Genomic DNA, 243,793 nt, shown 5'->3' on the forward strand with positions numbered 1-243,793 from the left:
CGCTTACATACCCAAGGGTATAGGGAACAAACATCGACATATTTAATCTTTTCATTTTCTTGAGCCTTATAATACTCCACGGTGTTACCAGTACGACCACCATACAAAGCATCCCTAGCATTTATAGGTTGAGTTCTCATTAAGGGGTGATTCTCAGTAAATGATTTTATCTCAGCCGTCATAGTTTTTCTGAAGGCACACTCCCAGATTTCAACGACTTCATATCCCAGAGATTTTAGATATTGATTTTTGGCAGCAGTTCTGTCATAACGATTTTCCATGCAGTGTGAAGGATCGTCATGAAGAGGAGCCAATCTGTTTTCGGGATAACATTGGGGACAACCATGATAGTAACAACCCTGAAATTCAAACACGATATTTTCGTAAAGACCATCCACTTTACAAGTATTAATAACAGCCTCAAATCCTCGTGCAGCATGCTGTATTTTAATATTACGCTGTTTCTCTTCCCAAAGTAGCCACTGCAGAGCTATTTTTGACTGATTATCTTTAAAACGATAACCACCTTTAGGAATAAGACCTATTGTGTCAGATTGTAGAAAATTTCGCCTAAATACTTTACTACAAGTCGAGGCTACGGTAGTAGCTTCCATAAAAGGACAGACATTTGACGTATTCAATAATTGTTTCCTAAATGTAAGACAAGCCTGTGTTAATATCATGACATCGGAAATACAATAGTCAACGATCTCTTTCTGAAAATCAAAAACATAACCGTTAGCAACTTTAGCAGTATGCCAATTTATTAACTTATCACGTGCATCCTTCTTCAAATTATCGATATCATAGAATTTTAGAGAAGGTATAGGTCCGAGATAAGATTGATTTTCCCCTTTATTAAACAAATGTGGGAAATAGCCCTTTTTTAACTCTGTTAAACCAAAAGCTTTTGGTAAAGCTGACAAGGCCATAGGAAAATAATTAAGACTGTCGAGAAAACGGACATTCCCAACACTCATCGAAACTAACTTCGTACCCCGCATGATAAGATCAGGGGTTAAATCGGTCTTTGTGAGGATGTAATTCAACACGAACTGATTATCGAAACCCCCTCCGTTATGTGCCAAAACGACAACATTCTTAAATTTTTTCCTAATTTGAAAAACATATTCAATAAAAATAGAAATAACATTTTCGTTTAAAACATTTAGACGAAAACCGCATGTTTGACAAAACTGTAATTTTTCTTCCTGAAGACAATTGTAACATCGCTGACTAAATACACAGAGATTTGGTTCTTGAAGAAGTGAACCATCTAGCAATATTTTTTCCTGACGAGTCTCAAGATCATAAAAAATGAACAAAAAATCTTTTGAGGGAGGTTTACCAGAATCAGGCTGCATGTAACAAAGATGATCTGATGGGTAATTTTTACCACAAGTTTTACAGAAGATCTCCCCACAGATATGACTTTTAGTGTAGATTTTGTAACATTGCTTACACCTTTTAATTTTGTCACATATGTCGTTAATGTGAACGTTGAAACATACCTCACCATAAAAGTCCCGGCCGCATTTATCGCAGGGAACTTTAACAGCTTCTTTGGAACAAGCTGGTGAACGACGACATGCAAAGCACGTATCAACGCAGCTGTGTCCGTCTTTATGGTCGTAGGGTTGATAACATTTATCACAGAAATACGTACTGATAAACGCACTGGTCAGTGACCGAATTACATTAAAATGACCTTTATGAAAGAGAAGGTTTAATTTTGGTCCGTAAGTGTGCCCCTCATAAATGACATCACGTCCCTTAGTTCCATATCTATAGACCACAATCTTATAGTCTGTTAGATATGCCTGAAACTGTTGCAACTCAGGAATTCCAGCTCCCTCACTAGGAATAACAACACCAGACCTATCTATTAACTGCAATGCTCTTTCCCGTTGTATTTTCCCTCTATCGCGACATATTTTTGTAAGTTCAGGGTCTTTGTCAACGTAAGCTTTGGCTACAACCAAAGCGTATGCAAGGCATAGGTTATCGTTGTTTTTAATAACAACAATTCCTCGCCGTTTAGAACACTCCTCTTTAAATGAATTGTACTTACGACCTCTACCCTTTCCAGTAGGCATTTTTACGGTAGTAATACCAAGACAAAACGTTTCGGTGTTTAAACCGGTGCTGTTGCTCTGATATATGGAACTTATGTGGTTCCATATATCGTCAACTGTCACCTCTGAGGCTGGTTTTAACCTCATCCATCCCTGACCTCTAACGAAATCCTTGGAGCAAAAAGTGAAACCGACCTGATCATGTGGCAAAATATTTTCAGTACCCTTTCGAACAATATCCTCGATGGCCTTTTTAATCCAACTTACGGATTCCTCACCTGGCGGTACATCCTTAATTTTAAATTCCAGAGTTCGTCCCTGGACACCAAATTTACGGATTTTCGTGGTTTGATCTCTGACAATTAAAAACTTTTCCATTTTACGTATAATAAACTTATAAATTATTGTAAAATCAAAAAAATCAAAAAGTCAAATTTTTCAAAAAAAAAATTATTATACTCACCAAAGTACGTCTGAACACTAGAAATATCTGGAACAGACTAAATAAAATACTTTAACGTAGGGTATAAGGTAGACTTCTAGCTGGACGGAAAACTGAACGATAAGTCCAAAGGCCCCAAAAAGGTTTAGATTTATGTAAAAATGTGTAAGAATCAATCTAAAAGAGTAGATCTGTTTAAATTTATAAATTTGGTTACACCTTAAAAGTGGGTAACAGTGCTACACAAAACCAAACATGAAAGTAGTGGAAGAAGCGTTGTATTAATAAAAAAAAAACTATACCTCACTTGATCGTTTATTGTAGCGGCCACAATGCCTAAACCGTGCGATTGAAGAACTGCGTGAGATTGTCAGGATGTACTGCAGAAGTTAAAAACATGTGTGAAGTATGCAATATACCTAAGGCATATGAAGTAAAAAGCACATCAAAAAAAAAAATTGTAAAGATATTAAATACTATGGACCTAATATAAATGTCATATGCTATAAATATCACAAAAAAAAATTATGAGCCGAGAAAGAAGCCATTAATAACATGTTGCTAAAAGCTTTGAAAAAGGTTCAAAGTTCAAACTTTCCCGAATTATGTAATTTTAAATAATTCGTTAACAATTTATAATAAAAATACTAAAAAGTAACCTTTTGTAAAATATATGTAAGCATCAACACAGAACCCGGCACTAATAACATTAGGTCAAAATCGGGGTAAATGGATACCGTTTACCACTAAATTCTGGTCTATTAGTTATAAGGCATTTAAGAAATAGCAGTATCAATACGACAAAACTTGGTCCAGTATGAAATTTATGGTAAAATTACGGGGCGGTTTGTATTTATAAACAATTTAAAAAATTTAAGAGAAGGTGCATGTAAGAAGGAAAAGAGCTTTCCCAAAAAGTTTATTTATAGTGATTGTTAGAATTAATTAGGAAGTTTTAATTTGGTATCTTTTCTACTTAGAATTTATTTATTGGGAACAATTATTTACACAAGTAACACATCTCGAGAAAATTTATAAACGGACACTTTCGATAACCCTTTAAAATATATATTTACACAAGAATTTTCGCATTTAATATTTTGCGGTTAGTAGTGTATATTTCAATAGATATAAAGGACAAAAACGTTTATTAACATGTATAACAAAGTTGTAAAAGCACAGTAAAAAAATTGTCAAACTTTTCCGAAATAAAAGAAAAATTAATAAAAGTATAGTATTTCTTGAAGATATATTTAAAAGATTCGTAGCTTACTTGAAAAATGTTAAGATTTTTCACTAATATTTTCTCTTTTTTTAAATTTGTTTATCTATACATACCAATTAAAAACTGCATATATTTTAAAAACTATAACGATTTACCTTATGAACTCCCTAATAACTGTTAAGTAACCACATATACAATAAAATATATTTTTTAAACCTACAAAACAAGCAAATTTTCATGTGTGATATCATACAGCAAAATTAAAATACATTTACCGATTTACAAGAAATTAATCAACAGTTTGAATTTTTAAATTAAATCTTATTTGTGTAACCTGCCTTCATCAATTTGACACATTTGTAAAGAAATCACTATAAGGTAAAAAGTAAATGGCCTATAAATCAAATATATACACTTTGTAATACCTGTGACAAGATTTTCTCATCTCTGAGGTAAAACAGTTAAGTAGCATAAACGCCTAATTTAATTACGAATATTTATAAAAATCACGTTTTAATACAGTTAAACTAAATATATTTAACTGTCTCTGAATAACTTATTATTTTGTGACATGCATGGCCCTAACAACCCTAGTATGCAATTTCGAAAGGGTTAAGACAGCTTTTTTTCTTTGATCGTATTTATTAATTTTCTCGATTGAACGGTAACGTAGAAAAACTATAAAAATATATCCCTTTCTTTCTAACTCCTTTGTATACGTACAACTACTTTAAAGATTTTTCAAATATAAAAACCATCTTAGTCAAAAAAATTAAAAGCAATATTTTTTAATTATGTTTTAACAGAACGAAAGATTTTTAATATTAAAAAAAAAAAATTTCGTTCATTTTAATTAATTCGGTAGTACTAATATAGAATACCAAATAACGAGTAAACTATAATAGGTATCTAAATATAAAACCCAAGACCAATTCCAAGAAATTCCTATATAATTTTAAAATGTTCATTTCCAAGATCCATTTATAGCATGGTTAGAACTAATTAAAAATGTATAATTTAATATTATCTTGAATTTAATGGTTAGTTAGGTATTAGGAATAGAAATAGGTACCTATGGGCGATAATTGAGAGATTTATTAATAAATCTAAACTTTTGGGAACTCCACTACGTATGACCTTTTTAGAAGATTTGGTTACAAAAGAATTTACACTATTTTTATAGTCATTAATTATATATATATATATATATATATATATATATATATATATATATATATATATATATATATAAAAGTATCTTAACTTATTTGAAGAAATTGATGGATGTATTAGTACTTTTCAAAAGTTGTAACTGCAAAGTTAAAATTTGGCCAAATTACCGAAATAAAAGAAAAATATTGAAAGTATATAATTTTATGAAGATATACTGAAAAGATTCAAATCTTACTTAAAAGTGTAAGATAATATTTTCTTTGTTTTATAGTTTATTAAAATTTATTAACCTTTACATACCAATAAAACAAACGGCATATTCAAAAAAACTATAACAAAGATTTACCTTAACGCACTCACTAACAATTATTACCAAGCAGCCACAAATAAAATAAAGATATTTTAAGTAAACAAAAAAAAATAAGAACAGTTATCACCGTCAACGCGTTAATTATTTCTACAAAACCAATTATTATTCGAAGTAAAATATCATTTAGCTTACCTTTAATAAAAAATTCACTAAATCACTAGGTTTGTTACTTTACCACAAAATACTAATTAGAACTCATACCAAATATCGACTATTGTTTTATATATAGGTTAAGAATACAACTTGTTATGACAAGAAAAGTGGGGTGAATGTATTCAAACGCATGTGCTCCTCAAAATGCGGGATGCAAAAGTATTAGTATCCATGCCATTGACCTCCTCCTCATTTTGCCCATACACACTACTTTTGCATCTCGCATTTTAAGGATTTTAAGAATTTACTTCGAATAATAATTGGTTTTGTAGAAATAATTAACGCGTTGACGGTGATAACTGTTCTTATTTTTTTTTGTTTACTTAAAATATCTTTATTTTATTTGTGGCTGCTTGGTAATAATTGTTAGTGAGTGCGTTAAGGTAAATCTTTGTTATAGTTTTTTTGAATATGCCGTTTGTTTTATTGGTATGTAAAGGTTAATAAATTTTAATAAACTATAAAACAAAGAAAATATTATCTTACACTTTTAAGTAAGATTTGAATCTTTTCAGTATATCTTCATAAAATTATATACTTTCAACATTTTTCTTTTATTTCGGTAATTTGGCCAAATTTTAACTTTGCAGTTACAACTTTTGAAAAGTACTAATACATCCATCAATTTCTTCAAATAAGTTAAGATACTTTTATATATATATATATATATATATATATATATATATATATATATATATATATATATATATATATATATATATATAATGACTATAAAAATAGTGTAAATTCTTTTGTAACCAAATCTTCTAAAAAGGTCATACGTAGTGGAGTTCCCAAAAGTTTAGATTTATTAATAAATCTCTCAATTATCGCCCATAGGTACCTATTTCTATTCCTAATACCTAACTAACCATTAAATTCAAGATAATATTAAATTATACATTTTTAATTAGTTCTAACCATGCTATAAATGGATCTTGGAAATGAACATTTTAAAATTATATAGGAATTTCTTGGAATTGGTCTTGGGTTTTATATTTAGATACCTATTATAGTTTACTCGTTATTTGGTATTCTATATTAGTACTACCGAATTAATTAAAATGAACGAAATTTTTTTTTTAATATTAAAAATCTTTCGTTCTGTTAAAACATAATTAAAAAATATTGCTTTTAATTTTTTTGACTAAGATGGTTTTTATATTTGAAAAATCTTTAAAGTAGTTGTACGTATACAAAGGAGTTAGAAAGAAAGGGATATATTTTTATAGTTTTTCTACGTTACCGTTCAATCGAGAAAATTAATAAATACGATCAAAGAAAAAAAGCTGTCTTAACCCTTTCGAAATTGCATACTAGGGTTGTTAGGGCCATGCATGTCACAAAATAATAAGTTATTCAGAGACAGTTAAATATATTTAGTTTAACTGTATTAAAACGTGATTTTTATAAATATTCGTAATTAAATTAGGCGTTTATGCTACTTAACTGTTTTACCTCAGAGATGAGAAAATCTTGTCACAGGTATTACAAAGTGTATATATTTGATTTATAGGCCATTTACTTTTTATCTTATAGTGATTTCTTTACAAATGTGTCAAATTGATGAAGGCAGGTTACACAAATAAGATTTAATTTAAAAATTCAAACTGTTGATTAATTTCTTGTAAATCGGTAAATGTATTTTAATTTTGCTGTATGATATCACACATGAAAATTTGCTTGTTTTGTAGGTTTAAAAAATATATTTTATTGTATATGTGGTTACTTAACAGTTATTAGGGAGTTCATAAGGTAAATCGTTATAGTTTTTAAAATATATGCAGTTTTTAATTGGTATGTATAGATAAACAAATTTAAAAAAGAGAAAATATTAGTGAAAAATCTTAACATTTTTCAAGTAAGCTACGAATCTTTTAAATATATCTTCAAGAAATACTATACTTTTATTAATTTTTCTTTTATTTCGGAAAAGTTTGACAATTTTTTTACTGTGCTTTTACAACTTTGTTATACATGTTAATAAACGTTTTTGTCCTTTATATCTATTGAAATATACACTACTAACCGCAAAATATTAAATGCGAAAATTCTTGTGTAAATATATATTTTAAAGGGTTATCGAAAGTGTCCGTTTATAAATTTTCTCGAGATGTGTTACTTGTGTAAATAATTGTTCCCAATAAATAAATTCTAAGTAGAAAAGATACCAAATTAAAACTTCCTAATTAATTCTAACAATCACTATAAATAAACTTTTTGGGAAAGCTCTTTTCCTTCTTACATGCACCTTCTCTTAAATTTTTTAAATTGTTTATAAATACAAACCGCCCCGTAATTTTACCATAAATTTCATACTGGACCAAGTTTTGTCGTATTGATACTGCTATTTCTTAAATGCCTTATAACTAATAGACCAGAATTTAGTGGTAAACGGTATCCATTTACCCCGATTTTGACCTAATGTTATTAGTGCCGGGTTCTGTGTTGATGCTTACATATATTTTACAAAAGGTTACTTTTTAGTATTTTTATTATAAATTGTTAACGAATTATTTAAAATTACATAATTCGGGAAAGTTTGAACTTTGAACCTTTTTCAAAGCTTTTAGCAACATGTTATAAATGGCTTCTTTCTCGGCTCATAATTTTTTTTTGTGATATTTATAGCATATGACATTTATATTAGGTCCATAGTATTTAATATCTTTACAATTTTTTTTTTTGATGTGCTTTTTACTTCATATGCCTTAGGTATATTGCATACTTCACACATGTTTTTAACTTCTGCAGTACATCCTGACAATCTCACGCAGTTCTTCAATCGCACGGTTTAGGCATTGTGGCCGCGACAATAAACGATCAAGTGAGGTATAGTTTTTTTTTTATTAATACAACGCTTCTTCCACTACTTTCATGTTTGGTTTTGTGTAGCACTGTTACCCACTTTTAAGGTGTAACCAAATTTATAAATTTAAACAGATCTACTCTTTTAGATTGATTCTTACACATTTTTACATAAATCTAAACCTTTTTGGGGCCTTTGGACTTATCGTTCAGTTTTCCGTCCAGCTAGAAGTCTACCTTATACCCTACGTTAAAGTATTTTATTTAGTCTGTTCCAGATATTTCTAGTGTTCAGACGTACTTTGGTGAGTATAATAATTTTTTTTTTTGAAAAATTTGACTTTTTGATTTTTTTGATTTTACAATAATTTATAAGTTTATTATACGTAAAATGGAAAAGTTTTTAATTGTCAGAGATCAAACCACGAAAATCCGTAAATTTGGTGTCCAGGGACGAACTCTGGAATTTAAAATTAAGGATGTACCGCCAGGTGAGGAACCCGTAAGTTGGATTAAAAAGGCCATCGAGGATATTGTTCGAAAGGGTACTGAAAATATTTTGCCACATGATCAGGTCGGTTTCACTTTTTGCTCCAAGGATTTCGTTAGAGGTCAGGGATGGATGAGGTTAAAACCAGCCTCAGAGGTGACAGTTGACGATATATGGAACCACATAAGTTCCATATATCAGAGCAACAGCACCGGTTTAAACACCGAAACGTTTTGTCTTGGTATTACTACCGTAAAAATGCCTACTGGAAAGGGTAGAGGTCGTAAGTACAATTCATTTAAAGAGGAGTGTTCTAAACGGCGAGGAATTGTTGTTATTAAAAACAACGATAACCTATGCCTTGCATACGCTTTGGTTGTAGCCAAAGCTTACGTTGACAAAGACCCTGAACTTACAAAAATATGTCGCGATAGAGGGAAAATACAACGGGAAAGAGCATTGCAGTTAATAGATAGGTCTGGTGTTGTTATTCCTAGTGAGGGAGCTGGAATTCCTGAGTTGCAACAGTTTCAGGCATATCTAACAGACTATAAGATTGTGGTCTATAGATATGGAACTAAGGGACGTGATGTCATTTATGAGGGGCACACTTACGGACCAAAATTAAACCTTCTCTTTCATAAAGGTCATTTTAATGTAATTCGGTCACTGACCAGTGCGTTTATCAGTACGTATTTCTGTGATAAATGTTATCAACCCTACGACCATAAAGACGGACACAGCTGCGTTGATACGTGCTTTGCATGTCGTCGTTCACCAGCTTGTTCCAAAGAAGCTGTTAAAGTTCCCTGCGATAAATGCGGCCGGGACTTTTATGGTGAGGTATGTTTCAACGTTCACATTAACGACATATGTGACAAAATTAAAAGGTGTAAGCAATGTTACAAAATCTACACTAAAAGTCATATCTGTGGGAAGATCTTCTGTAAAACTTGTGGTAAAAATTACCCATCAGATCATCTTTGTTACATGCAGCCTGATTCTGGTAAACCTCCCTCAAAAGATTTTTTGTTCATTTTTTATGATCTTGAGACTCGTCAGGAAAAAATATTGCTAGATGGTTCACTTCTTCAAGAACCAAATCTCTGTGTATTTAGTCAGCGATGTTACAATTGTCTTCAGGAAGAAAAATTACAGTTTTGTCAAACATGCGGTTTTCGTCTAAATGTTTTAAACGAAAATGTTATTTCTATTTTTATTGAATATGTTTTTCAAATTAGGAAAAAATTTAAGAATGTTGTCGTTTTGGCACATAACGGAGGGGGTTTCGATAATCAGTTCGTGTTGAATTACATCCTCACAAAGACCGATTTAACCCCTGATCTTATCATGCGGGGTACGAAGTTAGTTTCGATGAGTGTTGGGAATGTCCGTTTTCTCGACAGTCTTAATTATTTTCCTATGGCCTTGTCAGCTTTACCAAAAGCTTTTGGTTTAACAGAGTTAAAAAAGGGCTATTTCCCACATTTGTTTAATAAAGGGGAAAATCAATCTTATCTCGGACCTATACCTTCTCTAAAATTCTATGATATCGATAATTTGAAGAAGGATGCACGTGATAAGTTAATAAATTGGCATACTGCTAAAGTTGCTAACGGTTATGTTTTTGATTTTCAGAAAGAGATCGTTGACTATTGTATTTCCGATGTCATGATATTAACACAGGCTTGTCTTACATTTAGGAAACAATTATTGAATACGTCAAATGTCTGTCCTTTTATGGAAGCTACTACCGTAGCCTCGACTTGTAGTAAAGTATTTAGGCGAAATTTTCTACAATCTGACACAATAGGTCTTATTCCTAAAGGTGGTTATCGTTTTAAAGATAATCAGTCAAAAATAGCTCTGCAGTGGCTACTTTGGGAAGAGAAACAGCGTAATATTAAAATACAGCATGCTGCACGAGGATTTGAGGCTGTTATTAATACTTGTAAAGTGGATGGTCTTTACGAAAATATCGTGTTTGAATTTCAGGGTTGTTACTATCATGGTTGTCCCCAATGTTATCCCGAAAACAGATTGGCTCCTCTTCATGACGATCCTTCACACTGCATGGAAAATCGTTATGACAGAACTGCTGCCAAAAATCAATATCTAAAATCTCTGGGATATGAAGTCGTTGAAATCTGGGAGTGTGCCTTCAGAAAAACTATGACGGCTGAGATAAAATCATTTACTGAGAATCACCCCTTAATGAGAACTCAACCTATAAATGCTAGGGATGCTTTGTATGGTGGTCGTACTGGTAACACCGTGGAGTATTATAAGGCTCAAGAAAATGAAAAGATTAAATATGTCGATGTTTGTTCCCTATACCCTTGGGTATGTAAGCGTGGAAAATTTCCTCTAGGTCATCCTAAAATTTTTGTAGGAGATGAATGCCGGCATATAGATTTATCACGAGTATCTGGTTTAATAAAGTGTAAAGTACTTCCTTCCTCAAACCTTTATCATCCTGTTCTACCCGCAAAAATAAACAATAAATGCATGTTTGTTCTTTGTCGTAAATGCAGCGAGGACTTTATGCAAGGAGAATGTCAGCATTCCGACGAACAGAAGTCACTTACAGGAACATGGGTAATTGAAGAAGTTGTAAAAGCTTTGGAAAAGGGTTACAAAATAGTTGAGACCTACGAAATCTGGTCGTACGAAACCCGTGAATTGTCAAAACATCAAAATGGTCTCTTTTCCGACATGATGAATAAATTCATCAAAATCAAGCAGCAAGCTTCAGGATGGCCCCGTGGTTGTGTAACAGCCGAAGAAAAAAACCGATACATCGAACAGTTTCTCCAGATAGAAGACGTTCGGTTAGAGTTTACCGAAATAACGGCGAATCCTGGCCTTAGATCGTTAGCTAAATTAATGCTTAATTCGTTCTGGGGTAAATTTGCACAGCGAGAAAATCTTCCCAAAACTTCTATTGTAAACAATCCTAAAGAATTCTTTGCTATGATGATTAATCCCTCGATCTATGTAAATACTGTGGTTCCTGTAAACGAGGAAACACTGGTTGTTACGTGGGAGTATGTGGAAGAAGCATTTTCAATGTCTTCCACTGTAAACGTCGTTCTGGCCTCATACGTTACGGCTCTAGCCCGCCTCAAACTGTATTCCTATTTAGACATGGTGGGCGAGCGTACTTTATATTATGATACCGATTCAATTGTGTACATTTCCAGAGACGGTCTGCCTGATCTTCCTACCGGTGACTGTATTGGTGATTTAACTGATGAGCTAAGTGGTGGTCATATTTCGGAGTTCGTTTCTGGAGGCCCCAAAAATTATGCTTATAAATACATACTTCCTAATGGTGACGAAAAATTTTGTTGCAAAGTTAAGGGAATTTCCCTTAATTATTTAAACTCGCAATTAATTAATTTTGATACTATTAAAAAGATGGTACTTGTAAAGTCGGAAGGTATTAAAATCATAAGTAAACAAGTTAGACGAACAACAGAACATCAAGTCATAACACAGGAAATCCATAAAAATTATCGACCACATTCTACAAAAAGAAAATTTTTAGAAGATTTTAGTTCCGTTCCTTTTGGTTATAAGAAAATGAAAATTTAAAAATATGTATAAATTTATTTATAGTGTTAATATTATTGATTATTGTAGTTTTAATACACGGCTTTTTATTATTTAGTTATATGTACATATTTTATATTAGTATTAAATGTGTCTTTTAAGAATTTTTCATAAATTAGTTTTCCGTTCTCTATTATCCAGCGTCTATTTGGTTGTCTGTTTTTCTATCACATATTGTAGTTGGCTTTTAAAATTTTTATAGTAAAACAACGTTACCAGGAATCTGTTATGAGTTACTGATTAATTTAAAGATCTTAAAACGATGTATAGCATATTAGGGTTAAATATCATAAAATTTGTTCATTAAGTTTTAGAAGATGTTAAGACTACCAAAAGATATCCGTTAGCGACTACTGGTGAATTATGAACTGATCTTAATAAATTAAGATCAAGTGTTCCTGTTGCCACCTTTTTCTAATAAAAATGTAACAAAAATATGTCTAGCATCAGATCGTAAAGACGTCTACTGAAACATATTATTCACAAAGATATCTGATATGGACCATTGGCGAATTATGAACCGATCTTATTAAATTAGGATCTAGTGTTCGTGTTGCCATATTTTTCTGATAAAAACGTAACAAAGAGTTGTCTAGCATTAGATCGTAAAAGATGTCTACTGAAACATATTATTCACAAACATATCTGATATGGACCATTGGCGAATTATCAACCGATCTTATTAAATTAGGATCTAGTGTTCGAGTTGTTACGTTTTTATCTGATAAAAATGTAAAAAAAAAGTTGTCTAGCATCAGATCGTAAAAGACGTCTACTGAAACATATTATTCACAAAAGATATCTGATATGGATTACTGGTGAATTATGAACCGATCTTATTAAATTAGGATCTAGTGCTCGTGTTGTCACTTTTTTTAATAAAATGTAAGAAAAAAGTTGTCTAGCCTCAAATTGTAAAAAGACGTCTACTAAAACATATTATTCACAAAGATATCTGATATGGACCACTGGCGAATTATGAACCGATCTTATTAAATTAGGATCTAGTGTTCGTGCTGCCACTTTTTTACTGAATTGTAAAAAAAAAGTTGTCTAGCCTCAGATTGTAAAAAGACGTCTACTAAAACATATTATTCACAAAAGATATCTGATATGGACCACTGGCGAATTATGAACCGATCTTATTAAATTAGGATCTAGTGTTCGTGCTGCCACTTTTTTACTAAATTGTAAAAAAAAGTTGTCTAGCCTCAGATTGTAAAAAGACGTCTACTAAAACATATTATTCACAAAGATATCTGATGTGGACCACTGGCAAATTAGGAACCGATCTTATTCAATTAGGATTTAGTGTTCGTGTTGCCATCTTTTTAATAAAATGTAACAAAGTTGTCTAGCATTAGATCGTAAAAAACATCTACTGAAACTTAATATTCACAAAGATATGTGATATGGACCATTGGCGAATTATGAACCGATCTTATTAAATTAGGATCTAGTGTTCGTGTTGTCACCTAAAATAATAATAAGAAAATCGATCGACAAATCTTAATGGTCTGCTTTCCTGAGTTAATTTTTAAGTATGTTTTTAATGGCCAGTTACCCAACAGGAGTTTAGTTTTCAGTTTAAGTATCTTCTAATAAAATCAATGAAAATGTTTATTTAAGTGTGTGATGGAAAAAAGACAATCATTTCGCTTTCATACTGACTGTTTGTCCCATACTAACAAAACCTCTTCCGGCGGTCGTGTAACCGTACCGACTAGCGGTGGATGCTGTTAAGAACAAAATTTGTTCGAACCGAATTGGTTACGTTTGCCTTCAATATATGTTTTTTTTTTTCATAATATATTCACTCAATTTCATTCCTTCGCTTACCTACCATTTTAATATCATTTTCTGTCAGTAGCACCTTCTCCGTACTGACTGCTGATAAGACTGAATTTTTGTTCAAACTGTCCTTTTAAATTTCTTCTGTATATTATATACTCTGGATTTTTTAAAATAATTAACTTATGATCGTAGATAAAATATAGTATGCAACTCGCACGAGTTTTGGTCACTATTCTTTAATAATTGATCATATTGATACATTATATCACATTTCAACGTTGAATATTTGGTGGCCCCTTTATAGTATAAACGGATGGTCCACTTTTGCCGCACAGAAACACGCTAGGTACCACATTGTGGGAGTAGTACTGTAAACTTAGGGTGTCTGTCAGACTCGCTTACAAACCGGGCTGTCACTTATTGAGTTGAGTACGTAAAGTGTTCTCTGTATGTTTTAATATGCATCGGGGAATTGTTGTCTGATGGTTATCGAAGAACCGTCTGTGATCATATCCCCACTATCACTGTAACATGAATTGTGTTTTCTCACCTTACCTTGTATATATCAGCATCTAAATATAAAAGTAGACAACGGACGAAAAGAAGAAAATATTGGTTATCTAATTTGGGCAGTGGGACACCACTTTGATGATTTGCGACAAGATCTGTGTCTAGCCGTGGACAAAAAAAAGAAGACCTATATAAAGCATTGGAGGAAACAATCGTAAACCTATGTATAGCACTGGAGGAAAGAATCGTAGACCTATGTAGAGTACTGGGCGAAAAAATATGTGTCGAGCACTAGACGAAAGAACGAAAGCTTATATGTAACAGTGTATAAAATATTGAGTTCCCCTGTCAAGCAGTGAACGTTCAATTAGTGAATAGAAGAAGGTAACATGAGATGAAAAACAGATTAGCGAAAGAAAAAGAAGAAGAGGAAAGAAAGGAAAAGAAAAATGATTCGACTTGTCAGTAAGCGTGATGTGACCCGAACACCTGAGCAGGTGCAAACATCAAAGGATGCCGCTTTTTCCCACGGTCGGTAAAATTTTCCCAGCGCCAAGTGCCGCAATATCTACTACTCACCACAAAAAACTTGAAGCATTTGAGATGTGGCTTTATAGAAGAATGCTGAGAATATCATGGACAGCAAGGATCACGAACAAGGAAGTTCTAGAAAAAATGAAGAAGGAACCAGAGATTGTGTTTACGATCAAACGCATAAAATTGCAATATCTGGGACACGTTATGAGAAATCAGCACCGTTACTCCCTGCTGCAGTCTATATTGCAAGGTAAAGTCAAAGGTAAGCGAGGACCCGGTAGAAGGAGAATATCATGGCTGCGGAATTCAGGAACATGGTTTAAGAAAACCTCAACGGAGCTGTTTCGAGCCGCAGCGAGCAAGGTCATGATTGCCAATATGATTTCCAACATCCGAAACGGATAGGAACCAGAAGAAGAAGAAGTATTAAATGCAAATGCAATTCATTGGCTTTTATTTGGGAATTCCACAAAATTTAATTGATAGCTACCTAAAACTATGCGAAAAGAATAATTTCTCTTTATTTGTTCTTGTTCCTTTAACATGGATAGTCAACTGTTCGTTGATTACGTTTTGAGCCAACGCGGACGAAAAATAATATATTTATATCATTTCAAATTTCAATTGTTAAATCAAATTGCCTTTTGTGGACTTGCTCGATGAAAGGATGTAAGGCTAAATGGCATACATTTAAACCATTATATTGACGAAACGACAAATGTAATATATTGTTGTAGTATTCAAAATTGAAGGGTAAAAATATTAAATGTACGATGAAATCAATATTTCAGAGATTATAGAAAATAAAAAAAAAACACTCCGAGCTGCCTGGAACTAACCAAAGGTAATCTTAGTCATAAATAATCTTTTGTATAAATATAACAAGTGAAATAGTGCGGGTACAATGAATAGAAGTTAACGATGGTTTTTCCCCATAAGCCATAAAGTGTTCCGTAAGCCGGATTTGCGCCGTGAAAAGGACAATAAAAATAGTTAATAAATAAATGATTGTTCGGAATATGTAAATACACAGTAGAAATTAAGTGTCCTTGTAGAAATAATATGAATTAGGAAAGTTTGTAGGTATTTCTGATTTTATGTGGGAGTGGTATGCAAATTTCTGATTGGCCGAGAATTTGGAAAGTGGTGATGGGTGTGTATAATGAAGGGTTGGATGAATGGATAGAGGAGATGAGAGAGTCAGTTAGTTCCAGTTTCTTAAAGTGAATGGTTGGTTTTCGAGGTGGTATCCAAGGGTAGTAAGTGATAAAGAATAAGTTGTGAGTTAGTGAAGTAATTGTGTCAGACGGTAGCTGCTCTGGTACAAATTTGTAAGTAAACTTTTCCTACTTGTATTCTACGTATCGCTGTTTATTTCTGAACGAGAGATTAAGTTTGGCGAGAGGAAAAGAGGCTGGCATCATTGAAGACACTAAATTGCAATATCTTGTTTAATATTGCCAATTCCATAGGAGGCTGCTGAGAACTGATAGTTCATCAGAGGAAGCCTTTCAACGGGAGAAACATTCATAATATATTAAATTTGAGAATTTTGGGTTAAAAAAATATTATATCATATTAGTAACGTGTGAATAAGTTGTCGATAGTCGAAGGAGATTAAATTTGTTCTAAAAGGGGACACGGAGCTGTGGAGAGAATTGGATAATTCATACAAATTTTTCTTGGTACAATCGTTATATCAAAATTGCATTAGGAAGGACACTAAATATTATTTGATTTGTTTATGTAGAATAATAAGCTGGATTTTAGATTGTAATTGTATTATATTATCCATGCATTATTGTAGGTTCACGTACGTAGAACGAATTTTGTTTGATAAACATTGTATGCTAATAATTTTTGGAGGTATTTTAATCAGTTTATTTTATTACATTATTTTCATATCATATTATGTTGTTTTATTACGTTACTCTTTGGACCTAATCCATCAGCTGTAAAGTATAGATATTGAAGCACGAGTAAAACCTGAGATAACAAAATTGAAAGGTGTGATATAAATCATCAATCAAAAATTTTAATAATGTTTTATATATATTTTTTGTAAAGTTTTAAAATTAAAAGTCTAGATATCACATTAATATATCTATATATATATATATATATATATATATATATATATATATATATTAATGTGATATCTAGAATTTTAATTTTATTTTATTTTAATTTTAATGTTACATATATGGACACAGCTCAACCTCATAATTTTCCGTCTATTTCGATTTTGTGCCTCTTGCATCCTGTTGGGGAACAACCTCTACTTTATTAATTAAAAAAAAATGTAGTTTTTGAAACAATAAACTTTTTGCAGTTAAAATGTTGTTCCACCACAGATTTGCAGAATCATTTTTTACTTGATACAAGAAAACAACTTTTGGCAAAAGTAATGTCTTTTTTAAGATTAAGTGTTTTGAAAAAAAAAATAACCTTTTTTACCTTGTGTGTGTAATTCATAAGTGGTTCCAAGAATTGGATAACTTTTAGGTCCAGGGATAGCATCAACATACTGCCAAATATCTTGGTATCTCTGTCTCTTTTTTATATAAACGTATATTATCAGAGGTATTAAAACTGCTATTAACAAAATCATGATTTTCGCGAACTGATGCGGTGATGAACTGCGATATAAAAATTTAACACAATGATTTGTAGTTGAAATTTTAAAACTGACAAACGCATGGACCGGCTGGACCTATTTGCGAATAAAAAATTAACTACAATATTTTTTCTCTAATAATCTTTGTCGAATTTTAGTTTTTCAGACGTTAATTTTAAAATAAGTCGATTATTTTAAAATAAATTATAATATTTCCTTAACTATAGTATTTTTACGTTAAAAGCAGAATTAACTAGGAAATATTCACTTAAATAACACATAAGAAATAAGAAACTTAGCTAAAATCGTATTTACTATAAATTAGAAAATAGAAATGTACGACATAAAAGAGAACACCACAGAAAGAATTGGTGAAAGACAGGGAAAAAGTGTAATGCAAGAGTAATAAAACAAAATATTTATTGTCCTAATAACAATATTCAGTTAAAGGCTATAAAGTGTAAACACATACCAAAAAAGATCACTTGAGAAAGGCACTCTGCCGAAACAGCTGTAGTGATAAGATTTTATAATAAATTTTCTGATAGTTTCGAAGTAACGGTCGAGTCCATCACTTATTTAAAAGAGTTATTATCTTTCAGTAATGAAGATTAAGAATTGGAATGCGCATTAATCTCTAACTGAAGAAAAATTGGGAACGATACAAATCGACCCACATTTTTCTCTGATAATGAAGTCTTGCTGAAAGCAATGAATTTGAGCCTAGTGATCACGATAGAAGCTGATGTATCACTTGACGAAAGAGAAGGAAATTTAAGAGACTCTGGTGCGAAAAACGAATTACATAAAAATAAAAATAATTTTTCCTACGGCAAAAACCGCAATTATAAATAGTATGAACAGGGGCACCCTTACGCGTAAGCGTAATTTAGTAGTTCGTCTACCGGGACCAAAAGGACTAGCAAGAAATATGGATCATAGTAACTTTTTGGAAGCATGAATTCTGTTCGTGACCAAAGAAATGCTGCAAATCATTCTCACATAGAATATTGTAAAAATTGAAGCAGTTCGATCAAGGTTTAAAAAACCGTTGCTAACTTACACTAGTAACTTCAATATTGATTAGCTAAAGGCATTAATTGGTCTCTTATACTTATGTATACAGACTTCATATGTCCCTGGAGAATATTTGACTGTTGACGAAATGCTTGTACCGTTCCGGGGCAGATGTTCGTCTAAAATGTATATGCCCAAAATACCAGATAAATATAGATTGAAAATTATGTGTTTATATTATTCACGTACATTTTGCATGTACAATGCTTTTGTTTATACCGGCTAGGCAAGCAGAGTTAGAGTTGATGTGTCAGTCCTTACTAACGACGTTCTGACTCTTGTCACCCCTTTACAGAAAACAAACCACAACATTATTACCGAAAACTGGTCCTCTTCAATTCAGTTGAATTGTGTGAATAATTGAGCGAGCAAGGATTGCGACCATGAGAATTAATAAGCCGCAATTATGACTTGAATTTAAACCAAATAGAAACCGACGTAGGATCATTATTATTTGGCCATAATAATGGAATATGCTCTTATGTGCAAAAAAAATCGGGACGTCATACTTATTTCAACAAATAAGTGATGAAAGTGGTAAGCCAGAAATAATCCACGATTACAATTGAACTAAGGCCGGGGTTAGATCAATTGTGAGCTAACTATTCTGTTGGACGGCGAACAAGACGATGGACAATAGTGATTTTTTACCAAATTCTAAATATAACTGCCGTGAATAGCCAGGTATTGCTAAAATGTCAAACTGACTAAGAAGAGAGGAAGAAATCATCTTCTTATACTAGGAAAATCACTGGTGATGGATCATATGCGACAAAGAAAACTGGACAGGTTACCACTTGAACTCCAAGGCATCATTAGAAAACGATTGGGCCAGGAAATACCCATGTAATCCGAAAGTCTCATTGTTCTTTCTATCCTAGAAGTAAGGAATACAAGAGCACATAGATCAATGATAGATTATGTGGTCACAAACAGAAATAAAAAATTTATTTAAAAATCCTTTATAAAAGGTATATGATATGATATACTACATGAAGTTGCTGGTCCTGAGACGAAGTAATTGGTAACTCTAACATCATAAAATATAATACCAAATAATGTAAACCAAATTGTAATAGATAAATTTTAACGAGTTTTTACCCTGATATTTAGTGGCTCAAAACATGTACACCTAGACACTGATGATGGAACATGGTTTCCGAAAACGTTTTGTCTTCATGACATAGCCCGTTTGGGTTTTTAATTTATATATACCTTTTATAAAGGATTTTTACTTAAATTTTTTGTGATACATGGTATACAGCCAGCTACAGGAACTTAGTTTCCTTGTGGATTACAAACAGAAATATTCACCATAAACAGATAGTGAATGTGAGAAGTTTGGTGTCACCCAATGAGGACAGCGATCACTATTTGGTACTTGGTAAAATTAGATTCAATGAAAGATGGAAAGAGAAGCTTAAACAAACCAATGCAGAGGAAATAATAAAAATAGAAAATTTAAGAGATGACTCCATAAAATCATTATATCAAAAAAGGCTAGAACAGAGAAAATACAAATGGAGAATATCGAAAATGAAAGCAATGTAGAGAATAGCTGGAGAAAACTTAAGAAAAATATTCTGGATGCGGCCCGAGAAGCTCTTGGAACGAAAATAATAAACAAAAAGTGGTCAACGAAAACACCATGGTTTACACTAGAGGTTAAACAAAAATGTCACCAAAAAAAGAAAGCTTTCCTAAAATATAAGTCAAAAAAAACGAATGAATCATATAAAGAATATAAAAAAATAAGAACTGAAACTCATCAATTGGTAAGAAAAACAAAAACAGATTACTGGGAAACATTCCCAAAAGGACTAGAGATGGATTTCTATGGACAACAAAAACAAGTATGGCGCTTCATAAGACAACAAAGAAGCGAAATGAAAGAACTAGTTGAAATAGAACGCATACAAGAGGATACATGGGCGGCCTTCCTGACAGAAATGTTTAAAAAACAAAACGAAGAACCTTTACCAGAAACGCCAAATATAATAACTGAGGAAAAGACCGAAATCTCCCAAAATGATGTGAAAGAAGGAATAAACAAATTAAAAAACAGAAAGTCACCAGGAGAAGATCAAATACCAAATGAACTCTTAAAATATGGAGGTGATCACCTTGTATAACAACTGCAACTTCTTATTTATAAAATAATCACCACGAACAGAATACCGGATAAATGGAGGAGAGTGATCATGGTGATGTTCTTCAAAAAAGGAGATAAGAAAGACCCCAATAATTATCGAGCAATAAATCTATTAAATACAACACTCAAATTGACAACAAAAATAATAGCGACAAAAATAAACGAACGAATATCTCTGCAAGAGGAACAGCAAGGATTTCGGACAGGAAGATCATGCACGGATGCAGTTTTTGTAATAAGACAAATAAAAGAAAAGTCGCTGGAATACAACAAACCAGCATATATGTGTCTGATAGATGTAAAGAAAGCGTTTGATAGAGTGAGAATTCGGAACGCGATGAAGATGACCTACAAAGATTAATTAAAGAATTCGAAGATACGGCGCTCATATACAGCATGGAGATCTCAACAGAGAAAACTAAAACAATAGTGATATCAGCGGAAGCGAGACGATGTAAACTAGTCGTAAATAACAAAATAATAGAACAAGTGATGGAAACTGAATACTTGGGAATAAAACTGCCAAGCTACGGAAAAGTGGAAGAAGAAGTACAAAAACAAGTGAACATGGCAAACAGAGCAGCAGTATGTGTCAACAACACAATCTGGAGAAACAAATACCTCACAACGGAAACGAAAACCAGGATATATAAATCAACAATAAGACCGATAATGACGTACACCGGGGAGACAAGAGCAGATACGGCGAAAACACAAAGACTACTGGAAACAACAGAAATGAAAATCTTACGAAAAATAACAAACCAAACTCTAAGAGACAGAGTAAGAAGTGAGGAAATACGAGTGAGATGTGGTATAGAGGAAATAAACGCGTGGTCCAAAAGAAGAAAAGTGGACTGGAATCAACACATCGAAAGAATGACAGAAAATAAAATAGTACGAATAGCAAGAGACAAATCGCCAAATGGAAGAGGATCATTGGGATGACCGAGGAAAAGATGGTCAGACACCGTCAATTGAGGCTAAACACCGAAGTAAAACAGGCATTAAGCCTATTTATAAAGTACGAAGAAGAAGAAGTAAGGATAGGAAAGTTAAAACAGTGTGTAGAAAATGCAAGTAACATATTTACAAAGATTACAATGCCAATGTTTGTAAAAAATTTTCAAGATTAGTATATTATATAAAGCGAAGTACTGTTCTTACTTTTACTTATGAATCAAATTTTAATTTTTGAAGAACTGTATTTTTACTGTTTTTACTGTAATAAAAAAATTGGGGTCTTCTAGGGACTCCACCAGCAATGATTTCACCAGCAGAGTTAAGGGTTAATATTTAAGTTAAGGAATTGTAAACGTCCTTGTCTTATTTTTGTTTCTGTATTAAATTTTTTGGTGAATTTTAAATGTATTCATTTTTCATAACCTTAATTTTTTAAAACTTGTTTTGCACTTTATAAATATTTAATCATTTATACTTTGATCATATTTACAAACTATTAGATTCTTACTTTTTTATTTGCATGGCTATTAGTATTTTGAAATTAATTACACATTGACTGAAATAACTATCAGAAATGCTTATAAATTTTAATTTTTTTAATAATAAAATAGTATCCCATCCTGTCTCTGATTTTTAGTAAACCTTGAACACTCCAGTAATTCTTTACTCTTATAAAATTAGAATGGCAATCGTATGGCCAGATAACATAAAAAAAAACAAAAAAAACTGTTTTATTTTAATTTATTTGTATGGTTTGTGATGCGCTGAATGATAAAATGAATTTCGTTTTATCGTAGTAAGTACGTTTTTTTATTCATTGGGTAACTGATTTTCCTAATGGTATTACTTGAAAGAGATATAAGTACGGCATATAAAAATATGTAGTAATGTTTTTTATTTTAAAGATTTATTTTTGAATTCAAATGAACCCAGGGTCGGTTCTAGGGTTTTGGACGCCACGGGCAAAAATAATTTGGCGCCCTTTATACAAGAATATACAAATTTTCTTCAAATTAAAAAAATAATAATAAAAAAGACAAAAAATTAAAATAACACAACAAAAAACTGTGTAAAAATTTATTTATTTAAAAAAGAATACAAGAATTATTTAGGTACTTACAAGTGATGCAATATATGGAATAGCATAACGAGTGCATTTGAAGTTCCAGCGACGAAGGAGCGAGAATATTTGTACAATCAGTGTCTGTATTTTTACCCAAAATTTCGCCACATCTTGCGTATATGCAATATGCGTCTTGCAATAATGCGTATTATTGTTCTTTCTGGAGTTCTATCATGGTGTTAACTTTTAATCGACTAGAAATCTTCTGATATATGGCCCAACAATTCTCCGAGAAACCTTTTTTTAATTGCTGTATTGCCAGATTTTAGTAAAAGCCCAAGAAGGTCCCCATTGAATAGCACTCTTGCTCTTTGCACACCAAGACGATCGGTATCACCGCTCCAATAACATACTTCATCATCAGCTTGGCGCATTTCGCAGTGTTTAGTGTACTACACCACATGAGGACAGAGTAGGTCACCACCGACTGGAAAACTTAATTTAGCACCCTTCTTTTGGTGCTACTTGGGCCTCTAATGTTCAACATCAGCCGTACCAACGCCCCAGACATCGGTTCGTCTTCTCCACCGTCTTTTGAATGTATACTTCGAACCTCAGTCCTTACGACAGCCAGACCCTCAGATACTTAACCGATTTAACCGGTACAACCTACACTTCTTCCACTATAAAGCGAGGAGAAAGAAGATTTTTCCCGGCTCCCTTTGAGAACTACCACCTCAGTTTTCTAAGGTGCTAAAGAAACTGCTGCAGTATTTATTTCTTCCCATAGTTGGTTGCAAAGGCTTATGGGATTCTTATAGACACGTTGTTTTAATAAGTCTCAGACACCAAAATCAAGCGGATTAAATTCTGGGCTACGTGGTGGCTATAATGTGTAATGGATGAATATATTCTTTTGGATACTTATCCAAATCTTATGGTATATTATGGAACAATATCTTATTTGTCGCAGAGGTTAAATAATGTATTAAACTATGATGTATCTCATTCATTGGTTACTTATATACACACACGGAATAATCTATCGATGACATTACTTATTTATATGATTACGTTACAGCTTACGAGTAACTATAATTACATCTTGAACAAATAGACTATTATGATTAACTAACGAAGTAATAATATGCTGAACTAAATTGCCTGTGTGTTTACTATATTTATAACAATATGGGTTATTAGGCCAACGATAATGTTTTTGTAAAAATGCTGAGTCTTTAAGGTTAGATTTGTAGCAAAAGTATTATGAAACAAGACGCATATGTGTTATTAAATACCTGTGCTTTAGATTCTTATTGTCCTAATAAAAATGGGTAAACAATTTACGTAATGAATAATAAGTATTCTTTTGTGATTTTTTATAAATTAAATAATTATATGTCTCACCACATTGCCAAGGAATATGACTGCCACGACCAATCCAACGTTCAGAAAAGTTATATTTAAGTATGTTCTCACTGCCTTTTCTCTAGAATGTGGTGGGGTACCATCTTTACCAAAAAGTAATACAACGCCAGTAGGTATAGAAACTTAAAAAGCGATAGAAAAGGAAAATTGTAAACATGATGACAGCAAACGTCTGAATACGGACACGGCACCTAAAGAAGAAGATGAAGAATATTTTCCCCAATAAGACATTTAGCAGCCATAACAAAAAATGTGTAATGTTACATTATGATCTTTAAGTTGTTTTAATAAGAATAAACTATAAATTATGCTTATCTACAGGTATTCAGTGCTTTACCGCACAAATATCACAACTAAGAATTATTATGCAGCTGACTTATAAAATGCGATTATCTCGAAAACGGGTAAGTTTTGAGGTTACTAATAAGTATACCTTTTCTTTGTAAAAATAATGTATCTTTAATATTTTTTAACACAAAAAGAGCTAACTTAAAGAGCAAAAAAGTTAAGCGCAAATATATGCCACACATGTGGCATATGTGGCGCCCTCCATCAGTTACACTAAAGTATGTAAAAAATTATAATTTATCCTACTTAAAAGCATCGAATTATATATTTTTATCCAAAAATATTTACAAACGTAAAAGTTATAGCAAAAATAAAATTTTAAATTTCCGCTTTAACACCCTGTATCAACATTTTATTAAATCATGTTGGCTTAAATCGTAATATTTTAAAGTGCAGAATCTACGGTTTCTGTTTGTACAATTACTTAAGGACCACCCTGTATACTTAGACTTATTTATTTTCAAATTAATATTGATATTTAATTATCCAAATCTAATTCTTCGTCTATAATGGATAAATTAAAAATTTATTAAAATACATCGACACTGGCCTAAGTATAAAAAAATTGTCAAAATCTGTAAATAACTAAAAACAATAATAATCCATTTATTTAATTTATTGATTTAACAAAATATTGTCGAACGAACAACCGCAAGAAAGTCAAAGAAAATAGCCAATTTATATCTTCCTTCGAGCATTATGCTTTCTTGTTAACGACTTCGAAATTATTAGCCTGTGTTAAGAATTTTCGGGTATTCAGTATGTGAATGTAAGTGTATTTTTATTGTCGATGAGAAAACTTGACTCGTATATCGCCAATTGGTCTTAATACGAGATCTGCTTTAAATTTGATGTCGTCTCGTTTGTGTACTGGCTCCAATTTAAATTTTCTAAGAATTCCACACAATACCGCTTTTATTTCCAACATAGCAAATTTCTGGCCTAAAATATAAAGATATTAGATTAAACATTTTTACTAGTCACAATAATTGCAACGTGGAAGTATCAAATGACGTGGGTTTAATTGCAAAACTTGCATTCTCCAATTTTAATCAAATTCAGATAACATTTGTTTGTTATTCCCCTTATTTAAATGGACATGTTTGTAATATGCTTATAGTTCGAATCCAACCATATCCTATTTAAAAAGTGCTTTGAAAGTGGCGTTTATTTCCAAAACTCTCATTTTTCTTGAGAATGGTTTGCAAAACTTGCATTCTCCAAACCAACCAATCAGAAGCGTTTATTTGAATCACATATAACATTACACAGCTGTTGTACATCTGAATTGAGTAATGCAATAGAACGTGCGTTTTAAAGTAGTTTCTTAAGTTTTATTTTGAAAATGAATTCATATGTAACACCCGCAGACATTTTGAATGGTGAGAAACCAAAGAAAGTTATTTCAACACCTTGTAACGATGTTCTGATCGTTTAACAGTTCGAACCGTGTGAGTGTCAATATTTGGGCATCCACTTCTACAACGAGACGACGAAGTGGGATTCGGAACGGCTATTTAAGGCGTGTGAGTAGCGGAATTAGACAGTCTTGTAGCTAGCGCTCTAGGCTCCCTGACTCGCCGGTGTAGTGAACCTGCGAGCCAACCCGGACAGAGAGATTTCCGTATTGAGGATCGTACTCTGTCCTTAACCAAGCGGAACCCATCGGAACTGTGTATTGAACATTACCGTGGGTCTGCACAGCCGAATATTTTATTTGCGAGTGCGTTTGGAGCTCCCGTTGAATTGAAGCGGAAGCGAGCATAAGTTTGCGTGTGATCGACTTCACCAATTTCATTTCTTTATTAGTAATAATTAATTTCTATTCTTTTATAGACGTTCGCCGGGGAGTTCATTCATCGTGAGACCCAGACGGGGACGTAGAATTCACTTCATTTTTATTTATTGTATGTACGGCGTAGAATTTATTTTAGTTTATTTATTGTATATATGCTAAATTAATAGATTTATTTTTTTTATTTCAACCTGTGTTTTACTGAGTCTGTCGCCCCGAAAGAGCTACCCATCACAACCTATTAAGTCGAGGTTTATGTTATGATAAAATCAAACATTATAATATTCCACTCACAATACACGAAATAAAGAAAGCGGATATGTTTTCCCCTGATATATTAAAACAATTCGTTACCTATACAGTTTCTTCCTCCGGCACTAAACGGCAAATATGCAAACGGATGTCTTTTGGCAACGTTTTCTGGTAAAAATCTATCAGGATCAAATCTCTCTGGATCCTCCCATACTTCCTCGTTATGATGCAAGTCATAAATAAATATAAGAACTGTCGAATTCTTAGGTATTGTGTACCCAGAATGAGTGTGTAGAGTCTTTCCAGTCACTCTGGAAATAAATGGCACACTCGGATAAATACGTAAACATTCTTTAACGCATCTTTCCATGAACCTGAGCTCCCCTAGTTGTTGCTGAGTTGGATATTGAGTTGTTCCTAAGACTGAGAGAATCTCTTCATATATTTTTGCCTAAAATTTAGAATAAGAGTAAGTATTAAATAAAATCTTATACAGAATGTTTCTCCGAACATTCCACAATGTGTAAATTCTGTAATTTATTTTAGTTCTTATTACATATCAACTTTTATTAATTGAAATAGAGTATAATTGAAGGGCACAGGGAAAAAACCAGATATGTCACTTTTTATTGAAAATCTCAGTAGAGGTGCCATTAAATTATCCGAGTGACGATCTATATTGTAGAGTACTAAAACTGAAAAAGAAAAAACTACCGTAGTATGGCGTACCGAATAAAAACCAGCTTAGTCCAAACGCTTAGGGGAAAAAACCAGCAATCTCATGTAAACAAACCGGCTGATGCAATATTTATTTTTAAGAAACGTGCCAGTATTATTGTAACCGCAAAAGTGTCTGATTCGGAGGGTTCGTTAAGAACAACATTATTACTTCAAAGAAAAAGGAAGACTACTGGCCGGATGTCAGAGGTTTCTAATATGTTGAAGTTATCAACTCATTTAATATTGCTTTTGGATACCCCAGAAGTGACACATGCGCAACTTGTGATTCAAATCTCAATTTCAAATTAAGCTTAAATGTTTGGCGGATACTGATTAACTTAAACAATTAACTGTTATGAACTATTCGCATAAAAGAAATGCGGAAGCATTCCATTTAACGAAAAGGCGAAACAAAAAATCTGCAAAAAAAGCAACAAAAAGGAAGCCATTAGCATTGATTTTTCAAAAAGTGTTTCAATTCCGAACATTGCCACTAACAATGTGTATTATAAACGCCAATTGTCTATGTATGCCTTTACTGTACATGTCCTCTCTTCTGGTAAGTCTATTTTTTATACATATCAGGAAGGAATGGCTAAATAAGGATTAAACGAAGTTGCATCTTTTCTTCTCCATTTTATCAATAATTACTTACAAGACCATGTTAAAGAACCGCAAATCTTCTGTGACTCTGTCGGAGGACAAAATAAAAACTTTAATATTTTTAGATTTATTAATTTTGTAGTTAACAATAAAATTCACAATCTGAAAGAAATAAATATCCCATTCCCTGTAAGAGGACATTCCTATTTGGAGTGTGACAAAAATGTAGGATTGTGGGATTTGAAGAATCCCTTTGAGGTCCAAGAAGAGTTTGAAGAAGTCATTAGGCATTCCCGTTCCAAACCATCGCCGTTTGTTATAGTGAGTATGTTACAAAACATGGTACTAGATTGGAAATCATTTTTAGACACAGTATATTTACAAAAATGCCCATTTAAAACTTAGACTTTAAAGGAAATAGTGGCATCATCTGATCATAGCCGCCTTATCTACTACTGTTCAACATACAATGGATCAGTACTATCTGGATTAATACGAAAAAGCTTTGACCAAAACTATGCTTTAAGATGTGGAGATTTTTTTAAAATTTTTGCTACAGGTCCTTTACCAATTCCAAAGGCTAAGTTTAACGACCTAACTCTCCCTGGGGTAGGGTGAGGACCGGGTGGATTGGGTAGCTCGGAAATCACCTTACTGCAGCCGGTCCCAAGCCCGGATAAAAGGACTATAAATATCGGAACTTGGAATGTCCAGAGTTGGTACAGACCTGGAGCTGCTATAAATGCTGTGGAACTGGAAAACATAGAAATGGATATAACAGCAGTCCAAGAAATAAGATGGCCAGACGATGGAAATATAAAAATAAGTAAATACACCATCTTCTTCAGCGGTAACAAAAACGGAAGAAAGGAATTTGGAACGGGTTTTGTAATTAGAGACAGCCTAGTACAGAATATACTAAATTTAAAACCTATAAACGAAAGGATATGCTACATACGAACGAAGGGAGAACGATACAACATTTTAATTATCTCAGCGCATACACCAACGGAAGAGAAGGATGAAGATATCAAGGATGACTTCTAACATGCCCTAGATAAGAAAAGAGAGATAGATACAATGCCCAAACAAGATATGCGCATACTATGCGGGGACTTAAATGCTAAAATAAGCAAAGAGCCTAGCCTATACCCCGCAATAGGTTAATACAGCCTCCACAATATATCCAACGACAATGGCTTAAGACTCACAGAAACTGCAGTAGCTAATAATATGCTAATAAAGTCAACCATGTTTCCGCATAAAGACATCCATAAGCAAACCTGGGTCTTAAACGACCATATTACGCGCAACCAAATTGACCACATCATTGTAGATGCGCGTCATGGGAACAATATTATAGACGTAAGAAGCCTAAGATGAGACACAGATCATTACTTAGTCAGAGCAAAAGTCAAATCCAGAATATCTAGCCACAAATACAATAAAACAACAATAAACTCACAATGGAACATCGACGAAATGCACAATACAGAGAAACAACAAAACTAGAGAGAACAACTTGAACAAACCCTGAACTTAGAAGAGGGCAAAAACATGGTATGACGAGGAATGTCGGAAACAGCTGGAAAAAAAGAAAAGAAACAAGAAAAATAATACGCATAAAGAAAAGAAACTATGAACAACAAAAATATAAAGCTATGGAGAGAGACCTGCCCAAACCAGGCTCCAGAGAATTCTATAAAGCAATTTCCTCTAATAAAAAGGACATAGAACCAATTTCATCCATACACTGAGAGACAATCAAGGCCGTATGATAATCGACGGTAAAGAAGTAACTGAAGAATTGAAAGAGTTTTTTAGGGACCTTCTAAACATTATGCCCGTCAAAAATCCCTCCTTTGAAGAAACCCAAAAGGCCTTAAATAAGTTGAAAAATCACAAAGCGCCGGGTATGAAAGAGATACCAGCATAACTTCTGAAATATGGGGGAGACGCTCTATATCGCCAAATCCACCAGCTAATAACGCACATATGGTTAGAAGAAAGGATACCAGCACGATGGAAGGAAAACATAATAGTGCCCATCCAGAAAAAAGGGGACAAAACAAAATGCGCGAATTATAGAGGAATTTCACTCCTAAACACGGCATATAAAACCCTCTCAAACATCATTCTTTGTAGACTCTTAATGCTGAAAATGTCCTAGGCGAAGATCACGCCGGTTTTAGGGCAAACAGATCAACAATAGATCAACTATTCACGCTGAGACAACTTCTAGAAAGGGATGGGAGTATAACAGACCCATACACAATCTTTTAATAGACTTTCGACAGTCAAATGATAGCGTAGAAAGAAGCCAAGTATGGAATGCCATGGCGGTGTTCTCAAAACCAAAGAAACTCATTCGGATGACCAAAGTCTGTATGGAGGGTGGAATATCTAAAGTACATGTAAATAATAAACTGTCTTGCACCTTTGAAATCAACAGTGGACTCAAACAGGGTGATACGTTATCTCCACTACTTTTTAACCTTGTATTAGAGAAAGCCATGAGGTTGACCGAAATAAAAACAGAATTGCTATCGGTTCAAGGTCCCAAGCTATTACTCGCATATACAGATGACATAGATCTCGTTGGAGACTCCATCCTATCCAAGAAAGATATCTTCAACAAGGTGGAAGGAGCAACAAGTGAAGTAGGGCTGAAAATTAATGAAGAGAAGACGAAATATATGTGTATAAATAGAACGACACGAAGAGACAGAATAGGACAAAATGTGACGGTCAACACCTTCAATTTCGAAAGAGTACAACGTTTTAAGTATCGGGGGGCCGTAATCATAGCTGACAACAATGTTACTGAAGAAATAAAAGACACAATCCAATCTGCAAACCGCTGTCTATTCACACTGGATAAGCTCATAAAATCAAAAAATCTTACAAGAAGTTCAAAGATCAAAATCTGTAAATCCATCTTCAGACCTGTAATAACATACGGATGCGAAACGTGGACCATGACCAAAGCAAACGAAGAACAGCTCAGACGCTTTGAACGAAAAATACTTAGAAAAATTTTCGGACCTCACCAAGACATCACCACAAACCAGTATAAGATCAGAACCAATATCGAATTAAAAGCACTCTACAGTGACGCCGATATTGTCCAAGAAATTAAATCACAGCGACTAAGATGGGCAGGCCACGTGCAGAGACTGCATAACGAGAGACTTGTAAAACTGGTATGGGAGGAGATTCTCACAGGCAAAAGACCACTCGGACGTGCCAGAATGCAATGGAGAGATAACATCCAACCGGATCTACGGAAAATGAACATTCCATTTGACCCTAGGTTAATGGAAGACCGAACGAATTGGAAAAAAGTTGTACAGTCAGCCAAGACCCACCCAGGGTTGTAGCGCTACGTGACGATGAAGTTTAACGACCTAATAAGTCTGATTCGGTTTTGCAGTCCAAAAGCAGTGACATTTTTCCAGAACCTGGCTCATCTCTAACAGTAAGTTTAAATTATTTATATGTTGGTAAGTAAATAAACATTAAAAAATACATTTATTTTCTATTTTAGTTCAAAAATAAAAACGGCTGGTTTTTCTCTGTTTTAGGTAACATTGTTTTTTTTTATTTCTGCAAAACCGTGAGTGATGCAGATTTTTCTGCAATAAAGCCGACTTTAGTTTTTGTATACCAAAAAACTGTAGTCACTTTATAATAACGGTAACTTTGTTTTGTGCAAACTACTGTTTATAATCCCTTTTTAAGCTGAAAATAATTAGTTTTGAACATTAAAATTCAATTTACTCAGTTGTGAAAAGAAATGACGTATCTGGTTTTTTCCCTGTACCCTTTAACTGTAAAATAAACTTTATTTCACAGAGTAAGTTATGAACAACTGTAGGTATCCTATCTCGAACTAGGAAAATAACAAGTGAGTATTAAAAAGTGTCTGCTACCATTGTTTAATAATATACAGTGCGAGTTGTGATTTTAGATTGAAATTTCTATTCATAATAACCGATAACGGTAAGTTTGATGTGTCTCGTGTTTTGGTCAAACGTTACACTACTACCTCCTAATCCACTAATATTTTATTGACTATAGAAAAAATTCAGATCCGATTTCCAAAAATTTGTTCGTTCTACTCTAATAATTTTATAAATTAGACAAATGGACAATTAAAATGGAATATTTATTTTTTCTCCATATGATTGCTTAATTTAAGTTTGAAAGTATACGATTTTATTTCTTTTTAATTGGAAGCCCACCATTATTCTAAGCGTGTTTAGAATTAATTAAGTCTTATTAGGTACACTTGTGGTAGTTCAAACTGAAAGTAATTGCCGTTATAGTAACATAAGATGCCTGAGTATGCTGGCAGGGACCTCTATACGAAGCAAGAATAAGCCAGAAGACTTCTCTTCTTCTATAGCGAATTTTGTGAACCGCAAATCTTTAGTGTTTTCAAGGGTAAACTGTAGACGTATTTTCGAAACAAAAAGTTCTTCCTAACATCGTCCAATAGTTTCCAGTAAGTTTGAAATTGCGGTTGCCTAATTCCGGACGAAAAATGCAAAACTATAAACAAATAAACATTCAAAATGATATTCTACAAGACAGAGCACTAAGTACACCAAAAGAACGTATTTTTTATCAAAGGTGAGTCCTATACTGCAAAATTTGTTAGTTAACTCTTTACAAAAAATTAGACCTGTACACTGAATAGCTAAGCGAAAATGATAGTCTTACCTGATGATTTTGCTCATTAGCTAAAGTTAACAAAATATAGCATAGTGCTACCGATGTCGTATCATGACCCTAAAACAAAAATACCTAAAACGTGTCTTTATAATAATTAAAAACTAACATTTTACCTCAAACATAAACGTATCTACTTCCTCTCTAATTCCTTCTTCATCAATATTTTCACCAGCTGCTCTTGCTTCAAGCATAAGGTCTAATAGGGCCAGTCTTTTTCTTTTCGAATAGGAATAATTTCCTTCGGCGTCCATTTGTTTGCTTTGCTCCCTTTCTCGAATTACATTTGTTGATAAATCATGTAAAGTCGTTATACATTTTTGAAGTTCCTTACTAATTGGAAACATATTAAATATAAAATCTAGATACAGAAGTGGTTTGGTTATTCTATATGCGCCAATTTTTCCGTGCTCATGAATAGCATTCTTATATGCATCACAATTCTTTTCACGAAGACTCACTCCCAACGCGGATTCTAAAATATTTATTAAATTAATTAATAATAAGACTTACAATTTAGTTTACTGAAAAATGCGAATATCACTCTCTGTCTCTCTTTCTCTAAATATCTATATATATATATATATATATATATATATATATATATATATATATATATATATATATACAGGATATCCCCGAAAATAGTGCATTCTTAAGGTAAGGATTATAATACACAATTTAGAATAATAATGTCCTCTAACACTTTTTTCTAAACTCAAACGTTTCAAAAAAAAATACACTGTTTTCTATATACGTAAATTTTTATTTATAGAAAATTGAATATTCTGGCAACGTCATTCGCAGTGAAAGCGGTTCTGAATAAAAACTCGTTTGTGACTTATTGAATTTAACATAATCCAACCCTTGTTTATTTACTATTCAAAGTTGTTGACATCTGAGAAAATGTAGGTAGATATTATCTGCAAAATAATTATTTCTTGCTTTAATAATGTGGCGTTTGCTATTATCTGAATTAATTAAGGTTTTGAATCAAAGTTCAAAGTTTTAAATAAATTATTGTTTTTGCTTGAGTAAGTAAGTACTACTGTTTAATTCCTAAATATAATTAATGCAACTAAGAAAAATTATTTACAATGATTTTCTGAAATGTATTGAAATATGGCATAATTTAAAATGAATTGTTAAAATGTCAATTATTTACAATAAAAAACACTATATCTTTTAACTGAACTAGTAATATGTATTTATTAAGCTTTAAAGGTGTTGAATGCCAAGAGCTTTAACTGAATTACATAGTTTACAGTGGAAATTAAATACAACAGACAACGTTCAATAATTCTAATTTATTTTTTTTTGCACTGTGCTCGGACTATCAGTTATTGGTTTACGTGCAAACTAAAATTAAATTAGATATTTGTGCTTATTTGGGAATAATTATTTAAATAAATGTTTAAAGTGACCTCCACCTTATATTCATACGACGAATCCAATTGTTAGTGATGCCATAGTTATCTAAATTATTTTAAATTTTATATATAAGTAGCGATGATATTAGCTAAAGTTAGTTGATAAGATATGATAGTGCTGTAAACTTATACTTGAATATATTTATATGAATTAGAATCTCGCTTATTTTATTTAAAAACGCTACAGTTGGTGTTATGGTGTGAGATTTAAAAATAAATTCAGCAGTGACTTTTGAAAAAGACTTAAACTTTTGTAAAGTATTGTTCATGGGAAACATCCGCATAGTTTGGTAGTGATCTTTGTAAAAAAAAACAATAAAAAAGTACGTGTGTGCCTGATCGGCTTGCGGAACTGTTAGTAAAACAGTTGCGTGAGCAACTAGAAGAACTCGATGAAGACTGCAGCGGGTCCAAGAGTATCCTCCAAGAACGACTGAAGAATGTTCTTAACAAGAATGGAGATGACTCAGAGACATACTAGTTTCAATCAGCAGAAGAAACAGTAAAAAAAAATAAATCAGAAATTTGAATATGTTTCTTAAAGAATCGAAGAAACTTCTAGAAAAAATGATAATAAATTCGAAAATGTTTCTAGAAGGTTTCACAAGAAATTTGAAAATGTCTCGCAAATGATTGAAGAAACTTCTCAAATTATTAAAGAAGCAGCTAGACAAAATGACGACAAATTTGAAGAAGTTTCTAGAACATTCGATAAGATACAGAAAAATTTAAACGTCCTAGAAGGGAAGATCAAACAATTAGAGACCATGATAACCAATACAAAACTGCTACCACCAGTTAATGCAGTAGTTTTGTATCCTGTAGTGAAAGAAGAATCACCTAGAGATGTAACGACACATCTTATGAGATTCAAATTGCCACCATTTGATGGAAAATCTTCTTGGTACATATACCTTGGACAATTTGAAGCTATTGCGACAGCCAATAATTGGACAGAACAAGAAAAGGCGGTTTCCCTGACTGCTGCTTTACGAGGTGATGCTGCGAATATCCTAAGATCGCTTCATTAGGGTCAAGAAAAATATTACTAGACCTTGTTCACTCAAATAGACAAACTTTACGGAGATGCCCGTCTACAATAAGTCTACAAAGTACAAATAAGAAGTAGAATTCAACGAGCAAGTGAGAATTTGCAAGAATTTGAAGCAGATGTTGCACGTATAGTGCGGTTGGCTTATCCGGAGCTACCAGACAACATTTTGGAAAAAATTGCTGTAGATACCTTCGTCAATGGATTGAGTGACAGTGAACTATAGAAAGCTTTACGACTAGCAAGACCGAAAGTTTTAGATGAAGCGCTCGCCATTGCCTTGAAAGACGAAACAGCTAGTCGAACTTCACGGAGATATCGAGTATGAACCTCTGAAGAGAGTGTCGAACAAAACGATTAACGTCAGGAGGAAATCGTACGGAAAGGAGTTCGTAACACGATGCCGAAGAGACGCGAAACCAGATGTTGGAATGGTGGCGACGTAGGTCACATTCGCCGTAAATTGCAAGAAAATAATACAACAATCAGAAAGCTATAAAAGATCGAACACCGGGCTGGAAAAAGTCATTCAAATTCCGATGCTTAGTCAAGACGGCCATGCAGTGCAAATTGTAATCACTGTCTTAAATTAGGATAACGACTTTGCCCCTTGAGAAGAACCACCGTCATTAATGATCAATGGCAGCCTTAACAGCTAAAAGATACTTAAGCAGATGATCCATGTAAATGATCCATGATGAAAAGAGTATTGGATTGGATGCGTCGAAGTGAAAGACCTTCTTGGCAAGAAATTAGTGCATGTAGTTCAGAAGTCTTACTGGAACCACTGGAACTGCCTAGTACTTAAATATGATCTTTTGTATAGAACTTTTGTTGAAAACGATGATGGTACAGAATCTAAGCTTCACTTGATTGTACCTAAAAGTAAAGTGTCAGAAGTATTGCGTCAGTTGCATGACGGTACATTGGGTGGACACTTTGGTATTACGAAGACTCTGCAAAGGGTTCAAGAATGGTTCTGTTGGGTGAACTGTAAAGATGATGTAAGAAGATAGTGCCGGAAATGTGAACTGTGTGCAATCAGTAATGGTCCAGTTGGTAAAAAGTAGGCAACCATAAAACAGTACAATGTTGGTAGTCCTATGAAAAGTGTAGCAATCGACAATGCAGGTCCACTTCCAGAGACGATTGCTGGAAATAAATATATCCAGGTAACCATGGATTAGTTTACGAAATTGACTGAGGCCTATGCGATACCAAATCAAAAAGCTGCTGCCGTTGAAGAGATACTTGTTAAAGAATTATTTAGCCGATTTGGTGTTTCCTTGGAGATTCACTCTAACCAAGGACGAAACTTTGAGTCAACCCTTTTCCAAAACGTTTTTAAATTGAATGGTGTCAATAAGATCAGAACGATACTTCTGCATCCTCAATCAGATGGAATGGTCAAGAGGATGAACCGAACGATGAATCCTGTCAAAACACCTGTCCAAAGTTGTATCAGAAAATCAAAAAGATTGCGACTAGCACATTTATTTATTCCTAATGGCCTACTGCTTGGCCGTAAATGAAACTACAGGCCAGACTCCAACCTGCCTGATGTTAGGTCGTGAAGTTCGTTTGCTCTGCGACCTAGAGTTTGGCTGCAGACCTTCCAAAGAACATGTAAGCGAAGATTAGGTCGACCGCCTGAAGTTAAGAATAAACAACATTCATGAACTTGCCCGACAACACATTCAGTTAGCCAGTGACAGAATAAAATAAAAGATCAATATGATTGTCGATGCAAGAATGAAAGCTATGAGGTAGGTGATCTTGTTTCACTTTATAATTTACAATGTCGTCGAGGCTTGTCTCCTAAACTGCAAAGACAATGGGAAGGTCTGTATGAAATTAAAAAAAAAATAAATAACGTAATATACCGAATTAAGAAGTTGTCGAAAGGTAAACCAAAAGTAGTTCACCTAAATCGTTTTATACCTTATGCTGGCTCAAATGAAACAGAAGAAGCACAAACACTTCATTATAAGATCAAAGTTGACCGGCGACCAAGCTTTAATGAATTGATGTCAAATTACGCAGAGAGAAAAAGTGCTAGATTCGGCGTGACACAGAAGTTGTGACTATAATGGCAAACTGGAAAGTATATAGCGAATTTGATAGACAACTAACGATAATTATGGCACAGAAAGAAGAAGAAGAAACAACGCATATATATATATACTCACCTCCTATTGAAAATAGCGTAAAATCAGTTATTGGTTTCAATACATTAATATATTCCTTTCCAGCATCCTTAGCCAGCTCGTCGAGTAAAATTTCTGTTTCTTTATTAAACACTTCAAGATATTTCTGTAAGATATTAAAGTGAAAAGCTGGCGTCAATATTTTTCTTCTGGAATGCCATTTGCTACCATTGCTGGTTAATAATCCTGTTCCAAGCCAATTCGTTAAAAATTTGTATACAAAACTTTTGTTATTATTTTCTGAATGTCCCAAAATTAGCTAAAAAATAAAATGCACTAACACGTTCAATGCCGATAAGAATGTTGAGAGTTCATATAAACTTATATTGCATAATTGCATATTAAAAAACAACAAATTTAAAAAACCATAAAATGTTTTAATTGATAGTATGAATATTTAAAGTTTAAAGCAGTTTCCAAGGCAAACACCAGGCTTATCGGGACACAAAGCACAAAAAATGGAGTTTTTTTACGTATATTATTTTCATAGCATACTCTATATCTTTTCCTAATTTGTCTTCTCTTGGGATCAGAATGGTATTTTTCCGGAAGGTGAGTAGTAGAGCTCTGAAAATTTTTTTTTTCTACATCGGCAGGTTTTTCCTCAATTTCTGATAGTAAAATCTTTATAATTTCATGCCGAAAATCGTAATAGGAGAGATTTTTGTTAATAGAGTGTTTGTTGAATAAATGTAAACTGTTTAGTAACATTGTTGAAATTATATGAATGTAAAGTTTTTTTTACCATCTAATCGTTTTCCGTTCACTGTCATAATATGACAACATCTGATATTTGCGGTCAATCCCTAACATGTATTTGTTGTGCTGCACAATAGCATTCGGCTTTTCGATCATCTGTCTTCTCCTGTTCTGTAGACTAATCATTTCACCGCTAAATTACATATGTAGAAATAAAATATATTTCTCTCTTGTCACGCCACTTTTCTATTGTGACTCCTTCAGCATATTTAGTTATAACTCTCCCTTTAGTCAAATTTGTGTTTATAACTTTTGTCAGGTTTCCTTTTCTGTTTATTTTTAAAGTTCCTGCTACGTACGTTTTTTTATTAGAAGTTCTTTACTGAGAGCAAGGCTGTTGTAATAATTATCCATAAAAAATGAATGCCCTTGATCAAAATAATTTCCCATCAATGAAAACACTACACGAGCCACATGCCCCAAGTCTACCTGCATATATTTCTCTGCTCCACTGTATATTCTTAATTTTAATGTAAGTCCGTTTGGTTCAGTTAACATATACAGTTTTACTCCAAATTTATGTCGCTTGTTCTTGACATATTGTCTAAATGGTAAGCGCCCTCGCCAAAGAACGATTGACTCGTCTAGGGAAAGCTGTTTATTTGGATAATAAATTTGGTCAATTCGTTCGTTAAAAAAATCCTGTAGCCACCTAATCTTATTCGGGCGATCGTTCTAACCTGGCTGGCTAACGTTTGATTATACAAAATTAAGAAAAAAAAATATATTCAAAAGTGATCCAACAAGTCAACTCAAATCTAATAGAAGTAGGAGAAGAAATATTATATTAGAAACATTAGAAGATGTCAATGAAAAGTGGAGCAACATTCAGCAGTGAGGGCATTACTAAAGGCTGCAGAAGAAAATTTAAAGCCTAAAAAAACAAATAAAAAACAGTGGATGACTTCAGAATTTCTAGCATTAATGAAAGAGAGGAGAAACGCCAAAGGTAGAAATGAGCCAAAATATCAAGAACTACAAAGTAGAATTAAAGTAGAGATAAAAAGGCCAAGGAAAAGTGGTTAAAAGTCAATAAATAGAAATAGACAGAAAGAGTATAACGGAAAATATCACAACTTTAATATGCATAAAAAATAAACGAACTACCAAAAAGCGAGCACACTATGGAATACTCAAAGATGATAATGGTAAACTCAATGAGGACATCAAAGATAAACTAAGATTTTGGCAAAAATACATAATAAAACTATTCGACTAACGACTAATATACATAATAAAACTAACACTACAAAGTCAGTACATTTGACAGAATGCTCTCAATACAAAACAATTTCCTTAATAAGCCACGCACTTAAGATATTTCTCAAAATAATACATGGATTACTATAGAAAAAATTAGAAGAAGATATAGATGACACCCAGTTTGGATTCAGAGGAGGACAAGGAACGAGGGAGGCTCTGTTCGCTTTTATCGTTCTCGCGCAAAGATGACTAGATATGAACCAGGATCACTATGTCGGCTTTATAGATTATCAAAAGGCTTTTGATAGAGTACGACATCAGAATCTCATAAAACTGTTAAAAGAAAAGAATGTGGATAGTCGAGATATACGGGTTATTGTCAATCTGTACTGGAATCAAAAAGCAAATGTTAGAATCGAAAATGTCGATAAAGAAACTATGGAAATCAAAAGAGATGTTAGACAGGGTTGCGTGCTGTCCCCATTGTTATTCAATCTGTACAGCGAAGCTATTTTTAAGGAAGCAATATAAGAGGAACAACAGGGTATATCAACAAAGGGAAAAATCTTGAACGACATAAGAATCGTAGACGACACCGTTGTTATAAATATGGATTACAAATGAACGTTAAGAAAACCAAGTGCATGATTATTTCTAAGCAACATACAGTAGGAAGGCTAGATATCGAGGAAAAACAAGTAGAAAAAGTGAATAACGACAAATATCTGGGAACCTGGATAAATGAAAACAATGACCAAGGTAAGGACACGCATTCAAATTGCAAGGCAAGCATTTATAAAAATGAAAACAATGTTTGTTAATCGAGACCTTCCTCTGGAGCTGAGGATAAGAGCCTTAAGATGCTACGTGTTCTCGACTTTGTTGTATCGAATGGAAAGCTGGACACTAAAAGTGGATAATATAAAGAAGTTGGAATCATTTGAGATGTGGTTCTACAGAAAGATTTTGAAAGTTACAAATGCGTGTTAAGAAGGCTACAAAAGGATTGCGAGGTCATAAAGCACATCAAAACAATAAAGCTGGAATATTTAGGCCACATTACCAGAAGTGCGAAATATGAGATATTAAGGCTCACAATGCAAGGTAAAATCAAGGGTAAAAGATCCATAGGAAGACGAAGAAATTCCTGGCTAAGAAACCTAAGAGAGTGGTATAATTGCAGTTCAGTAGATATTTTCAGAGCAGCCGCCAATAAGGTACGGATAGCTGTGATGATAGCCAACCTTCGATAGGAAAAGGAACTACAAGAAGAAGCATAACAACATGGGGATCTACCAAGAAGGTAGAAAGTTTCAGTTATAAAATCCTTACTTTATATTCAGTGCATATTTTCTAAATGGCAATTTTTAGTAATTTCTAAATTGATTATCTTTGATGTGTTTAACACTACATGGCCTATTGACCCTTAAACTTATTGTATGTTAACATATTTTCTTTTGCTAGGGGTATTTTTTAAAATAAAAGTAAATATATAAAACTAAATTAGTATTTTTACTTACCTCCATGTCTTCAGGTGGGCCCAAAAGGCTAATAAAATATAACTGGAAGCTCCATTCTTTGTATATCGGATAGAAATATTTTGATCTCTCGCGGTTGATTCTAAAAAGTTCCTCTATAAAAAATAAAATATAAATTATAATAGTTTAAATACATTAAACAAAAAGAAATAGTTATAAGTTGCATAATGTTACTCTACGAAACAGAGAACTACTTACTAAAACATTAAAACTGCTACTAAAACTAGCTTAAGATTATTCCAATATGATAAACTAATTATTATAATCATAAGATCTAGAAAAGATCTCTCTTAACAACTTCGTAAGGTTTTTGAAGAAGTCAAAAAGTATTTAAAATAGCTAAAGAAATAATTCAAGACACTCACAACCTGGTCCAGAGAACAACACAGTTCAACACTGCCTGGGCGCATTAAAACAAAACTCTTCATTTATTCAGGTTGCTTACCGAAACCGAAAATGCGACAATATCATTTTTGAGCATGCAGATAAGACTTTCTATAGGAAACTGAATTTTACTGTAGAAAATAAAAATAAATATTCTAGGTAAAGATTTCTGCAATCTTGCAATATGCAAGGAAATTAACATACGGGCTTTCGAAATAGTGGCAAAGTGGATCATTGTATGCACATATAATCAAGTAGCTATAGCGGCTTTTTGAAGTCTTAAGGTTGACTCCAGGCTTGTGTTTCTGGATGGGTTCCCGTTTATCGGAAGTACACTGCAGTGAAAGACCTAATAAAGTTGACAGAAGAGAATTAGGTCGTAGAAATTTCAAGAAGCACCGTTTAATACCAAAAAACCAGGATCCATATACCACATAATTCTCGCTAGGAAATTATACCCATACCATGGCAAAATGTATATTGGACTGACATACGCTAATATGGCTGAAATAATTTAAGTGAATTTCGAATCCAATTTTAATGAAAGCTATTGGATATTTCACATAGCCTTTTATTCCCACAATACAGCTACAATTTACCCTTTTAAAACACCATATTTTGCACTCTACGTTAAAAAAAAAGATGTTGAAATAAAAGTAAATGATTGCATTTCTTTCAATTCGGGTTCCACCATTGTTATATACATGTTTCGAGCTTTCATGTCTCATTAGGAACACTTATGTTAGCTCGAATTGTAATGAGATCCTATTAAACTATATGGAATTTATAGTAACATAATATGCTTGAGTACGCTAGTAGTGACTGGATGGTCACTTACAGGAATAAAGCTTACTGAATGCTATTCAGAGGATGTTAGAAATAACCTTTTTTCTATAAGCAAAGAGTGCAAAAGGTCGAGTTTTTCAAGAGGAAACTGAAAATGTATTATCGGAATAAATTCGCCATCGAAGAGAAGTATCCTGACTTCTTGTTGCTTTATATATAGAGGTCACTACTAGCATACTCAGTTATAGTATGTCACTATAACGGCCATATTTAGATAAAGAATATTTCATTTCAGTTCAAGCTAACATAAGTGTTCCTGATGCGAGGCAAAAGCTGGAAAAACGTGTAGGGGGTGAGACGTGTAAAACACATCTTATGTTTTAAATAAATCTTAATACTTATAAAATATTAAAAAAAAACAGTTTAAAAATACAATAAGAAACTTATAGGCTAATTAGTGATAACAAGTGACAAATCAGAGGAAAAAATTGAAAACTTTTGTAACAATATAACTGGAATAATTCGAATGACAAAAAAGGTGACATAATGATGATTGTGGGTGATTTTAACGCCAAAATTGGTTGTGGTACCAAAGGAGACAACATATGAGTATACGGTCTCGGTACCAGAAACAATAGAGGAGATAGACTGGTATAATTCTGTAGAGAACAACCTGTTTGTAGTCAACACCTTCTTCAAACAACCTCCTAGAAGGCTACAAACTCGGAAATCACCTACAGACAGAAAAGATAAAATTGGAACACGCCAGAACTCGTTTCTGAAAGACCTGAGGAGATCGTTTGACCGCTCATCCACAGAAATCTTTCGTGCAGCAGTTTCCAAAGCTACAATTGCCATTTAAATCACCAACCTTCGAAACAGGAGGGCGCAATAAGAAGAAGAAGCAGCTAATTAGTAGAAAGTATTGAAATGGTAAGGATATGGTTTAAAATAAATATTCAAAAATTTAGTACTAACATATGGCAGCAGATGTATTATATTTTGATTTATATTGCTAGGGAAGATGGCTAGGCTGCTGTTATACGTATATGAAGAAAACTGTTAAGTGAAAAATATACCCTTTAGTGAGTATACAAGCATTCGCAGCGCCAAGCATTAGAAGAACAACTGATAGGAGCTCACCAAACTGATCTCTAACGTTAGGCGAACATAACTTGGTACCTCGATAATAAACAAGAAACAGAAATACTTACCATTGTCTACATTAACCAATTGATAGTTGCCAATAATCGGCAAAGCTTTAGGTCCTGGAATTTCGTTAACATATTTCCAGTATTTATGGTGAGTATAACATCGAAATAAAAATATTGCTATCACGCACAATACCAGGATAATAATATACATTTTTTATGAATCTTAGAGAACACTTTAGTTATTCGTGATGAAGGAACAACTATGATAACTTACTCGTTGCACTGAATATAAATTACAAACATTAGCTGATAATAGCATCAACTTTGAATGTAAACAAAATTTACAGTGCGGCACAAAGTACTGATATTGTGTAAATGTGATATTTTTTTATTGATGTTAATGCAAGTTCATTAAGAATGATTTCTTTGTTTATCAAACTGCTAATTTTCAAAAATATTCTTTAAAATTGACAAAATTATACAGAAATGATTTATATCTGATATTTCCGTTACACATCCGTAAAATCAGCCTAGGGTCTTAAAATTTTGGAAGACTAAAGAGTATAAAAAGCTTGAAAAGTGAATGCAAACAGGAGGCAAGAAGGTGCAGTGAGCAACACTCAATATTACAAGAGCCAAGGGGGTCATGTAATAAGAGATAAGAAGGGGAAACTGAATAGATATCAAAAGTATTTCAAAGATTGCTTAACGAAGAAACGAATAAAAGTAAGGAGGAACAATGAGACCTTCTTCTTCAAGTGCCATCTTCGTTCCGAAGGTTGGCGATCATCAGGGCTATACGTATTTTCGAAACTGGTGACCGAAACAATTCGTTGTTGCTAAAGCTATACCATTTCCGTAGATTCTTTAGCCAGGAGTTTCGTCTTCTTCCTATGGACCTTTTTCCTGCAATTTTCCCTTGCATAATTATTCGAAGCAGTTCATATCTTTCGCCTCTGGTAATGTGTCCCAAGTATTACAGTTTTCGTTTTTTGATCGTAAATATGACTTCCTTTTCTTTATTCAATCTTCTCAAGACCTCGACATTTGTGACTCTCTCGGTCCATGATATTCTCAGGATTCTGCGATACATCCACAGTTCAAATGCCTCTAATTTTTTGGTATCAATCTTTTTCAACGTCCATGACTTCATTCCGTAGAATAGCACAGAAAGTACGTAACATCTCATCAGGCGAAGTTTCATTTCAAGGCTCAAATCTCTTCCGCAGAACACTCTCTTCATTTTAGTGAATATGGATCTGGCTTTTTCTATTCTTATTTTGATTTCTGCTGAGCTATCGTTGTCTTCATTTATAAAAGTGCCTAAATATTTGTATTTGCTAACTCGATCGATAATTTCATTGTGTAAATATAAATTTTGGACATTTTGTGTTGATTTCGATATTACCATAAATTTAGTTTTCTTTATGTTCAAAGATAGTCCATATTCTTCGCTGCAGTCTGCTATCTTATTCACCAATGTCTGTAGCTCTTTAAGTATTTCTGCGACCAGAACGGTGTCGTCGGCAAATCTCAGATTGTTTAATCTAACACCATTTATTTTAATACCTACGGATTGCTCAGAGAGTGTTCTATTCATTACGTCTTCGGAATAGAGATTAAACACGGTTGGTGACAGTATACACCCTTGTCTCACACCTCGCTTTATTTCAATTTCTTCACTGGTATTATTCTCTACTCTCACCACTGCTTTCTGATTGTAGTACATATTTGCTATTAGTCGGATGTCTCGTTTATCTAAATTCTTTTCTGTCAGGAGTCTGATTAGGTGATCATGCCGCACTTTATCAAAGGCCTTGTTGTAATCTATGAAACACATGAATACATCTTGATTTATGTCAAGACATCTTTGAGACATAACGTTCAGTGCAAACAACGCCTCTCTTGTTTTCTGTGTACTCTAGAGTACATAATTTTTAGGAATATTTTCAGTACATGGCTCATCAGACTGATTGTACGGTAATCACTACATTGTTTGGCATTTATCATTTTTGGTATAATAACAAAGGTGGATAAAAGCCATTCTTGTGGTATTTTTCCTGATGTATAAATGCTATTGAAAAGTTCAAGTAAAATGTGAATCGAGTCTTTTTCTATTAGTTTAAGGATTTCCGTTGGTATTTCATCTGGACCTGGGGCTTTACCATTTTTCATTCTTTTTAGTGCGTACATTACTTCCTCTTCCGTTATTTCTGAATCTTCGTCTCCTTGTATGTTACTTAGCTCAGATTGTTGTCTATCATCTGCAAAGAGTTCTTCAATATAGTTTTTCCATGTCTTCAACTGTTCTTCTAGTTCTGTTATTATGTTTTCGTTGACATTATACAGGGTATTTGGCTGCTTACGTTTTTGTGTACCTGCAAGTTCTTTCACTTTTTTATGTACATTAAAAATATCATGTTTTTCCTGCAATTGCTCTATTTCTTCACATTTTCTTTTATAAAAATCTTCTTTTGCTATTCTGATTCTATTTTGATTTCTTTCTGTATTTGTTTATACCTTTGTTCGTTTTTTCCTTTCATTATTCTCCGATTGTCCATGAGAAGAGGGATCTTATCAGTCATCCACCTTTGCTTTATTTTTGGTTTTTCTTTGGTCAGAATTTTCTTCGCAAGACCTGTTATCGCCATTTTTACGTTTTGCCATTTTTTATCTATGTTGTTCGTTGGCTGAGATGTTTCTTTTTCATGAAGTATTTTCAAATTATTATTAACACATTTTTGCAGTTTCTCCTTTACCTCCAGGTTACATAAATGACTGACGTCTATCTGATTTGCTCTTCTTTTCTGCTGCAATCTTTTTAGTTTAATACTCATTTGCGCCTGCGCAATGAGACCTACCAAAGAAAAAATGAAAGAAGCCATAAACAGTTTTAAAAACAATAAACATGTAGGCAGCAATGGCAACCTGCCAGAAGTAATTAAACATGGGGAAAAATCACTTATAACGAGAATCTGTCATCTCTTGATGAACATTTGGGAACGGGAGGAAATGCCGAAAGTGTGGAGAAACAATTAAATGTCGTGTTTATAAGAAGAGCGGTAACGCGGAATGCGAGAATATCACTGAATACCTATAAAAAGGGTATCACCGTTCTAAATGTTTAAGAAAAAAAGAAAATAGTGTGATTGACTTTGCAGTCGCCTGGGATTTGGCTCTGAATAATATGTTCTTTATGAAGAATGAAAACCAGTATGTTACCTACAGTAGAGGGGAAAGGGAAAGCCAAATAGATTTTGTGCTGTGTACAAGAAGCCTGATAAAAGAGTTTACCAACTGTAAAGTGATAAAGTGCGAGTGACTAGCTAGTGAACATCGACTGGTGATAGTGGATACGAAGATAAATATGAGGTGAAAAGGAAGGCAAGTAGGATATTACAAAGTAAAATGGTGGAAGTTAAAGGATAAGTATTTGACATAAGTCTTCAGAAGGAGAGTGCTGGAAGAGTTTAAGAAAAAAGATACAGTAAATGACTGATGGGAAGCTGACAGGAAAGTTGTGGTACGAGTGAGAGAGGAAGTGCTAGGAAAAACGTATAGTAAAAGTCCTCCTCCTAGAGACAAGGAAACTTGGTGGTGGTACGATGAAGTTTAACAGTAGGTTAGGGGGAAGGAAGAGTCTAGAAAAGGTATGAGAGGTCTAAAAGAGAAGAATATAAGGGTACATACAAGGTAGCAAAAAAAAGCAAAGCCCGCTGTAGCTAGGAAAGATTGTCTGCAAAGCTGTATACAGAGCTAAAAACATCCGAGGGGATAAAAAAGTTATACAGCATTGCTAAAGCAAGAACTAGTCATCAAAGGACTTGCGTTAAAATAAAGCAAAGATCGCAAAGAGTACTTTAGAAAGTTGCTAAATAAAAATACTTGAGGAGACACAGAGATTGCTAGACCTCAAATTAAAATGTAATACGGGTATATCGAGAGATGAGATTTTAAATAGGATAAAGAATGGTAATGCAGTACGACATGATGGAATACCTGTGGATTTTTGGAAGATTTCAGAAAGGGATTGATTTATTGTGGCAAATGATGAGTAGCATGAACGAAAGGATCCTTAAAGCATAATCTGACAGCATGATGATATCATTGTATAAAAATAAATGAGACATTCAGGACTGTAAGAACTATGGAGAGGTAAAGTTAATGTGGCACACACCGAAAATTTGGAAGAGCTGTAGCATCAAGATTAAGAGGGGTGACATCGATAGCAAAAGAACAGTTTGGGTTTAGCCAGAAGAGAAAACAACAGATACTACATTTCGTACTTATAGATCTTGAGAATACGTACGACATGAGAATGAGTTCTGTTAGATTGACCGAAAGTGTTCCAGTGACGGTTGGTTTGCATAAACGTCTTTCACTGAGTCCGTACCTGTTTATTCTTGTTATGGATGTACTTTCAGAGGGAAGGGGGTCCTTTGGTCAATGATCTTTGCGGATTAGAACGTATTAGTATAAGAGTGTAAAGAAATGTTAGAGAAGAAACTGAAGGATTGGAAAAGCGCTATTGAGAGTGAGACAAGGTTAGCAGGTCGAAAACGGAGTATTTGTGGTTGGGAGGAACAGGAATCTTCTTTAATCTTAATCTTAATTTATATGTTAATTCTCATTTAGATTATAACCAAAATAAGTGATAGTATTCTTTCCAATTGTTCTCAATAAGAGGTTATTCAGGTTGAATTTACTTTTTACTGACAACCATCACCCCTGTGGTGGTTAGCTTCAGTTCATATTCATCAAACGGTGGTAATCCTATTAATCAGATGTTGAAGTTCTTCGTAACTATTTGCAATTAACACAGTATCATGTGCGTGCTTCAAATTATTAATATTGATGCCATTAATTTTGATACCACATTGAACACGAACACTACCCAATGTCTTATTGAAAACGTACTCCGAATAGATGTTTGATATTATTGAGAACAAAATGCACCCCTGTCTTACTCCTCTTCGTATTTGAAGCTCTTCAGAATTATTCTGGCCAATCCGTTGATGTCAGGAAATATGAATGATATGTAGATATTTATCATCAATACTTACCTGCTGAAGAATCGATATTATTTCAGTATGTTTTACTCCGTCAAAGGCCTTCTCAAAGACAATAAAACACATATAAACTGGATGGTCGATATATCTGCATCTCTGCACCATAATCTGAATACTAAATAGTGCTTCTCTGGTTCCAAGGTTATTGCGGAATCCAAACTATGTGTCACCAAGTTTTTTTAAAGGCATAGACATTAGAAATCTGGACATCGTTAGAAATCAGAATGACTTTATAACAATTAACAAACGATTCCGTAACGCAATAATATCAGCCAAAACATATCCTGGAGCTGATATAAACTCTGATCATAATCCTCTTGTTGCCCAATTACGAGTCAGACTAAAAACCTTAATCCAGAAACAGAATAACAAAAGAGTAGATATGGATCAACTTAGAAATCCCGAGATAAAAGTCAAGCTTACAAATAGCATTAATAGTAATGTTGCTTTAACAACCAATACTAAGAGTTGTATTCACAACAATAGAGTAAATACAACTGGCAACCAATTTGGACTAAAGATCAATAGAAAGAAAACTAAATTTATTGTGATCAGTAAAAAGAACATTCAACATATCGACCTGAATATTGAAGCCGAACGTATTGAAAGAGTACACCGATTTAAATATCTGGGATATACAGTAAATGATAAGTGGGACCCAGACGTAGAGATTAAGATCCGAATTGAAATAGCAAGATCCAAATTCATCAAAATGAGAAAACTCTTAAGCAACCGCCACCTAAGCGTTAACCTCCGATGGCGTGCCACGAAATGCTACGTACTCTCTACGCTACTTTACGAAGTTGAAGGGTGGACGTTAACAGCAGCAACTATAAAGAAGTTAGCGGTTCTAGAAATGTGGCTGTATCGACGCATACTGAGAATACCTTGGACAGACAGAGTGACCAACACAGAGGTATTAAGACGAATGGGTAAAGAGGTGGAATTGTTAACAACTGTTGAAAGGAGGAAAGCGTCATACCTGTGTGGGCCATGTGTTCCGTAATGATAAGTACAGTCTGCGACAGCTTATCGTGGAAGGCAAGATTGAAGGTAGAAGAGTTTTGGGCAGAAAGAAGAAATCCCGGCTGAGAAACTTGAGAGAATGGTTTCAAATACCAGAAGCTGCGAACATAATTCATGCGGCTCAAAACAGAGAAACCTATCGTTTGATGGTCGCCAACCTTCGGTAGAAGACGGCACGTAAAGAATAAGAATAGACATTAGTCTTTCACCCAGCTACAATAGATTCTCTAATCAGAAAAATACAGCATCCTATTCCTAATACAAAATTAACGTATAATTAATAGAAAAAGATACAATAAAGAAACATAAGGGGTCACTTGCTTTTCGTCTAGGGGCCCGTCAAGACAAGTTTTTTATTATTAAAGCTCTCATAAAATAAATTAAATTTTTATTGTGTTCTAAACGTTGTCTGATTTGGCGTTTATACAATTTTATAAACTTCAAATAGTACTCCTATGTCCTGCAAAGCATGAGAACTCTAATTTAAAAGAAAACATTCATTAACTCTAATACAATATATTATAGAAGTATATCTACCCATTGAAGTGCCTAAATATAAGTATTAAATATTTAGATCAGAATGTTTGATCTTTCTGTGGGACATTCCCTTTATATCGATATATGACTAATAATTAAAAAATCATGGAAATGTTGAATACTTGAAATCATTGAAGCGTTGAAATCTTGAACTTTGTTCCTCATCGTAATTAAATGTTATATCTTTCAAAGTATTATTTTCTACTTCTGCATTTGAATGATCTTATCAGCGTATACGTGGAAAATAAATTCATTTAGTAACTTTTTGTCTATACAGCAATAAAAATATAGATTATTGTGTTGAATATGTATATACTAAAAATATTGCTTAAAAGCGTGCTTCTTCTTTTGAAGTTCCATCTTCTATTAAAGGTTGAACAGTAACATTGCAATTTCCACTTTATTTATGGCACTTTTAAAAGTTGGAGCCTTTTATCTCTATCTCTTTTATCTTCAGTTTTATCTTCCATAATCAACTGTAGCAGTCTGTATCTTTATATTCTTATGACTTTTTCAGTTTTTAATAGTTTGAACGACTTTCTCATTTTTATTAACAACCTCAGTATTGATCAGTCTATCTACGATATTCGTAGCGTTCTAAGATAGCAGCAGCGTTCAGATGCCTCTAATTTTTTTATATACTCGTATAATGATTATTCTTCAGATCTAGCGCCGTTGTAAAATATGACTTTTAGGATCAATTATTCAATTAGAGATTGTCATGAGACTTAATAGCTAATTAATGTAAAGTCCTAACAGGACTATGACATGGGACAGGCGGCACAAGGTCTCATGGCATAGATAAAGGTTAAGACTTCAGATTAGGTTATGATGATACTGTATTATTGAAAGTAATAATAATAAATATGTACAACAGTCCATATTAGTCCGTATTAAACATTATTACATGGCGCAGTCTTGTAGTTAATGAACCCTGCTGCTTCCAAAATTAATGAAAACAAGAAGTTGTTAGAATTAGATGAACATGAAGTTTAGAATACCTCAACCATTATCATTTGAAGGTAACGTGGCTAATAACTGTCGGCGATTCAAACAGTCATTTGAAATTTACCTTTTGGCCAGTGACAAGACCGAAAAGGAAGACACAGTAAAAATTGCTCTACTGTTACATTTTTGGGAGATGAAGGACTTGGTGTGTTTAACACCTTAAAGTTAATGGATACACAGAGAAAATCGTTTGATACAGTATTGAGTGAATTAGAGAATTACTTCACCGCTAAAAAGAATATGATCTATGAAAGATTTTTATTCTACAATAGAAAACAAGAGGAAGGAAAGCTATTTGATACTTACCTAACTAACTTGCGTAAATTGGCAAAAAATTGTTAATTAGGAGATGTTCTAAACTCAACGATCAGGCATAGACTAGTTTTAGAAACAATCAATAAAGATCTACAAGAAAAATTATGTTGCAGAATCATGAGTTAACCTTACAAAAGACAATAGACATGTGTAGAGCATAAGGAATTTCAAAATTACAGTTTAAAGAAGTTCAGTCAAGTCAAACACTTAATGTTCATTCTGTAAAAGGGGAAAATGGTAATCAAACAGTAAGGGGAAAAGCTTCGAATAACAACTTTAATATTGGAAGAAGCAAAAGATGGGAACAGGAAGAAAACTCAAGGAAAAGTGGTCAGTGCAGATAATGTGGTCATGCTCATGAGTTCCGAAGGTGTCCAGCATTTGGTAAAACGTGCAATAAGTATTTGTATTACAACCATTTTGAGAAAATATGTAACAACAGGATCATAAGAGAAGTTCAGGAGATTCAAGAAGTAGATATGGATAGTAAACAGGAAAGAATTTATGGCAACATCAAGTAAGGTAAATGAAATAAAAGGAAATAAGGAATGATCAGAAAGGTTAGTAATTAAGCAATATGGAATAGACTTTAAAATAGATACAGGTTCACATGTTAACATCATATCAATCTACTTTTAGAATAAAATCAATAAAAATCATTATATCTAGATGGGAGTTTAATTAATCTTTTACTTCTGGTAGGAAACTGATTCGGTATTTCACTCTCACAGGCCGTTGGTGTTGACGGTCTGTCATTCTGATTGTGATCAAAATCATCTGCTAGGTTAATATGATGTTTAAGCATATTATTAGATGGTCTCAAGTGATAGCTATTTCTTCTTACAAGTGTCCCATTTTCTTTCTCAACAACATATAAACATATATATATATATATATATATATATATATATATATATATATATATATATATATATATATATATATATATATATATATATCGTTCAAATTATCGGGTAAAGTGGTCTATAATAAAAATCTTTCTTTTTTCTAAATTACTCAATATTTCGCTATTTATTTAAAAGCTTCCTCAGGAGTAAACTAAAAACAATTTGAACATTACAAAAAATGGCGTACAATTACATTTTAAAACACTTACAGAATTTAAAAGATTTCGCAAATAAAAACTGACATTGAAGTATTTGAAATATTGAATGTCAAGATTAAATTGTCTTAAGCACGTTCGTTACATCTATACGATAAAAAATTAAAATTATTTCAAATGTAAAAATAAAAATAACAATAAAAGAAAAGTTAGAAGAATAATATTTATTTGATGAATTATTAAGGTTAGTTGTTATTAAGATGAATGTTGGCTATTTTTAATATTTATAAATTTTGTTCAATATGTTACAATATATGTTACTTAACTGTCAAGTTAACTACAAAAGTAGATTATTTCTTGAAATGTATTACATTAATAAAAATAAAAACACTTTAAATTATAAAACGGACACTGGACACTGACATTCAATATTTCAAATACTTCAATGTCAGTTTTTATTTGCGAAATCTTTTAAATTCTGTAAGTGTTTTAAAATGTATTTGTACGCCATTTTTTGTAATGTTCAAATTGTTTTTAGTTTACTCCTGAGGAAGCTTTTAAATAAATAGCGAAATATTGAGTAATTTAGAAAAAAGAAAGATTTTTATTATAGACCACTTTACCCGATAATTTGAGCGTATTTATAAATTATTTTTTGGTCGAAATAATCACTTCTAATATATATATATATATATATATATATATATATATATATATATATATATATATATATATATTGAACAACAAGCTTTTAATCAACAATCTTGGTAAAAGTGCATATGTTCCTGCCTTCTTTTTGTCATATTATTACATAATTTTGTAATAACAACACATTTATTTAAATAATTACAATTTCACAATATTCATTCCATTTTCCTTTTAAAACTCTACAGATTCTTCATCTGTGATGCTAGTAACAATAGTTTATATTTTGTACAAAATGAAAGACTAAACAATAACACTACTATCAATAATTTATCAATAATACAACAATTTTGCAAGGTTATTGCAATATAATTGGATTTCAAACAAATCTCATTTTTTATTATTTGTTTAACTTCTTTTTCCTAGTTATGCGTTCACACCACAATTGTTAATGCTTTAGATTTTTTAACAAATATTTACATTTTATTGTATTTTATATTTTTTAATATATTACATTTTAGAAATGAAAATAAAATACTCTAGATTTTGCAGAGATGCACATATGCAGCACAAAAATAAATTAGATTTCTCAGTGTAAACTTATGTCTTCTGTTGTAAACTGTCTCCTTTCTATAACTAGTGAGCCAGACGTTGGAACTGGCTGAGTATGAAGACTTGGATTAAACAATCCTTCGTCGAAACAATTTCTAAGCTGAATTGGTAATAAGTAATCCATTGGTAATAATGGTATGGTTTGGTTATATAAGACCTTCTCTTATATAAGGCCAAATGTTTTATTTTAAATAATGTCTGTGATCTTCTTTTACCTTTTCAATTGTTTGTTGTAGATATTGTCTCTTTTTGCCTTAATGTTCTTCTATGAAATAGCTACGGCTCTCTTTTTGTTGAATTGTGTATGTTTTTAATCTGATGTGTCCGACAGATACTCCATTCATCTTTTGTTTGTTTCATTTAGAGCTTTTTTACATTCTTCGTCGAATCATTTTCTTCTTTCTTGAGATAGATTTATCTTTTTTTCCGTAATAGATATTTTTATGGAGTGCCATTTCTGATATACATCTTCACTTTTATTTTCATTTATTTCCAAAATTTGAAACCTAGTATTTTTAGTTGATATTGTGTTTCCCTGTCTTCTTCTTTCAGCTTTGCCTTACTTGACCCTTTAATCTTCGTCTGTTTATCTATTGTTTATGTTGAAATTCTGGTTCTGAGCTTGGTCTTCACAAGGAAGACCATGTCGCTATCTGGTCCTCCTAGAGTTCTTCTGTCTATTTTGCTGCTAAAATGTCTCCCATCAATCAATACATGATCTATTTGATTATTTGTTTTTCCTTCGTTTGATCTCCATGTTGCCATGTAGATATTTTTTCTAGTAAACTGGTGCTTTTGATAACCACATTGCAGCTTGTCGCAAACTCGATAAACCGTGATCTGTTGTCATTTGTAATGGCCTATAGACTATGTCTTTCTGCTACTGGTATTACGTACTCTTCCGAGCATACTTGTGTATTTATATCCGTAATAATATTTTGATATCATGATCAGGAGCTTCCGCTTATGGTTGATTTAGAGAGTCGTAGAATTTATCTTTATTTATATTTAAATAAATTGGATCATTTACCCCTTAATAATATAATACAGATTCTTTCATCGACTAGTTTAAAGTGTAATAGCTTTGATTGCAGTAGATCGTTTAATACAAATGCACATCCTTTTTCATGTCGAGCTTCATATCCAGACCATAATACTGTTGACTTTTTCCTGCATATTGTTCCACATCCTGTTCATCTCATTTCCTGAATGGCTGTTACATCGTACATATATTAAATTGTCTAGTTATTTTGTCGCTATTGTGATGATTCCTGGTCGATCTCAGCTTGATACGTTCTATGTTCCTAATAGAATATCCCCGTGTGTTTTGATAATCTGTTCTATTTTGAGGCAATAATATTCATTTGGTAACATTAGTGTTTTAGATGTATGGATCGCTGGTACATTCCAAAGCCCCCTATCAAAGGATTATCTCCCTCTTCCTCGTTTGCCCTGACCATCTCTTTCACTGGGGTTGGTTATCCAATCTAAAGGAAGACTTTTGAGATGTTTGGGGTTCACCCGCGTGGTCAAGACCAAACTGCGTCGGGGTGAGGATGAGAATTGAGCGGTGAAGTCTAGAGAAGCTTACTGGAGATAGCAACTTATAATGCGCATTACTACTCTTTGAAATCCAGCCATATGGAATATGTACATTTAAGATAGTGAGGTATTGATATCTGCTAAATGGTGCATAGGTGTCGGTCAGCCAACGGTTAAATCAGCATTATTAATCCAAATCAATATCCTTTTGCCTGATTCAGCACTAATGTGAATAAATATAAGCTTATCATCAAACCTCGATGAAGTCCTATTCTGCAGAAAAGGTTAATAGCCAGATGGGGTGAAATAAAACTAAATTTTGTTTCAAAATTTATTTAAAAAAAAAATGATTACCTGGTTGTAGTTTACTTAAACAGCATTATAATTATTATTGCGATCATTACTAGAATCACAATTCCAACGATAATCTTACACTAAAAATTAAAAAATAAAGTTATAAAAAATAAGTTTATACAAAAAATGATCAAAATATAACATATAACTATATACATAAACATATAATACAAATAGACTGACTTGCAATCCAGGTCAGTTACCCCAGTGCCACAGAGAAAACTGACCGGCTTTTTAGACCATGTGACCTAAATAACCAATGAAAAGATCATGTGGTCAATAAACCCTGTCTATTAGAAACAGATGCAGAGACTGCTTTGCGTCAGTTTTCTCTGTCGATCTGGGGGAACGGGCCTGTATAGCAACAGTCAGTATATTTGTATTATATCTCTATGACTATATATACACAAGTAAGATAAGGTTAATTGAGGTTAGGTATAAATCAAATTGTCTTGAAGGCATCTCCTTGATATAAACCTTTATGATAATTTCCACGATTTATTACCAAAAGAAAGATTATTATTTTGGTGTTAAAGTGATGTTTATTACGTGTCTTCTGTACACATTTAGTATTGTAAATTTAGTAAGTTTCGATTTAAAGAAAACGAAATTTTAAAAACTCCAAATAGAAGAAGACCAATACAGATCCGCTAGAAAAATGTATAAAGAAAATTAGGCTTTACGGTCTTTTGCCATATGAGAAAGTTGTTTTGCCTTTCGTATTTTGGTGCAATATCGAATACTTCTCAGCCAACGAGCTTACTTTCTGCCTACACCGCGTTGGCCGTTTATTTTTAAGTTGATAATAGGGTGCAATATTTTATATCTATTTTCTCTTAATGTATGTTCCATTTTGAGATGTTGTCCTGTATTAGTAATTTTTAGTGACTCTCTGGTATTGTTGACTCTTCTCAATACTTCGGTGTTATTTATATATACTGTCAAAGGAATTTTTGACAACCTGGCTTGAAATCTAAGCACTAGCCAGAAATAGAGTTCGCTGGGGTCACTTGGCTGAAGACCTATGTTCCTCTTAATAATCTGGGGACCATATACATATAGTTTTCTGATGACCATGTAATTATAGAAAATAATAAAGATGATGTTTTAATACATGGCAAGGGAATTTCTAGAATAATATAGAAAGTGGAGGTTATAAAATAGAATTGAAAAAATATATGAAATGACTAAAAAAACGTAATAAAAAACAAATGTAACTATGATAAGTATAAATTAAAAGGAAGTATAAATGAAAAATCAAATTAAATGCAAGGGACAAGGGACAAAAGAAAGTGAAAAAACATTATATATATATATATATATATATATATATATATATATATATATATATATATATATATATATATATATATATTTATATATATATATATATATTTATATATATATATATATTTTATTTATATATATATATATATATATATATATATATATATATATAGGTATATAAATACCAACTAAAATTAACATTTAAGCTACCGGCCAGGCGGCAGGGAGTAAAACATTCAAATTTAATTAAATGTGTTATGTAAAATTACCTTTAAATATCGTATTTTATGTTTAGCAGCTCGATGTAAAATCTTTGGAGTTTTTGCAACGTATTCTTGTGCCAAATGCGCCTGATATTCGACTCGATCTACTAAATCTTGCTAAAAAGAAAGAGTTTCTTTAATAATTACCTGATTTTAACAAGCAAATCATAAAAAAAAACATCAAAAATAACATATGTTGAAGGGACTATGTATAATAAAGAAAGATAAAGCAATTGAACCAGATGATATCCCTGTAGAATTATAAATAAGGTTAAAGAGAACAATAAAAAGTTTGCTAGCTGGTTTGGTTAATAGAGTTTAACAAACTGTCAGTGCAATAGCAGCTGACATTTTGTCCTACCTAAGATTTGATGACCTCGTGTCATCGACCTGATGACATCGTTTTAATATCTTTAATATCTGATAGAGTTAATAAAACTACAAAAATGCTGGAAACGCTGTAGGGAGCATCAAAAACATTTGGTCTTAAAATAAATACCTCAAACCAACCTTGTAGTCAGCGATAACATTCAGATTGAAAGCCATAGCATAGAGGTGTTTAATACCTTACACATATCTAGGGTATCAGATTTGCTTTATCCGAGATAATCAGACAATCGGGATGCAAAGAAGGATAGGTCTCACATGGCCTTCCTTTGGTAGATTGTACAACATTTTCAAGTCTAATTTCCTGTTTGTTTAAAAAGAAACGTTTTTAGCCAATGTGTTTAACCGTTTTTTACATATGGTGCAGGAACACCAACTCTGACACAAGAAACAACAAATAAAATACGAGTTACCCAACATGCTATGGAAAGATCAATGTTAGGTATTACCATCAGAGATAAAGTTCCAAACCTAGAAGTAAAAAGAAGAACAGGGGTCACGGATGCAGTTGAAAGAAGAATTGTGGCTAAATCGGCTTGGACCGGGCATGTTGCCAAATTGACAGATGGTAGATGGACCAGAAAGGTTCTGGAATGGCGACTAAGACAATAGGCACATCAAAGCAGAGGACGACCACTGACTGATGGATGAATGGTATAAAGCGCATCGTCACAAATTGGTTGCAAGAAGCTCAAGATAGAAATAGGTGGAAAATTTCACGGGAGGTCTACATTCAGCAGTAAACAAGTAAAGGTTAATTAATGGTGTAGTAGAAGCACGATTTTCTAGTCCTTGTGTTTAACTCTGTAAACAACATTGTATTATAATCATTTTGGCCATGTTTAGTCTCAATGGAGCTTTTTTAAAAGATGTAAACTTTTGCACATTTTGTGTAGCGTAAAGAATAAAAAACTATAATTAATAACTTGTTTTCGTTTGTGGCCGTCAGAGTAGATGGCACCTTTGTACATTTACCACGTAGATGAGAAACATTTTAGAACGTTTGTTGATTCTTGTGTTTGAATTTGTATTCAGCTCAGCGTATCTGATAAGACCAAATCATATCCAAATGATCATATTACTGGCATAATGATTGACAAATGTTTTCTTTATAAAAGATAATAGGGCATAGAGTAAAAATAATTACTGTACTGATGCTATTAAAAACAATTAATTACCTGTGCCTCTACTAATATAGCCATTTGTAGAAAAAGATCCCTAACTTCTAATAACATACTTTCTATCTTTAACAATTGTTGGTGTCTTTCCTCAATATCGGCCAAAATTCGCTTGGCCTCCTGTGTTTCCGCTATAATCTAGAAAAAACAAGTCTTATGTTAACAATAATGCTCAAGAATTATTAGTATAAAATGGCGTGATATAACAACCAAGAAAAAAGTCAAAACTTTGTTTATTTTATTTTTTTGCTAGAACGAACCGATCTATATTTACACCGTGATAAATTCACACACATTATTATTATCCTGATTTAGGGAAATCCTATCTTTTAACGGGAAATTTCAGTCATCCTAGATACCTATGATATCAAAAGGATTGAGTTCTAGTGGGATTCTTTTCCGTATTATCGAGCCCTAGGTGACATGGTATGCTAGAGTATCTCTCAAAAATTTTCTTAAGCATCTAGATGTTGAGAGCAGTACAGCTTTCTATTATGGTCTTATAGAGATGTTTATTAAGACTCAGCTGTTTTATATTCTCCTTATTTGTATTTCCAAATCTCTGTATTTGGCGATTTTTTCGTTGTATTTAACACGCAGATTATTACTGTTATGTATCGCTACATCTATAAGTATTGTCTACTCGGACGACCAAAGTCTGTATAGAGGGTGGAATATCTAAAGTACGTGTAAACAATAAACTGTCTGGCAGCTTTGAAATCAACAGTGGACTCAAACAGGGTGATGCGTTATCTACACTACTTTTTAACCTTGTATTAGAGAAAGCCATGAGTTCGGCCGAAATAAAAACAGAATTGCTATCGGTTCAAGGTCCCAAGCTATTACTCGCATATGCAGATGACATAAATCTCGTTGGAGACTCCATCCTATCCACGAAAGACATCTTCAACAAGGTAGAAGCAGCAACAAATTAAGTAGGGCTGAAGATTAATGAAGAGAAGACGAAATATATGTGTATAAATAGAACGACATGAAGAGATAGAATAGGGCAAAATGTGACGGTCAACACCTTCAATTTCGAAAGAGTACAACGTTTTAAGTGTCTGGGGGCCGTAATCACAGCTGACAACGATGTTACTGAAGAAATAAATGACAGAATCCAATCTGCAAACCGCTGTCTATTCGCACTGAATAAGCTCATAAAATCAAAAAATCTTACAAGAAGTTCAAAGATCAAAATCTATAAATCCTTCGTCAGACCTGTAATATAGCATATGGATGCGAAACGTGGACCATGACCAAAGCAAAGAAAGAAAAATTTTCGGACCTCACCATGACATCACCACAAACCAGTATAAGATCAGAACCAATATGGAATTAAAAGCACTCTACAATGACGCTGATATTGTCCAAGAAGTTAAATCAAAGTGACTAAGATGGACAGGCCACGTGCACAGACTGCATAACGAGAGACTTGTAAATCTGGTATGGAAGGAGATTTCCACAGGCAAAAGACCACTCGGACGTACCAGATTGCGATGGAGAGATAACATCCAAGCAGATCTCCCGAAAAAGAACATTCCATTTGACCTTAGGTTGATGGAAGACCGAACAAATTGGAAAAAAGTTGTACAGTCAGCCAAGACCCACCCAGGGTTGTAGCGCTACGTGATGATGATATTAGTATTGTCTGTCTAGTAAGTTTATTCACACTAGTATGAGATGCGGTCTATTATGTGCCTATGATTTGTCTGTGAGCACAGTGCGGTCCTAGTTAAATTTATAGTTTTCGTTTTCAAGCATTCTGTCAATGAAATATTGATAATAATAGAGATAGTCGGTTTGGAGAAGTCCTAGTTTGCTAGCTAGTTTTTGGTGAAGAATCTTTCCTAATAAGTCATGGCGTTCTTTGTAATCAGTTCCGACAAAAGCTCAGAGGTCCGCGTAAGATGTTGGATGGTTTCTTGAACTTAACATCCATTTTGGCATTGGTCATTTTGGATCTAAAGGTATTTGACAATATATTTCAGGTAATTTTTAGTTGGAATAACCTGATCCTGAATGGCAAGTAGAAAACCCCCTGTATGTGTATATGGGTATACACTTTCCTAATGTCAATCAATAGTTCGACGCTGTATTGTCGACATATTCTTGGCTGATCTCATTGAGATGTCGCTCATGCAGAGGTTTATTCAGGTGCGCATTTTTTCTTGCTTAGTAAGGTGTGTGCGCATTACTTGTTCTCTTAGTTTAAGCGGAGTTGTATTATGTACTGCGCAAGTTGCTTCAGGCCTGCGCCTGAAAAAAGGTTTTTAAATTAGCAACCTGTTTATTCAGTTGCTCATCTATGTCTATAAGCCCTCTTCCCTTTGATACCGCGGTAATGTTGTTCTCTATTATTTATACCATTAGCAGTTTTATAGTCTTTTCAATGATGTATCACAAGTAGCTGTTTGCAATTTAAACTTTTTTGGTTGTGGTGGGTGGGGAGTAGGGAGTTGACGGGGGTGAGTTCTCTTTCATGGCATTTTAATTTCCCCGGTTGAGTTTACCGAAAGTTCAAGCTGATTATAGCTGCAAATGTCAAACATGGAACAAAAAAATTCGGTTTAGCAGTGTTGGCATGCTTTTATACTGTATAAGCTGTATGCTTCAAATATAAAGAGATATAGCTTTAGAAAAGTACATTTTGAATATATTGTGTTATGAATTCTGCAATTTTTGATTTGTATAGAACAAGAATGAGTAAATATTTGTTTCTTTGAAGATTAATTGCAGTTAATTATTGGAAAATTTTTTTTGGCAATTGGCCTTTGATAGATTAGGTGAAAGATTTGGCAATCGTCAAATCAGTAGTTGCCAGATTGCAACAGATGTTAGCAATTAATCTCGAAAGAGACAAATATTTACCAGTTATTGTTTCATATAAATTAAAAATTGCAGAATTCATAAAATAGTGTAATCAATACGTACTTTTTAAAAGTTTTCTCTCTTTATATTTGAAGCATACAACATATCCATTATAAAAATAGCACTGCCAAACCGAAATATTTTATTTCATGGTTGACATTTGCGGCTATATTCAGCTTGTACTTTCGGTAAACTCAATTAATTTCCCCTTACTATCCTAGAAACGGTTTCAAGCATTTTTCAATATCCGCTTTTATTCGTAGATATAATAGCTCATTGTAGGTTTTAAAAATGACATATGTACTGTAGAATGCATCGAAAAGATTTGTATTTTCTAAGGACAAAGATCCTAGGGCCACGGTAAGGCAGGAAATATTTTATCGTTCTGACATGGGGTTCAGCAAATTATAATACGAAAAGGGAAAAAGATTTCTTTATTGAAACCTAAGTTACATCTTGGATATTCAAGGAGATAAATCGTCCATATCCACTTTCCTTTCATAGTTTTTTGGTGAAAATTGGAGAGACCAGCTGGATCTCACATTTTATAAAATAATAGACCAATAACAAAAAAATAGCGTACAGACATATAATAACGAGAGTGCTGCAGAAAATGATCATATTGATGATGAGGACCAACAGGAACTTAAAGTTTAGGAATTAATATAAATATATACATATAATTTGTAAGACTTTGTGTACTTTGGACAAAAATAAACTGTTGACTAAAAGTTTACTTCCACATGCTTTCTTCCTTATTCGTGACACGCTAGGTTTGAAAAACAGACTAATCCAAGAACCACTAATATCGTTAATGGTTGGAAATTTCCTAGCAAATACAATAACTTTCTAAGAAAAAATCATTATATTTTACCTAATAAAGCATTTATCTATCACAAAAAAGTATTAAATCTAAGGTTTTTTGCAAAATTTACCAGTTTTTTGAAAATAACTCAGTTTGACTTATACGTTTGAATCTGGCGGACTCATTATGTCATTCTGTGCACTCTGAAGTAACCACAGAGAACATTTCAAATTTACAGCATACTGTAATAAAAAGTTTTCTCGGTGGTTTATACTAAAAATAATGTAAATTGCTTTATACTATAATTTAAAAACTTACATTATCTGTAAAAATTTGAATATCAGTTTTATTATCAAGCAATGACACAAGTTCTTCGTCGGTCACTCTAACTCCTTTAGCTCTAAGCTGCGCTTCCAAATTCTCTTTTTGAATATTTCTAAAATTTTCCAACTCCGTATTGTTAAGTTTAAAAATTTTCGTGTAACGAGTCTTTAATGTATTGAACTGTATTAATTTTATCCTGCCTTCCGCGGAGTCGGTATTAGCTGTTTTTATTTCTCCTTCTATTTCTTTTAATTTTCCATTGATTTTGTGACATACACTGGTGTTGTTTTGGAATAATGTCTCGATTTTATCGGTGAGATCTAAAAGAGTAAAAAAATTTATTGTCAGAATAAAATCAAATAAAATAATTTAGAATGGGCTGAATTCACAGTCATTTAATTCAGTTTTAGAAAAGATAAAGTTTAAATTAAAATGTGCAGGAATATCAATAATTTCTATTTAAGCATAATTTACCTACTCCAGTAGAATGTGACCCGATTCTATGTTATGTATGTTCTGTATGATGTTCTACTAAAATGCTTGTGTTTTGTAACACCTAAAATATTCTGTGCTAATTTATTTTGATATTATGAATGCATGTGAAAAATGCAAAATAAAACGTTTTAAGACGCACAAAAGTGTAAAGTTTTCGTTTTATTTGATTGAAACAACCGTGTACCATTTATTAGAACATTGTAGACAACAAAATTAATGTTAATATGATACAAACACACATAATTACTGTTTGTGCAATACGAAAATTTCTATTTTTTAAAATAACCAAAACCAATACACACTGTTAATACAACTGTTAATCGAAAATATACACAAAAAGAGATAGTAGTAGTTTTTGTGTATAGGTGGCGCTGGGGTTTTCGGCAGTACAAAAGAAAGCAGAATTTTTTGTAGAAGAACTATACAAGTTTGTTTTTATAGATGAAACTTTTTTTTTTCAAAATAGATCTACATGTCGCTTGTGGCTAGATGAGAATAAAAGAAGTGTAAAATCTATTAAAACTTACATGGAAAACACAAGCTTTAAAATCTATTAAAAAACAAATACAAGCTTTAAAATCTATTAAAACTTACATGGAAAACGGTAATATATTTTATCATGTTCAAAACAAAGTTATTGAAATAAAATTCTTTTGTAGATACATTATTCTTCATGCTGGCAATGAAAATGACTTCATTGAGGGTACATGGGAAAATAAATTAAGCAAATTTTTTTATCGTGGTTTGAAAATCAGCTAATAAAAAGTTTGTCTGAACCATCCCTAATTATAATCGATAACGCTTGATACCATAGCATGTTGTTAGAGAAAGCACCAAACATGTCTTTAACCAAGACCAAAATAAAAGATTGGTTAACTGACAATAAACTGCCTTTTATGAAACAATGTTAAAAAACGAGCTTGTGCAGATTCTTTAGAAACAAGCCACCTCCAAAAAAGATTATTGATGGTTTAGCAGAACAATAATGCCATAAAGTATTGTCTGTCAAGAATGGTGCAACTCCGAAGTCATTCTACTATTCACGAAAGGAGACAAAGCAAACATCGAGAATTACCGACCAATATCCTTGCAATCACATATGTATAAATTACTAACTAAAATCATAACCAACCGCCTAACACATAAGCTCGATTTCTATCAACCTATCGAGCAGGCTGGATTCAGAAAACATTTTAGTACCATAGACCACTTGCACACCGTAAGAACACTGATAGAAAAATACACCGAGTATAATGTTTCAATTCATATGGCGTTCATCGATTTCCATAAAGCATTCGATTCCATCGAATTATGGGTAGTGCTTAAATCTCTAGAAAATGCACGTATAGATTCAAGGTACACTAACATAATTAAAAACATATATAAAAATGCCACCATGCAGATAAAGCTGGACGAAAGCACTAAAACTAATCCCATAAAACTACAACGGAAGTAAGACAAGGAGACACCATCTCTCCCAAACTATTTACCCTTGCTCTAGAAGACATTTTTAAGAAACTAGAATGGAACAACAAGGGTATCAACGTCCACGGATCATACTTAAACCACTTGAGATTCGCAGATGACATAGCTTTAATAGCCGATAACATCCAAGAACTTAATGATATGTTGCAACAATTAAATGCAGTTTCAGGAGCGGTAGGCTTAAAAATGAACTACAGTAAAACAAAAATACTGAGCCGAAACTAGACAAATATAACAATACAAAATGATAGAAAATGTTGAACATTATGTATATCTACGTCATGTCATTAAACTAGGAAAACCAAATCAAGATGCTGAAATTAAAAGAAGAATACAACTGGCATGGGGCGCTTTCATCAAACTAGCATATATCTTGAAAAACACCTCCATTCCTGTAAACTTAAATAAAAAGGTATATAACATATGCATATTACCAATTTGTACCTACGGCTTGGAGACAGTAGCCCTTACCAAAAAATCTGCTAAAAAATTAGAAACAACGCAAAGAGCAATGGAACGAATCATGCTTGGAATATCACTGAGAGACAAGATTAGAAACACCGAGATAAGACGTAGAACGAAGATTAGGGATATTGCGGAAGAAATTACAAAAATAAAATGGCGCTAGGCAGGTCACGTAGCCCGATATTATGACAACAGGTGGACACGGAGAATTCTAGAATGGAGACCAAGGACGACAACAAGGAGCATGGGAAGACCTCAAAAAAGATGGGTAGATGACATAAGAACAGTGGCAGGTAAACAGTGGATTAGATTGGCGCAAGATAGAGAAAGATGGAAGCAATTGGGAGAGACCTACATTCAGGAGTGGATGGAAAATGGTTGACAAAGAGAGAGATTGTCTGTCACCATACCACTGTATTTTCAAAGCTATAGAATAGTGGTAGTGATGGCTATAAAGAATGTGATGCTTTAAATGTGTGAAAAGAAGCTCTACAAACGATTACATCCAAGATTCGACAAAATTCTATTAGTCATACAGAAAATGTAATTAAAAAGTAGTATGATCGAGACCATATACTAGATAGACAGGAAATGCTACTTAATATAATTACATAATTAATATAAACGGTGACAGTGATTCCAGTAGCAGCTGTGACATAGGCAGTGACTAATAAGTGAAGCATATTATGACTCTTTTGAGCATTAAAATTAAGCTGCATTTTTATAGGTTTAAACTGACGATGAAACAAAGTTTTTCTGAAAAAAACATAAGATGGATAAACAAATTACGAGTATATAAAACCCTCATATCCACAATTGTAATTTATTGATTAGAGAACTAAAACTTAAATAAAGATGAAGAAAAAAGATTGATTAACATTTGAAAATCTAATTGTAACAAAACATTTGCAAGTAAATAAATAATGAAAAAGTGCTTTTTTTATTCTATTTTATTATATATTATTATTTAATTCTTGTTTTTTATTTCTAATTTTTGTATTTATTTACATTGAATATTAATTTGTTTCATTGTACAATCCTCATTTGCAATATTTATGTGAAATATTTGATTTAATATGAATTCAGGAATTTTTTGTAATGTGGCAACATTTTCAACTTAGATCTCTGACGTAGATAATGACGTGCATCGGGATTGATACTGTATTAACTGTATATAGATATAATATACGTAGTACATACTTAATTGTTGTCCTTTCTTTAAAACATTTACTGGAAAGTTATAATGTTTAGAAATTATATCGAGAAAAATAAAATAATAATAAACATTTGAATCAACCCCCACTAAATTGACATGATACTTCTGGTGAAAAATGACAAATATTTACCTCTATGATTAACGCTCAAGGTATCCAACCTTCCAATATACTGTTTGATTGCGACAACATTTTGCTCAATACTGTCTATCCACTGTCCCAAAACTTCAGCCCTTTCGAACACTTTTCGTAAATTCGCATTTTGGTTTGCACTATCCACGTCTCCGTTCTAAAAATTTATGGAAAATAACCATTTTAGTCCAATCAAATTAAAGGGTTTTTAATTAATTCTTAATAATTAGTTTGTAGCACGTATTTTTAAAGCGACATAATATTCAATCCGAATATAATTGTATCGCATTATTTTTTTTTATTGCCGGTGACGTACCAATGGGTGGGTGTATAATTATATTAATAGTAATTTTGCTTACTTAGATAATAAGGCGAGTAATAATACTTCCTTTAAACTTACTGTGATAATGTCTACTTTCACTTCATTATTACGACTGCTTGTTCTCTGTGCCTAAAACGTTTAATTAATCGATTGTTTATTTATATTTATATATAGAAAATTATGTATATATACTTACATTAAGAAGCTCACCTAACCTATCTTTAGTCATCGTACTTTAGTTACCTATACCTTTACATTTTTAATCTTATCAGTTGTTACCGTTGTGTTTATTTAGGTTAGTGTTTAGTGATATCTTTTCTAGTATTGTAGAGACTGAACTTGTAATTTTCGATTATTAAATGGAAATACCTATTAGATTATTTAAATAAAAATATTTAAAAACGTGTACAGGTTCGCTAACCAATCGGTTGATGGCAGTAGTAAATAACTAATTATGCAGTAAGTAGGTTTATGGTATAACAATATAAACAACAATATACCGGGGAAGTGATGTTATACTTGACGCATTCATTTTGTATTTTTTTTATTGAACGTTCGCTAGCTATTTTTATGAGCTTTCTGTGCTACTAGACACTAATTTTTCTTACATTATCGCATACAATAGAAACAGATACATCATCATTAACTTTTCCTTTGCCCCTATGCGAGGTAGACTTCTCTAAATAATTTTTTATCGTGGGTCATACCAATATAAATTTCCTTCACCGAGATGACCTGCTCAAGCGTCTCCCCAAGTCTTTTCTCCTAGTGCTTCCAGGAACGTGCAAATCAGCAATTCTTCGTATTGGATGATTAACGTCTTGGCGTTGAACTGTTGTGCACCCAGGGGGGGGTTTTGGGGGTTAAACCCCCCCTCCCCCCCCAAGGGCATATAAAGCAAACAATATATAAAGAATAGTAGAAAAATGTAACTTGTCTTTCACACACAATACAAAAAATCCAAAACGCTGATTGAATAATTAAATTACCACTTTAAATATGTAGAACACAATAATTATTGTATAAATACGCAATAATTAATAATATTTTTCATTATATTTAGATATAGATACCTAATATTAGGCTTATAAAAAATTAGACAGAACGAGTCTTGCGAGTAGCATGCGCCTACAGGACTGTATCTGCGGCGGCCTTGTGGACTATCACGGGTTGTGTTCCTCTGCATGTGTTAGAGCAGTAGAAAAGAAAAGAGACATCTCTATGGGAGAAGAAAGCATTTGACAACAGCTATAAAAAAAAGAAAGGGAAAGATCAATGGAAAAATGGCAAGAAAAGTGGAACAACAAGGAAGATGTTGCTCAGTGGACAAAGATGCTGATCCCGAGCCTAAGGGACTGGGTAGATTGTCTGTTTTAGGGCGTATCTTCATAGGTTCAGAAAGACAGATGCAGATAAATGCCTATACTGCGAATATTCCGACACTGTTACTCACACAATGCTGGAGTGTAATAGATGTACAGTGGAGAGAAACAGAATGTATAAAGAAATAGGTATGAACCCTGTGACTGTAAGAGATGATCGTAAAGATGACGGGACATACGGAGGGATGGAATAGTGTTCACAATTACATCCAAGCAGTCATTAAAAAGAAAGAAGAAGAAGAGAAATACCAACCGGGCTAATGACAGAGATAAGATCTAATTACTATTTTAATGGGAATATGTCGCAATTGAAGGTTAAAATAAGTTTATTGACGTTTGAATTTTTGATCTTTGATCTTGCACCGATAACTTGTTTATACTCCAACAATTAATATAAAAAAGAATAGCGGTTGGTACAGAAGTACATCTAGCCTTCATCGACCTTGAAAAGGCGTATAATACAGTTCCAAGACTTAAATTGTGGCAAGCTTAACAACAACTCGACATTAGTCCATACCTTTTAGGAATAATCACAGAAGTATACAGGGATAACACTACTTGCCTAAAAATCGGATATAGACTATCAGAGCCAATAAAAGAAACTAAAGGACTAAAACAAGGATGCAGTATGTCACCCTTACTGTTTAATTTATATATTGAGGCAGCCCTCCAAAATTGGAAAAACCACTGCCAGGGAATGGGAATCCCCATAGGAAATGACGTACTGTTCTCCCTAAACTTTGCGGATGACCAAGTCATCCTAGCTCAAGATTCTGATGATCTAGAATTTATGATAAAGTGTCTTTAGAGAGAATATTTAAAATGGGAGTTACAAGTCAGCATGAAGAAAACAAAATATTTACTTAATTATCAGTTCAGATGCAAGGTTTGAAGTGTTGATAGACGAGGACGTGGAAATCAAACAAGTGAAAAAATTTAAATATTTAGATCCACTCATTGCTAAGAACGGCTTGGGAGAAACCGAAATTAAACACGAAGTAATCAGGGACGTAAAATTGTAGGATGTCTGAACTCCTTATGGTGGGATCACCACATTTCCAACAGGAACAAAAAAAGAATAGGGCAAACCATGGTTGAATCAGTTCTTTGTTCTATGGCTCTGAAGTATGGACAATTAATGCAGACCTGAAAAAAAGATTGTTGACAGTTGAAATGGATTATTTGAGAAGAAGTGCTAGAATATCAAGGCAGGAAAGGAAGACTAACGAATCTATAAGAAATAACATGAATGTTACAGAAACGGTCATTGACAGAATAGAAAGAAGAGGTTCAAAATGGTTTGGACATCAATTGAGAATGTCTGACAAACGTTGGCCTCAAAAACTTCACAAATCGAAGCCCCCTGGAAGAAAAAAAAGAGGTAAACCTCGACGCTCTTGAAATGAAGGAATTAGAAGAGCGATGGAATCGACAGGTTTGGAGGAGGAGCGTGCCTTGCACCGGGAGGATTCCCGGAGGAGAACGGGAATACGGCGATAGCCATCTTCAAAATGTATTGTATTTACAAGTTCGATTAATGCCAAACGTCAATAACCTTATTTTAACCTTCAATTTTGGCTTATTCCCATTAAAATAGTAATTACTTTAAAATGCCACAAGAAAATAGCTTCAGAACAATAAATAAGATCTAGATAAGAGAAAGGAGTGTTCCAAAAATGTCGTCAGCCTTACAGTGGCCATCCCACTTTCGGAGTACGGTACGTGCGACAGTCAACTGCGCATAAGTAAGAGAGGGTGGTTTTAGTTGGTAGGTAGGATAATAGATACCTGAATCTTTGGAACTGCTATCTTTAGTACTTTAAATTAAACTAAAACCCAAATTGTAGGGACTCAACATGGAGGTAGCATAAAAAAATTTCAAAACCCCCCCCTAAGACAAATTCTGGGTGCGCCACTGGCGTTGAACATGCCCGACAACAGTCAACGTACTAAGTTTACGTACTAAGGAAAAATAATGATGAATTAATGATCAACGAAGAGGAATTGCCTCAAACGTAGCAAGAATATTACAAAAATTTATCAAGCATACATCAAGAGGAAGAACATGGAAAGAATATATACCTTGGGATAGACCTACCGGTAGAGAAACTAAAAATATACAAAACATTGCAAACAATTATCAAATTGAAAAACGCAAAAGCTCCAGGCTCCGACAATATACCGACCGAATTTCTTAAATACAAAGGAAAAACTTTACATTTTAACGATATGCACCTCCTCGGTCCCGTCAGCGCTCTGTAAACAGGCACTCCCACCACAAGTTCCTCTTCCATCGATGCACGCTAAAGAAGATGGAAGGCCGACGACAGTATAAAACAGCAGCCGCTGCACAGGAGCCAATATTCCTAGACGTCCAGAAGGCATTCGATCAGGTCTGGCACACAGGCATGATTGAAAAACTTTACCTTGCTGGATTGCCCACACCTTTCGTTAAATTAATAAATTCCTATCTTTCTCATCGGATGATCAGGATCAAAATAGATGACCTCTTATCCACTCCCTTCACTCCACAAGCTGGAGTACCCCAGGGCTTAATACTTGCTCCAATTCTGTACACAGTATACAATAGTGACATTCCCCGCTCACAGCAAGGATCAGAGTCTCTCCTCCTATTCGCTGATGATGCGGCCATCCTTACCTCGGGCTCTCACAGGGAGCGTGGACAGCAACGGTCTGTATTCGAACGGTCACAATACTATCTCGACAGAGTAATAAAATTGTGCAACAAATGGAGAGTGACCATAAATCCCTCCAAAACCCAAGCCATACTTTTTAAATCTCCTTATATGTCCGTGGCCGGATATCACTTTTAATAGAAGACCTCATCTTCAGAACCTCGGTTCTCTACTTGGGAGTTCGCTTTACAAGGACTCTCAACTCTCCTGAAGGCTGACGTTCAGGAAACCTTAGATAGGATAAGGCAGAGGTTTAACCTCCTGAAAGTGCTGTCCGGCAAACTGGGAGGGACATCTTCCAAAACTTTGTTGCATACATATAAAACTTTCGTCAGACTGATAGTTGAATACAAGGCATCAAATTTTCTATGTTAGTATGAATATGATGTGTTTATTTGATTTTGATGGTCTTGTATTGTAGAACTGTTGAGTGATTCCATGTTTGAATTCATTTCGATAAACGTTTGTGAAAAGTAAGTCCGACCCTGTACACCTGCTAAAACAGGTATATCGGTCTTTACCAAAAGCGGTTATTTGCTGGTAAAACTGGAATTGTTTATTGACAACAATAACAAATAATTGCAATTTGATGACTTTAATGCTAATTCAACTGGATATTATGTAAAGAGTTTGTACGCACACAGTTTATTTCAATATATCACTAAGATTCACAATTTATAACTTACATTAAACTTTATTAATGTTAAAAATATTCGGAGCCCACATTGAATACAACACATTATAGTTATCGATGAAGAACCGAACTCCTTTTTATATTTTATTAAAACAGTTTTTTATTGTTTGTTGACAAACCTCCGTTCCTTTAAATACATTGTTCCATGTTGACAAACCAAAATGTTTATATGTTTTTCATTACGTGCACTTGCTAACAAAGAGTTGCAAAAAAATAGAGGATTGTCAAGATATAAATAATAAGAAATTTAAAATTTGAATTAAATTTTATATTTAAAATTCGCTAATATTTTTTAGCGACATCTTGTAGGCGATATCAAAAGTTTTTTAAAACGGTGTGAAGTACAAACTATTTCGTTATAGATGGCTAATATTTTAACTACATATGTTTTACTTTTCCTGATAGATGGTACTAAGTTGAAACAAAATGAAAATATATATTTTTTGAATTTAATCATTTACAACAGAAGTTAACTTCTGTTCTAAAAGAAGATAATTTAATAAACTAATTAATTATATAATAAAACACCAACGCTTATTTCTTATTGCACGTCTTGCAAATATATATCTAAGTCTAAATGAAAAAAATAGCCCTTATAAAAAATAGAATAAACAAATAATAACTCATAAAATAATATTGTGGGTATGTTAAGGGTATCTAAAGTCAATTTGTGAAACAAGTTTGGAAATTTTTTGTCCATTAGATATTATTTATTCTAGAGCCAATTGCCATTTTGATTTACATTGCTCTGTGTGTTTGGCCTGTCATTTTGGAACAGTTCAGATATAGTTTCAAGTGTTTCTCCTTCATCAATACTACAATATCTACTAGGTTTTACTACATTATCTACTAGACTAGAGCATTAGTTTTTTTTTTTTTTTTTTTTTTTTTTTTTTATTATACAGGCCAGCCACTTCACGACCTTTCTTGTGCATATTGAACATGTCACGTTTCATTTCGAATTCTTACATTTCTAAAACATGTATCCGCCATCCACTTTTCTTTAGCCGTTCGTATTTTTATTTATTTTGTTTTCTTCTGTATTTGTCTATCTTCTTTGTTCCATAAGGTCTAGTATTTCTTCTATCGTACCTACTATCTGAAATAGTAAAATTTTTCTGCTGATGTTTTTTCTCTATTCGTTTAACCTGAATTTTGCATCAGCGATTAAAGGGTTGTGGTCAAATGCAATATCTACTCCAGGGTATAGGTGACCTCGATCACATCTTCTTTGAATGTCCTAAATTTATTCAGCATTCAAACTCCCTGTATACAAAATTAACTAAATGCAATACATACGCTCCATATAATATACAGTCTTTGTTAGCCATAGGTTCTGTAACAATATATAATTTAATTATAGAATTTTTGTCAGACACATGCATAGCTTTATAAATCTGGTACTCGTTCATGAAAATTTTCATGAGCGTGTATAGGATTAGACTTGTACCCTTTGTTTATCCTATATGTAACAATACCTTATCCGTGGTCCAGTATTGTTTGTCTGTTAAAATAAATGTCTTGACGGACCCCTAGACGAGAAGCGAGTGTCCTTGTATTTTCCTTCGACGTGTTCTTCTATTAATTATTCGTCTATTTCGTTTTAGGGATATCGCTGTGCATTTGTCTGAGAGAAATAATCTGTACTTATCTGTCTATACTTTTTTAAGGAATATATTATGACCTTTAGAGACTGGCTGAATGACGAAAGTCAATGCCACAAAAAAAAAAAAAAAAAAAAAAAAACTCCAGGGTATTTCGTAACTCCACTAAGTCTACTGATGGAGTTCCTAAATCTCCTTGTAATGTAATAATGTAATCTATCTAATTTCTTATTATACGTGTTGGATTATTTCCATAGGTTCTTTAAGTATACAACCTGCGAGGAAATAGCTTATAGTATGTGTTTGTTAGTACCATATTGTGTTCTTGACCAAAATCAAATAGTCTATCCCCTTGTTCACTGCTGTCTCTCAGGCTTTATTCCCCTTTAAGATCTGGTTTATGCGCTTTTCGCCACGCAAAAAACTGCATTTTACACTGCGAATTAGCCTATAATGACTTTAGACTATTTAGACAGACAAAATAAGGATGGAAACTGTTCACTGGGACGCAAATTTTAAACTGGGCTTCTTAAAAAACTGGAATACATGTGGTTATCCTTCAAAGTTGTTGTAAACGCCGTTTTACAAATATCTCAGATGACAGACGACACAGAAATAAAAACAGTGATTACTCTTTCAGAACTGACACATTACATTGAGTTTAATGCACTTTTTCCAACAAATTTGCCGGCTTCTTCAAACTACACACACCGCCGTCTGCTCTCAATGACAAATCTTTCCAACCTCATTTACTGCTCACCAAACTACATATTTTCCAAAACATAAGACGAAAAACGAAAAAACATTACAAATTTGACAAAAAATTTGGTCTAACCTGAAACCAACTGCCCCTGACAGGGACCTCAGCGAGGTAATTCTCTTTCCCGCTAGACAACATCAGATATGCTGATAATGCCGTCTTAATAGCAAGCAACGCACAAGAACTACAAAATATAATAACTGCGGTAGTTCACCACAGCGAAATGTTCGGTTTACATCTAAACGTTTCCAAAACTAAAACTTTAGTATTTTCAAAGACACCAATAAACGTACAGGTGTATGCCAAGGGTCAAATAATAAATTCCATAAAATATTTGGGAACAAATATCAATAGTCAGTGTAATCCAAAAAAAGAAATCCTATCAAGAACCGAACAAGCAAGGAAAACATTCATGAACATGAAAACATTTTTTACAAGATCAGACCTTAGTCTACAGCTTAGAATACGAATGATCAGATGTTACGTTTTTTCTGTCTTACTGTACGGCTGTGAATGTTGGACAATGGACTCTGAAATAGAAAAAAGAATACAGACGAATGTTGAGAATTCCATGTGTACAAAAATTAACTAATGTTGAGGTACTTCGTCGCATGTGTAAACAAAAAGAATTACTAAGAATAATCAAAGAGAGGAAAATGCAATACTTGGGTCATGTGTTGAGATGCGAAAGATACGAATTACTTCAAGTTATACTGGAAGGAAAAGTACAGGGCAAAAGATCAGTAGGGAGACGCCAGAACTCGTGGCTGAAAGACCTGAGGAGATGGTTCGACCGCTCATTCGCAGAAATCTTTCGCGCAGCAGTTTCCAAAACTACAATTGCCATTTGGATCGCCAACCTTCAAAAGGAGACGGCGCCATGAGAAGAAGAAGTAGAATGCGAATAGAATTTGAGATCACCCATATAGTTAAAGAGCACGAATTAGAATATTTGGGCCCTATAATGATTAATGAACAGAAATATCTTCTTACAATTCATTCTTCAGAACAATGTATATGGAAGACCAAGAAAAATAGCCACCTTAAGAAAAAGACAAAAAATAGGTTTTTAATTAGAGGAAGGCAAATATTTATTGCAGAGCACTATTAAATGTATATTTTATTCTGAATTACTTTTATTCTATTTTATAATATCAAAGTATCACTGCCTTGGAAGAGGGTATTTTGTATAAGTCAAAAATTATTTCGAAAAATGTATTTTTAATTAAAACTATTTCCAAATTAATATACTATTAAATACCTTCCTTTTGTCAATGATTCTTTAACGACCCATTAATTTTCACAGTCTAATTTAATCACCTAATTATTCTAGTTTTCACCTCAAAAATTTTAATTACGGATAAACAATACTCGACAATTAGCTACATTTAATCAAATTTTAACATTTTGGAAGGTCATTGTTACCAAAACATATTAATATTTATGAAAATCATGATCTTGCTTCATTTAAAGTAAATTCAAGGGAAAGTTGAGAATATTAAGAAGCCGTTACCTCAAGGTTAAACACCCATCTTCAACTTTTCTGGCGGATTTTGTTGATTTATTGGTATTGCCACTACAAATTTTTAGATAGATTGGGAAATTGGATCAAAGATTTAGATCAAACAGTTAGCAAGTATTGAAATAGTTATTGCAGTGTTTTAAATTTAAATAAAGATATTACGTATATTATACAAAAAAAAAAAAAAATTTTATGCGTCATAAATGAAAGAAAAAGAATATGCAATTTTCGGTAATGTCTACAAATATAAGCAAGCAGACGGATGATCTCGAAGTCATATACTACAAATTATGAAACAAGTAGAATTTTAAGTAGCTGGACACCATTTTTCTAATTGTAGGTGGTTGCTTTTCTATTGATATTAGCGACCAATATGGCAACAGCTTTCTATGACTTGAGCTTGATAAATTACATAACTTCCTGTTGTGTGGATCCAATCTCTTACCATTGTTCTGACTTTAATTTAAGAATGCCCATCAGAAAAATCGTTGCATTTGATTTGTCTTTAAAAAACACCATATGCGATGGTGACATAAAATTCTACTGTTAGAGATTCCATAGCCATGAAAAAAATATAAATATACATATATATATATATATATATATATATATATATATATATATATATATATATATATATATTGATATAAATCTCTGTAACTACTAATATAATATTTTTTGTGCCATCTGTATTTTGTAATTGTTTGTGGTGAGACAAGAAATAAATGTTTAATTTTTTTTCTAAACCATTTTGTTTATTTCTCTTAACTAACTCTCTAACCCTTTTTTGAGTTTTATTTAAAAATATATTTTTTCATTTCTAATTCAATAGTTACAACTAGTTGTTGTAATCTTTATATTTTGGCACCTCGAAGCAGCGTCCATTTTAAATTGCTAGAGGTCTTTCTTGTGTTTTGTTTTGTTTGTTCCAAGAGACCTATGTAAGCACCCCTTTGTTTCATTATTTTGTAGTTGCCCCAATCCAATCCCCTTGTCATTCACTTATCCACGACCCAGCTACTTCAAATAAACCCTGTGTGCCGTTCGCATAAGTTTCGTTTATTTTGCTTGCCCTATCTCCACTCCCAGTAACTTCTCTCCCCAATTTTTAACCCCCCATAGTAATACCCTATGTAGTAGGCAAAATATTTAATTACAGGGCAATGGAGCAAAAGATTTAATTTCAAATTATACGAACTCTTTAATGAACCAGATGTCGTAACCTTCATTAAAACACAGCGACTTAGATCGGTCGGACACATAATACGAATGCCTGACGACATGAGTACTAAAAAGCTAACGACATGAACACCTATAGGACGAAGAAGCAGAAACCGACCGCGAATTAGGTGGTTAGATAAAGTTAAGACCGACTTAGGGATACTAGACATAAGAAGATGGCAACACATTGCCAGAAACCGAACAGAATGGCGACTAATCTTAGAACAGGCCAGGATCCACAGATTGTCGAGCCAAAGATGATGATGATGAAATACAAGTAAATAAAATTACACAAAAGAATAGATAAATTATGGATTAAAACTATAGATGAAACATTATCGGCAACAACACATTACACATTAAGATCTTACCATATGATGACAACAACATGTATATAAATACCCTAAAACGTTCTACACACGTCCCGCAAGACCACACAACTGTCGTGACAACGTTGGGCCCGACGGTTGGTGTGTGTAGACTCGTTGGCCAACAAAAATAGTTCTCACGTACCGACTTTACAGGTTGGGTAACCGGAAAATCATCTGTCCGGATGTCGCGGTTGTACAACCAAATCGGTCGGCCCAACTGTAGGGCCCAATGTTGTTGGTCAGGACAGTTGAGTGGTCTTGTCGGGGCGTGTGTAGGCCGTTTTAATGGAAATGTACAAACCGACAATAAAGAAACTGAACTACAGAAATACGCCCGGTGTCAACAACATCAACCTGGCTCTTTAAATTATAATGCTGTAAATAATGGCTTTTATAATGCACAATACACAATTTAAAAGTCACTAACCTGTTACCAAAACCAAATTAAATGTGATATCAAGTTTGGTCAAACATGGAGTAAAAGTGATTTATCATAATGTCATCTTCGCGTAAAGAAAGTTAAAAAAATTCACTTTTATTTTCACTAAACACACTGCCGCGCCGGTACAACATATGTTATGTGGAATTATGAAATAGTTTTTAAATTAATTTTGTTTACTAACGAATCGCATTATAGTATTTTCTTGCGTAATAGATTTAATAAGGATAAAGCTACAAAGAAGACTAATTTATATAATAATGAAAAACAGAAAAAGTTTCATTTTAAAATATTGATCAATTTTAATGACGAATATTTGATAAAAAAATGATAAATAGGTAACAAAAATGTATTTAGCATTTTATCAACCTTTTCATGAAAATTATTTTCAAAATATTAAAATTTGAGTTTCGTAACAATGTCATTTTAGAAGGTGAGGGTATTAGTATTACATTTCAGTACCCTGTCCATAGGAACATGTGTATACTACTGTACAGTGGCATCAACATGTCCGAATATCAAATCGCTCTCTCACTTACTGTGAAGTAGTACCTATCTGACCCCCAGGCTTTTCCTCCACCTCTCCCCAACATGTGACTTTTGTGGAGAGGCTTAAGATCTGGAAAATTACTTCGGGTGAACATCCTCTGTTTCTCATGACTGTGGTTAGGCCACCTATCTGTAGGGGTAGTTCACAAATCGAGTTTTCTCATTATTTACATTACTGTCTCTATACAGCAGAACTTACTCTAGCATGACTTCACTAAAAAAGATGTGTGTTTTAAACAAAGGGCCACCCACCTAAGTTCTGTCCGAACTTTGTGTGTGCTCAATCGCTCAGCCGCCGATTTGACGAAATATTTTGTTCCCCTCGTCTGCTGGGCATCCGAGTGGTCACCAAGCCCATATTTGTCGCAGATGGTCTCGATGCTCAGGTTCCGCGATAGGGTCTCTATGTGACCTCCCGTAAGGGCCTACGCCCAGGCGGCTGTGTAAAACATCTGATGGGCCTTTATTATGTCTGAAAGCTAGTATTTAGTCGAACTTGGGATCCATGGGATGACATTCTTAAGTGTATAGTGCTCTCACACACTCCGTGTATATGTTTACTTAAATTCCCAGGTGTATATTGCCATCACACACCCCGTGTATACTGTTCTGGAGGTTTTTTTGGAGGCCTTCTTTTACCGCTTGTGTTGACTGTTGCATGACTATCTCAGTAGTCGTAGATTCTGCTGGTCCACTCTATATCCTGAAAGTTATTGTTTGGGCCATCTGTGCACTGTCCTTAGGTTGTCACCATAGTCTGTTTACTCTCTTAATATTCTGTTGGGATGGTGTCTGAGGTCGTTGAAAATCTAGAATGCTCTATCGTCCATTGTTCGTAGGATCTTCGTAAATACGTACCTTAACGACACATATTTTGGTATTCCCAGCACTTCTCTGATTATGGAGTTTTGGAGTGTTTGGATCTTCTTCCTGTTTGTTCTGTCCCTATGCTGTAGAGGCATACTCTAAAGTTGGCAGGACAGTGCTGTTTGCAACTCTGATCTTTGTTTTAAACCTCAGCTCACTTTTTCGGCCTATTAATGAAAAGAGTTGACTCCTTAATGCCTTGACTTTGTAGACCGTTTGATTTACATATTCTGTGAACATCAGCTTGTTGTTAAGCGTTATGCCTAGGTATTTAGCGTGACTGGTCTATTCTATTAGAGTGTTGAATAACGTTAGATCTCTATTTGGTCTGCCTCTTCTGTGCTGGTACATGACGTGTACTGTGTTTTTCCGGGTTTATGCTACTTTCCATTTTATGCACCAGGCTTCTATGCGATTTAGAGCTCTTTGTAGGTGACTTGTACTAGGTCTGGATCTGTACTACATGCTGCTATTGCAGTGTCGTCGGCGTATAAACTCAATAACGATCTGGGATGGGTTGGAGTGTCGGCTGTGTAGATGTTGTAGATACAAGACCGTTTCCTGCGGCACTTCAGCTTCCATGATTATGACTCCGGACAAGGTTGAGCCTATCCGAACTCCGAATCTCCTGTTGGATAGGTACGATGCAAGAAGATATTGAGGCGTATAAGTTAGAGCGTGTATTTCTTTTCTATCTCATAAATTGCACTATTTAAGCACACTGTCTTTTTTTTGTATCTTTAATTCCTATTAATAGTATTGGCATAGCATCGAGTTGAATATATCAAATTACTTGAATCAAATTTTTAATTTTTTGATAGTTTGTTTTATAACTCTTTTTACACATTTACTCTCTATTTTAGAATATGCTAGATCTGTAAGACTATCATAATTTAATTTTCTTATAACATATAAAAAATTTTCACAAGTTCTACACAAGCTCCAATATGCGTATCATTAATATTGTTCTGAAGCTATTTTCTTGTGGCATTTTAAAATAATTACTATTTAAATGGGAATAAGCCACAATTAAAGGTTAAAGTACGTTTATTGACGTTTCAAAATTTTGACAACGATTTCCGAAGTGGAAATTGAAACGTCAATAAACGCACTTTAACCTTTAATTGTGGCTTATTCAAATTTAAATAGTAATTAACCGTATCATTTTTATAAATAGCAACAAATTGTAAACCCCGAAACCATCGCCCCATTTTATATTAATAAAATATTTAATTTAGATTGTAGACCTTTCTTTGCTAACATATTTAATTATAAACTCACACCATCAACCCTCTCATCATTCTTATAAGTACAATATTTTTATAATTCACTACATTCACTCATGTATAATTAATCTTTAATCGAATTGTAAATTTCAAGTCGCTATATTTTTCAAATTATCATTTTGGTAACTATGTATGTTACATATAAACTGCAATTACTACTGTGACAATTCTCGCCTTAAATGTTCCTCGCCTATTTGTGTTACTGTTTGAAAATCCTTTTACCTAAACCTAATAAATTTCGTCTTGAATCGAACACAGCGTATTGCATGCTAGACTTGTTTGAATATCTGTGACTAAGGTAAAAGTGGAAAACGAGTCTCGTATAGATACTGCCTTTAGATAAAAGAAATTGGAATTGGAAAGAAATTTTTGAAACAGTAGGTAACTATTGCACGCCAAACACGGTAGTAACCGGTGTCTAGTGATTATCATTGCCTCTAGCTGCTTAATGTAACAGTTGGGGTTTATTTCACCAAGAGTCAACAACAGTATAAAGTATATAATAAATGATTAACCGTTTCTTTATTCGAATTTTTTCTTCAAAATAAATATAGTACTAAAAGAGCATGGGCTAATATCGAAATACATTAAGTATATCAAATATTAGACATATATCATACATGTCCCATTACACGACACTATAACTAAATGTCTACCTTAGGCCGAGCTTGTAACAGTGGTTGTGTAAGGTTGAAACTCTTCCCTACCCATTGCATCAGTTGCGGCGGATTACGTTACGGGACTAATCTCAATAATCTAGCACAGTCGCAGTAGTATGCATACTTTACGTTGGAACCATCGACAGGTTGCATGCCGTGTTTTATTGTCGCATTGTGGAAATAAAATTGAAAAATCTTTTTGACGAAAAATATAAATTTCTTAAACATAAAAATGCAAGAAGCGGTGTGGGGCTGAATTTTGAATTAATAGAATTTAAAAAATCTATTTAAAATGTTGCTGGGTTTATTTTCATAATAATATTCTTTTCTATTTCTTTCTGGTAAAAGCAAAACATACAGTTAACCTGCCTTGGAAAAATTTGCAATTAAATCGCTGCCAGCTTCAATAAACGAAGTTGATTATTAAACAACAATTAAATTTTATTCCAAAAGATCTTTGTCCACTGACTATAGCAGGAGATAAAGTTTATTTGTTTTTTTATAACCTATTTTCAACTAACTAGAGGGTTTCATAAAATTTGCCTAACAGTTAATTAATTTGAGTGCAGACTTTAGTAAACATGATGTGAAAAACCTATTAGCTTCTACAGGAACTTTAGCAGAGAATGATTTTAGCAGGAGAATATGATAGAATTATATATAAATTACAATTACTTCTCAAAAACTATGAAAAAATGAAGTAATATATTTAAAGAAAGAGATCCGAAATACTACAATTTTTATGTTTACATTTGCAATTAAGTTTGGATTAAACAACCGCAATTAACAATATACAGAGACATTGCTAACACCAAATATCGCTTATGCTTCACAAAACCACTAAGGTTCCAATTACAGGTTCCAATTTGTAAATACAATAAATTTTGGAGACGGCTGTCGCCGTATTCCTGTTCTCCTCCGCCAATTTTCCCGGTCTAAGGCATGCTCCTCCTCCAAACCTCTCGATTCCATCGTTCTTCTAATTCCTTCATTCCATAAGCGTCAAGGTCTACCTCTTTTTCTTCTTCCAGAGGGCTTCCATCTGTGAAGTTTTTGGGGCCAACGTTCGTCAGGCATTCTCAATAGGTGTTTAAACCATTTTAAACCTCGTCTTTCTATTCTGTAAATGATCGTTTCTGTAGCATGCATGTTATTTCTTATAGATTCGTTGGTCTTCCTTTCCAGCCTTGATGTTCTAGCACTTCTACGCAAATAATCCATTTCAACTGCCAACAATCTTCTCCTCAGTTTTGCATTAATTGTCCATACTTCAGAGCCATAACAAAGAACTGATTCAACCATGTTTTGCCCTATTCTTTTTATGTTCATTTTGGAAATGTTGCGATCCCACCATAAGGAGTTCAGACATCCTACAATTTTATGTCCCTGATTAATTCGGTGTTTAATTTCGGTTTCTCCCAAGCCGTTCTTATCAATTAGTGTACCTAAATATTTAAATTTTTCCACTTGTTTGATTTCCACGTCCTTGTATATCGACACTTCAAACCTTGCATCTGAATTGATAACTAAATATTCTATTTTCTTCATGCTGACTTCTTACCCCCATTTTACATATTCTCTGTATAGACGCTTTATCATAAATTCTAGATCATAAAAATCTTGAGCTAGGACGACTTGGTCATTCGCAAAGTTCAGGGAGAACAGTACGTCATTTCCTATGGGGATTCCCATTCCCTGGCAGTGGTTTTCCAATTTTGGAGGGCTGCCTCAATATATAAATAAACAGTAAGGGTGACATACTGCATCCTTGTCTTAGTCCTTTAGTTACTTTTATTGGCTCTGATAGTCTATTTCCGTATACTTCTGTGATTATTCCTAAAAGGTATGGACTAATGCCAAGTTGTTGTAAAGTTTGCCACAATTTGAATTTTGAAACTGTATCATACGCCTATTTAGGTCGATGAAGGCTAGATCTACTTCGGTACTAACCGCTATTCTTTTTTCTATCAATTGTTGGAGTATAAACAAATTTTCAGTGCAAGATCTACCAGGCGTAAATCCACTTTGGTCTTCGCTAATTAGATGCCCTACATTATCTTGTATTTTTCCATTTAGTATCTTTTCAAACAATCTCCCGAAAGTAGGTAGGACACTTAATCCTCTGTAGCAGTTAGGATCTTTTCGGTTATCCCTTTTAAAGATCGACACTTGGTGACCGGTTTTCTTATTCAGATGGTACTTTAATTTGTTGGCAGCATTGATTCATTAGAAAAGTTATTCTTTCTATTAGGAGTGGGCCTCCTGCTTTAAGTAACTCTACAGCTATATTGACAGGTCCTGGAGATTCTCCGTTTTTCATTTTAATTAAAGCAGTACGGACCTCGTTGTTAGTAGTATTAATGTTACTATTTGTTTGTCTTTCCACACTGTATTCCTCTCCCATATATTCCAATCTGGACTCTTGGAGTAAATTTTTATAGTGATTTTCCCACTTTTCTATGGGAATTAAGTTACTTAAGGAGTTATGGGTGTTTTTTTTTAGATTAGTGATATTTCTCCAGGCTTCCGTAGTCTGAGAACGACCAATTAAATTTTCAACTTGGACACATTTTTGTTTCCAGAAATTGTTTTTTGCTTCTTTTATTTGATTGCGTACTTCTTCGTTTTTCCTTTGATATGTTACTCTATAGCTAGATGTTTTATTTGTTAGCCATTTCTTATATATTTTTTTTTGTATTATTTCTTTTACGTTTTCTGTCATCCATGGTGGTTCGTGGGGTTTTTTGTCGTTGTTCTCTGTTCCTAATACTTCATAAGCAATTTTTTTATTATCGTTTTCAGGTTGTTGTATTCTTGTTCTACATCCATATTTATTTCAACCTCATTTAGTTGCTTTTCTAATCTAGATTGAAAAAGATGTTTAATACTTGTTTGGAATAAATGGTGCAATTTATATCTCTCCGTTTTGTGTAGTATTGTTTCTCTCACTTTCGGTGTTCTGTTTGTAGTATTGTTTACAGGGGCATAAAAGATTAGCTAAAAGAAAGTAGTGATTTGTCCCACAGTTAGATCCTCTTTTTACTCTGCAGTCTTGGCACTTAAATTTTGATTCTGTCTCATTATTATATAGTCTATGATCGACTTCTGTTAGAGTGAAGGTCGTTCTTAAGTATATTTATGTATATCTTTATGTTGGAATTAGCTATTCATTATTTTTAAACCAAAAATTTGACAGAACTCAATTAAGCTGTCCCCTGAACCATTTTTAACTATTTCTCCATGCCGTCCCACCACGTCATCGTCTATTTGAGAACATACTCTGGCATTTAAAGGTCTCCTAACAGTATTGTTTCTTAATGACTTTTTATTTTATCACAAATGTTTGATAACTCTTCATAAAAGAAATCTTTAACTTGTTGATTTGAATCTTCTTTCGGCGCATAGACTTCAACAACTATTGTTTCGATGCCATATACAATGTGACAGGTATTGTCAGAATTCTTTCAGATATGTATGCATAGTCTTTTATATATTTTTTTAACGATTCTTTTATAAGAATTGATACCCCTGATTTAGCGTGTACGTGTATCTCTACTCGTATGATTCCCGAATGCCCTTTGAGGAAAAATGATAATAGAAAAACGAAAATTGTTCTGGAATGGATATATTCGAAGAATAAACGAAACAAGAATACTACCGAGAATTTGGAAATGGAAACCAAACACAAAGAAAAGGGGACGTCCAAGATTACAGTGGAACGAACAAAAAATATAAACAGCAATGAGAAAAAAAAGACCTCACTGAAGAAAATATATATGAATGAATATATATATATATATATATATATATATATATATATATATATATATATATATATATATATATATATATATATATACATTTGAATAATTCAAAAAGCATTTGGACTATATCTGGATATTTTCCACGACTTTGGAATTTAGACATATTTGGTATTTTTGTATATTGTTGTAACACTTTTATACAATTATGACTTCTTAAGTTTTAATCCATATATAAAAATTGTTAAAATATGTATTTTTAAAAAGATTATTACGTATCTACTTTGCACTTGCAAGAGCAGAGTATAGGGGACAATGTAAACCTTGATTACATATATATATATATATATATATATATATATATATATATATATATATATATATATATTGATTTATAGTCTCAGCAATCGGTCAGGAAATAAAACTCTATTTGTTCAGTCTCAATATTTCGTCACGATTTTGTGACTTCTTCAGGAGAAAACTGTAAATTTATTAGAATAATTAATGATTATATGTAAACAAAATGAATATTTTAATACTTACAACTATAAGAATAAAAATTTAAATTTTTTTTGACATATCTAAATAAATGACATATTTGTTTGATTTTATTAAGGAGTTATGGTAACCGCAATATGTTATAGAGTGAATTCCCGTTGTACAATTTTCAGCGAGTAGGTTAAAATAAACAATTATTACTATGACAGTATTATTCATTTTATAAAGTGGAAAGATGGAATTAATAGAATTGAGAAAGAATCAGGAACACGATAAATTGATCTATAAAATGTAATTGATGGTATGTAGTCAGTTACTGCAATACTGATATTTAGGAATGTAATTACATACCATCAATTACATTTTATAGATCAATTTATCGTGTTCCTGATTCTTTCTCAATTGTATTAATTCCATCTTTCCACTTTATAAAATGAATAATACTGTCATAGTAATAATTGTTTATTTTAACCTACTCGCTGAAAATTGTACAACGGGAATTCACTCTATAACATATTGCGGTTACCATAACTCCTTAATAAAATCAAACAAATATGTCATTTATTTAGATATGTCAAAAAAATTTAAATTTTTATTCTTATAGTTGTAAGTATTAAAATATTCATTTTGTTTACATATAAATTATTCTAATAAATTTACAGTTTTCTCCTGAAGAAGTCACAAAATCGTGACGAAATATTTGGACTGAACAAATAGAGTTTTATTTCCTGACCGATTGCTGAGACTATAAATCAATATTTAAAACAGTACGGTCGAAAAAATAATTTGAAAAATATATATATATATATATTTATATATGTATGTATATATATATATATATATTTATATATGTATGTATATAGATATATATATATATATATATATATATATATATATATGTATATAGATATATATATATATATATATATATATATATATATATAATATATATATATATATATATATATATATATATATAATAATAATAATAATAGTCTCCCTTTTTATACCGCTGTCGCGGCTTTGGGAGTGTAGCAGGGTAGTCTGCTATACCTAGGGCCTACGGTATACAAGGAAGGTAACATGGCCAGTGCTACGCTTCAACCGTCTATTATTACCCCTGGTTTTACCCAAGGTACTCATTTTTATTCAGGCTGAGTCGACCTGGGGCCTATAGACATTTTTAAAATGTCTAGATGTTCTTGCCGGCGGTGGGATTCGAACTCCGGACCACCGGCTTGCGAGGCAAGCATCCTACCGCTTGCGCTACGCATGCCCTTAGATGTATATATATATATATATATATATATATATATATATATATATATATATATATATATATATATATATATATATATATATATATATATATATATATATATATATATATATATATATATATATATATATATATATATATATATATATATATATATATGAGACGCTGATTGAAATTCATGCCAACAAAGGTAAGTTTAACATAAACTCCAACTTTCATGATCACGATACAAGACCTAGAGATGCTATTAGAACACAACGTTTTAGGTTGACAAAGAGCATAAAAAATTCAAATGATGTTGGTTTGTATAACTTTCTGCCAGATGAAGTAAAAAGTCTTCACTTGTTATCGTTTAAGCTCAAAATGAAATCACACTTTTTGAAACATTGTTTCTATTTAAAAACGGACTACCTAAGTACAGCTTTTACACAATATTACTAGTTTGGTCAGGATATTTGCCTATTATGACGATATTTTATGTTTTTTGTTTGATTTAGTGTGTTTGTAGATTTTTAAAATGGTATTATTAAATATCTGTTTGTAATGTTTAAATTCGCAAAAATTTTATATATATGTATGTAAAAATTGTCACTATTCCTTTGACTTATCAAAAACAAAACTATTTTTGTATATTGACTAAATAAATTCTTGGTATTCTATTCTATTCTATCATCCAAAAATTATTAACCGCCGAGTCCGCCGCAACACCTAAGGCGATATTATTAAAATCCAGCTGTATTAGACCAATTACCAAAAACTCGCACAATAAAAGATCTTATATCACTATTATTAACATGATCGGTAACATCTCCACCGAAGAATAAACAATCTTGTGGCGGAACAAACCTCCACCTCTCCCTATTACCGAGGATTATTATCAGCACCAACATGTGCTTTCTCTAGTCGCAGACCGCTGAAGACGTGCCACTACTGCCGCACGGTTGGTAATAGCAGGAAAGAGCATGCTGCCCGGGGCTACCGCAGACTAATCGTATTTTTTTTTTAATATGCATTAGTTTGAAAACGAAAGTGAATGCACTTGAACGGATCATAGTTTTTTGGTGGACATTTGAATTTCGTTGATTTTTTTTTCGTATTAAGTCGGAGAAACTTAGTGTTGGTGTGTTAGTTTAGTCTGTCTATTGGAAAGTTGTCATAAAGTAAGTTCTTTTAATATTTTCCTATTTTTTTAAGAGGAAAAAAATATAAAATTATTTTTTTTTAAATTAGAGTAATTTTGTGTTACTTTGTTAGATGGTTCTCAGGGAGTATCATTTGTTTAAATAATATCGGGAAAATATTATACATAAACTATAAATTATAAAACAAAACTATTTATCAACATTTTAAATTATTTCATGCTGAAAGCTGATTCCGAATGGCAATTTTAAAGTAAACAAATTTTTTTCTTGGTTACAGTGGAAAAAAATCAAAATATATATATATATATATATATATATATATATATATATATATATATATATATATATATATATATATACGGTTCTCACTTACTCTAACGACAAAAATCAGTTATCCAGGTACCTAATAAATCAAAGAGATTAAGCACTAGAAGGACTCTTTTCATGTTAATAAGTTCATTAGAACATGGTATGCTGGAGTATCGTCCACGAAATTTTCTGGTATATCATTTGCGAAATATAAAAAGTTGCATATGAAATGTGCGCTCTTTACCTTTAAAACGCATTTATATTTTTGTCAATAGGACTTTCTGGTCAAAAGATATCGAATTTTATCGAATTATTTAACATTGATTTCGCGCGCGTAACTGATATTCAAAATCGCCAGTCGCTTCAAGCGTTGTTTTTGAGAGAACGGTTCATAGTTAATAGAGAACGGGGGTAAAAATGGCAAACTTGCTTGAATCTTTTTTTTTTGATTCCCAAAATTAATATTCTCAGCAAAATTCAGCTTGTTCGTATGATTTTAAGAATTTAAGTGGCATTTTTGCCTCTGATAACTGGAGTATATTTATATTATAAGTCCTATCTGTTCATCATGATCATCATCATTCTAACTTTACAACCCTACGTGGGTCCTAGTCTCCTCAAGAATTTCTCTCCAGTCGTCTCTATCCATCGCGTTTCTCCGCCAAGCACGTATTCCCTTATTTCTCATGTCTTCATCGATGTTATCAAGGAACCTTGTTCAGGGTCTTCCTCTTCTTCTCTGACCAATAGGTCTATCAAGTTTCTCTAGCTGGGTCATTTTGTTCCATTCGCATTACATGCCCTATCCACCTCAGACGTACTATCTTAATATGTTTTACGATATCAGGTTTCTGATATATTCGATAAATTTCGAAGTTGTATCGTCTTCTCCACACTCCATTGTCATTCATTGCTCCATAGATTCGCCTTAGTACTTTTCTTTCGAAATATCCTAACACGGTTTCATTATTTTTTGTTAGAGTAGAGGTCACTGGACCTTATGTTAGGACTGGGCGTATTATCGTTTTGTAGAGTTTTGTTTTTATATTTCTCGATATAATTGTGGATTTAAGGAGAAGATTGAGCCCAAAATAGATTTGGTTGGCCGGCAAATTCTGCGGTTTATCTCTGTGGTAGTATTATTTTCAGTGTTAAGGAGCGCTCCCAGGTTTACAAATTCGTTCATTGCTTCGATGACGTTGTTTTCTATAACTAGTGTCGTAGGATTTGTAGTTGCGTGCTTATTTTCATATACTCAGTTTTGTTGGTGTTTATTATTAAACCCATTATTGTAGCTGATTCTTTTAATGCTACATACGCCTCTCGTACAGCGTTTTCCGTTCTCCCAACAATATTGATATCATCAGCATAGGCCCGGATCTGCACTGATTTATTATAAATTGAACCAGTGGTTGTAATTTGTGACATACGTATTACTTTTTCCAGAGTTAGATTGAACAGTATACAGGAGAAAGTGTCTCCCTGGCGCAGCCCATTATTTGTTTAAAAAGTTTCAGACAGTTCCAACTGAATTCGTACTCTACATTCAACTTTTTTAAGAGTTATTTTTGTTAAATTTACCAACTGATTTGGTATTCCTGGCTCTTTCATTGCTTTGAAGATTTCTCTTCTATTCACAGATTCGTAGGCTGCTTTGTAGCCTATAAATATGTGATTAGTATTAATGCCATATTCCAGTGCATTTTCTAAAATTTGTTTCAGGGTTCCAATCTGATAAATTGTCGATTTACTTCCTCTGAAAGCAGCCTGGCATTTTCCTACTATCCGTTCTGCATTATGGTGCCATACGATGATATAGTACTGTGGAAAATATTTTATACACTGTATTTAGAAGCCTAATTCCTCTGTGGTTAGAACATTCAAAGATATCTCCTTATTTGTGTATGGTACAATTTATATAGTTCAGCTGGAAGATTATCTATTCCGGGTGATTTGTTTCTGGCCAGCTTTTTAGTTTTATCTTTAACTTCAAGAATCATTGGTGGTTTCTCTTCCCTCTCGTCTATTCGCCTTACCTCACCTCTTTCGTCTTGCAGGTTTTCTTCTTCTTGCTCTTTATTAAGTGCCTGGTAAAAGTATTCCATCCATCTATTCAATACATCTTTCCTTGTTGTTAATAGGTCGCCATTCTGAGTTCTGCATTGTCTTGTGGTTGCATTGAATTCTTTTCTGTTGATGTTAAGTTTCTTATAGAATGCTCTGAATTATTTCTCTCTGTTGAGGTTTTCTATATATAATATAATATAAGGTTCCTCATTTAGGTGATTTCGTTTTTTTCTTTTGTGTATCCTCTTTTCTTCTCTTTTCTTTGTCCGGAAATTCTCTACAGTTGTTCTAGTTCGTCGGGTTCTATTTGTTCGCCGTTCGAAAAATTCAGTTCTTGGTAACAGAGATGTATTTGCCCAAGCAGTATGTTGTAGACAATTCATATTCTTGGATAATGTTTGGCCTAAGTTCACTCTGGTTCCATCATAATGTATTTTTATTAAAATTAAGTAAGACATATAATAGGCCAGAATCGAAAGAAGAAAAAGGGGGCGACCTAAACTCAGGTATCTGGACAATGTGCAGGATCTCCGTTAAATCTAAGGGAGATTGCAGCAAGGGGATGGAGGAGACAGACACTTGTCAGGAAAAGATGGAAGAATTGAGGCGGGCTAGGGATCACGAAGAGCTGTAACGTCTGGGACGTCAACTGATGATAATGAAAAGGCATATTAATACTTACGACTAAGCACATTTGCAGTAAAATCACAAAGATAATCCAAACATTATAGAGGAACCAAAATTAGTAGCAATTTTTAAAAGTATAACTTTAAATTTTTATAAAAAGTATTCTAAATGATAACTGACTTGGTGATTTTTCAACATAATATGATAACAGAAAAGAAGTATTTAAAATTAAATTCAGAATATAACACTTGACACGGAATGTTTTAGAATTGTAGTGATTTTGACAATTAATAATTTAGATAAGATATTTTTAAAATAAAATTTGCAACCATTTGTCCTCATGCCCATTATCAAAGTCGTAGGCTACAAGAACCCTTTATATACAAAACATTTAATGGCTAGCAACGTTTTTTAGTGATACGTCGACTTTTATTCACGTACAGTTTAATAATAATAGCACTATATTGTACGTATTATAAAAGAAATAAGTTTTATTGTTTATTAAGTGTACAGAGACCGGTGACAACTGACAAGTGAGACATCAGACATCAACTAATAGAAAACCAGTACTTAATTGTACAAAAACCTTTATCGTCTAAAAAAAACCAAACATAATTTTAAAATACCCACAATATTCCATTACAATAACCAAAATATATACTTTAATTAGCTGCAAACCAAGCTACAACGAAAATTCATCCAAATATTTTTTTCCACTTCTTTTTATGTGGACGTGACTCTATTTTTCAATGTGCCTCCACTAAGTTGTCGTTCCATCGTTTTCGTGGTCTTCCTACTAATCGTCTTCCTTTATACAAATATTTTCTGGTAAAAAAAAGAAGCTTAGTCTTCAATCAATTCTTCTAATCCCATGTTTCTATAGCATCTTCTTTGGACGACCCCTCTACGGTTTGAAACGAACCCCCACGAAAAACAACACAAGGACAACACAAAAAGGACGCGGTCCAAATTATTTAGATGAATAATTAATCATTGTAACCCTTGCTGTAGAAGCCTTCCATTTCAGAAATAGCTGCTTCCAAAGTTTAAAAAACGCTTAAATACCTGAAAGATATGAAGTCTAATTAAGAGTTTCACATGGACATCAAGCTTACTTGAAAACACGCATAAATGCCAAAAGAATCCAGCTAATTCTGATTCTGTCCCAAGTGTATTGCCTACTATGAAAACAGAAGCAACTTGTTTGAAAGAACCAGCATCTCATTTTTAAAATCTTGCTGAAAACCATATGGATATACGGTATCAAAATATGAGACTGCACACAATCTTCGATAAAAAAGACTTTTGACCAAAAAAAACACTCAAAACAATGGTCAAAGCTCTTTGGTCAGTATATGTAATACAGAACCCCTAAATGATCTTGTAATGTGTTTATTAAAAAACACTATTGCCCATTAAGCCAATAAAACGTTCGAATGAGGTGCTTACTTCAGCAACCAGAAGATACATTCACTTGATATAATGTCTTCGCATCTCGTTCGATCTTATTCTGCAATTGTTTTCAGTACTTTCATCTGTGAAATGTTTTATGGCATTTGTGTTTTAGCTGTGTTAGGTCTTGTTTCTGATCATTATCATCAGTGGTACTAAAGGTCTATTTGAGCCTCGATCTTTCAAAGACTAGTACTCCTATTCCCTACTGATACCGCTAATAGCTACCCTTTTACGCCACTGAGGACTAGTTATTTTTAATTATGTCTCTCTCTCTATCCCTCTCTCTTTCTCTCTTTCTCTCTCTGATGCATTGTTCTTATATTTCCGTTTCTTCATTGGTAATATTAAGAAGTCCTGCCAATCTATTGATGTGGTGAACTTGAACTTACCCTTCTTCCTCCACGTCTAGGCAATATAATACCTAGGCATTTTGCCTCCATCACTTGCTTAATGCCGGTATCATCAATTTTTAATTTACATCTAGTTTTCAAAAGCACTTTTATGTTTTCTGTTTTGTACTTCATTCGCACTATGAACTACCAAGTTCGGAATATAGAATCATCATCTTACTAAAATGCGTAATAAATTCTCACGTAAAACTTATAAAAAACAAATTGATACTCTTCGAAGTTACTTAAAAAAGTCAAAATTCTTACATTATATTATATAATTTTATGCTACCAAATAACAATTACAGTATAATTATATAAATTATACAATACAAATCAACCTTTAAACATTAATTTAGATATTATACAATTTTATAATTAATTTTCCATATTCAATAAAATTTGCCACATAATTCTTTGCAATTATTTAGGAATTAATTTGTGAAATATGGTATTATCTATAAATAAATATTCGTTACAAACAAAATAATTTCAATCGATAGACGTAGATAAGTATATCGTAGGTATTAATAGTAAATTTATGGATTTAATTTGAAATATTTGGCGTTGATCGAGCAAAGGTCTGAAGGTTACATAGTTTCACAAAAAATACCGGTTAATGAATATTATTAATTTAGGCAGAATTTAGTCAAAACTAAATTTTACACATTTTATCTGTAACTTTCGGAGAATGTTAACAAACTGTGGGTTTTATTACCTGCGATATAAAACACAATAAAGATAATTTATTTCAAAATATCAATAATTTATAAAATCTATGATCAAAAATTTGAATTACAAATAATCTGCACCACTAACTTTATTTGTATTATTAAGGCATTATTAATTGTCTTTTCTTTCTAAAGGTCTATATCCATGCTATGTTGTACACACTACGATATAATTCGTCTTTACAAGACTCATAACTTAGACATGGAAAGAGGGGCGATGCGTAATCGTATGGAATTGACTGAAGCCTAAATTGGCACCAACCGGCACCAGAAAAGTTGAAAAATAAAGATATATATCAATAAATAGATTTTTTCTTTAATTTATAATTAAACACTGACATAATAATCACTTAGATTAAAAATCAGTAGACCTGGTAACCCTGCGAGAGGTAATAATGGGCAACGTAAGGGCACCAAAACATGCGGTCAAAGACAGCCTTCTCAGTCTAATTTATTATAAATATATATATTTAGTTACTTATTCTATCTTTGTTTTACGGTGATTTCTATTAAATATTATTGACACGTGCAAGTAAAAAATTTACAAGAGTATAACTTCTTCTTTTGGTACTGTCTTCTTCAGAGAAGGTTGGATACAATTTCTGTAATCCTATCCGGTTTTACGCCATCCTTTAACATGATTGTTAGTTTCGGTCCAGACTTTCATATTTTAAAGTCAAGAACATTGTGTTCTGTCCGAACTCTTTTTTATGCAGACTGCCCCGATCTTATATAGGCCAAACAAACCGTAGAATCCAAGATAGGATTTATGAACATTCCATGGACTTTTATGAATATATTAGGTTAACAAGAGTCTCAAAAGTATGCAGCCTTGTCTCACACCTCTTATAGTGGGAATTATATTAATTAGCTTATTATCAATTCTTGCGGATGCTTTTTATTCTAAGTGTAAATTTTTAATCGGATTACTGTCATTTTGATGCAGTCCGTATTTCCAAAGAAAGTTTATTAGTATCTACATCATGCCTCACCCAATCAAAATCATTCTCATGATCAATGAAATATAAGTGTGCATACTCAGATAGATTAATATATTTTGAAAGCAGTGAAACAGTGAAACATAATTCTAATATAGAAGCCATTAAAATGCAGTATTTATCCAGCAATATATTTAATAATAAAAATGGAAGAGGAAGCCAAAGGAAAAAATCGATTGAAATATTAGAGAAAAACTACTAGCATAATGAAAACCGTACGGGCCTAACATTGTGCAGAATAAGGAAATTTTAAACTTAGTAGCAATTCGCGTAGGGAGTGAGGTAGTTCCCCTATCCAACATGCCATTCTACAAGTTACATCTACATCATGTTCAATCAAAAAATCACCTGACAGCTACGCCACAACTGACTTATCATTACTGACGGTAAGATTTCTGCTACAACTACTTAGCACTTCAATACCGAGGTATACCATCGTGTCTATGAGATGCATGATACAAGGAGAAAAGTATTGTCTAAGCGATGCGATACCTCATAAAGTTGGCAAAATCTTAAGTTGGAGGTTTTAACTTGGCACTGTATGGGAGCATCATCATATTTCAACTCGTGAAAATAAAATAGAGAGCCCAGAAGAGAAATTTAGAGCTAAGTGAATCAGAAACTAATACTCCCATACTCAGACAATAAGGCAGGTTAGCATAACTTATTGTTGTTATTTGGTTTGATATCGCCTTGATACAAGAGCCCTGGATATTCTTCTTATAGTGCGTTGGCGAGGTATCTTAAGGCCAGACGTCTGTCTTTTGCGGCATGCAAAAGATCGCCAGTGTTATTTATGCCTGTCCAGTTCTTTATGTTCCGTAGCCACGACATTTGTTTGCGACCTACTCCTCTCTTGCCTTCAATCTTTCCCTGGATGATTAGTTGAAGGATTGCGTATTTTTTTCCTCTCAGAATATGGCCGAGATATCCAATTTTTTGTACCTTGATCAAATTGAGTAGTTTTCTCTCAGTATTTGCCTTTCTTAAGACTTCCTCGTTTCTCACCCTATCTGTCCATGGTATGCGGAACATTCTTCGCAACGTCCACATTTCGAAGGCCTCCAACTTATTAATGGAAGGTACTCTTAACGTTTATGTTTCCATGCCGTATAAAAATATAGACCATACATAGCATTTAACCATCCTGTAGCGGAGATTAAAGGAAAGATTGCAATTATATAGTAGCGGTTTAAATTTGATAAAAGCTTGTATTTCTTGTTCGGTACGGCATTTTATTTCTTGTTGAGGATCCCATTGATCCAATCTCTAATCGATCAAGTGAAAACATTTAAATGTTTTCACTTGATCGATTGGAGCATTATCTACTTGCAGTTGTATTCTTAAAAGTGCATTTTTGCTTATTGCCATGCATTTAGTTTTTCCAGCATTTATCTTCAAGCCATATATTTTTCCTAAGGTGTTTATTTTATATAACATCAACTGCAAATCATGTTCGTTGTCTGTTATTATCGCAGTGTCGTCGGCGTAACGAATGTTATTTATCGGGAATCCGTTTACCTTTATTCCACACCCAGAGCCTTCCAGTGCCTCTGCGAAAATGTTCTCCACGTAGAGATTGAAGAGCATAGAAGACAAAATACACCCCTGTCGCACCCCTCTTGAAATTTCAAATTCTTCTGTGTTGGTTGATTTGTTCAGTCTCACTCGTGCTTTTTGATTCCAATAGAGATTCTGGATAACTCTTATATCTTTCTCCTCAATGTTAGCGTTGTGTAGGATTTTTATCATTGCGTCATGTTTTACGCTGTCAAACGCTCTGGATATAGTAGAGCTAAATAAACGGTCTGTATAATAATAAAGTGTGTTCCGTCACCTCATAGTTCATTATGTTTTTCATTCATTCAAAATATTCATTCTTACATATTTCTGGGGAAAATTTGTCTATATGAACGATTTTGTGTAATTTACGTTTTTCCCCCAGGGTAAAATTTTATAGTTTTTAGAAAAGACCTTCCCTCCACTAGGGACTTCTGTTATGCATGTTTGTAGCTTTAATATATTTTGTAGTTAGTAGCCAGCGAAACTAAGCTCTGTAAACACGTATAGTAAGCAATAAATAGTTGTATGAAAATTATCGTCGTATATTCTTTTAATTTGATAAAATAATATTTTATAGCAACTATATCTCACGGTAAACTAATCGTGGACCAGAACAAAGTGTTTTAATAATTAATTTTCCACATACAATAGATTCATTTGTGAAATATGATATTGTCTATAAATAAATATGCATTAAAAACAAAATAATGTCAGTCGATAAATTTAGTTAACTATAAAGTATGTATAATAATGTACATTTATGGATATAATTTGAAATTTTTTGTGTTGATCGAACAAAGGTCTGAAGGTTAGATAATATGTTATGTAGTATTGCAAAAAAAAAACACTTGTTATTGAATATCATTAATTTACTTAGAAATTAGCTGAAATTAAATTTTAAAGATTTTATTGATACGTTTTTAAGAATGTTAACGAACTGTGGATTTGATTGTCTAGGATACAAAATCCAAAAATAATATATTTCAGAACATTAATAATGTGCAGAATCCATTATTATCAATTATAAAATGTATTACCATCTTTTAGTCCTTCATTGGACGGACTTCATTGGACGTTTCATGAACGTGCACACTTGCAGTTGATTTTTTGTCTATGTAGTTTATCTGTAGACACGAAATAATAAATGATACACTGATGTATCATGTATCCATTATTTTTCTGTATTAGTCTACATTAGTCTGCATTAGTCTGAAAATCATCTGCGCAGCTTTTCTGAAGCCTATCTCTATTTCTTTATGTTTATCTTTACTCTGTTACTCTGCATCCCTATCTATTTTTTGATTTTTTTGCTTGCCACGTGGATGTTCCATTTATTTTTGTAGCCTTCTTCCTTATCCAAGTATTACTAAACAGAAACTTTATAGTATTTGCTAACATTCTGCCCAACGTAGCACTTATTTTGTGATTTGTGATTTCTCTCGAAGTCCAACATGCTATAAACAATTCAAAATCTGGCAGATAAAGTTCACATCAAGCCACATTAAAAGGAAGAAGACAGCATATTTGAGGCACATACTTAGAAATGGGAAGTACGAGTTTTTGCAGATGATTATGAAGGGTAATATCGAAGGGAAAAGGGCAAAGGACAAATATCCTGACTGAAAAACATTCGCGACTGGACGTAATTGAACATACAAACGATTTAAAAAAAAAAGGCGAAGATATAGACGAATTTACAATGGTTGAGACGAATTTGCAATGGTTATAGACAATAAAGAAAACCCTGAAATCAGAACTTTTTATGAAAAAATCTTTACCTGGCCAATTACTCGTGACGACCAAAATCAAGTTGAAGAATATTAAATGAGTTCATTAGGTTATATAAGTTACTTTCATAATAATTAAATAATAAAATAATACGATTTTTAATTTAAATAAAAATATATCGTAAATATATTTGAGAAACAATATCCAATAACAAGTTCATTTCATAAATAATATATTTTAACAACTTTAAGTTGAAATATTTACAAAAAAATTGTATAATAATTTTAGAAGAAATAAATTAGGGAAATACTGCAAGAAAGAAAGGTCACGATTTTTTAGTTACGGAAATAAACAGTTTTTAAGCTTCTAAGAAAATGTATTGGTTAATGGGAAGACATTCCTCTCTATCCATAAATAATAAACTCCTAATCTATAAACAAATACTGAGACCAGTATGGACCTATGGCTGCCAACTCTGGGGCTGTGCCAAGCCTAGTAACATCAAAGTAATCCAGATATTCCAGAATAAAGTACTGAGGAACATCGTAGATGCGCCTTGGTACGTTAGGAACAACGACCTTCACCGGGACCTCAAGATGGAAAACGTCAATCAAATAATCAAGAAATTTGCAGGGAGCCATGAACAACGACTCCATCATCATGTAAACGTCGAGGCTATCCAGCTCCTCGACAATACGAACCTAGAAAGAAGGCTCAAAAGAACAAAGCCTTTTGAACTGGTATAATAAGTGAGTGAAAAGCAGAGTAAAGTGTTGTGCGAGTATGCATGCTAAATTTAATGCTAGTTATTAGAAATAATAGGAAAGATACTAGTGAGTAGACACCTAATTTTAAGATTTCATTAGTAATTTAAGTTAGAAACAAATTGATAATTGGTCTTACTGACCAGATTTTAATGTAAGTACACTTGTCTTTAGTAAAAAAAAAAAAAAAATTTGCACCTTCATTTTGCTTTATTTTGTGAAGTAACTTTTGAATTTTAGTTTTATAGCTCTTTTCATTTATAAGATCTCTTTCCTCGTTCTTTTGTTTATTTTGAAACATTTAAAATCTACTGATGTTCAGTGATTAAGCCAGAGCGCTCGAGTTCGATTCTCGGTACCAACAACGGCATTCTCATTTCTAAAAAAAGAAGGAACGTAAAACCGTCAGTCCCTCTGTCCTCCATCGAAAAAGGATTAAACATGCAATTGAAACCTGAACAATACGAAAGGATCTCCCCTGCAAAAATGCCATACGATATTATTATTATCCAGATATAGCCATAGGGCTCACACTTCCTCCAAGGGAAAAATTCACTCATCCCAGATACCTACGGTATCAAAAGAATTGAGCTCTGGTGGGACTCTTTCCGTGTTTTCGAGCCCTAGGTGACTCGGCATGCTGGAGTATCTCCCAAAAATTTTCGTACACATCTGGTCGTCGAGAGTAGTATAACTTTCTGCATGTTCTTATAGAGATGTTCATTCAGACCCAGTTTTTTTATTATTATTATATTTTTGTTTTCTATATAGTTCAGAATTGTCATAAAAGGGTACTAATAATGATTTATGAACAAAAGGATTTACTGGAGTTTATTAACTTCTATCTTCCACGTTAAAATAATAAAAAAAATTTTACAAATATTTTATTTGGATATTAACAATGTTCTTAACTTTTGTCAAACAATTTGTCATATAATATTTTTGAAGGTTTGACGATTTATATTTCGTAGAAAACCAATGCATCACACATAACACACGTATTCTGCAATGATTTATACTTAAAATTAAATTTTTGGTATTTTCTTGCAATATTTCTTAGAAAATTTCATTAGAAAGATTTAATGATGTGTGTTACTTAAATAAAATAATTAAGGATGGATTTTTCCCATCATCTCATGGCAATGAATATGAAATATAGCATTCTTAATAAATGAATCAGAATTATACGATTGAACAAAATTAAGTTTTTCTAAGATAAATTAAAAATTATGGTTTATATGTTTTTTTTAAATAACTACTGTTTATATTTAGTATGACTAGCGTGGAAGTTAATTCATCCCTCTCTTTGTCCCTTCTTCATTCGTATTGTATATTATAAGTTTTTGGAACCACACTTTTAGATTATTTTCATTGTCTCTTCTTCTGGGCCTTTCTTTTTAATTTTCTCTGCATGTCTCTTTATTCTCTGCATATTTATTTTTGTCTCGCCACAAAAGGTTACAAATATAAATAATAACAATAAAATAGAAAATATTAAAAACAAACTTACTATGTTCTATCAGTTAACAAACTCTTGAAGTTGGAGATGCTACAAGAACTTACAATTATTGTTACTGGGCGATAATTTGTAGCAGAAATAAATTATTTACAAATAAAAAAATATCTTTTTAAGTGAAACTATGCATAGAGATTAACCTTTGTCTAAAAAAAAACAAAGCAAAACAAGATCTGTTATGATTAGGTATTTACTAAATGTCAAAAAAATAATGCTAGCTGTCAGATGTCAATATTAAATTTTAAAATTGAGAACAATTAATATGACAGCTAAGAGCCACACCCTAACATCTATAATTTTAATTATACAATTACAATTTCTTATTTTATTACAATTTCTTAAACTGTTATGAAAGCAATTATTATTATTAGAAAATGTTTATTTTTCCTTTAAAAATCAACACAAAAGAATTACCTGGATTTCACTAAAATTTCTTTAAAATTTCTGGGGTTAGTAACTGGACTTGCACTCTCTGCCACACGAACAAATTCATCTCCAAACTAAAAAATACTCTGAAACAGCTTCTTAGGACAAACAAATTGAGGCTGGAAGTTGTTCACTGGGACGCAAATTTTAGACTCGGCTTCTTAAAAAACTGGAACGCATGTGGGTACCTTTCAAATCTGTAGGAAACGCCGCAAATCTCTTACATACAAATCTCTTAGGTAAGAGACGACATAAAACAAAAATAGTGATTACTCTTATTATGATTAGAACTGACACATTGAGTATAAATCACTTGACGCCAACACTCACAGCGTCTTGACTGTTCAATGATTCTTCCCAACCTCATTTTAACTTCACATAAAACTTAACACTGCTAGTACAGTACACATTTTCCCATGATGGAAGACAAAAAAACATAAAACATTACAAATTTGAAGAAAAATTTGGACTAACACTGAAACCAACTGACCCCGACAGCGGCCTCAGCGAGAGTGATGTAGTTCTCTTTAAAATTCATTTGCCCAACTCTGTAAAAACCAAACGTATAAACGGGAATATTCCTATTTATTTGACACGCAGAATATCCTAAAAGCGGCTCTCGGTGAAAAGAATGCCGAGGAATTACCCATATGTGTTATATAAACAAGTTCTAAAACGTGTTTATTATCAACTCGTCGCGGCGACTCAAAAAGGATTGAAAGCACTTTTTCAGTGTTTTAACACATACGGTGTGATTTCAATATATACCAAAGAATATAAAAATGTTACAATTGTGAGTATGTCTCCCTAATATTATTTTTATTTAATCTGTTTCCGTAATTCCGTAGTTCCGTAAATCTGTAATCCGATTCTTCCGTGCTCTTAAATTGAATCCTGCACCAGTCCTACTTTTACTTGATTCGCTGTCTATATTTTTATTTAGGCGATATCTCCATTTATCTATTCTATTTAAAAACAAAAAACTAATTCGTTTAATAGACATCGAAATCCAATTCGAAATGCTGATTATTATCAGCACTAAGCATTTATAACCAGCACGAATCCCAACAAAGTGTCTGTTACATTTCATCAATTTTATTATTTGTATTCACAAATAAATGAGCAATAAAGCCATATTATAATAGATTAATATTATAATAAAGCCGTTATTAACTGTACGACAAACCTTCCTGGTCATGTCATAAAAGATCCAAAAATCGATGTAGGTGATATTGATTGTTACACCATCCGATTTTGTAGTAAACACATCCTACCTACTTCCCAATTTTGGACGTACCGCTAAATAAATACTTCTAACTGTATAATTGCGCACGAAACCCACTTGCTGGTCGTCTTTTGATACACCTTGTGAGTAAACAAACTATGTTATTGGTATAATAATGCATTATTAAAGTTTCTTTGTACAAGAAGGCTCAGCTAAAACCGATACTCATTGTTTGAAAAATAAATATGTTTGAGGTTGTCTGTAGTTTAAAAATGACAAAGTATGAATGTATACTTTTCTAATTCATTTTAAAAGTACTAGAATGTGATCCGATTCACCTATCGGGATTCAAAAACATATGATATTCAACTAAAATGCTTTGTTTTGTCATACCAAAAATATTTTATACAGATTTATTTTGATATTATAAATGCATATGATAAATGCAAAATCAAACGTTTTAGGACGCACAAAAGTGTAAAGTTTTAGTTTTAGAAATTGATTAACAACCAAATACAAATAATAACTATGTACTACTTATTAGAACATTGTAGATAACAGAGTTAATGTTAATATGATACAAACTTAAATTTTAAATCAAAACTTTTAATTGTTTTAAAACAAATTGAATCATAACAAAAATGTTGGTATTAATGAGGGCGATTGTGTAAAAAATGTGCTGTGATTTTATTTGGAATCCAGAAATCAAAGGTAACACCTAATATTAACATTTATATTTAAATCAACATCTCCAATGGATATAATCAGTATCCACATCCATTTCCATACTCTTAATGTCCAGCTTTAAACCAAATCAACCTCGGCGATCAAAACTTACCAGTTCAACAACTAGGATATTTTCCACAAATGCAAATGGGACCACATCCTTCATCACAAATCCAGCAAAATTTCATTCCAAGCCAGCCAAACCAGTCAATGCAGTTATCTCAACCTTAATACCACTATTCAGTCCAAAGTACATAACCGCTATATCACCCACCAAGCACATCTAAAACAAATGACGAAGAATGGCACACAGTTCAAAATAAAAAAACGTGAGAGAAATAGTCCGGAACATCTCAAACTTAAACAAACCAAAATAGATAACTACTGGCTGAACACACCAACAGCAAATAAATTTAATGTATTAATTAATGAAGAAGCAGAGACTGAAGAGGCAAAAAAAAAACAGGAAGACAAACCTCCACCGATATTTATTGCCGGTGATAAAAATGTCCAACCAATAAACGAACTATTAAACACTATAATAATAATAGCGTTTATTGTCCAACAGAATCCATTTATAGGACAAAATACAATACTAAAATTAAATGATATATTAATAATTCATAAGTACTAACTAAATAACACATTTTTCGAGTATTTTACCTTAACATAAAGAAACTACTCAATCACCTAGGTAGATCTCAGCCATCCTAGTAAGCTGCTTTAAACTGCAGTGAAATATATCGCAGTAAGCACTTAAGGAATTATAATAGTTGCACATGAGAAATAGAGGAGAATTTAACATAAGATTAGTTCTAGCTTGTGTATTTCTGAACGTAATCGAATTTCTCACTGGATAAGATGGAACGTTAAAATTTATTTGTCGAAGAATATCAGGGCAGTCAATGAGATTATGTAGTAGCTTGTACAGGAATATTAGGGAGGCATTAATTCGTCTAGATTCTAATGATACTACGTCCAAATCGCTACACAACTCACTATTGCTGATGCCCCTCTTGGGATATATGCCGTTAATTTTGAAAGACAAAAATTTTAAAAATTTACGCTGCACCTGCTCTATAAGTTGGATATGTACACTTCCCGTCATATAAAACTGGTACACTTTTTTTTCCCAATGTAAACCTGGATTCAGACTGGATACAGTGGTTCGTGAATTAATTCGCTGTTGCCATCACAGATAACGGAATTGCACTAAATCTAATTAAAAAAATAAAGATATTATTAGATAGGTATTATTTTTATCATTAACAACAAAAAACTGTATTTAATAAATTTAATAACCAGAGATAGGGTTCAGCTAATATCCAAAATATTTGAAGGATCTTTAAACCTAGATTATTGGCACAGGGAACATTGGAATGCATCTACTGTACCTAGTTTTTTACTTCAATTACCTACCGAACACGAACTTTATTTTGTATCAATAAGTTTAGTCACAGGCCAACTACCAAGATTAATTTATTATTTATTATATGAACGATAACATTAACAAAAACTAACATTATACTTTATTGTACGTAGATTATAAAGTGACAGTTACAATCCAATACCTCACTGTAATGTTTTATTATAATAATTTAAAGTTATGTCTAGGATGATTTTATCTATCACTATATTTGAATTGCAATATTTTCATAAATTATAATAAAACACAAATCAAGGTATGAGTACTTAATTGAGATAATGAAAAATTACAAAATTAATATGAGAATTTTTTAGGATGCATGTTTAAACAAATTTAATGTGACTGACTGATCGAGAATGCTCGATGTTTTAGTTTTTAGAATACTCAAAACTGGCAGTCTGTCACACAGCCCTGCTTTTAGCTGATTTCATATAATATTTTCGTTGAACTGGCAACAGTGCCCTAGAAATTAGAATGACACATGTGACAAGATCAACTTACACAACTTAAAAAACATGATTTTCGGTAATAAGATTTGTACCAGTTTTTTATGACGCGAACGGTACATCATAAAAAGGTGACCAAATGACAGAGGCATATTCCAGTTTACATCGTACAAAAGTGTAATAAAGTAATTTAATTGCCTTAATATTAGTGAGATTTCGACTATTTCTAATTATGAATCCATAGGATTTAAGTGCTTCTTTAACCTTTAAATTTACATGTTCAACAAAGGTGAGTTTATAATCAAATGTAACTCCAAGGTCTTTAATTTTATTTAAACGTTCAAGTTCATTGCCATTGATAATATAAGGATGGTATAAATTAGACTGTTTCCTGGAGTAACTAACTACTTTGCACTTATTGGCATTAAGATTCAAATGATTTGCATTACACCATTCATGTACACGATTCAGTTCACTCTGCAAAAAATGACAATCATTAAGGTCACTTATCAATGAATAAATCTTTAAATCATCGGCATAACATAAACATGGTGCAGAAATTAATTCACACAGATCGTTAATAAATAACAAGAACAATAATGGACCTAGATTAGAACCTTGTGGAACCCCTGAAGAAGCTAGGTACTTTTCCGATTTGTAACCATTATAAGCAACAAACTGCGTTCTATTTGACAAGTAAGACATCATAAAAGTCACGGCATCCTCAGAGAGACCAAAGAGACACAATTTAGAAAGTAATACGCCGTGGTGAATTCTGTCGAACGCCTTCGTAAAGTCAGTATATATGACGTCAACTTGACTTCTATTATCTAGGGCCGCTGAGATATATTGTGTGACCATTAATAAGTTTGTCACAGTGGACCGGTTGGAGACAAAACCATGTTGATAGCCAAAGTCAAGCATTTAATTGAATTACGACAGTACTTAAGAGGTGAAAGATATGAATTACTCCAAATAATATTGGAAGGTAAAGCGCAGGGCAAAAGATCAGTTGGAAGACGCCAGAACTCGTGGCTAAAAGGCGAAAGAAGATGGTTTCACCGCTTATCCACAGAAATCTTTCGTGCAGCAGCTTCCAAAGATACAATTTCTATTTGGATCGCCAACTTTCGAAAAGAGATGACGCAATAACAAGAAGTAAAAGCACTTGATGAGGAAAGAGTTTAATATCGCCATATTCATCCCGCAGTGGATATACAAGAATTTAAAAAAGAAGGCCAAGGACATATCATTTTACAAATAACGAATATATGACAAAGAACTACAAAAAACCCCTAACTGGTTTTATTACTGTAAAAACTCTGCAGCAACTTTCAGAGAAAGGCTTCCAATTTCTGACACAGTTATTTAACTCTATAGGAAAAGAACCAAAAAATGTGCAGTCCTACCGACCTATTAGTCTTCTTCCACTGGTGTCCAAAGTTTTTGAAAACCTGACACTTACTAGGCTAATTCCTATACCAGAAAACAAAAAACTAATACCACCACTCCAATTTGGGTTTATAAAACAACATTCAAAAATACAACAGGTACATAGAGTTATAGATTAGAGAATCAATGAAGACTTTGAAAATCGTAGGTACTGTTCAGCAGTATTCCTGAACAGGCATTTGATAAAGTCTGGCATAAAGATACAAATATCACCACAGCCACTTTTGCGGATGATACGGCAATACAATCTAACAAAAATCTCAAAATAGCCCTAAAAATTTTACAAAATAACATAAATAAAATACAACAAGGGATTACAATAGAGAGTCAAATTAAATGAAAACAAATCACTACACCTAACATGTACCACGCTTAGGGAAACATGTCCAACTGTAACCTTAAACACTAGAGCCCACAAGCTGATGAAGTCAAATATCTAGGTATGTAGTTGGACAGAAATAGCAGGAAAATTTATACCGAGAAGAGAATACAAGCGACTAAAATATGCAGAAAAAAAAGAATAGAGGCTTTGAAAACATGTACAAGAAAGCATATAAACAGACGCGACAGCAGAAAATTCTATAAAAGAATAAAAGAAAGCACAGTCATTTAGATCAAAATTGATATGCAAAAACGAGGACGAAGAACGGAGGACGGGGAACTACTAACAGAGAAGCAAATAATTATAAGGAGATGAATAGAATACTTCGAAGAAAACCTAAACGCAAACAATGAAAATGAACAAAACGAGGCAATATATTATACGGCGGAACAGCATATTGAAAATCTGAGTTATGCAGAACTGATTCAGATAATAAATAGCGGAGAGAAAAAGAGAAAATACCGGAGGAATAGGCAGTTGGCCTTATACAACCAATATATAAGAAAGGAGATAATAGGGAATGCCAGAATTATAGGCGAATTATATTCTATTAGGTATTATCTATATAATATTGTATTAAGTATTATCTATAAGTAATAGATTGTTAGAATACTCAGTGAATAAGAGAATATAATCGGTGATTATCAAACTGTTTTCAGACCAAATAGAGCCACTACAGACAATATATTTATACTACGAACGATTAAAAAAAAGCTTATGAATACAACTTAGAACTATATAATATGTATATAGTTTAAACTTTAAACTTTAAACAAGCTTTTGATAGTGATTCTCCAATAAGAATTTGTTAAGATATATTTGGTGAGTCGCAAGTCCTGGTTTTTATTGCCGGCTACTTAAAAGGTTCTACTCAATTCACATCTTTTCTATAATTTAATGTATACAAATTTATTAAAAGTTTGCATATATTTAGTAAAATAAACTAGTTATTATAAAACATCTTTAATTTTCCACGAAATTCTTAATATATCCATTTGACATTTTAAAAATTTTGACAATACGCCCGAATCTAGGCAATGTTATAAGCAAAATAAAGATACCTAAAAGTCAATATATTGTAATTGGAATGTTGTTTAAAAGATGACGCCACTTCAGTACCGTTAAAGGTATCTTAATTTTTATAAAATATTGCTGAGGGTCAGGTTGTCATACGATCGCAGAAGCGACAGACATAAAAGTGTATTCTGTATCTAGATTTGATACCACCGCTGCTAACGAGGCAAAGCGAAGATCTTTGATTCCATCCTAGACCTCGTGATTAACTGATTAGAGGTAATACTGTTATGCTTACCTCTGAATACTACAACTAGATCAACTGCAGAGCACAGAAAAAGAAATTCTCCTGCTTTGAGCGTTTTTAACAGATCATCAACCACTATCGATCGATGTAAGAGTAATAAAACTTCCTTGGAGACACTTTTTACTGTTAACATGTTGGTTGACTGATTTTCAAGATACCTAAATCAATACATTCCTAGTAGTTATCTGAATTTCGAATCCTAAATTAGATTAAATGATGCCTTTGGTTATTCTATATACGGTATATTATATGTTCACCCTTTTCACTAAAATGTCAAGAGGTGTAAAATGATCTCGGTGCCCTTTACATCCTTGTAAGGGTCTCGATCTTCTAAAGCTTTCTGCGTCATTCTACTGTGTCCTTTACTTGGATTTTTCAGTTGGCAACACCGATCTTTTCAGCATCCTGTATTACTCTGTCTATCCACCTTAGCAGTGGTGTGTCCATCTTTCAATATCAAGGATTACCTCTAAGGTAACTGTTGGCCTCCCTTACAGATAATCATTGCCAATAATGTAATTCTTGTAACATGCCAATAATATTTGTTTATTACTAATAACTAAATATTTACAATATTCAATTAATGTTATATATTTGTTCCAAAATGCAAAGCTTTTATTTACTCACACTATATATTCTAATAATATGTCATCAACATGTATTTATATGTCGAAGGAGCATAATGTACAGTTGAGAATAGAAAACAAACGTGATGTACATTACTTACAGGAGGATTACCCACATCCTGTCTTTATACCATTATCTAAGACTTCCATATTCAGGCAACAATAAGTTGCGAATTGCGCGAATCACTACAGCATATGAAATCAGGTGAATTTTATAGCCAGTAACGTACGTACTATTAAGAATTATAAGGATTTAAAGTCATTATCACCTCTTATAAGTAGTGTTATTAAGGTTCCGGGTTACCATAGTATAAAATAAAAAAAATCAACCTGCAAAATTTAGGGAAATAACTACCTTAGGGTATTAATAGCCCAGTCTGGTTAAAAAAAAGGTCCAAAAATTTTCCGCAGATATCTGAAGCTTTTAAGATATATGTGGGGGTTACTAGATGACGAATAAATGAAAAAGTACTTGTATTTTTACCTTGCGTTTTTTTTTTAAACACTAATTTATGGTAACAATTTGATTTTTTGTCTATAAGTCCTAAAATTATAAATGAAGTCCTGAAATTATAAATGAAGTCCTGAAATTATAAATGTTGATTTTCCGGGATTTTCCGAGATTTCCGGGGGGTGTGAACATTATGTCATCATTATTAATACTGCGACGGACTATTCCAGCCAAATTAAGAAAAAAGTAAGTTTTTACGGTGAATTTCAAATGGGCTAAATTTTTCCAAGTTTTCCCATATTTCCCGGCCAGTGAAAACTAGTTAGTTATTCATATTTCGACGAGCTACCCCAGATTAAAAAAAAGGAGCTTCTAGCTGCAATGGAAGCCGAGATAATGTAAATTTTTCCTACGTGTTTCAATTTGAAGTTCCGATCTCGAACAAAAACGGAGCTGAAACGGTTATCCCCTCCACTTTCCTATGTCGATCTCTCTAAAGTACCTTCGTTTCGAAGGGCTGTAAGTTTTAGAAACATTGGGCGAATTTTATAGCTATAAGTTTCAATATAAAGTTTAGATTTTCATTCAAAATTTGTGCAAATTTTACTTAACGATAATAAAGTTAACGGTGATAACGAATTTTAAGAAAATCCGGACTCAAAACAATGAAACCTACTGCTTTGGCAGCGGTTCATCGAGTAGTTATCTCATCACCATCAACCAGAATTATTCTCTTATCAGCATACATTTTCCCACCAATCTACAAACTATCTAGGCGGAATCAATATCAAGCGAAAAAACAATTTGTGGTATTATAAACAGACTAAAAATGTTTATATCATTAATATCAGTGACGCAAAAAGATTTAGAATCTTTTACGGTGTTTTAATATATACGAGGTAAATTAGGCATTAGGAAATAACAAGTCAGTCAAGCCGAAGGTTCTTGCTGTGGATTTTGTTCGGATGAAACCAAGGGAGAAGTCTGGATCAGGTGCCAGTCTTGTCAACGATGGGTGCATAAGGATTGTATCAATAGTTTTAAAAGGAAGGCATAATATATGCGATTTTTAGTTGGAAATATAAATGTTGATTTAATTTTTCTTCATAATATAAATAAATGAAGTTTATGTTTCTAATGTTTGCATTCTTTGTTTCTACTTAAATTACTATACGAAACTAAGACACCAGGGTGTCAAAATTAGACAACTAAGTTTAATACATATATATAATAAATAAATTTTAATATATATATATATATATATATATATATATATATATATAGTGTAATTATATTTCTAGAATTTGAATTGTTACGCTGGTAGTAATCTTAAGCCAAAAAGTTATTTTTATGTAGACAAATTGCTGGAGTATAAATTTCTTTATTCAAAAATATAACGCAACTTGACACAATGTCATATTAAATTTCAGTCCGACGTCATCCCTTTTGTGTGAAGCTTCTATACCCACTGCACTGTTAACTTGACAGAAAAGATATTAATCATACAAAACAACTATTTAATATGCCTGGCCTACTCAGAAAGATGGATTTCTGATAGGCGTTCAGTTACCTTGAGAGGAAGACCCCATTGACAATGATAGTGTTTACTATTCTCATTTTTAATTAGCCTTTGTGATTGACAATTGATGTTGCACAATACTTTTACTTAGTATTCACAGATATATCTACATATGTACAAAAATAGTCAACTCTTGTAGGCTTTAAACACTTTTTTTATTGTAATCGACGAATGTTAACCAATTACCACGGTTTTGTGGTACGCTGCTATTATATTTTCACCCAAGCACTAAATTGTTGGCTTCGTTTAGATTGCCTTAAACATCCTTGTTTGGATGTTTGCGTCTCCACAAAAGCGTTATCGATCACTTTGATCAGTTATACACAACAACCGCTGAGAAAGAAATAATGCTCATATTAAATCTAATTTTGATTTTTTAAATGTTTTTAAATGATAAGCTAAAATTCGAAGAAATCACATTTTTCGCAATAAATTGTTAATAATTAAAAAACCGCGCCGAAATTTCTGCAGAAAACGTATAGGTTTGCTTACAATAGGTATACAGTGATGAGTGTCTTACCACCCGGCTTTTTAACGTAAGAGATAGGAAACACAGTTACCTTGTGAAATAAAAAGAGATGAAACTCGTAGAGGTGAGAAATAATCGAAAAAACCTATAATTTATATTACATTACATTACCACTATCGATAGTCTCACACCTTTAGACGTTAGATTCGAGCTAAATCACCTCGGTCATAATTATTATTAGTAACGTCGAATGTGTGACGTATTTCCATTTTTTAATTTCGCATAAAGTAAAAACTGATTGACCACAATAAAGCAAAAATGTGAATAAAATAATTTAATTAATAGTGATTATTTAATCTAAAGTTTTAAATTATTAACCAAGAATAATTTCTACTATGATTTGAGGAGTTTCATACACTCTTGTCACGGAATAATTATAAATCCTTCGTGGATTAGTGGTAAGAATTCGACATTGCGATACAGACATCGCAGACGATTAGAGTTCAAAACCCACATGTGGTTTTTTTTTTATTTTTAATAATTTAAAATTATGCAAAGATCGTTTTGCTTTGAATCACTAAACAAAACTAAACAAAAACTAAAGTTAAAACAAAAAATCTTATTGACAAAACAGTATCGTCGTACTTTCGAAAATAAAGTAAAAACTTTTAAAGAATGTTTAAATAAGTAAAAATTCTACAAAAATAAAAAATATCCGTGGCCACTAATCAATCGATTAGGAAAAGTCGCACTGAGATATTCACTGACGATGCGAGAATTATGTGCAGGACAACCATCGTGTTGAAACCATATTTAATCGAAAGGTATTGGCAAATTACAAAGGGTTGGGACAATTTCATTTTACAGAAGTTCCAAGTATTTCCGCCCAGTCAACATACCGTCTATAAAAAATGGACCCAATGACATGATTCCCTATTATGCCTCCCCAAACATTTACTTTTCGAAGACGCTGGGTACGAGCGACATAAATCTGACGAGGATTTCCTCGAGATCAATACCTAGCATTGATTGAATTGTGACGGCCATGCAATGAAAACGTACATTCATCGGTGAACAAAACGTTCTCTAAAAATGTTCATCTTGATGTGACATTTCCATTGCAGTTTGACAAAATTCTAAACGTCTATATTGATCCCCAGGGAATTGTTCGTTGGATTTATGAAGTTTATAGGGACGGTATCGATGTCTTTACAAAATTTCACCTACTCTAAAACTTGGAATTCCACATTGTTCTCCGAGACGAGGTGTTGATTGGGTAGGATTTTGCTCAATACTTGCACAAATCAAAGTGTCCCTTAGTTCCAAATCTGGATTTACCTCCCATCGTCTGCGAACTCCTCTTGGATCGAACACGGATCCATAAGTAAAAAAATTACGTATAATAGACTGAATTGTTGATCGTGCTGGAGCCGGCCTATTTGGAAACATATGTACAAATTGTTGTCTAATCATGTTGTCTGATAATCCATTCACATACCAGACAACAATTTGCACTTTTTACTCGACCGTTAAAATCCTTTTCACGAATTGTTTTTTCAATAAAAAGTTTCTGTTTACCGTAAAAAACACTTCTCGATGCGTTATTATTTGATAACTTGAAGGCTTGATGATTTGGTTAGCTATAAAGCAGGTAGCTGTTCGCGCGCATCCATTCCAATGTCGTCAATTGTTTTGAAAATCATTACCTGTACAGAGAAATTGATATTAACACTGAGAATTTAGTGATGGATTTGACATTAAACAGTCTTCAATGGATTATTTTCCATTCACAACTGAAGACTGTAAAACTGGAATTGAATTTGAAATATTTTGTATTTCTATTTTATAACATTGGAATAAGAATAAATTGTAAATAATGAGTTTTTCGAAAACTTGTTACCTAATATATATCATATTTTCTATTATTTTTGATTGAGTAAAACAAAAATTTTACCCTTGGTGTGAATTAAACCCCAGTCTTCTTATCAATAGACAACGTCTCTAACTATTACGCCAACTCCACATACAAATATGGTTTTCGGACTGAACATACCTATTTTGTTTAGTCAAATATTTCAGTTGAGTTATTTTTATTATTAAATAAACTTATAATATATTATAAATTTATAATTTAAAATCGCTACTAATTAATGTTTTTTACTATAATATATCTTAATATATTTAATCATTTATTCTAACATCAGAAATTATTAAAATAAAATATTTTCAAGGTCATCCGTATAATTATGACTGAAGTCAAATAGACACGTCTAATAACTAGCCTTATCTCGTACTATCTCACAACTTAATCTGTCTTCTATCCTTTCCGCTATTTTGCCGGGTGGTAAGACACTCATCACTGTATATTATCGGGAAAACTGTTACTGTGCGATTCAGTACTATAAAATTATTATATATTATGTGTGTTGGCAACACATTTTTATTGATGTCTGATGACTCACTTGTCACTGGTCTCTGTACACCTTACACTTGTACTTGTAAAACAATAAAACTTATTTCTTTTCTAATTAAATATTATAATAATAGTGTTATTATTATTAACCTGCGTACACAGGTTATGTTCCCAGCTGCAGAAATTTAGAAAAGTGTTTTTAAGTTTTTGTTTTAAACAAAGTAAACTTTGTTCGGCTAAAAGTGTAGTTTGCAGAAAAAATTGAGTTAATAATTTTTGCACGTGTCATTTGGTTATGGCTTCGTCCAGCAATCAATTTTTTATGGCTAATTTAAAACAATTTAATGGAGCCGGTTTTGTTTCTTGGAAATTTCGATTGGAAAGACATGGTGTTCTTGATGAAGAGAAACCTAAAGACTTGGTTAAAAGTGATTCGACTGCAAAGGATATTATTGTTCAGTTAGTTGGAATAATGTTTTGGAAATAATTAAAACCCAAGAAACTTTAATGGGAATGATAAAAGCTCTTAAAGCTGTTTACGAAATGACAGGACTTCAGTCTCTAGTACAAAGTCCGAAAAAGTTGCGCAACTTAGTTCTTAAAGAAGACGTCAACTTGGGTGACTTTTTTGTGGATTTTGATAAAACCTTAAGAGAATTAAATGATGCAGAACGTAAAATAGATGATAGTGAAAAGATCACCATTTTATTTGCAATGCCTGACAAGATTTAGTTTAGTTGTAACATTAGTTGAAGTTTGCTGAGAGATCAAGGAAATGTATTTTTATTGGCTATTGTGACAATGGATACCGCGTTTGGGCCCTCTAAAACGAGCAGTGTTTACATCTCGTTGAGTTAGATATGATAAAACTTGTGAAAGTGAATCTCCAGTTCATGTGATGAGACATGGAGGTGTGGATGAGCAAACTATTACTGAACCTGTTAAAATTTAACCAGAAGTAGTACAACCTGATAGTAGTCAAGAACACGAGATAAGTAGAAATTCAAGAGATAGACGTATGCCTTCTTATCTTGATGACTATAAAGTGAGTATGATGATGGCTTTATCTGCTGGATTATCTTCTGAAAAACCTAAAAACTATATTAAAGCTGTTTAGATGGGGAATGGATGGAAGGAGGCCATAGATAAAGTACTTTTGGCGTTAGAAAGCAACGGCCCTGGGCTTTGGTAGAACCTTCACCATGGGTTTTTATTAAGAAAAATGTTGATGGTCAGTTAGGAAAAGAGCTCGATTAGTGGCCAGAGGCTATCAGCAGCCAGCATTTGACAACAGAGTTGTGTAGATCGTGATATGGATATTTTTGAAAAGTCCAGTATCTAGTGATGTTTTTTTAAAGCCACCGGATAGCCTAAGTGTTCAACCTGGTGTAGTATGTAAGTTGGTAAAAGCTTTATATGGTTTACGAAAAGGCCCTAAATGTTGGAATACAACTATTAGCATTAATGTAATTTAGGATTCAAAAGATCTAAAGTTGACCCTTGCTTGTATTTCAACGGAAAAACTTATGTTTTGATATGGGTAGATGATATTTTTGTTATTTTAATTTCTGAGGATGATGTAAAATTTTTAAAATCAAATTTAGAGAAAATTTTAGAATTAAGTGATTTATCAAATGAAACAAAAATTGCCTTTTTAGGATTAGAAATTGAAGGAAAGATAAGGCTTTAGTCGTTAGCCAGAAAATTTAGTTACAAAAATTGTTTTAACGTGGTAAATTGCAAGATTAGTTAAATTCCAATGGAACCTAAATCGAATTTAGAAGAAGAAGCTAAAACTGATTTTAAAGTCCCTTATAAGGATGTTTTTGGTAGCTTGATGTATTTGATACTTGGCACTAGGCCAGATATTTATTTTAGAATTTAATTTTTTGGAAGATTTCAAAATAAATTTAATAGTAAGCATTGGAAGCATCTTAAAAATATAATTCGTTATTTGAGATATGCTAATGAGTTGGGATTAATATACAATAAATTTACTAAAAAAGATCAAGTTTATGTTCATGCAAATGCTGACACAGATTTTGCGAGCGATGCTAATGACAGAAAGAGTGTTTCTGGATAATGTTATTCTTTGTAGTAATAAAGTTGTAAGCCGGTGTTGGTTGCTCTTAGTAGCAGTGAAGCCACATATTTAGCTCTGTCTGCACGTATCACTGAGTGTTTGTTTTTAGGTCAACTTTAAAAAAAACGTTTGATTTTCAATATCTTATTAAAATTTTTGAGGACAGCCAAAGTTGCATAAAAATTGCTCAAACTTATGAGACCATACGCTCAAAACATGTTGATGTAAAACATCATTTCGTAAAAGGTACGGTAAATAAAGGAAATTTTGTTATTGAGTATGTTCCTATAAACAAACAGTTAGCTGATATTATGATCAAGGCATTGCCTGTTAATCAATTTGAATTATTGAGAAATTGTTTAAATGTTTCTAAACCTAATGTTTAATTGTACAGTTTATTAGTTTAGTGTAATTTTGTTTACAGTTTGTACTTAATTCATTTGTAATTTTGTAGAATTTAGAGGGGGTGTTGCTGTACAATTTGGTAATATAATTATTATATTTATATTGGCAACACATTTTATTTTTATTGATATCTGATGACTTACTTGTCACTTGTCACTGGTCTCTGTACACCTTACACTTGTACTTGTAAAACATTAAAACTTATTTCTTTTCTAATTAAATATTATGATAATAGTGTTTATTAACCTGCGTAAACAAAAACTCCTGGCAAATACCAAATACCTGACTATTAAGATGTCCTGGTAAAAAAATTGCTCTACTACTATAGGAGAATGTATTTTTTTGGTCTACATACTGGTCAAAACAAAAACTATTTCATTAGCTACTAGTATTTTAAATATATATAATTTATTTATTAACTTAAGTTGGTCATATGCATCACCTTTTATGTATAAATGGGTATTTATGAAACGTATGGTAAAATCACATTAAAATATTTAGGTCACATTAGAAAATTGATATTTATCTTAAGCTGCAAGTCGATAACTAATAATCACTTAAATTCAATAATAGTCGTTGTACAATTCACACAACATATAGGAGTGGCAGAGTGTGGCATTTTGAGGATTCAACAATCAATGTTTTTGAAGTTGAGAAATCTCAACTAGTAATTAAGAAATTTATGTAAATACTGCCATTGATTGTTTACCAACATTGATAAAATGTAGGTATAGTTCACTCTTATTTGAATAACAACTTTACTATAAACAAGCAAGACTTGTTCTTTTTGAACGTACAATATGGTATTTATTATTGTGAATATTTATTAACTATGCTGTAAAAAATAAACAAATAGATAACTATAAAATCGATTATCATTGTCTTTTTCTTCTTATTCTTTTTATGTAGACATGTCTACTTTCAATGTCCTTCCATCGTTTTCGTGGTCTTCCTACTAATCGTCCTCCTATTGAATAACCGTCTCTTGCCGTCTTTACTACTCTATTTTTTTGGCATTCAGCTTATATGGTCGTTCCGTTCTACTCTTCTATTTCTTACCCAGTCCTTGATGTTTTTATCTCTGCTGTCTCTAACATCCTTTTTGTCCTCTTTCTTTGTGTCAGGTCGTGTTTCTGCCGCGCATGTCATTATTGGTCTGATAAAATTGGTAAATTCCGCCTTTCATTTCTTTCTCGATATTATTAATTGTCCATATTGTTTCATTCAGGCAACTTGCGGCTCTGTTTAATCTATTCACTTGATCTTCCACTTCTGTTTTAAGCTTTCCGTAGCTAGATATGCCTAGATATTTAAACTCAATTACTTGTTCTATTATCTGACCTTCCAGCTCCAATTTATATCATAAATAAATTTGCCGTTACAACCATGCATTTTGTCTTTTTTTGAGAAATTAACATGTTACATTTTCTGGCGGTTATATTAAATTGATTAAATTTTCACTTTGAGAGAGTAGTATTGCGTCGTCTACATAGCAGATTAGAAGTTGTTCTTCTCCCAATTGGTATCCTTTTTTAGTTCTTACTTTTTTTATTATTTCATTTATAACCAGGTTAAACAATAGACAACTCAAGGAATCTCCCTGTCTTATCCCATTGCCAGCTTCAATATGGTCAGTCAGTTCTTCTTCTACTTTTACATTTATTGTGTTGTTTTGGTAAATGTTTTTGATCTTTTTGATTATTCCTAAATGTATCTTGCTTGCGTACAATAAGCCGTAACCTCCTTTAATTTTTTCCGATCAAATACCTTCTTAAGGTCCACGAAACATGAATATGCCGGTTTATTGTATTTTAATTATTTCTCTTGTACTTGCCTTATTATAAATATAGCGTCGGTGCGTGATTTTCTCTACCTAAAACCTTGTTGTTCTTCTGCTAGTGTTATAATCTCATTCAATTTATTTGTTATCACTTTGGTTGTTAATTTTAGTGTTGTGTTTAATAAATTAATTCATCTGTAATTTTTCGGGTCCGACTTGTCTCCCTTTTTGAATAGAGGCATTAGGATGCTTGATCTCCATTCTTGAAGAATTACTTGGACATACCTACTGGTATTAAAAGAAAAAGTGGACCTACTTACCAGGGAGAACAAAAAAACATTCATATGCCCAGCACAGCCGAAAGAACGATATCGGACTGGGTGGAACGGATGAAACGTAACCACTGATACAAAAACACGGGTCTAAAATATTTAAAGGCTTTTTATCTTTAATATAGAATATTCTTATTTATCTAATGGTTGCAAATTAAAATACAAACCAAAATTCTTGTGTTTGAATTAATATGGTATCATAATAGCTAAAAATGATAAAATTTACAACTTTTTCACATCATAATAATACTCATTTAAATGTTTTTTATTACTTACTTATTAAATAAGAGAATCCAATATATGAGATACGCAAAATTTGAAGTATTGAACGATGTCAAGGTAACATCTTGCTTTTTGAACAGGTTAATCATACGTATTGCGATATAACCCGACCAGCCTACGCCCGGTGTTATTTTTCATTCATTCGTTCGTCAAAAAGTACTTAACATTAAATTAAAAATATGTTTATATTAATAAAGATTAAATTGATATCATAATGCTAAGGGAACAAAATTTAATTGGGTTAGAACTGTTAATTTTGAAAATTTTAGAAAATAAAATATAACAATTAAACATTCAGATCAAGAATTTTGATGTTTTCCACTATTTTTTTCATTTTTTTGTCTTTTATAGTCCACTCGTCAGAAATTAAATCTCTAAAAACAAGACGAAGAAGCTGAATTTTGCTGAGAATATTAATTTAGGGACCCCAAAAAATATGCTAAAAAGTTTGCCACTCCTAGATTTCCCAATAAAAACCCTTATCGTAGGGGGACCGGAAAACATCGATTTACCAAGAATCTTTAGGCCGTAGAAAAAAATATTTCAAACAAGACATGTATCTGTGATAATTTTGAACAAGAATATCTATTAGCACTTTTTCTGTAGAATTAACCGTTCTCTTAGAAACAATGCTTGAAGCGAGAGGCGATTTTTAATTTTATCGTTTGTGTTTTATGAGACACTAATAAACCATCTTAGTTAAATAGTTAATAGTTAAAATAGAATAAATAACTCTGTAAATAAAGATAAAATTTTTAAATGCGTCTTTTTCTAGCAACTACTGAGCTGTACAACATGAGTTGTAGTTTGTTTGAATACAGTACATACTTACAGCAAGCCTTTATATCGCAAACGCCTGTAATATGAAAGTGTTGCAATGTCAATATTTACTTTTATATGATGTTCTACATGAAGTAAGTACGTCTTTGACTGGTTTTCACAATCACTGACTTCAGTGAGATGTAAATAATATAGAGTGACCAAGGTTTTTGTTAAATGAAAGAATGTTTGAATGAAAGAAACAGTTTGATGAGAAAGGTTTTACTTTTTTAAGTACAACATGAAAATTCAGCAAGATATAAGATAATATAAAATATTTGAGGATCCAGAATCAGATATCGTTTAGATTCATTTTTCTTTGCTAGCAGCTCTTATCATTCTGTTATTTTTATAAATGGTATAAGATTTTTAACTGCAATCTTTTTCTCGACGATGCTTTATAATACTAATATTTATTTATTTAAAAGTATGTACATGTCAGTAAAAAAACAAAATTGATAAATTTTTGAGTAGATACATAGAGTTTAAAAAATAACTCTATCAATTGAGGGTACTAGTTAACACAAAAAATGGAAAAGTTTGTTTGAATACGATAATTTATCAGGAAAATACAGCATTTTTCAAAATCAGAAAATATGTGAAAATTTACAAGAATATTCAAATCAAACATAATCTTAAGAAAAATATTATACTAAAACAGGCGAGGAATAGTAACTATGAAATTGTTCGAAATGAATATAATAATAAAAATAGTTAATAAAATTATAAAAAAAGTGACAAATATATGGATGAGGATCATAAATGAGAGTGGATAAAAAGTGATCGAACACGGAAAGAAAAAAAAGCATATTGTGGTATGCGCATATCTTCAGAAAAGAAAAGAACTTCAGAAAAAGATAAAAATTGGCTAACACTAGCTAAAAAACCCAGAAACAAACTCAAGATGCGTTGAAAGTAATAGGTAGTGTCACCGATGCGCCTTTCTACCTCATACGAAATTTATTATTGGCCGATGGACTTAGAAATGCACATATCGATACGAAATTAAGTGTATAAAAAAGTACATTTTCCAAGCCATAGTCAGGCAAGCCTAGCTTTACTACGGTCCTACACCGTAGGGTGTCCTACACCCTGGGAGCCTCCTTCACGAGGCTCTGCTCTCTGCTTGTCCTGAGACTCTTTTGCTAGGACCTTTTTCGACTTCAAAACCGAGTTTTATTTTACAATCCTGCCTAATTAAGCTAGAAACGCCGAGGCAACTTCGGATTGACTAACCGAAGCCCTCTGTAGAGCACCTAGGGAGCTGATATCGAGTTATTTCCTGTGAAGACCCTAACATCCCTATGGTGACAGTAGAATATACTTTTTTATGACTCCTTCTTCTTCTTCAAGTGCCATCTCCGCGGCGGAGGTCGGCAATCATCATAGCTATTCGGACTTTTGAGACGGCTGAAAAGTTCATTTGATGTACATCCGTACCACTCTCTCAGGTTGCGCAGCCATGACATTCTACGCCTCCCTATGCTTCTCTTTCCTTGGATCTTTCCCTGCATAATCAGTTGGAGCAAGGTGTATTTCTCTCCACGTGTAATATGTCCGAGATATTCCAATTTTCTTGTTTTAATTATATTTAAAATTTATATTTCTTTATGCATCCTTCTCAGAACCTCTTTATTTGTGACGTGTTCTGTCCACGATATTTTCAGAATTCTTCTATACACCCACAGCTCGAATGATTCCAGTTTTTTCATTGATGTCGCATTCAAGGTCCAAGATTCCATTTCATAAAATAAAGTCGAAAAACCATAGCACCTCGCCAACCTAACTCTTAGTTCCAATTTTAAATCCCTTGTACATAGCATTCTTCTCATTTTGTTGAAATTTGCTTAGCCTTTTCTATTCTGATTTTAATCTCCTGAATGTAATCATTTGTGGAGTTAATCATTATGACTCTTTGTAGAGTACTAATATTACATGAGCTTTTCACTCCATTTAATACAGTGGATTAATGCGCATATATATTCTTTGGGGTCTTTCCCAAGGATTTTTTTGTTTTATCTATGGTTTATTTTGTTTTTCTGTTTTATTTACTACTACTTTCTTCTACTCTTCTTAGTTCTCAATATTTACCCTTCAATTTGAAATTGCATCTTTGATAGACCTCTACCAGTTGGTTTTCCAATCTTATTTTTAGTCTTCCTCTTGGTTTGTTTATTACTATAAACTATAGTTTTATAGTATAATTTTACACAGTCATAAATAATGGTGGTTAAAACTATGAGAGAAATTGAGTTCACATTTTAAATAATTTGTTTGTTTATTTATTTATCTTCGTTGTTGCTTTTACCAAAAATTAAATATATTATTTTTTCTATTTTGGTGATTTCTTGTTTAATAGAATATAAGTACGTATGATAATCCGTACTCTAAAGTACGATAATTTAAACAACGGCATACGATTTTCTGATTTTGATGACCTGCCAAGGCTGGTTCATACATAGATACATACTGTCTAATTTCCCTAATCAGTTACATTTTACATTCATATAATTTGATATAAATATGAAAAATACGCGAAAACGACAAGTTTTAAATCATCAAACGCAAGAAGTAATTTATAACGTTTTAAAATGTGCAAAAAATGAAGCATTTAATATTTGTACATGTATTTCCTTACCAGTTACCTTTCCCAGAAAATGTCTAGGGAACAGGTCTATAGGTGGTACTATTTTTAAAGGGATTATTAAAGGTATGGTGTAATTGCATTAATTAACTCAAATAATTACTTACACCTTTAAGGCTAGGACTACTTTGAAAAGAATGAGTTACCACTGCGAGTTGCAGCTTGTATTTATTTAGAACCGTTTAATGTTTAGTCCAGTCGTCAGAGATTTGATAAAAACGATACGAGCAAGCTGAATGTTACTGAGAATGTCAATTTTAGTACCCCAAAAAATATGCAAAAAAGTTTGTCATTCTTACCTTCGAAATTTTCCCTAAAACTCCCTCGGAGGGTTGGGAATTGTAAAACATCGATTTACTAAGAATCTGTACATCTTAGAAAAAAATTTTTCAAACAAAAAATGTAGCTGATATAATTTTGAACAAAAATGTTTATTAGCACCGTGTAGAATGAACCGTTCTCTCAGAAACCACGCTTGAAGCGACCGGCGATTTTGAAATGTCATTTACTCGCACGAAATCAATTTTTTAAATATAATTTATTTAACAGCTTTATATAAACTGACTTCATTTGCGGTAAAAATGTAAAAATTTTACGATTTTTACTTTTTGTTACATTTTTTACGATTCTCATGAGAATGATATCACTTTTATCATCTTCCATTGATCGGTTGCTGTGGAATTTTAATTGTTAGAGAATAATGCTCGATTTTAAATTTTGGCAACAAATATGAGACATTTGAAATATGCCTAAAAAACTCTGAATTTAAACCTTTACATTACAAATTATCTCATGTCACGGGAAATGCTTCTACGAAGACAGCATTAGGTGAAATTTGTAGCTGAACTTGTGTGTTTGTGAAAAATATACTTGTGCAATCAAAAAGAAGGAGTTTTAAAGATTTTAGACCGTTCATTCAAAAAATAAACTTAAATTGTGGCTTATTCCCATTAAAAGTAGTAATTGTATTAAGATGATACCAGAAAATAGCTTTAAAACAATGTTTAGATCGTTTGTAATGTGAAAGTTAAATTTAACGTTTTTTAGGCATATTTCAAATGTCTTATATATGCATATATTTCGTTTTATTTTCATTGATAAGGAGCCCCATCTTCTCTGCTTCCTTCTCGAACCTGACGAAAGTCTCCTTCATTCTTACCCTGGTGTGTTCTATTAGATCGATATCGTCTGAAAATGCCAACAATAGGCTTATCTTTAAAACGCATTTTGATTTTAGTCGATAGGATACTCTAATCAAAAGATATCAAATTTTTACCGTCGAGTTGATACAAATTTAATTTAAAAATAAATCCGTAAACTAATTTTCGAAACCAAGTTCAGATTTCTGCTTTAATCTGTGCCTTCTAAGAATTGCAAGCCAAAACAGACGTTGATAAAGATGTTATTAGAGATATGGGGAATCTAAAATTGCATTCCACAACATATCTCCTCAACTAAGCAAAAATCCTTAGTGAATTGGTTTCTCGTACTCATAAAGACTAAATCGGAATAAAAAGAAAAGAGAGTTAAGATTTGATTTCACGTACAGTGCGTTTGTGTATCTGCTTATACGTATTTTACACTAAAAGGGATCTTCAGAGCGGCTATTCACAACCGCTCTGAACGTGAAAATAATATTTCTTGTCATATTAGAAGCAACTATAAAATGGCTTCGATCTGGACGCAATAGCGACATTAGCTAAATAAATCCGTAAACTAATTTTCGAAACCAAGTTCAGATTTCTGCTTTTTTCTTCTAAGAATTGCAAGGCAAAACAGACGTTGATAAAGTTGTTATTAGACGTCTGTTTTGCCTTGCAATTCTTAGAAGGTACAGATTAAAGCATAAATCTGAACTTGGTTTCGAAAATTACTTTACGGATTTATTTATCAGATGTCGCTATTGCGTCCAGATCGAAGCCATTTTATATTTGCTTCTAATATGACAGGAAAGATTATTTTCACGTTCAGAGCGGTTGTGAATAACCGCTCTGAAGATCCCTTTACATACACAAACGCACTGTACGTGAAATCAAATCTTAACTGTATTTTCTTTTATTTTTTATTTAAAAATTTGATTCATGAAAATAACTCATATTCAAAATCGCCTGTCGCTTCAAGCGTTTTTTCTGAGAGACCGGTCAATTCTACACAAAAAGTGCTAGTGGCATACTTTTTTTGCATTTTTTTGGGTCCCAAATTGTTATTCTCGGCAAAATTCAACTCGGTCCTATGATTTTTAGAGGGTCAATTGCATTTTCGTCTCTGACGACTGGATTATTTATTTATGATTTGGATATAAATTGATTATTTTTCCAATCAACTAATAAAAAATAAATACCACCCCCTTAACGCAGTTTCATTTCTTCAACGTACTTGTTAAAGTTAAAAGTCTATAACAACCAATAATAAGTAAACAGAACTTGTATTGTCATTGTAAATAAAGTAGTTATAACAAACTATCACACATGACATGGTAACAATGTTCCGAATATGCTGTAAGAAAATTAACAAAATTGTATGTTTGGTCCCGCTTTATACTTGGAAAAAAAGTAGTTTTTTGCGTTTTTTCGAAAACGAAAACATGAAGTTTGCTCAAAATTAGTCAAAATACTTCTAGTTATCACACATACCTTCTCAAATTTTTTTAATGTAAAGTTCGTCTTTTGGGGGGTGCAGATCAACCTTAAGACATGCGTCTTCGTGTTATACTTCCCTTTCTATCATTTGCGCACCATGCGACTCTTCGCTATTTTGTGCTAGTGTACATCGTTGATTTATCAAATCCACATGTTAATATTTTTCGGACTTTTACGTGTTTTTCTGTTACAATACATAGTCGCCATCTTGTTCTGTATTGAACGTCCTCTTTCATTAAATTACTGCGCTCCATTGCCTTACATTTCGACTCAGAAGCAGTTTCAGTAAATTAACAAAATAAATAAACTAAATCAGTAGTTTGTGATCTATTTAAACATTAAAATTGCAAGACCTTTATGAATAGTACTATTCTCTTTAACGAATCATTTCCTATTGTTGTCCATTTTTATATTATGTTGCGTCTATCGGTATTTATGTATTTCTGTTTTTTTTTATGGAAGAATCCATGGTCAATATTTAAATTGATATTCCCAAAAAGATTACTTAAAACGAACTCCCTTCAACGAACTAACTTCAACCAGTGTGATTCTCAAAAACAATCTCTGTTGTTTGGTGTCCCTCAAGGCTCGGTTTTGGGTCCAGTATTATTTCTTATCTATATTAATGATCTAGTGTAGTCTCAAAATGAAACAGTTAACACTGTTTTATTTGCTGATGACACTACTTTCTATACAAGCTATCGCCCTTCTGAATTCGACGTTCTTGATTACCAAACATCTGAAAAAAACTTATTCAATTGGTTTTTAACTAATCGTCTTTCTTTGAACAACTCTAAATCACAAAGTGTTAATTTTACTCTAAGAAATAACACTTGCGTTGAAAACGCTGCTCTACCACAATGTGTAACCGGAGCGAAGTTTCTGGGGATATATTTGGATGCAGGATTAACCTGGGAACAACATATAGTTATTCTATCTAAAAAGCTTTCCCGACAACTTTTCCTCTTTAGGAACCTTGTACAGGTGACTTCCAGGGAAACTATTTTAACAGCCTATCATAGTAATTTTCATCCTCATCTGACATATGCTATTCTTTCCTGGTTTCACTCTTGTCACATTGATAAAGTGTTTGCACAACAAAGAAAGTGTGTTCGTATTATCTCTGGGCTCTGTTATAGAGCAGATTGTAGAAACTCCTTTAGAGCTTTACAAATTTTGACTTTACCTTGTGTATATATTATGCAGTGTCTGTTGCACATTAAACAAAATCTTAGTCAATACAATGCGCATGTAGATTTTCACAAGTATCCCACCAGATTTAATAATAATCTTATACCAGAATTTAGCCGTCTAGCCGAAAATTAAGAGTTACCTTATTCGCTCCGTGCGTGACCATGGTAGGGGTACTTTGAAACGATGCCAGCGTGCGTAGCGGCGAAATATGACACAATTGGACCTACCTTTTTACGTATAAATTTTATCAAAAATGTGTGCAAATACATATTGCGTATTTAATTGTGCTAATAATAGCAAAAATAGTAAGTGTAGTTTTTATAGGTTCCCAAAGATTACATATAAATTAGAGAAAAGAAATAGATGGATCCTTGCTATTAATATAAAAAAGTTAATATCACATAACTTCATTTTTATGCAATTGAAATAGAAAAAATTTAAATAATTTACCTTAAATGATATTTTATAAGGCTTCAAGCTAACTGCAGAGTGCCTGATGACTTTAGTTTTTATATCCTAATTTTTACTATTACTGTTTTTAAAAATATGCTCTTTCACGTGAAAAACTTGATTTGCCAGTACTAGATTTTTCCCTTTTTTTTCGTTTGTGGTTGAAAAGATATATTATGATGAATTTTGAGAAACCCAGTTTTTAATACTACATTTATTTTGTACATAAACTGAAAAAATATAATTAAAAAGTTAATTATTAATAATTGTCAATTTCGCATGTATTTAACAATGTCAAACATATGTCATATGTTTAACCTGAAAATTGGTAGGTCCAAAACTGTCAGATGAAGGCGGTGGGTGTCGCGTCAGTCACGCACGGAGCGAATAGTGAATGCCTTTTTTGCGTATGAGGAGTATTTCACCTCCAATTTTAATTTGTTGTAATTGTTGTAAGTATATTTTAAAACACTGTATTTATATTTTGTGTTTATATTTATGTGTTTATTAACTATATTGACATATTTTATCTTTGACTTGTAAAAAATACTTTTGTATTGATGTATTACCAATAAACCATCTATCTATCTATCTATCCCTCTCTTAAAACTCTTATATAACGATGAAAACACAATAAAACTATTTTCGAAATAACAAATTACACGAACTTTACAACCAAAAAAAGATTAGCAAATCGACAGAAACCATTAAACTAATTTGTTAAATTAAAACATGCGAAATAACATTTTAAAACTAATCTTTTAAAGATTCTTCCGGCAAGTAACACAAAATTTATTCGAAATCTTAGTTTTTTTAATAATAATTAATTACCGCGATTTCTTCATTGTTTTATGAGTATTACGGGTATTGTATTTCACTAAAGCGGTAAATAGTTTTGTATATTTTTAAGTTAAAACTCTGAATAGAATAAGAATAGTCCAGTGAATGTTGGTTTTTAAAAGACATACTACTGAGAAGTGTAGGAATAGAACATAAGTTGGATATAAGAAATTGATGGGCATAGTAGATGGAACAGCGAGATAAGGCGCTGGAATGTACTCGTATTTGTATTTATAAGTTGTCTGGAAAATACACAAAGATTAACAGCATGTAAAAGATCAGGAGAGCTAAATTTACTTTAATATGAATTAATTTGAATATAAAACATATTCATTATATAACATAAACAAATTTCTTGGTAATCATGTGCCCGCCTATCTTACCAATGCACAATATAATACTTTAATTGCTGGACATGATAGCTCTTTTGAATTACGATTGAGAAATTCCAACATATTAGCTGCTTTCACTGATATTGTATTAATATGATCAATGAATTGAAGATGACCGTCAAAAATTAAACCTAAATTTTTAATACTACTGACGTTCGATAACTCCGTAACCCATAACATAACACCAATGTAGTATAAGGAGTCAATTGCTTTCTTAATTTCATGAAATGTTATTTTATGGAACTTCTGAGTATTAAGCTCTAAATGATTTCGCGAACTCTACAACCATAGAGCATTCAAATCATCCTGGATCAAATCAATCATCATCATCATCAGTGGTGCTACAGCTCTAGTTGAGCCTTGACCTTCCCCAGTCTATTTCGCCAGTCGTTTCTGTTCATCGCCAACCGTTGCCAATTTGCCGCGCCGATTTTCCTTGCGTCCTCGTCCACACCGATGAAATCAATATCTTACATTAATTCTTCTATGGAGTTTCATACCATCTGCAAACATTAACACATCTGCGTATTTTATTTATTTGTTGTCATTAATAAACAAACAAAACAACAAGGGGAAACAGTGGGCCCCCTATGGTACACCAGAAGTAACCTTAATAACACTAGAGCAATAGTTTCCAATTTTTACTTTTGAATACGACCATTTAAAAAGTCCCTAAATCATTTGACCATTAAGGGTGAAAAACCCAAAGTATCTAGTTTATTTAATCTATTCACTCTATCAAATGCCTTGGAGAAATTAGTATAGATAGCATCTACCTGACATCGATCTCCAAAGACATTATATTAATATTATAATTATATTAAAAAAAGCCAAAGAGAAACAAAAAAACAGAAGAAACTACCAGAAGAAATTACGACAGCCGTCATACAAATGAAGGATGGAAAGGCACAGGGAGTTGACGAAATTCCTGCAGAACTGCTGAAGCTATTAGATGCAGAACAAATAAAAATAATAACTGAAATATTTAATGAAATATACAAAGCAGGAAAAATACCAGTAGAGTGGCCCAAATCGGAGTTCGTACCATTACCCAAAAAACCAGGAGCAAAAGTTTGTGAAGACTATAGGACCATAAGCCTAATGACCTATCTGCTGAAGCTGTTTTTAAAAGTCACCCAGGAAAGAATTTACCGGAAATGTGAGGAACAAATTGTGCCCAATCAGTTTGGATTTGTGAACGCCGTTGGTACGAGGGAAGCTTTATTTAGCATGCAGGTAATATTATTAGCAGGTATTATTTCAGAAATGTAGAGATGTCAGCTGTGATGTTTTTGCATGCCTGATTGAGTACAAGGAGGCTTTGGATAGAGTCAGGCATGAACAAATGATGACAGAGATTGACGGAAGAGACCTAAAAATAATAACTAACCTGTATTGGAATCAATCAGCGGTGCTCAGAATTAGTGTTGTATCAATCGCGATTGATTCGCTCGTTTTGATTCAATCCCTTCAAAGTATTGAACGACCGAATCCCGCTAGTTTATAACGATCGAATCGTATGGTGACAAAAATCTATTGATCGACCGCCGACGGCGCCGATCGATATTGAACCAAAACAAAATCTCACAGCCAATACTTTCATTACTTTCGGTACAATGATTGAAAACTTAAAATAGTACATATATTAAATTAAGAATTGCGTGCAAGGCAGCGACTTAGCTACAGATCGGGAGTATTGGAGTTGGAAAATATTCTATCGGGCCCAAGCGATTGCTTTGGCTTGTGTTGTTAATAGTTATTAGGTAGTTAAAATTATAAAATATCGCAAAATTAAAATTTGCACAATGACAATAAATATTTATATTTGGATGCAGCACATATTTCCATATAAATTTATAATTATTTCGAGTTACACTAAGAACCTAAAAACAAAAACATAAATTCTAGCTTCTCCAATATTTCTTCTAGTATCTAAGCTAAGCCTTACTCACACTAACATAAACGTATGAAGGACAATGAAGGTGAATACACATATATGAATTACAGTAAGCAATACTACCGGTTTTCAGTCGATTCAGCTCAATCAATCGGTTACTTGTTATTTGTTTTAAACGGCAATGAAAAGTATTATATATATTATAACGAACGAACGATTGAAATGATTCGATCGTTTTCAGAAACGGTCACTGAGTGATTCGGTCCTTGTTAAATGAACGATTGACACAACACTACTCCGAATAGATGAAAAATATACAGATCAGGTCAAAATCTTAAGGGGAGTGAGACAGGGGTGCATAATTTCACCACTGATATTCAATCTGTACTCGTAGCACATTTTTGAAGAGGCTTTAAAATATATTGACGAAGGCATCTCAATAAATGGAGTCAAGCTTAATAACCTGCGGTATGCAGATGATACAATAGTGTTTTCCAATACCATAGAAAAAAGCAAAACTTAATGTATAAACTAACGGAAAGAAGTAGAACATATGGACTGGATATAAACACCAGCAAAACCAAGCTAATGATCATCAGCAAGGAAAACATAACCGAAGCAAATCTGTATGTGAACCAAATGAGCATTGAACGTGTCTCACAGTACAACTACTTGGGAACTATAATCAATGAGTCGTAGGACAATACCCAAGAGATTAAATGTCGCATCGGAAAGGCCAAAAAATTGCATTCTTGGCTATCAAATCTGTGTTCAAGACCTATTACCTAACCCTAGAACCAAAAACAAGGCTCCTTAAATGTTACGTGTACTCAGTGCTTTTGTACGGAGTAGAAACGTGGACATTGAAGGCGAAAACTCTAACAAAACTTCAGGTTTTTGAGCTATGGTTATATAGAAGGATCCTGAAATTTACCAATGAAGAAGTATTACGGAGGATGAATACAACCGCGGATTTGGTCAACATCGTGAAGGACCATAAGCTGCAGTACTTGAGACATATAATGAGAAATCAAGGCAGATATAAGCTACTCCAATGCATTTTGCAAGGTAAAATTAAAGGAAAAAGGGCCCCAGGACAAAGAAGAATATTCTGGCTTGCTAACCTGAGAGCATGGTATGGAAAGACCTCAACACAGCTATTTCGTATAGCAACCAACAAAGTCATCATAGCCAGAATGATCGTCATCGTTCGGAACGTACAGGCACCCTAAGAAGAAATAGAAAAATTTATTTTTCAAATATGTTTTCAATTCCAGTCATAACATGCTAATCTGTGTTTGTTTTTTTTTGTAACCCACACACGTAAAATATACAAAAATATACATCCTAATGAATTCCTAAAGTAGAATTTATTGGTAAATATATTATGTTTCAAAAAATATAATATAATGTACTTTGTACTTGTTCGAAATACTTTGTTTATTTTCTTCAAATTTCTTTGAAGTTGTAACAATAAAACACTGAAAACTTTGTTTTCAAAACTTCCACAAAATTTATTTTAAATTCTTATCACTACAGCTGTTTCGGCTAATTGCCTTTCTCAAGTGATCTGTTTTTGGCATGGGTTTACACTTTATAGTCTCTAATGAAATAGGTTGTGGAGGGGAGAACTGTTTGTCTCAAGCTGGTCATTCAGAATTAAATCTGTGTTTTTTAATTTGTTGATTTCCATAGATTCTAACAAAGATAGCTTAAGGCCTTTATTTTGAATGTGTAGAATTTTAAATTCGTCAATAAAAGAATGATTATGATCTAGAAGGTGAAGTGCGTATGTAGAATCTGTTTTTCTATTATTGAAAGCCCTTTTATGTTCTGCTATTCGTTTATTAAAATTTCTACCTGTTTGACCAATGTAAGTTTTTGGGCAGTCGCCACATTTAAGTTTGTACACACCACTGTGTAAGTGTTTTTTATGTTGGCTCTTGTTGTTTTTAACTTTCTTTTTTATGTATTTGGCTATTTTTGTTGATATTTTGCCTGTATATGTAATCGAGCAGAAGGTACTGGGTTTTTTCTCTAATGGTGGAAGTACTAAGTTCAGGGCTTTCTTGTGTAGTTTTTGATTTAACATTTTATTAATTGTTTGTTCGTTGTATTCATTGTTTACTGCTATTTGCTTAATGATATTTAATTTTGTCTCAAAATTGTATTTTGACATAGGAATTGCTGTTAATCTATGTGACATACTATGATAGGCTGCCAGTTTATGTTGTGTGGGATGGGATGATGAATTGTGAATAGTCGTGCCAGTATGGGTAGGTTTATGAAATATGGAGAAGTCATGTTTGTTTTTAAGTCTGGTAATTTTTAAATCTAAAAAATTTATGGATTGATTTTGTTCTGTTTCTATTGTAAATTCAATATGACTATGAAGAGAATTAATATACGATAAAAATTGGTCGAGTTGCCTGTTAGTTCCTGTGAAACATACCAGTACGTCGTCTACGTATCTCCACCAATATAAAAACTGTTTGAATAAGGGATGTTTTGAAATCTTTGTCTCTAGATAATCCATAAAAATATCTGATAGCAATGGGCTTAGAGGATTGCCCATTATAAGTCCTGCACTGTTATTTGTATATAATTCAATATTAAATTCAAAGTAGTCTTGGTTTATGCAAACTTCAAGAAGATGTAAAATTTCAGATGTAATGGATTTGTATTAGGAAAAAGATTTTTTACGTCAAATGAAATTAATCTGGAGTTGTTAGGTAACTGAAAATGTTGTATTTTATTAATCACCAGCTTTCAGAACAAATAACAACCTAGGCAAATATATTAAAAACAACAAGAGCCAACATAAAAAACACTTACACAGTGGTGTGTACAAACTTAAATGTGGCGACTGCCCAAAAACTTACATTGGTCAAACAGATAGAAATTTTAACAAACGAATAGCAGAACATAAAAGGGCTTTCAATAATAGAAAAACAGATTCTACATACACACTTCACCTTCCAGATCATAATCATTCTTTTAATGACGAATTTAAAATTCTACACATTCAAAATAAAGGCCTTAAGCTATCTTTGTTAGAATCTATGGAAATCAACAAATTAAAAAACACATATAATTCTGAATGACCAGCTTGAGACAAACAGTTCTCCCCTCCTCAACCTATTTCATTAGAGACTATGAAGTGTAAACCCATGCCAAAAACAGATCACTTGAGAAAGGCAATTAGCCGAAACAGCTGTAGTGATAAGAATTTAAAATAAATTTTGTGGAAGTTTTGAAAACAAAGTTTTCAGTGTTTTATTGTTACATAAAATGAATTTCCATCAAGTAACGGTCGAATCCATCAATTTTTTGAAGTTGTTTAAAGGTTTTGTCTCAGCAGTTAGGAGCGTAAATGAATGATTTGTAGAAGAATAAACATTTTACATAAAATTTAGGTTGTTAGGAGCTTTGCCAATATAGTATTTATTTTGTCAAAAGATTAAATTAATATAATTAAATTAAAAAAAAAACAAAGTGCGCCTATGCTAGATTTGCAGGCGGGACCTTATATCCTAGCGTCGGCATTATCTATATCTATATTAATAATAAAATTTTGAATTATAATAAAAGCTCTTAAAAAAATACTTCATCGAATTATGTCATTCATTTTATCGTATTTTTAAAATGACTGCACTAACTAAACTAAAGTAATTGGATCACATTATGTGTTAAATGATACTTTAAGATCTTTATTACTTTACATAACAATGGGTCTAGCTAGAAGATGAAAGTTCGCATAAAAGAGAAATACACTTGCTTTGTTATTACTTTCTTTATTTACATTTTAAGAAGTCTGCACGCAATACCACATATTTCAAATAACGTTCGAGTAATACTTTTACTTATCGGGCCGAAGATTATCAATTTTTCAAGGATGGATTGTTTTATTAACACTTCCAATTGCTTAATTGGTTTAAACGCTTTTCTATGTTACGGTTAAGTAAAAGTGAATGTAGTTGATAATAAGTGTTAAATATTTTATGTCTAATTGAAATTAAAAAGAATAAAAAAGAACGTTAGAGTTTACAGTGATGAGAATGTAGTATTAGTAACCACCATCTTCTAAAAGATGTAGTATTGGGGATATACAAAGAAGTCACAGAAAAAAAAATTCGCTCAGACATATATGTATATATATATTTAGGGATTCTACAGTATTCACTGCCTTCCCTCGCTCAACCGTTTCCATCTCTCTCTGTTCCTCCAGGATTTTCGGGGTCGTCCTCTTTTCCTCCTTCCTATGGGGCTCCAGTCGGTTATTCTCTTTATCCATCTGCTGTCGCTAGTTCTTCTTACATGTCCATACCACTTTAATCTTTTTTGTTCTATATATGTTAGTATGTCTGTTTCTATTGATGTTCTTTGCTTTATTTCGTCATTACTTCTCCTATCCATTCTTGTTACTCTGCAGCATATTCGCAGGCATTCCATCTTTGTTGCTACTATCTTACTGCTGTTTTTCTTGTTTATGATCCAATTTTCAGCCCCATATGTCATAATACTTCGCACTAATGTTTTATAAATCTGCGTTTTTGTCTTCATATTTAGGTGTCTATCCCACCATACTGAGTTAAGTTGTCGGATTGCTGTTCTTGTTTGTCCTAATCTTTGTGTAATTTCTTCCTCTGTTGTTGCCTTTTTCGTGATTATAAACCCCAGGTATTTGAATTTATCCTTTCCTTTGATTGTTACGTTGTCATCAATCTGTAGATCTTCTATGTCTTCTTCACTTGTAGATAGGTACTCTGTTTTCGCGAGGTTAACATCTAGGCCAGCCTTGGTATATTCTTCTTGTAGTTTCTTCATCATTTCTTCTCAGACATACAGATACAAAATGTTAAACAGAACTTACACAGTCTCGAATAGGAATCAAAAAAATTCTTAAGTACCTAAGTTGAGAATTAATAACAAGGTTAAAATATTGATTTTAATGATGAGCCCGCCAATAGCTTGGATAAGGTAACAAAGATAAAATGCATGTGGCTGTAAAAGAAACAACATTAAAAATTTACCATAATGTGAAACCAAAGCACGAAAAGTTGCTAAAAAGAAGCATGATGCAACATTTGCCTGCAGTCAAATCTTAATCTATACATTCTTTGCATTTATAGATCACCTGATTCTTCCACGAAACTATTTTTTCAGAACCTGTCAAATTTGTTAGACGACCTGCCCAATAAAAGCAGAAAAATTCTATGCAGTGACTTCAATATTAATCACGCTGTTGCTTTTGCTACCCAATGATTTTTTTTTTAGCCCTTTTTCTATCCGAATTGTCGAATAAAGGCCTCTCCCATTTCTCGCCATTCATCCCTGTTGTGTGCTAGTAGGCGTTTCCACATTGGTCCTGCGACTCTTTTGATATCGTCGCTCCAGCGCATTTGAGGTCTTCCTCTTGGTCTCTTCGCATCGTACGGTCGCCAGTTTCCGACTTCTTTGTTCCATCTACCATCTTCGGGACGTTCGTTGTGTCCAGCCCATTTCCATTTTAATTTAGCTGCTTGTTTCGCGGCGTCCTTTATTTTTGTTTTGTTCCGGATTGCTTCGTTCGTTTGCCGATCTATTAGTGAGATACCAAGCATTTGTTGTTCCATGGCTCGCTGAGTTTTTCGAATCTTGTCCATGTTCTTTTTTGTGAATGTCCAGGTTTGAGCTCTGTAAGTGAGAACGGGAAGGATACAAGAATCGAACACTTTGGTTCGAAGGTTTTGGGGTATCTTTTTGTCTTTCAGTATGTATGAGAGTTTTCCAAATGCGGCCCATCCCATTCTTACTCGTCTGCTTATTTCGGTAGTTTGGTTTTCTTTGTTTACCTTGATATTCTGACCCAGATATATGTATTCTTCTACATGTTCCACTTTTGTTCCTTGGATGGTTATCGTCGGTTGATCATCTTTATTCGACATTAGCTTAGTTTTACTCAGATTCATTTTCAGTCCTTTTTTTATGGATTCCGTATGAAGCTCATCGATCATCGTCTTCAGTTCTTTCCAGCTGTCGGCTATTAGTACTACGTCATCTGCATATCTTAGATGGTTTAAATACTTTCCGTTTATCGACAGTCCCTTCGTTTCCAATTAAGTGATTTAAAGATGTCTTCAAGTGCGGCAGTAAATAGTTTTGGAGATATGGTGTCTCCCTGTCTTACTCCTCGGTTGATTTTTATTGGCCTCGTTTTCATTCCGTTATCCATCGTGACTACCATTTCAGCGTGTTGGTATATATTATGTATTATTATGACCCAATTATATATTAAGACCCAATGATACTTGGTCAATATATTCAAATCCTATTGTTTCACAATGCACGTTAATTCTCCTAAAAAATTATTAATACAACAGCTACCATAATTGATTATATTGTCTCAGATTTCACAGCCCTTGATGTACGCTCTACAATTATTAATGCAGGACTGTCTGATTATGAAGCAGTATATACTAAGTTTAACACTCTTAACAAACCATACTCGAAGACTCAACGTTTAGGTAGGTGTTTTTCCGCTCAAAACTTTCGTAAATTCCAAAATCTGTTTTTGTCTTCTGGGTGGCACTTTCCCTCTATGGACGTGGACTATAATTTCAGTGAATTTTTAGATAGACTTGTCTGTATTTTCAATAAGACATTTCATTTAATTACAATTAAGTCAAAACATCACAAACCCTGGACTACCAAAAGTATCCGCATATCAGCCAAGAATATGTATTCACTACTGTAAATCAAGAAATTTACTACCAACGTCTTTGTCACTGAATATATCTACAAGTACAGAGGAACCTATCTAAAACTTACCAAAACAGCTAAAAAAATGTACTATCAAAATCGTCTGGGAAGCTCTAAAAATGTTGCAAAAGTAACTTGGTCCATAATAAACGATCTTCGAAATAAAACTAACACAGCTCAAACATTTTCTCTTCCAAACCCTGAAAATCTAAATGAATACTTCGTTAATATGAATAAAAATATAACATCAGCTATTTTGCCACAAAAAGATCCGATTTCCTATCTTCCCAATTTCAAAAAGTTCTTGAATTCATTATTTATGATCAGTTGATAAAGCTGAACTGATCCAAATAATCAGTAGTATCAAAAGCAAATCTTCCTGTAGTACTGATGGACTATCCATAAAAATTGTCTTAAATCTCCCAAAAAATGTGTTGGAAGTCCTGGTCTCACTTATTAATGATTCCTTTGAAATGGGTATATTTCCAGAGTGTCTAAAGACAGCCATTATTATTCCTCTTCATAAGGGTGGAAAAAAATCGAATGTCTGCAACTATAAACCTATCGCCATACTACCGATTCTATCTAAAATTATTGAGAGACTTATAAAAGCCCGACTTATGTCCTTTCTCGGTAAAAACAACATTTAATCACAAAGCTAGTTCGGCTTTTTATCTAATAAATGCACCAGTGATACTATATTTACTGTACTACATGAGGTCTATCAAGCACTAAACAATAATCTTTACACTGCCAGTCTAAAGTCTTCGATGGCGAATTAGGTAAACTTTAAATCCAAGCTTCATCATCATCATTCAATCTTCGCTTATCCACTGCTGGACATAGATCCAACTCATAATTTTCCATCTATTTCGATCTTGTGCCTCTTGCGTCCAATTCCTATGACAACGTTTTAGATCGTCAGTCCAACGTGTTGGTGGACGACCTCTGCTTCGGTAGGCATCATCTCTTGGTCTCCATTCCAGTATCCGTTTTGTCCATCTATTATCTGTCATTCGAGCCACGTGACCCACCCAGTTCCATTTCAGTGTTGCTTCTCTCTCTACTGCATCAGCCACTCCTGTTCTTTGTCGTAGCTGGCGATTTGGGATCTTGTCTCGTAGTGAAACGTCTAACATAGCACGCTCCATCGCCCTTTGACACACACGGATCTTTTGAACTGTTCTCCTTGTCATGGTCAACGTTTCCGCACCGTAAGTTAACACTGGCAAAACACACTGATTAAACGTTTTTCTTTTAAGGCATATTGGTATATCAGACGATTTGAAAATATGGTTCAGCTTGCCGAAGGCTGCCCAAGTCAGTCTTATACGACGGAGAAGCTCAACGGTTTGGTTTATTTTTCCTATGCGAATCTCATGACCTAGGTATTTATAGGCCATTACCTGGTCTATGGATGTTGTTCCTACGCATATATCTTCGCTGACTACAAGATTTGTCATCATCTGGGTTTTAGATATATTTATTTTCAATCCCCCTTCTAGCGAGGAAAGGTAGAGCTGATTTAAAAGTTCTTTGGCTACATCTATCCTATCAGCTATTAGTACAACATCATCTGCAAATCTTAGATGGCTAAGCTTTTCTCCATTTATGTTTATGCCCTTAACGGTCAGTTTTGCCCTTTTACATACATATTCCAAAAGCGTAGTGAACAGTTTCGGCGATATGGTGTCCCCCTGGCGTACTCCACGTTGTATCGGGAATTTCTGGGTTTGACGATCACCCACTCTAACACTGGCTGTTGCGTTTTGGTATATGTGTTTAATTATATTTATATACCGATAGTCAATTCGGCATTCTGTCAAGGTTTCCAACATTTTTTGTTGATTTACGGTGTCCGGTGATCCTTGTTTGGCAAGGACCTGCCATAATCTTTTTCCAGCCACTTTTAAGGCATCTGCCACTATTTCATCGCCTCCGGGGGACTTATTGGTTTTTATTTCTTGCACTGACCTTCGAACTTCATTGGGTGTTACGTCCGGTAAAATTTCAGATCCCTGATTGATTATCTTTGGTAATGATCCACTCCGGTTACATTGTTCTTCTTTGTATAGTTGTCTATAAAATCTAAGCTTACTAAAAGCTAAAAGATGATGTTATGTAATACGTGGGAGCAGTCATAACCGAAAACAATGATAATGCGCAAAAAATCAAATCAAGAATAGGAAAAGCCCGATCAACATTTAATATTTTGAGAAAAATACTTTCCAGCAATGATCTGAGGCTGCAACTCTAAGTACTAATACTAACGTACGAATACTTTTATGTATTTTCGGTTTTATTCCATGGATGTAAAAAAGGAAATAGCAGCATCTGGGCCATGTTATAAGGGGAGAGAGATGTGTTGCTGCAGATCATTATATAGACAAAGATATTGCGCAAAAGAAGCATAGAAAGACAACGTATATCCTGGCTAAATAATTTGAGACAGTGGTACTCTGTTAAGCAGTTTAAAGAGGCTTAGTATCAAAGATGAAGATAGCCGTAATGATAGCCAACCTTTTTAATGAGGATGGCACTTAAAAAAAAAAGAATTGAGGAAATGCCTTGGACAACTGGAAGAATAAACTAAAATGTAAAATCCAGAAACTAAGAACTAAAATCGTAGCATCTTTTTAGTATCGTATTTAGAAGAATAATATTTTTATTTGGAATATCACTCGTGGCGACAATATAGAGGTGATGATCTAGGAAAATCCGAGAAGGCCACCACCAACGAGATGGACAGAAACAATAAAAAAACAGAGACTTCGAGATTCAAACTACCGAGGTGCAGTACACACAATCCAAAATAGAGAAAGTTGGAGAACCAAAATCGAAAGAGTAATTAATAAGGACTCTTTATGAACATTATAAACAGTCATAACCATTAAACATTTTCTAAGATTTACAGAATAGAAAAATACGAAATAATTGTCTAACTACTAAGACTTACAGTCTAGGAAAGGTCCTTCTTTTCATCCTAGACCAAACAATTTTCAGCGTCATAATATCTGTATTTAATAAGTTGGACATATTGTAAAAATATGTTGCTGTAGAATGATTTAATATAATTTAACTGTTCTGTGGTAAAATGTAGCGAAATCAAAGTCAGTAGGTTATTCTTAATCGAACACTAGATTGTAAATTACTGGTACAAAATACCTTACTTAAAGCCATACCAAGTGTTAAATATGCATGTGGGTATGCCCTCTAAATATTTTTAGTGTTTCTTAATAAAACTCACGCACACGTGTAGCATTTAAATCATCACATTATAAACAACTGGAAGAAGACTTACCAAAAATAACAATTCAATGATGTCATGATGTCGAAGACATGGGATCAACGAACTCCTCAATATGAACGTTGGTTTTTAAGAGAAACGAGCTGTTTAATGAAAAATAACTATATACCATTTAAATAAATCAAACACTAGCGATTGATTAGTTTAAAATTAGAATTGTCGTTCTTTAGAAATCACTAAGACAACCGAAAAGAGTCGTTTACCTCTGACCATACATATATGCAGAAAATAATAGAATAACGACTTCCAATATGTTGTTAGTGTTATTTTATAACCCTTTATTTAACCCTTATAAATAAGTACTAACAAATTAAATTAATTACTTTGACACTATCACAGATTCGTCTCGTTTTTTTAGCCACAACTATTTATTTTTTATTACTGAATGTACTAATTATTGATATACTGATAATACTAATTATTAAAATGTACTAATGTTTAATAAACTATGATCAAAAGTATTAGAAAAAGACAATTTTAAAAATTGTCTTAAATTAATTGTTTAAAAAAAAGAAATTTAAAAAATATACAATAAAAAAAATCTACAGAACATTTTTGTTTAAAATGTGTCCCTCTATCCACTTGTGGGGTTATTTTTGATATAAAAATTTTCACCTCCGAGTCGGGCTGGTATTCACCCGCAGGGGAAAAGCATACATCGGTATAGGGTATATTTTGCTTGTTCAGGTATTCCCTAGCTACTGTTAAAATTTTAAGAAAATCAATGTGTCTTCAAGGAAATCCAAGGTAAAATTTTTCAGGTGATCAAAAAAGTCACTTTCATAATCCATACCTCTACATACCTTCACACCATTGATTTTAAGTTTAGTATTTGGTTTTGAAATTAAATTTGAACAACTGATTTTAAATTCCTAGCCCGTTGTCACCAAAAATATGTTTTTATCAAAAATATATGTAGAACTGAACATCAGAAAATATATGGTATATGTTTATTTTTCTTCAATATTTTGTGTCTTCATATAGAAGGAAAAGTGCATTTCAAAACGATTTCAGTTTGTTAGATAATGGCATATTGTAAATTGTTAAATATAAAAATTAAAAATAGATTGGAATGTTATTTTACTCTGATATTTTCTGATTTCTATATGTATATATGTATATATATTAGTATTCAATTTCATTTTTCTCTCTTAATTGATTATATTAAATGCTTACATTAAATGCTATATATTTATAATCTTGATCAATTTACTACATTTTTCCATTCTATGACCCGATTTCAACCATCTTGGTGTTAATTGTTAAATAAAAGAAACAATCGTCTGCAAATATAAGTTTTTTCATTGCGTTTACTGGCATTGCATTGCCTTTTTCAATGCAGACGAACAAGTACATGTATCTTTTGCCATGATCCACTTTCGAAATGAGAACTGATCTGCACGAGAACGTTATTTTCATAGAAACTCGATCAATCACGATAAATCGAGTTTTTCGTAATTTACTAACATAACATTTGCGTTAAAGAATAAATATTAGTTTTAAAATAAACGTTAATAAAGATTATATTAATAGACAATTTTTTCTGCATTTTTAAAACGTTTAAATATTATAAAAAAAATTGGGTAATGATTCACTACCTTTTCGAAATATGTATATTATACTGGATATGAAACCAGAATATACAGAAAACCAACACACACCAACAGATACTTAAATTACAAATAAAAACAGCAATATAACTACCTTTTTAAAAGGTATTTATAGGATTATTATTACGTTATTTTATACTAGTTAAGAAACGATTCAAGAATTGTAACAATGTCATCTGCTGTTTTACTGTAGAAAATAGTAACTATATTGGAGACTTCAAGTAGTAGCAGAAATCCAGTAATATATATATTTATAAGGTAAAATCACCACTAACAAAATTCGAAAAATCTAAAATAATCTATTCTATGCCGTGTGGTGAATATAGTAATGTATATGTTGGGCAAACTTCGAGAAATTTAAAAGGAAGAATATTCTCTCAGAAGAGTGATTGCAGGTTGCATAAAAATTCTTGTGCTTTAGATGAACATTATATGACTGCTGAACCTATTATCAATTTTAATAAGGTGAAAATATTGGATGGGGAGAGAATAAAAGGGTTTTGGAAATGTTAGGTATTAATAACACCAAAACACCAATGAATAAGAAAATTGACATCAATGACTTGAGTAACATTTACACCTACATGTTAAAAATGTCCAACTAAAGCTGTTTATGAAGCCAAATGTTACCTTGATGAGTTAAGAATTTTGATATCTGTTTTTTATAATATTCCCGGAATTGATACCACCAAAATGAAATTAGGAAAATTTATATTTAAAAATTAGTAATTTTACGGACAAATTTATTTAATATTGCCTTTTTTAATATCATATTCTATTAAATAATTACACCAGCTAGGTTATATTAATTACATTTACATAAAAAATAGGATAATCATGTTGAAATTACTTTTATAAAACAAATCAGTCAATATTAGATCTTTTGCAACACTCAAAACAATCTTTAAATTATGTTTTTTTTTTTTAATTTACTTATTGATTATATTTTATGCCAGTCACTCGATACTGAGGAGTAGGCAGATTGAGACCTCAGTGCCGTTTGGCGGTTCTTGTATTTCTACAGAACAAGATAGTGGTACGTCACGAGTGAGAGGAGTAGGCAGGTGAGACCCCGAACTTGAACAGAACCATATCTCTCTTGATAAGTGGGTGCCAAAACGTCGAGTTTTAAATTCTCAATGCGATTTTTCCCGAGAGCTTAGTAATTTTCATTTACCTGGCCGCGGATATTTATTGCGGAAAGGTTTCCGCGGTTACTACAATTAAACCTAAAGCCAAGATATTTATATTATTACAAAAATTAATATCAAACTCACTTGTCTTCAGGGTTAAACCACATCGTTTTTCACTAGTCCAAGCTTTCGACATCCTCTCTAATGTCTTCTTCAGGACTTCCTGGCTGTGAGTCTCCTGAGCTCCCAGTTCTTTGCACTACTGTACCCAGAACAAGACTCCTTGATAACATCGATGAAGACATGTAATGAGAAATATGGGAATACTTACTTGGCGTGGAAGGCGATGGATAAAAACGGCTGGAGAGAAATTATTGAGGAAGCTAGAATCCACGCAATGTTGTAAAGCTAGAATGATGATTATGATAATGGATTTAAATAAAAATGAAATGAAAAAATTCACAAATAATATTGATTTATTATCTATGTGGCTCTGAAATTACAAAAATACATTTATTATAAGTAATTTTTAAAACTCTTTATAAAGCAAATAGTGAAAAGTTAATTATATTCTTGATTTTCGCGATTAATTCTAACAATTTCACTGATACGAAATACCATACTAAGGAATTGAAACAGATATTTTCTTCTTAATACAAATTATGCAAGACACGGATACCTTTTACACGTCCACTGAATAACCATCTTGGGAAAGTACATTTAAGAAATTTATCTGTGTTGATTTTGTAGATTTAGAGCCTTAGATACGGACAACGGAGTTAGTCAACCAGATACTATAAATTTTAGTAAAAACTTAGTACACAAGAGTGTACAAATTAAGTGGAGGATTTACTATTTTTTAAAATTACAAGAAGTTAAAATATGTGTTGAAAATTTTGAAAATATAAACTTCTTCTTCTTAGGGTGCCTATCGGTTCCGGATGTTGGCTATCAACATAGCTGTCCTAACTTTACTTGCAGCTATTCGAATTAGTCCGGTTGTAGACTTATTGAACCACTTCCTTAGGTTTTGAAGCCAAGATATTCTTCTTCTCTCTGGTCCTCTCTTTTCAAATAACTTGCCCTGAAGAATGAGTTGCAATAAGCCATATATGTGTTCATTTCTCATAACATTGCCAAGATATTCTAATTTACGCTCTTTGATTGTGTTAGTGATCTTGCATTCCTTGCCCATTCTATCCACATCTCGAAGGCCTCGAGCTTTCCTAAAGAAGCTTCGGAGAAATTACTATTTAATGGGAATCAGCCACAAATAAAGCTTAAAGTAAGTTTATTGACGTTATAATTTCCACTTCGGCAATCGTTCTCTACATGCAATCATTAGTATTTTGAGAACTACAAAAATGTTTGTATTTTGAGAACGATTTCCGAAGTGGAAATTGAAACGTCAATAAACTTACTTTAACCTTTAATTGTGGCTTGTTCTTATTTAAATAGTAATTACTTTAAAATGCCACAAGAAAATAGCTTCAGAACAATATTAAGCTTCGGAGAACGTCCATGCCTCTGCTTCGTATAATAATGTAGAAAATACATAGCATCTGATGATAGAGATTTTGGTACTAAGTGGTAAATCGTGACTTCTGAAAAGAGACTTCATCTTTACGAACGCTGATCTTGCTTTCCCTATGCGTTGTTTTATTTCAGTAGTGTGGTCCCATTGACTGTTTATGTTAGTACCAAGATATGTGTATCTGTTTACCTTGTCAATTGGCTGTTGGTTTACCAAAAGATGTGTATTTAATATTTCGCGCTTACTAACTACCATGTACTTTGTTTTGTTCGTATTGAGATCCAGCCCATATTCTCGACTTATATCTGATATTCTCGACATTATTGCTTGTAAACCATCTAGGCTATCTGCAAAAACTACTTCGACGTCAGCATATCTAATGTTGTTTAGACACACTCCGTTAACAAAGAGGCCTTCCTGTAGTTGTCCCAGTGCTTGCTCGAAGATACGCTCCGAGTACATATTAAATAGCACTGGAGACAGAATGCATCCTTGTCTCACTCCTCTATCTATGGAGATTGTCTCTGTCAATTGATCATCCACTTTAATGTTGGCAGTTTGGTTGTAATATAAATTATATATAATTCGCAAGTCTCTATCATCCAAGCCCGCTTCTTTCAAAATGGATATGAGCTTGTCATGTTTTACTCTATCAAATGCCTTTTTGTAGTCGATAAAATAAATATATACATCACAGTTGACATCCGTGTACCTCTGGATAATCACTTGTATAGCGAATAGAGCTTCTCGGGTGCCTAAGGTATCGCGGAATCCAAATTGTGTCCATGACACTTCACATTTTTTATATATTCTGTTTTGTATCACTTTTAAAAACGTTTTAAGTAAGTGGCTCATTAGGCTAATTATTCTGTAGTCTTCGCATGTTTCAATATTTCCAGTTATACATATTTTGTTAAATATAAACGTTATCCATTTTATTCCTTGTTCGTCCATAAGTTTTAGGAATTGTGTATAAAATTTGTCAGACCCTACAGCTTTACCATCTTTAGTTTTTCTAATAGCTGCCGTGACTTCTTCAATGGTAATCGGGGGTCCTGTTTCTATGTTTTATGTTCTATGTTTTCAATGGCAATCTGCCTTTCATCTACAAATGTTACTTCCACATATTTCTTCCAAGTGTCTAGTCTCCCTGTCACACTTAGTAGTGGATTACCTTGGTTGTCTGCCAAACATCCAACTCTTCTAGGCTTGTTTAAGCCTGCAGCTTCTTTAATTTTTTGTGCATATTCAACGAATCGTGTTTCTGTTGTAATAGCTGTAAAAAATATTAACACAAAAGCAAAATTTATTTACGTATATTATTTTTAATGTTATCGATATGCGTTCTTGTAGGAATGAAAGAGGCATTGTAGGCAGAAAACAGGTTTCTTGGTTAAAAAACATTCGTAAATGGACTCAGATATCTTTAAATTATTTTAATAATATATGTTTTAAAAAATTTAAAATACATTTTAATTTTTTTTTGAGGTTATGTTTGGGTCTAGCGATTTAAAATTTTTTTTGGTCCAGAACTTTTTGGTTTAGAACAGCATGGTATTTTTATTTTTGGAATATAGCAGGGGGAATTTTACCACCTTAACTAGCTATATAAAAATTGATTTTTCGTTATTGTGACCATGATGTCCAACCTATAAAAACTGAAAAAAACTATAAAAATAGTTAAACACTTAACCAATAATATACATATTTTTTGAGGTGGCATTTGAGACAGTTTTTTTTAAACGAATTTTGAACTTCCCGCCAAAAATAATGTAAAAAAATACCATGATGTAGACAATAAAATATCCTACCAATTTAAAAAAAAACAATAAGTTTCTACCATGAGTAGAATCAAGGATATTGTCAAAAAAAGATAAAACACGTTTAAATTTTTTTTAGGTTATGTTTGAGACTAGTGGTCTAAAAAACTTTTAGTATATTGGTAATATATGTCAACAATTATAATTCAATTTCCTACAGCCTAAACTAGATATGAACATTTTTTGTTTAAATTTAAACAAACTTTAAGGGTTGAAAACAATAGAAGTTTCAGTGTCCTATAAATAGGACGCTTGCATATAATGGTTTAATATGATTCCTGAATTAAATCTATATGATTTGGCGTTGAATTTTATTGACAGTTTTTGTAAAATTGATTGATTTGTTAATTTACTTTATTCCAAATTATGTATTTCTGACAAAATTTCTAATACCGACTCCTACGGAAGTGTAAAAGAATCCAAGTAGTTTACTTTTTCCTACAATCTGACACAACTCTCTATTAAAAGATACTTTGTTGAAGAAAACAAATTATGTGTGTTACATAATACAAGCGCAACTAAGACAATTTTATGAATTGTATTTAAATGTTATCGTGAGAGTTTTTTAACCACCTTTTCAACAATTCACATGTTGTTATTAACCGTGTTCCCAGGGCATTACCAGTCATAAACGCGAATTGCATAAATAATAACAAATCGTTTTATTGTTTTTGTTAAATTGTTTTGCTCATACAGTTTACTTTTTATTTTGAGTTTAAATTGTTTTGCATAATTACGAACTACCGGATTATATATAAACCTTACGTTATTTTCGGTTATTGATAGAGGGATCTTCAATAAATATTTGGCCCTGATTTTCGGCAATATTCATTGGATTTTGTGGAGTTTCTGAAACAGGTCGATTTTTATTCTAAAGGGGTTATTTTTTAACGGTATAAACCGTTATATATCCTTAATTTTAAATAGGGCATAAATTTTAAGTGTGTGGCACATCATTAGACAGTTATTTCGATGGAAAATTCAGGAATCAATCCTCATATTAAGTCTGTTCTTATGAAAAAGTATCAATTTTTTTAAAGTATTGACCTCTTTAAAACTAAAAGTAACACATGTTTTGCTAGTATTAATGACAATTTTTTTCCATCACGTCATAAACTTTATTGAAAAAAAATTGCAAAAAGTAGTTGTTTGAACTGTTTTTGGTAGCGTTTAACAGCGATATCAAATATTTTTTAAATTCTTTCAAAATCGTCCATTCTATCGCAAAATGGGTTAAATTTTATTAAAAATTAAAAATGTGCAAGGAGAACAGCAAAATATTTAATCAACTTCATCAAGATAAGCAGTTTCATCACTCATATGTATTAAAACAAGTTACGAAATTTTATGAAGCGAGATCGGTAGCTGAGCAAAAAAAGGAGTGTTAAAAATATGTTAGCAATGAAGCGACAGAAGTAGCAATTTTAGGTAATATCATTTTGGAACCCACTTGTGGTGACAAATGGGTGGATCGAGTAGCTCCGGAGTCACCACTGCCGTTCCTAAGCCCGGGTAAAGAACGAAGGTTGGGCAGTGGGCTGACAAACCACTCCCGGAAAAAACACAATGTTACGAAAACTGAACATTTGTCTCGTAATACAGGACGGAACTTTCGGAAACGACTCAAGCTACGAAACATGGACTATATATTTGGAAACTGGAATGTAAGGACACTAAATAAACCAGGAGCTCAAACCGCACTTCTGCAAGAACTAAAAAGATATAAGCTCATGATTACTGCTCTTCAGGAGACAAGATGGCTGGAGTAAGGTGTCAGGGACACTAAAACGCACACAATTCTATATAGTGGGAAGAAAAAAGGAAGCCAAGAATGTGGAGTTGCATTTGTGGTGGATAATGATTTTAGGTCAAAAATCATAGACTTCCTGTCAGTCAGTGAAAGGATATGCAAGTTAAGAATTTGCACCCACTTCTTTAAACTAACAATGATTAACATTCACTGCAAAACAGAAGAACAAGAACAACATACAAAGGAAAGCTTTTACCAAGATTATAATGGGTGATATAAATGCTAAAATAGGCAAAGAGCCACAGTTCTATGGCACAACAGGAAACACCCACTGCACTATGAAACAAACGAGAATGTGAAGTTTTTAATGAATTTTACAACCAGTAAAAACATGGTTGTAAGTTCCACATGCTTCCCACATAAGGACATACACAAAATAGCATGGATGTTATCAGGTGGAACAACAACCAATCAAATCGACCATGTTCTGATAGACAAAAGGACAACCAGTATTATCTCAGATGTGAAAACACGACGAGGAGTATACCGTGGATTAGACCATCTTTTAATCCAAACCAAATTTAGATGCATAGTTAACAAAGAAAGAAACGAAAGACAACAACGAGCAAACAAACTGGACCTGGAAAAACTGAAGATTCAGGAATGTAAATAGAAGTTCAAAGAAGAAGTCGCAAATGAGTAAAGGACGCTAGAACTGCACTTCATAGAAGGCAAATGGAATAATATCAAAACAGCAGTACTGACAGCGACAGCGTCTACCCTGGGAAACAAGAAAAAGGTGAGAAGAGGAGCATGGTTCGATGACGAGTGCAGACAAGCAATAGAGGAAAGAAATGAAGCACACAAAATGTATATTACAAGAAGAACACGGGAAAGACGAACATCTCTATCTGGAATAGACACACTATATCTGGAATAGAATTAATTTTTAGTTAAGCCAATTATTCCCTAGAAATAAAATGTAGGATAGGGAAGGCAAGACCTGCATTAAAAAAATGGCTAAGCTATTTATTTAAATGCCATAATTTATCAGTACCCATAAAAATCAGGTTACTACGATGTTATATCTTTCCTTTCCTATACCGTTGTACGCAGTTGAGTAGTGAATTCTCACAGACGCTACCTGCAAGAAAATTGAGGCTTTCGAAATGTGGCTTTATTGTCGGCTTTATACGAAGATATCCTATACCGACCATGTTACTAACCAGAGCGTTTTATTAAGAATGTAAAAAGGAAAAGAGTTGTTAACCAGAACATAAACAGCCAAAATCGAATACCTTGGTCATATCATGAGTAACAACGAAAGATGGATCTATTTCTTAGCTAAAAAATCTACTTACGTGGTTCAACAGAACAACCACAAATCTTTTCAGAGCAGCAGTTTCAAAGCCGATCAAATTTCATGGCACTGCTAATGATAGTTAAAGACTGAGAAACGTTTTTTTGTTCATGAAACACTTGCTTTTGAATTCACCGTCAGTTTATGTCATGACTTAACGAGGTCTTCCAACCTTAACCTGTTTTATTGGGTGAGATATGAAGGAAAGAGATTAACATAGGTTCTCATAACATAGTTTTTCTGTAATTTGATATCTTACTTATAATCGGAATGGCAACAAATAGAGTAGTAAAAACGGCGTGAGACGGTTCCCCAATTGGAAGACGATCAGTGTGAAGATCACAAATACGATGGAACGAAAACTTACTGGAAACACATTAAAAAACAAACAGAATCATGTCTACATAAAAATAAGAAGAAGGAGAGGACGAATTAGAAAACTGATGAGAATCCGACCATATTTGCCTGTCCTAATATTTTGCTTACTCAACTACTAAATAACATAGGTTCTGATAACATAGTTGTCTCTGTAATTTGAAATCTTCCTTATAAGAACCCGACCATACGTGCTTGTCCTCATATTTTGCTTACTCAACTACCTTTCAAGCCTGCTCTAAACTATCTAAAAGCTTTTTTGGTGCTTTTATTGTGTATCTATTATTTATTTAAAATTAATAAATACTTAAAAATTATTTATTATTTATATTATTTATTTACAATCTAAAATATATTCCTTTTGGTTTCAGAAAAAATATGCCTGGAGATTCATACTACTGGTCTCCTTTAGATAATGAAACAGATGAGTCGTTGATGGAAAAAGAACCCTACATTGATCCATGGGATTTGGAAAATTATGCTTACATCCGGGAACACCTCGATTCAATGGAACTGAGTTCTAGTCAGAGTGTACCTAGTGGAAGTTCAGGGGAATTTGCTGAACCAACGAGTTCGTTTGATTATGTACCTGGAAGAAGGAGTAGAACAAGTAAGTTAATAATTAATATATTGTTTTTAAAATATATGCGAAGTTGACAAAAACAATATTATAAGCGATCAGTTATTTTATTTAATTAACTTGAACTCTCCATATAAAAAGTGATTTCCTACTGAATAGTTTATATTGCATTTATACTCTCCATATAAAAAGTGATTTCTTACTGAATAATTTATATTGCAATTATATGGGATTAGGCCACAAGTGATTTGTTATTGATAATTGAGTAAATTTTTTAAAGTATTATTTATTGAAATATGTCTAATACTCGTTCAATTTTCCAGATATATTTTCTTAAGGTGCCATATTTCCAAATATTTATCAGTTTTTAGTTTTTTGGATGTTTTTCGATCTCCATTGCTTACCTAATTACACATTTGGTCCTATTTTCGACGTTGACTATCAACGTCGTTCCATCCAAGTTTATTTTATGTCCTGTGTTTATGTCATGTGCTAGGATGATGTTTTCTCTTTTCTTGCGATGGCATTTCGATGTTCTTCTCGTCTAACTTGTATTCTTTGATTTGTCTGTCCAACGTTCGATTTATCGCAGTCTTCACACGGGATCCTATATACTCCTTTATTTTCCAATGCAACTTTTGTTTATGCTGATGGTAATATGATTGCCATTTTCCTGTCGGTGTGAAATATAGTCTATATATTTTTTTTTTTTAACTTTACTGACTTTGTCTGTCGTGCCCTTTATATATGGGAGGATAGTTTTTCCCATTGTTTTTTTTTCGTTTTCTGGATCTTTACTTTTGTTTCAGGATTTATGTGCCTTTTTAATCATAGACGTATAGCCATTTTTTCTTAAAGCTGTTTTGACTTTCCTTATTTTTATGGTCCACATGTGTTAAATTTTCAGATATTGTGAGTAAGGTTTTATTGCCGAATTTAATTATGCAGGATGATGGTGTGTGAAATTAAAAAGGTGTCTTTTTAAAACTACTAACTAACTAACTAAAACTAAAACTACTTTTAATGGTAATAATATTTTAGATTCCGCGATGGCTACAATAAGTCATTTTTCAGCTCCTGCTCCCATTATGTCAAATATTAGAGAAGAAAGATTCGATTCCATATTCAGCGATCAAGAAAACTACGCAGCCATTGAAGATCTTCAGCAATATGAAAGAAGGAACAGGCGAGCCAGAAGCGAGATGCATTGGCCTAGTAAAAGAAGAATTGCTTATGACTATGAAACAGGTAAGACATTTTATTTGTAAATGATTTTCTTAATTTTGTATGTTGGATAATATAGAGACCATAGAATGGATTGATTAAAAACGAGTACTGATGATAATCTATCAGTGAGCAATAGACATGGTTGCTGCATCACTTTTGAATATGTATTTTTTGTGTTTGTGAACATTTTGTGTTTGTTAGTTTGCGGATGATATTATTTCTGGCGCTAACTTTTTTCTTGATATCTTGACAGTGATATCGATAAGACAGAGTTCTCTCCAGACGTACGCCGAGGTATTTTGGCGTCTCATTGTGTTCTGGCATCTGACCAGGCCATTCCACTTCCAGTGTCCTTCGGGCATGCTTATTTCTAAGGTGGAAAGCACACACCTGGGTTTTTGTAGGATTGGGTTTCAGATGGTTTTCGATTATAGTATAGTGCTTAGTCTTCTAGGGCATCAGTCAGTTTTACTTCGACTTCATTGAAGGTACTTCCTTGAGCTACCACGAGCATTTTCCGGATCTAAACTCTGCTTGTTTAGGAATAATTTTAGTGTCCACAGATTCAGCGATCCGGTTTAGTATCATTCTTTCGAACGCCTTGAAAAGATGAAACAAAAGAGAGACAGGTCTAAAACTCTTTGTATCCGCCGGATCCTTTCCTGGTTTTAAGAGGGCCACCACTCTAGCTTTCCTCCAGATTTTGGAGATTTGGAATGTACAGACGCAACAGTTCATCATTTTTACGAGCCACTCTAGGGTTTTTGGTCCAAAGTGTTTTATTTGTTTTGTTCGTATATTGTCTAGGTCAACCGCTTTATTATCTGTCATTATTTGGTGGATCGCACCTCTCATATCCTCCAGACAAAAGGAGGTACCTAGAATATCCTCTTCTTCATTGATATTTCGTTGTACTCTCACTTTGTTCTTCCTTGATGTTGTCTTACCATTTGTCAGGAGACGATGAACTATCTGATCGGATGTGACTTTTGTCAGATTAGGTGCCGGTGTTGCCAAGATTCCGAATTAATTTCCAAGTGCATCTGCTGTTTTGTTTCATGTCTAGACTCGTGATCAGCTTGCATTACCTGTCCATTCTGTTGGCGGATATCACCTGTAGCACTTCCTCTCTAGACTGTATTATTGCTTCCGAAAAGGGATCATCTTCATATAGCTGCTCGTATCTTTTAAGTAGGGGTTTAGATTCATCATTTAACCCCGCTATATATTCGGTTCGGCAACCTCTAGGGATATATTTTCGTGATATTTATTTTACGATTTGTACAAATTTATCATATGAATCAGAGTACGGGTCTAGCTGAGAAACTTCTTGATCTAATGCTTCAGCGAATTTTTCCCATTTTACTTTCGTGAAATTGACCCTTCCCTCGAAGGGAACGATTTCTTATCTGATTGCCGCGTTTTAAAAGCAATTTATTGGTCTGTGCTTTGTTTTGGGAGGGCGTTTTCAACAATTTTTGTCTCCAATCCTGTCGCTGACAAATATATTGTCTGGGTTGCAACCTCTGTGCCATCTTCCGCTGTTGAAAGACGCGGGCTGTTTTGGATTATGAATAAGTTTGAGGTTCATGTTTTCAGCCCAATTTTTTAGTTCTTCACCATTGGAGTCTGTTTCGATATACCCCCACGCGATACTGTGACAATTGAAGTCACCCAGTATGAATTTTATTTGCTATGATTGAAAGTTATCCGGTTCCTCAAAAACAAAGTCAGCGTTTGGCGGTTTGTAGATGGACGTTACCGTACAAGACTTTAGTTCCACTGTGAGGATCTCGATGTCATCTCGATATGTTAAAGATGTGGAAACTATGTCGGTATCTGGTCCGATGAAGACTGTGGTCTGTGTGGTCTCTCCAGTACAAATCTCATACCTCGAATCCTTTTTCTGCGACTTGCAGTACCTCGATGGGTTTCTTGAACCAGTAGGACATCTATACCGTGTTGTCTGCACATATAATGACTTATAAAAAGTGACTTGCGGAACAAAAAAAGTTGGTTGACCTACCAGAAATTTGCCAGATTTTTTTAATCGACGCGACGTTTAAATTAAACAGTAACTTATACCTATTTATTTCTAAGAATAAAACACTGAAAACTGCTCTTTGTAGCAATATTTTTACGACATTAGGTCACAGGTCATTATTTTTATATAATACCTGCCCAAGTTTTAAATGCCGTACAAAATTGTTTGGTCAAAAAAACTTGTGGTAAGTTTATCTTACCTGTGAATCACCTGTACCGATAAGAATTGACGACATAGTTTGTAAAGTTTTTATAACATCTTGTAGTATTGTTTTATATGTGATTCATGCTGGGTCTAAGGACTTATTAAAAATCTCCCATGGGCTTGTAGACTAATCTTTGTATTGTGGCGATTAACCTAAAGTCAAAAGAAAAACCTATAAGGTACATTCTTTATTTTTCATTTTTCATAATCAATAAGATATTTTTATTTTATGTTTATCCACTGAGTACAGCCCCATAATCAATCACATAAAAAGGCGATCTTGTTAAAAAATTGTGATAAAAAATTACACATTTCGTTAAATAATCTGCATATTAACAACTTTACAAGGTTTTAAAACCTTCACGTCAGACTACTGTTCTAAATTCCATATTGATACGTGTATAACTTATTAAGATTTTAGTATACACCCATTTGTATGCCGGTCTGTTGCTTCATGAAAATTCATGGTTCAGTAGAGTGGTATTTTCTGGTATGGATATACCCACGCGATGATTTTTTTTGAAATTTATTAGGAACGAAATGTTGGCGAGTAACAAAAACAAGCTTCATGCTGGTTTTTAAGTGTCTTGTTTGTTGATAATAAGAACAGTTTAAATTTGTGAGATACGAGGACACTTCAAATACGCGCCTATATTACATATTATAGTCAATTTGTAAGAAGATAATGAAGAAATCTACCAAAGGTAAATGGTAGACAACTTCAAAAATAACTAACTAAACATAAACGTATTAAACCCGTATTAAAGTATGTTTATTATTGCTTGTTGTATGTATTATATATATTGCTTATTGTTTTTCGCTCGACAATAACTAGATGGCATACTAATGTTGCTTATTGCTACCGAAATGACCTCTGTCTGAAACTGTCGTGACTGACATCGTTGGGACCGACAACTTTGGGCCCGATGGTTGGTGTGTATTTGTAGGCTTGTTGACCGATAAAACCAAAATTTTGGTTTAAAACCAAATCCGATTTGGTTGTAAAACCAAATCGGTACAACTCTTTTTGTAGGTCAACAAGCCTACACACACATCAACCGTCGGGTCCAATATTGTCGGTCACGACAGTTGGGTGGTCTTGTCGGGACGTGTAGGCCGATTTGTCGAACAAGCGGATTTAAAAAATAAATGAAGTAAACATTAAAAAGTATTAACACAAACGTGTTAAAAAATAAATAAAAAGTGTATAAGTCGCACTATTATAGTCGCATTATTATAGAGTTAGCAAACATTTCGTCAAAATCAATTATAAATTTTATAAAATGAACAATCACCGATTTATCACCATCTTTGCCTGTCCTTTGTCTTCAAATTCCCAAACTCCATTGCCTTCTACTCCAGGATATTCTTGGTCTCCCTCTTTTACGCCTTGCTGGTCGATTCCATCTAAATACTCCACTGGATTTTCTACTTTATTTATACGTAAAATATTCGTTTCTCTTCTATTGCTTAACATATCTGTGACATTTAATTTATCTCTAATGGCCCCGTTAGTAATTCTGTCGCATCTTGATGTTCTGGAACTCTCTCGAAGATAGTCCATCTCTACTACATAAATAACTTTCCCTTTGTAGTCCACAAAGTATCTTCCAATCCGAGTCATCGGGAGTCTATCCATGGGAACATGATTTTCACGTTCTGCAAAAGGAAATATGACGCTTCATAAGATGTCAAAGAACGGAGGTAAAGGAACTTATAGAACCACAAACACATAAAAAAGGATACCTGGATTGACTACCTAAAAAAGCTTTATGTAGAGGTAGAACAAACGACGCTAGAACCGGAAATACCAGAAATTACCACAAATGAAGAACTTAATATAAATGTACAGGAAGTTCGGAAAATACTTGAACATCTGAAGAACAGAAAACCAGCAGGTAAAGACGGGATACCAAACGAATTACTGAAATATTGTGGAGCGGCAATGACAGAACAATTAACAACATTAATTAATAAAATTATAAATCACAATAAAATACCGGAAGAATGGAGTACGAGCGAACTTATTCTACTATTCAAAAAGGCAGATAAAAAAACAGGCAGAAAACTACAGAGGTATAAACTACTACGCTAAAACTTTTTCAGGGTTTTTGTAGTGGAAGATCGTGTACAGATGCAATATTCGTTATAAAGCAAATTACAGAAATCACTAGAGTATAATAGACCAGCATTTCTGTGTCTAATTGACCAAAGAAAGACTCAAAAATGTAATCCATCTTCTATATAATAGAGAAGTTCCCCTAAATATTATAAAACCTATCGAAAACATTTACCCAAACAACAAAATGGAAGTCAGAATAGATGGGCAACTTACAGAATATATAGTACTAGGTAGCGGAATAAAATAAGGGGATTCATTGAGCTCCATGCTCTTCAATTTGATCATGGATGAAATAATCAAAAGCATTAACAAAGGAAGAGGATAAAGAATGGAAAACAAAGAAATAATAATACTCTGTTACGCAGACGACGCAATATTGATAGCCCAAGATGAAGATAGTCTGCAAAAACTGGTACACAGATTTAACATACGAGCAAAAAAATTTAATATGACAATCTCATCTCAAAAAAACTAAAAAAATAGTAGTCAGCAAAGAACCAACCAGATGTAAAATAGAAATTGATGGCATTAGTATTAAACACATAATGAAAATAAAATACCTGGGAATTACACTGTCTAGCTATGGAAACCTAGACAAAGAAGTGAGAGATCAAGTCCAAAAAGCAAATAGATTGACAGATGGTCATATGGAGTGACAACATTCCATAGAGGTTGCTTATAAAGAGGAAGAAGAAGAAGAAGAAGATATTTAGTGCTTTTAATTATTAAAATTTGTATTTTAAGATTTTTTTAGTTTGTGTACGTTTGTGTACGAACACTATCAACTTTGGAAAAGAATATCAATAGACCTCTTTTGTTTAAAATGACTCAAACAATCTAAATTATCTGATTTTTTAATTCCTGTACAAAAATTTCCCCCACCACCCTTCAGATTTGTTTAAAGGATTCTTTTTTGAACAGGAATCCGCAAAGAAACCGAATCAGAAACTTCTTGTTACGGGAGCGGCCTCACAACCTGGACTAAGAGCGACCTGATTTCTTAAATTCGCTTCTTCTTATAACGTAATTTATCTTCTTCCATTAGTTCTTTACAGACTTGATATTCTTTTACCACGTAAGTTTTTACATAAAATAGTTTAAATTGTATGTTCTGATTAATTGATGACTATCATCGATTAAACATCTTCAAATGCCCTTGTATATTTTAAAAAACGTTAATTTATTGCTTCAAAATTCTTAAAAATATCAAGGTTTTTAACACTAACCATTTTATATATGTATTTAAACCTAAAGTTGTGACAAAATTTATATCGACATTTCAAACTTAATTAATTATTAATGTCTAAAGTATTTTTCTTAATTATAATTTGGGATTTTACGATATTTATTTACTATCAACAAAACCACTTTCACTAATGTGTATCGTTAAAAGGTCATGCCACACCAACTAAAGAGAGTTAGAATACCAAAAGGACTAAGATCGTACAAACATGCAGTCAAAATTTTCAGAAATTTTATATTTCGTCTCCTTTTCTTTTATAGTTCGTAATACGTGGAAGCTCTCTAATATCACTCGAACTGAGCATGACAGATCGACTTTATATTTAGGTTTTTTTTATTATTTTTTTAATAAACAGTTTTTATCCCCATTACCTTAAAAAATACGACTTCATCGACATCGACATGACGATTTCACGACGATATTAGACATTTTCATATCAAACAATAAAATTAGATACATTCCGATAGTACAACGAATATACCATTATGTAACAATGAAATTTACAGTAGATAATATTAAAAATTTACGAATAGAAATATTAACTTTTCGTCTTCTTCTTCTTTAAGTGCCGTCTCCCGATCGGAGGTTGGATATCATCATCACTATCTTTACTCTATCTACTGCTGCTCTGAAGAGTTCTATAGAACTGCATTTAAACCAGTCCCTTAAATTCTTCATGACACTCTCCTTCTTCCTACACTCCTTCCTCCTCTTATCTTTTCCTGTATTATCAGCCGTAGCAGTTCATATCGCTGTCTGCTCATTACGTGTCCCAGATATTGACTCTATCTTATTTTTATTTTGTTTATTATTTCGTATTCTTTGCCCATTTCTCGCAATTCTTCCGTGTTAGTTTTCTTCTGTGTCCATGCTATTCTAAGTATCCTCCTGTAACACCACATTTCAAAGGACTGGAACTTATTTACGTGTTCTTGCTTTAATGTCCAGCTTTCAAGTCTGTTGCAGAGAATTGTTTTCATTTTTACAAACGCATTTCTTGCTCTTTCTAACCTGGCTCTTATTTCGGTTGTTTGATCATTATTTTCTGAAATCCAGGTTTCTGGGTATTTGTATTTATGAACCCTTTCTATCGGTACATTTTCCAAATGTATGCTTGTTGGTATATTTGTTTTCTTTGTTATTATCATGTATTTGGACTTTTTTATATTCATTTTTAGTCCATATTTTTCACAGAAACTGTTTGTTTTGTTTAGCAGTAATTGGAGTTGTTCAGCAGAGCTTGCCATAATCATAGTGTCATCTGAATATCTTATATTGTTAATAGATCTTCCGGTAATTATTATTCCTTCACTTTGAGAGTAATGCTTCTTCAAAAATGGCTTCACTATGTACATTAAATTAATGGGGACATAATACTTACAAATTGTTTGTAAGTAAGACTTCCACCATTGTTGCAACAAAATTTTTTACTTTGCTTAAGAAGACCATATGGATAAAAGGCCATTTCCCCCACTCACGATGTATAATGTAGATAAGACATCTGTGAGTACAGTACCAAGATAAAACTGTAAGATTATTATGTTCTTTGCCCTGCAGTTCCATAAACGATTGTATGTATATACTCAATTGGTAAGCTTGAATTATATAATGTCGATTTCAATATAATTATTTACATTTAACATACATTTACTTATATTTTGGCCAAAAACTTTATAGATCATAAATATTATGCTTGTATAAATGATATCACCACCATATATTAAACCGCCCATTAAAATTATCCTCATACTCATTTGGGTGGTTTAATAGTGAATTTCCTTGTTTCAAGTCTAGATCTAAGATTATTTCTAATTGTCTTCCCCGTTTCAATGACAATATTTGTTTTGGTAAATTTATTAAATATAGATTCTATTCCTGATAGCGTTCGTGAAAACATCTTAAAAACAGTAATTATTGTTGTCCTCAACCAACAGGAAGGAATAATTATTTCGAAAATAACTTTCAACCTTCAGGGCCCGAATTATTGTCAGTACTATTCGTAATTCTTTCGTAAATTGTAAATCGAGATAAAAATGTAAAAAGCTATTGTTGCGTTATACCAGTTTGTATGCAATTCAAGGCACACCTTTACGACCATTGGAAATATAAGGATGAACGTTAAGATTGATTTTGTTTGTTGCTCTTGTTATTTTTCTTATTTTTTGTTTTGTTGCTGTACTAAAATCAGAATAGATATATTATTACAGAAGTTATGAGTATATCGCTTCCTAAAACTATATCTCGTATTAGTGGTATTTTTCATACGAAACCAAAAAACCGTTAATTAAAATTGAAGTCTCTAAACTAAAAGAACTCGTTATGATTTTCCGGTAAGGAAAAGAGTATTACAAATTGTTTTTGTTTTATTTATAACTGCATTTTGTTTACTATCTAATAATATGTCATAGCAATAAGTAAATTTCGGACCATTACCTCGTTAAAGTAACATGTGGGAGGAGGCTGGAAGAAAAAGAGAAATCGAACAATAAAACGAAGAGAAAGTACAATATTGAAAAACTTAAGGAAGTAGAAATAAAAAATAAATATGAAGAAGAAATAAATAAAATTCTACAACAATGTGACCAAAATTTACAGACAGATCAAGCATGGGAACAAATTAAATCTGCCGTAGGAGAAGCTAACGAGTTAAGTGCGACTCCAAGAGAAGTACAAACAAAGATTGGTTTGACGAAGAGTGTCAGGCGACAGCAAAGGAAAAGAAGAAGATCAGAAAACAAATATTAACAGAGAATAGAGTGTGCAAAAATCAAGAATATAGAATAATTCGAGGAAGATTGAAAGCTCTGTGTAGAAGGAAAAAGAGATACAACAATGAGTTGAAATTAAAAGAGATAGAAGAGAAGTTTAAAAACAAATAGGTGAGGTCGTTCTATCAGGACGTTAAAAAGATGGGAAAAGGTTATCAAAGCCACTGTAGTTATATGAAAGGTAAAGACGGAAATTTAATTAGCGATCCGGCAGAAATAATGACGGAATGGAAAAGACATTTTGAAGAATTATTGAACGGTGAGGTGGAGCACGAAGCAGTAGACAACTGGACGGTTGGAGAATATGCGATAGTTGAAAGGCAGCCTACGCAGGAGGAGATGGTGACAGCAATACAAGAAATGAAAAATAACAGAAGGTAAAAATGACATATGCATAGAAATGATCAAGTTTGGTGGAGAACAACTACAAAGAAAAATATACCAGCTACTAGGGCAAGTATGGGAAAAGGAAATAATGCCATCGGAGTGGTATGAGGCCCGCATATGCCCTCTGCATGAAAAAGGAGACAAACTGAAGTGTGACAACCATAGAGGTATAGCCTTACTAGACACGGTATACAAAATCTTGGCAAGAATATTGAGATATAAACTAAATTGCTATACGGAAACAATCCTACATGAGTATCAGGCCGCCTTTAGAAAGGATAGATCTACTGCAGACCAAATCTTCTCATTAAAGGAGATACAAACCACTTTCCCCAAAGTGGGAAAAGCCCTGGGGCAAAGTTCCCCAGCATGTTTTGTTTGTGGATTTTAGATAAGCATATGATAGAGTCGATAGAGTCAAAATGTATCGAGCAATGGAACATTTGGGTATACCAAAGAAACTGATCCGGCTAGTTAAAATGACACTAAATAACTTAACGTGTAAAACTGCTTGGCAGGGGCACATATCAGAACACTTTACGGTTGCAAAAGGCTTGAGACAGGGAGATCCTTTATCCACTACAATATTCAACTTAGTGTTAGAAACTGTAATCAGAAAAGCAGCATGAAGGTGGAAGAAACGATCATGAACAATGAGCACCAGTGCTTGGCATTTGCTTACGATCTAACGATCCTAGCAAAAACCGAGAGAAAATAAAGAAGAGTTGTGAAGAAAATCATTGAAGAAGCACAGAAATTCGGATTGGAACTAAATGAACCAAATATATAATCATGGGAGGGACAGAAGAGAAAAAAGAAGACTTTAGTGTGAGGTCTGTAAGTGGTAAAAGCTATAGTTTTAAAAGGGTGGACAAATTTGAATACCTGGGTGTAGTTTTCGATGAAAATGGAAAAGAGAAATGGGAGCTCAAAGCCAGAATACCAAAAGGGAATAAAAAATCAGGTAGTTTAAGAGCCCTACTGAACTCAAAATACGTTTCTAGACAAGGTAAAATATATAGTATACGTATAAATATATAGTACTTGTAAAATAAATAAAATATATTTGAATATATAAAACAGTAATTCGACCCACAGTAACATATGCCGGTGAGACATGGACATTAAATAAGAAGGAAGAGGATACTCTGGAACGATGAGAAATGAAAATATTGAGTCGCATATTCGGAGGACGGAAGACAGAAGATGGTTCGGAGAGAAGAACCAACAATGAATTAATAGGTTTATACAAAGAACCTACCATAACTAAGTTCATCAAGTCACAAAGAATCAGATGGTTGGGACATGTGGAAAGAATGGCAGCAAACAGAATGCTTAAACTAGTATATAGCCATATTGTATGGCCAATAATCAGATAATAACCAGAAAACTAATCGGCCCCAAAAGAAGAGGTAGATCCAGAACGAGGTGGATTAGTGAAGTGGAGGAAGACCTCAAACACGTGAAGGTGGGGACTGGAAAAGAAAAGCACAAAATAGAAGCGAATGGAGAAATATTGTCTACCAGGTCCTTCAGAGTAGTTAAGAATGTTGTATATACATATTTAAGTTGAAGTTTTGTTTAAAATAATTGTAATTAGTTAATATTAGGATTATGTTTAAAAAAAATGCCCATAACGGCCTGTTGTACGTGAAATTAAATAAATAAGTCAATTTCATGACAATTATTGAAAAACTACATGCAGGAATACAAATTATTACAATCTATTAAATACAGTACAGTTTAAATATACAATTCATCCATTGCAGTCAGGATTTAGACAAAATATTACACTACAGTCTAAAATTGCGTCTGAAAAACGTAATAACCGTTGCTTTAGACATATAAAGTGCATTCTTTAATACATCAAATCGGTAATTCTCGCAAAACTTAATGACCTCAAATTAGAAGGTAACATATCCACCTTTATTAATACCTTTTTAATGGATAGAGAGTTTCAAGTGTCCATAAATGGCAAAATATCTGCACCACGAGCTGTAGGCTACATCAAGGTTCTGTTGTTAGCACCACACTACTCTTGATATGTATTAATGACATATGCTCTATGATAAAAGCACTAGTCCAGTACGCTATTTACACTGATGACCTCTTACTATTTTGTCAAGGTATGAGCACAATTAGCACCTGTGCCTTACTTCAAAACACCCTAAGGAGCATCAATAATTGGTCAGCAAGAGTAGAATTCAAATTTCCACCACCTAAATCAGAAGTTATCCAGTTTAGTAAAAAACACAGGTCTCTTCAACCAAATTTACATCTACATGGAACTTCTCTTCGTGTAGAAGATAAATATATTAGGTATACACTTTGATAAAAGACTGTAGTGGAGAAACCATATACAAGAAACTAAGGCTAGTCTAAAAAGAATTAGTATAATTAAATTCCTAGTTCACTATCAATGTGGCGCTGAAGAGGAAGTATTACTTAGAGCAACTGCATATGTCGCTCTGATTAGACCTAATGAGGTTGAAATATGTATAAGCGGCTTGCGGATGCCCTGCATTGAAATTAAATCTAGTACCGTCTTTCAGTATTACTTAGAATTTACCGAACTCTAATTAGGTCCAAACTCGATTATGGTAACATACTCTATAATGTCCGCCTGCAACTCTCTTAACGTCATTCAAAATGGATCTCTTAGAAGTTGTCTTAGTGCCTTTAGATCTAGTCCATCTGAAAGCCTTCATATCGAAGTCTGCGAACCTCTTCTGAACATTATCAGACAACGACTCATTTTGCATTAATTTTCAAAGGTCCCTACTAACCCCTCAAATCCATCTGCCTATCTTGTGACCAGATACACACAATTTACGCCCATAGAAAAACCTAGGTCGGTATGCTCCATTGGCCGTAAATTACACCATTACACGAGTTATTCCTTATTTCCCGCCTTGGATGAGAAAGCTGCCTACTTTAACACTAGTCTTTGTAACTATAACAAAAAGGAAACTCCCACCCTTCTACTTAGACAAGAATTAAATCAAATGATAGATATGGAAAAGTTTGACACATTATTCTAAACTGATACTAATAAGAATAAATATGGTACAAGCTGGGCAGTTACTACAACAGAGCAAACGATAGAGTCATTTCGTCTCTTTTTCACATTTCATTAATTTTCATGACATTTCTAAACCTCACACCAAAAGATAGCCAACACCTAGCCATATTCACCGACTCACTGTCATCGATTCACTCACTAAGGACCTTAAGCTTACAACACCCAATAGTGAAGGAGGTATATAATCACTGTCATCAGCTACTACCTACGGGCATCGCAGGTCCCATCACATTTAGGTGTCACTAGTAATGAAAAAGTATCAATCAGCCAAAAAACTAAATGTCCCAATTTTTCAGTTGAAAGAATACAGCTATATCAAGACCTAAAAAATCTCTTTAAGCAATGGGTATTTGAAAATTGACAAGATCAATGGAGTAAAAGAACATCCAAATGACATCAAATAAAATTCAAAATACAATCACCATTATATCCCTATACAAATCACAAAAATCGCAAAGCAATAATTAGAATAGGTCACACTCGACTCACTCATGGTTACCTCATGAGTTCTGTAAATACACCAGTTTGTAAACACTGTAACAACACACACCTTTCCATCCAGTATGTCCTACTTGAATGCAGTACTTTCAGTTCCATCTGACGACAGCATAATATTAGTTGTACCGTTAGTGATATATTTAATTCATCTGGTTTAATGAAACTAACCTAACCTAACCTAACCTAACCTAACTTAACCTAACCTAACCTCTAAAAATCATACGAACAAGCTGAATTTTGCAAGCATATTAATTTTGGGACCCCAAAAAAGTTGCAAAAAAGTTTACTACTTTTGCTCCCGGGCTTTCCCCTAAAACCTCCCTCGCAGGGAAGTAACAACACAAAAAAAATCAATTTACCAAGAATCTGTACACTGTAGAAAAAAATGTTCCAAATGATCCTAAAAAATATAGCTGAGATAATTCTAAACAAAAATGTTCATAAGCATTTTTTATGTAGAAAGAACCGTTCTCTTAGAAACAACGCTTGAAGAGACCATCGTATTTGCATGTCAGTTACGCCCGTGAAATCAATGTTCAATAAAATTTGTATCAGCTTGACGGTAAAAATTTGATATCTTTTAATTCAAGTGACATATCTAAAAAAATTAAGATGCCTTTTAAAAGGTAAAGAGTTCAGCTTTCGTATGCAGTTTTTGTATTTTGTCACAAATAAACTTAGATTTTATACATGTGTAAATAAATGCGGCGCGATTTTTGCTATTTTTTATAATTCTCACGAGATCAATACAATATATCCCTTTTATTGACTTTTTTTCGTCTTTATACAGGGGGGTCTGGAATCTTCAAAAGAAATCTCAGTCCAGGACGCCGCCTGACTGACCTTAGTGCAGGATTCGTTCTTCGTACTCCCGGTGATAGTTCCCGAGGTACTTTAAAATGCCCTCTCATCGCCGAGTCTACGACGAACACCTACCTGCTAAACCAGACCCTCCTCTGTCATCCAGCGATCCGGAACCGGAATGGCCGCTGTAAGGCCGGCATCACTTTCGAAGCACTACCTTTATTCATTCATTCTCCATTCATACACATCCACACTCCATTCATCAGCAAGGAGGCTCCCTGTCTCGTTCCAGGTAGCGCGTAGAAGATCCTTATCGCTCCTAGTACGGCATCATTCCCAGACGGACATTTCCTCCTTCCCCACAGTCTGACTCACGCCTATCTAACTCATACAGTGTGACCCACTTCTCTAGCTTCAACTTCCAGCATCTTTCACTCTTACCCTTGCGGTTGGTCCAGCTGTCTTTCTTCCTCTTCCTTTTTCTTGATCACTACACGGATATAGCTGTGTATGTTAGTCCAACCTGATTTATTTTCAACCATTCTCTCAATCATTTCTCTTACTGTAACAAAATTCACACCTCTCTCTCTCTCCATTCTGTTCCTTTCCACTATCCATCTGCTGCAATCTAACATCGTATGTGTCACAGTATCCAAGTACCCACAGTATAGGCATTCATCTGTGTCAGCCTTTCCGAACCTAGAGAGATAGGTCCTAAAACATCCGTGTCCTGTGAGCACCTGGGTCAGGAAATAATCCAGTTGCCTGTGCCCACAGTCCACCCAATCTCTTATGTTCGGGATCAGCATTTTCGCCACGTCCCTTTTATTGACTGGTCACTATAAAGTTTAGCTTACTACCTTTAAAACCTATAGCATGCATTTTTAGTTTTGAGTTTTGGCAACAAATGTGAGGCATTTTAAATATGCTTAAAAAACGCTAGATTTAAACTTTCACACAACAAACGATCTAAAACATTTAAAACTTTTTTTTTTAATTACGCTAGTACGTTTTTCAAAAGAACAAAACTTTAGCAATAAACTACACTCAAAACCGTCTTCTTAAATGCATTTCCGGTGACGTGTCATCGTTTGTAATGTAAAACATTAAATTCTGCGTATTTTATTCATATTTCAAATGCCTCATATTTGTTACCACAACTCAAAATTGAAATTTCATTGTTAGTTTGTAGATTAGTCTTTTTGTCAGACTGCTAAGCAATATCGTTTATTATTAGGTTAGAAATCCAATTTTTAATGTTTGGCCATTCCTTTGTCTCTAATTTTCTCATTTATTTTAAATCAATACATCCTGTAGCTACACATCTCTACTCATTTTTTCTTTAAAACTAATTACAAGGTATTATTTATACAGTCCGTAAAACGGTAGCAAACTGGTAAATCAATTAAGTACAGTTGTTAGTAATTATTGCACATCCTCTTCGCCTAGTTAAAGCATTAAAAATAATTTCGATCTAATTTATGCATACTTTTTAATGGTTTATTTAAAAACCGCATATTTGTTTAGCGCTTTATTATATAAGAGTTAATTTAATATAACCGCAACTTTCGCTACTGTAGTTAATTTCTTAAGTTTAGAAGATTAAAAATTACACTTTTAGTTTTTCGTTTTTTTTTTCTTATATCCATTATGCCTGTTTAGGCATCTTCTATATTTTTTTATTATTTTTCCTCTTTCTTTGTCCACTTTTTCTTACTCTTTCTCCTCGTTTGAAATTTGTTTGAAAGTCTCTTTGGTTTCATTTCCTTAACGTAATTTCAAGGTAACTATCGATAATTTTCACTCTTTTTTAACACGTTTGCTGCCTTCCACAAATGTTTAGCCCACTTGAAGAGCCATGCTATATATATATATATATATATATATATATATATATATATATATATATTAGAAATGATTATTTCGACCAAAAAATTATTTATAAATAAGTTCGAATTATCGGGTAAAGTGGTCTGTAATGAAAATCTTTCGTTTTTCTTAATTACTCAATATTTCGCTATTTATTTAACAGCTTCTTCAGGAGTAAACTAAAACAATTTGAACATTAAAAAAAATAGCGTACAAATACATTTTAAAACACTTACAGAAATCTTGCGAAATCTTTTAAATTCTGTAAGTGTTTTAAAATGTATTTGTACGCCATTTTTTGTAATGTTCAAATTGTTTTAGTTTACTCCTGAAGAAGCTGTTAAATAAATAGCGAAATATTGAGTAATTAAGAAAAACGAAAGATTTTCATTACAGACCACTTTAGCCGATAATTCGAACTTATTTATATATATATATATATATATATATATATATATATATATATATATATATATATATATATATATATATATATCATCATCATCATCATCATCATCATCATCATCATCATCATCATCATTCTCAGCATTTTCCACCGATTATGGTGCAGCCTCTCTTACCTAGTCATTGTTCATTTCTGCCCACGATTGTCTAAAATTCGCTTTTCTATGCCATGCTGTACCGGCTTGTTTCCTTATGTTATAGTCCCATCTTGAATTTGGACGTCTTCTTGCTCTCTTGACGCCTCTTAGATACCACAGTGTAATTCTAGTGGACCACCTATTGTCAGTTCTTCTCGCTAAATGTCCCACCCACTGCCATTTTAACGATTTAATTCTATGAATTACATCAGTAACCTTGGCTTTCTGTCTGATCCATTCTATTCTTTTTGGATCTCCCTTTGTTATACTTAGCATTCATCACTCCATTGACCTTTGAGTGACTTTTAGTTTCGATATTATCACTTTCTTTGGTGTCCAAGTTGCGCAGTCGTATGTCATGATTGGTAAGATACACTAATCGCATGCTTTTTTCTTCAGGTTGGTTGGCATCTTCGATTTGAATATAACTGCATTTCTACCAAAAGATGCCCAAGCCAGTTTTACTCTTCTAATGATTTCTTGAAGTAAGGAGCCAGATTTATGTATTAATTCCCACAGGTATACATACTCGTCTACAGTCTCAAGTGCAGTGTTGTTTATTATTACATATTGTACATCCATTAGCTCATTGTACATGGTTTTTATTTTTGTCAAGTTCATTTTTAGGCCAACTTCACTGCTAGCTGCATTTAGATCGCTTATAAGTTCTTGTAGTTATGCAAATTATTATTATTAGCAAATCAGAACGATGTGTTCTCCATCAATTGATATTCCTTTGTTCTGCCAGTTCATTTTGCTGAATATATTTTCTAGAGTTGCAGTAAAGAGCTTTGGTGATATTGTGTCTCCTTGTCGGACGCCTCTAGTAGTGGGAAGTTCTGAAGTGTATTCATAAAGTTTTACCTTTCCCTTCGCTTGTCCGTATATATTTGCTAAAGTTTCTATGTACAGTTTGTCAATGCCTTGGTTGATCAAGGCATTGACAATCTTAATTTAAAAGTTCCTGTTTGGACAAAAACGTTTATAATATCCTAGAAAACCGTAGGGTCTACAGGTGAAATTATACAAGAATGAAATTTTAAAGCTGAATAAAACAAATACGTTGGACATTATTTTAATTATCCAACTTACCGTATAATTTACCTAACTTTTTATTTTATTTGTAATTTTTAATAACACTAGGATTACTTTTTTCATTTCCTATTTCATAATAGAATGACATATCTACTTTTTGCAAATACTATTTACCTCCTTAATCTACTTATATCTCGCCAAAGATATACACGTAAAAGTAAAATTACAACCCGTCATCTAGTAATTAACAATTACTTAACGGAAATAACTACTAGCTACTTGCAACCCAATTTTTTCGTTAATTATCCATGTACGATCACGTAGCGGAACTCTCATACTTTTATCAGAACATTCTAAGTCGATGCTATATTTATTTAATTAGTAATTGGTTCAATTAGCGTATGATCGAAAGGTATTCGGAAGTTTCAAGTTTTGTAAGTTTTTCCGAATTTAATCATGTTTGCAATTATTTCCAAGATAAATTTCTTGAAGGTCATCCAAAATTGGCTGTCAGCGATTTTGAAAAACATAGATGTTATATGAAACTAGTGATAACACCACAAATTAAATATATGACTGATTGAACTATTCCTAATGAATAAACAGTTTTCAAATATTATACAATAAACCCACAATGCGTCGTGAATTTCGTTTATTTCTCACATCGTGTTTCGGGTATTTTTGACGTGCACAGAAAGTGTTGTGGATATAATGCGAAGACTCACAATGCGAAACTACGAAGACCGTCGGACACACGACGATTTTTCGCGTTATGAGCAATACAAATACCCACAAAGTGAAACTTCTTATTTTATTTAAAAAATGTCAATAAAAATACGTTAATAAAAATGATAACTATAAAAGATGTAAATGATGCTAAATGATGTAAATAAAAATACAAATACCCACATAAAGAAACTTCTAATTTTATTTAAAAAATGCAGACAAAAGTAAGTTTTAAACACAAAAATTTTTAGAACCAAATTTGTTCATTTATTTTTGCATGTTAGCGATCTATGACACTTTGAATTACATTGTTTATTGTCGCCACAAAATCTTTTCCAGTAAAGTTGCATCTGAGATAACCTTGACCAGAACCTTTGGATGACATATTTGCTGCAGTTCTCAAGGGTATTTTCTTATTACTTATATCATTTGATTCAAACACAAATTTCGAATCGGTTTGAAGGAGTTCATTTCTTAAAAATGATCTATCCAGTAGTCCATTTTCAGTACTGAGTTTGTACAAGCCACCATTATTAATTTCAGAAACAATGGCTAACATTTCTTGGAGTTAATCGACCTCTATCAACATCCGGCACTCGAATCAAAACATTACTCCCTTTTTTAAAGGAGCAAATCTTTTATTTAACTCACATATTATTTTTGATGCCTGAACTCTTATCATTTTATGTGATTCTTCTCTCTCATTCAATATTCTCTTACTTCTTTTGGTTAACTAATCATTGAAATTGCCGTCAACTTTGCCTTCTTGTATATTGGGTGCATCTTCATTATTTTAAATCAGGTTATAATTGTCCAGGATTTCTAAAAATTCATTCATATATTTGTCTTGATTCTCTAAATTTTCTTTTCAGGGTTGCTTTCTTCTCCATTTTTTAAATAATCATCGTCATGTTCGTTTTCTACGCTATTTATTAATTCTTCAAAGTCTTCTTCATTTTGTAGTTTATCAAGGACATCTTTCGGAAGGACTGCATCTTCTAAATCATTTGTTTGTCTGCTACCAAACATGGCCTCATAAGGGCTCCTACCAATTCCTCTATGAAAGGATCTGTTTTTCTTGAACTGTTTAAATCTCAACCTTTCGGACCATTTTGTATTATTATTATCTTTTACCTAGATATCAACATATCCTGGACATCTTGATTAACCCTCTCTACAGAGCCTTGACTTTGTAAGTGTTTTGGTCGACCGTGAACTATTTTCAGACCATCTCACATGGTATATGGAGCACCTACTAGACAAAAAATATCAACCAAGTGGTCAGCCACTTTAAGTGCTGTTTTGATTTCTAAAATTTCTAAAAATTATTAGCTCTTTATAATTACCTGACATCTAAAGTTCATATATTTAGAAATCAATCAACAATCAAGTCATAGTCATTTGCCGAATCTTCGCAAATCTTGTACTTCTTTAACCTCATAAATTAGTTTTTTATAGTCGCCTTCTAAAAGTAGCGTAGACCTAATACTTGACTCCACGTAAAGCTTATTCAAATCATCCTCGAATTCCTTTTTAAGGTTTTTACATAACACCTTGGACATCCTTCTGAAAGCCGCTCTAGCCTGCTCTATCCTAAATCTAATTTCGCCGTGATTTTCTGCGTTACAATTTAATTGCTGTTCAAGGTAAACGATTTTATCAACTTGCTACAGTTTGGTATTATTTACATATATGGACGGTTTTATATGCTGTTGTTTACTTATTACGAGCATTTTGGTTTTCTGTATGTTCAGATCCAGACCTGCCTCCCTACAACTCTCAACGACACTATCAAGTAGTGTTTGCAGATCTTTTTGACTAGAAGCTGGGAGTACTGTATCGTCCGCATATCGCAAATTATTGATGACTTCACCGTTCACAAGTATTCCTTCTTGTTTTTCAGAAAGTGCTTTTCTGAAAATTCTTTCGGAGTAAACGTTGAAAAGCAGAGGTGACAAGAGGCATCCCTGCCGTACTCCTCTTTTATTATTAAGAGCCTGTGATTTCACACGATCTACTAAAACTGATGTTGTTTGATTCCAATATAAATTTTAAATTATTCGAACATCTCTGCCGTCCAAGCCAATGTCTTTTAGAGCTTCGATCAATATAGAGTGCTTAACACGATCAAATGCCTCGTGGAAGTCAATAAAACAACAGTATATGTCTACAGATATATCTCGACATCTGTTCATTCCAAACAATGCCTCTCTCGTTACAAACCCGTTACGGAAACTAAGCGTTTTACCAATTACCGAGACGCAAGCCCTTATCAATTGCCTTGTTGCTCCACTATAGGCCAATCAGGTACCAGCTTATTCTAGTCTAAGCGGATTCACTTTAGAATTTTAAACTACTGCGTTAGCCTTTTTATTTTTTCGTATGCCGGGCCAGGATTCGAATGCACTTCCACTAGAGCATTTTAACAGTAAAGCGAAATGAGAGTCGACAGCCTGCCTCGCTTTGTTGACCGACTAAAGTGAGATACGAATTCAAAATATATCAAGAAAAAGCATAATGGATGTATAAAGAGCAGCAAAAACATTAAAAAGACCCTCATTAAATAAACAGCCACATCAGTATATCAAAATATAGCTGAGTGAGGATTTGAGATGCGAGAAAATAAAGTTTAAAAAGATATGCAAAGAAAAATAGGCTTACTACTTAAACTTGATTAAAATTTGACGCATCATTTGTCGTTAACACTAATTTGATTTGGATAATTTTGTAACAAATACAATCTCTTCAAGCACCAAATTGAATACAACTATAACATGTATGTATCATTCTGGTATAAAAGGCCAGTTGCTTACTTAAAAATACATTATATTTATAAATTTACATGACTACCCGTTAAACCTATAAGTAGGCGTTGCGTTTTGGTAGTTTAGTTAGTAACGATGCCGTTTTGTGGCTCTAGTTCCATGACGCTTTCCTCAGCATTTTAATATAGAAAAAAAGTAATACAACGCTAGTATATAAGCTTCGCTTCAAAAATAAGAACGAAAAAATTACAATTTGTGGAAGTAGGAAAGGTGGAAGGGGGTGGCAGATTAAAATTGAGTCTAATTTTCCAATCACATTAAATATTGAATTCTGGGAACGAGGGTTTTTTTCTATATTAACGACGGTTACCCTTTCTCCCTTTATAGATACTCTGAGAGATTTATTCTTATTGTTTTTTTTTTGGTTTAATAAAGCAATTCGTTTACATGTAAATCCTAACAGTTCAACTATTCCCTTTTATTATACTTATTAAACAAAGTAAAGTAGCAAATTACGTTAAAGAAATACAGCTAATCTACATGCAATGTACCTATAAATTTCTTTACCTTTCATTTCCTGTATTCAACAGTTTATTAGATTAAAATATAGAATATTACCTAATATCGTCAATGTGGCCAGTCACCGACAAATGCTTTCTAAAAGATTAATGCCGCTAGTAGATTTTATTGACAGCTATGTCAGAACGATCTGTAATTTTACTGAATTGCATCCTTTATGCACTAGTAAATCCTCTAAATGGTAAAACTCATTTACCTAGATTCTGTATAAGCTCGTAACCATAAAACGTCTAATAGGAATGTGCCATACTCGTACTAGCCGCCTGTAGACTTGTAATAATTACAATTATTATAATTATTATTTCAATTATAAAATTGTAATTACTTCGAGCTTGGTTTGACTTTATTATGCAGATCAATCGTATAAAGTGTTTAAAGAAATTACTAACCAGTTATGATAACGATTATTAAAATTTGACTGCCATTTATTAACTCTAATTACAAGAATTATATCACAATAATGAATAATTTAACGATTATTTCGAATGAATATAATATGTTATATCTGGACCGCAACAAACAGTCTAGGTACCTACATATTTTGCGTAATATAAAATCTTGAAGAAATTTTGAAAAAAAATATTTTATAGTATATATATATATATATATATATATATATATATATATATATATATATATGTTTTGGATGGGTTGGAGTCAATAAAAGGGGCTATTGGTTAACTATTTATTATCTCGAGCTTTCAATTGTGTTTAGAATTATTATTAAGAGCTGCTAAAAAAGACAAAATATCTTACAAAGTTGAACTATAGTTTATTTTTATGAACGAGAGAGTAATTAACATAATTTTAACTGGTACCTCCGACCACTCCATGGGCGTCCTCAAGATTAATTGAAAAATTACTTTGAATAATTGTAAAAAATAAATGAATTATTTCAGTGTTATAAAGTGTTATGTGTATGTAAACAAAAGTGACCTCTTTTATCACACACTATATTAGAACTGACTGGCCTACATTAAAAAGGGTTTTAAAAAATTCACATTTTTTTTAATTTTTAAAAATTACAAAAGAGAAAAAGAGTTTTTAAAACCGTCTAAGGTATGTTAAATAGATGAATAAAAATATTAATATAAAACTTACAGCTACTTGTTACAAATCCAAATCAGATTCAGAAGATGAACTTTCAGAACCAAGATTTATAATAACTGGCTCGATCATTTTATCAGTAATATTGTCCAGCTTCCACATTTTTTCCTCTTCTTTAATAGTGTGATTTACTGCCTTTTTCCAGTTTTCAGGTTTTACATTATTTACGGCCTGCAAAAACAACTGTTTAACATCATGAATTTTAAAAGTGGTATTTTTTCTTGAAACTTCACTCTTTATCTGTGCCCATACCAGTTCAATCGGGTTTAATTCACAATGATATGGTGAGGATCTAAGTACTGTCATTCCACGATTTTTGGCAATTTCATCAATTTCGTATTTTTTAAATTTTTCTTTATGAAGGGCACACAACGAATAAAGTCCCTTTCTTATAGATCCTGGATGGTACGTAATATTTTTTGAACTCAGCCAATTCTGCAAGTCTTTTTTTAACCACTTGGTTGTGGGCAGTCCTTCTATAAGTCTGGAGTGATAACTTGCATTATCCATTACTATTACACAGTTCTTAGGAAGAAGATCTATCATTTGTTCGAACCATTCTTGAAAGACATCAGCGTTCATGTCTTCATGGTAGTCACCGGTACGAGTTGATTCAAAAGTTAATAAACCACCTTCAACAAAACCGTCTGAACTGCCAATGTGTACTATTATCAGCCTGCGTCCCTTTCCTGATGGTGGGTTTAAACCAGTAGATAAGTTATTTACAAAAGCGTGCCTTTGACTTGTAACAGTTTCATCCTGCCAAAATTTATTTGGTGTATGACCCTCGTTGATCCATGTTTCATCAAGATAAAATATTTTTCTTTTTTGGTTTCACATTTCCTTTATAGTTCTTAGAAAATGTCTTCTCCATATGACAATATCGCTTCTTTCTAATAAAATAGACTTTCTGGGATTCTTTTTCCAGCGGAAGCCTATTTCTTTTAAAAGTTTCCATAACGTACTTCGACTCATTTCTGGGTAATCCTTATCATCTCGAACTGAGACAAGAACTTTATCCAATGTTGGAAATTCTTGTCTAAAGAAGAATTCATGCACTTTCCGTCGAAGTCCTTCTTTAAAATGATATTCTATTTAAAATTTTGGTTTCCCTGGAGCATTACGTGGCATTTGAAAACTACCACATTTCTCTTCTTTAATAACTCTGTAAATCGTAGATTTCCCAACACCAAGTGTACTGCTAACTAACTCAACGGTCTCATCAACACTTTCACATAAACGTTTGTCTGTAAATGATTTAAAACAATTAAATATTAATGTTTTTTCATTAACTGTTAGAGGACCAATTTTTCGGCGTTTACACGGCACTTCCAAATTTTCCATAACACTAGTATACACAATAAACTGCACCTTGCAACTCAAGTACCTACTTTTAGTGAACTGTTAAGAATTTTGAATACGCCACTTGGACCTTCCTACAAAATGGAAAAACCCACTATCACATTTTCTGTGAAATAAGTTTAGAAGGTAATTATCTAGTCAATTACTGTCGTAGATTCCTGGAATTAAAGAATTAAATGTTTGATTGTTGAAACCCTTACTTCGTGGAATGCACTCATTTCAGATAAAATAAAACGTTTTATTTTATCTAAAGAATTAAACTTTATTTTGCAAATAGGTAGGTACTTATTAAACTTTTATTGGTTATATATAACCAATAAAATAAACATCTTACATTTCTTGCAAATTCATTAGTGCCTGTTAACCTCCATCACTCCGACACTGGCAACCTTATTTAGGGATTAGTAACCCTCAAAACTATTGTATTCTATTCTGCTCCAACCTTTATACCTGGTGGTCATAGTCAATTTAAAATTGTTTTCCTATATACTTCTGTAAACTTGTTGACAAATATCTGTTTTTCATTGAGTCACCCGTATCAACAGTTTAGGGATTTGCATACATAATTTATTGTTTTATTACTCTCTCATACATAAAAATAAACTATAGAAAGAAAAAATTTTTTGTTAACTCACCAAATAAAATTAGTTTGGTTAATAAAATTGCTGCTTAAATACATTTCAAAAAGAATTACTACAAAAATGTCCTTATCTAATAAATGTTTCTCTGAAATTTTAATATAATTTTGAAAATATTTTCTTAACACAAAAACAATTGAATTTATAAATAAGTTAAAATAGCGATTAATTACAAATAAGCCTCAATGTAATAAATGCCAACTTAAAATTTTTATTTTTGACAATTATATTGCCAAAAATAAAATTTTGTTTAAAAATTATTTTTTGTTTAGTAACAAAAAAGAAGAAGATTTATTCACCATTGATAGATGTCTGAAAAAATGTAACAGATATATGGAAAATTAAATCAAAATGTGATATTTTACAGGTTTCATATATAAACTATAAAGAAATAATATAATTATAAATTTTGCTTAGATTTTGAATTTATTATTGAAATTATTTTGAAATTATTATCACTTTTGCTAATACAAACCATTTCCAAAAAAGTCCTTTTGAATTTATTACTTTCACTACATAAAATTTTAATGTTATCAAAATCCATAATGGTCTTTATCGATTACATGCTCTGCCAAAGCACAAGATGGTTTTTAATTCTGCAATCACTTTTGTGAGAAATAATGCGATTTGAAAGATTTCTTCCGGTCTCACCAACATACTCAGCTTCACACTGAATACAACTAATGCTATATACTACATTTGTTTTTTCAAATTTGTCTATAGGATACTTAGTTTTGGAATATAAAGATGAAATAGTTTTGATGTTCTTTGTTGCTATTTTTATATTGTCAATAACCTTTAGTGTTTGTATTAATTTAGGGGTTAATGATGGTATAAAAGGTAGTGAATGATAATAGATGTTCTGATTGTTGGATACAATGTTCTGAGATTTAGTAAAAAATGGTGTTTATATTAACAATATTAGAAAAAAGCATCCTATGTAGCATATCTGGAGGATAAGAGTTTTCAATTAAAATATTTTTTATCAATTGAAGATCTTCTTGTAGATAATCTGGATGATTCAAAAGTATATATTAAAATTTCAGAGAAACATTTATTAGATAAGGACATTTTTGTAGTAATTCTTTTTGAAATGTATTAGCAGCAATTTTATTAACCAAACTAATTTTATTTGGTGAGTTAACAAAAAATTTTTTCTTTCTAGTTCAACTTTGTAAGATATTTTGTCTTTTTTAGCAGCTCTTGATAATAATTGTAAACACAATTGAAAGCTCGAGATAATAAATAGTTAACCAATAGCCCCTTTTATTGACTCCAACCCATCCAAAACATTTATATATTTTTTCCAAACGAGTCACAAGTACTTCTTTTTTCTATATATATATATATATATATATATATATATATATATATATATATATATATATATATATATATATGTATATATGTTCGGATAAATTTCCGCGGTCAGATTTATCGTGTCAGAAAATTTATCGACGTTTCGGCACCCATTTTGGAACTCATTTTGGAGCCCATTTTGAATGATGGTCTCTCCCAATTGCTTCCACGTTTTTCTGTTCTGCGCCAACCTTAGCAATCTCTTGACTACCACCCTTATTTTGTCCACTTATCTCTTTTGAGTTCTTCCCGAGCTGATTTTCCTATGTGTTGGTCACCACTCTAGGTAAAGAATAATATGAAAAACCAAACATCCATGGAGAGGTTAATACATACCTCAAAAAGACATGTAGCAGTCAATGGTATAAAATGTAAAGAAGCTTAAGATATTAGACATTAATAGATTGTATAAACAATCAATTGAAACTAAGTACAGTTTGAAATTGAACACAAACTTAGAACAGAAAAAGAACCATGTGGTTATTATACATGTAATTAAAAAAAAAGTATGTAAAAAACCTATGTAAAATATAAGTATTTGACGAGAAACTAATAAGATCACAAGATAACCCTTCCAACAGTAAAATATTTTGTTAAAGAATTAGAAATTTTTATATATATATATATATATATATATATATAAATTTCTAATTCTTTAACAAAATATTTGCACCTACTAAATCCAAAATGGAGTATAGGCCACTTGGGCCAGATAGACATGGCACCAATGGCGGTAAGCATTGGATCTGCATTACAAGCCAACGTATAACTTAGCATATTTCAGATATTTTAACTTTTAGAACCTTTTTGAAGGATTTAACGAATAGAATGCAATGACACAGAAAAATTAAATACAACAGCATGCCAAAAGTACCTTAAAATATCGGGGATAAATATGTTCACATTAATCACCTGTCAAATTCACGTCGGACATTGTAGTCGACAGTGTGACGTCAGTTCCGCCGGTGATCAGCTACATATAAAAATATTAACATGTTTTATCTTTAGTATATTATATCGAAAGATTTAACTAATAGAATACGATGGTGGAGAAAAATCAAACATGGCGGCATGCCTGTCTTGCCACCGAACAACTGTGTTCGGTGGTCTGGCTGTCTGGCCCAAGTGGCCCATACTCTACTACCTTCAAGTACAAGTAAAAATGTTTTGAAAAGGATAAATGGATTCTATCTTACTCAAAACATGAAACCAAATATTTCGAATATTAATTTTGAGCAATATATCGCTGGGTATAATAAGCGTATACGGTTGCGGCGATACAGGCGCGCGGCGCTCAGAAATCTTTGTTTAAATTTAAAACTGTTTTTAGCAAGATAAAAGCGCTTATTCTTGTTAAAATATTCTTACTTATACGTAAAGGTTTAAAGACTATAAAGCTTTCTTTAGTTTTTTTGAAAAAAAAATTCCAAAAATCACTAATTAAGGCATTTTTTCAACCAAAAATTGCAAATAACTCGAAAAAGAAGCATTGTTTTGAAAAATTACCATGAGAGAAGAAGTATTTACTTTTGATGAGATACGTCTAAAAAATTTTACTCAAAGTGATTCGGAAAATTGTTTTTATTGTTCTGAAGCTATTTTCTTGTGGCATTTTAAATTAATTACTATTTAAATGGAAATCAGCCACAATTAAAGGGTAAAATACGTTTATTGGCATTTCAATTTCCACTTCGGAAATCGTTTGATTTAATTGATTTCCGAAGTGGAAATTGAAACGTCAATAAACGTATTTTAACCTTTAATTGTGGCTTATTCCCATTTAAATAGTAATTAAAGGAAATTGTTTATTTGTTATAAGTTATTTGTTAATATCAATTTCCAGCCCACTTGGAAAGATTAAAAAAAATACATTTAACCTTGAAAAAATATGAAGAATCGAATACAAAAGGTTTGCGGCGATAGAAATGCAAAAAAATTAGTCGGTAAGTGTATTCCTTTTCAAATTTCTAAGCGTATTGTTAGGGATAAACTGCTCGCCTATTTTATCTTACTGCTGATTTGATTGGAATTAACTCTTCTGTCTAAACGCCTTCTGTTAGATTCTGCCCGTTGGTTTTAATATCTTTTATAATAGCTTTCTACATTTGTACCAAAAACACTATCATAAATAACTTACGCATACACACAAGATTTACAACATGTCAAACGAATGTTCTCAAAGATGGACAGTTAAAATTTAATACCCACCTACTTCTCTTCATTTTCCAATTATGCAGCCCGTGTAGCTGTTATTGTTATTGCAGTTCGATTTGAGTGTCTATTATCTACAGAAAGTAAATATATTTTATGAGTAATAATATTTTAATATGAAATAACAGATATGCAATCTTCCTTTCATGTTTATTTTATTTGCTGAATTTTACTGTTCTTCTATCGGTAGGAAAAATTCTGCATCTTCCGGTGCCATATCACTATTTGTTAAAGGTCGAACTGGAATAATATGTTTACTTTGTATTTGCAATATATAGTTTATGCAGTGCGCGTGTCGCCACTATTTCCTTAATTATAAAGCTACTTTAATTATGAAATTTTTGTGTAACTGAACTAAGGCATCTATTCATAGTTTTTATGATGTTTTAGTTACTTTTTCTTCTACCTCTTCCTTCTTTTATGTAGGCTTTAAAGCCTGTTTCTTGTTCAATATTAGCCTAATAAATTGTTTAAATTATCGCACCATCTTTTCTTTTATGTAGGCTTTAAAGCCTGTTTCTTGTTCAATATTAGCCTAATACAGGGGTGGCCAACCTTTTTAAGTCGAGTGCCAATATGAGAACAAAAAAAATTTGGCGTGCCACTAAAATTTTTCGACATACTAACATTAATAATATACGGTACAATATGTATTTCTTATGTAAATTCCACATTTTTCCGTTTAGTCAAGATAGTGGAGGTTTAAAAAATAACGTAATAAGTAAAACATAACAACAAACTTACTTTATTGTTAATAAAAATAAAATAAAAACGTTAAACAAAAAAACTTAAATATTTTCTTATTATCTAAAATTCAAATTATTAAACAGTTACTTATTTAATGTGGTATTTGAACTTGTATTTTTTTAATTAATTCATCTATATTGGGATTAATTTCGGAACTAGCCAACAGAATTAGATTTTTTAAATGCATGTCAGTTAATCGTGAACCGAATCTACAACAATATCTTAGAGCTAACTCGTGTAAATTAGGAAATTTGTTTGCTGGTACAAATTTCCAAAATTCAATATAATTGGGATCAGTAACAGTTGAAATAATTTCAATATATTTGGTTTTTAGTATAGTGTGGTTCTGTAAATCAATAATTTCGATCTGTATTTCAGCTGAGTAACAATTGATATCTTGCAGAGAAATAGAAAAAGGATTTATCAAAAGGTCAACATTCATTTTGTCTTTTTGAAAATCTTCAAACCGGGTATTGAATGAACCTAGCAAAATAGATATAAGGTTTTTAAATTTGTCATAATTTGGAGTTCTACTGACCTTGTTGGCTAATTCCTGCATTAATGTGAAATGTGTCAATCTCTGTTCTCCAAAATCGTTACAAAAAAGCATAAGTTTATTCACAAAAGAAGATATATGACCAACTAGAGTAGGAAAAATACAATTTTTTCCCTGTAATCTTAAATTTAATAAATTTAAATGTCTCATAATATCAGTGAGAAAAGCTAAATCCCAAAGCCAATCTTTATCATTAAGTAACGAGCACTCACTGGGTAGTTCATTGTTTTCTTGCAAATATTTTAAGACGCACTCCTTCAAGTTCCAAAACCTTTCGAGTGCATTTCCTTTGGAGAGCCAACGCACACTGCAATGGAGAAGTAACTCTCCATCTTGCTCCGTTTCTTCCGCGAACAGTTCTCGAAATTGTCGTCGATTCAATGCCCGAGCTCGTATTTTGTTAATGCAGCGTGTTACAGGGTCAACAACAGATGACATGTTTAGGTCCTTGGCACAAAGAGCTTCCTGGTGAATAATACAATGGTACTTAAAAACTTTTCTTCCCAAATAGTTTTCCAGTAATGTAACAAATCCCTTTAGTCTACCAACCATGCAAGGAGCTCCATCTGTACAAACACTATCTAATTTTGACCATTCAACTTTGTTGACTTCGATTACGTTTTTAAGCTGTTGAAAAATGTCCTCTCCTGTTGTTGTGACTAGTTGGCGCAAATCCAGAAGCTCTTCGGCATTTTGAAAATTATCATTGGTATAACGGACAAAAATGCTTAACTGCGCATTTTCTGTGTTGTTACAACTCTCATCCAACGCTAAAGAAAAGAATTTGCAGGATTTTAATCCACTTATAATTTGGGAAACAACATCCTGGCCCATATCATCTATACGGCGCATGACTGTATTTCGGGATAATGCAATATTATTGACCATATTTTTGATCTTTACATCTCCCACATTTTTAGCAAATATTGCCAGACTATTTTTAATTATCTCCTCTCCATCAGAGTAGGCTTTTTTCTTCCGGGCTAACAGCAGAGAAAGTTCATATGATGTTTTAACCATAGTTTCCATTTCATCACTTCTCTTCTGAAACAGTGACTGTTGGCTGACTAGGGTTTTCTTTTTTTTTTTCAATAAAGTCGGCTCGCAAATGTGAACCAATAGGATATTTGTTGCTGAAGTCCTTATGCAGTTGTTTATAATGTCGTTCCAGGTTAAATTTTTTCGGAACTGCTACAGACAATCCACATATCAAACAAACAGGCTTTGAAGTATTACGATTAGTAAATAAAAATTGTTCTTCCCAAGCAGGTTGAAAATCGCGAATTGCAATATCATCTTCTTATTTTCGTTTTGAAGTCGAAGGCTTACTCGTGGACATATCGAACAAATACTTTTAAAATTTTAAAGAAACAATGCGCGATGACAAAATGTGCACATACAACGGGGCAGTTTAAAATAAACTAAGCAAGGGTAACGCAGTCCTATTGCACATTACGACAGCTAGGATCACGTGCACCAATCGCAGCAATATCGCTCGCCAGAGGATGCAATGATGCCGCATCTATCGTAACTTCCGTAAACCTACCAAGTTTCTTCTTATTATTTTTTGTTTTTCAAGTTTTAATTTTTTTGAAAGTGTTTTAATCCAAAACGCTACGCGTGCCACTGATAGGACTCAATCGTGCTACAGAGTGGCACGCGGCCGCGGGTTGGCCATCCCTGGCCTAATAAATTGTTTAAATTATCGCACCATCTTTTTCTTGGTCTGCCAATACTTCTTCGTCCATTTAGTGACTTATCTCGTGCTATTCGTACTATCCTATCCTCTAGCATTCTACTAATGTGTTCGTTCCACTCCTGTTTCCGTTTTGTCACCCATCCATTTATGTCTTCTATATTGCATGCTCTTCTTATGTTTTTGCTTCTCTCCCTATCCAACAGAATTTTTCCTGATATTCGTCGGAGTATTTTCATCTCTCTTGTTTTTAGTATTCGTCTCGTTTTAGATGTGTCAGGTCTTGTCTCCGACGTGTATGTTAATATAGGGCTAATTGCTGCTTTATAGATTCTTGTTTTTGTGTCTTGTCTTGCCGCTTTACTTGCTTTTAAGCTTTATTGTCGTATTTCTCGTTTAACATCTCCGTAACTAGTTATTTATATATTCCCAGATATCTAAACCTTGCTTCCTGCTTTATTATTTTCCCATCAATTTCGATTTTAGATTGTAGCGGGTATTTAGATGTTGTCACACATTTGGTTTTTTGTGCTGATATTATCTTATTGTATGTCTTGGCAGTTGTATTGAAGATGTGTGTTAATCTTTGGAGCTCGTCTTCTGTCTCAGCCATTAATGCGGCGTCGTCTGCATAACATAATAATTGGATTTCTTTGTTCCCCATTCTGTAACCATGATCTTTACGTACTACTGCTTGTATTATTTCGTCCATTATTATAGTAAAGATAAGTAGGCTTAACGAGTCACCCTGTCTGACTCCGCTTTGTGCTGTTATATGTTTATTTTATACAGTAGGTGTAAGACGTCTTCGACTTGGATGCGAGCGAAAGCCTTTGTGAGGTCTATAAAACATAGATATGCTGTTTTATTGTACTCGATGGCCTTTTCTATGATTTGTCTTAGTACAAATACGGCGTTTACACAGGATCTTCCGGATCTGAATCATTGTTGTTCATCTGATAAAGTTGTTAGTTTATTGATTTTGTTGGTTAGAACTTTTGTGGTAAGCTTAAGTGCGGTGTTCAGTCGATTTATACCTCTATAATTGTTGGGGTCTTCTTTATCTCGGTGTTTGAACATTGGTATCAATATACTGTTTCTTCATGCGTCTGGTATCTTGCAGTACAATATTTATTAGTTTTTGTATAAGTTTTGTCATCTCTAGGGTTATACTTTCTCTTCAGTGTTTTAGACGCTCGTTGGTTATTCCCTCTGGTTCTGGTGACTTTCTATTTTTGAGTGAATTTATGGCTATCGCTACTTCCTCAAAACTGATTTCTATTTCGTGTCTTAATTCAGGTATGTTATTGTGTTGATAATTATTTTCCTTTCCTTTAAACCGTTCCGTCAAGTATCTTCCCCATTCGTTTGCTGGTATGTTATTGTATTCCTTTAATTCTGCCTTTAAACTTTGATAAAATAAAGGCAGATATAGAGCAGAGTTTTATTAATTAAATCTTGCCCAAAAGATTTAATTAATAAAACTGTGCTCGATATCAGCCTTTTTTTTTATCAATTTCATTTATTCGAGCATTCAACCTTATATCAATTTATTTCTCTTTTATTTCTTTTCTGAACCATGATATATTTTTGTTGTTTCTTTTATGCAGTATGACTTTGCGTTTTCCTAGACCTGTTTTCCTGTTGCTGTTTCTTCAATGTTGTTTTTAATTTTCTCTCAGCTCGCGTTTATATCTTCGATGTCGTCTATTTGTTTTAGCTGTATCTTCTGTGCTAACCTCCTTTGGTGCATTTCTCTACTTGTTAGCAATGGCTATACTTTTCGCGTACACTCGTACGACCGTTTAAATGTAACATCTACTCCAAAGCGATCCATAGCTTGTCCAATGGATAGTTGAACGACCGTGTCGAAAGCTTTTCGAAGATTTACGGATATAATGTTGTATGGACGAATGCCTCTCTTCCTTTCTTTGATCACCGTTTAAGGCGTCAGATTATTTAATAGGACGCCATCGATCTGCCTAAATCCTCTCTGGTTCTTGTGGTAGTCCTGCACAGCAAGCTTCTTCTTTAGTGCATGATGAAGCACCCTTACCAGCACCGAAGAAATAGTTATTGGGCGTCAGTTACCAAATTATAATATATTGCCGCTTTTAGTATTAAAGGGGTTCTACGTTGCTTTAATACCTCAGGACTGGCACTATAGTGAAGCATGGTGTTATCGATTAAGACCAATTTGTGACTCCTTTGGATCAGAAATCAGTTTACTCTCGACTGTCGATTTTACGGAGAAGATCGTCCGAGACTTTATATCCACAGTATCTATATCAGGGTGCTCATCGCTACCCCAGAGAGGCTTGTCATCTACAACTACCTGAGTCAGAGTAGATCTATCAGTATTTTATATTATGTATACTTGGATATTAACAAGGAAAATTAACAGAAACATTAAGGACAGAAATAATAACAAGGAAAGAGGGCATTGTCAACCAAGGATCAGATCTACTACCGGAAATCACAATAGACGAAATACAACTAGCCCTAAGAAAAGCTAAGAATAACAAATCTTCAGGCAAAGATTGTGTAGTTACTGATGCAATCAAAATCGGAGGCACTTAGCACTTAAGAAAATAAAAAACCTTTTTGACATGTGACTTTTGGACAGTAATATACCCGCCAAATGGTACAATGCTGAGGTAATTCTTTTGAACAAAAAAGGAGATCTCCGTGAATTAGAAAACTACATACCTATAAGTCTTCTTAATTAACGAATCATCTTGAAACAAAACTTGATTTCTACCGGCCAATAGAGCAAGCGCAAAACGGTAATAGAAAAGACGATTAAATAAAATCGACCACTCGTTCTGGCTTTTGTAGATTTTCATAAAGCCTTAGACACTGTAGAATTTGACAAAATCCTGGAAGCAGTACAAGCATCTGCATTGACTGCCGATATACAGGGTTAATTTACAATATCAGTGTGGGTCTTAAAATAAACATCTCCAAAACAAAACTCATGACAAACCTAGTACCTAGCGAAAATATCAATATTGGAGACAATGAAGTAGAGTTGTGATGAATCAGTGATGAAAGGTGGACGAAGAGTGGAGGCCGAGGTTAGACAAAAGAAGTAGAGGAAGATCCCCTACTCGTTGGACTGAAGATCTCAAAAAAATGTCAGGAAATTTAATGAAAAATGCTGAAGATAGAGCACGATGCACAAAAACGAGGGAGGCCTATGTCCAGCAGTGGACGCAAAGGGCTGGGTGATTACGATGATAATACTTGGATATAAGTCTTAAGATGCGTAGTTCTAAGTTATTAAAATTTGTCCAAAGCCTCTACCAGTATGGTTGCAGAACATATGGGATGATATAAAAAGTGATTGTATAAACACATAGTTTTTATTCGTGTTTAATTTGACTTACCTTTAAGCAAAGCTGCAAAAACTTTTCCAATTCATCGAGTTTAATTTAAACTTTCTGTAAGATCGAGACTATCTCGTGAGTTTATTTCCAAACAAAAAAATAATAGTGGCAGCGTAATTTCTTCTGCTTTTGGTGCCTAGTTGTTTCGAATATTGGCGATCATTCGGGCTATAATTATTTTATTAACTGATGCTTTAAATAGATTAGTTGTTGTTGTGGAGAACCATTTCCTCAGGTTTTTTAACCATGATATTCTTCTTCTCCCAATTCCTCGCTTTCCGAATACTTTGTCTTGAAGGATTGTTTTTAGTAATCTGTATTTAGTGCCGTTTCTCATTATGTGTCCGAGATATTCTAACTTTCTCCTTTTAATCGTATGCATCGCTTCTCCTTCTTTCTCCATTCTTCGTAGTACAGTCTCGTTGGTTATCTTGTCCGTCCATAGTATCCTTAGGATTATTCTGTATAGCCACATCTCGAAGGCTTCAAGTTTTTTCTCCATCGCTACAGGATTCAACTCCGTAGTATAATATCGAGAAGATATAACATCGTAGTAGCCTTAAATTTATCTCCAGATTAACGTTGTTTCTTTTAAAGAGTTTGGTCATATTGTTGAATGCACTCCTGGCCTTCTCTATTCTACATTTTACTTCTTGTGAGTGATCCCCTTGTTCGTTTACTATTGTTCCAAGATAAGTAAACTGTTTTACTCGGTCCACTGATGTATTCTTGATAAGCAGTTGGACGTCTCTAATTTTATTTTTGCTGATGACCATAAATTTAGTTTTTGATATGTTTACTTGTAGTCCAAATCTTGCAGAATAATTTAACATGATATAAATATTCCAACAAATATTTGTAATAATGCAGCTATTATAGTAGCACGTTATATGCCGCAGGTTATCTTTTAAATGCATTATAGCATTCGTAAGTTTTATGTAGATCAACCGATAACCCAATTATCCTTTACATAACACTCCTGATCAAGTGAAAAAGAAAGTGCATGCACTTTTATTTTTGTTTTAGATTTTTTGTACCGTTTAAAAAGCCACCGGCCCGTGAAAAAACAGCTAACTCTCTACGAAAGAAGTACTTAAAGACGTAAAACGTTTTTAGATATAAAAATATGTATAGTGAAAGTGGTCAAACAACGTTAATTTAGAAATGAAAATCGTCTAATTATTTGTTCATGACCAAGAAGCACATTGTGTGTGCATTCTTTCGCTTTAGATTGGTTATTATCGGTGGCATAGTCATCTCTGTAATTTGCTATCGACATAAATTAAGTAGATTAATGATTGTATAGGAAGAGAGTTGCTTACGCTATCGTGAAAATTTATTTTAAGGTGCTATCAGATAGAAAATTACTTACTTTCAAATTAGATATTATTACAATTCTTCTAGGAAACTTACTATAGATAAAGTCACGTTGAGATGGCAGTGTACGGATATAGGATAACAGCGTTGCCAATTCTACTGCCATTGTAAGTTTTGCTACTTTTGTAAAATAAGCAGGGCCAAACTCACGGTAAACTAAGATATGTTTAGGTAAGCTAAAGTTGTTAATAGAAAATTCGTGAATGAAATAAATGGTAATAATTCCTAAAATGCTTTTATACATAATACCTCAGTTAATAGGGAAAAAAATATGAAAAATATTCTACAGGTTTTTTAATGTTCTAAACGGTAGATAAGGGATAACTGATGATAATTTCTTGAAGAATTACAGCCAATTTTGCTTTGTTTATTTTTTAAAGAAAGATGAAGTTTGGAAAAAATCATTTTTTTGCCTATTTTGTTCCTCGTGCATTTTAGGGAAAAATGTTTCAAATAAATGTTGCAGATCTTAAACAGTTTTTTAATTTTTTAGTTTGTAAATTAAAATACATAAACAAATGACTGAGATAATTGCAAAAAACCCCTAATTGAGGCCCCTAGAACACAAGGGTGTAAGTGAAGTTGCTTATCACTTAGCAACTGATATCTAACAACAGGCACGTACTTTTGGCTTCAAACTTTCTACATTAACAACAATAACACCATCAAAAATTACATGTCATTGAAAACATGCTGAAAACTGAAAAAGTGCTACCTAGGTTTTTAAATTTATATCGAACTTTGAACAAAGATTTTTCAAAACTTTGTTTTTGGCACTTACACCCCTTGTGTTCTAGGGGCCTCAATTGTGCACTAATTTATTAAATGTTCATAACTTTATTTTTTGCATAATGACGTCTAATATAACTACTTGAAATTATGTCGATTAATGAGTTATTTAAGTGTGCTACATTTCAACCAGATCAACTAAATATTTTATTACCTTTACTGAGAAAAGAATACCCCCGAAAAACAATTTTCAATCATCTTCATTTTCATAATCTAGTCTTCTAGAAGTTTCATCTTCAGAGTCATCGTTTAATGAAATTCTAATAGGTTCAATGTCATCTTGAATGTTGTCTACTGTCCAAAAATTATTCTCCAATTTTATAACATGGTTGACGTAATTTTTCCAATGTCCATTGTTCTGTACTTTATCATAACCTTCATAAATCAATGTTTTAACGTCGTTTTGTTTGAAACTTGAATTCTTAGAGGACACGTACCGTTTCACTTCACTCCACACCATTTCTATTGGGTTCAGTTCACAGTGATAAGGCGGAAGTCTTAAGATATATACATCTACGCGGCATTGTTCGTCACTGTGATTCCTGTATTTTTCACCAATACAATCAATTTTGTATTTGTCATAAATATTTTTAAATACATTAGCAGTTTCCAGAAGTTCATTTTTTAAGTAATCTTCTTCAAAATAAATGTCCTTTTCATAGAGCCACTCCTTAATTTGACGTTTCACCCAATATTGTTTGGGAAAATTTAATTTCCTAGAGTGATAAGATGCATTGTCCAAGATAATGACATTCTTTTTATTTTTTGGGAGATTCGGTATTAACATCTCTTCAAACCATTTTTCAAATAGATCTCCGTCCATCTCTTCATGGTAATCTTCAGCACCTTTTTTGGCAAGAAAAGTGATGTCAGCACCTTCAACAAATCCGTCTTTGTTTCCTGCATGGACTAAAACAAATCTTGGTCCTTTTCCGGTCGGAGTTTTTAAACCTGTGGTAAGTCCATTTACGAAAGCCTGTCGGCTATTTTTTATTGTTGTATCTTGCCATACTTGCCCATTGGTTATTCCAGTATTAACCCATGATTCGTCCATATAAATGATATTGGCTCCTTCGTTCCTCAGTTTCTTTATTTCCCGGAGATAGTGACGCCTCCAAGTGACTATTTCTTGTTTTTCTATTAATATTGAATTTCTACCTTGTTTGCCATATATAAAACCCATGTCGTGCAATAGTCTTCTCAACGTACTCTTGGAAAAATTCGGAAGATGCTCCATTTGCTTAATTTTTTCTAGTACTACGTCAAGGGTTGGAGGAATATTGTCCATAAAAAAACCGTGCACTACTTGTCTTATTCTAGACCGAGTTGCTTCATCATATCTATTCTTACGACTATTCAAATAACCGGTTCTTTTTTTTCTTATAGGAGTTACGAGTGGACCATTTTTACTTTCACTTCTATATCGGAATATCGTTCGCTCAGAGACTCCAGTCATAGCAGAAACTTCCCGCACTATTGTTGATACACTTTTATCATTATTACTGTTTGATAAATAGTTAAAAACATTTAACACTATTTTTGTGCATGCACTATTTAACAAATTACCGTTTTTGAATTTTATTACACTCGCGGCCATTTTGACACTAACACGACACAAACGTCTGATATCAACTGAAAATTCTTTTAATGACTCTCAAGTATTTACATGAATTTATAATTGCTGGCATTAGACAATAATTTTGAATTTATAAATAGGTATATTTTTTTAATTTAGAGAAAGTGTGTCATTAAAAGGACATTAAGATCAAAAACGGATTATACAAATAATTATTTCATTTCCACGAATTGTAAACAATTTTGAACAGAAGATATAATTCCGAAAAGACCAGATTTCCGAAATATAACTTTCTATTTTTAAAATGCCAACAGAAAAATTATATAATTAAAAAAATGTAGTATTTTTCCGTTTTACATTCATAAATATTTCCGAAATTATAATTCTTTTATAGGAGCCGGCCCATAACGTACGATTGTAGGTACGATTAAAAACTGACAACAATGTAGTTATTTCTGGCATATAGAAAGTACAGGCCTATCTCTGGAACGCTGCCATCTGAATGTGAATTTATCTATAGGATACCTTTTCTAGGTATCCAAAGACGCATTGAAAGTCAGTAAAATATTATTTTTATTTCTTAGAGCAAGAAGCTAATCTTTAATTTCAATTTAAAATAGAAACTACTAACAAATTATTATAACAGTTCAGTATGATTTATTTCATATATAAAAATCCCTTGACTAAAAAGAATAAGAATGTTCTAGATGTCATCTAAATATCCCGAAATGTATCGTAAGGTTTGGAACGTTAGAAACTGTATATATACGGGAAGTTGACAGTTTAAGTCAGTAAGTAGTAATTGAGTGTTTGAATCATCGAGTTAGAATCTATGGAGAGGGCATCACGTGACTAAAAACGACCTCACTTCGGCCATATTGTTATGATCGTTGTGTCAGATCGTGTACGATTGTTTACGTTTGTTCTTTTTCGAATATTTTTAGTTTTATAATACTTTTATAAAAACTGTAATATTATATTGTGATAGTGCATAATAATGGTTTTTTGGTCTCAACGTCGTTGCAGTAGCAGAAGCAATGTTAATAAAAAATCTTTAGGAATAATTTTCCACAGGTTAGTATACAAATATGTAAACAAAGTAATGGCCCGTACTTCAGAAAATAAATTAATAGTATTCATAAAAAATCTTATAAGTAAGTTAAATCGTGCTATTCTTGAGAATACTTAAATATCTTCATCCTAACTATCTTAAAATTTCTTGTTAACTACTGCAACATAACTGCTTTTATTTCTACACAGTATTTCCATTGTGATATTCGGCAGATATTCAATTTTGCTTTTTAATAATAACTTTTATAACTTTGTTTATCGAACTAAATTTTTAAGTGTCAGTTAATTTGTAGTTACCAAATATATAAGTTGTAAAACGAACGTATTTCTTTTATTTTATACCGTATATTCATTTTACCCTTTAAAATATTATTTATATTATTATCTCTTTCAGATACAACTTGTTATTTGACTGCATTAATTTATCTTTATGTATAATATATAATGTGTGGTATTTTTTAGTTTTTTAGTTAGGGATAAATAAATCAAAGTTTATTAAAAATGTATAGCACGTTTTAAGATTATGATTAAATCTTCTGAATAACTAGTCATATTTGTATAGTAGTTTTAATATTATTGAGTCAGGCCCTGATCCCACCGCCATATTGGTATGATCGTTAGCCACACCTACTGACGCCGTTTTTAATACACACGTTAATATGCTCATAGCTTCTCCATAGATTCTAACTCGATGGTTTGAATAGTTCTGTCATTTATTTAGAGTTGTTAACAAATATTGTAATATAGTTTGATGTTTTCAATAAAAGTGAAACATAAATAACAAAAAATAGTTAATATACATGAGTTACCCCAGAATATTTATTATTTGATGGCAATTGTGCGGTTACATCGTATGGTGGAACAGTATGTCGACTAAATCTGGGATAGGAATTCCGCTTCATTAGCTATCTCTAGGATCCTCTTGCTATCTCAGAATCTTATCTTTTGGGTCAGAATATACGTATAGGTAACTCGTTTTTTCGTTCAAAATTCAGACTTTTGCTTTAATCTGTACCTTCTAAGAATTGCAAGGTAACACAGACCATGCTGAAAGATGAAAAGAGAGATATGGAGAATCTAAAAGTTGCATTTCACAACATATCTCCCCATCTAAGCAAAAATTATTTGCGAATTGTTTTCTGGTACTCATAAAGAGTACATCGAATTAAAATAAAGACAGTTAAGATTTTATTTCACATATAGTAGCCCTGCATATTCGCTTCTACGTATTTCATCCTAACAGGACCCATCAGAGCGACTGTTACAGAAGCTCTGAACGTGAAAACAAATATTTTCCGTCAAAAAACTGTCCTTCTTTTATACTTATTGAAGATGTAACGCGATTTATTTGGAGCCGCATGGTGATATCATTGACTACGCGTAACTAAGATTACATCTGTTTAATTACAAAGTACCGACCGACCAAACTACATTACGATTATTTAGTGATCCGATTCTTTTCTGTTTACCTTTTTATAATATATATATTTTATTATACATCAACTCGTTATTAGGCCAAGTATGTTGATAAAACTGCTGAATCTGCAAGGTTAACTTAAAGTGTAGCGAAAGTATTTTTAAACAAGACACGCATGTGTTGTACAGTATGTGTGCCCTATTTTTCGATTAAAAACAATTACTTATTGCAACCGAATATTTTTTATATTTCTAATATTTTTGGATTACTGTATTTATCTCTTTAGTATGGATCTCTTTAGCATGGTGAACATCTTTAGCATAGTTCTGATTAATATTCGTTTTATGAGATATAAAACAGATTAATTATTTTTGTTTCTAGAGAAATTAGGGTTTCCCCCGATAGTTGCGGTTACCGAGCAATGGCTTGAAGTCAACGGGCCTATTTTTGTAGAAAAATGTACCACAATTGCTAGGTATGATCATCCAAGTTCAGCTCATGGTGGCACCCTAATTATTTCTATAAATAATGATTTCTCTCCTATAACAAAATATGACTTTCTTTCCTTTCAATTTTTTTTTGAGTTTTTATTGGTTTATAACAAGAATCTTAATCTATACATTCTTTGCATTTATAGATCACCTGATTCTTCCACGCAACTCTTTTTTCAGAACCTGTTAAATTTGTTAGACGACCTGCCCAATAAAAGCAAAACGATTCTATGCGGTGACTTGAATATTAATTACGCTGTTGCTTGTGCTACCCAATTATCCTTGGTCAAAATGTTCGAATGGTATGGTTTCACCATGCACGTTAATTCTCCTACAAGAATTACTAAAACAACATCTACCATAATTAATTATATTGTCTCAGTTTTCTCACCCCTTGATGTACGATCTACAATTATTAATGTAGGACTATCTGATCATGAAGCAGTATATACCAAGTTCAATACTCTTAAAAAACAATCTTCGAAAACCCAACGTTTAGGTAGGATTTTTTCCGCTCAGAACTTTCGTAAATTTCAAAATTTGTGCTTGACTCCTGGGTGGCATTTTCCCTGTGTGGACGTTGATTATAATTTCAGTCATTTTTTCCAACTTGGTCCATAATAAACGATCTTAGAAATAAAACTAACACAGCTCAAACATTTTCTCTTCCAAACCCTGAAAATCTAAACGAATACTTCGTTAATGTGAGTAAAAATATACAAGATCCTATTTCCTATCTCCCCAATTTAAAAAAGGTCTCGAATTCATTTTTTATAAGATCAGTTGGTAAATCTGAACTGATTCAAACAATCAGTAGTATCAAAAGCAAATCTTCCTGTAGTACTGATGGACTATCCATAAAAAAATTTTAAATCTCGCAAAAAAATGTGTTGGAAGTCCTGGTCTCACTAATTAACGATTCCTTAGAAAAAGGTATATTTCCAGAGTGCCTAAAGACAGCCATTATTATTCCTCTTCATAAGGGTGCCGAGAAATCTAATGTCAGCAACTATAGACCTATTGCCTTACTGCCAGTCCTATCCAAAATTATTGAAAGACTTATAAAAGTCCGACTTATATCCGTTCTCGTTGAAAACAACATTTTATCACAAAGTCAGTTCGGCTTTTTATCTAATAAATGTACCAGCGATGCTATATTTTCTGTACCACATGAGGTCTATCAACCACTAAACAATAATCTTTTTAAACAACTACAGAAGTAAAAAACTTTAAATTTGTATCTTGGTATAAAAACATTTAATTTAAAACTTGTTAAAAGTGTCGTCCAAAATACCAACTGCTGTTGGTAGCAGTTGGTCTGTGTCGTTTTAACTGACAAGAACCACGTGTTCAAGTCGAGCAAAGAAACATGTTGCTCTTTAAGTATTAAAATCTTTATCCATTGTCATCGACCTAGGGTCGCATTAGAATTTAAATTTAAATATGTAAAACCATATCTTGATGTCTCCGCTACAATTTTAGTGTTAGCTTCAAGTACCAAAAGAATGCACTGAGGATGATCTGAGCTAGATCGAAAACGTTACTTTATGCACCTGTAAATTTTGGACGACACTTTTAACAAGTTTTAAATTAAATGTTTTTACACCAAGATACAAATTTGAAGTTTTTTACTTCTATATAAGTTTTTTAACTATGGTTACATATGGTACAGCCAACTAGTGGGATTTTCCCATTAATTTTTAATAATCTTTTTACTGCCACTGTTTTTTGTGACTACGCCAAACCTTTTGATTGTGTAAATTATGACATTTTGATAAAAAAACTAAATTTCTACGGAATTCGAGGTATTTCTTTGAATTGGTTTCAATCTTACTTGAGGAATAGGAAACAACTAGTTAGAGCAAATGGTACTGACTCTAGCCACAAAAGTATTGTATGCGGAGTACCACAAGGTTTAGTACTGGATCCTCTACTTTTCCTTATCTTTATAAATGACATCACTACCTTAAAAATCGATGGAAATATTTTTCTTTTTGCTGACGATACCAGTATTATTACCTGGAGGAACTCTAATATTGCAACTCTTCATGCAATTACAACTTATGATCTACTTAAAATAAAAACTTGGTCGGACTATAATTTACTATCTTTTAACGTGGATAAGACAGTAGCATTATCCTACAAAGGAGCTCTTCAACCCTTGCTTCTTAATAACAGCCAGATCAGTATCGCTAATTCTGTAAAATTTCTTGGTATTTTTATAGACAGCAACCTTAAATGGTCTCTTCATATCGATTTGTTAAGTAAGAAACTAGCATCAGCCTGCTAGGCAATAAGATCTGTTTCGAAGGAAATCAATTTAACATCTTCCAAAATAACATATTTTTTTGACTTTTGTTCGAGTCTCATCTTGGATATGGCCTTCTTTTTGGGGTTCTAATATAGCTGTCCAATCTGATGTTATTTTTAAATTACAAAAAAACAACACGTTATCTTTTTGGCCTCAGTAGGATAACACATTGCAGAAGCTACTTCAAAAATCACAGGATTATAACTCTTCCCTCTTTATATATTGTAAAATCTGCTTTAATTCGTAAACACTTACACATTTTTCCAGCAAGAGCTAATCATGACTACTCCACCAGAAATTCAAGCTTTGATGTGTATTTATCGATCCCGTCCACTGAGTAAAGGAGTCTATATTATATTCGGCAAAAAAAAATTATACAACCATTATTATATCCTTTACAACTTAAATCTACAACTTCTTTCTTTAAGTTCTGTAAATTGACAAAAGCCTATCTATCTGAAAGACCATATTGTTCAGTGGAAGAGTTTCTTAACGAATAACTAAGAAATTACAGTACGTCTAGGTACAAGCAACTAAAGTATTTTTATATATATATTTGGATATCACATGCTGCAACTTATTCGTAAACTAGTTCGTAAGGTTTTATTATGCAATTTGCAATTTAGTTAAATTTTGCAAAGGATTGTATATATATATTAATGTATATTTATTTTGTGATCCAAGGAAAGAGAAGCATAGGGAGGCGTAGAATGTCATGGCTGCGCAACCTGAGAGAGTGGTGAGGATGTACATCAAATGAACTTTTCAGAGCAGACGTCTCAAAAGTTCGAATAGCTATGATGATTGCCGACCTCCGCCGCGGAGATGGCACTACTTGAAGAAGAAGATTTTGTGATATTGATGATTTATGTAATTTTAGTAAATTTTAATTGTTATTGTTAATTTTTTTTTACTTTTTGTAAGCTTTGTCCATAAAATTGTACAATTTTCAGTGACAATAAAGCACATTTCTATCTCGGTATTTTTAAGATACGTCTTTTATACTACTTTAATACTACAATCGGAAGCAACAGATGAAAATAACATTGACTTTTCCTATCTACAATGGCCACAATTCCATTTACCACCCGTAGTCGTTTTACGTTTTATTACTTTTCAATAATCATAAGATGTCTTAAAATAGCATAAACTTCAGTACCTATATATTTACAGATTTTAAAAGTCTAGTCACATAGCTACTCCTCTAATGATGATTTATTACTAAAGTTTTGATGTTATATTCTATATCACTGATAATACTTATTATTATTATTCGTCACCAGGGTGATGATGGGTGATTTTTTCTTGGAAACCACTTAACTTTGGACCATTAAATAGTAGAAAAATTAATGAGAACTATATCAAAATCAAAGTAGTTATTTATCCTTGAGGTTACAATTACATAAACTTATAATAATGAAACTTACAATGAGGAATCGTACTCTTGATGATGAAATGATGTTTGACTCTGTAAATAGACAACACGTTTTACTCGAAATACAAAACATCAATATTATATAAAACCTGATTAAATTAGTAAAAATGAAAAATGTATATAACTTTGTAGCAGAAGCTATAAAAGACATGGAAAATTCAGAAAATATCAATATAGAACTAGGTGTACGACAAGGAGATAGCCTGTCGACGATATTTTTTAACATAGCACTGGACGGAACGGTTATAAAAACTTGAATCAATAAAATAATCATACAGGGCTCTACACAAATTATAGGATACGCAGACGATATGATAATAGCCGGAACAGACAAAAAAGCTTAGAATACGCACTGCTGATTCTGATAAAAGAAGCGAAAATTAGATGTTAGTTGTTGTGTATATGTATTTAAATATAACACTTAATAAAGTGCTGGATAGCCAAACATTTTTTTGACGAACTGCTTCTGAAGATGCTCTGAGAGAGAAAGTACTTGGGCATTATTTAATAAAAAACTGTGCTCGATATCTGCCTTTTATTTATAAAGTTATTATAATATTATATTTCTACTTATAATAATAAAATAAATACATTAGATCCAGTTTATAAAACAAGTTTTCACTCACACTAATAATGTGTCGACTGAGCGAATGAGCGGAAGTCGAGTATATACCTAAAGATACTTAAATTAGTATATTCTTATTATTTCGGGATGATATTAAATTATTTAGTTTGTCAAGAGAAAGAGTTCTAGCAACCGCAGATGCTTGTTTGGTCTGTACGTACATCTTCTTCTTCTTAAAGTGCCTATCCGTTCCGGATGTTGGCGATCATCACGGCTATCTTTACTTTATTTATTGCAGCGCGGAACAGTTCAGTGGTAGTCGTGTTATACCGCTTTCGTAAATTTTGAAGCCAGGAAATGCGTCTTCTTCCCGGTCCTCTCTTACCATTTACTTTCCCTTGGAGAATCAGCTGGAGAAAGCCGTAACGTTCTTGATTTCTCATTACATGTCCTAGATATTCCAACTTTTTAGTTTTGACGGTCATGAGAATTTCACATTCTTTACCCATTCTACGCAGGACCTCCACATTAGTAACTCTGCCAACCCAGGATATACGTAAGATGTGCCTATAATACCACATTTCGAAAGCTTCGAGCCGATTCATAGATGCAATAGTCAGTGTCCATGCTTCCATTCCGTAGAGCAGAACTGTGAATATGTAGCAGTTCAATAGACGGCATTTTGTTTTTAATGATATGTCTCGACTGTTGAAAATGGTTCTCATTCTAACGAATGCTGCTTTTGCTTTTATCATTCGCTGTTTAATTTCTGTTGAGTGGTCCCATTGGCTATTTGAATTGGTGCGTAGATATGTATATTGCTCTACGTACATAATGTCTTCTAAAAACATGCCAAACCGTATTTATTTGGAGAAGTTATACATTGAGTCATGGGTTACATGAATCATATTACATTACGAATACAATAGTCCTCCAATTGATTCTACGTATTGTGTTCACGGCAGTAAACAGAACGAAACGCGATTATCAAGATTTGAAGTATATTTATGAGAAAAATTTAATTCTCTTGAGTGTCAACCAACCATCTATTTAATAACGGACCTAATCAATGTCCTTACATTATGTCAAATTGTGTTAACACAGCAAAATAAAGACACAATAGATGAATCAACAGCTGAATTAGCAGAGTGCTTCAACTAGACAACGAAGCAGATACTTTCATTTTATAAGCACCAATAAAAAACAAAAGATTCCGTCAAAGGAAAAACTGGAATACAAAGTAAACGTCGTTGGTGTCGTACGTTACCATGTTATCATATCCACTGGTAACTTTCACATCCTAAAATATAAGACTAAATAATGTAAACTAAATTGTAACATATAACTTTTAACGGGTTTTTACCCAGATATTTAGTGGCTCAAAACATGTACACCTAGATACTGATGATGGAATATGGATTCCGAAAATGTTTTGTCTTCATGACATAGCCCGTTTGGGTTTTTAAATTTATATACCTTTTATAAAGGATTTTAACAAAAATTTTTTGTGATACCTGGTATACAGCCAGCTACAGGAACTTAGTTTCCTTGTGGATTACAAAGTAAACGTTTAACTTGTATGGTATGGAATAGGAATGATAACACAGCCCAACGAAATGAAAAAATTTCGTGCTTGAGAAATAACTAATTTTAAATATTTTTGATGCTCTAATTTCAATTTTTTTTATAGTTGTTTTTTTTTAATAGATTGTATAATTTTAACTTCGCTCGAAAAGAAATATACAAAGGCACCTGGAAATCACCAGACAGATACAGTAAATATGATAGATTATGCTATTGTAGACTCAAGACACCAATCGAATGTAATATACGTTCACACCAGAAAAGTAGATAAGGCCCAGAATTTTAAACATTTATAAAGGGAAATAGGTTCTGAACATAAACGATACAATAGAGAAGGACTCAAAAATACAAAAAACAAAAACAGAGAATATGAAAACATAAGTGAAAAATGAGAATGAAACATCATGAAATAAGCATCTGAAGAATTACTATGTATAGAAGAACAAGAACGAATGACTGTTTTGACGAAGAATGTCAGATTATAACAAAACAAAAAAACAGAGCATATTTACTGATGCAACAGGGCACAGAACCCGACAAGCAGAGGAGGAATATAATCCTACGTAAGGAAGAAAAAAAACATCCACCTCAGAAAGAAGACAGAAAATGTGAATAACGAACTTTAACCCAGATATTACTGAAACTTTTATTGTTAACATTTTGAATTAATTTCGAATTTTCATGGAAATTATAGCATATGGAACCAAAAAACACAATCATATATTTTTTTATGACGATACCTGTCAAGTTTTGACATGTTCTTTTAAAAGGACGGTAGTAATATACGGTACCAGATATCATATATATTTTATTAGTATCAATTTACAAAGAATGAAAGGATTTAAAACAAAATTTTGAATGTAAAGGTATTTTGCACTTTTCACACAAAAACTGGACTTTTTGGAAAGAACCAAGTGGTTAATACCGTCATATCTTGAATTGGCTACCGAATTCGAATTCCGCTTAGAAGGTCCGCGCTTTGTTTCTTTTTTAAAAGTTTCCAAAATATTAGTTGCAATAGATCTTCTAAATTCAAGTTGATCCAGTTTACCGTCTTGAGTTTTGTGAATCTGCCACGCATTTTGAATAGCCATATCAACGCAATGAGCAAAAAGGGGAAAATACGATTTCTTTCCCCTTATGGACACTCGATATAAACTGATGTTCTGGTCACTGCGATCAACGCCACCCATGAAGTTATTGTATATTCTAACAATATTTGGTTGAGGAACTTGAATATGTTTTTTCTCTGCTTGTGAAAATCTCTTTATAGAGAAGCAAGGCATTACTGGTACAAAATTGGAAGCAATAGAAACGATATTATTATCATGCCAGCGGCAAACCACTATTCCTGTATTTTTATCAAGATGATACTCGTATTTACCACGTTCAGTTTTTTTCATAATAAATGAACAGGGTAAAGGGCATTTCATGGTGCGATTTTCCCATACAGTGCCTGTACCAAATATGCCTCTTTGTTTTAGCTCATGCAGTAAATGAATAGAAGTAAAATAATTATCAAAAATAAGATGGAATCGCCTTTGAGACCATACTTCATTCAACTGTCTGCCTAGGATAGAACTACTGATGCACCCAATCCAAGGACTTTATATTGTTCAGGTATTGTAGTGGAATTACCTTGGTAAGGAGAAAACCAAACTATGTATCCCAGACGAACGGCTCCTACCCACATTTTGTACCCCCAACGGATTGGTTTTCCCCTGATGAATTGTTTTGTGGGATGGCGACCAAAATACGGAACCATTGCCTCATCTATGCTGTGATGTTGTTCTAAAGGGGAAAATTGTATAAATTTTTTGTTTATTACGTCGAACAGGGGTCGCATCTTGGCAAATCTATCAAATTTATCTAATGACAAGTTATTGCAAACATGCAAAACTTTCATTATGTGGGAAAATCTATCCCTAGATATAGCAGCTACCACCATTGCGTTGTGCGAATCGTCACGATTTTCCCAGTATATGTACCTTTTCGGCACAACCACATAACCACTCAATACAAGAACGCCTATAAAACATCGAATCTCATTTTGAGTAATGTCGTTCAAAAGATTTCTTTGTCTTGCGTAGATGTTAGTGTATTCGGTAACCAAATTGATGACTTCATCATCAAAAAACAAATTGAAAATTTCCATCGGCGACTGAGTCATTTTCGGTCCAAATTGAGTTTTCCAGTAAGTACAATCAGGGTGTTGATACAAGTCTCCTTGAATCCAGTGTGCAGATATTCTCTTCTCTAATTGATGGGGCAGCTTTTCCTTGGAAAGAAACAAAGCCAATGGTATATTGTCATCATCCGAATCTTCTTCTGGTAGGATGGAATTCACAGAATCTTGTGTTAATTCAGTCGCGTTGTCAAAAACAAGTTCTACATCGTTTCTCAACTGACTACCCGGTAAATTATTTATTGTAGTTAGTTCTTCATCGCCGGAGTCGCAATCGGTGACATCATTGGCATTTTCTGGGGGAAATATGATCAAAACGTCTGGAGGGACTGGGATTTCATCAGAATCAAGCTCTTCTAATAGCTCATGCAATTTGAGAGGCCTCCTGAAACAATACGCACGTTGGTAGTACTAATTACTACCGTCCTTTTAAAAGAACAAAATGAAATCCCAAGCGGCGAGCCTTTGAAACAACGTGACAACTATTCGAGCCAAAAATATACGTACATAAGTCCCTATTATACTATAATCCACATGCCAATGCCGTGAAATAATAGTTTTTTAATTCTAGACTTACCTCCAATTATAAGCATCCATTTTGTAGTCCAAAACCTGGCAATTTACACAGATAACCTCACAATTACAGCATGTGCGCGCACTAAAATCGTTAAAACTTGTCGAATGCTGGCTCTTGAAAACACTCCATCTAGAGCCATCTATCAGTTGGTAGCTATACTAACCTAAATTACGCATAATTTACACTGCCTTTTAAAAGGACGGTAGTAATATCTGGGTTAAGGCCTAAGTTAGCCAGTAGAGACCAGAAAATTTTACCAGAAACTGAACAAAAGCAAAAAATAATCCAAACAAAGGAAGTGAATAAATTATACGATAACTATCGATTATATCTTTGCTAATAGACTATAGTTAAGCACTGGCATGCCAGTGAGACTGGTTTTAGTTATTGGATACGTGTATACCTGGCTTTAAGTCTGAACTATATGTGAATCGCTAACTGCAGAAAGGCGTCATGTCCAATATGTACGAATTTTGTGTATTTTATTAAAATTGTTTCCAGTAGCAAAACGCAACGTTTACTACAAAAAGGAAACACGTCCGCATATTAGTATTGGCATGGCAACCCTTTCATTATTCTATTTACTGCAGAAAGGAAACTAGTCCAGGACAAGTTCTCTTTCTGCGGTAAACAGTTGCGACGCTAGAACTGGGTAGCAAATATTTGAACTATCCTCACAGCTGAGTTTGGTCAGACAATATTGTGCTTTATTTATTGAAATGAAATATCCGGCAATCTACATAACATGACAACCAAAACGCAACAGGATATTTACATCCAATCTGTTATGGAAATTAGTCAGATTGAAAGGGAAAGACCCAGGTCTAGTTCGTCAACCGCGAAACCCAAGGCTCTCAGTGTGATTTATTATGTAGTACACAATGGAAAACGTACAAAAGTATGTAAAAATGGATTTATGAAAACCTATGGATACACTGCAAAGCAGTGTCACCGTTTGTCCCATCTATTGCAACTAAATGAAACACCAACTGACAACAGACGAAAAAACGTTTAAGGAAATGCAATACCTGGGCCCGTACTGTCTAAATTAAGGGTCCATGTAGAATCATTCCCACCAAAGTACTTCACTATACAGGAAAAGAAAGAAAGTATTTTTCAGCTAATATGAATTTAAAAATCATGTGCGACATGTTAATTAAAAAAGAACATAGTTTCCTTATTTCAACATTAGGAACTGAGAAAAGGCTCTCCTACAAGTTTTTTTGGACATATTTCAAGGAAAACTACCCTTCTATTGGCTTTGCCCAACCAGTTAAAGATGCATGTGTTACATGTGAGGAACTAAATTTAAAAATAAAAAGTCCTGTTTTTAATGAGAATGCAAAGCCAACAGCTGTCGCTGAGCTAACAGTACACAAGCGTAAATCTAAAAAGTTCTATGCATCACTGAAAGAAGTGACCACGCAGTGTGTCAGTACGCCTGAAGAAAATGTTGGCATCTGCATAGATTTTATGGCCAACATATCTCTACCTTGTATTCCTGTCCAAGATACCTATTACCTTAGACAGCTCACTGTAAAGGTCTTTGGTGTGCATAATCTCGCCACACGGGAATGTATAATTTTTATTTATCATGAAGGTGAAGGGTGTAAAGGCTCAAACGAAGTTTGTACTATGTTAGATTGGTACATAAAAAACAAAATTGGCAGTGGTGTAAAAAATCTTTATCTGTTTGGGGACAACTGCGCAGGGCCAAATAAAAATAATACTGTGATTCGCATAATGATGTACTTGTGTGAGATAAAAACGTTTAATGAAGTTAAACTAACCTTTCCTGTTAGGGGCCACTTTTTTATGCCAAATGACAGAGATTTTAGTATCATGAGATGAAAATTAAAGCAAGAAGCAAGAGCTTATAATGAAATCGTCAAAAATTGACGGCAAATTTTCTGTTATTAAAATGACTGCTGATGATTTCATTGACTTCAGTTCATGGTGGCCCCAGTTTTATAAAAAAAACCTGCCTAAGTGATGATTCGTATGGCAAAAATGTCCCCAGCAACAAAAATAGTGCTTTTGCCCTATCACAATACAGAGAAATGACTTTTTCATCAAAGAATCCTAACACGGTTCAATGTAAGATGAACATCGGCGTTTTCATAATGGATGAATTCAAACTACGGAATGCAGTACAGCCAATTCAGGCCCCTACTAGAAAAGCATATTCAACTGTACTTCCAATTAACAACAAGAAAATGGAAGACATGAAGAAAACATTGGTATACATCCCGGAAAAAAAAGGATTTTTGGAATCCGATTTTGTCATGACCAATTACTCCGGCATGTACAGAAGAAAACTAAAAACTTGAACTGAAATTTCAAAGTTTTAATTTATGATTTAATTGCTTTATTTCATGTATAGGACATTGTTTTATTTTATTAAAATTAATTCTCATAAAATATTCTGTTTGTATATTGATTGTTTTCCTTAAAACTTCTTAAAGTTTCTTGTTTACGGCAGAAAGGGAACATGTCCTTAACACAAAAAAATTCTCTACCCTCTCCTCTTAAAATATTTAAATATTTTATAAGGATGTAGTAGTCCAGAATGCCCAATCACATAAACCTTAAATGCAAATACATTAATACCAGTAGTGTGTTTGAGTTATCCAAGTTTTTTGTCTCTCCTGAAAAATTGGCAAAACTGGACTTGTTGCCTTTCTGCAGATAGTGATTCATGTACATGCGTTATTAAAAAAATGAATCTCGATAAAATAAAATATTAATTTGATTTAATATTTGTATAAATATTTCATATTTATACAAATACTATTTTATTATAATAATCTTATTTGATAATTTAAAAAAATATGATATTGATATTCACTTTACAATTAAAAATTATTTAGTAGAACAAAATTATAATTCATTATTCATTATACAAAGAGATATTGAAATATAATATACCTTATGTGATGGTACCTACATGGGTTACTTATTAGTACTTGCATTTTCTTGTGTCATTACTTTCACTAGCGATATATTTAGAAATAGCCGGAGGTTCAAAGATTACCCAGTTCGTTGACAATTGCCAACGACATTTAATACTCGGAATGGAAGAGGTTATAACAATTTTCTGGTGCTTTCCCTCATTACATTATCGATTAGTAAGTTTTTTTTACCTTAATAGAGAATCTAAAGGAATGATAATCACAGACTTTAAAAAAATTACCGACAAATGCAATTTTTATTATTTGAATGGGTTTATTCAACGAAGATAACTTCCTTATAAGTACTGTGTCTGGTTGTGAAGAATAGACTTTGAGATTTAGGGGAGGCTGTTTATTTTTCTTCTCTAAATTACCAAATAAATGCCTTCGTTAGAATTCTGTTTTTCGTGTTACTCCATGGGGTAGAAGCGTGGACTAGGACAGATGCCCTTTTAAAAATCTGCTGATATCGAGATGCTGTTAGAGGAAAATAAATAAAGGTAAATAAATCATAATGTCCCGGTGCTAGGGTATAAGTTGCCCCTGTAAAATCAGCCTAGGCGCCCTTCGGTTTTTTTAAATTTAATTATATTTATTTAATGTTTTGGCAATCGTACCAAATTTAGTGTTAAAATAAATAAAAATGATAACTTTAATAGCTCAATATTAAGCTTGTGCAGATGTGCAGATGTAATCTATATCTATAATAATCTTCTTTCAACTACACAGTTAGCTAACAAACTATTCTGTATTACTAAACTAAACACTTAGAATACAAAATTGAAAAAGATCCTGATAGATTAAATTTTATGTAAAATGTTTATTTTACTACAAATCATTAATTTACGCTCCTAACTGCTGACATAAAATCTTTAAAAAAATAAACAAAGCATTTCAAATAAGCGCAGAGTTGTTTGTTTTTTTTTATACATATGTAATATATTATATTATTATACATAATATAGCGTATTATGACTGGAATTGAAACCACATTTAAAAAAATTGACTTTCTATTTTACTATTTGATATTACAACAGATGTTGTCAGAATGAATGCCAGTAATCTTAATGTAGTACAAACATATGCCCCAACAAGCGAAGCTCACGATGAAGAAATCGAAACATTTATAGTACGTTGGAGCAGACGCTTAGGAAGCTTCCAAATAGAGAAATCACAGCAGTCGTAGGCGATTTCAACGCTAAAATTGGTGTAACTACAGAAGATCATTACTTGCGAGAGACCATCGGATTATATGGACTTGGCCAAAGAAATGACAGAGGAGAACGCTTGCTACACTTTTGTATAGACAACAACCTGTTTGTTACTAATACAGGCTTTCAACATCACCCAAGACGACTTTACTATACACTTTACACTTGGATATCACCAGGAAATAGATACAGAAATCAGATAGATTTTATACTGGTAAAAACCCGTTGTAGGAGCGCTGTTAAGGATGTTAAGACCTATCCAGGAAAAGATTGTAATAGCGACCATCAATTTTTATCAGCTGAATTCCGCATGAAGTTAAGAAACAGTCCAAAAACAGGAAATACAACAACTAAATGGCATCTAAGATATAACGATCCGTACAAAAAAGCCGGAATGCAAAAGCTATGTGACCTCAAACAATCATTAAATCCAGAAGAGTCCTCAAATAGCATATGGACAAAAACAAAATCCATATTGCATAATGCTGCGAAAAACATTAAGAGTAATAGAGAAGAAAGAAGGAAACAATGGATAACAGACTCCACGTGGACTAAAATACAGTTGAGGAAGTGCTTAAAAGCCACAGGACTGAACAGTGAAAGTGATAAAGAGGCCTATAAAGCGCTGAACGGTCAAATAAAACGACTATGCAAAAAGGACAAGAACACACACTTGAACAAAATCTGCATGGAAATAGAAGGGTATAAAACCAAAACTGAGACCAGAGACATGTTTAAAAAAATAAAGCAGATAACACGTTCCTTTGCACCAAACTACCTTGCTATCAAAGATGATAACGAAACTCTACTCACTTCTAAAAAAGATATTTTACACAGATGGAAAGAATACTGTGGACGACTGATGATGGAGGAAAGCACAGAAGCCCCATCACAACAAGAAGATGCCAGTTTTGTGACGGAACCTGACGTACTCAAAAGTAAAGTTGAAGCAGCAATTATGAGGCAAAAAAGTCAGAAAGCTGCCGGTCCAGATAACATACCTATTGAAATGATTTGAGCCCTAGATGACGTTGGAGTGGATATAATACATCAAATTTGTCAAAGAGTGTGGGAGACAGGTAAATGGCCCGAGGACTGGACACAATCACTATATATTCCCATACATAAAAAGGGAGCGAAAAATTTATGTAGCAACTATCGCACAAGTGCTCTAATTGCACATTGCAGTAAGATACTCTTACACATAATTCTCGAGAGGATAAAGCCCTTTTTACTACCTAACATTGCGGAGGAACAAGCAGGTTTCGTCCCCGGACGTGGTACTAGAGAATAAATTTTAAACGTATGGCAGATTGTAGAAAAATCCAGAGAATTCAACATCACAACATATTTGTGCTTCATAGATTATAGTAAAGCTTTCGATTTGGTCAACTGGAGTAAAATGTGGCAGGTTTTGTCTGAAATGGGAGTCCCCAATCATCTGATACTGCTAATTAAAAGCCTGTACAATAACAATTATGCCAGAGTTAGAATAAATGGGGAACTAACCGATAGTTTCAGGGTCACAAAGGGCGTGAGACAAGGCTGCATACTAAGCCCAATTCTATTGATTGAATTGATTCACCTGCTACAACGGATAGAAGACGTAAGCTTAACGATGGGCCTTAAAATAAACAGATAAAACGAGAATCATGATAATTCATGATAATAATGACAGAGCTAACAACAATCAAAATCATCTGGTCATGATAAACAATATCGCTGTTGTAGATAAATTTGTGTATCTGGGCTCATTAATAACCAACAAAGGAGGCTGCACTGAAGAAATAAAGCGGCGGTCAGCAATCGCAAAAAGCGCTATGGCAAAATTAACAAAAATTTGGAAAAGCCATGAAATAACTACCGATACAAAAATGAGACTAGTAAGAAGTCTAGTTTTTCCAGTTTTTACTTATGCATCGGAATGCTGGACACTTACTGAGAAAGACAAAAAGAACATAGATGTATTTGAGATGTACTGCTGGAGACGAATGCTGAGAATACCATGGGTGGACCGAAGAACAAATGAATCCATACTGGACCAGCTAAACATAAAGAAAAGACTAAGAACACAAATATCAGAACAAATAATAAGCTATTTTGGACATGTGCTTCGAAGAAATGGTCTTGAAAAACTTACCATCCAGGGAAAAGTAGAAGGCAAAAGAAATAGAGGTAGATCTCCCACACGATACACGGACCATATTGTTGCTACCATTGGCGCTCCATTGTCAGAATGTGCTAGAATGGCAGAAGATAGAAAAACGTGGAGGAACATTGGGAAATTTAGCTAATAGCTTCATGATATCACGATACCTGCATCAGGTTAACGACTAAGAAGAAGAAGAAGAAGATTACAACAGAAAAAAACTCATTTTGGCACCCCTAAACAAAGACGCCCGCCTGCAGTGCATCCCTTGCAGACCCGTTATCGCCGGCCCTAAAACCTATTGAATCTAAATCCCATTAAATGGATTCTTTTAATGGCGAATAACTGAATGAACTGCTATCTAGCGAATAACTGGATGAATTGTTTAAAGTGTTGCTCTTGTAAGGAGGCAGCTGGACATGTTTTATACAGAAATTCGGAAAACCATAATAACTTTCTCGAAAATAAAAGCACAAACTTTATCAAAGAAACCGCAAAGAGGTGTTTTTGCACAAATCGCTCGTACCGGGATCATCCCGGTACGATCAAACTGGCCTTCCACTGGCCTATTGTTCGTCAGAAGTGCAGGAGATAGAACGATTCACAAAAAAAAACAAGATAAACATTTGTTTTACACTTTCACAATTATTATGAAAGTTTAACTTTGTATTTCTTGCGGCTTCTAACTTGCGAATGAATATAATGTAGAGATGAATGAATTTCATCTCAAAATAAATTTTATATTACAATATATTTGTTCATATTTGTATTTTAATTTATATGTATTGTTACAGAAGCTGAAGAAGTCAGTCCTTACGCTGAAGGAGCTGTTCAAGAAAGTTCCTTGTTTGGAATCTATGACGATAAAGGAATATTCAGAAGGGTCGCGGTGCCGATAGCCTACAAATCTAGGGATCGAAGTTTGAGTTACTCCTATGGAGATTCTTATATAGAGTACGTCATTTTTTTCCTAGAATTCATAGATTAAGATCTATATAATGTATTCGTGTAGTTTTTTGAAAAGTTCTCACATGCTTGTGCTTCGATAGTTGTATTGATTATCCCCGTTCCATTTCCTAAGTTTAATTAATGCCATCAATTTCTATTTTACATCTGATTACTATTATTTAAGTTTTCTGAGATGAGATTGTCATATTAAATTCTTTTGCTCTTATGTTAAATCTGTGGACCAGTCTTTGCAGACTATCTTCACCTTGGGCTATCAATATTGCGTCGTCTACGTAACAGAGTATTTTGATTTCTTTGTTTCCCATTCTGTATCCTCTTCCTTTGTTAACGGTTTTGATGACTTCATCCATGATCAAATTGAAGAGCATGGGGCTCAACAAATCCCCTTGTCTTATTCTGCTGCCTATTTCTATAGGTTCTGTAAGTTGTCCATCTATTCTGACTTCCATTTTGTTGTTTTGGTAGATGTTATCGATAGTTTTTATAATATTTAGGGAAACTTCTCTATTCTAGAGAAGATGGATTACATCTTTGAATCTCACTCTGTCAAACGCTTTCTTTAGGTCAATCAGACACAGAAATGCTGGTGTATTATACTCTAGTGATTTCTCAGTAATTTGCTTTATAACGAATATTGCATCTGTACACCATCTTACACTACGAAAACCCTGTTGTTCATCACCCTGCTTAAATAAAGATATTTATCAATTGCTCTACATGTAATTTTTTAAATTCTTCTATGCATTTTCCTGTCGTTTTCGTAAAAATTAAACTTTAATAATTAAACTATTATCAAATTTTAGATTAGTCGCAATGACTTCTTAACTAAAATTCCCTATTTTTGTTACAGCTATAATCGACAAAGTCCAGAAGGAGACCCGCCTAGTACATTCGAAGATTTTCACAGAGATAGAAGAGACTCAACCCTTCCAATATACGATGACGTCAGCAGGCAAAGTAGGAACAAACCCCAAAATTTCAGCTTCAGCAAAAACGGCCACCTCAAAATCGATTATTCTTGCAGCTGGAATAATTTGAACAAGTTTATGAAATATAACTAGATATTATTTTTAAAGAAATGAACAAAGAGAGACCCTTAAAATGTATTATTTTTAATATGTCTTTAATCGTAACACATTCAAAAAGATTTGTTGAAAATATGATATAGATTAGTCATAATTATCACTAGAAATGTTAGTGCTGACGAGGTCTTAATACTATGTGATGCATAAGAAGATAGAAATATCTTCCAATACTGAAAAATTGGTATCACAAAAAGATTATTTGATTATTTTTTCTTTCTCAATACATACCTGAGATATAGTTCCCTTAATCAAAAGTAAGTCACTATAAGATCACCAATTTAAATTATAATTACAGAATGAAAAAGACAGCAAAGATTTGATTTCACGTACAAAGCGTCTATGTATCTGTTGATACGTATTTCGACTTAATAAGTCTCATCAGAACAGTTATTCATAGGCGTTCTCAACGTGAAAAATGAATCTTTTCTGTCTTTTAAAAAGCAACAATAAAATGGCTTCGTTATGGACGCAATAGCGACATCTGATAGAAAAATCGGTAAGATAATTTCGAAACAAATTCAGATTTCTGTTTTAATCTGAACCTTCTAAAAATGCAAGGTATAACAGACGTTGATAAAGATGTTAATAGATGTTATACCTTGCATTTTTAGAAGGTTCAGATTAAAGCAGAAATCTGAATTTGTTTCGAAATTATCTTACCGATTTTTCTATAATTACAGAGTTGATAAAAAACCCTGGCACTTATTTGTGATTACTCGCAATTAGTCGAACTTGAGAGAGAGAGAGAGAGAGAGAGAGAGAGAGAGAGAGAGAGAGAGAGAGAGAGAGAGATACTAGACCACCTAGGTACCTAGACATAGTCTCCTTTTATCTTAATACAACGATTCCAGCGATTTTCCAACTTCTTTATGCAGTCCGAATAATACGATTATAGAATCTCTGCAAAATATGTGTTTGTTTCGTCAATTACATACCTCTTCGTTCCAGTACGGAGAAGAAAGATATAGAATTCTTCAACTCGTACTGCAGTGCAAGGTATTTGACAAAAGAGTAGATAGTAGACACTATCAACTAGTTTAGTAGGAAAATACCCTTACAACTTCACTACCATTCCCTTTTCTCTCCTGTTTTATAATTGCTGACTTTTTCAGTAAAAAAAAATAGATTGCATCTCTTATGAGTTAATTTTATGAATCAGTGAGCTGACAGAGACATACCTCGAGGTGTTGTAGATTATCAGGTGCACGGTTCTCATCCGAATCAATTCTTCTTCTTTATAAGCAATTCTGCTTGTTCATTGGCGGATTAATACCTCTATGGAAGGTTTTCACTCCATCTTTTGCGCGGTCGTCCGATACTTCTTCTACCGATTGGTGACTTATCTCTTGCTAATTTGAAACACGGATCTCCTCCATTCTGCTTATGTGGTTATTCCATTCTTTTTTTCTATTTTGTGTTCATTCATTTCTACACTGTACGTTACATTTTCTTCTAATGTCTTCACTTCTCTTTTGATCTCTCACCGTAGTTCCTGTAATTCTTCTCAGTACTCTCATCTCTGCTGTTTCCAGTACCCTTTGCGTTGTGGCTGTGTCGGGTCTTGTTTCTGAGGCATATGTCATTATTGGTCTTACAGTGGCTTTATAAATTCTTGACTTCAACTCAGTGTCAATGTGTCTGTTTTGCCATATAGTGTTAAGGCATCCTGCCAGTCTATTTGCTTTCTGTACTTGATCTCTCACTTCTTTGTCCAGGTCTCCATATCTAGACAGTGTAATTCCCAGGTATTTTATTTCTATTACTTGTTCAATACTGATGCCATCAATTTCCATTTAACATCTGGTTGATTCTTTGCTAACTATTATTGTTTTAGTTTTCTGAGATGAGATTAGCATATTAAATTCTTTTGCTCTTATGTTAACTCTGTGGACCAGACTTTGCAGACCATCTTCGTCTTGGGCTATCAATATTGTGTCGTCTGCGTAACAGAGTATTTTGATTTCTTTGTTTCCCATTCTGTATCCTCTTCCTTTGTTAACGGTTTTGATGATTTCATCCATGATCAAATTGAAGAGCATGGGGCTCAATGAATCCCCTTGTCTTATTCCGCTGCCTTTTTCAATAGGTTCTGTAAGTTGTTCATCCATTCTGACTTCCATTTTGTTGTTTTGGTAGATGTTATAGATAGTTTTTATAATATTTAGGGGAACTTCTCTATTATACAGAAGATGTATTACATCTTTGAGTCTTACTCTGTCAAACTCTTTCTTTAGGTCAATCAGACACAGAAATGCTGGTCTATTATACTCTAGTGATTTCTCAGTAATTTGCTGTATAACGAATATTGCATCTGTACACCATCTTCCACTACGAAAACCCTGTTGTTCATCTGCTAAACTTATTATTTATTAGCACTTGTAAAATTTTAGTTGTAAGTTTTAGTGTAGTATTTAATAAGTTTATACCTCTGTAGTTTTCTGGCTGTTTTTTATCTCCGTTTTTGAATAGCAGAACTAGTTCGCTCGTTCTCCATTCTTCCGGTATTTTATTGTGATTTTTAATTTTATTAATTAATGTTGTTAATTGTTCTCTTATTGCTGCTCCACAATATTTCAGTAACTCATTTGGTATCCCGTTTTTACCTGCTGCTTTTCTGTTTCCTGTACATTTATATTAAGTTCTTCATTTGTGGCAATTTCTGGTAATTCCGTTCCTAGCGTCGTTTGTTCTTCCTCTGCATAGAGCTTTCGAATCCTAATCAATTCAGAAGTATAATTTTAAAAGGAATAATTTAAAATCAAAGTGGATGTATGGCTTTACCTTGGAAGTATATTCAAATTGATCTGTATCTGCCATGAATCTGTCTGAGATATTATTCTCTTACATATTCTAATCTTTGCAGCATATAGTTAATAGGTTTAAATCCGCTGAAAATTTTCGAGATGATATATGATTGTCATGTACTTCTATGCAACTTATTCTTTTAGAAAGATCGATCGAAGATTTAGCGATCGATCTTTCCCTCCCAAGATTTTCATTTTTTGTTTAAAAAAAGCATCTTGATCCATCACGCATAGTATCTCTTAAATGTATATGTATACGTAAATGTATAAGTTTATAAGGTATATGTTAAGAACTTTATAAATTAATGTAAATTTCTGGAATTATAAAATAATTCGTAAAGATAAATTTACAAATTCTAAGAAAAATTCCTAAATGGATTTAACAGATGCTGCTAAAGGCAGTAACTGAATAATAATTTAAAGTGTCAGAGTCTTTTGTCCAGCTGTATATATGAGTATATATATACACACGTATGTATATAAAATTTTAATATTTTATGCTGCAGAAATTGTGATTTTGCTGTATTTTTTAAACCAATAGTGTCTATATGCCTAGGGGTCTTTAATCGCAGACCACTGTACTCGTACACTTATAGTGAACTTGTATATTATGAGTTTATTAATTATTATTATTTTATCTATTTATATTTTTAGTTAAAATTGTACCTAAGTATAATAAATGTATAAAATAAAATATACTATAATTAATGATCACTTATTTTTCAACACGTTGCAGTGCAAATTCCTTCATTGGTCTTACAAAATTTCATGAATCTGATTCACACATTTGGTGACGTCAATCTAGAAATGAGACTATTAAATCCGACATTACTGAAAACATTTAATTGTCTACAATGCGTTCTTAGAGCCAGACAGTCAAACTAGTGCATTGCATTGTAGTAGCAGTAAAAGAGTTGTAAAAAAGAGTAGAAAGAGAGTAAAAAGTTGGAAAAAATTTAATCTATTCTTCAACTAAAAGAACATAAAATATTGCATATTATGTCTATGGTTGCCGTAAATAAATTAAACCGGGGTAATTTTTCTATTCCTGAATTAAGATATTATACTTGATTGTACTGTTTCTACGCAAACTGTTGCTGGTATACTTCCAAAGATACGAGTAAGACCTAAATCCCAAACATATGGACATATGGACGTTGATGTTGTAATGAAAATATTTTGCTTACCACATGGCGTATTATTATAAGAGATAGAAGATTGGGGATAGAAATTACTGGGGGCGAAGATAGGACAAGCAAAATAAACGCTACTTGTACGAACGGCACTCAGGGTTTGTTAGGGGAGCTAGGGTCGTGGATAAGTAAATGACAAGGGAGTTGGATTGGGGCAAATACAGAAAAATGAAACAAAGGGTCATGAATCTCTTGGGACAAACAAAACAAAAAGAAACAGGAAACACCACTAGTAATTTAAAAAGGACGCCACTTTGAGGTGCCTAATTATAACTATTACAACAGGTAGTTGTAAATATCGAAATAATTATTAAAAAAAGGGTTAGTTAAAAAATAAACAAAATGTTAAAAAAATATTAACATTTATTGTATCTTACCACAAACAGTTATAAAAATAAGACAATACAAAAATACTATATGAATAGTTACGAAGAACAAAAATACAAAAAAAATCGGTTACCTGTAAAGTCGGTTTTATGGGCGAAGATTTTACGTGACAACGTCTTTTTCTCGGTAGAATATTTATTGATATGAATATTATTAAATTGCACAATAGTTGTTTGCAGTTGAAACGCGCTGTTTCTTCTCAATCGACTGAATTACGATTGATTGCAGAGTGATTTAAACTAATAATTTACTTAACACTATCAACATTTGTCAATAGTATGACATAACCTATAAACTCAGTTTCTCAACTTTTGTGTCAATCTAACAATTAATCAATCAATCATAGTTTACGATAATGAAATATTAGTGTACAATTATTTACCTTTATTGTTGTAGTTGTTGTAAATGACGAATCTAAGCACTCCACATTTTCACTACAGACACAGCTGACGATACTTTAACCACACGTGTGAACTTGTATTATGACGCTTTCTCGGTTTTCCAACGCCAAGAACGCTCGAGAAAGACAGAGACACAAGCACGCACCGATTCAACGCGCCTAATTCTCTAGTGCTGCGCGCGCAGCGGACCGATCATGTTTGAGTGGGAGAGAGACGCAAGGCATTCGCCGGTCCGGCGGGCCTCTCTCTCGTTCGGTGACTCATCGTAACAGACGTGAGCGGGCGTTACACTTTTTCATGAGTGACTCCGAGGTACAACCTAATTTAAGACGTTGTCACGTCAAAACTTACATGTGTCCTATCTGTTTACAATGGGGAATTGCTGCAAAAACTTTCAAAATTGTTACTGAATGAAGATTAACCTTTTTTAACAACAAAACAAATGAACATCAAAAATAATAAAACGAGCTGTCATAAGTTAACATTAAATTAAAAAAAAAACTGAACAAATAAATTTACAGCTAAAGTCAAACCCTAAAATTTTACAATTTATTAATTAATACAAATCCTTTTTTATAGTATGAAACTATGAAAGCAATTATTACTTTAAGAAAAAAAATGTCTGTCTTTACTTTAAAATTTGACACAAAAAAAGTTACCTGGATTTCACAAAAACACTTTTAATTTTCTGGAACTATTACGGGAACAAAAAGCTACTCTCACACTGCGATAGGACTGACTATTCGCGGTTGAAGTCGGCACTGAACACAAAACTGATGACTGCTTCTTAAAAAACAGGAACAGGTAGAATTAGACGGCATACACATTAATTTGCTACGATTAACTGCTACTAAAATTGTTTTCCATAACGTAAGACGAAGATTTCCATGAAAAGTGGCAAAAACAGAACACTTTACAAATTCGACGTGAATTTGGACATAACGCTCTTGACCGCAGCTCCAGCGAGGGTGATGAAATTATCTTTAAAATTAATTCACATTACTTGGTATAAACAAAACACAAACGGGAATTAAGACGCAAATTATTAATTTGAAAACGCAGTATCGGGCGGTTTGAACAACGAAATATCGAGGAACATACGCAGCTGCGAAATAAATAAATAACTCTAAGATGGTTTATATTAACTCGAGCCGACCTAAGAAGGAATTGAAATATATTTCGAGTATTTTAACTTAAAAGATACGAACTAAGAAACATGGAAAAAATTCTTCGTTATTATAATGCATATATGAGAGGATTTCAATTTAATACATAGGTATACGAGAGGATTCCAATATATATATCAAGGAATTTATATATCAAAGAATTTAGAAATGCGACAATGTTTAGATATCGCCTGTTGCCTGTAGACGTCCATTAGTCAAAAGTGAGCGTGAAACGATACTTACTTTATGTCAATTGTGATAATTCATGGAGAACTTTCTTACGAAGAGTCATTGCTTAGTTCATAACCATCATTCGAATAGATAATGAAGATCGAGGCAGAAGGAAGCCTTTTCATCATCATCACGTAGCGCTACAACCCTGGGTGGATCTTGGCTGACTGTACAACTTTTTTCCAATTTGTTCGGTCTTCCATCAACCTAAGGTCAAATGGAATGTTCATTTTCCGGAGATCTGCTTGGATGTTCTCTCTCCATCGCATTCTGGGACGTCCGAGTGGTCTTTTGCCTGTGGGAATCTCTTCCCATACCAGTTTTACAAGTCTATCGTTATGCAGTCTGTGCATGTGGCCTGCCCATCTTAGTCGCTGTGATTTAATTTCTTAGACAATATCGGCGTCACTAATAGATCGGCAAACGAACGAAGCAATCCGGAACAAAACAAAAATAAAGGACGCCGCGAAACAAGCAGCTAAATTAAAATGGAAATGGGCTGAACACAACGAACGTCTCGAAGATGGTAGATGGAACAAAGAAGTCGGAAACTGGCGACCGTACGATGCGAAGAAACCAAGAGGAAGACCTCAAATGCGCTGGAGCGACGATATCAAAAGAGTCGCAGGACCAATGTGGAAACGCCTAGCATACAACAGGGATGAATGGCGAGAAATGGGAGAGGCCTTTATTCGACAATTCGGATAGAAAAAGGGCTAAAAAAAAAATCGGCGTCATTGTAGAGTGCTTTTAATTCGATATTGGTTCTGATCTTATACTGGTTTGTGGTGATGTCATGGCGAGGTCCAAAATGAAGCCTTTTGATTGAAATAAATCTCGTAAATCTTCAAAAGTTACAAATACACTGAAGGGTAAGCCGTATTTCGCAGTCATACATGCAACTCTTTCTTCCATTGAATTCGCGCTGTTTTGGATTGGAAAATAATCCGTGATCTTTATTCGCTTTGACATCGGATTATGCTGTGATTCAAGAAATAACACAGGGGAGAACAAACTGGTACTCGCATTTAATGACAAGGCTACATTTTCGGACCCTTTTTTGTTTAAATCCTCTATATGGTGCTTAAGTTTTAAATCCACTTTTAATCCTTTGGTTGAACTAGTGGTGGTTTCAAGTATACTATTGCACAGTTTACATTTTGCTATTAACCCATCATTAGAATTGAGAAAATGCTCCCAAACATAAGAACTACAAGAAAAGTCACTATATTGCACAGGACTTGACATTTTTATGTTTAATTATATTATCACTGTATCAATTAACTTCACGAAAATACTAAACAGTCAATAACTTCAGTTATTAAGAATATTTCACGTAGATTAATTTGTTTTTTAAGTTGAAACTAATTGATAAATGATACTAGCTCGTTCACACCTCTCCCCGTAATGAGTCCCTTCGCGACGCGAGCACTCCGTTCTTTTTCCGGGAGTCTCCCGCCGGCCGCCAGTCACCGACATAGATAAGAGGGTTAGGTTAGGTTACCGAGCGATCGCGCTGACGAAAGATCGAATGTACACTCTTTTTCAGTCCTACAAATGCCGCGTAACGCGGGATTGGGAAGAAAGAAAAACATGACAAATTTATTTATATTCAAAAATCTTTATTTTTCGTAACTCATAAAAAAATCGAAAGTATTCCAGATTCATCTTTAATTTTAAAGTAACTTAAAATATAAGGAAAAAAACATTAACTTAGATACTGCCAAAATTATATAACAAAAACTCAACTGACACTGCCTATATCTTATATTTGAAGTTGTATACCGCATAACATTCTACTTTGCTAAAATTTAACAGTCTCCGAAAACCTTAAAGATAGAGTAAATCAGTAAAACTAAATTATTATTATTATGATTAAATATAAAATGGTAACAAGAATATTAGTCAACCCTTAAAAGAGACGTGCCAAAACTATCACAAAACTGAGTATATGCCATTCCAAACAACTAAAACAAATTTTCAATTTTTGACTAATGAAGTTCAAGATGTTCAACACTTCATGGCTCAGAAAATATAGCGCTCAAAAGCAACAAATTTGTGCGATATATTTTTAAAGACTTAATTGTAAAGATAATGGATGTAACGATTTTTTGAGGGTACGCCATCAGATAAAGGTTAACATGTTCACTTATTTTCGCTGTTTCTTAACACTATATAAAAAAGGATTATTAAATAATAGATGATACATAGGTAACAACATTTCTTCTTCGCACAAAAAAAATAGAAATATATTTAAAAGATACGTTACCAAAGTAATCAATTTTTAACAAAGAAAAGTATGCGTTTACACTTTGTCAAATCTAGGAATGACTTAAGACATCCTACAATCGGCACGCTCACGTGATAAGCACCAAAATTACCGGAAATTGTCTTGGTAAGAAAGTAAACTCGAGCTTTAAACTACGTTTAATCATTCATTCGGCGTTCATCCATCTCTTTCTCACTGAATACTTTCTCTGTCTGCTCTCTGCGCAGATTGGCAAAATTTAGAAAGTCATTATTAGCCTTGACGAGTAATAACATCAGTCTAGATGGCATCGATGATAGTCGATTATTCAAACTCACTGCAAACAATCGAAGCCTTGGATCAGTTGGAAATGTTTGAGTTCAGTTATCTAGGGTCCTACATTAGTAATGATACTAATACGAAATACGTAGGAGAATGAGAATGGCCAAAAATGCTATGAGCAATTATCAAAAGTATGGAAAGATTGCTCTTTGTCGAAGAGCACTAAAAATGAAATTAGTAGCAAGATATTCTCTGAGTCCATGAGATCAGCCCAGGATAGAACCGATGGAAAGAGATAGATAGTGAAAAATGTTTGCTCAAGTGTGATGTGTTGAGTTTGTATTTTAACATACAAACATGCTGGTGAAGGAAAGAGGAAGAGTATACGAGAGAAGAAATGAAGACATAGCAACAGAACGTTTAAAAAAGAAAAAAGGCAGAAGTCCATTATGACGTGGTAAGAGGAATGGGATGAGATGAGAAGGGTGGCGCATTGGACAAAGTCGATGATTCCTAATCTTAGAAGATGGATGGACTAAGGGTATCGGCGTTTGGATTACTTCCTGACGTAGATCCTCACAGGACATCGTTGTTTTAGGGCCTACCTTTGCAGATTTGGAAAGACAGAACATGACAAATGTTTGTACTGTGAAATATCGGACACTTGTCTCAAACACTCTATTTTTATCTGATAGATGCAGCCGAGAGGGGCCTGCTTGAGAGAGAGCTAGGTAGTAGGGTGCAATCACTCACGGAACTGGTGGAGGAGATGGTTTAATGGGTACAGAGCACCGCCAACATACTGCTAGGCAAAAGGCATAAACAAAAAGGAGAAGAAGGGACATATGGAAAGTCTAGTAAACATATATCTGAAGAAAAGGTGCAGTTCTTGACACAGCTCTGGTGGTAGAGGAGCATCTAGTCCAAAAAATGTATTTAAATATTCAACATATCGTTCATATAAGTTATGAAAGTATTGGTCACTGGCCGCATGCCACTTCTAGACATGAAAAGAGATGCAGATTGGAAAAATGTACCAGAGGATAATTAATAAATGAATCGTGTTTGATTTCAAACACCTGATGGTGCAACCATCTCAATTGTTTTTGTTTACATTTGTATGTGAATGTTTTGGTTTTATAACATCTAAATACCTTTGGTAACTAGAAGATAACAAAAAAGGATCGCAGTATTAAAAAAAAAGATATTATTAAAGTATTAAAATAATATTATTAAAAAATGTGCAATATGTAGTCACCCACATCTATTACTTATTCATTATAACAGGAATCATCACAATGCGCAGAGTTGCAGCAAACAGTCAGAATAATAATTACTCTATTTTAATAGCATCGACTGCTGCTGCAGCTATATCTTCATTAGTTTTTTTACATAACTTTTTAACGTGTCCTTGTTTATTACAGTTATCACAATTCTTCCTTTTGTACTTACAAGCGAAAGTGACGTGACCTTTTACTCCACAACCACCACAAATAGACCACTCAAAGAAACACGGATCAGCTCGGTGTAAATATTTCCCTTGAGCGCATCTAAAACATTTGGGTTGTTTCTTCAAAAATTTAGATTGTGTTTTATTATTTTCTTCGTCCCAAGCTAATCCAACCTGCAAATTGAAAAAAATAGATTTTAAACAAATTTCAAAATTTACAACATAATTTATATCCATTACCAACTTAACGCACACATTAATTTTGAGTTTACTGCAAAAAAAATGATTCATTTTTTCTATTTCATAATTCGATTATGCATGTAAAATAATTAGAAAAAAAAAACGATAAAAAGAGGATCTGAAGAAAATGATTTTAAGGGGCATAATAAGTGTATTATTCATGACAGGGGTGTATTAAAAAATATATAAGTTTTTTTGATATTTTTAATTTAGTATTAGGGCGTGGAATTATAGTAAGGGCATAAATAAAAAAAATTCAAAAAAAAAAATATTTTAAAAATTTAATCTTGTGTGGTAAATCATAAAAAGGTATAGCACATAGTCCTACATTACAATTTCTGCAGTAATACCTTGTTTCCTTCCTTCTTTTCTTTCCTTTGTTATCCCTTTTACTGCAGCTTTTTTTTTCGAAGGTGGTGCATATTCTGGAAAATGGCGCTCTGTCAGTCTAACTGGCCAGCTTAATTACTCTTAGGCCAGGTCTTCCTTTTTTCGTACTGTGGTGGAAATTTTTAATATTCTTTTCTATTATTGCCTTGTGAAATTCTAAGTTGTCCTTTTTGGCCATCATTTTTCTTATAAAGTACAAAATCTTTCCACATCGCTATATTTAATAAATAAAAGAACACTTTTTTATAATATTTCTTTCCCCTCTTTCTAGCAATAGCATAGTCATGGAGGTGTTGATCTAGAGTCTAGACTATCAACACCACCCATTGTATCATTGTCATCATCAATCAGCCAATCCCGTCCACTGCTGGACATAGGCCTCCCTCAGTTCTTTCCAGTGTTCTCTACACTGGGCCGCTTGTAGCCAGTTTCCCGCTACTCTTTTTATGTCGTCGGTCCATCTAGTCGGTGGTCGTCCTCGGCTTCTTTTATAATTTCTGGGCCTCCATTCCATAATTCGTCTTGTCCATCGTCCATCTTGTGTTCTGGCTAAGTGTCCTGCCCAGTTCCACTTAAGTCTCGTGGTTCTTTCGATGACGTCTTGAACTCCTGATCTTTGCCTGATTTGTCGGTTTGTTATGTGGTCTCGGAGGCTCACATTCAGCATTGCACGTTCCATGGCTCGTTGTGTAACTCTTAGTTTATTCGCAGATTTCTGCGTGAGTGTTAAAGTCTCTGCTCCATAAGTTTGTACAGGCAAAACACATTGGTTATAAACTTTTCGCTTGAGACACATGGGAATTGAACTTTTTAGAATATGGCTTAGTTTGCCAAATGCTGCCCATGTCAGGCCTATTCGCCTCTGTATTTCATTTGTTTGATTGTCTCTGTTTATTTTGATCTCGTGTCCCAGATATTTGTAAGTGTCTGTTTGTTGTATGGTATTATTGTCGATAGTTATATTTCCACTCATTGTATCATTGTAGTCAATAACTAATTTGGGCGTTTTTACCGGGTTTCCTTTTCTATCTTATTGTTTCCTTCATTTCTGAGCTGTGGTCAATAGAAAGCAAACAAACATCTTTTTTGTCTTTCCATTTAACCTTTCCTCTTTGGAATGCAATAGTTTTGCCTTTTTTCAGTTTTTTCTTCTGAAGTTCTTCAGGTACTTCTTGTCGATTCAGTCGAAGCATTCCATAAGTGTCACTTTTGTGTTAAATCAAAAAATCCGCAAGCTTAGGTGATGTATAAAAATCATCAGTTGTAAGGCAATATCCCCTGTTCCATAACGGTTCCATCAAAGGTAGAACTATTTGGGAAGACATAGGCCAATCATTATATTTATTGTTTATGAGAGTGCCCTTTCCTGTGTATACAATATAAGAATAACAATAACCAGATTTAGATTCATATAAGAGGTATAAGTTTATACTAAATCTAGCTCTTTTCAATGGAATGTATTAAACCCAGGGTAGACTACCTTTGTACATCATCAAACTTTGGTCAATAGTGACATCACACTCAGGGGTATATAGACAACTAAACTTTTTATTTAGATTGTCAAACATAGGCCAGATCTTATTCAGTTTGGAGTGTGGATGAATATCACAATACCTTAGCAGTTACCTAGCAGTTTGGGTAACACAGGTGTCTAAAACACTTCTAAAGAATTTTGTCCAGTACATCCTTTCTTCTGGTTTTTTCACAATGCCTTGTATAATAATCATTGCATGGTACACTTGCATTTCCACAGTTATTATTGGCTTCCAACTTCTTGCTGATGACCTTCCCTATTGTTCAGCAAATTGATTACTTTCAGTAACAATTAAATTTATAATAAAATCATCAATAAATAATTGATAATATTTCAAGATTATATCTATACCATCGGGTATTGCAAAATTACATCCTGAAGTCCTGGTAAATTAAAAGATTGGTGGGGGATAGGGTTGCATTTCTTTGTCAATAGGACACCAAGATCTTGCCAATTACAAATTGGTTTCATCATCACTTCTATCATCCGATTCAATATAACTATCTTCACTTTAATCAGATCCACTTTAAACTGAAGTTAGCATATTCCAAATCAGAAACCTCGCTATCATCATCACTCTTTCTAGAGCCGTTTTTCTACAATAAATAAATTAGATAAATCTAACAATAAAACACTAAAATCTTCTTCTTTACTTTACTTCTTTTCTGTGTTCAACACTTGCATAAATTTTATTATAATCTATTACCACTTCAGCTGTTGCAGCAGCAGAGTGCCTTTTTCAGAGCTTCAGGTTTCTTCAAAAGGGCACTCTGCCAAAACAGCTGTAGTGATAATAGATTATAATAAATTTTTTGAAATTGTTGAAAAGAAATGTTCTGGGTTTTATTGTTACATAAAATGAACTTCCATGAAGTAACAGTTGAATCCATCGCTTAATAAAATAAATATATAATTCCAAAAATTTGGTGATATTATATTAGCTTACCATATATATTACTGGTGATAAAGTTGTAAATTTTACTTCAAAAATATTTTATGCATCAGTCTGTGATATGGACTGTAAACAATACAAATGTAGCACAAGAAACATCTAATACCTGAGAGGAACGAAAATAGGCTTAAGTACAATTTTATAATATTTAACTCATACAACTTCATTGATAAAATGCTGTTAAACATTTTGGGTTACTTTGTTTAATTTGTTTTATTTTAGCATTTTCCACCTTTTGGCACAGAAATGTTTAATTTTTGTTAACATTTTCAGGGTTAAAATGATTAGACACTAACTTCAGGATAACTAAAAGATAGAAAATCTGGTTCTTAAATTTTGTCTAAACGTTAGTACTGATGGAGTGCAATGTGGAGTTAAACAAAAAAATCTACAAAAGGCTAATATTTTCTGGAAGCAATCAAGTCAATCTGGAATGATTTAGTTTATGATCAACTAAAACATGTTGGAATAAAGTTGTTTAATTCAAAAATATTTTTATAGGAAATATTAATCAAGCAAGCTTTGTTGCTATCACTATTTAAATAAGTAATTATTTTACTAATTAACCATTATTTCCTAAATTCATAACACTGTTTTAAAGTTTTTGGTAATTATTTATGTTTGATCTCTCTTTCTACAATGTAAACAAATATAATTTTTATGAAACACACATGTAAATAAAAGTATTAAGTAAAAGCCTTGTTACCAAGTAAAGTCAGCTTTATTATTGTTACAAATAGTTGCTTATTATATTGGAACTTAATAACTCACAAATGAAATAGATCCAGACAATCAGTACCTACTGTGTCTGACTTGAATTTATATTTTTGTTATTTGTACTTTTATATTAGGTTCTTATGCCTTATATCACATTTAATTTTGAGCTTACCCAAAATAATTGAAAACTTACCTCAAACACTTGTGAAAGCGACATAGCGTTTTGATTAATTTTACTTTTAATTTCTGGTAGTACCCCAGCTATTAACTGGTTTCGTAATTTACTGTGTTTACTTTTTTTACTGAAATTGCAGTCTGCCATCAACTTTCGCAAAATCGTGACATAACGAAAAAAGGATTGGCCTTTGTATTGTTTATTTAATTGAAACTTCCTCACGATAGTATGCAGCATCCTTTTTTGGATAAAAATAATTATCCAATGTTTCAAGTACAAATTTGTGATCAAGAGTACAAAGTTGTTGGCCTTTGCTAACATTGTCTAAAATGTCATGGTATTGAGATGGCAATATTGATAGAATTAGTGGTGTTTTCAGGATTGTATCGAAACTAGAATTTTCTTGGAAAAATAATTCCATTTTAGTTTGATATTCCATCCAATTGTCTTCCAATTTGAAAGTACCTACTTCAATTAAAAATTTCATTATTAACCCTTGCACAGCTTCAGATATTTCACCAGACCTTAAAACATCCATGACTGATTGCAAATTGCAAGAATACACTTAACAAAAAAAATTAAAAAAAATGCAAAAGCAATATTTTACCGGTTTCTTTTTGAATTTGGTAGCTTTTAGGTTAAAATAAACTATGATCGCTGCTGATAATCATAATGGCCAATTGTGAATTTTATGTTTTAATGTTGGCAGCGTATATTACAAAAACCAGAAGTGTCAACCATGGAACAAAATATTGGTTGAGTTCACGGTTCGTAGACTTACGTAAGTCTACGAACCGTTCTTGTGTACAGTACAGACCAGCTGATCTCCAGCAACATAACCCTATATTTAATTTGTAATGTCATTTAACAACATATTTACAAATTAAAACAATTATACTTAATCAAGCATATTTTAGTAATATTTAAAAATGGAAAACACACTGGATTATATTCCTATAACTTCTTCAGTTAATCCCAGCTTCTGGAGTAAACTTACAGAAATGAAATTGGATGTATACAAATCAAAAGAGATAGAACAACACTTATATGGATATACAGATATACTGAAACAGTTAAATTGTCCATGGACTTTTTTAGAAGTAGATAGTACTTCCTTTAATGTGTAAGTAGATAAGGAATTTTAAAAAATATTTTGACATAATTTTCTATTTTCAGGAATTATTCTGCTGGTATAAACTTGCGGTTCTGTGGAAGATTGATAAATACTAACACCATAGAGAGATTTAAAGATTATGATAAAATGCATCTAATAAACGAAGTTGGGACTGATTTACATGAAAAGATAAAGGATGGGCGAGCACTTGAAGATCCTTCTTTGCTAAATTGCTTTATTTTATTGACTTTTGCTGTAAGTTCCTTGGTGCTTTATATATTATATTTAGGATTGATGATACTATACAATTAATTCCAGTTATTCTGATCCTTCCTGAATAGAGTCACTTGATCTTGAGAAAAAGGAAATAACTTTCAGTGGAGGAATTTAGATTCAATAAAAAAATCAAAATACATAAAAACGATTTGATACTATTTTTACTAACACCTTATTTATTTTTTAGGATATTAAGAAGTACCTATATTATTACTGGTTTGCATTTCCAGTCCCTAAGGGCATAAGTATTAAAAAAAATAAATGTTACCCTATTTCCAGTGAATTTTCAGATAGTATGGTAATACTTTTTTATTTTTTAATTAGTTATTAATATAAAAGTGATTTAGGAACAGTCAAAATTTACTTAATTCTTTTTTATTTAAAAATCACCTGTAGTCTGTTTAATAAACTCAATTCTGCTGTAATTTTAAGTTGAGTAATTAGTGTCTTGAAAAATAGTATTTTTATTGAAGTGGCGACTTTTTACTAACTTCTTTAAGTACATCTGATAGTGTGATTCCCAGAATTACCTGTAATTTTTGCCAAACTACCCATTATCTTAAAAAGATTATTCATTTGTAGTGGATATAATTGTGGATTGGGTTTTCAAAGGGGTAGTTTGTCTTTTTAAATATTCATTTAAGGGATCATTTGACCATGTAAATTGCAAGCAAAAGGATCTTCTGTATGAACACTACATCCATGTTTACTCCAACAAATGCTTTTATGGACACTTATTAGCTGTTATGGAGATCTGTTTTGTACTTAGTCAGGTTCTAAAAAGACCTATTTCAAATGTGTTCAGCAGTTTTCTCTCCATTCTCGTAGAATGTGTATGTTGATTTTTTCCACTTTACCCATTTTAACGTGGGGAGCTACACTATGCAACCGTGAACATTAAGCAGGATCAACAAGGAATCTTGCTATATTCTTGCTTTTTCTAAAGCATATTCTGCTAAAAACTAAAATAATTATTTTCAATTCCTGTGAGATGAAAAGAATTGATAAGATATATAGTGAAATAATTTTATTGTGCTTTTTCCAGTTCAAAAATCTAAAGCATGATATTATATGTTGATATAATTTTTTTTTTTTTTTAGGTGGATGATCTGTACAGGCAATATACACAATTACATGAAAGACAAAAAGGATATTTTTTGGTTATAAAGAACAAAGATGACATAGTTGTACATTCTTTGAAATCGAAACTGAGTATTTTACCGCTAAAAGATTCTCAGGTATATTTTGGATTTAATAACAATGTCTGTTCGGGTAACGTAGCTTCACAACTACGAAATTATGTTCTTCTACTCTTGCATTTTTGGTAAGTTAATAATATGTATGTACTTACTCCAAATAAAAATTATAAAGAAATATCAAAAATTCAAAAAAATACTACTAGAATTAAGAAAAAAATAGGGTAGTTGGGGGCAAAAACATGCAGTTTCGTTATCTCCTGCAGTCTTCAGAAATTATAACAGTTTAGAACTTTTCCAATGTTATTACGGGGAGCTTATCTATAAGTTCACTAATAAATGAAAAAAAAAGTTTTTAAAAAATCTTCATTTGCATACTCGTGCCCCTACAAATGGGGCAGTAATACGCAAGTGCGTATTTTTGTCCCAAAACTAAAATGCATAAAACCCCAAATAAAAGAGATGGTAGGTGTTTAAAAGAAACCAATCTTTATTGAAAAAAACCAAACATAAAATATGAAATGTTAATTTAAAAGAGAACTGTATTTGGCGAGGTTGTCAGAGAATCCTACTGAATTTGTAAAACTGATAGAGCTCGTTTTTATTGGCTTTGAAAACTTTAAAACAATATCATCCTTCTGAAAAAAAAAGGCATCTTCCGTTGTCTCACGAAAACTAAATGTTGTAGGCAGTCAGTTCATAACCATCATCATTTACTTGGCAGACTTTGGCGACAAATAATCTGTATGATTTTCACTACGACAAAGTCATCAGCTAAAATATTTGTTGCAACATCAATGTCTTGCTCTTCATCATTTTCGGAAAAATGAATGTCACAAGAATCAATACTTTCTTGGTAGGAGAGTGCTACTGATTGATCAGATGATGATCCGTGAAAACTTTCCTTTTGGCAGCACTAACTTTAGCACTTTGAGATTTGATCTTTTAATTCTTCAGTAATGCTTTCCTCTCCTTCTCTTTTTCTATTTTCTTCTTTTCTTCTTGTTCTTCTAAAAGTCCCTCCTTATTAGATGTCGATATTAGTAGGGTTGACTTCAAACTTTTCCTGGTTCATTTATTTTTTATCTTAATTTTTAGGAAGGGAATAATATCTGAAGGTGAAATTACTGACTGTTCTGATTTTGATGACGACTGGGGCTCTTTAGTGTCAGTAACAGTTTCTGTTTCAATATTTGAAGGACCAGGTACAGAAATTCTGACCTCCGAGTTTGATGACGGCTGGGGCTCTATCGCATCAGTAACAAGTTCTTCTTCTTTTGCTGAAACTGGATAAAAACATGACCTTCATCGTCTTAATCTTCACCTAAATATTGTTCTGTTACTTCCCCTGGCATAAAATCTACTTCCGAAAAAATATTTTTATCTAGTGGGTAGATTCCTGTAGAGCGAAAGCCTTCTCTTGCTATATCTACAGTAGCAGTTTTTGCAAATGCTGTGGAAAAGAGACCAGCCACATGGTAAATGGAGAGAACCTGTCCTGGATGGGAACTGGTCCAGCTGTCAGCGACGCTCTCATAATAATGAGGTGCGTTCTTTTGCCTCGTGCTTGTTTTTACCCCCAACTACCTTATTCTTAAACAATTGATATTGGTGATGGTATAAAAATATATAAACAAATTAACTTTAATAATTGGTATAAATAAAAATTGCATATTATATTTGTCGAGTACTAAATTGGTAATACTAGTTTAAAAAATAATATTTTGAAAAGAAAATGGTATTGACACTATTATTCGAAAAAAAAAATTTAAAGAAAACAAATATGCCAATATTATAACAAACTTTTATTAATTATAATTATTGTAAAATGAAGAAAATATGTAACTTTATAATAATTTAGCGCGTTTTAGTGCTATTTCGGTGACTGCATATTGTCACCAACACTACTGCCCGAAGATATAATTGATCTCCAAAGATAAAGATGTTTTCAAACAGTCAAACAAAACAATATTTCGTTTACTGCATATTGTCTTTGACACTACTGTCGAAATATACAGTTGATCTCCAAAGATAAAGATGTTTTCAAGCACTTAAACAAAACAATCACCCACCTCGAAAAGCCGGTACCGCTTCACCTAGCGGTCCGCTAACTAATCCCCAAGAACTCAAGCGGCAATGAATTCAAAAATTTGTCTCTGCGATCTATTTCACACATCAACGCAATCTCAGCAGTAAAAATTTCGCCACCGATTGGGGGTGTTCCACTTCCACTTATTTACTTCGATTCTCACGCCGGCGCCGGTCTTGATTTAAAACGAATTTTAAACGTAATTTGCTCTGAATAAAATAATCATTGGATATTCTATTCAAATTTGACATGTTAATTTCCCCAACAAAGACAAAATGCATGGTTATAACAGCAAATTTACTAAGATGTAAATTGGAGCTGGAAGGTCAGATAATAGAACAAGTGATGGAGTTTAAATATCTAGGCATCACATTATCTAGCTACGGAAAGCTCGAAACCGAAGTGGAAGATCAAAATTAAAAAGTAGAAAGTAAATGAAACAATATTGAGAAATAAAAATATCAGGAAGAATTTACAAAACACTCATCAGACCAATAATGACATACGCGGCAGAAACAAGACCTGACACAGAGAGAACAAAAAGGATGTTAGAAACAGCAGAGATGAAAACACTTAGAAAAATTGATGGTAAGACACTATGGGACAGAGCTAGAAGTACAGATATACGACATAGATGCAAGGTGGAGAACATCAAAAACTGGGTAAGAAATAGAAGAGTAGAATGGAACGATCATATAAGCCGAATGACAACAAATAGAGTAGTAAAGACGGCAAGAGACGGTTCCCCAATAGGAAGACGATCAGTAGGAAGACCACGCAAACGATGGAATGACAACTTACTGGAGGCACATTGAAAAACAGACAGAGTCATGTCTATATAAAAAGAAGAAGAAGATATTCTATTCATCTTCTATTCCAAGAGACACTTAAATTATGTTTTCTCGTTTTGTAACAGTTTTGTTAAAACACAACTTTTGTATGCCAAGCTTTCATTTACTTTTCACCAAAATGTACAGTTTCTGCATACCTTGTACATATTTTTACTCATACAATAATTAACTAACACACATTATTAGTCCATTTTTAGAAAACCAAGAAGCAAGTTTTCTCGCTTTAAAGTTGACTAGAGAACGCACTATAGTTTTACGAGATAGCACCATCTACTCACTCACACTGCCAAAGTTAGACCCAACAATGTACACGACTTGGGTAGGTTGGGAGAAGAATGAAAAAGATAAGATGGGACCTCGTTTAGCAAACATGAAAAAATCTCTTGATCCATCTGTGTACGTATATTAAAATCATATCACATAAGTAGGGGTCCATTTGCTGGACTTAACTATAACTTTTATCTAAACTTTAATATTTTTAGAATAGCTGAGACCTCAGTTGATCTAAATCTAAAACTTATGAAGTGGAATCTTTTACCAACAGTTGATCTTGACAAATTAAAAAACACAAAATGTCTGCTGTTAGGCGCGGGAACGTTAGGATGCTCTGTAGCTAGGACATTATTAGTAAGTAAAGCAAAAGTTAAAAATTATTATCCGAGTCTCATCGTTCGAGTTCAGTATACAATCAATTGTAGTGAAACAGAACCAATTTAGTATATTTTACAACGTGTATTGTATGAAATTCGAGTATAAATTCTTGAAATAGCAGACGTATTGACTATCTTGAATGACAGTGTTCATATAATTTCAACGGTGTAGTATACTAAAGTAGTATACTAAAGATGGAACATATTAATATTTTTACATGTAGCTGATAAACGACGGAACTGACATCACATTATCCCTACAATGTTCGACGTGAATTTGGCTTATATGTTTTTATGTTATAAAAATAATAATTTTTTAACCCTTCACTGCATGATTTTTTATTTTTCGTTACAAAAAAGTTTGCAGACTGGATTTTCGTTATTTTTGCGGAAGAAATGAAAAAAATTCTGAGCAACAAATTTTTTTATTTTGGAAAAATATAAGTGTTGTTTATGAACAACATTATGCAAATAAGGATATACTTAAAACAATATTTTCACTTTTCGCACAACACATGTGTGTTATTCTATTGCGCTGTGGAAATTTGCACTAGTTGTTTTTCCTATCATACAAGCCAATGGCGAATTCCATCCATTCGAACATTCTCTTCGTTAATTGTAGCGACTCCTCAGTTTCACTTGCTGAAGGTCTTCTCCTTTCTGCTGTGGTAAATCGCTCTCCTGTTCTGCATAATGCTTCTGCCAGTTGTGTTCTAAACTGACGTGTGTGACTTTAGACTTGTTTGGTAGGTACTGCTTTATGTAGTGCCTAGCTTTGGTAGAACAAATTTGCTCATCGATGGACAAATATTGTTCCAATAGAATTCCGTTTGAACTTACTTCATTGAGGTGGGCAATTATTGGTCTAATTTTATAAACTCTATCGTAGTTTGGATTGTCACGGGGTAAGTCATTCTCGTTATTATTGAAATGTAAAAATTGTCTGATCTTTTCGTACCTGTTGTCTGACACAGCACTTTTTATTTTCTCAAAGCCAATTTCTTCTGACCAATATGCCTTGTATTGGGCAAATGAACAAGGGACACACATATATAAGTCCAATAAACTGCTTTGTGTCACTCAGTCTAATATTCAGTGGTTTGTTAGGATTCTGCTGTATCGCATATAAATTTGATTCCTCCACAATTTTGTCTAAAAGGCTATTTGTGAAGAATAAATTAAAATATTCATAGGGACTTTCTAGTTGTAGGATATGATTTGGAAGACTCAATTTTTTTTTCATATAATGTCTAAAAATAAAAAACATCTAGTATTTTTGATCACAATTTGATTGTATAATAAGTATACCTTTGCCTTTGGAGTAAACCAGAGTTTCTGGAGGCTACTCCCGTACAGTGCCATTAACTATATTAGTGTCTACAGCATTCTTATCAATTTCGTTCACTGGTTCAGAATTCTCATTATCAGACTCATCATATGTACCAACTTGTTCGTCAGGTAAGAAATCTGGATCGATAATATCATCATTATCATCATTAAACCCATCTTCGCTATCCCAAAGCCTATCTGTTATATCGGGAAGTTCCTTGTCAGTCAGCGACCTTTTATATTTTCAACTCATGATGTTTTGCAGCGTTTTATAATCTTCGATACGACCATGTGGAGGGTTACGTTTAAATTCAAGCAATATTTTATATTGCAAATAGGTGTTACTAGTTTTCTTTTTACTTACATACCGTAAAAGAGACCATAGCTCTTTTTCAAGACTGTATTCTTTTTTAGGGTTGGGGTATTAGACATATTACATTTGTCGATAACGCTAATGTTTCATTTTCAAACCCTGTTCGCCAAAGTTTATTTATCTACCAAGACTCAGTTGAAGCAAAACCGAAGTCACAAGCGGCTGCTGATGGTCTTAAAAGAATTTTTCCAGGAGTGGTAAGCATTTTTTCATCCTATTGACAGTAAATTTCAATATTAAACCAGATGTTTCTGTAGGTATGTTCAAACGGTATCTTATTTGATTAGGTTTTTAATTTTTGTAGAATTCTAAAGGCTTTCAAATGACTATACCAATGCCTGGTCATCCGGTCGGAGAAAGTTTTATCCAAGAAACAGTTCAGCATATTGAGAAGCTCATTGAGCTCATCGTTGAACATGATGTTGTATTTTTATTGATGGATTCAAGAGAAAGTAGGTGGTTGCCTACTTTGTTAGGAGCCAATCATAATAAGGTAATATATCACATTTTATTTTGTTTAAAATCATTAAGCAGATATAAATAAATAGTTTTATTAAACGGATTTATCCAAAATCTCGTATTTTTTTACTTAACCTGAAAACCGAGGCCAAATTTTAATAATTGTAATAAATATACAATATTATATATTGTATAAAGTGTACAATAGAAGAACAAATGAATCCATACTGGACCAGCTAAACATAAAGAAAAGACTAAGAACACAAATAATAAGCTATTTTGGACATGTGCTTCGAAGAAATGGTCTTGAAAAACTTACCAGCCAGGGAAAAGTAGAAGACAAAAGAAATAGAGGTAGATCTCCCACACGATACACGGACCATATTGTTGCTACCATTGGCGCTCCATTGTCAGAATGTGCTAGAATGGCAGAAGATAGAAAAACGTGGAGGAACATTGGGAAATTTAGCTAATAGCTTCATGATATCACGATACCTGCATCAGGTTAACGACTAAGAAGAAGAAGATAAAGTTATAAAAACTATGAAAGAAGACAAAATTTTTTTAAACTGTAATAAAAAGTGGTAGATTGTTAAAAATTGACAATAGAAACAAATAATAAAATAGTGAAATGAGTTGCTATCACCAACAGGTTTTTGATGTTAAATCATGTAAAAATACCTATCATATTGTTAAATTCATTTAAGTTGCACATCGAAATTACCGTGACACGCACTAGTTAAGTTTTTATAGATATGCACATTGTTGCCACATTTAAAATTTATTTTTACGGAACAAAGATGTATATTGTAAAATCAAAATAAGTCACACATGGATATCAACCTGCCTTAGTATGCCGGTGGATATAATCGTGGCGCAGCGGTAAAAAAAATGGTGCAGCCTTTCCATGCGGTCAGGAAATCTCATTTTGAAATAAAACTCAGCAAGGTGTCCGATAAAGGGTTCTTGTCTGACGTCATATTTAGGAATTGAGCTGCGAACTTCACGCCACACGCCACAACCTCTCAGTATCATCGACGTGTGTGCCAGGATCAGGATCGACAAAATGCTTTGAATGATTCACAGTTTGTTGTTTAAATCCTACATGGGCTAAACAATGGTATTTATAAACTCCCAGCTCTCCCAACGAATTCGAAAATTGTAAATAATATTAATTCTGCGTTACTTCTCTATCAACTGACACATATTTGAGGGCACACCTTTAATTTTTCTGTTTATCTAATTAAAAAATAAAATAGTTTCACAGAAATCTCAAAATATGACCTCTATGACAGGATACGCACATAGATTGAGCGCATTTGTGAATTTTTTTGGATTAACAGCGATGTTGCCTTATTTAAAAAATATAGTTTATGACAAATTTCTTAATTCTTCTTCTTTCAACCAATTTACTTGTAGTTTTAAGTGGTTTGGTTGGGTTACATTAGGGGTTTTAAGAATAGGCTACTAACATTATATAATTATGATTCTGTAGTTAATGTCAATTTTCTATTTGCGCTGTTGCCACATAAATCATCAAACAATACTAAATAAGGAAGTACGGATATTTCTTGATTATTACTTAGGCAATATATTTGCGAAAGTTGTTTTATGGTTTGATTTTGAACTTAAAATTAATGAAAATTCTTGGTTTTTAACATGTTTTTAGATTATTATGTAAATATACATGTCTAAGAAATAATGGCACGGAAATATTTCTGTGAACATCTAAACTTGGCAATAATTTTCCACCACTAACTAGGGGTTGCGCATAGTACCATTTCTTACCAAATTGTAGTTAAGTAAAACGTGTAAAAAATGTGCTATAAAACGTGTTAAAAAAATTGCGTGTACTAGTGCAGTATGGGAATTTTCGAAAGTGGTTTCGTGACAAAAAATGAACAGAAGCTAATGCAGTTTTATTTCAACCTAGAGGTCATAAAGGAAGTGATAGTATGCTGATGTGGAAATTATTTAAAAATGAACGGTAAAATGGCCTTCAGATGCAGTAAAACATTCGTGATGAAGAAAGCTCGCTGAACAGTGTGGAGTTTGTATATCGGCAAGAAAACGGTACGTTTTTTGAACATGCTAGATTGCCGCTAAACAAAATCTTTCTGCTAGTGTCAGCTTTGTTGCATTTGGTGCCTTCGGGTCAAACTCTCGTGCAGAGTAAATTGGGGATATCTCCTACCACGATATTTAACTGGTATAGGTATTGCAGAGAAGTGTTTATAAGTTTCGCTAAAAACAACTCTACAAAACTAGGAGGCACGGGTAGCATTGTGGAAATTGACGAGGTACAATTCGGTAGGAGGAAATACAATAGTGTGCGTCTGTATACCGGTTAATGGATATTTGGCGAATACGAGCGAAACACTGGGAACGTTTTCGTTATTCCTGTCGAAAGGAGCTATACCGATACTTGGCTCGGAATAATTTACGAATGTTGTTCTGAATCTATTTTTTTGTGGCATTTTAAAGTAATTACTATTTAAATGGGAATAAGCCACAATTAAAGGTTAAAGCAAGTTTATTGACGTTTCAATTTCCACTTCGGAAATCGTTCTAAAAATACAAACATTACCAATGTTTGCACTATCATGATTGGTTAGGTGGTCTAAGGGATCATATCGCTTCGATCTCTTTGCTTGTTGTTTGTTGAGAAGGTTGTATGCCAGGGTGTTAGGATGCACGCACACCTGTTTTGATATTGTTCAGAAATTTTTTTCTACTCTTTAGAGACTGTTGATACCTGCAGATCTCTATACAATAAAAGAATGGTTAATAAATACCTAGGTCACGAGATTCGCAAATAAAAAATAGAAATCGCTGAGCTTCTTCGATTGTAAATGAAAATTTTCACAAAACAAAATACAATAATAATCTATTGAACATTGAAGAGTTAATAACCTTTTTTCTATCGGAACGGAAGAATGATCATATTTGTAATAAATAAAAATTATGTTCGATATCGGTAATTTGAGAATTTTTTTTTTTTTCCTTAGAAAGATGTAATTGCATAATAAATGCATTATGGGAACCATTCTATTGTAGAAATAATACAATTATTTATTGCTGCTTTTGAAAATCATTCAATTCTGATTGAAAAAACAGTACGATCAATTATTAAAAACTTTAAAAATTTCGGTTGCATAAATACCTGTATGAAATGTCGTCCAACGGATCAACCATAATCAAAACAAATCTCTGTTGATGGCGAAGCTCGCGAAATGCAAGTTTGTTTAACTGCTGAAGAAACGCCTTGTTCGAGTAGACAAATTGCGGACGAAGTTGACCTAAAAGAGAGAACTGTAAGGAATATTTTAAAACGAAGTGGATACAGTTGCTATAAAGTGCAAACCACCCATTTTAAATGTATGGAATTGTGTGAAACTATGATGGAGAAACTATGGAGAAATCGAATGAGAACAATAACTTTTTAAAAAATGTTTAGTTTTCCGTTGCATCTTCAATCACAATCCATAAACGTCATAATCCATCTGTTATCTAGGGAAAATAAACATTTGAGTGTTGCAGTAAAAACACAATACCTAAAGAAATTAAATGTATGGACTGGACTTTACAACGATAATATAATTGGTCCATTTTTATTACGGGAAATCTGAATGGACGTAGGTATCAAGATTTATTACGCAATCATATTCCAGCAATTCGAAACCTTGCGGTCAACTTCGATGATGTCTGGTTTCAACAGAATGGTTACCCAGCACATAATGCAATCAAAATTACAAATTATTTGGAACAAACATTCCCTTTACGATTAATTTCTACACGAGGAACAATAAAATGGTCGAATAGATCACCAGATTTGGCACCTTTGGATTTTTATTTCTGAGGAATGCTAAAATCAAAATTATATCGGCATGAATTTGAATGAGCCGCCAATTTAGCAGAATGGCAAGAAAAAATTGTTCAACTATGTAGTCGGGTACAGCTAAATCAGCTGAATGCAATAAGACTTACTTTAGTCGATAGATTCGAATTTTGTTTAGCACAAAATGGTGGTTTGTTCGAACATTTAATTGGTTAGAGATTTTTTAAAAATGCCTTTAATTTTAATTAAATTATTTAGAATATTTTTTTTAGTTGGTTTTTTTCTTATAAAAATAATATTTATATTTTGTTAATTATAAGTTAATTATTGTTTTATTTCCAAGCTACCACAGCTAAAAATCTACAAGAATTGCATTTAAAACTCGAATATAAGTGTTCGAGTTTTTCTTAAGGTTTACCGACGGAAAGTTGGCGGCGAAATAATTTATGCAAAGAACTACACACTCCTCGCCAGTGTCCGATAATTACTGAATGCCGGATAGCCGGATGTACCTTGGCGTTTCGCACTGTGAAGGAAGGCTTAAAATTTTACAACTCGTCAGGGGAATAATGCGTTGTTGCCACACAATTCCTTAATCAATGTTCTTTGTTATCTAATTAAGTAATTGATAGTATCAATTAGTAAATAACAATTACATGGCTACTTTATTTAAGTTTTTTTTGGGACAATACTACTTTTCATTCTACAATGAAGTGTAGTGGATTTCAATATTATTTTACACTCATGTATCGGACTAAAATTTTAGAAGGAAAGATGTAACAAATATAGCAACTCCGTTTGAAAGTCATATCTACTGCTTCGAGATGGTGACTACCTCTCACTTCTATTCAAACCGCATACTGAATAACGTCTACGGTAGTTGAAAAATTGCCATATCGGTATATAATTAATAATTTGTTACTTACAAAAAAAATCGATACTAAGTGAATTTCATTTTTAGCTAGTGATAAACGCAGCCTTAGGATTTGATTCATATTTGGTAATGAGACATGGTATATGTACTGAGGGTATAAACATTCCACAACTACCACATCCCGAAGGATTCAAAAGTATTCCGGGAAATTATTTAGGATGTTATTTTTGTAACGACGTTACGGCGCCTGGAGATGTAAGTAAATATTTTATTCAAACTTTAATATACTGGATTGTGAAGTTAAAATATTTGTCATATTTTAAAATGCCATTAAAATATGTCACGCATATATTTCTTTAGTCGTGCTCTCCTACTCAAACTCATGTTTCCTTCATGCTGACTACATTATAACCTCACTATACAGTCCGTTAAGTTTTAAATTAGATACAAACTATAAATGGCAACACTCCGCTCCGTCGACTTTCCAAGAACCTCCGTTGACCCGTCGCCAATAATTTATCATTACACACAAGTTGTTTAAATCAATAACAGCGTAGATATTTAATTTATTTGGTAAACAACATGTCTGTTTATACACCCGCAAAAAGGTTCAAATAATAAAATGGTTTTATGGTGATAATTCTGGACAAGTTTTTTGAGGGGAGACCAATTTCTTGTCTACAGTCAATTCATAATATTGTTAAAAGTTTTGAGAGTTGTTATTGCCTCAAAAATTGCAGAAAATGTAACGCTCGAGAAGTGTCACCAGAAAAAGTTAAGGAAAGAGAATACCGGGATACACATTTGTGCAACAATCGAGGTAGATTCAACGCGTTTAAGTAGAAGCGTTGCTAGCAATGTTACCGTAACGAAAGTATGGAAAAAGCACGGTTACAAAAATTTTAAATATATGAAAACGCAGCAGCCTTATTCAGACAGACTACTTTCGAAGAATGGACTTTTGTGAAACTCTAATAACGAATACTGATAATGAACCAAATTTTATTAAAATATTTTAAAATCCCTAAACTAATTTTCGAAACCAAATTCCTATTTTTGTTTTAATCTGTGCCTTCTAAGAATTCTTAGAATCTGAATCTGAATTCTTCGAAGGCACAGATTAAAGAAAACATCTGAATTTGGTTTCGAAAATTAGTTTACTGATTTTAGTATCAGATGTTGCTATTTGCGTCTATACGAAGCCATGTTAGACTTTCTTCCTAAGACAGAAAAGATTTATTTTCACTTTCAGAGCGACTGTGAATAACCGTCTCTGATGATTCCTATTAGGGTGAAATACGTATAAGCGGAAACACAGACGCACTGTACGTGAAATCAAATCATAACTGTCTTTTCCTAAAATATTTTACTTACTGATGAATCTTCTGTTTCGTTTTGTCCACTTTTCAAAAGTGGACAAAATCATCTCCATATTCGCAGTATATCATCTTCACCGTCATTCTTATTGAACATTCAAAGCTATCACACATTTTTTCCTAGTCACTGTAGGCTAAACACTCTTTGTACAAATTTATTGCTTCGTAAATATTGCTTAAGTTTTAATTACAATGAATATTGTTGTAATAGTAATAAATTTGTAGTCTATGAAAAACCGAACATTAGATCAGCAGTGTACAGTAACTAGACCAGGAGTATCACAAATAGCAGGTGCTCTAGCGGCAGAATTGGCAGTTGCAATGTTACAACATAATGAAGGGTATGTATGAACTATTCTCATTAGGCAACCTCTATACAGGGTGGTCCTTAAGTAATTGTACAAAAAGAAACCATAGATTCTACAGTTTAAAATATTGGTATTTAAGTCAAGTTGCTTTAATAAAATGTTGATATTAAGAAAGATATAGGGTGTTAAAGTGGAAATTAAAAATTTTAATTTTCACTATAACTTTCATGTTTGTAAACATTTATGTATAAAAATTCATAACTGGGTACTATTGATCATCATTAATTATAATCTGATGAATACTTTAATGTAGCTGATAGAGGGCACCACATATGCCACATATGTGGCATACATTTGCACTTCACTTTTTTGCTTTTTAAGTTACCGGTATCTGTGATAAAAAATATTAAAGATACATTATTTTACCAAAAAAAAGGTATACTTGTTAATAACTTCAAAACTTAACAGTTTTCGAGATATTCGCATTTTAGAAATCAAGGCAACGAAAGAAAATTAGACAAAAACATCAATACTTCTGAATTTTGGTATAAAATGCCTTTAATAAAGTTAATAGTTAACGAAATATTAAATAAAATAAATATATTAGCAGGATAGAATAGTAGGATTTGACAAAATAACAGAATAATTGGATTTTACAACAAACATTTTACGTTTTGTATTAAATTAAAGTCATAATCAAAATATTTTATTAATAAACCAAATTAGGAAATAGTTAAACTTAATAACATTAAACTTTTTGTCAAACTAAGTGTTCGATATGTCCACCATTTTCTTTAATTCATTTGTCAATACATTCCATAAAAGATCGTCTCATATTAAATAGCATCATTGGTTCTAAAGAAACTGCTGCAGTATTTATAATAAGTATTATAAGTATAATAGATAATAAACATAATATTAACTACCACGAAAAATCCAACGTTTAGGGAAGTTGTATTTAATTATGTTCTCACTGCACTTTTCTCTATAATGTGGTGGTGTACCAATCAATAAAATCATTTTATAAAAAATGTAAATAAATCTCACCATTCAAATTACAAGGTAATTCGCATGTCCATAAAAAATAATTACAAATGGTACAAAACCATACGATATGCATTTTAAACATGAATTTTAAATAAACGTATGGTTTGGAACAATTGGTAATTATTTTTTACGTACATGCGAATTACCTTGTAATTTGAATGGTGAGATTTATTTACATTTTTTATAAAATGATTTTATTTGATTTATTGGAAGAATTGTCATCAAGCTTAAGGCAAAATATGTGGTTTATGCAAGATGGTACACCACCACATTATAGAGAGGGGGCAGTGAGAACATACTTAAATACAACTTTCCTGAATGTTAGATTGTTCGTGGTAGTCATATTCCTTAGGTCATGTGGTGAGATATTAATATAATTACTTAATGCATAAAAATCCCAAAAGAATGCTTATTATTTTACTTATAAATACTTATTATAAATACTACAGCAGTTTCTTTAGAACCAATGATGCTATTTAATATGAGACGATCTTTTATGAAATGTATTCACAAATGAATTAAAGAAAATGGTGGACATATCGAACACTTACTTTGACAAAAAGTTTAATGTTATTTAGTTTAACTATTTCTTAATTTGGTTTATAAATAAAATATTTTGATTATGACTTTAATTTAATAGAAAACGTAAAATATTTGATGTAAAATCCAATTATTCTGTTATTTTGTCAAATCCTACTATTCTATCCTGCCAAAATATTTATTTTATTTAATATTTCGTAAACTATTAACTTTATTAAAGGCATTTTATACCAAAATTCAGAAGTATTGATGTTTTGTCTAATTTTCTTTCGTTGCTTGTAGTAATTGCGTTAAATCTGAATTATGCAGTTGATTTGTAAAATGCGATTATCTCGAAAACTGTGGAGTTTTGAAGTTATTTACAAGTATACCTTTTTTTGTTAAAATAATGTATCTTTAATATTTTATATCACAAACACCGGTAACTTAAAGTGCAAAAAAGTTAGGAGCAAATGTATGCCACATATGTGGCATATGTGGCGCCCTGTATCAGCTACATTAAAGCATGCATCAAATTATAATTTATGATGTTCAATAGTACCCAGTTATGAATTTTGATGCATAAATGTTTACAAACATAAAAGTTATAGTGAAAATTAAAATTTTAAATTTTTACTTTAACACCCTGTATCTTTCTTAATATCAACATTTTATTAAAGCAACTTGACTTAAATACCAATATTTTAAAGTGTAGAATCTACGGTTTCTTTTTGTACAATTACTTAAGGACCACCTTGTATATACCGTGACATCATAACCTTTATATGAAAAAAAAAACGTGCATCTTACAAGTCTGGCCTGAAATAGGTACCAAAGTAGTCATAAGTATATTCTATTGTATTTTATATCCAGATGGAATATAGAACCATGTAAGGCCCCTGCTAGTTGAAATATACAATACAATGAACTAAATCTTATTGCAAAAAACCAATTCGTATAAACCAAAGCTAGTTAATCCATTAACTCAATTAAAAATTGTTCAAACAAGTCGTTAGTTTCATAAAACTAAACAAAAGATAAAATCAGTATTCTATAGGCATTTATGAGCTTTACTAGCAAATAAAATATAAGAAAAATGTTATCAATATTGTTCAAAACACTAAGAATTTATTAGGTAAATATATATAAAAATATGTATATATATATATATATATATATATATATATATATATATATATATATATATATATATATATATATATATATATAATAAATTTATGTTAAAGTAAAATTGTGACTTATTTCCAATAAAAATAGAAATTGTATTTTGTCAGTATTTTTACTATAAATAAATAAATTTTTGGCCATATAAACATGAAAAATCTGTGTACATTTGTGTACGCCTTCTACATTAATTTTAAGGACTATCTTATTCATTATGTAGTAAACTTGTTCGGTTTATTCTTGTAAATGTCCCTATATATACATTGCACAGTTTTGTTGAGTTTAAAATTCATTGTATTGTTCACACTCGATATCGATGACAATCAAAAAATAAATCCATGCAACGAATATAAATACCTGGGCGTCATCTTCGACCGTAGTGGAAAAGACGAACGAGAAATAGAACATCGAATTGTACAAGCACGAAGAGCTATAGCATGTTTGAACGGAATTCTATGGAGTAAAGAAATATCAAAGAAAAGAAAATGGAACATCTATGAGACAATGGTTAAAACTAGCGTACTTTATGGAGCTGAGACATGGAGAATAACCGAAAAATATAAGAAAAAGGTCGAAGCCACGGAAATGGATGCCATCAGAAGATCGATGAGAATATCAAGAGCCGACAGAATACGGAATGAAGTGATAAAACAACAAATGGGTATAGAGGGCACTATAGTTGAGGATATTGAGAGAAAACAGCTCATATGGTATGGGCATGTACGAAAGATTGCCTAAAAAAACGATGATGTGGCAACCCCCAGAAAAGAGGAAACGAGGAAGACCACCACAGAGCTGGAACCTGGGAGTTAGGAAAGCGATTAGCGCTCGAAATCTGGACGAAGACCTAACTCAAGACAGAATACAGTGGCGTTTGGGAGTCGGACAACGTCGTAAGACGTTATAAAAAACCGAATATATATATATATATATATATATATATATATATATATATATATATATATATATATCATTGTGTGAGAAGTAATTCCAGAAAATTCAGTCGTTTAGATAGCACACAGACAGTCAAAAATAAGATTTGACTTTAAATGACCTTGTCAATGAATTTTATTACACGACGAACAAATAACTTTCCGATATAAGTTATAAAAGTAACCAAAGTAGTTTAAATACAATTTGTTTTCCTTAAAATTGTGTTTTAAAGAAATCATACAATGAGGTATACCGGGTGGTGAATCGTCAAATGGGCCACAGGAAACTCAATGGGCAATTCTAAATTCCTGAACTTCTGTTTCTCTACTGGACTAATTACATCAAAAGTCATAAGGTACTATTTGTAGAGCAGTGAGATCTGTATTTAAAACAAATTGGTCTACGAATTCAAAGTACTTAAAAATTTTGCAAAAATTTATACATTTTTTTATTAATACATTTTTCAGGCCACCCCTAAAAGTCATTTCAAACGTACTGTAAGAATGTGTATGACGTGTTGCATTTGATCATATTGATGTACGATGTTTGACAATATTTGAATTGTAAATATTTTATTTTGTGATTTATTGTTTACAAAACAATAAAGTTGATTAAAAAATGTGCTCAATAAACTCTTTCCTTAACTGAGTACATTTTTTAATCAATTTTATTGTTTTTTAAACAATAAATCACAAACTAAAAATTTTGGCAATTCAAATATTGTCAAATAGCAGAAACATCAATGTGACCAAACGCAACACGTCATACACATTCTTGCACTGCATGTCGCCTGACTTTTAGAGGTGGCCTGAAAAATGTATCATATTTCTGCAAAATTTTGGAATACGTTTAATTCGTAGAACAATTTTAAAATTTGTTGTTGATACATATTTCAGTTCTCTACAAATAGTTTCCCATGGCTTTTGGTGTAAAATAATTAGGGACGCAGAAATTAAACAATTTAGAATTTCCCATTGAGTTTCTTATGGCACGTCTGACAATTCACCACCCCGTATACAAGTCAGGTTATATAATATGTCTTTTGAATTCTTCGTGTAGATGTAACTAACCATCCGAAAGAAGGAAGGCTTATTCCAAGACGTAGTTTAATTATCTTTTTGTTCATGGCTCGTTATTATAACGGATTTCTTGTAAATATTTATTTTCAAATTTATTACAAAACAAAGAAATATACCTACTACCTACCTAAATAAAACTGAATAATAATGTCCAGCATACTGAGCCGAAAAATATTTATAATTATTTGATAATATTGCTTTTTCAGAATAATGGCTCCAGCATACTACACGGCATCTAATCAGAATTCCAACAACGTGAACATGGAAAACTTCAATTCATCGATTTTAGGTGTGGTACCACATTCCATAAGAGGATTTTTATCTTCACTCGAACAATTCTTACCAGCTACACAGAAATACAAAAATTGCGTAGCTTGTTCGGAAATGATAATTAAAGAATATAGGGAGAAGGGGATGGAGTTTTTGTTCGAAGTATTTAGCAGTTCCAAGCATTTAGAAGATGTTGCTCTACTTACTGAACTCTGCAAGGAGATGAATATGGAAGATGTAAGTTGGACTGTTTATAAATTGTTTTCTGTATTTTGCTAATAATTTCATTTCTTCTTCCTCTTTATAAGCAATTCTGCTTGTTTATTGGCGAATTAATATCTCTATGGAAGGTAGTCACATTGGTGACTTATCTCTTGCTATTTTGAAGACACTGGTCTCCCCGTTCTGCTTATGTGGTTAGTCCATTCTTTTTTTTTCTATTTTGTGTGTATTTTACATTTTCTTCTAATGTCTTCACTTCTCTTTCTGTTCTTTTTCCTGTAATTATTAGTACTTTCATCTCTGCTATTTCTAGTAGCCTTTGTGTTGTGGCTGTGTCAGCTCTTGTTTCTGAGTCATATGTCATTATTGATCTTACACTGGCTTTATAAATTCTTGACTTCATCTCAGTGTTAATGTGTCTGTTTTGCCATATAGTTGATAGTCTATTTGCTTTTTGTACTTGATCCCTCACTTCTTTTTCCAGGTCTCCATAGCTAGACAGTGTAATTGCCAGGTATTTTGTTTCCATTACTTGTTCAATACTGATGCCATCAATTTTTATTTTACATCTGGTTGGTTCCTTTGCTGATTACTATTGTTTTAGTTTTCAGAGATGAGATTATCATATTAAATTCTTTTGCTCTTATGTTAAATCTGTATTAATTTCATTTGATTTATTCATTTCTGGATCAATCGAAAACTTGTGTTTCAATTCGTTCTACTTTCATTCTGAAAATATCAATACCAATTAAAATTTACTTTGAAAAATTTGTTCAAATTCAAATCACTATCCAAGATCAAAGTGAGTTAAAAGTTGATCGATAATGACCGCGCTTTTTTTTAAAGTTGTTGACCAAGTCCTTGTTTTTGTTCTTGGAACGTCTACGTTAACAATATTGTCTCACTATTGGCCTTTAATATTCTCCTAACTTCTAGTTCCAGATTCTTTTATGTACTTTTCTTTTCGTCTTCTTTTGACAGACCATTTTTTGTGTGAGTTGTGGAAATGATTACAATGTACAATAATTTTATAAATATCTATGTAATTAAAAAATATCTTTCTTTATTTTTAGATTTTGGAATTCGATGATGAAGAAGACTTTGCATGTTCAAGCATACATTCAACTACATAATTATTTTTTTATATCGTTCATATCGATGAATGTTTCAAGAATTATAAGAAACAAAAAATACTCGTATATGTGTAATTAAAATAAAGAATATAAGACAGTGTTTTGTTTTACTTTACAAATGTTTACAAATTTGATATATTTACTTTAAATAGTGCCCTAAATACACATTTTAAGTTTTTCTACAGAGAAAAAATTAATTTAATACCGAAAGAAAAAATACTAGTTAAAGTTTTGCACCGGCAAAAATTATGCTTATTTTCGTAGTAGATTTCTCGTGAACGGATTCCGCTAATTTGTATTTACTTTAGATTTTTTCTTTGGTATTTACACAGTTGGGCAAAGGTTTATTCAAACTGCTATTTTGGGCTTATACCGGGTGGAATAAAGGAAACGTTTTTCTTATGTTAAGTTTGAGACACCCTGTAGAGAGCACAAGATACAAGGGTGGGATACATCGAAATAATGTAATTAGTTAAACATTTTGTTTTTTTTTTAGTTTCCTTGATATCTTTATGAGAAAAGAAAATATGCGGTTTTATTCTTAACTTCTTATTCGGTCTTATTCTTAAAAGCAAACCTCAGTAGGGAGGCAAATCAGAACTGATCCGAGCCGAATCAGTTTCAACCGAAAGTTTCAGGGCGATGATTGAAAAATGTTCAAAACGAAAAGGTTGAATATCTTCTTTATTAAGATAAATTTAAAAAAAAATTATTAAAACTTTTGATAATTATATTGTGGAAGAGTTCAGTGGCTACGAGAAATTTTTTAAGGGGGTCTCGCTAAGGAAATATAATATCAACTTATGTTTTTTATATTGGGCACCATATATGTTTCGACATTTTTCGTTTACATTTTTAATTCTCTTTCAGCTAATATATCTATTTTCAGTTGTTGGAGCTACTCTGCAAATACATTGTTTATTTGACATCACGTTACAGAGACTTAGAAAAAAAACACTCAGTAGCACATTGTAACATTTTATTATGCGGAAAATAATCCTTCACAGCTTTATTTACAAAAAAAAGATCAATCAACTTAAAAAATGGAGATCAAAAATTTACCCAGAACAGAAATTATTTAACAACCAGAATTAATTT

General features: G+C 32.8%; 6 protein-coding genes and 2 long non-coding RNA genes across 10 annotated transcripts in view; 3 read left to right on the plus strand and 5 right to left on the minus strand.

Annotated features, from left to right (window-relative positions):
- Positions 1 to 2,453, minus strand: part of LOC140435691 (uncharacterized) — a 3,696-nt gene extending 1,243 nt beyond the window's left edge. The window contains exon 1 of the mRNA XM_072524411.1: positions 1 to 2,453. This exon is cut by the window's left edge and continues 1,243 nt beyond it. Coding sequence (XP_072380512.1) covers positions 1 to 2,453 — 2,453 coding nt within the window.
- Positions 2,454 to 2,544: 91 nt separating this feature from the next.
- Positions 2,545 to 5,615, minus strand: LOC140436510 (uncharacterized). Its single transcript, XR_011950289.1, has 3 exons — positions 5,418 to 5,615; positions 2,820 to 2,897; positions 2,545 to 2,694 (listed from the first exon to the last, which is right to left on the minus strand). It is a non-coding gene; the product is annotated as an uncharacterized lncRNA (long non-coding RNA).
- A 3,022-nt stretch (positions 5,616 to 8,637) lies between these two features.
- LOC140435692 (uncharacterized) lies at positions 8,638 to 12,333 on the plus strand. Its single transcript, XM_072524412.1, has one exon. The coding sequence runs from the start codon at positions 8,638 to 8,640 to the stop codon at positions 12,331 to 12,333; it is 3,696 nt and encodes a 1,231-aa protein (XP_072380513.1).
- Positions 12,334 to 25,430: 13,097 nt separating this feature from the next.
- On the minus strand, positions 25,431 to 43,741 carry LOC140436504 (cytochrome P450 4C1-like). The gene is made up of 7 exons (XM_072525378.1): positions 43,517 to 43,741; positions 41,115 to 41,227; positions 37,615 to 37,891; positions 33,061 to 33,419; positions 32,936 to 33,004; positions 26,990 to 27,338; positions 25,431 to 25,782 (listed from the first exon to the last, which is right to left on the minus strand). The coding sequence occupies exons 1-7, from the start codon at positions 43,665 to 43,667 to the stop codon at positions 25,622 to 25,624; spliced, it is 1,479 nt and encodes a 492-aa protein (XP_072381479.1). The 5' UTR covers positions 43,668 to 43,741; the 3' UTR covers positions 25,431 to 25,621.
- Positions 43,742 to 55,573: 11,832 nt separating this feature from the next.
- Positions 55,574 to 67,297, minus strand: LOC140435500 (syntaxin-like). Of its 2 annotated transcripts, XM_072524235.1 has the most exons (7): positions 67,052 to 67,297; positions 66,934 to 66,984; positions 66,534 to 66,690; positions 62,737 to 63,062; positions 58,743 to 58,880; positions 57,184 to 57,294; positions 55,574 to 55,707 (listed from the first exon to the last, which is right to left on the minus strand). In XM_072524235.1, the coding sequence occupies exons 1-7, from the start codon at positions 67,082 to 67,084 to the stop codon at positions 55,639 to 55,641; spliced, it is 885 nt and encodes a 294-aa protein (XP_072380336.1). In that variant the 5' UTR covers positions 67,085 to 67,297; the 3' UTR covers positions 55,574 to 55,638. The 2 variants fall into 2 exon arrangements, with proteins under 2 accessions (XP_072380336.1, XP_072380337.1); XM_072524236.1 differs by lacking the exon at positions 57,184 to 57,294 and having other exon boundaries at positions 55,599 to 55,707.
- A 20,005-nt stretch (positions 67,298 to 87,302) lies between these two features.
- Positions 87,303 to 210,919, plus strand: LOC140436508 (uncharacterized). Of its 2 annotated transcripts, none has more exons than XM_072525383.1 (5): positions 87,303 to 87,603; positions 148,433 to 148,671; positions 149,716 to 149,889; positions 206,145 to 206,304; positions 207,170 to 210,919. In XM_072525383.1, exons 2-5 carry the CDS (start codon positions 148,440 to 148,442, stop codon positions 207,378 to 207,380), a joined length of 777 nt encoding a protein of 258 aa, XP_072381484.1. In that variant the 5' UTR covers positions 87,303 to 87,603; positions 148,433 to 148,439; the 3' UTR covers positions 207,381 to 210,919. The 2 variants fall into 2 exon arrangements, with proteins under 2 accessions (XP_072381484.1, XP_072381483.1); XM_072525382.1 differs by having other exon boundaries at positions 87,304 to 87,603; positions 149,683 to 149,889.
- A 5,803-nt stretch (positions 210,920 to 216,722) lies between these two features.
- LOC140436511 (uncharacterized) lies at positions 216,723 to 222,261 on the minus strand. The gene is made up of 2 exons (XR_011950290.1): positions 221,593 to 222,261; positions 216,723 to 217,740 (listed from the first exon to the last, which is right to left on the minus strand). It is a non-coding gene; the product is annotated as an uncharacterized lncRNA (long non-coding RNA).
- Positions 222,262 to 222,358: 97 nt separating this feature from the next.
- Atg7 (Autophagy-related 7) lies at positions 222,359 to 242,787 on the plus strand. Its single transcript, XM_072525384.1, has 12 exons — positions 222,359 to 222,697; positions 222,751 to 222,943; positions 223,152 to 223,262; positions 224,065 to 224,288; positions 227,287 to 227,496; positions 227,583 to 227,727; positions 229,494 to 229,649; positions 229,757 to 229,945; positions 234,711 to 234,878; positions 236,225 to 236,340; positions 241,277 to 241,577; positions 242,636 to 242,787. The coding sequence occupies exons 1-12, from the start codon at positions 222,504 to 222,506 to the stop codon at positions 242,693 to 242,695; spliced, it is 2,067 nt and encodes a 688-aa protein (XP_072381485.1). The 5' UTR covers positions 222,359 to 222,503; the 3' UTR covers positions 242,696 to 242,787.
- Positions 242,788 to 243,793: the final 1,006 nt, after the last annotated feature.

Source organism: Diabrotica undecimpunctata, chromosome 3 (genome assembly GCF_040954645.1).
Source record: "Diabrotica undecimpunctata isolate CICGRU chromosome 3, icDiaUnde3, whole genome shotgun sequence".
NCBI classification, from domain to species: Eukaryota; Metazoa; Arthropoda; class Insecta; order Coleoptera; family Chrysomelidae; genus Diabrotica; species Diabrotica undecimpunctata.

Excerpts from the sequence above, each read along its gene's own strand:
- LOC140435692 (XM_072524412.1), top strand. The coding sequence starts at position 8,638 with ATGGAAAAGTTTTTAATTGTCAGAGATCAAACCACGAAAATCCGTAAA.
- LOC140435500 (XM_072524235.1), bottom strand. The coding sequence starts at position 67,084 with ATGACTAAAGATAGGTTAGGTGAGCTTCTTAAT. Across the intron at positions 66,691-66,933 it reads TGAAAGTAGACATTATCACA|AACGGAGACGTGGATAGTGC; the intron begins GTAAGTTTAAAG and ends ATAAATTTTTAG. Across the intron at positions 58,881-62,736 it reads TTCAAATTTTTACAGATAAT|ATTATAGCGGAAACACAGGA; the intron begins GTAAGTTTTTAA and ends TGTTTTTTCTAG.
- Atg7 (XM_072525384.1), top strand. The coding sequence starts at position 222,504 with ATGGAAAACACACTGGATTATATTCCTATAACTTCTTCAGTTAATCCC. Across the intron at positions 222,944-223,151 it reads TTATTTTATTGACTTTTGCT|GATATTAAGAAGTACCTATA; the intron begins GTAAGTTCCTTG and ends TTTATTTTTTAG. Across the intron at positions 234,879-236,224 it reads ACGTTACGGCGCCTGGAGAT|TCTATGAAAAACCGAACATT; the intron begins GTAAGTAAATAT and ends ATAAATTTGTAG.
- LOC140436504 (XM_072525378.1), bottom strand. The coding sequence starts at position 43,667 with ATGTATATTATTATCCTGGTATTGTGCGTGATAGCAATATTTTTATTT. Across the intron at positions 37,892-41,114 it reads GCCCACCTGAAGACATGGAG|CTAATTTTGGGACATTCAGA; the intron begins GTAAGTAAAAAT and ends TTTATTTTTTAG. Across the intron at positions 33,420-37,614 it reads TACGCTATTTTCAATAGGAG|AATCCGCGTTGGGAGTGAGT; the intron begins GTGAGTATATAT and ends TAAATATTTTAG.
- LOC140436508 (XM_072525382.1), top strand. The coding sequence starts at position 148,440 with ATGCCTGGAGATTCATACTACTGGTCTCCTTTAGATAATGAAACAGAT. Across the intron at positions 148,672-149,682 it reads TGGAAGAAGGAGTAGAACAA|ATTCCGCGATGGCTACAATA; the intron begins GTAAGTTAATAA and ends ATAATATTTTAG. Across the intron at positions 206,305-207,169 it reads TATGGAGATTCTTATATAGA|CTATAATCGACAAAGTCCAG; the intron begins GTACGTCATTTT and ends TTTTTGTTACAG.